This window comes from Rousettus aegyptiacus, unplaced genomic scaffold (assembly GCF_014176215.1).
Source record: "Rousettus aegyptiacus isolate mRouAeg1 unplaced genomic scaffold, mRouAeg1.p scaffold_m13_p_2, whole genome shotgun sequence".
Taxonomy (NCBI): domain Eukaryota; kingdom Metazoa; phylum Chordata; class Mammalia; order Chiroptera; family Pteropodidae; genus Rousettus; species Rousettus aegyptiacus.
In genome coordinates, this window is record NW_023416295.1 from 94163727 (window position 1) to 94425649 (window position 261923).

Genomic DNA, 261923 nt, shown 5'->3' on the forward strand with positions numbered 1-261923 from the left:
ATCTTATGTTTATTGGAGATTGGGTGGATATGCAAATTAAAACCATAGTGAGAATACCACATAACTTACTGGACTGGCCAAAATTAAAAAGACTGACATTACCAAGCATTAATGAGGATGTCGAGCAACTGAAACTCTCATATATTGCTGATGGGAGCATAATATGGTACAACCACTTTGGAGAATTGTTTGGAAATTTCATATAAACTTAAACATATAATTATCGTAAGATCCAGCCAGTTCCAGTCATAGGTATGTACTTAAGGGAAATGAAAACACATGACTTGTTCATAACAAATTATGCAGGACAATTTTATTTATAATAGTAAAAAAAAATTAGTAAATGGATTAACTAATTTGGCATATCCATATAATGGAATACTACTCAGCAGTAAAAGGAATAAATTACTAATCTATTCAACAACATGGAAGAATCTCAAAAATATTCTGACCAAAAGAAGCCATCATGAAAGAGTCAACACTGTATGATCCCATTTATATGAAACCTAAGAATAGGCAAAACTAATCTATGGTGAAAGAAGTCAGGAGATGGTTGTCACCTGTGGGGTTAGTGGTGGAATTGGTGTAGTTGTTGACTGGAAGAAGGTGCTTAAAATGTTTGATATCTTGTTTTGGGTGGTTAATTACATGAGAGTGTTTTGACAAAACTCATTAAACAGGACACTTTAAGTTCTGTGCATTTTACTGTACATAAATTATTCCTCAATTTAAAAAAGTAGAATAATTGAACCTCTTAAACGAAGACCTTAAGGAAATGAATACTTAAGTATAATGTATTACTTTTCTTTGTTTATCCAGCATTTATTAACCATTGTATCATCTAATCCCTATCACTTCAAATTTTATTAGAATGTTATATCAACTCTTCTCAAATTTGTGTCTTGGCTTTCTCAACCTGGAAATACAACCAACCTTATTCTAAAACACATTTTCAGGACTTTAAACCACCATAACACCAAAGCCTTTCATGTAATGACCTCAGCTGAAAGTTTTAAGTAATTTTAGGTGTGGAATAGTTTAATTTTTATTTTTAGTTTTTGGATCGTTAGGAAGGCTGTGCCCCCTTTCCTCTGGCTTGGGACACCTGCTTTCTCCTGAGTAGAAGGAATTAACTTTCCACTTCCCTCCCAAGGGTCAATTTTTTTTAAAGAGAGCTTTCTAGCAGAGAGAATCCTTAACATCTATTCTGCAATCCTTTTCCTAGAACAGATTTTATAGTAAACAATAAGATTTTAAAATATAATTACAGATCTTTTCTTGATGGCTATTATAGAACACATTATGAGATGTAATTTTAATTTCTTCCAAAGTTCCAGTTAAAATATACCTGTATATAGCCATAATAAATAATAGCAGTAAGAAAGTCAAATTTACAAACAAAAGTAGGTCATAATTTGGAAGCAACATTGCTCACTATACTTATAATGCATTTTGTGAAATGTTTGTTCTGCCATTATGCCACCATTAATCAGTTGATTATTGATTATCTAGGCTATAGAGAAAGCAGTGGCACAAGTAATAAATACATGCCCCTTGTGGGCAGAGACCACATCTTATATCTTATGTTTTCTGTGGTACCAAATAAACACAGAAAGTGAACAGACCTGGATAAGAAATAGACATATAAGATGTATTTAAAGTAATTCCCAAATCATTTATATTAATTTTAGAATCATTTTATGGTATATATGTTTGATATTTTTGTCCAGCTTTGAAGATACTCTGCTTGGGATGACTGAGAAAGAGCCACAAAGTTTCTCAGCTTTCCAAAATTCTTCCCTTATTCTCCACTTGGTGACAAAGATGGAAAATACCAACTCTCAGTTATGCAGTAATGGACGTTGAACTGTGGGATTCACCCATCCCATGGCTAAGGAGGCTAAGGAGTCTGAACTTCCCAAGACCTCTCCTAGACTTCAGGCCACGTGGAGGGATAAAAGTTCTTTTAACTCAACAAATTCTAACACCTGGAGATATCTCTTAATCTTGGACTCAGTTCAGATTATTACAAAAGCTATTTGAAAGGTTAAAAGCGAACTTTGTATAAATATATTACTGAGAAAATGAAAGCCATATTGCCTGCTCACAAATAATTGAGAGTTGATTTTTCCATCCTAAGATGTTTACTGGTATATTGATAGTCTCAAATACTAGTTGTTAACATTCTTTGAGTTTCAAACCCCTTTGAGAATCTGATGAATTTCCTTCATGGCTGCCTGCCTCCCGCAAATGTTTTTTGATTGCCTACTATGTGCCAGGCATTGTTCCATGTCTCTATGCTTTGTACTTGCTGACCTCCAAAAACATCTCTTTACTTATATACACACCATTTTGCATACAATTTTAGGTATTTTATTGAACTCTTGAAGCCCTCCAGAGCCAAGAGACATCTTTAAAGTAATTATATGGCTAAAAACACTTGACATTTTTACTAGGCAGAATCTTAGTATTTGCAGGAATAATAATAGAATATCACTGTATTCATGATATAAGATCCTGAAAGTAAACACATTCAAATCATGTACAGTATGAAATGGGAGACAAGGAATCTGACATTTCACATTTCATCAGAATAGGTAACTTATACAATCGTGAGGCTCTTACTGTATGTGAGAGGACTGGTTGGTTGCACTAGATAACCTCCAAGGACTCTTTTAACCATCATAAGTCTCCGCTTCTTGGCGAGAAAGAAGGAGGACCACTAAATTAAAATATAATGTGGTGGTTCTGTGTGTATTGCCATTCTAACTGAAAAATTGATCTGTTATAATGCACCATTGCCCAGAGAGCTAATGTTTTAATATATGATTAAAGGTTACATGTCTGCTGTGACTTGAGTGATGAAACTTGTCACTCTGACTTAAAACCCGGAATTACTTTTTTTGTTCTGTCAGTGCCCAGCTCATGCTGAAGGGAAGAGATCTAAACTCTAAAGGAGACTATTTTTCTAAGGAACTAGCATTCTGTCAATTAGAGAAGGTTCTGGAAAGCCTCGTGTAAAGCAAAATTTCACTTTTGAGCCCTGTGGTATCTCTAGGTTTCATGTCTTTGTTTTCCCGCGTGTTGAGTTGTGATACCTGATAGCTCCTGGAAACACACTCAAATAAACACACACAGAATATGGGTAAACAATACTTCTCTTCACCCTCACCACCCAATTCACACAGTCTCTATACTTCCATCACTATGATAAGGGGCCTCATTGTATGTGGGACTTTCACATGAATTTAGTGGGGAAACAGCATATACATCTCTAAACTTATTTAACTTAACAATGGGAGTGCTTAGGTGAGGAAGAACTCATGTGGTAGTCATGTATGGTGAAGTACAGCTACTATGTGAGAGTAACATAAAAAGTAATATTGTGGCTTGGAAGTGGACTGTATTTGATATTTTGTTTTTGAGAGTCCAGTCTGGCATGGTAGAAATCTAAATTTTGGCAGAGAAAAACTGGATTCCAAAAAGTTTCCTGAAATGATTAATGAGTGAAGCATCTTTTAGTTTTCCTACCCTAAGATATTGCTCTGCATATAGGAAGTGCTTATTTTGGCTACACTGAGTGTTCATGTCTGTTCTTTTAGAGTATTTTTTATATTGCCCCAAAATCACTTAGAAGACAGTTTAAATAATCAATTTGAAACTGTTGGGTTAATTTACTTCTTAATCCTCAGAAGGAAAAAATATAACGTTTTCACGTTCTTTGGGTGTTTTGGAGAAAGAAAACAATTTTAGCCAAAAACTAGTGTTAAAATTATCTTTCATACAACCTTAGAGGTCTTAATAATAGAAACAAAACAGGATTTAACTATAACATAAAGGGCTTTGGGGAAAATGATGTCTACTATGATCATAATTATAGATTAAGATCAAAATGAAAAAAGTACAGAAACTCTGGCTCACTTATTTTCAGTCAAGAAGTTTTGTTAGTCTCCTTTTGTTAGACCACTGCTATGTAAAATCTTATAAATTTTTCAATGATCACATATATTTATAGTTAGAGTATTTTCAGCAAAGCTATTCCTAAAATTATTGAACACTTGATTAACCTGATTCAAATATGAGGAGGTCTGTTTTTCACTGGAACAAATTTAGAAATACTGTTTTATGTTTAGCTTAAACATACATTTCTCACAAACTATAGTTTTATGAGACTAGACTCATTTTGCTGCACCGAGATTCACATAAGATAATATATTTTCAGTGTGTCTTGAAATAATTGACATTGCATATATGTCTTATATTTTTAAGATAATATAGATACTTGTATATTTAAGTACCTACATGACTAGAATATGAATATCTTATTTTTTTCTGCTAGATCAAATTACTATTAGTTATATTCTGAAAAGAAATGCATGTGATTTCTCAGATTAATTACATTCTTTGAGCACTTAGTTGCTAGTGTCTGACAGGTAGTCAATCAAGAAGATTGGTATATGGTAAATTGTATAATAAACACACATAAAATTAGTATATTAGCACCTACACAGTGCTGGATTAATAGAAATATACAATCCTAGAGAGCTCATACCCTAAAGACAAAAATCCCATCAACACTACTTATCCCTAAGATTGTCAAATGTTTGAAGCAAAATAAACTCCGAGTGAAGTTAAAAGGAGAATAGAAAGGGTGATGTGAGGGGAATCCACCCCCAGCCATGCTGTGATCCCTGGTAGGGAGGAGATGTTATTACTCAATACTGAGGACCTAACATATTTTGTCTGTGATGTTCAATCAAGCCAGAATAGTAATAACTATTAATATGATTAATTATAAGGAATATCAATGGCATAAGATCTTGAAGTCTTAGATTTCATTTCAGTTCAGCTAATTTGTTGAATGTCTGCCACATGCTAGTCACTATGCTAGGCATATTAACAAAATCCTACCTTCCAGGAGCTCATAGTTGGGCAGAGGGAACAGTTGTGTAAATATTTAATTATAACATGTGTTTTGTTTTTTAAGTTAAAGGATATACAAAAAACTGAGAGCAAAGAAAAAGTCGAGACGATTTATCCCCGAAGGAATGAAAAAGTCTGAGTTTTTAAGGCTGAGTAAGAGCTCAGAGAGGGCGAAGACACTTGAGGGAATCCATGTTGTTATTTGTGGCCTAGGAGATTTTTAAAGTAATCAGCAAGATTATGAATAAAATGGAAATATAAATTTAAATGGCCAACAAAACAGAATAAATCATTCCTATTTATTGTTACCGATGGCTTTTTCAGCTTCCTAAGTTTTAAAAACGTTTAATTATTGTTAAATCTCTTAGATTAAAGCAACTTTTCCATGAAATAAATAAAAATAGGAAGTTAGTATATAATGAGGAAGATTCCATCTGACCTTTCATGAACCTCAGGGTCGTAGCTGACCTCAAGATTCCCAAGGTCTACTGACATAATATGCACTTTTTATAAATGAAAACTTATAAAAAAATAAATCCAATTTTTTCTTTGAAGATAATAAATTCTAATTTATAGTTGGAGGTACATAGTTAATTTAATCCAAATTAGTATAAGGCTTTAGTTGAGAGGGTTTTTTTGTTGTTTTTATGGCATTAGCTTTCAATAAGGTTAATTTATTTAGAAAGGAGAAGGTTGTTTTTACTTTACAGTATTTTTTAGGTTTTCTGCTGGTTCCCCCAAAATGTTCATGAGCATTAATCATTCATAAACTAGAAACTGCTTCTCATCTACCGTGAACCTTCTACTATTTCAAGATCATGGGACCTCTGATTTGTGAGGTGCAGTAAAACTATGTCATATGAAAAGAACCAGACCAGGGGCCAAAGATAACAGTGTTCTGTAGACTCTCAGTGGCCAGCAAAGATTTTGTTTTACAAGATTGTGACCATGTTTGGTCAGTAAAGCTAAGACAGAGGTGAATGAAAGAACATTACTTTAAAGGCATTAAAAAACGTGCTAAAATAAAGCATTTTTAATGCAAAGCATTCCAAATGGGGTAGAAGTCCAGAGTAAGTATAGACTAGCCAAACACAGCCTATATTTTCCGTCTGTGGGTGCAAGTACATGGGCAGTATGATGGCCGCTCAAGCATTTACTGCTCTAAAAATATAGCCAATACTAAAAATCTCGATACCATTATTCTCTTCTTGTTTCTTTCCTCCCTCTCCCCCTTCCTTTCATCCTTCATTTTTTCTTTTTGAGAGATCACATGAACTTTGGTTTAAAAGAGACTAATTCCCACCTCATATAACCAAGTCTACAAATCAAACATAAAAATTGTTTTAATACTTTTAAAATTTCATTTGTAATGCTGGGGAAGGGGCATATTTTAGAGAAAACCAATTGAACCAAGAAAAATGACTTTGGCAAAGTTATTTAGCCTCGTTAGACCACACATTACTCATTAATGAAAGAGGTTATTGATCTGCACTCTTCTTAGCTAACTTCCAACTCTAAAATGTCATGATTCTCACTTTCTAATTTTTTAACAATCTTGTGATCTTTTAGAAGAGTAATAACTGAGTGTGCGTTCCTCTACTAAATGCCAGTAACAAGTCATCATCAATGTGATCAAACTTATAAAACTCAAACTAGATAAATAGTATAATAAATCAAAAAATATTGTATTTGAATGAAGTCTCAAAAATAAGTGGTTAGATGTTCTTAGTCCTTACATAAGGGTTATTATTCCATTCATTTGAGAAAGACGTCATGAAAGGAATGAGGTTTGAAGGAATTTTTAAATTTTCGGTTTATTCTTAAGTGCCCAGAAGAGATTTGTGTAATTTACACTGCCACTTTTCCAGTTTTCTGAGTAAAAAGAGAGAATTTAAATGCCTTCTTTGCTGCATACTGACTTGTTAGAGAGACTGAGAGAAGAGCATTACCAATCCGATATCCTTATTCTGCCTGTTTACATTTTACCTATGTAATTATGTATTACTTACTTATTAACTATATAGAAATATGTCTTATAATTTAAAGTTGCACAAATATTAGCATGAATCCTTATTAAAAGATTGCAAGCTACCATTCATGATTTGGAGTCGAAAGGTATTTGGGGGTAAAATAAGGGGAAAAAATGAAAAAATCTTAAAAGAAAGCATAGAAATATTTATTATGAACATAACCTAGATGAGGCAAATCTCCAAAGAACATCCAGAATGAACTAATGTGCCATGCTAATAAGAATCGAAGGATTCCAGATGAATGCATTTAAGGATATCTGATATTGCCTCTAATGATCTCTTAACTAGCCTCTTCAATTTGATCAGCTTCAGATTTTCTGCTGAAGAAATTAAAAAAGAAGAAAATGTCATTGTGAAATATAATCAGCTTGCTTTCTCCCTTCTGACACATGAAATCTAACATGGAAATTTTGCTTTCCTTAATCTTTCTTGCAGAATTAAAAGGAAAGAAGATTGATGTTTTGGTAGATATCTAAAGGCAGTATTGCCTCAAACTCTGCCTTCTTTCAATTGAGAATTTCCAAATCATGACATAAACTAAGACAGTGCAGTTTTAGGCAGTTTCACAACTGTGCTGTTAAAAATTCTGTGTTAAATGCAAAGAGGACTGCCGAAAGATGAGTCCTTGTAGTGTGGGACTCACACATTCTATGTGACATTAGAATATTTCAGAGTAAATTTCAACATGTTCTTCCTATTCTTTACTCCACTTTTGGGGTTCTTACCTCCAGGAGGTGTGTAGAAATAGTTGAGTTGAGCTTCATGCACCAAAGTGCCCTTAAACTTCACCTCTGTTTCGGCAGACGGGTGACTGGGGAGCGGCTGGTATGCAGGCATAGCAGGCTGAACAAAGGCTCGAAGCATTGTGAAGTTCCTGATGTGAACTAATAGGTCAGTTTTTAAAAATAAGTAGATATCCTGCTCGTGAGCTTTTCTCTTTGTAATTTTTTAAAACCTAGAAACCATTCCCACAGTAACATCTCGGTGCTGTACAAGTTAGTGCAGCCATATCATATCATTGCAAATTTTGGTTACAGTAATTACTTTAAGTTTTAGAATCCTAAAAAACACATCTTCCTGGGTTCTTTTCGAACTTGTCTTTTCTCCCCCTCCTGAGCCCACTGCCTGCATAAGGATGGGCCTCTCCCGCAGTGGCTTTACAGGAAAACCGGGCTTGAAATGTGAGGGTAATGCATTGTGTCAGCCTGTCAGCTCACCACCTCCCTAAGGCATGATGATCTCTGGTTTTTATATGTCACCACGACCTACTCTGATATACCCTCTTGTGTAGAAGAGTGATAGGTTTGTCCAGGGGTCGGGGACCTTGGGCCTAAGAGACAAAAAACTTTATTTAGAAGGTGTACTTTAATGTAATTCATTGCCCCTTTTCCAATAGAATGCAGTTCAAGTTGCAAACTATTTTAAGGAGAGAAAAATTAGGCCCAGTTCTACATTTTATCTTGCTACTTTTTATCTTAGGACTGTTGGTAAATCTGTTTTCCCCTTATGCTATTTAAATTTTATGTTCATACTAAATATTAACTGGAATAAAAAGAGCTGTTTCAAAATGATCCATTTTTATCTTGAGGTCATGTTGCTTTAGAGATAAATGGTCAGGCCCTAAAGAAATCTCCAAAATGTCTTATATAATCACTTATGAACTCAGTCTTTCCTTCATTCTGCTCTGACATCTGAAAGACGTTTTTGTAGCTTTTTTCCTCCCTAAATCTGCATTTCAGTTATCTGTGGAAATGACATTGTCAAATTGCTTTCCATTTTGTATCAACAGTTTCCTTGGCATCATACCCTTATGAAAATCTAACTCCTTATGTCAAATGCCATGAATGTGTAACATCGAAATGAGTAACATTCAAAATATTTCTACTAATATGTTCTACTGATAGACACAAATGGCTGGTTTTTCCTCTTCCATTGGGCCTTGAATTTTCAGTTATGTTGTGTTTGCCTCTCCTTTGAGTCTCCCAAAACTATCTCCTTTGATAGTTTTGGAAGACTCGACCTTCAAGAACAGGACTGGGTAACCAAAAAGTAGAACAGGCTCCTAGTTTTGTAACTAAGGTTAAAACCACCAAAACATAAACATGTTCAGACTTATTAAGTAGCTGAATGTCAGTAATCCAGTTCACATTTACTTACAAAATCATGAAGCTAGGTGGGTCAGTATGTAAGCATCTGTGTAGGCAATTGGGGTAGGCGTTGCGGTTGATGGATTGGAAACAAGCTTGAATAAAAAATTTCAAGATATACATTTAATAATTTTGAGATGAAAGAATTTCTTTTTGGCATAAAGCCTATCACAGCACATAGGCTTCAGAACGCAGATGTTCTTTTTCAAAAGATTGTCTCTATATTAAAGGGGAATATTTGTATGTATTTCTAAGAGGCTAAAATGTTCCCATTCAAGAAAAAGCTGTGTTTTTCCACTTTTTCCCTCATCGCACAAGTATGTAGGCAACATGAGATTCCTGGTATACCAATCATACAAAAAGTTAAAATCCCATTGCCACGTTAGTAATTCAGGTTTATAGGGTTCCTTTTTAAGATATCTACTTAAAATAGCACTAAAAACACATTTCCTGTACCTTTTGATATCTGAATCATTATTTAAATTACCTTTTAAAAATATGTTTTGTTGGTTTTCATTACCCTATCATAACATTGCTGCTATTTTCAATGAAGACTTTTTATTTTTTTTTTAATTATTTATTTATTTTATGGTGACATCGGTTAACGAAAGCAGTTAAGTTTTGGGTGTATAATTTAACAGTAGGGCATATATATATATATATTGCATTGTGTGTTCCCCTCCCATAGTTAGATTTCTTTCTGTCACCACATATATGACAGCTTTTACAACGTCTACCTTGCCTTTCCCCATTTCCCCCTACCCTTTGGTAACCACTAGGCTATTGTTCATGTCCATGAGTCTCTGTTTTTCCTCTTTGTTTGTTGCTTTTAGGTTTATATCTCACACAGAAGTGATATCATATGGTTTTCAACTTTTTCTGTTTAGCTTATTTCACTTAGCATGATTATCTCGAGGTCCATCCCTGTTGTCACAAGTGGCAGTATTTCACCTTTTCTTATGACTGAGTAATATTCCACTATATATATGTATCACAGCTTCTTTAGCCAATCATCTATCGTAAGACACTTTGGTTGCTTCCATGTCCTGGCCACCATGAATAATGCTGCTATGAACATCGATGTGCAAATATCTTTTTAGATACGAGTTTTCAAGTCTTTGAGGCAAATACCCAGTAGAGGGATTACTGGATCATATAGTAGATTGAGTCTTAGTTTTTTGAGGAGCCGCCATACTGTTTTCCATAGTGGCTGTACCAATTTGCATTCCCTCCAGCAGCGTATGAGGGTTCCTATTTCTCCACATCCTCTCTAACACTTATTACTTGTCCTGTTGATAACAGCTATTCTAACAGGTATGAGATGGTATCTCATAGTGGTTTTGATTTGCATTTCCCTAATAGCTAGCGATGAACATCTTTTCATATATTTGTTGGCCATTGTTTGTCTTCGTGGGAGAAGTGTGTGTTCAGGTCCTCTGCCCAATTTTTGATTGAGCTTTTTTTGTTGTTATTGAGTTGTATGAGTTCTTTGTATATTTTGGATATTAGGCCCTTATCATAGGCGTTGCTTGCAAATATACTTTCCCATTCGGATGGTTATCTCTTTATTTTGTCGACGGTTTCTTTTGCTATGCAGAAGCTTTTTAGTTTGATGTAGTCCCATTCATTTAATTTTGCTTTAACTTCCCTTGGTGAGGTCAAATTCATAAAATCCCCTTTAAGTCTAAGGTCCTTGAATTTAGTTCCTATGTCTTTTCCTATGCAATTTATTGTTTCAGGTCTTATATCCAGGTCCTTAATCTATTTTGAGTTAAGAAGGTTTTTTTAAATGTATATGTAGCCACTGTGTTGTTTACATGATTAATACTACCAGATCCTCAACTAGATATTTATAAACGTGTTTTGGAACTGTTTAGCCTTTTCTATAAAAATGATGTAGATAGGCACATACTAAAGTATGTAATTTATTTGAAAATTGTTAAATGAATCAATAGCAGCTGTATTATACCACATTTTTCTTTCATTACTAAATGATAGTCATAGTCATTTCTAAGCTTTCAATGGTTGTAAATTTTCTGTACATACATTTTGAAGTCAGAGATTTATTTTTGAATTTTATTTTTTCCTTTACCCTATCCTAACTTACATCCTACAAAGCCAGTTTCTCAGTTAAAATATTCCTGGGAGAAGGAGAAGGGAGAGAGATTTCTAAGCCTCATTTGTATAGCAGGTTTCTGAATACTTAAAAATAAAAAGATGAAATATGTATGTAGAATGTGCAAATGGAATATAGAAACATTACTTTTCAAAACCAGCTTAGAAATATTTCATTTTCCATCTCCATTCATTAAGAAGCATTTATCAAATGACTATTATGTTCAGGTGCTGCATTTTTAAGGACAGCATACTTTATCAGAGAATGTATGTGCGTGTGTGCACGCACAAGACCAGGACAGATTTCTCTGTAGGCTTAAAAAACTCCATTGCTAGATTTGCAAGCTTTAATTCTAATGATCGGTTTCATTTATTCAGTAAGTGTGTATTTTCTTTCAAGATGGAAAAGGAATTTCTTTCCATTTTGTATTTTGAAGATGCTCATAATTTGTTTGATGTGTTTTTTCAGTGTCCATTTATGGAATTTGGTTTTATGATAAGGAAGAATGCCAAAGAATTGCAGAACTTATGAAAAAGTAAGTGCTGAAAGGCTAAGTACTCTTTCAGGACGTAGAGCTTTTTTGTTTGTATTTCTAAGTGTGTGTAACTACACTATAATCTTAACATACTACCTCTCTTATAGCAATGGTTAGGAAAACATTTACTATTATTTTATAAGTGAAAAATAGACATAAATACAACTTTTTACATTTTCACTAGGTAAGATTTATCACTAGGTTCACCCCATTTTTTTCTGCATGTATAAAATACCTTAAAATGAGTCATTCCAGATGGCAGTTTTTCTTAATATCTTATTTGTAAATTAGCAATTTTTTTCTTTGAAAAGTTTATCCGTATGCCCATTCATAAAAAGAACATTCAGGGCCTTTCTAAAAGGCTGCTCCAGATTTTCTAAGATCTTTCATTCCCTTTTTGCCCTAAATGCTTTCATTTAACTACACACCCATGGTTGTAGGAGCTCAGAATTTTCTCATATCTCAAACATCGTCGAGTACTTAGGATAGTCTTTATTTTCCATCTCTTTGGAAATATCTGACTTAATATTAGTTTAGCTATCAGTAAACAGTCTCTCCACTCCCCCCGCCCCTTATTAATCTGTTTTTCTTTTAATATTATACCTTGCGATTTGTCCCATTCCACATTTTGGGAAACTTAAATTACTGTCTGACTTTCTTACTCTTGGCTTCCCTGATTGCATTGAAAGGAGAGCCCAGGTAAGCGTGCTGCCTCCTCTGTAACTGGTCAATTCTGATCAGTTCTTGAGCCCCAGGGCTTCTGGCTGTGAGGCAGTTATTTTCCTGCTGTTTATAGGAATGGTTTAGAGCCTCAGAATGAAATGAATTTCCCACATGTGCTGTATCTTAGTGTGTGGACTGGACTAGCAAAGCACATAGCATGGCTGCTGCCCACACGATTTAACAAAGCAGCTCTGTCTGCAGAAGAACCATCTTCCAATTTTAAATCCTGGGCAATGCTATAACTAAAAAGTGACCCCCAAAAATGAAACGTAGGAGCACTTTTTTATAAATAATTGATTTCTGAAAATCTAGCTCATGATAGCTAATTTTAGGTAAGTAGCTCAGGTTGCAGAGAGTGATTGTTCACCACCATAACAACTAGTTCCTAGAACATTCATGTTATTGTAAACTGTGCAATAGGTAATGATAGCAATATTTCATATGGATTAAAAAATACCCTCTATAGCTCAGCCAAAGGCCATGTTAAAATTGTTAGCATTCTGCGGTAATTATGTAACGGCTGAGGCAGGAAATTGATTGTTGACCAGCAACAAGCAGCTGATTTGTGTAGATTCTGAGCCCTTCCTCAGAATTAAATCTCTCAAATTCTCAGATTTCTTTGGCCACAAACTTCATGGCAATTATAAAAGAATTTGAGCTGAAAGTCAAAGCACACACACAAAAAAAGTATTTTTATCGGCATCACCTAGCAGCATATAGGAGCAATCTGGTCTCCCTTCTGTATTGTTTTTAGGAAAACAGAAGAGATGCCACATTGATCTGTTTTTTTAATGCTCCTTCTTCTGGAATGGAGCTTTCACTGTGTTTCTAAACTGCCAGAGAACTACAGGGTTAGAGCTGCTGGAATTAACCTTGCTTTGACTCCAAGACACTTTGGAATGAAGAAGAAAATTCTTATTTGTAGTTTGCTCAGTGTTAGAGAACTCTAAATTGAGTTCCTCAGCAATTAATGAGTGCTTTCAAATGTTCTAAATGAGGAGTAGGCAAATTTATTCTGAAAAAAACAAACAAACAGAGGGTAAATTTTTTTTTGAAAGGCTGTAGGGCCTCTGTCACAACTACTCAACTCTGCCATTAGTGTGCAAAAGCATCCATAAATGACACATAAACAAAAACCAGTGGTAGGCCGGATTTTACCTTGTTGATCGGAGTTTGCACACTCCTATTCTAGATTCATATATCTAGTTAGTGTACTCAGGACCTCGGATCTCATTTTTCTTCTTTTAACTCTTAAGCAGTCTTATTTCTAATGTGATTATAACAGGATAAAAACAACTGGGTGAGACTTGGATGGTTTTAAAATCATTTGTGTTGAATTGGTTTTTCTTGTGTGGATCTTCCCCTCTACTTTTATAGCTTAACTCAATATGAACAGTTGAAAGCCCATCAGGGAGCTGGAGCAGGAATCTCTCCAACGATCCTCAATTCGGGAGAGGGCAAGGAAGTAGATATCTTACAAATGCTCACCAAGGCCAAAGATGAATACACAAAGGTGAGTTATTATCTTCACTTGTGATACATACTTAATTTCCACAGTGGGAATGTGATCACTGAGAAAGACTTACTGCTGTTCCTCCCACCAAATAAAATTATATGAAAAAAATGTTTTGTTTTGCTTTTAGTAGGCCAAACAAGACTGCCTTTAACCGGATTAAAAGGTAGCCTGAGAAATCAGTAACCTTCATAGATACAAATAGTATCTAATCAGAAGATTTACTAGAAATCCTATTTACAGTAGCAACAAACTAATAAAAATTCTTTGGAATAAAATTACAAGAAATGAGCAAAACTTACATGAAGAAAACTTTTAATCTTTTTCCAGTTTAGAAAAAAAAGTGCAGCTTGCTACCAGCATTCATTTAACATTGCGTGAAGGAATGCTACGTTTTCTCGGATTTGACATTGTCAGGCACTCAAACTAAAAACTGAATGCTATAAACAGAATGATGCTTTTGTTTCCAAAGATTATCGATGTACTAGAGCGATATGAAAATAATAATAAGAGCGAGGTACTCCATGGCAAACTTTGGGGGTAAAGTTAGGACTGTAATCTGTTAATTATCTCAGGGTAAACGCTGCAACTTCAAGTGCTGCTGGCGAGTATTCTCAGGGCAAATGGGGGTTAAACATTATTGAAAGGTATAAAAGTAGACTTGAACAAATGGAAATATATGTCCTGATCTTGGGTAAGAAAATAAAGCTTCAAGTTCTTCCTTCCTCATAGATTAATCTATAAATTTAAGATGATTCCTAAACAAATACAAACTGGTTTCTTTTCTGGAGTCAGACAGGTGATTATAAGGTTCACGTGGAAAAATATACAAGGAAGAATAGCTGGAGAAAACTCTGGCAAACCAGAGCAATACCGGGTGGGAGAGAAAGAGGGAGCAAGCTCTACCTACCTGATACTAAGACATTAAAGGCCGAACACTTAAAACAGTATGGTATTGATGGTGCTGATATGTAAATGGCCAGATAGACCAATGGGACAGAAGAGAAAGTCCAAAATGAGATCCTAGTGTATGTGAAATTTAGGATATAATAAAGGTGAAAATCTCAGATCAGTTGATTGAATAGATTTTTAAATAAATCGTGTTGGGATAACTAGTAGGCATTTGGAAAAATACAAAATTGGATCTGTACCTCACACCACACGCCAGGATAAGTTCCAAATGTATAAGAAATTTAAATGTAAAAATAAAATTCTTCAAGTACCAGAAGAAAACTTGTACGTGTTTTTTTTGTTTTGTTTTGTTTTGTTTTTTTAAATCTGGGATAGGGGAACTCTTTCTAATTATGGTGCAAAACCCAAAATCAATTAATTTAACTACATAAAAATAAAAAATAAGGTGTTGCATGGTTTAAAAAACACACAAGGAAAGTAAAAAGATATTAAAAACTGAGAAGAAATATTTACACCTAAATAACAGAGGGCTAATTTCCCTATTGTATAAAGCACTTTTATAAAAATAGAGAAATAAAAGATTAACACTCTAGAAACATGAGCAAAAAATAAAATTAAGAAAAAAGAAAACTCTAGAATTTGAAAATTAGATAAGTGTACCTAACCTAATATCATATTATGACATAATTAGAAAAGAAATTAGAGTGACTTCAGAACTCCTTATTTGAACTGAACACCCTAGTGGATTATATTTTAAGGACTAAAGAATTGCAAAGAAATTATAAACATTGTTCAGTGGATTTACCGTTAGTAGTAATATTGGCATTGTAACTTTTCAGCTGTCATGGGATATGATAAAAGAGTACAGTTGACCTTTGCACAGTGCAGGAGTTTTGGGTATTGACACCCTCCACACATGGTTAAAAATCTACATATAACTTTTGACTCTCCAAAAACTTTACTAATGCCTACTGTTGACAAGAAGCCTTATTGATAAAATAGACAGTCAATTAACACATATTTTGTATGTTATATGTATTACATACTGTATTCTTAAAATAAAAAGCTAGAGTAAAGAAGATATTAAGAAAATTACAAGAAAAAGAAAATACATTACTGTATTTATTGAAAAAAAATGCATGTATAAGTGGAACCATGCAATTCAAACGTGTTGTTGCTCAAGGGTCAACTTTGTGGTCAGAACAAAACCTTCAGTATAAGAGAAAAAAATTAAGTTAAAACTGTATAATGTTGAATTTTAAGTGGAAATGTCAGAATTAGTTGACATTTTGTTTCTTAAATATTCTCCCTGAAAAAGACCTAGAAATAAGTGACAATCCATAGCAATAAATACCTCTAGCCTCCAGACTGTTTCTCAATACTGTTCCCTTCTAAAAGATATCAGGGCTCTTTAAAGAACTCCTGATTCCAGGGCTGAAAGTGGAAAGTCAAACAAATAGGGCCGTGTGAAAGAGGCACAGTAGTCAGTTTGAAGGGACTGCTAACCAAAGCATCCAATTTTAACATCAACAAGAATGACTGCAATGGGTTGAAACCCATTGAATATATAAAATATATAAGTTCATGGTGATGAGAGAGAGCAAGCAACCAAAAATATAAACAAAACAAAAAATAATTATTGGCCATCCTTGGAAGTATTAGGACACCAGCTCCTTCCTCTGAAAATTTTTAATTAATGGAAAAGAATTAAGCATTTATTCTACCTGGCCAGTATGGACCATATTTCAGAGTAACCAAGAAGTCCTGGTCAATGAAGGAAAGTTCTTCTCTATCAAAGAATTCGAAGAATTCCCCTTCTAAATATAGATGGAATGATATAAAACACCCCAGTAAAATAATTGATTCAGGCAATGATCATCAGTAATGTTAATGTTGACCCTTATGAGAAGGGTTGATGGAAACTTGACCATGGAAGGATTAGGCTGCCACCACCTGAACCCACTGAGCAGCATCATTAAAAATTGAAAAACCAGACATGTCCTTCTTAATGTGAAATAACGTGAAATATATAGCACGATCTTGAAAATTCTTGCCAGAAGAGTTGATCCTGAATCTAAATCTTGAGCTCTAGCTTTCTGGTTTATAGAAAATGGAAGGGAGGAGGGGTGAAGGGCAGGTACCCACACCTGACTAACTCATAAAAGAAGAGAGAACACACACACACACACACACACACACACACACACACACACATGCTCATCATAGCTTTAGAGACTTCACTTTTAGATATATTACATCTAAAACTTAGAATGGTTTTCCCCTCATTTTATTTGCCCTTCAGAGTTAACGTATTCTTTAGGGCCCAGTTAAAACGCCACTCTGTACATGGAGTTTTCCCAGATTGCCTTATTCAAATTAATTGTTTTTTCTACTGAACTTACCAGTCTGTTATTATTTAGAAATTATTTTGTTCTTTCTTATTTATTACATTTAAGTCAACTTCTCCCGCTACACTATAAACCTGTTGAGGTTGAAACAACATCACTACGTCTCCATAGAGTCTCCATATGATTATAACAGTGTTGACATGAAGTGCAGATATCTAATCAGTGTACAGACTGTACTTTTCTATAAAATCAAATATATATTATGGATATAACATTAATTGCTCCAACTGTGAGATAAATAACAAGAAATTATTTCTTCTGCCATGAATACCCAAATGATAAAATGTAACCTGCTAGAAGCACCTGCATGATCATGTTATTTCTCTGTTCTAAATCTTTCTTGATTTCTCATTGCCTAGTAGTATATGAACCTGTGGATTCTTTAAGCCTTTCATAATATGGACTCAGTTATTATTCTAACTCCGATATCTTCTACTCCCATTGCCCCCTACAGATATTTGAAACTCCTACCAAAGAGAATAACAGTCTTGCTTCCTCAAAGTGCCTTTTCCCATACTACCCTCTCTCCTTCTTTACCTGTCAAATATGATCAGTCTTATAAGGTCATTTCAAATGTTCTTTGTTCATCCTGTTATTCCGATCTACATACCCAGATGTATATGCTCCCCCATTAACGTTCATCGCATCTTTATATTTGCCTTATGTTTGTATTATCTCCTCTCCCACACACCAACAGACATTTCAGGAATTGTGGAGATCATGAGCAAAATGGTACTGAGATATAGGAAAGGAAAGAAACAGAAAGAGGGTAAAAGAGAAAGAAAACATTTTCCTCAATTCTTGTTGTGAGGAAGTACCTTTTCCATTATTGAAAGTTGTCAAGAGGCTGAATGATTACATATTGGGGTGGTATAAAAGAACTTCACTTCTCTAGATAAGTGTTAAACTAAATGACATCTGAGATTCTTTCCAACTCTAAAATTCTTAAATTCATGAAAATTTCAAAGAGTAAGAAGAGGAAACATTTTGTGCTAGATGTATATTTATTGGTAAAGTGAAGCTTAGTGATACCAGATACAACTTTTTATGTGAAATTAATAAAATAATTTGAAAACCTTATTTGAGTCATATTTTATGCTTCCTCCCCTAAAAAAAAGCTTTCTATGAATTTGCTATAAGGTAGCAATGATGTTAATTTGAACGTCATCTCCTTACCTCCTTTCTAGTTGAAATGCAAGTGAACAATAAAATAACCAAAACTCAGTAAGAAAAAGAACCAGGCCAGAAATGATCTATATAGGCTGCATAGGTAGTATTCAGAAGTGGACTATTTTGTGTTTTGTGGTTTTAGGCAAGTTTGCTTCTAGATATAACTGTGATTTGTTTATGAAATTAAAGAAATTATTAAGTCTCTTTTGATGTTTGATGAAAAAACTCAAAAAAGTGTAAAAAATAAAATAATACTAAAACCCAAAGATGTCTACTTTTAACACTTTTAGTATGTTTTCTTTGAGACTTTTCTCTTGGCATAGGTACATATGTTTGTATGTTTGTGTATGATAAAATAGGATTATGTAACATAGTTTTTGAGGCTTTAGAGAAATGCCTCAGGTTCTCTATGAAGAATCCATTACATACTTTTCCCAAAACTGTGGTTTTTTCCCCCAAATATTTTAAAGTGATTTGGGTTGGGAGAAGAATAGAAAATTAAAGAACTGGAAAATGAGCTACAAACTGTTGAAGTGGATGCTGTTTAATTCTAAGCAATTTGATAGAGAGTGATTTTTTATGTAAAAGCAAGGCTTCACACATAGATAGACAATTATAGTGACATAGAAAACAGCTTCTAGCAGTTTTACTTAGAAAAGTCTATCTGGGGTTATGCATAGCAGCAGCCTCTTGGTTCATGAAGATATGTGCATAGCAAAGGTGGGAAAAATCTGTTTTTCTTTGCTTGAAATTACAGAAAGGGTTGTTCAGTGAAAGTAAGCTTAGCATCCACTTTCTTTTAAATAGAAAGCAGAAGTTAAAGGCTTTTTATGCTAAAAATTTGTAAGTGGCTATATCTTAGGCTGTATTCTTATCTTGTGTTGGTCCGCTATATCTTGGAAAGCCAGACTAGTTGGTCCATGCAGCCATACCACTAACCACCATCACTCACCTAAGAAGAATTAGAAAAAACATTTTATGACCCATAAAGTGATTTCACATCCCATTTAACACTAGTGCCAAATCCAAGTTTTTGACAGAATTCTTGGAAGAAAATAATTAGTCCTTTGTACAGTTAACTTTAAAAACCTAAGTGAACACAGAGGTAATTGACCTCATACCTCTATATCCTCAAATTAGAAAATACAACCCAATAACTGTAAAATGCATTGGGAACCTTGGGTTCCTGAGGGACAAGATCGTGTTTATAGCTCATTCCAAGTCAAGGACAGTGTGAAATATTTTCTGGCCCGAAGCCTTGACTATAGAGAGTCTGTAGTACAGGAGGTAGCATTTTTACGTTCAGTTTTATTTGGTGTTTTAAGTTAGACACCGATATCATCGTTGTGGTCTTTTTTACTTTCTTGCATTCATTTTATTTACTTTTTTATTTTTCCCCTTCCCCCCTCCCTTCTCCCTCTGGTAACCACTAGTACATTGTCCATGTCCATGAGTCTCTGTTCTGTTCATTTGTTGCTTTTAAGTGTATATCCCACATATAAGTGATATCATATGGTTTTCAACTTTTTCTGTCTGGCTTATTTCGCTTAGTATGATTATTTCAAGGTCCAGTAATGTTGCAAATGGCAGTATTTCATCTCTTCTTATGGCTGAGTAATAATCCATTGTATATATGTACCACAACTTCTTTAGCCAGTCATCTATCGTAGGACACTGGTTGCTTCCATGTCCTGGCCATTGTGAATAAAGCTGCTATGAACATCGGTGTGCAAATATCTTTTTGGATATGTGTTTTTAAATCTTTGGGGTAAATACCCAGTAGAGGGATTGCTGGATCACATAGTAAATCAAGTCTTAGTTTTTCGAGGAACCTCCATACTGTTTCCATAGTGGCCGTACCAATTTTCAGTCCCACCAGCAGTGTATGAAGGTTCCTATTTCTCCACATGCTCTCCAACATTTATTACTACTTATCCTTTGATTATAGTCATTCTAACAGGTGTGATATGGTATCTCATAGTGGTTTTGATTTGCATTTCCCTAATAGCTAGTAATGTTGAGCATCTTTTCATGTATTTGTTGGCCATTCGTATGTCCTCTAGGGAGAAGTGTCTGCTCAGGTCCTCTGCCCATTTTTTGATCATTTGGGTTTTTTGCTGTTATTGAGTTGTATGAGCTCTTTGTATATTTTGGATATTACTTTGTTGATGGTGTCTTTTGCTGAGCAGAAGCTTTTTAGTTTGATATAGTTCCATTCATTTAATTTTGCTTTTACTCCCCTTGCCTTTGAGGTCAAATTCATAAAATCCTCTTTAAGTACAAGGTCCTTGAATTTAGTTCCTATGTTTTCTTCTATTCATTTTATTGTTTCTGGTCTTATATTCAGGTCCTTAATCCATTTTGAGTTAATTTTGGTGTGTGGTGATAGACAACAGTCTAGTTTCATTCTTTTGCAGGTGGCTTTCCAGTTTTCCCAGCACCATTTATTGAAGAGGCTTTCCTTTCTCCATTGTATGTTTTTGGCTTTTTTGTCAAAAATTATTTGCCCATATAAATATAGGTTTACTTCTAGACTCTGGATTCTGTTCCACTGGTCCATGTGTCTGTTTTTCTGCCAATGTCATGCTGTTTTGATTACTGTCACTTTGTAGTATAATTTGAAGTCAGGCAGAGTGATGCCTCCGGCCTCGTTTTTTGTTCTCAGGATGGCTTTGGCAATTTGAGGTCTTTCGTGCTTTCATACGAATCTGATGATTTTTTGTTCTATTTCTTTAAAAAGTGCTGATGGGATTTCAATGGGGATTGCATTAAATCTGTTAATGCTTTAGGCGACTAGGTCATTTTAACTATGTTCTTGGATTCTTCCAATCCAAGAACGTGGAATATCTTTCCATTTCTTTGTATCTTCTTCAATTTCTTTTACTAAAGTCTTATAGTTTTTATTATATAGATCCTTCACATGTTTCATTAGATTTATTCCTAGGTATTTTATTTTTTCCAATTCTTTTCTGACACTCTGTTATTAGAGTATAAGAATGCTATGGATTTTTGAACATTGATTTTGTATCCAGAAACTTTACTGTATTTGCTTATTATTTCTAGTAGTGTTCTTGGAGTCTTTAGGGTTTTCTACATAGAGAATCATGTCATCTGCAAATAGTGACAGTGTGACTTCTTCGTTTCCTATTTGGATGCCTTTTATATCTTTCTCTTATCTGATTGCACTCGCTAGGACCTCCACTGTTATATTGAATAAGAGTGGTGATAGTGGACAGCCTTGCCTTGTTCCTGATTTTAGAGGGAAGGTTTAGAGTTTTTCACCATTAAGTATAATGTTGACTGAGGGCTTGTCATATATGCTCTTTATTATATTAAGGTATTTTCCTTCTATACCAATTTGTTGTGTTTGGATCATAAATGGATGCTGTATCTTATGGAAGGCTTTTCTTCATCTATTGATATGATCATATGATTCTTATTTTTTAAAATTTGTTTATGTGGTGTATCACATTAATCAATTTACATATGTTGAACCATCCCTTTGCCCCTGGGAAGAAGCCCACTTGATCATGGTGTATAATCTTTTTAATACGTTGCTGTATTTGCCTCGCTAGTATCTTATTTAGGATTTTTGCATCTGTCTTCATGAGAAATATTGGTCTGTAGTTTTCTTTTTGTGTGTTATCTTTACCAGGTTTTGGTATTAGAGTAGTATTGGCCTCATAAAATGAGCTGGGAAGTATTGCCTGTTTTTCAACTTTTTGGAAGAGTTTGATCTTCTTTGCATAGTTGGTAGAATTCACTGGCGAAGCCATCTGGTCCTGGAATTTTTGCTTTTTGGTAGGTTTTTGATGATTATTTAAATTTCCATACTGCTGATCGGTCTATTTAGATTTTCCAGTTCTTGATTCAGTCTAGGAAGGTTGTATTTTTCTAAGTACTGGTCCATTTCTTCTAGGTACATTTCTTCTTTGGAATTAAATTTAGTGTTATATACTTTTTTTCATAATATTCTTGTACAATCCTTTTTATTTCTGCAGTGTCTGTCATAATTTTTCCTCTTTCATTCCTGATTTTGTTTATTTGTGGGTTTTTCCTTTTTTTTCTTTAGTGAGTCTAACCAGGGTTTGTCAATTTTATTAACCTTCTCAAAGAACTAGCTCTTCGTTGCATTTATTTTTTCTATTGTTTTTTGTTTTCAATTTAATTAATTTCTGCTCTAGTTTTGATTATTTCTTTCCTTCTGCTGACATTAGGGCTCCTTTGTTCTTTATTTTCTGTTTTTTAAGATAAAGTGTTAGGTTGTTTATTTGGGATTGTTCTTGTTTTTGGAGATAGGCCTGTAACAGTATGAACTTTCCTCTTACGACTGCTTTTGCTGTGTCCCAAAAGTTTTGATATGTTGTACTATCGTTATCATTCATTTCTATGTATCTCTTGATCTCTCTTTTTATTTCTTCTCTGACCCAGTTATTCTTCAGTAGCATGTTGTTTAATCTGCATATATTTGTGGTTATTCCCGCTTTCTTTTTATAGTTGATCTCTAGTTTCAAAGCATTATGATCAGAGAATATGATTGGTATGATTTCAACCCTCTTATATTTGTTGAGGCTACCTCTGCATCCCAGTATGTGGTCAGTCCTTGAGAATATATTCCATGTGCACTAGAGAAGTATGTATAAACAGCTGTTTTGAAATGAAAGGCTCTGTAAATATCAATTATGTCCAGTTAATCTAATGTATAATTTAAAGATGTTATTTCTTTATTGATTTTCTGTTTGGATTGTCTGTCCATATCTGACAGTGGAGTGTTTTGGTCCCCTATTATGATAGTGTTTTGGTCTGTTTCTCCCGTTAGTTCTGTTAGTAATTGCTTTATATATTTCGGGGCTCCCTGATTGGGACCATAGGTGTTAGTAAGTGTTATGTCTTCTTGGTGCATGATTCCATTTATCATTATGAAGTGCCCCTCAGTATCTTTTTTTACATTTTCTATTTCGAAGTCTATTTCATTTGATATTAGTACTGCTACTCCCACTTTTCTATGTATGTCATTTGCTTGAAATATCATTTTTCACCCTTTCACTTTGAATCTATATTTGTATTTGGAACTGAGATGTGTCTCCTGGAGGCAACATATGGTTGAGTTTTGATTTGATCCAATCTGCAACTCTGTGCCTTTTTATTGGTGAGTTCAGTCCATTTACATTTAGGGTGATTATTCAAATATGGGGTCTTCTTAGAGCCATTTGATCTTTTGGTTTCTGGTAGCTCAGTGTTTCCAATGCTTCCTTGTCCTTGTGTTTCTGTTTTCTTTATTTTGGTTGGCTTTTGTTGGTTTTCCCTCTGGTCCTTCTTGTTATATGTTATATACTTTAGTTCTGAATCTTTGGCATGTGGTTACCATTATGAATATGTAAAGGATAGTTATACATATACAGTCATCCCTTTTCCTCTGCACGTGCCTTATCTTCATTCCCCTTTGCGAATTTGGATCTTTGTATCCTCCTCCTTTCAGTTATTGTTGTCTCAATTTGTCCCTATGTATTCTAAACGTTCATTACTATCTTGCTATAGCAAATTTTTTCTTATTGTTTAAGTTTACAATGCCCTGTTCTTAGTAAAGGTTGTTCTCCTCTGCTTCTATTTGCCTGATAGTCACCTTACTCCTAATTATGTGGGTTTTTTTTTTTTTTTGTCATTTTGTTTTAGGTGAGCTGACTCCTTTCAGTATTTCCTGTAGTGCCTGCCTTGTAGTGGAGAATTCCCTCAGTTTTTGATTGTCTGGAAAGGTCTTTATTTCTCTTTCATATCTAAAGGAGAGCTTAGTTGGATACATTATTCTTGGCTGGTAGTTCCTTTCATTTAATAATTTGAATATTTGATTCTACTTCTTTCTGGCTGTACGGTTTGTGCTGAGAAGTCCAACAATAATCTAATGGGTTTTTCCTTTATAGGTTATCATCATCTTTTCCCTGGCTTCCCTGAGAATTCCGTCTTTGTCATTGATTTTTGATAATTTTAATACAATGTGCCTTGGTGAAGGCCTTTTTGGGTTGAGATAATTGGGTGTTCTACTGAATTCCAAGCTCCAGCCCATTCTTTAGATTTAGGAAATTCTCATTAACTATTTGTCTGAAAATGCTTTCTAATCCCTGCTCCTTTTCCTCCCCTTTGAGAATTTCCATTATTCTTATGTTTCCTCTCCTAATGATATCAGTTAGTTCTTGAACTTCTCTTTCATTATTTTTCATTCTTCAGTTTCTTTCTCCTTCCTTCTGATTTATTTCTAGATTTCTGTCTTCGATATCACTGATCCTTTCCTCCACTTGGTCAACTCTATTTCCCAAGCTTGTTATCTCATTTTTCAACTCTTGCAGTGTGTTCTTTATCTCCAGAAGGTCTATTCAGTCCTTTTTGAAGGTTTCAATCTCCTTGCTAAAGAACTCATTCTGCTCATCTAGTTGTTTTTTCAATTCCTGAAATTGTTTACATAATTTATTTCAGATCTCATTGAGTTTTTTCAGAAGTACCATCCTGAATTCTCTGTCATTTAAGTAGCATATTTCTATGTCTGTAAGCTTATTTTATGGAGATTTTTCTCTTTCTTTCTGAGATGCCTTGTCACCTTAGTCATTCATGGTGTTTAATAGACTATTTCTCTGCCTGGGTATTAATGGAAATGTATTCTGCTTTTTTTCCAGAAAGATCTCTATTTAGCCTGCTGCAAAGAAGGCACTTTTCTTTTGGTTTCCAGTAGGTGGCATCTAAGCATCTTGGATTCCTGCTTTATATAAAGCCTTAAAAATGCCTTTTCATTTTCTGATAGATATTTAATCATGCTCACTCACTACTCTCAGTTTCAGTCCCTGTCAGTGTTAGCAATAGTTTCAGTAGCATTTGCTCAGATTCCCCGGGGCTCTGCGGTGTTCAGTCTGGGAGGGTATGGAAAGAGGGGCCCTTTGGGTTAGGGTTTGGAGGCTACAGCTCAGCCTCAGTTTTGCAACTGCAGCTGGTAAAAATCAACTGTTGTTTCTCTGCCATCCCCACTTTTCTGTCGTCCCTGTTTCTCTGCCTTCTGCCTGACGATTGGGCACTGTCATCGGCCGCGTGGAGCTCACAACACTCCTATGCAGGGCTGTTGAGGGAACTCACCACTCCTTCTTCCATCCCTACCTCCTACAGGTAGCTCTAGTGGCTGTGAATAGCAGCTTCATTATTTCTCCCAGTCCACCTCCCGACACCCAGGGTTCTGACCTGTGGTAACTCTTACACACAAATCCCACACTCAGACATGCTGGTGTGCAGTTTGGGTATTTTTGTTGAGTTTCAGATGCTCAGCTTATTGTTCTTTCAAGAGGACAGATCCGAGAACATCTCTCACTCCACCATGTTTTAAGAATGTCTGCTGTGCTCTTTTTGTCATTAATTCTGCTGTTTTAGCAATTGCATAGCTGGTTAGATTAATATATGATAATGATTTAGTACTTGAAATGGTGAGGCATGTCTCTTGTTTCTTTCTCTATGAAATTCTAATTTTTAATGAGTGGCTCAGAGCACTCAGATTTGAATTATTCTGTTTATACAAAAAGTCATTTATTAAATAAAGATGATGTTAGTAATTTTTAAATCAGCTATTGAGTCAGCTTTACTTTTTGGTTTGTAGACCAAAAAAGAGTTTGTTACTTTGATGATACAACTCTCCAATTTTAAATCAACTGCTAATGGGTAAATAAAACCCTACTGTATTTCAGATATGGTGTTTAAGGAATAGTTTTTATCATTGTTATTATTGAAAAGCATTAGATTCTATATTTTAAAACTATTACTTTTTAAGCATATTGATAGCCTTTCAAGTATCTAAGAGCCTCTAGGTCTTGCAAGCTAATGCTATTAGGGGACTGAATTGTACAACTAAGAAAAATTAAATTTGAGTTTGATTTATACTCAAATATAACTCAGTCAGAAGAGATTAAGGGAATTTTCCCTTTGTATAGGACACTATCAAAAAAAGCTACCAGCTAGATAAAGAACAGGAAGATATGCTCTTTCTTATACACTAAAAATGTGCGTGTTTGTTTTTTTGTTTCAGTGTAAAACTTGTTCTGAGCCAAAACAGATAACCAGTTCATCTGCCATCTACAACAATCCCAATCTCATCAAACCAATTCCAGTGAAGCCCAGTGAAAACCAGCAACAGCATATACCTCGGCCCAGCCAGGTACACAGTTCTCTGCTTTTCATATGTGGTGTCTTCTTTATTCAATTACAGTTGACATTCAATATTATATTAGTTTCAGGTATATAGCACAGTGGTTAGACATTTATAGGATTCTTAAAGAACTTTTTCCCAGAGTTTAGTCAGTCAGGGAGGGCCTAGTGCTATTTGAGGATGCTTTCAGGTAAATCCAAAGAAAAATAATTTCAAGTTAGAGATTTTTTTCATTATTAATAATTTACTCTTCCTCAAAGGAGTTAACATTTTACTTTTAGCATTTACCATACTCTGTGCTTATCTCTTGTGGACTCGAACTCCTTAGAGGATAATGTATTTTTTAAAAAACAACAAACTAATAACATTGTTAAAGCTGACAAGAATATTACCCATCAGGCCTGTATTCTGCTGAGGTTGGTAGTTGGTTTCCCAAGGCCACTGAAGAGAATGACGGCCAACGCAACAGAACTCAGATCAACATTTCCAAGCACCTCCTCTGTTCTGATACAGTGAATGCTAGGCATTGGATTCAGGATGAGATTCCTGTCTAAGGAGTAGAATGAAATTCTCCTTTAGACCTGATGATTTGGCATTGTATTTGCATCTAAAATATAAACATAATAGCAGTTTTTGTGTGACCATATATATATATATTAGAATGGTAAAGCATTAATGAAATTGCTTTATCTGCAAGTCTCGTTATTGATTGTAAATATAATGCAGCTATTTCCGTTTATTATGGTTATTCTTCATTAAAAATTTTTTAAAAGAATTGATTAAATCAATTTTGAAAATGAACATACAACCAAAAGACATAAGGACTGGCTAATGAATTTAAAAAAAAAAATAAGTCTTTTCTAATTATCTTTTTGCTTTATTTTATTTTCCATGAAAATTTTTTATTTTAACAGAGAAACTAGAATATATTAAATTGAGAATGAACTTCCTATTTTCTTAGCGAAGCAATAGAAAAGGCAACAGAAAAGTAGAGATAATATAGAGCAGGAAGGAAGCAGCTTTATAATTGGCCGGGCCAAGGTAGATTTTATGTATTTTAATGATTTTTTTTAAAAGCTACTAGTATATAGTTCAAAAAGAAAGATCAAGTTATATTAAATGACTTATGTTTTTTTCCTTCCCTAAATTTCTATAATTCTGTGAAAAGCTACCAGAAATTCTGAAATCCTCATATTTCTGTATATTCTTAGTATCTTCTTGTACTTTGCAGGGTTAGACTTCCTATTAAAGAGATTATTTACCTTTTAATGTAGGTAATTCTGTATTATAGTGGTCCCCAATCTGTGAAACCCAGGCCCATTAAGGATCATATGCCTATTTCATCATTCAACAAATACTAAGATATAACAGCTATCTTGAGAGTGGTAGGGGAGAATGCTGTGAAAATTGTTTTCATGTAAAAAGTCTCAAATTTGTGGTTTATTATAACTAAGTTTTTTTCATCCTCTCTAATTGATTCTTTGTAAATTGAAGAAATCATCTATTAGATAAGTTATGTTTCATAGCCCCCGCATAACCAAACTGTATGTAGACTCATTTTGAGACATTTTTATTTTTTCCAGACCTTAGACCCTGAACCCCAACACTTGTCCTTGATGGCACTCTTTGGAAAGCAGGACAAAGCTACATGTCAGGAAACTGTGGGGCCTCCACAGACCTTCCACCAGCACCAGCAGCAGCAAGAGAAGCTTCCAATTAGGCAGGGGGTTGTGCGTTCCCTGTCCTATGAGGAACCCAAAAGACATTCTCCCCCCATCGAGAAACAGCTCTGTCCAGCCATTCAGAAACTCCTGATCAGGAGTGCAGACCTCCACCCATTGTCAGAGCTTCCTGAAAATCTGCCCTGCAAAAATGGCGGTACCCATTCTGCTAGGGAAGTTTTTACTGGACCTGCCCAACCAGGGTCTCTCCAGACCACTGAGACTTCTCATCGTGTACACAGTGCTTCCAGAACGCAGAACCTGTTAGAGAAACTTCACAGTGCCCCAGGGGCAGTGAAGAAGCACGGCCCTAGTACACCAGCAACTGCCAGCTCAGCTGCCCTAAGCTTCAGCACAACTCTTACTGCTGCCACCCCTGCAGCTCCAGCAAAGGGGGCGTCTCAGCCACAACTGGTACATTTCAATGGCTCCCTTCCACCTCAGGCACTAAGACATCAGGCTCATGGAAAAGAACAGTCCACACGCCCAAGACAAATGCTCCCTCTCTCTGGCAGTCAGACAAGTGGTTCTAGGGTGATCTCCCCTCAAGAGCTACTGAAGAAGCTTCAGGTCGTGCAGCAGGAGCAGCAGCTGCATGCATCTAACCGACCAGCCTTGGCAGCTAAGTTTCCCGTGGTAACTCAGAGCTCTAGAATAGGAAAACCCTTGGAATCTTGGATCGACAAGACACCCAGCACAGAAAAGCAGGCTCCTCTTCTCCGGGTAAATATCTATGAGAGTTGAGGGAGTAGCGGGGAGGGTTATGGCTATAATGCAGTGAACTTTAGAATCAGCTTCTGTGCTCTAGGAACATTTCTGTTTAAAACAGGTGTCAAAACCACATCTGTACATCTATTTATCACCTTAACTTCCTGCCTGGAAAGAGGATGTTTTCTCTGCTTAGCAATCTGGGAGCTTCCCTCCTTTCAGAGATGCTTTATTTACAGAGTTAAATCTTCACAGTGTTTTAAGGTCTGAAGACATAGACACGGACATGGACCTGCATAAGAAAACATAGACATGGGGAAAAACCCTAATCTTTGTGCAAACTTGTGGTCTGCTTTGAAATCATTCTGGGATAGCAGACATCTGACCTCTTGTTATTTCAGTCTGCAATTAAGTGTTGGTCGTTCATTTATTCAGTAAACGTTTCTGAGTACTCACTCCCTGCAGCCATCGTGCTGCGTGTGGGTGCAGAGTAGTAAGCAGCACAGACGAACGCACGGCCTCTGCAGAGCCCGCCGGCCTGGAGGTGCTTGAAGTCACGCACGCCATTAACTCCTTAAAGGTGCAGCCTGTTTTTGTTCATGTCACCAGTATAGCTCAGAGAAGATCGCGAGAGGGATGGGCATGCCATCTACTCCACCCACACCCACACCAATTGCCAGAGAGGGGAAAATACTGTAATTTTTAGATATAGTCTATTCTTTAAGGAATAAGGTTCTCTGTGTTCATCGGTAACTTAGAACAGCTAGAAAACCACAAGCTATTCCACTGCCTAGGTAACATCTGGAGATTGGACCCCCCCCCTTTTGAATTGGTACAAATTCATTGATAATGCAGTGTGTTTAGGAATTAGGAAGTTCTCCCTATGTACTACATATATCATCATTGGTGGTTTTGTCACGTTTTGGCAAGTAGCTTGTAATTGTTCCTCAAAAATCTTTCCTTTATTTTTTGAAAACAAATATTATAAGCTTGTAGCATAAATTTTGTGACTGTCAGGTACTGAGACTGAGTACTCTTATTTATTATTTATTAACATCGCAAATCTGAATACCTACTGCTATAGAAACAATATTTGTCACTCACCCTCATCCTCGTTTCAATGTAAAATTGTCCTCTTTTTTTATAGCTGATTTTTTTCTCTTTAATGATTTATATTGGACACTAGGAAAATTGGGATCGATAGTTTAACATAAATGTCGACGTGCACAGCTCTCTTCTCTTTCCAGTGCTCACAGGTGTGGAGCCAAGCGGGAAAGTACACATTGTCAGCCCACACTGTGCTCTTCATGTTGCTGGCTGTCCTCCAGGACATCCGTCTCAGCCCCTCCCCTCGGAACAGCACATAGGAACAGGAAAACAAACAACCTTCCTTCTTCTAGTCTAGTTTCTGCCCAAAAAGATACCAAGGGAATGGTTATAAAATCATAGCTTCTAGATCACTGGCCTTTATGCCCCATCTTTGAGTTCTTCTGGGGCATTAGGAGGCTGATAAGTGACATCTTTTTTTTTTTTTTTTTCACCCAAGTTAGAAACAAATGAGAGAGAGAATGAGAGCTGTAGGAACTAATCAGGTAGAGATCAAAATGTCACTTGCATAACTGGAAAAGCCACTGGAAAACTTGGTTTTAGGTCTGTTAGCCAAATAAGGTAGACTGACTTACTCAGACAGGCAAGTGACTGGCAGTGCTGGGCATGACCAGCTCCTGGGGGCCTGCCCTTGCAACTTTAGCATGGGAAAACAGAAAGTGTATGCTTTCTGCAAGCAAGCAAATCCCATTAGGAAAGGCTGCAGGGCGGGGGGGGGGGGGAAGTTGGCGGGGATGTGTACCCGAGAATCACGCCCCTCTCTTAATAAGAAGTGAGTGAGGAGGGCTGCTCTCAAAGTGGTTGTTCCACGGAGAAATCGTGGGTGGAAACTTGCATACATCCAACAACTCACATAGGCTGTAGGACCTTTAGGTCAGAGTAGTGGACCACTAGCCCGGAGGAAGAGGTCAGTAGTCCTAAATGCATGTGGCCAAGTGATGATAGTAAAGCAGAAAAGTAAAATATTACTCAAAGGCTATGCTTTATATGCAATGGGAACAGTAGTCACCACCCAGACTGCCAGACCTGCTTAGCAACAACAAGGGGTCAGCTCTCCTAAGAGCTTTTCCCATCTAGTGAAATTGTGAACAACTAAGATTTAAACTCACCTGTATCTATTCTTGCAAGTGAGCAGCTGCTTTACTCTGTATCTGTTGTTTCGGTGCACTGCTACCTACTTCTGCCCTCTGTGTGTTTATTTGCCGTGAGCAGGTTATCTCATCGCAGCGTATCCCTGCTACAGTGGCCTCTTCTCTGCTCATGTCCCCCATGGTGTTCACACGACCCACCTGTACCTCACCAAAGGAGCGGGACAGTGGGCTCTTGCCCCTGGGAAGCCAGGATCCAGCTGCCACCTCCACCAATCTCCTGCCTCTGCAGAGCCCAGAGCCCAATGTACCCACCAGCAGCCCACTTACCAAACTGCAACTTCAAGAAGCACTGCTGTTCCTCATTCAGGTAGGAAAGACCATTCTCTCTCTTCTTCCCTTTACCAATCCTGCTGACTCGGGAGCTGCCACTACGAGATAAAGACTCAGTTAAATAGTGCCTACTTAGTACTCCCCAAGAATAAGTGGATGACATGACAAGTCACCCTAAACCACATGGCTCTGTCTTAGCTGGCTGACTTTCAGAATGTGAACTGTGGCTTTGGGTGTCTCAAGCTGAACATTTGAAGGACTAAGTCCTCCAAGCTGTCACCCGTCAGAAAAGGGGGCATAATTAAGGAAGTATAAGGAAGTACAATTAAGCAGCTCTGAGCCACTGAGAGGATTCTATGAGCTGTGGGGCGCCCAAACTAAGAATGAACCTTTGGGAATTAGAGGTCAGGGCCATCGTGAGCAAGTGGTGGCGCTTAGTGGAGAATTCAAGCAGAGTATGAACAAGGAGCAAGCACGTAGGGAAGCAAGTAACGGCTGCGACTACGAAGGGCATACATTACAAGTAATTTTGAAACCTGTTAATTAGAACAGGATAGAATGGCAAGACTTCTTTGGCAGCCACATGTCTTACTTGTCTCTATGAAATAACAACAACAGCTAACGCTTACGTAGAGCTTTGTGTCAGGCACTGTTTTAAGTGCTTTACATATATTGATTCATTTCATCCTTATACAACAACCCTATTATTTTTTCAATTTTAGAGACAAGGAAACTGAGGCTAAGTAACTGGTCTGAGGTCACACAGCTAGGAGAGGGCAGAGTTGGGATTCAACCCCGGTCTGGCTCCAGAGCGTTCCCACTGGCCGCAGTCAGGGCCGCAGTCGTAACCAGACTGCTGCACGGAATCCGGGCCTATGCGGTCCTTCCACAGTGCACCTAGCAAAGCACATCCAAAAGTAAATGCTAGGCCTTGAAAAGTGGGATGCTTTTCTTTAGACAGACTTTATACACCTCAGTAACTTATTTAGGTATCTTTTTGATAGTCTTTAAGAGAATTCTTGTGGTACTCTGCTAAAGCTTCAGAAAGCAGGCTAGCACTTTTGCAGTTGTCTCATTCTACTTAAAAAGAAAATGGTCTCTATTAGTAAAAACACTTTTTAAATCCAACGTATTTTAGAATGAAAGGAATGGGCCTAGAATTCAGCATCTGAATGTGAAAGCAGAATAATCTGCTAAAGATGGGCAACAAATGATAGGGCCTTACTAATTCACAACTATCAGGATACGAATATTTCCTTTATAAGCCATTTATGATAGGTTCGTGAGGACTTTGATAGGACGTCTATAAGCAATTAAGGGGAAAAAACCTTAAATTTGAATTTTAAAGTTACACCTTTTTTTCTGGCTCATTCCATTTAAATCACATTGTTCCAAAGATCTTCATGCAAGAGCCAAGACTTCAAAAGTCCAGCGCAGCCCCTGTACATAAATATGTTCCCTCCACTCTCTACATACATTTCACTTTTCCCCATCTTTTAGACATGTTTTCCTGATGAGCTGTTAGAAGTCATTCAAGCAGTCTGTTTTTAGTCTTTGCCTATTGGTAGGACACAGTCTCATGCATAGGGACTTTGCGGCCACTTTGTAGGGATAAGTAGCTCTCCTTCATGGCATGAGAATAATGATAACTCTGTGTGTGGGAAGCCAAGAGGGGATGAGGGGGAGATGTGAAATGTGGGTGATTGCTAAAGCTTTAAAGGATTTGGGTGGGAGGGGAAAGTCTCCAGAATTAAAAACAGAAAACTACCAATTAGACCGGTGATATTCCTTAGCCCTTAGCCAGACAGAAGAGCCCAGAGACTGCCAGTTTAACTACTGTCCACTTGGCAAAGCCAAAAGCTTTTCATAACGAATGGGAGAATTATACTGGCTTCGATGAGATACCAATGAAGCATATTACAAGTAAAATCTTATCTAATGCCAAAACAAAGTATACATAGTGGAGGACCTTTGAGAACCACTTACATTCTTCTGACCAGATGGTGAGAAGCACTGACCTAGATCATTTTCTCCCTCCCCAGCCTACTGTTGAGGACCTCTGTATTTTCACCAGGCTTTTCATGAGACAACCTCGTTCCATATGCCATGTGGCTAGGTTGCCCATCTGTGCTAATGTAACATACCAACCATCGAAAACCAGCAGTGGACTCTGTACAGCCTTGTCTTCAACCCCGCCTAACATTCACATAGGCAATTAAAAACTGCCAGCTGCTAGAGCAAGTAGGTAGAGCTGAGCATCTTAGGATCAGAATGCCAGTTCAGCTCCAATACAAAGGAAGCCTTTTGTTTCTGCCAACAAATAACATCCCCTTGGGTCTTTTGATTTTGTTTTCCAGAATGACGACAACTTCTTAAATATAATCTATGAGGCTTATCTCTTCAGCATGACACAAGCAGCCATGAAAAAGACTATGTGAAAGCAAAGCATTTCAAAATTGATTTTCAAGATCCTCCAGCTCAAGGTTCTTTCATGTTAAGTGGTGTTACCCTGAATGTTTCTGCCTTTTTTAAAAAAGTATGTGTAATATGAAGCAAAATGTTTCAGACTCTTTTTCAGTCAAGCTTAAAAAAAAAAAATCAAATCCTTTAATATAACTGGTACTATGAATTGAATGGGTAGATAAATCCTTTGCTCAGATCACACAGTAAATAATACCAAGCTTACATTATTGTTTTACGTGTATGGGGCCATTCCTTGAAGATTTAGTCTCTCCGTAGGGAGGGCTGTTTTGGAAACTTTGTTTCTCGTTTGTATCTCAGTTATTCTGTGAACACGGAGAATGTGCGCTGCTCCCGTTCCTGAGTTCTGTGTGCCACGGGGCATGCCGACCACTAGGTGGCGGTGTCACCTCACAGACTAAGGCGTTTAGCCCTTACCCAGCCTTCGGAAGTAATGGTTCCATTTCTTTTACCAAAGTAGACCTTTCATTTGTAAAAGTCCAATTGGCTTGTTTTCCTCGGACCTCCGATGGGAAATTATTTCTAAGGTATTTATAGCTAGTTTCTAGAGGATAGTTGTTCTAGGAGTCCACCAATGGCCCAGATTTCCAGTAACACTTCATTTATCCCAGCTCATGCTATTTCTTTTGGACCCAACCAGCAGAATATGCCTGCCTATGCCTCCAACTGAACATTTTATGATTTTTTAACAAAACATGCTGAGAGGAAGGTCACAGAAGATTTTAAAGCCTTTTCTTAGACTCTGAGGAAAAGTAATGGATTGTTCAAGGCATAATGATAAGGATTCTTCAAGGTATGTACCAGATTGATTTTTAAATTCTTAGAGATGAGGAGCTTAATCTTGGAAGGAGTAGAAGAGCCCTTGCCAAGTCGTTAAGGCCCAAAAGAGTGGGCATGGGAATTAGTCCCTGCTGAGTATCAGTAATAAATAAAGCTTTGCATTTCTATAGCCCTTTTTATTCTTGGATCATAAAAAGATCTCTAGATGACTGTGCAGAAGACAGGTTTTATTCTCATTGTATAGGCCATAAAAGAAGGCATAGGAAAAGTAGGTTTCCTCACAGCTTCTGATGCTGAGACTAGGGCTTTCAGCTTTAGACCTTTTTTCAGGCTCACCGTCAAGCAAAGGGTTTCTGGGAGCACCACCTGCCCACTTCCCACAGGAGTGTGCTTTTTCTTCTGAGGAGAAGAGGTGGGCGGAAAGGCAGTGACTTTACTGGACCCTTGTTTCGTGCCATACTCAGGCTGAGGGATCTGCTGTTATCCTCCCACGCTTAGAAAGAGATGGTTTCTTTTTGTTTCTTTGATGTCTCTTACAACATCTAACAGTGAAAACCCATGTGACGTCCTAACAAAATACTCGGAGTTAATAATTGCTTACATAATATCTCGATACTCTTATAAGGAGAATGGGTCAAGGAGAGAGACACACGTGGCTCTATTATCCCAAAATCGATGACTGCTCAGTTTGGTAATACATATACTAAAATCGGAACAAAGTCAATGATATGCTTAACTTCTGGCCAACCGTTTTTTGTTTTTTTTTTTTGTTTTTTTTTTAATCTCTTTGATCTCAATTACATGTTTAGAGTTGCTTCTCTCGCTAGGGAGAAATCAATTCCCTTTTAAATATTTCTAATATATTTGGGGTAGCAAATGGCTAATCTCATGAATTTTTTTTTTTTTTTTTTTACCTCAGCATTAAATAAAATAGAAAGAAATATCAATTGCAGCACCTAATGTGAAAAGATATACACGGGACGATAGAGGAATGAACCTAAGCCCAGCATGGTCAGACCTACACTGCAAGCTTCTCCTGGGCCTTTTTAGGTCAACACCTCAGTTACCTATTTTTGAAAGATAACAAATTTGCCATCCTTTACTGGATTGATACACTTTAAAAGTGACAGGCCCAATTCATTTAGAAATCTTTAACTTCCTTCCTGCTGTGTCCTTAATTTGTCCAAGAAACTCAGGCTGCACGGTTTGGGCTGTGCTAGCTGGCTCAGAGCCATGGTGCCTGTCTGCACTGCCCAGTCCAGCCCCTGGAGAGTGTTACAGACACTGCTCTGCTTTCCACCTCCCCCGTGATGTTTTAAGACCATAATATGCACACGCAGTTTTTATTTGTGTACTTTTTCAAGGCTCTTAGCTGTTGGAAGGCATTACTCATAACTTAATTTGGTGAAAATCTATCTACTCAAGGTTGAGTTAAATATACAAGTATTTGGAAGTGCCTCTCTCACTCCCCTAATTGTCAGAGGAAGGGGGATGGTGAGCATATGACACCTAAAAATCAAGTATTCAGCAAAATGTTGGTGAGACCCACCAGACTGTACAGCCAGGCAACTTTACATGAGGAAGTGTTGCTACAACCTGCTGGCTGCAGAGGATAAATTTAAACTTAAAGATGGCTCAACGTTCCAAAGCCTGCGAGGCAAGCTGATTTTGTTGAAAAGAAAGGAGGAGGCACATGTCTGAATAGAGCAGGCATTATGGAGAAAAAAGTCTTCTCTATTGCTGGGAGGGGTGAGCATAACTTCTGAAAACATTACCCCTAACACTGTACCCCACACCTCCACCCTGCCCCAACCCTTCCAAATGTTCAGCCAGAAGCACGGGACCGTCTTTAGAGTTCAGTTCTGAGCTCCTCTCCTTTCCTGTGTGTGCTGACATCTGGTTGAACCCCATAGAAGCCTGGAGTTCGGAGGGCTGGTCTTTGATGTGACACCTCCCATCCTTAGTATTACACACTCAAGGATATATGCCTTAATATGTATCCACTATTAGTTTTCTCCTTAGCACACAAGAGAACTTAAGAGGGCTAATGTAATTCAATAGTTGGAATTTCTTTACGAAAGGTACTTTCTTCTCTGATTGAACCCTCCTTATTCAAGAGGAAGAAAGCAGAGTCCTGTCTGTCCCCAGGAGATGAGAAAGGTGTTGGGCTAACAGTGTTTGAGGGAAGACTGAACTTACCAGATGTAAACAATGTGTGCTTTCAGCCTGGGAAGTTTTGGCCGTGGGCTTACCTTTTGAACCCACTGGAAGAAACCAGTTGTTGGTATCAGTAGAGCTGGGTTCCATACCAGAAAGTTCTTGAAGATGCTAACAAAGTGTCTCTCTGAAATTACCACCATGCCTGGCCTTCGTGTCTTTTCAGAAGACCATTCAGGGATTGCCTTCTCTGCCTTTCCATTAAAATGGTGCTTTACCCAGAAATGTAGGGCAGTAACAACAGTGCTCTTTGGGTTAAACTGAGATCTTTGTCTTAAAGAGTTCATGGCACTTCCTTTGGAAGGTAGAGATAAGTAAAACTTTTCATTTTATTGATAAGCCAAAATCTAAGAACTTCCCTAAAAATCTGAGAACCAAGATGAAAGGTACTAAGTATCCAGGTGAAAGTTAAAGTAAAACATCCCACCGAGGTTGGCCGGTGTGAAACACTCAAGGGAGGTTGTAGGGGTTCCCTTTGTGATGCTAAGCAGCAACAAAGCCACCAGTCCAGGAGACTAGTCCCATGATGGAAGCTTCAGATCCCATCCAGCTGTGTCTACATGTAATTCCATGGAAGATAGCACCCACTGAAAGGAAGCTCTGGCTCCTCCAAGAGATTGTTTTTTCTCTTCCTACCACCTGGCAGGTAGATAATGCCACCCCTCCTTTTCCCGGCACAGCTAGAACACATTTAGGAGCAACAAAGACCAGGATGGTAGTCCAAACATCTAGGTTGTCACAAGCTCCTTATCCCACGTGATATCATGTAAAGAACATGTACTCAGAGTCAAAGAGATCTGGATTCTAATCTCACCACCTCCTGTCTCTTTCCTCAACAAGTGAGTATAAGGGGGGGGAAATTGTTTTCTTTATGGTCATCATGCAAACATAGAAATTGTCACTTTGGGTCAGAGAATGGTCATCTATTTTTTGCAGTGGCATTTTCTGTTGGACAGCAGCCCCATGGGCTGTGGCATGGGAGGAGCTGGTTCTTTGCTCCTGTCAGCCTGAAAGGTTCGGTGTATCTCAGCTTCTCTGTGTTGCCATTTATGGCTCTGTCATAAATCTGTCCAGAATTCTATTTGCTGTTTCTATAGTTTGTGCCCATAGCACTTTCCGGGGGTGGGGGCTTGGGGGTCATGAGTTCCTTAAGTTTGGTTCCCTTCCATATACATAGTAGTTCTCCCAGTGTGCTCAGGGTCTACGGAACTGGCTTGACAGAAAGTCTACAAACGACAGACCCTGATAGGATGAGGGGCTCTGTTCTGCAGCAAAATGCCAGCCTGTGTGTGAATGTCCATAACCTGTCAAAAGCCTGTCTTCCCTAGGCCAAACTCAGTAATATCAGCTAAGAGCTATTCTTAGCTTTGGGTTCCTGAACATTTTTCATCCTCCTCAGTGCTTTTCCTGAGGAGAAAGATGTCAGAGGAATGTGCCTCATTTAGTTTCATAGATCCAGAAAGCATATCTATCTATCTTACCCATCCATTGGAAATGAGCTGCTCTTCTCCAAACTTTACCACATGCCAAGTTCATTTCATTCATTCACACATGCATATATTTATTCAGCAAAAGTACTGACCTCTCTATGTGAAGACACAAAGGTGGATCAGACCTGGTCCCAGCCCCAAGGATCTCACAGTCCAGGTTGGAGGGAGACTAGTTATAAAACATGATAAGGGCAATAATTGATAGGCATAGGATATTATGACTCAGTTAAAGCAAATATAGGAGGTTGAAGGAAGGCTTTCAGGCAGAGGACACCTAAGCTGGGGGTAAGCAGGTGTTCAAGGCACACCTGCTTATGAAGGCAAAAAGCAGCAATGGGTGTGTGTGTGTGTGTGTGTGTGTGCCCGCGCATGTGTGGTTGAGTGGGGAGGGGGGAGGTAGAATACAAGCCATGCAGTGTTGCTGGAACTTAAATGAGGAGATAAAGGGTGTCAGGGGATGTGGCCGGAGAAAACACAGTCCAGACTACGCAGACAGTAGAGACTCTGACAATTCAAGCAGGATGGGCCATGGTCGTATCTTTATTTCTCACACATCCCTGGCAGCCAGCAGAGGAGGGAATACAGGAGAGAGAAGAGGTCAATGGAGGTGCCTTTGGGAGGCTGTGGCAGTGGCCCAGGTGGAAAAGGATGATGGACTGATCTAAGGCAATGGTAGTTGAGATGAAAAAAAGAGAAGACGGGTTTACATATTTAGGAAGTAAAACCTCTAAGACTTAGTTATTGATTATCTGCCATAGTAAAGAAGAAGTCAAGGATGACTCCCAGGTTTCTAGCTTGGTTGACTAGATTGGTGATGGTAAGATTAAACGAGATAGTGCCTGTTAAGTTCTTCCTATGTACCTGACACCATTCTCAGCACTTCATATATTATTTCATTCGCCCCTCACTGAAACCCTACAAGGTGTCCTCTGTGGCTGAGGAACCTGATTAAGTTCATTTCTTCTTAATTGTGCCTTTCTAGTCAGTGCATTCAGAGGCAGAACTGTTCTTTCCCACCAACCCAAGCTGAACGCTGGATGGGAAGCAGGAGGCATAACGGCCATGTTTGCAGGCTAGCCTAGGCTTGGAGAGAGAGGAACCCACATCACATACTTCCCAGACCTAGATTCTCTCCTGAAGCTGATGACAGCAAGACAACGTTGGTCACAAGAATTAGAGAGTTGTTCCCATGGGCCCAAATCGACAACCTCCCAGGGTCCAACCTGACATTCTGTGCCCATCCAGCCCTGGTGCATCCCCAGCTGTCAGCAAAGAGCCCCACGTCCCCCTCGTGGTCTGCGGCTCTTAGCAAAAGCTCTCATGAAAGCTCCCCTACCTCCTTGGGCAGAGGGGACTCTGCCTCTGCCGTGTTTCCCAGTGGACCCCTCAGCAAGCCGTGGGAGCCTCTTCACCCACTCTAGCTGTCACTCCCTTGGTTCTCTTGAGGGAAGCAGCAGCCACTTTGTGTTGGGACCTGCAGATATCCTACTGGTTTAATTCTCCCCACTACACAGGCCTAGCTGCCAATAGAGTACCCTGCACTCTGTGAATGCCAACAGCCAGGGCGCATGGAGGCAGCCTCCTGCAGAGGGAAGAGCAAGACCCAGGAGACCTCAGTCCTCGTTCACACTTTGCTACTAACCTGCTCCATGATTTTTTCCCCTCTCTGGAAGTCAGCTTCTCTATTTATAAAATAAAATGGCTGGGTTTGACAACAAAGAATACACCTCCACACTTCGCAAGTGAGGAGCTTTTGCAGGCCCAGGCTTGGCAGCCCTGAGAACCAGCTATTCCTATGGTCATTTCATGCATGAAGGCTTGCGGCTACTGTTAGTCTGGTGGGGTTGCCCCGATTTGGGAGATGCTGGGGAGTTCTCGGTAACTCAGATGCTGGAGCACCTTCCTTTATTCCATTATAGCCACCCCAATGCAGCAAAAGAAAGCACACCTTCAGCTGAAGCCTGCAGAGCCTTTGGGAGGGGTTTCTCAGGGAACAGAGGTCCTTTCATTTCCAATGGCCAAGGATTCTGGAGATTCGGGTCCTCTTTCTTCTTCAGTGCCACTCTGTTGTCATAAGTAGGTGACCGCATAATCTATCATCCAAATGAGGAGACTTCTGAGCATGAACTATTAATAATTACACCAGACAGTGGGTATAAACTTGGAGCATCCTAGGCAAACAGAGACGAATGGTCACTGTATGTGTCAGCATGCATATCCTGTCAAACGTCCAGCCCTGAAGATCCCCTGGTTCAGCCATTCAGTTAGCACCAGCCTTAGACTAAGCTTAAAAGATATCAGGTTGCAGACAAGCAGCTACCCCTAAAGTCAGGAGGCCGAGTTGTGGGCATGGCTCTGTTATTAATTTGTTGTGTGTAACTAAAGCTAGGTCATGTAAATGCTCTGAGCCACAGCTTCCTCAGTCAAATGAAAGGTTCAAAGAAAGTGTAGTTTCTTCCTGCTCAACATCCACCTCCCTTTCTCCTTTTGGGTCCTTCCTTTTTGATTAAGATGTAAGTTCGGGGGAGGTCACTGCCAAAGGTGGCCACTGGTCCTGAGTATAAGATGACTACCACATTGTCTGCCTCCACTACCACCTGAAGACAGGTCCCTCCATGCCCTGGATAGGGACACTTTGAAGTGTAGTGGGATGGCTTTGCAGTCCCATGTTGTCTCTGCCATTGAGTCCCTCTGAGGCACTGCAAGTTCTATACCTTTTATAAGCCTCTCTTAGAAAACCTCGCACTGGTCCTCCATTAACAGGTGAGGTGGTCCTAGGTGAGCCACATGGCTCCTGTCTGCTTCTCTCAAATGCTCTTTTGTGCTCAGCTTTTGAGACCACTCTGTGACCTTGGCCAAAGGCACTGACTATAAAAGAATGAGCAGGGGGAAGGATTTTATGAGATGATAATCTAACCCTTTCATTTCCTGATGAAGATACAGACTCAGATCGGAGTTTTGACCTGCCCAAGGCTTTGGAGATAGAGGTGGAATGAGACCAAAACCTTTGCTTCTCTACTGCAGCTGCGGCCCCTTCAGTGGCCCCTTCCCCCAACACGGCACAGTTCTCCCACCCCCAAAGGATTCATGCATTAGTCAAACTTTAGAAGTCTGTGTTTATTTATAAAGCTGCTGCTTCTCCTTCCAGCATCTGAAGCATTTTACAGGCATTAATTAAGGAAGGTTCATAGCAAGCCCAGAAGAGAAGGAAGGGTTTGGGAGGATTCTTTAAAGGACCAGTTTTTTCCTGTTAGGTGCCTCTCCTGTTTTTAATTTAACTTCTCAGTCTCCTCAGAACACACACACACACACACACACACATACACACACACACACAAGCACACACATACATGTATAAGGTATATACCTATATGCATGTATTCACACATACACATACACATATATGCATGCATAAGCACACACGCACATACACATGCACGCACACACACCAGGCCATTTTCAGCACCCTTCTGACTTCGTTCACAGCAAACCTCTGCTAACTGCATTCCTGTTGCATTTCTGATGCATCCTTGAGCCTTGCCCCTGGCAGTTTGACCCCAATCAGTGGTACCCAGCGGATGTTCCACAGTAAGAGTCACTTCACCTCATACAACCTCACCCTACCCATCTCCTCTTCCAAAAATCTACTATAGAATGTTCCACACATATCAGCTCAAGTCATCTCCCATGCTGTGGAGAAATAATCCTTTATTTTTTTTCTCCCATTAAGGTGGGAGGAGTTCACAAGGGAAGGCCAGGACCAAACAGACAGGTATCTCAGTATCTGCGGTAGACCACAATGTCAGGTTCTTTGGACTTCCATAACAAAGCACTGCATGCCATGTGGCTTAAACAACCGAAATTTATTAGCCCACAGTCTGAAGTCCAGGAGTCAGAGATCAAAGTGTCGGCAGAGTTCCTTCTGATGGCATGAGGAAGAATCTGTTCCTTGCCTCTGGCTTATCTTCTGTTGATTTGTTGGCAATCTGGTTTCTTTGGCATGTAGAAGCATCATCCTGATTTCTTCCTTAATCTTCACAAGATACTCTGTGTGAATGTCTGTCTTTAAATTTCCCCTTTCCTTAATGAACCAATAGTATTGGGTTAGGAGCCTGCCCTAATCCAGTGTTAACTCATCTTAATTAATTACATCTACCAAGACCCTATTTCCAAAATGGTACTAGGGGTTAGGACTTCAACATACGACTTTTAGGAGGGCACAATTGAACCCCAAACAGCTATATTACTGAAATTCCACAAATCAGGATCCCACCTACTCTGATTAGTGTCTGTCACTGGTGGCCTGAGTGGCTCACTGATAAATGTTCCTATTCAGGTACCAAGACACACCGACCAGTGGCTGAGGTTTCTTAGCTGGAGGACCCAAACATAGCTACATATGAGTTCCTCCAGACTGGCCTTAGTGTGTGTGTCCTGATTGCTAAGTGCGCAGCACAGATTTAGTCTGGTGTAATTGCCAGTGAGGACACCAGACTTGGGAAGCTTTAACCCTGAGTGGCCAGAGTCAGAACTCCGTCTCGCATTCTTTTGTCACTGTCTTAGATTCCATTCTTGACAATGATCAGACCAGGGTGGCCTGCTCTTGGCAATGGGCCTAGAAAGAGGTGGTGCTGTGCCGACTGCACCCCTTCTTGGTCAAAGCTGACCCCCAGGGATACCATCAGATTCCTCGAAATATCACATAAAAGGAGCTCTGTAGCACATAGTCCTTAAAATCTTTTTTATCTGGCTTCTTTCACTCATCACTATGCTCATTTTTATCACTGCGTGGTATTCAACCGCTGGACCTATCGATGGACCTTTGAGTGTTTCCAAGTGTGTGACTCTTACAAATAAAGCTACTATGAACACTTTCGTGCATGTCTTTTGGTGAACATCTGAGCTTATTTCTTTCAGGAATACACCCAAGAGAAGAACTGTGGGTCGTAGGGTAGGAGGCATTTCCCTCTCTTTGACACTCCACATGTCCTAACTAACCAACACTCCCTCCAGCAACACACACGAGTTCTAATGAATACCCATCCTTGCCAGCTCAAGATACTGTCAGCCTTTTATTTTTAGCCACTTTGGTGAGGGTGTGTGATGTCTCATGCTGGTTTTAGTCTGCATTTCCCCGATAACTAAGGGTGTTGAGCACATATGCTATGGATGTGGATATTGGTCTTCTGCAAAGCTCCCGATCAAGGATTATGCCATCGTTTAACTGGGCTATTTGTTTTTCCATATTGATCTGTCTTATTTTCAAATGAGTCATTTATTGGATATAGACGGAATACCCTTTTTCCAGTCTGTTGTTGGCCTTTTCACTCTTTTAATGGTGTCTTTTGACACAATTACAAATGTTGTTAATTTTAATGAGGTCTGAGTTATTACTTTTTCCTCTTATGACTGGTGCTTTTTGTGTCTTAAGAAATCTTTGTCTAGCCCTTGCAAATTTTAAGTGTATGTATTTTTCATGTCTTTTTAGTTGTGTCAGTGGTCTTATGTTATAAATTTCATTTTTTCCTACTAAGTGCTGTTTTTACTTTCCATCCTTATTGCCATCTGCACATCTAATCTGCCTCTTCTCACAGCTGCATGATGCTCCATGATGTGCCATGCACTTTGTCTGGTGGGCCCAATTGTCCTGGCCCTTCCCTGTGCATTCACTCCTGTACCACCCTGGACGGTGATGCTGGGAATGGGAAGGCACTCAATCTAGGAAACCTGACCTTAACTTAATACCATGCAAATGGTTGTATAGAGTCTCGGTCTCCCCACTCTTCACTGACTCCAGGATGTGTTGACCTTCACTCCTTCACGCTCTGTCTCAAAGCTGAACTCTCTTGTGTCTATGCAGCTAGGAGTAATGGCTCCCAAACTCTGGCCAGTGCATCAAGTTCACCTAAGGAGACTTGGAGCCTCACAATTCGGGGTTTTGGATTCAGTAGGTGTGGGATGAGACCTAGGAGCCTGCGTTTCCCACAGACTCCCTAGGTGATTCTGCTGTGCAACCAGGTTTCATCTACTCAAGAAGTATTTATTCAGTACTTACTACATGTCAGGCACCGAACTACATGCTGTGGATAGAGCAATGAACAAAGCAAACAAATATTCCACCCTCAAGGAGAAGATGGACAATAAGCAAGAGAGACAGGTATAATATGTAAAATGTGAGAGAGAAGGAAATGCTGAGGAGAAAAATTAAACAGGGAAGAAGAATAGCAGGTACCAACTAAGATTGCACTTATTTTTTATTGTAATAATATCTATTTAAATTTAGTTTATAATTATAGTTGACATACAATATTATATTAGTTTCAGGTGTATAACATAGTGATTAAACATTTATATACCTTATGATGAGATCACCACGATAGTCTATTACCCACCTGGCAACATACATAGTTATTATGATGTTACTGACTATATTCTATAAGCTGTATCTACATTCCTGTGACTATTTTTGTAACTGGCAATTTGTACATCTTAATCTTTTTCACCTTTTCACCCATTCTCCCAACCTCCCTCCCATCTGGCAACCATCAGTTTGTTTTCTGTATCTATGAGTTTGTTTCTGTTTGTTTGTTTATGTATTTTGTTTTTCAGATTTCACATATAAGTGAGATAACATGGTATTTGTCTTTCTCTTTTTGTCTTATTTCATTTAGCATAATAACGTTAAGTTTCATTTATGTTGTCACAAATGGGAAAGACTGCACTTTTTTCCTTCTGTTTTTCCCTCTTATATTTTTTTAATTAAAATTATTAAGGTGACATTAGTTAATAAAATCAAATGGGTTTTGAGTGTACAATTCAATAATACACCATGTGCATATTGCATTGCGTGTTCATCACCCAAAGTTGAATTCCCTTCTGTCACCAAATATTTGACTCCTTTTGCCCCTATCTACCTTTCCCCTCCTCCCTTCCCTCTGGTAACCACTAATCCATCGTGTCCATGAGTCTGTTTGTTTGTCATGTTTATTTGTTGCTTTCGGTTTTATATTCCACATAAGTGAAATCATATGGTTTTCAACTTTTTCTGAGTTATTTCGCTTAGCATGATAATCTCAGAATCCATTCATGTTGTTGCAAACGGCAGTAATTCATCTTTTATTATGACTGAGTAATATTCCATTGTGTATGTGTACCACATCTTCTTTATCCAGTCATCTATCAAAGGGCACTTTGGTTATTAAGGCCTGCACTTTTTGATAGAGTCACAGGGAAGGTCTCACTGAGAAGGAAACACCCGAAGAAAGACCTGAGCAGAGGACACAGCTGCTGCTCCTTTACTCGTTAACGCCTAACTGCCTCTCGCACATGGTCTACACCTGGAGCGTCTCTTGCTGTACTCAAATACTCCTGAAACCAATGAAGAGGACATCTACCTCCCACATTCCAGGCACCCTAGACCATGCTGGCTGCTCACAAAACAACCACCATCACCACTCTCTTCCTCTATTCCATCAGACCTCAGGTTTTCAGGTATCCTTTGTGTGGCCACATTCTTTTGGGAAGGTAGGCCCTAGCACCAGCCAGGAAGGGAATCATAATTGGTTTAACCTAGTCATGGCAGTCCCATTCCCTTGTCTGTGACTCCTTCAGGCATGGGAATAGGATGCAATCTGGCTGTTGAAAAAGAAAAAGAGGTCTGCTGCATAAATTTTTCTCACAGATAAGAGATGTACAGGTAAAAGCAGATACTCTTCTCCATCAAGATCATGTCTGAGTGTAATGCTTGGAACAATGGCAGCCATAATGTGACCATGAGGGGCGCTAACTTAAGGACAATTCAAAATACTGAGGATGAAAGAAAGATGAAGAAACTTGGATCTTTGGTGACGTTATTGAGCTGCTGCATTAACCAATCTTGGAAGCGTTTAAGCTTCTTATGTGAGATAGTAAATGGTCATTATTTAAGTCAATTGAATAGGTGTTATCTGTTATTCAGCCAAAAGCATGAACTGATATCCATTCCATTTCCATACTCCCGGCATTTTTCGGACACTTTTTTTGATAGTTTCCTGAAGACAAGAGACAGGCAGAGTCAATTTTCTACTCTTAGGACTTGATGGATCACCAGACATTCAGGATGTGTCTGGGCTACAGTGAGACTTACTCTGCCATCACAGACACAAAGCAAATTATGTAGCAGAAAGGGCAAAGCCCCGGGCCGAGCTCTGGCTCTAGGTCTCTTCACTCACCTCTTCAGTACTTTTGTGTCTGTCTCCTCAGCAGCTGGAGAGCTTCCCCCAGAGCAAGAAATTACCACCACCTTTGGGGCTCTGATTCCTCAGGGCCCTGCATAATGCCAGGTACACAGTAGGTGCTCAGCAAAGGTTTGCTGAGTGTTGGCAAGAGATGAAGAGTAACTGAGAAACAAGGGAAGAGAAGAAGCATTGGGGGACTAGCAGAAACGAATGGCATCAGGGAAGGGGAGAAAGGAGTAAGGTTCCAGGGGGCAGTTTGTAGAGAAAAGTGTATGCAGTGTGCTTCTTTGTGGGAACCAGTGGGGGCTGTGAAACAGAAGGATGGAGGCCCAGGGGCCCCAGAGGCCAGTGGCCCAAGAAGGAGCATGCCCATCTGGTTCCCTCCTTCTGCCTCCCCTCTTCCTCACACCTCACCCCCACTTCTCCCCACCTCTCTCCCTCCCTCCCCCCTACACCATCTCCCTGCCACTCTCCCTCAGGGAAATGAGGACATGGCTTAGGCTTAAAAGGATGAACCTCTAGCTGAGTGTAGTTCTAGCTGTGCTTCCCAAAAATGCTTTGGAAATTCATCAGAACCAGTAACTGCCTTTTGTTTCCTCACCTCCACCGCTCATCCTGCTGCTCCAGAATAGTTGCTGACGCAAGCAGAGGGAAGGCCGCACGGATGTCGCAGCCCCCACCTCTAGGGCTGCTGCTGCAGGCGGTCTTGCCAGTGAGGCTGCCTGCCTGCATCATGGGTGACTGATCCACAGGCTGCGGCCATGGGCGTGAGGATGATGACAATATAAGGAGAGCCATGATGACCATAGCCTTTAGTGAGTGCTTCCCATGTGCCAGGCAGCTCAAGGGACTAAAATGCGTACCACCTCCTGACACCCGGAGATATCATTTCCCTTCATTCTATTAAGGAAATTGAGAGTCCAAAAAAAATGAGAGCCACTCCAACTGTCATTTGCCACTTGACCTTCTGCGACTTTTTGTCTCTGAGGTAGAGACAGGAACCCCGCCCCCAATCCACTGCGGTATAACCAAGGGCAAGGTGAATTGGAACAACAGCCCCATCACTTCAAGATGGGGGACCGCCCCCTGTAGGTTGGCTGACCAATGGAATGAGAGTCCACTGATGAGCACAAGGTACTCTCCACAAAGTGCTGATTGATAGTTAATTCAGTCTCTTTTCCGGAGTAAATTGACAAAGCTTTGTATTCCTCGTGCATTTTCCCCCTGGAGATGAAGTAGATGAGAAGTTCCCGAGGTCAATGAGTTTCATTTGAATTGCACATCGGCGTGGTTGTTAAGGTGGTATTTTCCTTATACATTGCTTCAAGACGTGGCAGGAGCCAGGTCTTCTCACTGCTTTGCCCAGGATAATGCTGACCCTGGGTGTTAGCCACAAGGGGGCGCGGGACAGGCCCTTGCTGTCCCTGGGAAGCACCAAGCTGCAATTTTCGACCAAGCTTCCGGTTTGGACCAGATATCCTCAGAGAACCCGGCCTGGCTCTCTGAGGAAGCGCTCGGCTCCCTGCCAGGACCAGCCCCTCTCCTGTCCTGATTGCTTTTGCCTGCTCTTCTCCAGCCTGCTGTGGTCGGCGGGGTTTAGCTCCAGAGCTACCAGCTGAACACTGCTATGTTTCCGCACCTGCGCACTAGCCCGGCATGGGCCCCGGTATTTTTAACGACAGGGCGGGGTTTTGAGAATCGCATTGCCAGGATATGGCTCAATGATTCTAAATTAAGCTCATATAGTTCTTCGGACATGGGTAGTGGTGTGGCCTGCGGGACCTCTTTCCACTCCAGTCTCGGTTGGCTGGCCAGGTGCTCCTGATATTCCTGGGTAGATATGCAGGCGGCCGGCTGCCCCCACCCCTTCGAGGGTCTGAACTTCCGTGGCTGCAGGTGAGGTAGACAGCTGATTTCCAAGGGCCTTCCTCCTCCACTCTGACCGGTTGGGGCACCAGGTGGTCTCTCCCTGGCGTGCTGCCCAGGCCCCTCTGCTTTCCCCGTTTCCCTCCTCGGTGTGGTCTCACTGCTCAGTCACAGCGTGACTGCCTCAAAACACTATAAGTGGAAGTGACTCAGAGGCCAGAGTCTTTGTAGTGATGTGATCCTCATGGAGAGAGCCACCTTTGGAGCACAGTGGGGTATTTCCAAGGGCAGCTGACATAGTTCACACATTTCTACATGAGCCCTGGAAACTTCCTGTTGGCCTGACATGATGGAAATTGCCAAGACCCCTCTGCTGTGGGCCTGCTGACCTCAGGCCCAGCCCTGCCCTTTATCTTTGCTGTGTCCTTTACAAGCCCTTTTTACACTGTATGTCACCTGAGCCCACCTTGGGAGACAATTTACACGTGTTTGAATGCGTGTGGAATTTCTATGCATCGAAATGTGCTGCATACACGTGCTCAAAGTGGGACCTTGCAGGGTGTGTGCATGTGTGTGTGTGCTTACCTCCCCCTCCCCCAACCACTATGCCCACTGTGCTCCCTGAGGTGGCCACCTTGCTTCTTCCCACAGGATTTAAATGTCTTACATTTGGGTAGAACATCACATTCTCACATCCACCATCTTATGTGGTCCTCTTCTAATAAGAATCACATACATCATTGTAGACAGATGACAAAGAGATAAAAGACCCCAGTTGTGCGGGTGATTAGTATGAGGTGGGGACGAGACACCAGGCCTTCTGAGCCATAGGTGGATGAAGCTTGTTCCAGGGCATCAAACTCCAAAGGCCCTCTCTGGCATAGCCGTGTTTTCTCCTCTGAAGAAGAGAGGGCATGCCCTTTGCAGCTCCCTTTAGAGTGTTCTGGGAGTAAAGGTTTGCCCATTAAACCTTGTACAGGAAGAAAATGTATGTGTAAATAATAATAGAGAATGTTTTTGGTGCCAGGCCCTGATTCTGCTTCACATGCAAAATCTCATTTACTACTTGAGGAAGTGAGGCAGACCTGCTGCCCACATAACACCTGGTCTCCAGTTTCCTCTCAGTAATGACGGCCAGCCCCAGGCAAGACATCGCGATCTGTAGAGTGGGTGGAATGGTCCTGTTTACATCTTTCCAGCCAACTTTGCAGCTTGGTCATTACCTGGCCCACTTCTGGCCAATGGGTCAAAAACATAAGTTTGCTGGCAGGAGGGGTGAGTAAGGTTTTGGGGAAAGTTTTTGCCTTTGTGCTAAAAAAGAACAGAAGCATCTGGCATTGCCCTTCTCCTTTCCCCCACCTTGAACTTGGATGTGATGTTTAGAGTGGCAGCAGCCACCTTGTGACAATGAGGTGACAAGTAGGAGGAAAAACACAGAATGCAAAAGAGGGAAGGGTAGAAAGAGGGAGCAGCTGGATCTCTGGCACCACGGAGCACCAAACCAAGACCAGCAACTGCCAAGTCCAGACTTCTGGATTTGTGTTAACTCATTAGTCAGGTATCCTGTTTCTTGCGGCTGAATGCACTCCTGCCCTCTATACAGACAGGTGCTATCCTCTCTATTTCACAGATGAGAGTAGCAAGCTGCCTTGGATGACAGAATAAGGAAGCGACCTTACTAGAGTTCAAACCCAGAACCTTGGACACCACAGCCCGACCTCTCTTATTTCCTATAAAGAGTTTCTTAAGCAAATTACTAGTATACTTAAGATTGTAAGGAGACCATTTATGCCATTTAAAAGGATACTTACAGGTTTGTCTTCATATTAAATCAAGCCTCTGTTCTCAGAGCTGCTAGTGTCCTCTTTCTGCCTATAGTCACTTAGATGGCCCCTCATGAGAGGATCTGGGACTCACCAGGGCTGAGTTTTCACATAGAGGCCATCTGCAGTGGGGCACGAGGTCAAGGGCAGCCTGCAGAGGACTCCAGCACACCAAGTTAGCCCAAGACCCTCCGGCCTACAATAAAGAAACAGCCCCAGCAAGGGGAGAGGGGAGCACTTAGCCCAAAGTCACAGCCAGTTAAGGGCAGAGCTGAAACCCAACACCAGGCCTCCTTCCCCAGGTGGGCATTCTGCATCGTCCCTACCAGTTTCTGAAGTTCCTTCCTGGTGACACAACTCTCAGCCCACATGGTCAAGATTGGAACTAGGTCTAAGAACAGAGCCTTAGTGCTCCTCGACCATGTCCCCACAATGTCCCTGTAGATGTTGGTCAGTCTCTGGCATGAGCACTGTCAAATTGCCACATTGCCCTTGTTTCTCTGTCTATATTTGGGGGCCCTGGGGCCCACCCATAACATGTCAGCACTGAGAGCTCACGATCCCGGTTCACTTACTGGTTAAATGAAGGGATTACTGGCTTGCGGTGGTGCCTTTCAGCAGGCACTTCCTCTGGTTTTCCCTCTCAAAGCCAATTCCTTGAAGCTTGAATTTCCTCTTGAGGCTTCTTTGTACTTCTTTTGGGGCTGAGAGCTGGAAGGAGATGTAGAAAGCTGTGGAAATTTACCAGTTCCTTCATCACCAAGCCCTTCCCAGCCCCTAAATCCCCTCAGAGCCCTCTTCTTCCTCAGAGCCTTCTTCTTCCCGTTTCTTCACACACACACACACACACATACACACACACACTTCATCTAACAAGTTACCTTCAAAGTATTTATAGACCCAGCAGGTCCCTGAGGGGCCCTCTCTGGGCAGCCAGCTGCCTGCCTGGCCAGCCTCTAATTAGCCCGGTGCCCTTTGCCTGGGGTTTTGATGTGTCTCAGACTCTCCAGGTGGAATGGACAAGTCAGGGGCCTGATGTCCCTCCAGCAACTGCACCAGCAAATCTAGATTGACACTAAGCTGATGCTTGAGTTGTCACCTGCATTCAAGCAGTATTTCTTTGTGGCCATGGGGAGGATGTGTATGTGTGTGTGTGGGGGGGGGGGGTCGGGGGTGTTGGAGGAGGTGTGTGTGTTAGAACGCAGCATTTTGCTCAGTGGCCTTATTTCTCTCTCTTTCTCTCTTTCCTTATTAAGAGTAAAACTTGTCAGAACATGATTAAAGGTATTAAGAATCTAAACATTTACTCTCCCCTTCAAAGCTCTAGAATCTAGCCAGAATTGGTATTTCGTAGCAATGGAAATTTTAAAAATGAGAAACCACTTCTGGGAGACAAAGTGGGGGTCCAAACTCCTGGCTCTGCTCAGAGCTTCCCCTTTGCTCCCTACTTTTTAAAAAAAATTATGGTAAAAAAACCCCACAAAATTTGTAGTTTCCGAATGTACAGTTCAGTTGTGTAAAGTACATTGATACAGCTGTGTGACCAATCGCCAGAATTCTTTTCATCTTGCAAAACTGAAACTCAGTCCCCATTAAACACTAACTCTGCTCTCCTCCCAGCCACTGGCAACCACCATTCTACTTTTCATTTCTGTGAATTTGACTACTCTAGATCCTCATGTAAGTAGAAACGTACAGTTTTTGTCCTTTTGTGACTGGTTTATTTCAGGTAGCATAATGTCCTCAAGGTTTATCCACATTGTAGCATAGTCAGGATTGCCTCTTTTGAAGGCCGAATAATATTCCACTGTACGGATAGGCCACCTTCTGCTTGTTCATCCGTTGATGGACAGCTGGGTCGCTTCCAGTTTTTGGTTCTTGTAAGTAATGCTGCTGTGAACATGAGGGTACAAATACTGCAGATGCTCTTTGTGATGTCCTCTGTGTCATCGGGAGATAAAATGAGCCACCCAAGGTACATTTGCACAATGCAGAGGAAGTGAACGCCTTTGCATGGACGTGTAGTAGTTTCTGGAAGGAGCACAGAGCCACAGCGCTGGGGGAGCTGTTCGAAGGCCTGAGGAGGGGCGAGAGACCAGGCAGGACTGGGCCCAGCCCCCCAACCTGCTCCTCCAACCAGAGTAACTCCACTTCCAACCACTCACATTCCACACGCGCTCACCTACTTGTGCTGGACGCTGTTTTAGGAGGTGGTAAGAATCCAGCAGGGAACAAATCTGACCGCAGTCCCTGCCCTCACAGAAGTTACACTCTAGTGGAGGAGACAGGATATGAACACATGACATAAGGAAAGTACTGTACATAGTACATTTGATGGCAACCACCAAGGGAAAAAAATGATGCTGAGAAGAGGGATATGAAATGCTGGAGGCAGGCAAAAAGTATTAGATCCCAAAGCTAGGGAAGGCTCCATCATTGAAAAGGCAAGTTTTGAAAAGCGTTTTTAAAAAATAGAAATGTAATTTACATACCATAATATTCACCGTGTTAAAGTGTACAATTCAGTTGTTTTCAGTATATTCACAAAGTTATGCACCGCCACCACTATCTAGTTTCAGAAAATTTTCACTATAAAAGGGGACTTTTTGAGTGAAGATCTTATGCTGGATGTTTTTCATCTGCTCCTTGATTAGCTCTCTCTGCCCCTCTCCGCCTGGGAGACAGACCTGGGTGGCTCCATTCATAGGCTCCTTACTCAGGCCTCCAGGTGGCCTCCTGGTGCTCAGAGAGAAGAAGAGAAGGAGTGGGGACATTTAATCCTCGAGCCTCCTGAGGGGCAGTGTGTTGCCACTGGCCGGCTGCATCCTGAGGCCACCACTCCTGTGGGACAGACAGCTCCCTCTACATAGCTCCCTCTCTCTCCAGGTTCCAGTGACTGTCCCTTCCCCTTGTCTCTTCAGGCCCAGAGATTGACTCCCCGCTGTCTCCAGCCCAGGGTACTGCAGTGTCCCTTTGGTTTCCCTGTATACCCTGTCCATACCTCTGTAAACGGTCCTTTTATTGAACTTTTCACAAGCCACCCACTTCAAGCATACTTCTCTTCCTGCTGGCGACCTTGACCGACAGAGACCTGCTAGAAATGAGGGAGCCAGCTACCCGGAGGTGGGGGGTGGCGCAGGGCAGGCAGAGCCTCCGAGGAAATGGCCAGCTCCAAGGCCGTGAGTGGGGAGCCGGCCTGCCATGCCCAAGGAGCAGCGAGGAGTAGGAGTCGCTGCGGGAGGGCCCCTGAAGAAGTGCAGAAGCAAGAGACAGGCCAGGGAGGAACCAGGTCCAGCTCTTGCTGAGCCTCGGGGGGCTGTGGCGGAAACTTTGGCTTTGACTCTAAGTTTGGTGCACAGCCCCTGTGAGCTTCTGACCAGAGGGGCGATGTGGTCTGACTTACATTTTAGAAGGAGCCCTGTACTGTGTTAAGAATAGACTGAGAGGGGCAGGAGCAGAAGGAGGGAGACCAGCTGTGAGACAGTGGCCCAGCAGGATATAGGTGGGACACTCATAATGAGATAATTGGAGAAAAGCTTCTTTTCAAAGGTGTGGATGTGGAGGAAACACAGGGTAACCTAAACTAACCCAGGGCTTAGGAGCAGCTGTTGGCTGAGCTCAGTGGAAGCCAGAGGGCACAGGACTCAGCGGAGGTGGTCCAGACAGATGAGACTCCAGGGGCACAGAGCAGAAGGCAGAGGGTATAGCCGAGCTCTGAAAAGGCGAACAGAAGACATTCAGCATAAGCAGCATGAGGGTGTTGCCATTATTCAGGGAATAAACAACGATGGCTTGGCCAGTGTCATGGCAGTGGGTTGGGGAGGGATGGTTGGATTTCTGCTATACTCGTAAGGCGGAGCTGGTTTGCCGATGGCCTGGATGGAGCAGGCATGAGAAGAGGACTCACAACAGACTGCAAGGTTTGGGGCCTGAGCAGCTAGAGGAATGGAATTGCCAAATCACTTTCTTTGGCTCCTGTGAAGATTTCTTTTGAAGAAATAATTTAATTGCTAAAGAAAAAGTTATGAAATCCCTGTATCTTGTAAACAAAATAAACCTACATTGTCCCCTTCTATCCTCACTGTGCCCTGAAGCAGGTGGGAGAGATATTGGATGACCAACAGGAAAACCAGGCAAGGTGCAGTGCCTCAAATACATATTCATGTGTGTTTATACCTGTCTGTGGCAAGAACAAAGGAAAAATGACAAGGAGTACTAGGAAATACTGACTTGTCATATTCTGTTGTAGAATTAAGCTTGGAGTTCTGATCCTTTCCCTTCGTCTAGCTTTCTGTTGCTCAGGCATAGAGAGCTCAGAGATGAGTGAGCTCCAGCCTAAGCCTAGATCTTTTTTTTTTTAAGCCTAGTTCTTGAGGAGCTCGTGGACCCAATGCATGTAGACAATCACCAAGAAACAAAGCAAGGGCTATGAAGGGGAGGGGGAAAGCATGAGGTGGTGCAGGACAAGGTGGAGGGGGGGCGCAGAAGCAGGAGAAGAGGGAGGTTGGGAGGGGGATGCATACATACTTCCAACCAAGCTTCTCCCTAAATGGTAGAGCTTGGGGAAAGTCTCACTGACAACACTCACCGAGCAATGGAAAAAGATGTAAATCTGTGGTCTGTGCACAAATGAGCTTGGCTTAGATACTAGACTCTTTTACATCTTTTATTTCCCTGTTCTTTTTCCTTCCCATCGCCTTTCCCTATTCTGCCACTCTTATAAATCACTACTTTTCAATGGACATGGAGTTGCAGTAGGAGATATGTAAGTTAGATTTTAGAAAGAACTAATATCTACTTCATAATCTAGGAATAACCTAACTTTCCCCCAGCTCTACCTCCTACCGCTCCTGTCTCTCTGCCGTTACCCTAACCCTCTCAGTCCTTACCAATCCTCCCGTATTACCAACCCTACTAACACTGCCTGGAATGTAGAAAAGCCTTCCCAGCTGGGCCATGCCCAAAATACACACTCATCAACTAAATAAATAATTTTTTAAAAAATTTCAAGTCACTAAGTATAACTTAGTATGCAGTAATAGACAGTGAGATTCTCAACATTTCACAAAAGGTATATACATTTTAACATGCCTGTGATTTCCTACTTTTGTTACTTCTGATTCTTGTATGCCATCTGTTCCTTATAACTATCCCTTTAATAGCCTCCATTTGATGAACTCCCAGTCATCCTTTAAAACCCAATCCAATGTCCCTTTCACTGTGAAGCCTTCCCTGAAGTGTCCCTCCCCCTTTCTCCCACCAATGGGAAAAAAATGATTCTCTCCTCCACAACGCTGCCAAATACTAACTTTGTGCATTATAGCACTTAGTTTGCTTTTAGCTGAGTAATGTTTTGTTTTGTTTTGTTTTGTTTTGTTTTGTTTTCGTATTTTGAGATCAGCCTCCCTGGATAGACTTTGAGTATCTTTCTCAAGCATTGTGTCCAAACTTTACTCCAACTCCAGGTATCACATGTCCGGTGCCTGGTGAAAGGCTGACACCAAAAAGATTCCCTGGAAAAGTGGGTGGGGTTGGATTACATTTAATGGATTTGAGGTGAAAGACTGACCAAGAGAAAGTTAGAACACTTATTCTCTCAGAGCCCTTAAAAATAAAGCCACAAAGTAGGTTCGCTCCCAACTGACATGGATGATATGCCATCCTGGCCTGTAGCTAAAGAATGAGCCACCGAACTTTTGAGTTTCAAAGATCTCCCCTAAGGACTGATAATTCCCTTAGTTTTCTGCTCTGTTCCCACACTTCATTTTATTCCTACTGAGAAATCCTTTCTCTGAAGGTATTCGGCTCTAAAATCCTCTGCCCTCGCCATCACCTTCCCATCCACCACAGTCCCTAGTGTCTCCCAGTATACGACATTAAGAGGGGCTATGAGCCTAACATGCTTTAGACAAGTCAACAGTGCATACATAACAAAATATTTTTTAGAGTTACTTAAAGGCATTTTTCTCTGTACCGTTGGTTAGAGCATACCAGGCTTAACCCTGCTTAGCTTCCAAGATCAGACATCGGGCTTGTTCAGGGTGGCATGGCCATAGACCATGGACCGTGGCTCCGCTGAGGTGCAAGCCCAGGACCTTCTGCATGCAAAGCAAACATGCTAACCACTACACTATGTAACCACGTCTGAATTTTTTGTTTTTTGTCTTAACAGTCTTTAAAAAGATATAATACTTTACCCACCATTAATATCAGTATTTTTCTTTACAAATCCTTTGAGGACTCCTCAAGTAGATTTAAGGGGCTAAATAGGACTTAGGCCACCACTGTGCCTGTGAAATGAGCACAATGAGCCTGGATAGAGCTTTCTAAGTAGCTCCCATGCTCAACACATTAGAGTAAACCAGTGCCTTTGTAACAGAGTGAAATGCTTGTCTCCCGACTCCATTTTAATTAAGCCTGCATTGTTTTCAAAGTCTTCAGGCTAATAACACCTGCTTTAGACATGCTGACATTGATGGGGAAACATGGTGGAGTAAGAGACATCCCAAGGTCTCTCCCCTTGAAACAAGAATAAGCTGAACATCTAAAACTCAATAAAAATAACACCCAAACTGCACACCAGCATGTCTGCGCATAAGAACTACCACAGGTCAGAGCCCCAAGTGTCAGGCGGTGAACTGGGAGAAACAAAGAAGCTGCCTCCAGCAGCCACCAGAGCTTCCTGTAGGAGGAAGGGGAGGGCAGAAGAAGTGGCCAGTTCCCTGAACAGCCCTGCCTGGGATAGCTGTAAGCTCCACACAGCCAATGGCAGGACCCAGTCATCAGGGCAGAAAGCAGAGAAGTGAAAGGGAGGGAAATAACAGTTGCTTTTTACCAGCTGCAGTTGCAAAACCGAGGATAAGCCGCAGCCCCCAACCCTCAATCCAGAGGGCCCCTTCCCCAATACTCTCCGAGACTGAACACAGCAGAGCCCCAGGGGAATCTGAGCAAACACTACTGAAACTGTCGCTAATATTGACAGAGACTGAAACTGAGGGTAGCAAGTGTGATTAAATATCAGAAAATGAAGAGGCATTTTTAAGGCTTTATATAAAGCAGGGATCCAAAAGGCTTAGGCGCCACCTATTGGAAACCAAAAGAAAAAAAAAAAGTACCTTCTTTGTAGCAGGCTAAAGAGAAACCTTTATATAATACATTTTCTTTCTGGAAAAAAAGAAAAGCAGAATACACTTCCATTAATGCCCAGGTGGAGAAATAGTCTAGTAAACAATATGAACAACCAAGATGACAAGGTATCTCAGAAAAAAAAAAGAGAAAAATTACCAGAAAATAAGCTTATAGACATAGAAATATGAAATATAAATGACAGAAAATTCAGGATAGCACTTCTGAAAAATACTCAGTGAGTTCTGAAATGAGTCATATCAATAATTTCAGGAATTGAAAAACACTTAGATGAGCAGAGCAAGGAGACTGAAACCCTCAAGAAAAAAAAAGGCAAGGGAATAGATCTTCTGGAGATAAAGAACACACTGCAAGAGTTGAAAAATGGAATAGTAAGGTTGGGAAATAAGGTCAACCAAATGGAAGAAAAGATCAGTGATACTGAAGACAAAGATCTAGAAATAAATCAGAAGGAAGATGGGAGAAACCGAAGAATGAAAAATAATGAAAGAGAAATTCAAAAACTAGCTGATACCATCAGGAGAGAAACCATAAGAATAACGGGCATTATTGAAGGTGAGGAAAAAGAGCAGGGACTAGAAGGCATTTTCAGACAAATAGTTGATGAGAATTTCCCAAATCTAAAGAATGAGCTGGAGCTTGGAATTCAAGAACACCCAATTGTCTCAACCCAAAAAAGGCCTTCACCAAGACATGTTGTATTAAAATTATCAAAAATCAATGACAAAAACAAAATTCTCAGGGCAGCCAGGGAGAAGAAAACAATAACTTGTAAAGGAAACCCCCTTAGATTATCATCGGACTTCTCAGTGCAAACCTTACAAGCCAGAAAGGAATGGAATCAAATATTCAAACTATTGAGTAAATGGAACTGACAGCATGGAAAAATGTATCCAGCAAAACTCTCTTTTAGATATGAAGGAGAAATTAAGATCTTTCCAGACATACAAAAATTTAGGGAATTCTCCACTACAAGGCCTGCACTACAAAAAATACTTAAAGAGGTCAGCTAACCTAAAACAAAAGGACAAAAAATATCCGCACATAATTAGGAGTAAGGTGACTCTCAGGAAAATAGAAGCAGAGGATTGTAACCCTTACTAAGAACAGGGTATTATAAACTTAAATAATAAGAGAATTGTTATAACAAGATAGTAATGAACCTTCAGCATAACTAAGGACAAATTGAGATAGCAATGACTGACAAGGAGAGGATTCAAAGATACAAATTCGCAAGGGGAATGGAGATAAGGCACACGCAGAGGAAAAGGGATGACTGTATATATACACACACATATATAACTATTCTTTACATATTCATAACGGTAACTACACACCAAAGATTCAGAACTGAAATAAAAACGTGAAACAAGAAGAACCAGAGGGAAAATCCACAAAAACCAACCAAAATAAAGAACACAGAAACACAAGGACAAGGAAGCAATGGAGACACTGAGCTACCAGAAACCAAAAGATCAAATGGCTCTAAGAAGACCTCGTATTTCAATAATCACCCTAAATGTAAATGGACTGAACTCACCAATGAAATGGCAAAGAGTTGCAGAATGGGTCAAAAAAACCAAACCCAACTGTGTCCAGGAGACACATCTCAGTTCCAAAGACAAATATAGACTCAAAGTGAAAGGGTAGAAAATGATATTTCAAGCAAATAGCATTCAGAGAAAAGTGGGAGTAGCAGTACTAATATTGGACAAAATAGACTTCAAAATAAAACAGGTAAAGAAATATACTGAGGGACACTTCATAATGATAAAGGGAATCATGCACCAAGAAGACATAACACTTCTTAATATCTATGGTCCCAATCAGAGAGCTCTAAAATAGGTAAAGCGATTACTAACAGAACTAATGGGAGAAACAGACCGAAACACTATCGTAGTAGGGGACCTAAATACCCCACTGTCAGATATGGACAAATCATCCAAACAGAAAATCAATAAGGAAATAATACCTAAAGGCTCCACAAGAACACTACTAGAAACAATAGGTAAATACAGTAAAGTTTCTGGAACCCATAGTGTTCCTATACTCTAATAATGAAGTGTCAGAAAAAGAAGTGGAAAAAATAATTCCTTTTGCAATTGCAACAAAAAGAATAAAATACCTAGGAATAAATCTAACAAAACAAGTAAAGGACCTATGTAATGAAAACTATAAGACCTGATTAAAAGAAATTGAAGAAGGTACAAAGAAATGGAAGGATATTCTGTGTTCTTGGATTGGAAGAATCCGAATAGTTAAAATGACCTTATTACTTAAAGCATTATACAGATTGAATGCAATTCCCATCAAAATCTCATCAGCATTTAAAAAAAAAATAGAACAAAAAATCATCAGATTTGTATAGAAGCACAAAAGACCCCAAATTGCCAAAGCCATCCTGAGAAAAAGAACAAGGCTGGAGGTATCACCCTGCCCGACTTCAAATTATACTACAAAGTGACAGTAATCAAAACAGCATGGCATTGGCAGAAAAACAGACACACAGGCCAGTGGAACAGAATCAAGAGTCCAGAAGTAAACCCATATTTATATGGGAAAATAATTTTTGATGAAAAAGCCAAAAACATACAGTGGATAAAGGAAAGCCTCTTCAATAAATGGTGCTGGGAAAACTGGAAAGCCACCTGCAAAAGAATGAAACTAGACTGTTGTCTATCACCACACACCAAAATTAACTCAAAATGGATTAAGGACCTGAATAGAAGACCTGAAACAATAAAATGCATAGAAGAAAACATAGGATCTAAAATCAAGGACCTTGTACTTAAAGAGGATTTTATGAATTTGACCTCAAAAGCAAGGGAAGTAAAAGCAAAAATAAATGAATGGGACTACATCAAACTAAAAAGCTTCTGCTCAGCAAAAGACACCGTCAACAAAGTAAAGAGACAACCATCTGAATGGGAAAATATATTTGCAAGCAATGCCTCCAGTAAGGGCCTAATATCCAAAATATACAAAGAACTCATACAATTCAATAACAACAACAACAACGACAACAACAACAACAAATGATCTAATCAAAAAATGGGCAGAGGACCTGAACAGACACTTCCCCCTAGAGTACATACAAATGGCCAATAAACATATGAAAATATGCTCAACATCACTAGCTATTTGGGAAATGCAAATAAAAACCATAATGAGATACCATCTCACACCTGTTAAAATGACTATAATCAACAGGACAAATAATAACAAATGGTGGAGAGGATCCGGAGAAAAAGGACCCCTCATACACTGCTGGTGGGACTGCAAATTGGTACAGCCACTATGGAAACAGTATGGAGGTTTCTCAAAAAACTAAGAATTGATCTATCATATGATCTAGCAATCCTTCTACTGGGTATTTAACCCAAAGACTTAAAAACTCATATCAAAAAGATATTTGCACACCGATGTTCATAGTAGCATTATTCACAATGGCAGGACATGGAAGCAATCGAAGTGTCCTACGATAGATGATTGGCTAAAGAAGCTGTGGTACATATATACAATGGAATATTGCTGAGCCATAAGAAGAGATGAAATACTACCATTTGCAATGATATGGATGGACCTCAAGATAAATATGCTAAGCGAAATAAGCCAGGCAGAAAAAGTTGAAAACTGCATAATTATATGTTGGATATAAACCTAAAAGCAACAAATGAGCAGGACAAACAAACAGAGACTCATGACATGGACTATAGGCTAGAGGTTACCAGAGAACTATAGACTGTTGGTTACTAGAAGGGTGGGAGATGAGGGGGGAAGGTAGATGGGGTAAAGGGAGTCAAATATAGGGGGGTTGGGGGAGGATGAAGTGGGTAAAGGGGATCAAATATATGGTAGCTGAAGGAAATTAGACTCTGGCTGGTAAATACACAATAGAATATACAGATATCGAATGATAATGTACACCTGAAAATTATATAATTTTTAATAACCAATGTTACCCCAATAAACTTAATTTTAAAAAAGTTAATGAATACCACAAAAAGCACAAAATCTACAAATACTACACATTCTTTTTATTTATTAATTGCCCCACACACCTCTGCAGTACTTTTTCTAAATTTAGTATGATTTGTAATCCTGAAATATATACAAAATCTATCTGCAATTGATGCGGAAAAGGGTGAATCACCTCAAGTGAGGGCTCAAGTCCTGCGCCAAGGGAGAGAAATCTTGACTGAGTGCAGGAAAGCATTCAAGCATACACCAGAGTTAGAAACAAAGGGAAAGTTCACTAGAGAAGGAATTATACCCCATGGACAGAGTGTGGTCTTCTCTCAGTGACAGACACTGAGAGAGACTGAGAGGATTGTAGAAGGACCCAGAGAGCAAGATCCTGGGTGTATGGAGAATTTAGTTTATGCATGATTCTTAGTTTTTACGAATTACAGTTTAAAGACTTTGTTTACCTATTTTCTTTTGATGGTATGGGTATATAGCGTAAAAGGCATGGGTATGTGACATTAAAAACATGCTAGAATCTCAGCCTTTCTTCCATAGGTTCCCTGTATGGAATAAATGGTCAGGTTTATTTTGTGTAGGGTATGACTTAAAGACTGTATCCCTTCATGGTATTGGTGAATGGTTTGTTAGTAATCCCAACAGGAGTCTTCCTTTGTTCTGCAGGCTTCCTCAGCACATCGCAGGCTCTGAATATAGCTTGATTTAATATTTAATTCTCATGCCTCCTCCTTACATTACAGTAAAGGCATTTATAGGAACAATCCAAATGCAGTTAAAAATTGCTGCCATGTTGTACTGAGCCACATGATTGTGTAACCAGATGATTCTGATACTACAACATTGACTTATTGATGAATATGTGTAGGAGTTTTGTCACTGGAACACTTGCTTCTTCAGACATTTCTCTGCGTTGGTGGCAATTTTGTGTGCCATTTTGCTGGAACCAGCAGATTTTGTCAGGACAAGATGAAGCACTCTGATATACGGAATGAGTAAACTGTGATATCACATCCAGTGTTCATGTGGTACGATTACCACTTTGAACCCATGAACACAAGACTTTTGATTCAATTCCATTTTGTGTAATTCCCGTCAGAGAGAAGACAACGTACAGTATGTTTATAATTACATACATTCACTATCAACTACTTTCCTAACAAGAGAGAATTGTTTTGGCCAGGCCTTGGTGAGAACCAAATTCTCTGTTGGCAATTTTATTTGTTTGATCTTTGGAAGAATCTTCCAGACTAACTTCTGGCTCAGTGTATTTTAAACCTTATTCTTCCTCCCCTCTCACATAATTCTGGTGGGAAGTAGGATGCTGTAGGGCATTCACTCCATGACGAACGTCTCATGTTGTGCCTGATGCAGGGTGTGGCACTGTGGGTGATAAGAATGTTCCTACACTGGGATGGCTAGAGATAACTTGTCTATACAAGGAAGTGACTGTATGCTACGTAAATATATCCAAATAAGTCAAAACTAAATGCTCGCCCAACCCATCTTCCTCTTAGCTTGATCCCCTAAATGTGCACAGCCACTAGACATTAGCCACTTGAAGGGAAATCAGATCAAGAAGAGATGGAATGAGAAGAAATAGGGATCTTAACCAGATGTGGTTAAATTACCTTCCTTTTGCATATATTAGGAACATGTGTAAGGGAGGGGCCCTGAAGCCTCATCAAATGTATCCCAACCCAGAACCAGGAGCAGGTGAAATATGGGGAATGTGGGGACCATAAGGTGTTGACAATTACCTCTGACCTGGCTAAAGGCAGCAAGCCTGGAGACATGAATAACTCTATCTCTAAGCTTCCTTGTGCCTCGAGAACCCCTGAAAACAGTGATGAGGACACCGACCTGCCAAGAGAGGATTTGTTATAGTTCTTTGTAAATTCAAGCACTGGGCAAACGTCAGCTGTTGTCCTGGGCCAGAGTCGCAGTGTCCTCTTCCCCTTGGGTATAGAAGAGCTTCCCAGGAACAGTCTGCCTCTTTAAAGCAGGAGGGTATATGCTCTGACCCCCAGTGGAATGAACAAGCCCTGAATCTGAAAATCAGGGTAATCCTGCTGAGGTCACTCCTGCCACTCCCTCCTCCCTGCTGTCATCTGGGGGATTAGCGCACAGGCCAATGGATTAACGGGTTCATTTTGTCACAACCTTCCCCGCCAGACAGCCAGCCCCTCTGCTGCAAGCCTGCTGGCCAGGTAAGGCGGCGCCTATGTTGCTGTTCTCTTTGGAGCAGAGAGAAGCTTCTTCTCCCACCGGGCATTGCAGCAGGTCCCTATTGAAAGCTGTGGAACCCCAGGCTTGCCGGAACCCGAAAGGCAGAATGCTTGGGGATATCCCTGGGACCTCAGTGACAGGCAGACAAAGTTGGTGATCTGAGGCTGCTCTTTCCTCTCTGCCTGTTGTGACCCCAGCAGGAGCATCATGCCTGGGCCACCCATGTTCCACCTATACTCCAGCTCCACCCACAGCAGGATTTCCTACAGCCAATGGTTCATGGCCTGGGCCTCTCTGTGGAAGACTTTGGTCATCCTGTGCCTGCTGCTATCCAGCACCTCCCTGTCCCCAACGAGGGGACAGGCCAAGATTCCTCTAGAAACGTAAGCATCAAATTCAGACCCCACCCCATACAACCCTTTTACCCTTTCCTCACTTCCTTCCTGCTGGCAGACCTCAATTTTCTGCACGCACTCCTCCCCCGACATCTGACCTCCCTCCAGGCTCTCCCCTGGGGACTTCAACTGCCCACTCTCCCTTTCTTGCTGTGAAGACCTTCCTTTACCCTCCTCTCTTCCATTTGGGAGTCCTACCTGCCCCTCCTCAGACACCTGATGTTTTAAGCAGACATGATCATTGTCGCTCACACTCTTCATTGGGATGGCAAGTAGTGTCTGGAGCACCTGCAGAGTGATGCTTCTTCCAGGATAATCGCTGCTATTAGGTGACTGGGGGTGGAGCTCAAAACAATCATTGCAGCTCTCCAAGGATTTGTTAGGAAATTTGTTAGGAAATTCAGAAATTCATTCAGAAAAAGTAAAGTGGTTCTAAATTGATAAAATGACTCATGCAACCAGGATCTAGGTCAAATTTAACTGTGGTAGTCTCAGTCTTCCCTTTCCATGCCTTTCTGCCTCCTTCTAGGCCCTCATTCTCCATCCTGTCATTAAGACCAGGTATCATCAGTCTTTTACACTTTGCTATAAATTTAAATTACTGTACAACCCCTCTGGGAGTGTTCATTTTTAATTCTTGGCTCTGGTGGACTTATTAAAGAAATTTCCAATAAATATGGGGAGCAGAGTACTTTAGACCAAAGGCAGTTAACTGCTCAGTCCATATCTAAGTCCAGCCACCCAATGCAGCATGAAAGTCAGGCTACCAGAGACCCTGTCAGCCTCAAGTGTTAACAGAAGTGGGGACTGGCTGCCACAGCAACGTGAAATGTTTGTGTTGAGCTTTGTTGAGTGGCACTGTTTCCATCTGATTGTATAACCTGTACTTATATGCCTGGTACCGTGTTAGAGGCTTTACAAGTGGTACCTTTAGTTCACACAGCACTTTAGTGATTTGGTTAACAGTATCCCCATTCTGCAGTTGAGCAACTTCCCAAGTGTACATAGCCAGTAAATGGAAGTGTCAGAATTTGAACTCAAGTCAGCATGGCCTATGCTTCACCATCACACCCACAGCAGCCTATAAAACCATCTATTGCTGAGGGAGATGGTGAGAATAATTTTCAACTTCAGAACACACACCAATAGATGAAGGCGAACTCTAGGAATAGGCTGAGTGCCAAGTTAAGATGGCTGGAATCCAGGTCTTGATTGAGGAGAACTGCAGAGTGGACCACCTACATAGAAACCTCCAGAGAGAGTCGCTGAGATTAAGGGCCCCCAGACATGCCCACACCTGCACCCATCCAGTCCCTTGGCACCAGAACTTCCCGGAGGTCCTTGGTCCCACTCCTCCTCTCTCACTGGATCTTTCTCAGTCTTTCCCATCCCAAAGACCCCCTCCCTCTCTTTCTCATGAAGCCACGCCCTCCCTCCCACTCAGCCATCAGCCTCCACTGCCTGCTCTGGTTTTTTTTTTGCCCTCCCAAATCTGTTTCCAACCCAGTCACCAAAGACCAATTGTTGCTCAATCCAGTAGACATTTCTGGACTTATCTCCCTAGACTCTTGTTTTGGATACTAGTCTCTCTCTTTTCCTTGAGTCTCAATGCCCTGGCTTTATAATTTGCTCTCCTGGGTCTCCTTGGGCACCTGTTACCTCTGTCTTTCTCCAGTGCCCCTTTCCCTCTGCCTGCCTCTGAGGTTTCTGGTGTTCCCCAGAGTTGAATAATCTTCTCGGATCTTCTCATGCTATACACTCTCCTCGAGAGAGCCCATGTATCCTCAGAATTTCAACCCCCATCCATGAGACTCTCAGCCATGCCTCTACCTGTTAGACTCACATGTCTGTTGCCTATGGACAGCTCTTCCTGAACATCATGTGAAGTTTTAAATTCAAGTTCGTGTCTTTCAAGATACAAAACAATTGGTAATTTCTAAAGTGGTACAGTGCACAACCTGTCTAACATTACTCTGCACCACAGCTCTGCACTGGAATCTCACATTCTATATGCCCCAAGCTGTACTCGCCACCTTCCACCCTCCCCACTTACTTCCATGATCTTCCCGATATCCTTAATTTTACTTAATAACAGTACCGTTAGCTCAAACACCCCAGCTAGAAACCTGGAAGTCACATTTGATTCTCCCAAGCTCTTCTGTGTTCTCCACCTAGATTTCTCTTCTAAATCTTTTTGCCATGTTAAACTCTTTCAAGCTTCTAACACTGAACTCAGATCCCACCTCTCCCAAGAAGCTTTCCCTCATCGCCACTACCTCCGCCCACAAGCTTTGTTGGTGTCCCTTCAAACATGTATTATGCTATCTGTAGGTGAAGGGGTGTCCCTCCGACTGAAGATTTTACAAAGGTGAGGACTGTGTTGGGGCTCCAGGACTACATAAGGCCTGGCACATAAGATCTCAATAGATACTGGTTGAGTGACTGAATAAATGCTGATCTCTAAGTGATCATGTGGGCAAATTTAGTTTGCTCCAAATGGAGAGGCTCAGTCCTGTATGCCCACCCCCAGAACCCTACCAGCCTGCCCAGATCATGGGACCTTGATGCACTTCTGGTGACAGATGAGAGGTCAGGGTTTCCCTACCAGGCTGCCTACACCAAGGGTGAGGTGTGGCCTCTCATGCCTTCACTGCCTGGCCTGCCCTCAGCGGAAGCCGAAGCAGCTCAGAGCCTTTTACTCTGTCCCCTCGCTTCACTTCCCGTCTGAAATTTCAACAAAGGATGCAGCAGCCCGCAGTGACCTTGGCAGGAAACACTGTAGGGGATGACTCATTGAGAAGCTGCGACTGTGCCAAGGAGGTTCTAATGTCTATCCTCAGGGTCCTCTCTGCCCGGGCCTGGGCCTGTCCACATTCTCTTCCCCTTCTTTCCTCTCTGTTCTTCATCCACAAACCACAGCCCCTGGGTGCTTCAGGTCAGGCTTTGGTTCCAGCTCATCAGTCCCTGTCCTCGCCCCTCAGTGGGAGACACAGCCAAGGATATTCATCACACTCAATGCAGCCGCCAAGACCCTGGAGGGTCTTCATGGTCTCTTGCCCTGGCCAAGAGGGACAGGAGTTCTTTGTATGTGTTTTTCTGGGCACATGTATGTCACTGTGTGTGCGTTTGCATGTGTACATGTGTGTATGTGCGTTAGTGTGAGAACCTCTATGTATCATGTGTGTCTCTGTGTGTTTGTGTGTGTGTGTGATAGTGGGCGTCTATGTGTGTAGACACTTGTTTTGCATGTGCGTGTGTGTGTACATGTGCATCTATGTGTCCATGTGTGTGTCTAAGCGTATGCATATGTACCTTCGTAACTCGGCAGAGTGAAGCTGTGGGCAGACACCTTCGGCAGGGACCTGTATGACACCGTGACCAAATACTCGGGCTCCCTCTTGCTGCAGAAGGTCAGTAACCCTCTTCTAGGGAGCTCCCAGGGTGGTCAGAGGACAATCAGTTGGGGAGCTCTTCCAGGGAGAGGAGCAGAGACCCAGAATCCCTGAATGTCCATGCTGCGAAGAGTCTCAGAGATCATCAATCCAATCCCCTCATTTTCAGATGGGGAAACTGAGACCCAGGGAGGGTAACGATTTGCCCAAGTCGCAGAGCAAATCAGTGGGGTAGCCAAGAGCATCGTGTGAGATCAGAACCCAGAGAAGCCAATGCCAAGATAGAATTAGACAGACAAGAGATTTATTGGGGTGGAAGGGCTGTGGAGAATAAAGGGGAGAGGGAGCAGGAGTGAGCAGACTGGGATGCAGGCCTGACACCTGTGAAAGGGGGTGGGGAGAAGGAGGTGGGGAAAGAGGGACCTCGGCTACCATGGGGAAAGTCCTGCTGTGTAGGAAGTAGAAGCAGGCAGCTCTCTGTGCGGAGAGAGCTTCCATACCTCCAGTTCTCAGGAGCTCCAGCCATGCCTGGGCGCTGCAGAGCCCACACAGGCCCTAGCGGAGGTCTGAGCTTATGCCTGGCTCCTGGGCAGGACACAGGGCTTAATGGAGAGGACGGCGTGCCAGTTCCCCAACCCCTTATTGATTAATTGCTTCATGTGCAGATTGACACCTAACCTGGCCTCTCACTAGATTATAAACAACCTTATTTTCCTCTGATAACTCCCAGATCAATTTTAATAATAGTTTGCCATTCCTTATTATTACCATTCGTTAAGAGCTTTATATTCAGAATTTAACTCTCACCATAACTTCATGAGGTGACTATGATCTTCACCATTTTCTAAATCAGGGATCCTCAATTCTCAGCCTCAGTCTGGTACCTATTAAGAACCGGGCCACGCAGCAGGAGGTGAGCAGCGGGTCAGTGAGCGAAGCTTCATCTGTATTTGCAGCTGCTCCCCAGCGCTAGCATCACCACCTCAGCTCCATCTCAGATCATCAGGCATTAAATTCTCATAGGAGCACTAATCACTGGTGCCAAAAATGTTGGGGACTGCTGCTCTAAAGCCATGCCGATGTCACATCTTTCAAATGAGAAAACTTACTAACTTGCTTAAGGTCATGTGGCCAATAGTTGCTGTACTGTGTGATCAGACATTGGTGATAGGCACACTCGAAGAGAGATTTTCTTCCTGTGACCCCAGAGAGTAAACTTAAACCCAGCTCTCTGAACTCTCCTAGTTTCTCTGGTAGTTTGTCAGGAAGCGTCAATACCTGCTGCTGCTGCTGAGCTTGGCCCAGACGCAATGTGAGCTGGGGCACACTAACATCATGGGGTGTGGGAGAAAGAGGAACTGATGCTCGGGGAGGTTTTGCAGTCCACGTGAGCAGGCCCAGGGAGGCAGCAGGCATGGCTGCACAGAGAACATGGAAGTCTCAGAGATCTGGCTATGTGACCTTGGTCAAGTTTGTTGACCTGTCTGAGCCCTAGTCTACTCCCTCTTAAGAATATTAACCAAATGTGTCTAGTGCCCCTGGACAGGGAGGTTGTTTCCCAAAAGGCAGCTATTTTCATTAGCAGGGGAGATTATGCAAGGAGGGAATGAGCTGCCCATGCTTTTCGTTGAGTAGGCAAGAACTCATAGGTGTGAATGAGCTAGTTGAGAGGATGGAGGCCACATGTGATCAGGTACTAAACATCCCGGTGCCAGATGACAGGTGCCTGTCTCTCCCACATTCTCCTTAACAGAAATACAAGGATGTGGAGCCCAGTCTGAGGATCCAGGAGGTGGATGGCTTGGAACTGGTGAGAAAGTTCTCAGAGGACATGGAGACCATGCTACGCAGGAAAGTGGAGGCTGTCAAGGTGCTCCAGGTCCTATGATCTATCGGGGGGTGGGGGGGGAACTCTGCCCCAGCCCCTGTCCCACCAAAATGACCCTCACTGACGTCGTAGCCCAGCATTCTCTCACCCACATCACCCTTTTCCTGCCTCATGAGTGTCTGCCTTGTATCCTCATGAGCCAAAAGGTCCTTGTAAAGGAGGAAATGATGGGAAACAAGGGGAGGGGAGAGGGTTGGGAAGGGAGCTCTACCTTAGGGAACAACGTCCAATGCAACAGGACAACCTGCAGTGTTAAGATGGACGCTGTATCACAACCTCGTATTCAGTGACTGGTGCAGAGCAAGTATGGAATGAAGGTTTAAGTGTCATCCACCGAATGAACAAATGGATGGATAGATGAATGGGTGGACGGGCGGTAGATGGTTTGGAGTATAGAAAGATGGAGAACATACAAATCAAAGCTCCCTCCCTCTCCCCCTCCTTTCCCTCTTCTCTTCTTCTCTCCTTCCCCTTCCCATCCTCCCAACCTTTCCCTTCCTGCCATATGGACCCACCCTTCATGACACCCAAGTGCTCTGAAGGCTGCCCAGACAGCAGAGGTGCTTTTAGTGATGGGCCTCATGCTCAGGTAATTCTGTCACTGCACATCTACCAAACCTGGCTTGGCCTGGTAGAAACAGAATGTGTCACTTCCCTGGCATGAAGTGCCTACCCCAATACTGTGGGGACCTGGCTGGTTAGAGAGACATAGTTCATGCTTTACCTTGCCAGAAATCTGACCATCAGGACAATGTTGTTTCCTAAAAGAATTCCTTTGGGGAGCCAGGAGAGAGGAGATGGGGTCAGATAGGTTGTTGGAGGGGAGGCTGAGGCCAGTGCTGAGGAAAGGGTTAGGAATGGAACTGCAGCCTGGCCAGCCTGTCTATCTGTCTTCCACTTCCCCCATGAAAACCACCATCCAGGAGGTACCTTGTGTAAAGTCACTGGGGCCTTATTGCCCGTGTGTTACAATTTTCAGCCTCTTTCCTCCAGGCTTAGGGGCAAAGGATCTTGGCATCAGGAACCGATGAAAAGATATTTGGGGTTGGGTGAGCCCATCCTGGGCCACGGTAAGGAGACACCCACCTCCTTTACAACAAACACACCAGTACTACCTGCCTCCTTCAATCTGCAATACTATGGAAACCACCTCTCTGGGAGGAGGACAGACATTGGGATTCAAAAACCACCACATTTGGGGCTGGGCCTCGTGGCACTGTAGCACAGCAGTCCTGGACCTCCAGTTGCACTATGTCCTTCCCATGGCTTCAACCTCATAAGACCAAGCAAATGAGCACATGCTCTGCACACCTCCACACGCCAGTCCCTGCTCCCTGCTGGGGGTTCTGTGGAGCACTATAGCCACTGACCCTCCTATGGGAGTGCCCATGGGAAATGTCTTGCAAAGCAGCACTAAAATAATCTCAGTCCTGTGGAATTTCTTCATCACATCTTAGGAATTGAGGGTTGGGAGTAGGGAAGGCAAGGACTATTCTACCCAATTTACAGTTGTATAAATAGAGACCCAGAGGGACTTAGTGGCTTGGCCCTGACCAAGCCAGAACAAGAGCTCAGATCTTTTCTTCTTCTCCCATGTTTATTGAGGTATAATTGACAACCTGAAATTGTTTATATTTATATTCAATAGCTGAAAGGTGGGAATCACCCAAATGTCTATCGACTAATGAACGAATAAACAAAATATGAGATATTCATAAAATGGAATATTATCCAGCTATAAAAAGGAATGAAGTTTTGATACATGCTATGACATGGATGAACCTTGAAAATATTGTGCTAAGTGAAAGACTCCGGATACAAAAGGTCACATATTGTATTATTCCATTTATGTGAAATATCCAGAACAGGAAAATCCATTGACAGAAAGCAGATTAGTGCTTGTCAAGAGCCAAGGGCAGAGGGGAATGGGGGTGATTGCTTAATGGGGTCTGTTTGGGGGTGATGAAAGTTCTGGAACTAGATAGTGATGATAGTTGCACAACACTGTGAATGTACCTACTTGCCACTAAAATGTACACTTTAAAATAATTAAATTTTATGTACATATGTACACATTCATGCACATTTAAATAGACTATTTTTAGAATAGCTTTAGGTTCATGGAAAAATTGTAAAGAAAGTATGGAGAGTTCCTATATACCTCCTTCCCCCACAGAAACACCGCCTCCCCAACTATCAACAGCCCCCATAAGTACATTGGTTACAATCGATAAACCTACATTGACATATCATTATCACCCAAGGTCCATAGTTTATATTAGGGTTCACTGTTGGTCTTGTATATTCTACGGGTTTTGACAAATGCATAATGACATGTATCCACCATTATAGATGATGCACGATAGTTTCACTACCCTAAAAATCCCCTATTTTCCACCTATTCATCCCTTTCTCCCCACAAACCCCTGGCAACCACTGGCATTTTTACTGTCTTCATAGTTTTGCCTTTTCCATAATGTCGTATGTTTGGAATCATGCAGTATGTGCCCTTTTCTGACTGGCTCCTTTCACTTAGAAATACACATTTACCTTTCAATTATTGTGAAAAGTAAATGTGAACATTTGTGCACAAGTTCCTGTTTGAGTCCCTGTTTTCAGTTCTCAGGAGCAGAACTGAGGACACACTGGACTCCTTTTGCCCATTCATTCTCCCCTTTTTGTTCCCATCCCTCAGAATCTGGTAGAGGCTGCTGAGGAGGCTGACCTGAACCATGAATTCAACAAATCTCTGGTGGTGAGTCCTCCTGCTCCTAGAGCTATTGCTGAGAGGGCATATGGCTCATCTCTCAACCCCCAGCAATGGCCAAGGTCACCTGAGTACAGATTTTGGAGGAGATGGGGGAGGTGGGGTCCAGAGCTACCTTTAAATGTGCTCAGGATATATATGACCCTACAATAGTTTGATTCTGAAGTGCTCTGGAGCCTTTTGAGATGAGATTTATGAGCCAGGTAAAAGAGACAGCTACCAAGACCTGGGGCAGTGTGTGTGGGGTGTGTAGAGTGGTAATGCACTCTTCCACAGACATTTATTACCCAACGCACTGTGCTAGCCTCTGCACAGATAAAGTTGAGAAGCTCAATGACCAAATAGCTCCAGCACGAGGCCTGGGACACTTTCAAACGAATGGTAAACAGAGTGTTTCCACAGTGCAGAAGGAATTGGGTAGAGCCCAGAAACTCTGACAGGGTGGCCTTGGGGCTGGCCCAGGCGGAGGGGCATTTGAGCAGCTGAGGGCATGGAGAAGAAGTTTCTGGTCTGAGGAAAAAGAAATGAAAAATACGCAAGATCGAGGAAATTGCCAGTGGTCAACTCTGTATGTCCGGGGGCTGGTGAAGCAGAAAGTGACTGTGGTAAATGTAGGAATCTGGCCTTCATTCAGGCTGAATGGCACATATTGAGGGGCCTGAGCAGGAGAAGAACACAGCCGGATTTGTGGCAGCAGTGTTGTGACATGGGCAAGATGTGGAGGGGCCTGAAAGGGGCTGTCCAAGTCTGAACCAGGTGGTGTGGAGGGAGAGGGCAAGAGGGTCTGATTATGGCTCAAAGGTGGTGATCCAAGCAGACCCAACACTGTGTGTAAGAACAGAGAGCAGACTGCTGGCTCCTCAGAGGGACCTGGGGCCATGGGCCTCAGTCTACTTCTTAAAGAGAGAAGCCTCACCTCCCAGGGCCCCAGCGTCTGAGTCCCTAGGAGCCTTCTCACACTGGAGGAAACTGGTGGTGCTGATGAGGCTGCCTCTGTCTCTTTATCTCTCTTGAAATCTGTCCACCTTCTCTGTCTCCATCTCTGACTGTGTCCATACAAGCTAAACAAAGTGGAGAACTGAAGTGATAATCTAGACAATTTATATCAAAATCCAGGCAAATCAACCGTCCATTCCAATTACCTGGATATGAACTTGCCAGAATCCTATGGATCATCGCTTGAATCCTCCACAGATAGAGCTTGTATGGACGCTTCAGTCCACCAGACCATCTCTCTCATCTGAGTCCTCTGATTACACTGTTTCTCTTTCTCCTTCTCACTCCATGGGTCCCTGTGTCCGTGCTGTCTCCATCCGGCCCATTCCCCTCCACCCTAGTTTGACTATTACAACTCGGTCCTGATCAACGAGAGGGACGCGAATGGCAATTATGTGGAGCTAGGGGCTGAGTTCGTCCTCGAGTCCAACGCACACTTTAGCAACCTGATGGTGAACACGTCCCTCAGCAACGTGCAGCTGCCTACCAATGTGTACAACAAAGGTAGTCCCCCTGCTGCCCCACAGCCTGGTATGCTCTCGGCCACCTGGTGCTCATTAGGGTGGTGCTGGTGGTGTTGGGAAAGTGTAATGATTTGCCTCTATCTTCCTAAGAAGTCCTGCAGGGTATAAACTGATTCTTCAACCTCCATGACTGAGAAGAAGAATCTTTCCACACAAGCCTTGGTCGAGAGAAAACTCAGTGTTTCTAACTTAGAGGGTGTGAGATGTAGAGGAAAGTAGGAAACTACACCACAGCAGACTATGTGTGGTGTATGCACGTGCACACAAAGGGTGAAGAATTAGTCACTGTTGCTTCTGATTTAGTTTCCCCTGCAGTTCTATAATCTCACCCTTTAGATCCCGATATTTTAAATGGAGTCTACATGTCTGAAGCCTTGAACCCTGTTTTTGTGGAGAACTTCCAGAGAGACCCGACTCTTACCTGGCAGTATTTTGGCAGCTCAACTGGATTCTTTAGGATCTATCCAGGTAAGGACATGGGAGGCATCTTCAAGATCTTCTGGGTTTTATCTCTGGAAATAAGGAAATAGGGACATTGAAGATGGACCCTGACGTTCAGATCCCCGGTGAATGAGGTTGGCCTCTTATCCAAAGGCATCTCCAACCCACACTTTGACACTCTTCACAACATGATATGCACATTTTCAACAAATACCTGTTGAATGAATGAATGAATGAATGAATGAATGAATCCATCAAACACTGTGCTAATCAGCCAATAAATGCCCACATTGGACCGTTGCCCCATGAAAAGCATTGTGGAAGGTATAAAAGGAGAATAAAATAATTATTGATCTTAAGAAGTTTTTATATTTTATTTTTTAATTTTTATTTTTCAATTAGAGTTGTATTTTATATTAGTTTCAGGTGTATAGCATAGCAGTTATATATTATATAATTTACAAAGTGATTCCCATGATTAGTCTAGTATCTACCTGGGACTATACATAGTTATTACAATGTTATTGACTATATTCCCTATGCTGTACTTTACAAGCCCATGATTATTTTGTAACTAGCAATTTGTACATCTTAATCCTTTCCTCTTTTTCACCCAGCTCCCCAAACTTCTCTTCCATCAGTTTGTTCTCTGTATCTATGAATTTGTTTCTGTTTTGTTTGTTTCTTTATTTTGTTCCTTAGATTCCACATGCAAGTGAAGTCATATGGTATTTGTCTTTCTCTGCCTGCCTTATTTCACTTAGCATAACAAACTCTAGTTTCAACCATGCTGTTGCAAATGGTTAAGATTTCATATTTTTATTGCTGAGTAATTTTCCCTTGTATATATGTACCACGTCTTGTTTATCCAATTGTCTAGTGAAGGACACTTAGGTTGCTTCCGTATCTTGGCTATTGTAAACAGCGCAGCAGTGAACATTGGGTTGCCTTTCTTTTTAAATTGGTGTTTTGGTTTTCTACAGATAAATACCCAGAAGTAGAATTGCTGGGTCATAAGAATGTTCTATTTTTAATTTTTTGAGAAAACTCCATGCTGTTTTCCATAGCAGCTATACCAATTTGCCATCCTACCAACAGTGCATGAGGATTTCCTTTTCTCCACATCCTCACCAACACTTATTGTTTTTTGATCCGTTGTTGATGGCCATTCTGTCAGGTGTGAGGTGATCTCATTGTGGTTTTAATTTGCATTTCTCTGATGATTAGATTTGTTGAGCATTGTTTCATGTATCTGTTGGCCATCTGTATATCTTCTTTGGAGAAATGCCTCTTCAGACGCTTTGCCCATTTTTAATTGAATTTTTTTTTCTGGTGTTGAGTTATATGAGTTCTTTATAAATTTTGTATATTAACCCCTTATCAGATGTATCATTGGCAAATATTTTCTCCTACTTAGGTTATCTTTTTATTTTGTTGATAATTTCCTTTGCTGTGCAAAAACTTTTTAGTTTGATGCAGCCCTATTTGTTTATTTTTTCTTTTGTTTCCTCTGCCCAAGGAGATATATCAGAAAAAAATACTACTAAGAGCAATGTCAGAGAGTTTACTGCCTGTTTTTTCTTTTAGGAGTTTTATGATTTCAGGCCTTACATTTAAGTCTTTAATCTATTTTGAGTTTATTCTTATATATGTGTAAGAAGGTGGTCCAGTTTATTTTGAGAAATCAGCTGACATTCTTATGGGAGCACACTTATAAGTAATTAGTTGCCTTTCTCTTGCTACTTTTAGGATTCTCTTTTTTGTTTTTAACCTTTGGCATTTTAGTTATGATATATCTTGGTATGAGTCTGTTTGAACTCATCTTGTTTAGGATTCTGTGCTTCCTGGACTTGTATGTCTATTTCTTTCACCAGATTAGGGAAGTTTTCAGTCATTATCATCTCAAAGATGTTCTCAACCTCTTGCTTTCTCTCTTTTCCTTCTGGTACCCCTATGATATAAATGTTGGTTGTTGTCCCAGAGGTTCCTTAAACTATCCTCCATTTTAAAATATATATATATATATATGTGTGTATATATATATATATATAAAATACATATATATATATATGTATTTTCTCTTTTTGCTGATCCTATTGGGTATTTCTGCCACTTTGTCTTCCAAATCATTGATTCAGTCCTCTGCTTCATCCAATCTACTCTTGATTCCTTCTAGTGTATTCTTCATTTTAGTTATCATATTCTTCCTTTCTGACTGGTTCTTTTTTTATGCTTTCTATGCCCTTTTTTATACTTACTATCTCTTTGTCAAAGTTCTCACTGAGCTCAGCTATTCTTCTCCTAAGTTCACTGAGCATCCTTATAATCAGTGTTTTGAACTCTGTATCTGGTAGGTTGCTTGCCTTTATTTTGTTTAGTTCTTTTTCTAAAGTTTTTTCTTGTTTTTTTTTTGGGGGGGGCATATGTCTTTGTTTTCTTATTTTGGCTTCCTCTCTTGCTCATTTCTATATATTAGGTATATCTGCTACATCTTCCAGTCTTAGCCAGATGGTTTTATCTAGTAGGTATTCCATGTGACTCAGTGGTGCAGCCTCCCTGATCACCTGTAGCAGGTGCTCCAAGAGTGACCCTTGTGTGGTTGTGTGTGCCCTCTTGTAGGTGAGCGATGATCAGGCTGACTGGCTGTGAGGATTGGCCTTGCTCACAATGTATGAGCTGCTGTGTAGGGCTGACCCCACAAGACTAGGGTTTGCCCAGTGGGTTCATGTGCCTGTTGAGACCACTCTTTGCGTATGCCCTTTGTGGTGCTAATAAGCTGATACTCTATTGATGTCTAATCCCAACCCCCTTGGGAAGGGCTCTCATGTAAACCAAGGCCAGTTGTTGCCTCTGACTAACCCAGGGCTACCTGTTAGGAGCTACAAAGTTGTCCATGTTTGGTCACTGCCTGAGCTGGACCTGGAGGTATGTAGCAAAGGCCACGCAGTGAATCAAGGCCATATACCACCAGTATCAGCTCAGCAAAAGGCCCGGTGCACCCCCAGATCAGAGAGTGAATAAGCCTTGGGAGTTTCAGAGTTGGGTGACCCCCAAGATGTCTTCAAGAAATACTATTGTTAGGACTGGGGTTTGTGCCTGTCACCAAAAGTGTCTCCTGAGGTGCATAAACCAGGGCCTATTGATTGCTGCCAAAGGAACCTCCTGCTAAGAGAGAGGGGTAGGGCTTATTGCCCAGTAACCATTCAAAATTGCCACCAGGAAATTCGCTAGTCGGATGGGGCCAGGTCTTAGGGAGTCACTCAAGTGAAGTGAGCAGATCTCACCAGGCCAATGAAGATTTTCGTTTGCCTGTTAGGGGGAACATTCAATACAGGCAAGATGGTGCTCATCTGCAGGCTATACAGAAGGAGGCTCAACAAAGGATCAATGGTAGCTATCCCTCCAGCCCTTGCCCTGAAATCACACAACTCAGTTCTTTCCCCATATGTCTCTGGTACCTCTCAAGCTGTTGTCCCTTTGTCAAAGCCCAGGGTGAGCACCTACAGGTGAGTGAGTCCATGAGCAGGCCCTTTAAGGGGACATTTGGATTTCCAGCTGCCATTTGTCTCACCTGAATGGTCAGTTCCCACTGGTTTTCACAGCCAGATTTTGTAAAGACTCTTTTTCCCGGCCCTAGAAGCCTGGACCAGGGAGTGTTGATGTGAGGGTGGAGTTCCTCGCTCCTCCCTGGGGCCTTTGCAGCTGAGATGTCCCTTCTGATGCTCAACCACCACACATGGATGTGAGACCAGCCTATTTTGCATTTCCGCCCCTCCTACCAGTCTCGATGTGGTCTCCTCCTTATATTCCCAGTTATAGAAATTTTGTTTAGCTAGTCTTTAGATTGTTCTCCAAGTTGACTGTTCTATAATTTAGTTGCAATTTTAATGCGGTCATGAACGGAGACATGCACAGAGTTTACCTACCCTACTATCTTGATGGGAACTCCCAAGAAGTTTCCATCTTAATTGGAGAAATGGGGCATACTCATTTGACATGTTCAACAAGAATGTGGAGATGTCATAGGCCACTATGTGACTAGTGGCCAACATAACAGATAAGATAGGGAAACTTCCCTTGTCCACCCATAAAAATAGAAAACAAAGACATCTACCACAAAATTTGCAAGAGATCTGCTTTTAATTCTTTTTTATTTTTGCTTTTAAATTTTTACTTCCTAGCTAAAATAAATCATCTCCAACATTTTATATTTTAGCATACTGTCCAAAGTCTTAACATTGCCCTGTTTTTCTGAGACAAAATCAAAAAGGTCCTAAAGGACACTTCTGTGTGCCCAGATTGGAAAATACAATTCCTCTGTAGGAGTACAAAGGGACCTTGGAGTTTATGAAGTTCCCTCCTTCTCGTTTCTCTGCCCTAGCCCATAACTAGCCATTGGTTTTTCTTCTGTTCTCTGGAGCCTGAGTAAACAAGTTTATCTCTCTTCCTTGCAACAGCCCTTCAGATGTTCAAAGACAACACACAGGTCCCTCAAGTCTTCTTCTGGGTAAAATTTCTGTAAATATTCTCACTACATCAAGGCTTCCAAAGATGTCAACTTGTATGCAAACAACATAATCCAGGTGTGAGCTATCAGTCTTAGTTATGGAGAGGTTGTTTCTCACACCCACACTCATATTTACACATATCGACCCTCAGGTGGACAGTATGGGGTTGGCCATATCCTTAATCATGCTACACTTTACCCATGGGTCCATGCAGGCCCATTGCTATTTATTTTATTTATTTTTAATTTTACTTATAACATGATAATACCTGTATATACATCACCAACACAAAAACTAGATTAGTGATAATTTCTATTTACATATGTGTTCCTTCTCTATCCCATCCTTTCTCTCTCCACCCCACCTTCTCCCTATCCCTCACACCACTGACCAGGTAATAGTATTCCTTAATTACAAGCATATAACTCAATTTCAATTTCTTGGTATTTTGTTTAGTTATTCAGTTTTATCTTATGTTTACACACACACACACACGCGCGCGCGCGCACACACACACACATCTGCTTAAACAACATACTGTTTTGTTTTGCTTGTGTATGAAATTTTAAAACTGGTTTTTGGTCTAGACTTTTAGAACTTGCTTTTTCACTTAATATTATACTACCAAGATTCATTGGGGTGTCACATATAGCTATATTTTGTCATTTTTGTTCCTGCGTCATATTCTTTGGGGTCAATATATCTGTTTTATATATATATATATATATATATATATATATATATATATATATATATATATATATATATATATATATTTTCCATCATTTTATTTCCAAACTTCTATGGCATTTTGTTTTAGTCATATCTCTTGAAAAAAGCTTATAGCTTTTAAATATTTATCTCAACTGAAAATCTCTTTTACTAGTTGGAAGTCAAACAAATTTACATTTATTATATTGATATATTTAAATATGCTTATCTTATTTTTTAAATTACATTATTTTTTGAATTTCTACTTGTCTTTATATTTTTTTCTTTTTTTTTGTCTTTTTAAATGATTAACCTTTTTTGATAAATTTCCCATTCTTTCTCCTTTTTACTCTCTATCAGTTTAGAACTTATTCCTCTGTTTTTGTTCTTTTAGTAATTACCCCTCATCAGGCATATTTAATAAGATGTTAAAATTAAATAATATTTTTACCCACCTCCAGTCAAAAAAGGACTTTAGAACTCTTGCACTTACATCTCCTTTTCACCCTGATTTTCATTCTATTGTCATCTAATAGTTCCCTTTTTATTCCCACAAATTAGATACTATTACTCTTACTTGATACAAATATTGCTTGTTTAGAATTAACTATTTGTTCACCATTTAATTTGTTCACTATGCTTTTGAGTATCTCAAACTGTCTTTCTAAGATCCTTTCTCCTTGAAGTAAATCCTCCAGAATTTCCCTTATAGCAGGGATCCTTAAACCCCAGTCCATGGCCTGTTAAGAACTGGGCCACACAGCAGGAGATGAGCAAGCAAAGCTTCATCTATATTTGCAGCTGCTCCCCAGCGCTAGCATCACCGCCTTGGCTTCACCTTGGATCATTAGGCATTAGATTCTCGTAGGAGCACAAACCCTATTGTGAACTGCACATGCAAGAGATCTAGGTTGTGCACTCCTTATGAGAATCCAATGACTGATGATCTGAGGTGGAGCTGGGGTGGCGATGCTAGGGTTGGGGAGCGGCTGTAAGTATAGAATAACAGCAGAGAGGTTTGAGTGCACAGAGACCATAATAAGTCAATTGTTTGCACTCTCATATCAAAACCTTATCCGTGAGTGACAAGTGACAGTTAAGCTGCATCTGGTGGCAGGCCTTAAGTCAGAATCCAACACCTATTTTAGTCTGCACATGGCCTGCCCATTATTTTATTTACCACTTCCATCCACGCCTCCTTCCCGCGCTGTGCACTTGTTTCAGTCACAGTTCTGGCAAGCCCACAAGCAAACCCCAGCCAAAATGAGTAAAATACAAGTGCCACTGGAGAGCTTCTTTGAAAATGGGGCAAGACCCAATGATGACACAGCAGAAGACTCTGAGACTGCCAACAAAAAGAGAGCTGCATTTAAAAGAAAATATCAAGAGTCCTACTTAAATTACGGGTTCATTACAACATTCTGCAAACCCACTTTGAATAATATGTGGTGACCAGCTATCCAAGGAAGCCACGAAATCTTCAAAACTGCTTCGCCACATGGAGACCAAGCACCCTACAATAAAAGACAAGCCTCTGGAGTTTTTCAAACGTAAAAAAAAAAAATGTGAACACAAAGAACAGAAGCAATTATTGAAGGCCACCCCTTCATCAAATGTGTCTACACTTGAGCATCGTTCATAGTGGCTAACTGCATTGCTAAAGCTAAGAAGCCCTTTACTAAGGGTGAAAAAGATGTAAATGAAAAGTTGATCCTGCCTTCTGCTAAGGACATTTGTCGTGAGCTTTTAGGAGAGGCTGCAGTTCAATACGTGGCACGTGTTCCTCTTTCGGCTCGCACCAGAACTCGATGAAGTGATGAAATAGCAGAGGATTTGAGGCACAGCTGTTAAGATTAATGACACAGCGTGGTACACAATCCAGGTTGACGAGTCTACCGATGTTGACAACAAGGCAACGTGCTTGTTTTTGTGAGGTATATTTTTCAGGAGCATGTGTATGAGGCTATGTTATGTGCATTTTTGTTGCCAACCAACACCACAGCTGCAGGACTATTCAAGTCTTTGAATGATTACACATCAGGAAAACTGAACTGGTCATTTTGTGTTAGTATATGCATGGACGAAAGGCTGCCATGACTGGATGACTTTTGGTTTCACTACTGAATGTGAGTCTACGCACTGTGTCATCCATAGAGAAATGCTAGCTAGCTGAAAAATGTCACCTGAACTTAACAATGCTTTGCAGGATGTGATTAAATTAAACCACATTAAAGTACATGCCCTTAACTCATGTCTGTTCATGCAGCTCTGTGAGGAGATGGACGCAAAGTACATGTCTTCTCTTACACATAGAAGTGAGATGGCTTTCTAAAGGCAGATCGCCAGCTGGAGTTTTTGAATTATAAGAACCGTTTCAGAGATTTCTTTTAGAAAAACAGTCACCACTGGCAGCACATTTCAGTGACACAGAATGGATCACAAAACTTGCTTACTTGTGTGACATATTCAACCTGCTTAACCAACTCAATCTGTCACTTCAGGGGAGAACAACTGTGTTCAAGTCAGCAGACAAAGTGGGTGCATTCAAAGCCAAAGTGGAACTATGGAGGTGACGAACAAATGTCAGAATTTTTGACACATTTCAAACATTAGCAGAAATTTTGAAAGAGACTGAGCTAAGGCCTTCTTTCTTCCAGCTGGTGCATGATTACCTCTCTCAGCTTTGAGTTTGAGTTTGAGCATTACCCCCAACCACAAAAGACCCCCAAACCGGGGAAGAATGAATCTGTGACCCATTTGCAAATAAGCCAGGCGAATTGACTTTGTCCATGCTAGAAGAGAATCAACTGCTTGAGATTGCAAATGGCAGTGGCCTTGTGGCCTTAAAAGTATGTTTGAGAAAACTTCAAATCTCCACACATTCTGGATTAAGTTAAGGCGGAGTTTCCTGAGATTGCCACAAAAGCACTGAGAAGCCTGCTTCCATTTCTTACATCCTATCTTTGTAAAGCAGGGTTTTCTGCAGTGACAACAACCAAAGTGAAATTGCAAAGTGGACTGAACATAAAGAAGACATTTCAGGTGCCACTGTCTCCCATCACCCTCGAATGGGACCATCTAGTTGCAGGAAAACAAGCTCAGGGCTCCCACTGATTCTGCATTATGGTGAGTTGTATAATTATTTCATAATATATTACAATATAATAATAATAGAAATAAAGTGCACAATAAATGTAATGTGCTTGAATCATTCCAAAACCATCCCCTCCCTACCCCTAGTCCACGGAAAAATCATCTTCCACAAAACTGGTCCCTGGTGCCAAAAAGTCTGAGGACCGCTGCTTTATAGTAGGACTCTAGGTGGTAAACTGCTTCAGTTTGTGTTTATCTACAAATGTTTTCCTTTATCCTAATTCTTTATTTTTTTAATTTTAAATTCATTCTTTTTCATTTTTGCGAGTTACACCAATCATTTCCTGTTATCAACTTATTTAAGCAGGAAAAGGCGAGTCCTATTTCTTTTTTCTTGGAGACGAGTGACTGACTAAGCCTGCAGTTAATGACACACCCCTGAGGAATGGTTTACGATAAGCAGTAGTTCAGGGGAACTAAAACCCCCAAGTAGAATTTAGGAAACAATGCTAGTTTTCTATCCTTATTATTGAATGATAGTTCTGCTGGAAATGCATTTCTCAATTAACAATTATTTTCTCTCAGCACCTTAAAACTGTTTTTGCACTGCCTTCTGGCCTCCAACGATGTTGAGAAAAATCTGCTATCAGTTTAACTACTGTTTCTTTATGAATCAATGTTCTAGCTTTTCTGGCTGCTTCCAAGTTCTTTATTTACTTGCCTTTGGAGTTCTGTAGTTTCACTACTATGTGTCTATATGTGAATATCTTTTTATTTATCCTGCTTGAGATAGATCGTGCCTCCTGGATCTGTGGATTCGAATTTTTGTATCAATTCTAGGATATTTGCCATCATTGTCATTGTCTTTGAAACCATTGTCCTTGTAACCATTGTCCTTGTGGTCTCCCTTTTCTCTTTCTACATCACCAGTCAAACATATACTGACCTTTGCATTCTAGCCTCCACGGGATTCTAGAAAAATCCTTTAAATGCCTGTAATCCTTGGGAGGATGCATCTGATGATTCTTGCTTCGGCTGCCTCTCACTTATAGGGGCCTGGTTCTAGTGCATGTGGCCATCTTTGCTTGTGAGGCCATGGCACTTACACACTGGGAATCCCGCAGGCCTGACTTGGGCAAGCTTTCCCTCAAGAGGCTCATTTCTGTTTCTGTATTGAGGTGAGGGTGCCCCTACCCAGGGTCCTGGTTCAGGGCTAAGGACCTCGCTCAATTTGTCCTCCTTGTTACTGTCCTAAGGATCAAATTTCCCACAAGTATACCTCTACCGGAATGGGGCCTTTGGGGACCCTACTGCTCACGGCTATGGCAGGTGCACATCAGAGCCATGTGATTCAGGCTCCCACTGCACCAGCTCTGTTCAGAGCTCCATCCTGCTTCCCCTTCCAGGCTTTGGCTCCTGGCTGCTCTGGCCCCTGCTCCTCACTCTTGGAATGCAGTTCCATTATTTCGGTTTTGGGGACATAATTCCTGAAAACCAGCAGTGTTCAAAAGTGTGTATTTCATCTGGACTAACTGCTGTGGCGCAGGAAGGTCCCTTGGAGCTTCTAGACATCCATGATACTGCCACAATTTTTTCCTAGCTCAAACACAATATAAGATCATTTCACCTGTTGTTTTTAATCTTATTTTGAGCCCACTCTTCCCAATTATCAAAGTCTTTTCAAATAGAGATTCTATCATGGATTATATTAGTGTTCTCTGTGCAAAGTGTGCAGTTATCCAAATTTTTGATTAGACAAATAGGACAAAATCTACCCCAGTACAGGTCAAGGCAAGATCTTTCATATTCATTCATTCATTCTTTCTTTTATATAACAAATATTCATTACAAATTAAATCTCCTCGGTGCTATATACACACTGCACCAGGTACAGGCAGATCTTGGAGATAGTGTGGGTTCAGTTCCAGATGACTTCAATAAAGCAAGTTTCTCTATAGAATGAGTCATAATCTTTTTGTTGGTGGAGGGCCTTGCCTTTGATTTATAAAAAAAGCAACATCCGTGAAGCGCCGTAAAGTAACGCACGATAAAACGTGATGTGCATGTGCTTGGAATCCCCAGCCTCAAGGAGCTTGCAACCTATAGTCAAATCATTTCTCCAAGCCAGCTAACAGGAAGGACTGAGAGCACTAACAGGCTTCCTGACTAGAGGCAAGTGGACTAGAAGTCAGAACACCTGGCTCTCCCACCATACTGTCAATGCTTTTGCTGGATGGTAATGGATGTTAAAAGTCACGCCTTCCTGAAGCTTCTCCCCCTCCACAATTCGATGTGAGGTTTAGTTCACAAAAACATATGGAGATCCAGTCTATGAAATTAACCCCAGCTCTGGTTTCTGGCAGTGTGGATGGTGAGAGTCCTGCCATAGAACTGGCCTCCCTCCTTGCCCGTTGTCTCAGTTTACAGGTGGTTCTCTTGTGGTCCTACACCCTGCTGCCAAGGTCCACAGCCTGCCCTGCCCTGGGGGTCATGGCCATCCTGGATGCAGCTCTCAGCCAGGGGCTCTGGAGCAGCCTCACTGAGCTAGTGAAAGAACCAGTCTTTATTTCCCCAGGCATCAAATGGACCCCTGACGAGAATGGAGTGATTGCCTTCGACTGCCGAAACCGTGGCTGGTAAGAGCCCCCAGGGAAAGGCCACTAGTGCTGGCATCTCTCTTGTCACCTCTGGGTTTTGCCTACTGCTCTTCCAGTCCCTGCCCGCACCTCCATCCAAAGGCCTCAGGCATGTAGAACCTTACTCTGACACACGTGTGGAAAGAAGCCGCGTTTCTCCCTTCTCCCCAGAGCTGCACTTGCTCCAGTGCTGATCACATTTGTCTTTCCCATCCTGAAGCTCCTTTCAGGACACTGAGCTGTCTCCAAATCAGCCCTCTGCCAGGCTCTCCTCTCCTTCCACACCCCTCCCCTGATAGCTCTGTAATGGAATCTGAGGGGAGAATCCAGTTCTCTCCCTCCCTGCTGCCCACCCCTCTGGGACCCTGGCCAGAAGTCAAGGTTCCCACCAGAACTAACCTTTCCCCAGGGATGGCCAATTAGATGTGCACATGCCTAACTGTTGCCCCCCAAATGGCTTCAGAACTATGCTGAGTTGTTATGGGATAGAATGCAACCTGGCTTCGAAGGGGCACTGACCTGGACTTTGGATACAGAATTTGAACAGAAATGGCTGGAGACTTGGTTGGGTGGTCGCTCTGGCTTTCATTTTCCCATTGTTGGTCTGTTCCTTTCTATCCGCTAAAGGTACATACAAGCTGCTACTTCTCCCAAGGACATAGTGATTTTGATAGACACAAGTGGCAGCATGAAGGGACTGAGGATGACTATCGCCAAACATACCATCTCCACCATCTTGGACACGCTGGGAGAGAACGACTTTGTTAATATCATTGCGGTATATGTACCTTCCTATTCTAGACTAGCTCTTCTTTGATCTAGAGGAAACTTTCTTTTGCCTGCATGGGATGGCCTATCCTTACAATCACATGATGCTTCATATTGTAGAATGATTCCTCTGAAGCTGGGGCTCCTAACCCAGGGTCAGACGAAGGATGGACTTCAAGAGTCCACAGAATTTCTGAAATAATGTATAAAATGTGTATGTCCATTTTTCTGAGTCCGTAGAGTTCATCAGTTTTTCAGATGAGTCTGTGATCTAGTAAAAATTAAGAAGCACTGGCCCTGACTAAACACTTGATTTATCCCATCCATGTGCTCTTGACTGGCACCCATCACTGAACAGCCTGTCTGTTCTGCTGCAAGATGAGTGACCCCTGGGCTCCTGCTTACAACAACCCCAGTTCTCCCACTTCCTTCATCCCACCCAAATCCAGATACATCGGGAGAAAGGAAAGTAGGTGGGGAGTGTCTAGACGGGCCAACAGATGCTAGTCCTGCTTTCACAGCTGTTTTCCTAAGGCTAACTCTGCCTGCCCCTAGAAAGGTAATGACTGAGAGGGACAAAGTGAGATGAAAGGGGGCCAAGTTAGGAGAATGCTTCCATTGCAATGGAAGAGTGGGCCAGCTCAGCCCTCCACAGAGGCAGAGTCGACAGCCTTCTAGGGGTACCAGTTTGAAGGCTACCTGACCCAAAAGTTTCCTTCACCAGACAGTCACATTGCTGAAAACCCTTATCTTTAGTGGAATTTACTTATCTAGTAAAGTAATACCAAGGCAAAATGGTCTGATTTCAAAATGGGCATCCTGGGGGTGTGAGACTGGCCCCCTCATTCCTGAGCTGCTCCCCTGAGGCCTGTGTCACTTACCCACCTGCATCACTCCTGGACCCCATGCTCCCCATCTCTGCCACCCCCCCATCCCTGTTCCTGACCCATGGCAGTAACAGAAAGCTACAGGAACAGGTCATACCACTCCACGAGAGCTGGGTGTGCTCCTGCTCCTCCCTGGAAGGCTTCTGGTGCCTCACACCCAACCCTTCCTCCCCCACCCCCGACCTCTCACCCCAGTTCTGCAGTTGTTTAGGGAGTAGCAATGAGGGGAAGCATGCACATCCAACATTCCCCCAAAACACCCCAACATTTTCCTAGAACATGCATCTAGTTTTGCCATGATGTCATCACCAGCTCCCCTTCTCCTCCTATCTTATTTAAGCAGAAGTAGATTAAGAGCACCTTGAGGATTTGAATTTTAACTATGGGGAGGTTAAGAAAAATGAGCATCGGTAATTCATTTTTCTTTCTACTCCTATCCCCTGTTGATAGCTAAAGGATTCTCTTCATAAATGCAGGGCAAAGAAAAAAACACACACACAGTTTCTAATCCCTGGACCTAGGCGCTGGGGAGGGGTCTGAGCCTGGATGGCTCTGGGATTGCCACAGACAGCACTCTGTCTGGTCGGGGCAGCAGAGACCAGGGGAATTCTCTCAGTAACTCGCAGTTCTCTACATGTGCCCTAGGAGATGGAGATGACTCAGCTATCTGAGAAAATGACCCAAGACCAGGATTTGAGAGAGAATTTTTAGAATTAAGACTCTGCTTTTTTCTCCCACCCCTCTACTCAAAAAACTGCCAAAAGCATAGGGCACCCCAAGATAGTATACACAGGTGCTTAGGTGACCCCAGCCCTGACCACCCTTGGGTTGCCTGAGCTTGGTGGCCGGGCCCTGACTTTCCAAACTGATCATGTCTGTTCTCTTCTCCCCTCTACAATTGCAGTACAATGACTACATTCATTACATCGAACCTTGTTTTAAAGGGATCCTTGTTCAGGCGGATCGAGACAACCGTGAGGTGAGTGCCCATATCAGGCGACTGCCTGATGCTTCTGAGCCTGTTCTGGTTAGAATAGTGGGAGTCATCTGTGTAGCTAGCCGACGGCCCCTTTTATATATTCCCACGGCACTTGCACAGGGCAAAGCAGGTCTGCAGGTCACCGCGCAAACACACCCGGGACAGTGCACCCATGAATATGCTGCCTGCCTACCACGGCGGTCTGAGCAGAGAGATCTCCCATCTGGTGGAAAGCTCACTCCTTCAGGATCGTTTTGTGTTTTTTTACTCTGTGGACTATCCAGGACTCCATTTCCCTGTGGCCTCCACTGTGGGCCTTTCCATTATGTCAGTTTTCATGAAGCTGCCCCCAAAAGGAGGAGAAAATCCAACCTATTGTGTTGAGTCCTTTTCAAAGGCCTGGGAGGAGAAGGGAAAGTGTGTATGTCACAGATCCTTTTCTCTGGTGACTAGGGAATTCTGGTCTGGCTTCCTCTTGAATCCCTCTTGAGTTGGAGCCCCCTAGAGGCCTCACTGCTGGGGTTAGAGCTGGGATGCTGGGGATCTGGGAACCTGGGAATCAGCTCTGGTTGGACTCACACTGCATTTCTTTCCAATAGTGGGGATAGATCTGCACCCAGCCCCTCACGCTCTCCAAGTTTATCTTGAGATCATTTGAGAAACATCTGTGGTAGCGATTTAGCTGTGAAATTACCTGGATCATGGAGAGATGGTCCCATGATCACGTCCTTCTGGGCAAATAGCTCTGTCTAGCCTCCGAAATTAAGGCCAAAGATGAAGGTTCCCTGGCCTACTTGATCCACTGACTCACATCTGGTTTCTTAACCACAACAGCATTTCAAACAGCTGGTGGATGAGCTGATGGTTAAAGGTGTGGGGGTCGTGGACCAAGCCCTGAGAGAAGCCTTTCAGATCCTGAACCAGGTACTGCACCTGAGGAAGCCCAGGGAGAGTGGAGGAGTGGGAGCAGGCTGGAGGAGCGGGGAGGGCAGTTCATAGCCTGTACTCACGGAGCCACCCTTCCCCTACACAGTTCCAAGAGGCCAGGCAAGGAAGCCTCTGCAACCAGGCCATCATGCTGATCACTGACGGTGCTGTGGAGGACTACGAGCCAGTGTTTGAGAAGTACAACTGGCCAGACCGCAAGGTTACTCTCCAGGTGGCAGTGGAGGGATGAGGGAAGGGGGCCGAGGTGAGCGTCCTCCTGCTGCCATGATGGCATGGCCCAGAAAAGCCAGGCCTGCCCTGAGCTCACATGGTCTGCCCATTAGCCCATTAGTAAACTCAGATGTCCCAGATTGGTGTTCCAAAATTATGATGACCATCGGCACAGAGGACTGGAGTGAGAGGGTTCGGGGTAAGAGACCAGAATACGGTGGTGAGACGTGAAAACGGCCCTGCTGTGACCTCCACCCTCCACCTGCCCCACATTCACCGTGGCCTTGGCAAGCCCTGTGCTGCCATGGCCCCAGGTCCTTCCTGATCCAAAGGCATGAGAGTGGAGACTCCCAAGTCAGCAAAGTGCCTGACCGACCTTGAAGACAAGCATATGCTATGATAACACTACTCACAGCCAGGAGTTACAGCCCTAAGTCCATCTGTGTCTTGTGGATTAGGTCCGAGTTTTCACTTACCTTATTGGGAGAGAAGTCACTTTTGCTGACCGCATGAAGTGGATCGCGTGCAACAACAAAGGTAGGTGACGAGGGCAGAGCACCTTACAGCCTGCACCTGAGCATAGGTGGAACAGCATTACCCCATCACTGGAGGTGCTTAGCTATGTATGGCTCTTACTTAGGCCTTGCAGAGGGGTGGTGCTATATCGAGATGACTGTATCTACCCCTCCTTCTCATCTGGGAAAAGCAAGACAAAATGCAGATTGCTCCATAAAGCTTTGAGTAAATGCTTGATTACCCCTGCAGGGACTCTAAGTCATAAAGTCACCTGAAATGCAACTTAGAAGTCATCTAAGTGTTCAGTATTTGCAGAAGAGAGAACTGTCTCTTCAAATAAAGCCGTATAGAAACCACAATATAGACAGAGTGAGGCAGGTAAGGGGCTGACATCATTTTTGTGTGTGTGTGGTTTATAATATAATTTTACTAATATTCTTATAATTTATAGAATTTTCAGAGTAAAAAAAAACCACTTTTAATATTCCAAAATAAAGCAATGGTAATTAATAAGACACTATTAGCAGGAGATGAATTTCAGCCCCAAGTATTTTTCAGGAAGCTCCATTTAAGAGTTCTTATCCAATGGGTTTTAGGGCCTGACATTATAAATATAAGTTCTCTCCTGTGTCCAGATTCCATTCTTCTTCCTGCAAATTAAACCCATTTACTCTAACTCTACTCCCAAAGAAAAAGCAGAGGGTCACCATTTTCTTTAGAATGATGTTTTGTATGCAAACAGTCTTCATCTAACTCTGACTAGAACCAAGACCTGCATCTCAGGGTGCCAACTGGGTTCGATTCACCCCTAATTTATTGAGTCCCTACTGTGCACCTGGCAAAGTTTTCAAGTTGTGGTCAGGATGGACTCAGTCCTGCTCCTGCTGCCATCCAGCCAGGGAGACAAACAAGCGGACCCATCAATGATGATGTGATCTGAGGGTGGAGAGGCACACACTGTACAGGACGCTGGAGGAGTGATGGGAGGAGAGGCACTTCTCCCATCTGGAGATGGCAGGGGAAGTTTCCTAAAGGAAAAGCTGTCTAGGCTGAGACATACAGAACTGGTAGGAGTCTTGTCAAACATACAGAACAGGGAAGGGTGTTCCAGACAGAGGGAATTGCATGTTCTAAAGATCCGAGAGAAGAGGCATGCTGGGAACAGAAAGCTCTTCCACTTTACTGAAGTGTGTGGAGTGGTGTTTTGTGGAAGGTGATGAGAAATGAGATCAGAGAGATAAACATGTGCTAAATTATCACTATGGCTACAGCAAAGAGGCTATGGCACCCCTCTGCATAACTGAGGAAGGAAGCAGTCAGAGGAAGGAGGAGGTGGGGGTTGTGGCTCCTGTCTTAGATTGGGCTCTGTGAACACAGACCCTGGAACAGAGTTGCATGCAGGAGGGAGATAGCCCTGTAAGGAAGTGAGAAGGGCAGTATTGCAAGAGGGAGAAGCTGACCCACAAGGCCCTTGCAATTAAGACCCTGCTGCTTTCGTGGCAGTTCTAGAGCTGGGAGGGCCCCTCAGAGTTCTGCCAAGTTGAAGCAGGGGCTGGGCCTTTGAATCTCCATTAGCACCACTGGCCTCTTGCTGTCCCCTGGGAGAGGGACCACCTTGACGACAGCAGTTCCCTATAGCCCAGGGAAGCTCCCAGTGAGGTGCCCAGCTGCGAGCTGTCAGTAGCTGGGGAGAGTGTGAGCCACGCAGAGGGGTTTCACATGGAGCACCCAGCCTTCCACAACCACATGGCCCTTCCCTCCTCCAGGCTACTACACGCAGATCTCCACGCTGGCAGACGCCCAGGAGAATGTAATGGAGTATCTGCACGTGCTAAGTCGCCCCATGGTCATCAACCATGACCACGACATCACCTGGACAGAAGCCTACATGGACAGCAAGGTGGGGGCCTGACCCCACTCAGAGTTAGGGACCCCAGGGAATAAGAGTTTACTTCTTGGGTGAGGAGAGGAGTGAGCCGATCGCCTTGGGAAACATTGCCAAGGGGGTGAACACTCTCTCCCACTTCACACCTATTGCCTGTGTCCTGCCCCAGAGGCCCAGAACCCTGTGAGCAGAACTGCCCAGGGCTGCCCTCCATGGACAGAGGCCCTCTGCTCCAAACTTGTTCCTCCCTCCTTCCCGTTGTCTTCACCTCCTTCATTTTTCCTCTCTTCTACCTGTTGTAGAAAAAAAGGAGTCCAACCATTAATTCAAAATACTATAGCTTTATCAAGTATATCCCCCTTCCCGGCCCCTGAACTTTCAAAGAGACTGCCTGTAGGTGGCAGTGACTTACACGAAGGAAGAGATATCAAAGGTAGGATGTCAGATGAGATGTTTGGGGGAAGAGGGGCCTTCTTGGCACCTCTCAAATCACATCACAGGCACAGACGCCTGCTTCAACGATAATATATCAGACTGGGATTGAGAGACACTTGGAAATAGTGGCTTAAATAAAAGTGTATTTCTCCCTCATGTAAACGAAGTATAGAGGGGGCCAGCCCAGAGCCGACGAGCTCTCTGTTCGCCAGGGACCCAGACCCCTTCCTGCTGTCCCCTCAGCCTTCCCTGCAGACCTTCTGGTCCAGGTGGCTAGTGAAACTTTAGTCAACTGAAACTACTCTCTTTCAGAAAATGCTACTTCTAAACTCTAACCTGAAAAATCAGTTGAGGAAGGGGAGGAGACTTGATGATTAAAAAGTTCTTCGTTCTCTGAGGCAGTCTACTGTAGACGTCCACAGCTAGGCAAGCTCCTTTAGTTGATCCTGAGGAAGGTCAGCCTTATCAGCACATATGGAGCCCCTTCTCAGGGGGCTGGAGGAGCCAGCACAGAGAGACGGGGAGTCAGGCAGGAAAGCTGGGAATGCCATGGCTCTGGCGTTCTGACTAGGGAAGAGGTCGTGGACCCATCTCATGTGAGGGGCGACCAGAGGCCGGCTACAACTATACCATGGCCTGCTCTCCCACTGTGACCCTCACATGTTCATTTGTGTTTGCAGATAACTCTTAATTGGCCTGGGCTGTAGTTTGTGCCAACCTTGGGTCCATAGCAGAGATCTTTGGAAGAGTTCTTGCTAAGTTAAACCTCTTTGTTCCTGGGCATGCCGAGGATGGGCCTTTTCCCTAGGTTTGCACACATCCAAGACAAGAGGGCTTGGTGAACATGCTTAGGAGCTGGGCTGTGGACTCTGGGATCCTGAGACTCACCCTGGTTTAGGATTTCCCTTGCTAAGTGACGTCAGCCTGGTCTTCCTCCCTGGCCCACCTCTCTCTCTAGCACTTCTGCCAGCTCTCCCTTTGCAGAGAACGGAAACCTTATTTGGGATTTCTTTCTCCCATTGGAAGGTTGACATCAGTGACTCTGGGTCCTTCACACTGTGGACTCTGAGCCTTCTGTCCTTTGTTCTCTCCTCCCTGACAGCTCTTCACCTCGCAGGCACAGAGCTTGATGCTCCTCACCACTGTGGCCATGCCAGTCTTCAGCAAGAAGAATGAAACTGTGAGTGGCAGCCCCCTGAAAAGCTGCAGCAGGGATTAGAGCTTGAGGCCATCACTGGCATCTTTAGACCAGTGGTTCTTGGCTTGGCTGGGCATCAGAGCCACCTTGAGAGGGTTGTAAATCCAGATTTGAGGCCCTACGACCAGCTAGGTATACCAGAATCTCTTGGTTGAGAGGGAGTAGGGGTTGGTTCAGACTTCCCAAAACTTCCCAGTGATTCTGCTCAGCCAGCTTGGGGTTATCCCACTGCACTGTACTTGGGACCACTGCATTGGGGTTATATGACCAAAGGAGTCACCTGCCAGCCCGCCAGCAAAACCACACTTAACCTACCCATTTGGATCAACTCAAACTTGTTTGTTAAGTCCTCTGGTGAAGGAATTTCTAGAGCCTTTTATCCTCCATCCAATCAGGAAATGCTTCCTGATGGGCCCTGTGTGTTTCAGAGCGCTCATAGATGTGGGTCCCTGGGATCGCAATCCTTCAACTTCTGCTATGAAGATTAATATTTCATTCATCTTTGTATTTCACTTAAATAATACAACTTAAATATTAATATTGGACATTAATTTTCTCAGCAGCTGAGGTTCCTCCTGGGCCCTCTCTAATAGGTTTTAAATTTTATTCCACAGAGCTCAGCCTAAAATCTAACTACAGGGGAAGGACCACGTAAGACCTGGGGGCTTCCTCTTCCAGGCTTGGGGAAGGCCAAGGTCCAGTCTAGCCCTGTGTTCAGGGAAAGCAGGTCTCACCCTAGCTCTGTGTTTTCCCTTCCAGAGGTCCCACGGCATTCTCCTGGGGGTGGTGGGCTCTGATGTGGCCCTGAGAGAGCTGATGAAACTGGCACCTCGGTACAAGGTGAGCCTGTGTCAGGTCCCTGAATGGGGGTAACTGGCTCCCCAGGAGCCCTCCCACCTGGCTCAGAAACCTCTCTGCAGGCAGTGCAGCCAAGCCCAGAGCTGGGATGGGGTCCTGTCATACTGCCCCCTGAAAAGTGAAGGCAATGAACATGGGAATGGTGGTCTAGATTCCTGGGACCCTTTGTCACCACCAACTCTGACTTGCTCTGTGGCCTTTAGCAAGTTCCTCCCCTACCTGGTGCCTCAGGTTTTCACCCTGCTCCTCCATGCCACATAACCCTGTTTTGAAAATGAGTGAGATTATATCACCAAAGCATTAGAGTACATGGTGGGAAAGAAGACACAAGTAATGATATACATTATTATGGCTGTCATGAACAGTAGATTTTGGAAAGAGTTTAAAAATTAGTGGCCGGAAGCACAGTGCTGGCTCAGTTATATTTCTACCCGAAAAACTCACTGCTGTGTGCTGCCATCTTTTACCACCCTGTGGCCCCACACCCCTTCCCAACTGCAGTTCTCCAACACAAACAACAACCTGTCTTTGTAGCTTGGAGTGCATGGATATGCCTTTCTGAACACCAACAACGGCTACATCCTCTCACATCCTGACCTCCGACCCCTGGTAGGTACAGATTTTATTTGTCTTGGGATTTTAATTCTATGAAATTTGGGGTAATTCATAAAAACAGTTAAAATAATGAACACAAACTGGACTCCATTTAAACTCAATGGATATGAGAAAAAAAATAAATCATAGTCCCTGTTTTCAAACTGTTTATAATCTAGCAGGAGAGACAAGGCAAAAATACATGAAATAATCAGTGAACAGTCCGGAGAGCATGTGATGAAGTGCACAGTTTCCCTGCACAGGATACAGCCACGTATGTTCCCGTCACTGCCTCAGTAGCTCCACACTCCACCCTGAGTCTGACAGTGGTATCAGCAGATCTCCGAAAGGGGTGTGAATGTTGAGTTAACAATAAAAATGTCAGAGGAGCTGTCTTGTGAGAGGTGAGACATTTTCACATGCATTCAACTGAACAATAGGTGGCCAAGTGAGAAAATTCCATCATTTTTTTCTAAAAGTTCTGCCTCCAGGGCTAGGGGCTCCCTACTTCCCTACCTCTGGTCCTGGCACTTGGCCACTCTCCACAGCAACAATGGCCAAACTTAGTGTGATTGCTGCCCTTGGCGTCAGGGAAAGGGGAGTTAGAGTCCTAGAGGAATCTCTTTCCCCTCTGCCAGTCTTAATACTGCACTGAGGTGGCAGCTGAGGACAATAACTAGCAGAGGCCCTTTCCACAAACTTACGAAGGAGCTCATCTACCCCAGGTGCCTTTTGGAGTGATCTGTCTAAGCCACATTCCATTCCATGTGGTTCAAATAGATACTGAGTATCCATAAGGCAACTGATTGAGCTATTTAAGGCAAACTATAGAGGTTCAGAGTAAAGAAAGATAAGGAAACCTGGAAGCCACTCTATCTTCCCAATTCAGACTCTGCTGGGAAAGCGTCTGAACCCAAAACTGGTCACTGACCTACACCAGCGGGTTCTATAGAGGGAGCCCCAGTGCCAACAAATGACTCACTAGGGAAATAATAAATGCTGATCCTGAAGCTGACTTGTAGAATGAATGGGCGTTGGTCAGAAATCCATCTATCACCACCTATGTGATCTAGATAAATACAAAACTTCAACTAACCAGTTCACATTATAGACCTACTGTGTGCCTGACATTACTATACTCTGAGAATACTGTAAGTTTATAGTATATTTAAGGAAATACACTATATACAGATAATCTTATACAAATGAAACAATTAGAGAATAATACCATGTAGAACTTTATTACATAACAAAAGATAAGGTAAAGCCAACTTAATGAGACTGCTAAGGAAAGCACTATTGATTTATGATAGGTATCAAGGAGAATGACAGATGAGTTTTAAAATAAAAATAATAGAAGATATGCCTAGTAACAAATTGAAAGAGGGTCAGGAGCCACACTTTTAGCCTGAAGTCTTTATACTGCGGTGCCCAAAATATGACTAATTAACAAAGTGGAATTATGGTTCTAATGTGAGAAGCTGAAGATGAACTCTCGGGTATCATCAGGCACTAGGAAATGGCACTGAGCAAAGGATGCTGCACCTTACTCAGAAGTAGCAGACCAAGCAGCGGTGCCCAGGATGGCAGGGCAGTGCTGCTTTCATGAGTGCGGACACAAGTTGGGTGTAGAATGGAACGTCATTCACACGTGAGCAAAGGAGAAAGAGGAGAACAAAAGGGAGGCGCAGCTGTAGCAGTTTTCCTGCAGATCTCCTGCACATGAGGCTTTCTTTGAAAAAGAAAACACTAGCAGAAGTAAGATACACAATAATAGGGAACTGCAATCATCCAAACATCTGTAGTGGGCAGGGGGTCTCATTAATTCTTAACTTACCCGATGAAAACCTATTCTCTTTATTTGACCTATTACTAAACTAGACTAAGAAGTGGTGCAGACTTAAAAGCGGATAACTTCTTGGTATCAAAAAGAAAGGGGGGCGGGGAGGAAGGGAAAGAGGGACGGAGGGAGGTGTCAGGGCCAGAAAATAATAATCCCATTCAAAGAGTGTTGATTAATGGCTCTGTGTCAAGGTAGAAAGAGGTCTTTATTAGACACTGAAGAATCTGTGCTTGGCTCTATCCCATTCAAAAACTCTGTCAACAAAATGAAAACACAGAAAGCAGATACTACAAAGTCTGGAAGGTATGGCTAATACATTGAGAAAATCAATATTCGGAGAGTATTTTTCTAATAAAACTTACAAGGTGAAATATACTAGGAATGCAGGGAAAGTTCTGCAAAATACTCAATGCTCGAGCATAACATTGTAAAGATGTAATTTAACAGTGTGTCATGTGAGGAAGGCCCAGGAGATTTAATGAACTGAAATCTCAACTTGCACTGTCGGGGAGGTGTGGCTGTCCTGGAAGTCCAGCAGAATCAGAGGCAGCAGTCAGAGCTGCATGATATTTGGTTCACACAGGTCTCACCCCATACCACACTGGCCGGACCCCCATCTGAAATATTGCCTTCTGTCCTGCGCACCCCATTTCGGGAGTGACATTGACAAAGCAGAGCATGCTCAGGGGGAGCTGAGGCATTGCAAAATGGAATGTTTAGCTTGGCAAAGTGAAGTCTTAGGAGTACAAGCACCTACAGAAATCTCAAGGGTTGTCATTTGGGAGATGTTCTGTATAGCTCCAGGGAAAGAACTAAGACCAAGGGGTAAAAGTTCCAGGGAGATAGATGTCAGCTCTGTATGAGGAAGAACTTTCTAATAGAGCTGAACCAAACTATGACAAGCCGACTCAAAAATAGGGAGCTTTTCATCACAGGAAATGTTCACTCAGAGGCCATGAGAGCGTCTCTCACAAATGTTGACAAGGGAAACTCTTCCTTGGGTGGAAAGGTGGCCCAGATAACCTTAAGGGATCACTGAGATTCTCTGATTTTATGAATATGCTCAGAAGAAAGACTTTATGGAAGAGATGAAAATTGAGCAAGGCCTGTGTTAAACTGATACTTTTCTTCCTGACCTGCCCACTCCAGTACAGAGAGGGAAAGAAACTGAAACCCAAACCTAACTACAACAGCGTGGATCTCTCCGAAGTGGAGTGGGAAGACAGAGCTGAAATCGTGAGTGGGGAAACGGGGAGAAAGAGGAGCTGATTTAGCACTATGGTCAATACACAGGCCGGCTGCGTGGCTGCAAGAGCAGAGCCTTCCCCAGCCCAAACCAGAAGCAATTGCTATCATGGGCAATTCTTTCTACAACTATAAAACATAATAATATTTTCCTGAATCACAAGGATTATGGAGGCTACATAAGCTATGCCTCTAAGTACAGAGTTTGAGTTCTGGTGATGTTTTAGTCTGGCTTTTGGTATCAGTAGCTCATCCTAGAGGAAATTATGTCTCAGTAATATGACACTGTTCCCTCATATATCAGTCCACTTTGGAACATTATCTTGGTGAATTTCCAAAACTTTAAGCTAAATGGAACCTAGAATTAGGTCTCTATTCCCTCCTGGTATTCTGCTCAGAGGAAAAAGGGAAGAACCAAAAATGTTCCTAGGGACCACCTCCCATCTGTCAGTAAAGCTCAATACCTTCCACCCTCCATCATGAACCAAGGAACTAAATCCATTATCTTTCCTCTTGAAGCTGAGAACAGCCATGATCAAAGGGGAAACGGGTTCTCTCTCTATGGATGTGAAAGTTCCGCTGGACAAAGGGGTAAGGTAGTAAAGAGAAAGAGCCAGGGTCTGGTCCCACAAGGGAGCATTGCTGTTCATTGAGGTTTGGGGTGGTGATAAGGAACTTGGATTTCCTTGAATTAGAGCTTGTTGGGAGCTTGTTGTAGCTGAGAGGGCTTCATCAGAGAGCATAGCTAAGCATGTGCATCAGCCCCAGAAAAGCATCTGGAGAAGGAACTATCACTCCCATCAATGCTTGGTTCTTTGGTGACTACTGAGCGAGGCAGTAGGTTAGCCCGAGTCATTTACAGCTCTTTTTTCTTCCTTATGCTGCCTGCTATTTGGCCCTTTTTTTGTTTATGGTGGAAAGAGGAAAAGTGACAGTTAATTTTGCAAATTGTTAGCAACTCCTGTGAAACATATTACATGGGAAGAGCTCTAAAGTAATTGCTACTCCCTGTAGCTGATTTTTATCCACTGTAACCACAGATGATCAAGAATCGATACCCTCAGTGACACTATTACTATTTTCATAGACTCGCACATTATTTATAAAAGATCATTTCATCTTCTCATTTAAAAGGTTCCAATGCATTTGCAGTGAATTTTCATTGTCCCTTGACATATTTACAAATGTCACCTCTTCCCTCACAACCACCCCCACCTCCTCCTCCTGTCGCCAATCTGCCTCAGCTAAAAGAACACAGGCATCTGTCTGCAACAATTAGACCCAAGTTCTTCTACAAACACAGACCTTTGTGGAAGCCAAACAAGAAAGCATTGAGAAGTAAAAGCAATTTATTGCATTCCTTTGAGATGCATGGGCTGATTGTCACTGGGACTGATATCTGGTTTTTGTGGCATCTGCCTGCTTCTTATAAGTTCTGGGCTGAGAAAAGCCTCCTTTACACAGACTGGGCGATGTCAGTGATGTGAGGCCATCAGTTGCAGCAGCTGCTTCTCCTGGTCCAAAAAAAAAAAAAATAGAAGTTTCTTCCATGTACCTCCACCTTTATCCCAATCAGACTCTTGCTCAGATACACAAGGGAGCTCTCACCTCTCACCCAGTCCTGCCAGAGCATTTAAAGTAAGACTTGTTTGGGGTGCTGATAAGGAGCTTAACTTTGTCTTAAAGTTGCCTAATGTCATGGGCATGTTGAAATTTTCATTGCTGCTAATAAACCATCCAGGTTGACTTTTCAATTTACCAAAGGCTTCCTGACACATGGGTGCTTAAACAAAAAGAAGTAGGGTGAAGATGATAATGTTCGCAACCATGAAGAATATTTTATAGCACATAGCACATAGTTAGTTGTTCATGCCTTACTACTACTATTAATAATAAGCATAATAATAGCAGCTAACATTTATTAGAAACTGGATGAAGCACTTAGTAAGTATTCATTCAGTCACTTAACACAACCCTATGGAATAGCTACTAACCTATGCCCAAGTTAGAGGTGAGGAAATGCAGAGAGACTAAAAACTTACCCAGGGTCACCTAGATTATTAATTGCAAAGCCCACATGGATCTGACTCTAAACCACATACTCTTGACCATTACTGTGTAAGGCCTTTCCAAAGAACGGGCCCTGAATTCTCAGCTCACTCTTCGGCCTTGAAGATTTCCCAATAGTAGCACTGCTATTCCTTCTTTAAAAATTCATTGTTTTCCTCCTCTATCTCATCATATCAAAACTCAGCCCTCTTTAATCTTTCAACACTTTACTCCCACGCCCAGAAGCTACTGAACCTGCACTGTGCATAAGACATTTTGCTGGTATAAAGACCACTATGGTGGCGTCCAGCCTCTCACTGCTCTGATGTATCATGATGCCACACTTTCCCAATGGAGCTCACAACCAACTGCTCCATCTCCCTTACATGTCCTTTTTCACAGAGTCACAGACAGTCCCCTTGTTTTCTTGCCTGCCAATCTATCTCAGCCCTTTTTCAGCTCAGCAGCATGTCTCACCTGACAAGCTTGTTCTTCAGTAGAAGCATTTTTCAGATCTAGGCAAAGGGAAGCTTTCTTGAAGCGTATGAAGAAATCTGTTATCATTCAACCCATCCTCCTGGCAGGTGATAACTTGTTTTGTTGTTTTCTCCCAGGGGATTGTACCTGCATCCTTTTTTTCCATGGATCAATTCAGACCTTCCTACATCTTTCCTAACCTCCAGCCAGGCAACTATGGTGACATTACTAAGGGCAGTAGTAGCAACCCCAGCATGATTTAGAGCAGGACTCACAAACTCAAAAACCTATGAAACCAGAAAGGCCATGTTCAGAAATGTGAGTGAGAGAAGCAGACGAGCCTCAGTACTGGGCGAGCTGGGAACTATAACAAACTGGAGAGTACATGCACCATCTAAAGGAGACAGCTAGGAACAGCCATATTTTTAAATGTGTGCAACTAATTACAAAAATGTTAAAAGAAAAAAAAAAACAATTTGGGCCAATATCTATTATATCAATTTGTAGTAAGTCCAGGTTTGGCCTGCAGGCCTCATACTTGCCACTTTGATAGCCACTGTTTGCCCCATAATATGGACTAGTAACAGTTATTATAATTTTTAACCCATCAGTAGCATCTTGGTCAGATATCCTGGGACATGTTTAAAAGAACAAATCAGAAAAGCAGAGTATCCTGGAGCATATGATTCAGGATGCTTTTTGTTATTTTCATGTTGTTTAATAGAACAAGTAATCAGCAATGGGAGAGGAAGAAAGGGAGACCTGATATTCTTCACTAGCCTTCAGGTTCTCCTGAGTTAGCTCTGCTGACTTGGATGCATGGTATATGCACACACGTGTGCACACACACACACAGACACATCAGCAGCTGGTATAGGCAGTTAGGGCAGCTTCACCAGTGCCTTCTAATCCCTACATACTGGATTTAAGGAGACAGAATTAGAACGCTCTCTGGTGCACTCTTGCTCTCTCTCACGCGCTCTCTCTCTCCTTCCCCGCACCCCCACCCCCCACACATACTCGCACACTTTCTTTTTCAGTAGAGGGGGGCTATCTATTAAAGGGAGAGATTTTTCTCACATCTCTTTACTTTCATCCTCCAAACCTCTCTAGCTCTCTCTGTTAACAGAACTCAGGTATACCCCACCCCCTCCTTCTCTCTTCCTTTTGCTTTAGTCTTAAAAGATGATCTCAAAGTTCTAATTTCAGACATGAGGGAGTAACTCGCATTAGACTAGCCCTCCAGCAGGTGACAATTATAAATCTGGACAAAATGTAAAAAACAAATATTTGAAGGCACATGAAAGTGGCCAAAAGCAGACAGAAACAATGGTCAAAAAGCGAATTTCAGCTGTTGCTAGTGAGGACAATTTGGAGTTTTAGTCACACCGAAATGGAGAAGCTTAGTAAACACCTCACAATTTCCTTCGAAAGCACAGAAGAGCTGCACTATAGGAGTGAAGACTATGTGTCAAGACCCGGGGATTCGCCCTAGACCTAAAGACAAAATTGAAACAGAACCACCCTAACAAAGATGTAAATCCAAGCCTCTGCAAGGTCAAGGTAACCAGACACTCATTTATCTGCTGATTAAAGTAAAACTCAACATTTATCAGAGGAAGATAATGTGTCTACAACCTATTCTTCATAATAGCCAGTATTATCAGACATGTGAAGAAAGAGGAAAATGCAACACATACATAGTTAAGAGAAAAGGCAGTACTAAAACTGACCCAGAAATCACCCAGCTGTTGGAATTAGAAGGACTTTAAAGCAGATATGATAAATATGCACAAAAAAATTTGAAAAATATGGTCATAGTGAGTGAATAGATAAAGAATCCCAGCAGAGAAATGATTAGGGTTTGGTCAAAGAAACAGAACCACTACAAGTGATATGAACATAGAGTTTTATCCCAGGAGTTAGCCCTTATGAAATTGTGGGAGCTGATGAAGAAGCCTGTGGGAGCCTGGTGTCTCAGCATCTGGTGGTGACCTTGAAGACATTGTTAAGTCAGCAGGGCAAGCAGCTGGGAAGGAAAGCTGGGCAGTATGTGTGGGAAAGCAAGAACAAACTGGAACCCATGAGGGAAAACAGGAACCCGGGAGGAAAAACTAAAACCTACATCTGTCTCTGACTACTTCCAATCACAATGATGTCAGTAGCCTGCAGAAGGGGCAAGTGCCCTTCACGTGGAGCTACACACTCGCAGAACTCAGATCTCAGACAACCTGAAGTAGGAGATCCAGTGGCAGCTGAGAACTTTTGAACCTGGCTGCTGCCCCACGCTGAGAAAGTCAGCTGATGGCTCAGAGCAGCTGCAAGTGCCTGGTACTTATCTTTAGCGTCTAAAATAGTTGCTGCTTCGCTTCTGCCTTACAAATCTCATGCAAACTTCTCTTTCAGCAAACCCTAAGTTGAAATTATACAGGGAAGTGAGTCCCGAAATGTAGTTCCAGCTTAGTTAATTTGACACAGTATAAAACCCCCACAAGAACCAAATGGAATTTCTAAAACTTAAAAGTACAATGTCTGAAATGAAATTTTTACTGAATGGTCTCAATAGCAGATTGGAGGAAAAGTAGGACAGTGCTTTTGAAAACATGTAAATTAAAATTAACTAATCTGCAGAACAGAAAGGAATATTTGAAAAAATATTGAACAAAATTATCCCTCAGTTACCTGTTGTCTTCTCTATGTCCTTAGAGTCCCAGAAGAAAGGAGTAGAGCAGAAAAAAAAAGTGTTTGAAAAAATAATGCACCAAATATCCTAAATTTGGTGAAAAGCATCATCCAACAGACATAAAACTCTCAGCGAACCCCAAACAGGATAAAAAGAAAGCTAAAACCACACCTAGGTACACTATAGTACACCTGTTAAAAAAAAAAATCGGACTTACGGGAAAATCTTAAAAGAAGCTAGAGGAAAACAATAATAGAACGATGGGCAACTTCTCACCAAAAACAATAAAACGACATTTTTAAATGTTAGAAAAAAAGACTGTCAACCTAAATTTCTATATGTAGAGAAAATATACATACAAAAAAAAAGGTGAAATACATTTTCTGATAATATAGAACAGAGTTCATCACCACCGGAATGAAATGCTTAAAGAAGTTCTTTAGGCTGAAGGAAAATGATGTGGAAGGAAACTTAGATCTACATGAGGAAATGGACAGCACAGGAAATGTTAAATACATGGGTTAATACAAGACTTCATTTCTTTACCTTCTCAAAAAGACAACTAACTTCTTAAAGCAAAAATTTTGGCATTATGTCATAAGGTTTATAATATATGCAAGTATAAGATATACAGAAACAATGACACATAGTGACATTACACCAAGAATGTAAGGCTAGTTTGACATTCAAAAATGTCAATCAATCAATGTAATTCATTACATTAACAGGAAAAACACCATATGGTTATCTCAATAGAAGCTGAGGGAGCATTTGATAAAATTGAACTGGTAACAGAAGGAAATTTCCTCAATCTAATAAAAGGCGTCTATGAAAAAGCTGTTTCACTGGTGAAATATTGAATACATTCTCCTTAAGAGTGTGAAAAAAGAAAGGACGTGTCGGCTTTCACCACTTCTGTTCAACTTTGCACTGGACCTTGCAAGGATCTATCCTTGTAATAAGGCCAGGAAACAAAATAAAAGGCACAAAAAGGTTTACTGCCTTCATTCACAGACAAAACAATTGTTTATAAAGAAAATCCCAAGAATCTGCAAAACGACTACTATAACTAATAGGTAAATTTAGCAAGTTCGCAGGATACAAGGTCAATATTATAAAAATCGATTGTATTTTTATATATAGTTGTAAATAATTGAATACTGAAATTATTTTTAAGTTCCAATTTCAATAGCATCAAACAACATAAAATACTTAGGTATAAATTTAACAAAGATATATACATCCTCTGCACTGAAAACTGTATAACATTGCAGAATGTCAAAGAAAAATTAAGTAGAGAGGAAGATATAACCATATTTATGGGTTGTGAGATCGATATTGCTTAGATGTCCATTCTCTACAAATTGATCTATAGATCCAACACAATCCCAAATAAAATTTAAACAGACCTTTTATAGGTATAGAATAAAGTTCATAGAAAAAGGTGACTCTAAAATTTATATGAAAAGGCAAAGGACCTAAAATGGCCAAAACTACCTTGAAAAAGGAGAATAAATTTGGACGATTCACACTATTTAATTTTAAAATTAACTATAAAGCTATGATAAGCAAGCAGGGTGGGTGGTATTGACATAAGAACAGACAAAGAGATCGAGAATCCAGAAATAAACTCACGTATCAATTGATTTTCAATAAAGTCACCTTGGCAAATTAATAAAAGAAATAAATGGTGCTAGAACAACTGAATAAATGTATGAAAAAAGTAATCACTGAGCCACTCACACCACACACAAAAATTAATTTGGGATGGATCATAGCCCTCAATGCAAAAGCAAAGACTATAAGGCTTCTACAAGAAAATACAGGAGAAAATCTTCACAACCTGAAGTTATACAAAGATTTCTTAGACAAAACACCAAAAACACTAAACATAAAATAAAATTTGATAAATTGCACTTCATCAAAAGCGAAAAGTTCTCATCAAAAGGCACTATTAAGAAAATTAAAGGACAAAGTATACACTGTATTCAGAATACATAAAGAATTCCTACAAATTATTAGCAAAACACTAATTATCCAATAAAAAATGGTTAAAATTCTTGAGAAGACACTTAACAAATACACATGATCAATAAGCATGTGAAAAGATGCTCAGCATCTCCAGTCAGCAGAAAAATGAAAAGAAAGACCACAGTGAAGTTCCATTTTACACCCTCTACAATGGCTGAAGTTTAAAAGACTGATAATACCAAATTCTAACAAAGACATAGAGGAACTGGAACTCATATGTTATTGGTGGAAGTATAATAAAAAGGAAAATTGGCATTTTTTTTAATAAAAGCAAACATACATTTAGCATATGACCTAACAATTCCATTCCTAAGTAGTTGTGAAGAGAAATGAAAATATGTCCATAAAAAGACTAGTCCAAGAATGTTTATAGCAGCTTTATTCATTATAGCTCCGAACTGGACACACCCCAGAGGCTAGCTCATGAATAGGTGAATGTAAAAGCCAACTAGCGTATCCACACATTGGAGTACTACTCGGGAATAAAAAGAAACACACTACTAACACATTCATTAGTAGAGGTGCATCTTAATGACAAATATTAAGTAAAAGAAGCCAGACACAAAAGAGTACATACTATAAGAACAGGCACAACTGATCTGTGGTGATAGAATTCAGAAAAGAGTTCACCCATGGAGGGTTGGGATGGGGATTTACTAGAAGGGAGCAAAGAGATTTTAAAGAATGCAGACATTCCATATCTTGGCTGGGGAGATAATTACATGACTGTATACATTTATTAGACCCATGGAACAATGTACTTAAGATCCGTGCATTTTGCATTGGTCTTCAACTGAAAAAGGAGGAGGAGGAGGAGGAGGAGGAGGAGGAGGAGGAGGAGGAGGAGGAGGAGGAGGAGGAGGAGGAAAAGATTAAAAGATCTTCAGTTCCGAGGCTCAAGGCAGCTCCACCCTGGGGAACAGGACTCCCAAGCCCATCAAAACCCTTGCTGGCTCTCAACTGCCCCATGACTTATGTGAGGGAGAGAAACTGGAGAGAGGACCTGACTGAAGCAGAGGGGGCGGATGGGGGGGCATCATGTGGGATGAGGCCGGTGCCAGAGAATTGTTCATTTAGGTTTGGGCTAAAGCCAGTTTCCCATAGAAACTAACCTTTTTATTCTACTCCTCTCCCCCTGTGTCCCTTCCAACATCTTACTCTAGTTTCAATAGTGGAAGAAAAGCCAGAAAGCAGTAAAGGGATTAAGAACAGCTCCCGATCCAGCTGCAACATGTGGCTTTCCCAATGACATAAACTTGAGTCTGTGGACTGGACAGTCTGTAAATCTCCAGATCCCAGAGAAAATACTGCTGTTCCTGGACCCACCCCATTCCATTAAAAAAACACTCACAACCTCACAGCAACTGTATGCAAGCAATGCTATTGTTAACTCTGATTTACAAATGAGAACTCTGGTACTTAGAAAAGTCAAGTGACTTACCCCAGAGCACACAGCTTAAATCCAGATCTGGTGACGCCCAGCCCATGCTTTTAGCTACTGTATACTCTACCTGATGCCCTAACTTATGCAAATTCAACTGAAACCTAAAAGATGGCAGCTTTGAAAGGAAAAAGGAGTTGTAAATGGTGATATGGCCTTGGGAGGGGTTTACTTGGGAGAATGGTGACCCCTCTCTCTCTCAGCTATATTTGAGAGGTGAGTAAGACACATATGAGCTCCAGAAGCTTTTAGCTTTGCCTAGATTCCCTCCAACTGTATAAATATTCAACTCTGGTCCCATAGGAAGAGTCACTGTCTACCTGCATTGTCCAGAATAGTAGCCCCTAGTCACATCGGCAATCTAAATTTAAATTTCTCATAGATTAAAAATAAAAATAATAAAATTTGAAAATTTATTTTTTCGCTTGCACATTTCAAGGCTCAGTAGCCATCGTGCCTAGTGGTCCTTCTATGGGACAGCATAGTCTAGTCCTTGCTCCTTCAGTCAGGCCACCCCCAAGGGCTGCGGTTTGCTGGGCCTGCGATGATTCCGCCTGTGGTGTCCACAAGATGAGGCATGCTGGCGATGGTCAGGGAAGGGATAAGAAGCGAGGGAAGTGGCACAGAGTTGACGAAACCCCAAGGGCATAAGATGAGGAGGGAGGTGGCATGGTCAGTCATTCTTCTCTGCAGCAAATATCCTTTCTTTTCTCTTTCAGAAAAGAGTTCTCTTTCTGACCAATGACTATTTCTTCACAGACATCAGTGACACACCTTTCAGGTGAGAGACGCATGTTTTATTTACAGGGGCACAAGGTGGGTGGAACATGAATACCAACAACTCAGGGTAGAACTTTCAGTCTGGGGATAGATTTATCCACAGATAGTTGGCAATTTTATGATAACAGAAAAAGATCAAGGTCTGCATTCAGAAAACTTGAGAGGTCTAGGCCCGCTTTGCCAGTGTAGCCTAGTATGCAGAGTCTGGAACCAAACTGCCTGGATTAGAATCCCAACTTCACCACTTACCGGCTGTGTGAGCTTTGTCAAGTTACTTAGCCTCTCTGTGCATTAGATTCCTCATCTGTGAAAAGGGGGTAATGATAGTAGCTACTTCTTAGAGGTATTGTGAAAATTGAATGACATGTCTACCTAAAGATCTTAAAGCATACAATTGTAAGCAATTGTTAGATGAAATATCAACTTTGAAGGTCTCCTAGTTTCCCTCCAACTGTATAAATGTTCAACTCCAGGCAATATACAGATTAGGAAACAAATAGCCCTTATCTCTGAATTACCTCATTTCTCAGTAAAGGGTGGTCCCCAGCCCTGACTGCTTTTTAGAATACCTGAGGAATTTTATAAACTTTCCAAGGCCCACGCCCCATCCAAACTAATTTATACAGAATTTCTGCAATGGGGCCCATGCACTAGTACCTTTTAAAGCTCCCAAAGCGGTTCAGATATTCAGCCAAGGTTAAAAAGCACCATTCTACCAGGAGAGAGAGGAAGGCACGGTGGGATTTAGCAGGTGGGAAAGTACTCTCCTGTTTGTGGGGCCCTATGAGACATAGAGACCTTTCCACATTTTAGGGTATCCCTGAGTGGTCCAATGTATCTTGATTAAAATGGGAACTGAGGGGAATCTTTAACCTATAGAATTTCCAGGGTCCTTCTCAGGAGGAAAAGTTGATAAAAAAAATAGAAATGCTGCCTTCCTTCTAGAGGGGACAGCTTGTAAGGCCAGGGGAAGAGGGGACTTGGTGTGTATGACACTTGTCATGGATATGGAGAGCTCATAAACTTAGCGAAGGGCAGGATGTGGACTGGGACACTGACTTGCAGTTGCTGGTGATGAGGACGTGGGTTCTCTGCTCTCCCCACAGTTTGGGAGTGGTGCTGTCCCAGGGCCATGGAGAATACATCCTCCTGGGGAACACATCTGTGGAAGAAGGTGGGTCAGCGCCAAGTCCTGACAGACAGTCTAGAGGAAAACAATGGTTGCTCCTGGAAGACTGGGCAGGGCCAGCCACGGGCAGAGCTGATCTGACAGCATTGCAGGTCCTGGGCTTGAGAGGAGATTCTCAGAGCAGGGCTGTCAGCAAAGAGGGGTCTGTGTGTCCTAGGTACCCAAGGTGTGTAGGATCAGCCAGTCGGTCACCAAAACCAGCAGAGCCTAAGACTTGCCAGTTGTGAATTGTCAGATTCTGGGAAGCTTGGCTGGGCCAGAGGGGCCTCACGGGGATGTTTCTCTGAATAGAGCTGAATTTTACCTGTCAGAAGACTTACAGAAGGCATGAGAAAGAAGGCGGGAAGAGCGAGGGAGCAGATCTATAGCAGTTTGCTCCAGCTGCTATAACAAAGTACCACAAACTGGGTGGCTTAAACAATAGAAACTTATTCTCTCACAGTTCTGGAGCCCCTGTCACCTCTAGGGCAGGATCCTTCTTCTCCAGTTCTAGCTCCTGGTAGCCCGGGGCATTCCTTAGCTTGCACTGCAGCTCTTAAATTTCTGCCTCCATCATCACAAGGTTTCTCCCGTTGCATCTCTATTTTCCCTTCTTATAAGGACACCAGGCAACTTGGATTAGAGCGCATCCTAATGACTTCATCTTAACTTGATTTCCTCTTCCAAGCCCTATTTCCATATAAGGTCACATTCACAGGTGATTAACCCTTTGGGAGGACACAATTCAAATTCAAACCATGACAGGGAGCTTATAAGAGTGAACCTGAGAGAGGTTGCAGGAAATGGCAGAGGAGGTTGGGACAGGAGGGCCCCACCTGCCCTGACCCCACCTGCTCATGACCTGCAGCTGCCTGAGCACCTTGAGAGAACAAAGCCTATATCCAGGGTTCATAGATATCACAGGAAGTCCTTGGACGATGTGGTCACAATTCTATTTAAAGCCCACATTCCGTGCATTCTCCCTTTACCATCCCTTGAATGTGTCTCATCTTTCCCTCTCTCTGCCACTGCCCTAGTCATTGCCACCTCTCTCCTGGATAACCACACAACCTCCAACTGGTCTCCCTGCCTCTTCCTTTCTCTGAACTTCTTTCTGCCAGAGGGAGTGTTCTAGAAATGCCAAATCAGATTATGTCACTGCTAAAGAACCATCGACATCTTTCTGCCTTTTTTTTTCATTTCTGCACACACTAAGCTTCAAGGTCTTCCCATATGCCACACTCTACCCTGCGATGCTATCGTCTCCACTCCTCACCCTCTTATGCCAGCTAAACTGGACCCACTCTTCAGATCCCAGTGTAGATGTCACATTTTGGGGAGCTGTCCCAGACGGACTTCCTCTCCTCCACCCAAGCTGGGTTACGTGCCCAGCTACATGCTACCACGTAACCTCCGTATTCCCCCTTTAACACTGGAATGCTCTCTTTCCCTGTTTTATTTCCCACTGGTACCAAAACAGATTAACTCCCTAGGCGTCCATGGCATCTTCCTCTTTCCTATACTTTTCTTCCTCTACCTAGGTACTCCCAGGTCCATCACTGGAGGTGCTCACTCTTACCCACTTCTGTGGGTAAGTACAGCCAGTAATCCAGGGGCTTGGAATCGCGTTCTCTACTAGGCTTACTGGGCCTACTGAAAAGAAAGGAGCCTCACCCTTTAGCTATTTGCCTTGTGTCTGTGTCAGTCTAATACCGCTTTTAGTGACAGCACAGAGGTACCCTTGGCATTTCCATTATCCTCTCCTCCAATTTAAAAAACCTTAATGGAGCACCTATTTATCTTTGAGCACGGAGTTGGTACTCAGTGGGGCATTTTCTTATTCATTCATTCGATCAACAAACATGTACTGAGCCCACGGTCAGTGTTGGTGTTGTGCTGGGCATGAGGCTACAGAGATCACATAAAACAGGCATGGCCCTTCTCTGGGCTCACGCTTTGACTGGCCCTTAGCTTAGGCGGGTACAATGAATACAAAATCACTGGTTTCAAAGTAATAGCTCCCTTAAGGGAGACCCTAAGAGGGGAAATTTGGACATGAGGCAATGGAGAGAAAGAGCACTTCAGGAAGTGGGACAAAGGGATGATCTGTGCAAACCCGGCCCTGTCCTACTGGTTAAGTGCCTGCTCTAAGCTGAGAACAAGGAAAAATAAACCCAGCCCTTCCCGAAGAAGCTTCCTGGCAGCTTCCTGAATTGTTTCTAAGCAATTCAGATGCGCATCCTCACACCAGTGGGTGAGCACCATACTGAGTGTGAGCTCTGGTTTCAGGCCTGCATGACCTGCTCCACCCGGATCTGACCCTGGCCAATGACTGGTGAGTGGGAATGTCATGCACATGAGGAAGAGAGGGTGGGATGGAGGAGAGCAGAATTTTTGAAGTAACATTGACTCCCCTGGGTTCCAGGATCTACTGCATCACAGATATCGACCCTGACCACCGGAAGCTCAGCCAGCTGGAGGCCATGCTCCGCTTCCTGACAGGGGAGGACCCAGACCTGGAGTGTGCGTGCTGCCCACCCACTGAGGGCTTTCCTTCTGGGGCCTCGCAGCTCAGGACTTTGCAGGAAGGGTGGGCTAGGGGATGGGGGATGGCTACCATGTAGCTCTATCCTGGGAACTCACCAGTGGCTTAGGGAGAACAGGGAGATTTCCAAAAACAAAGGGAAAGGCAGCCTTACAATGGGGCCATGCTGGTGACTAAGTGTTCCTAGAGCTGAGGCCCATGAGCATATCCTACTGTCAGGGCCTAGGATGTTTGTAAACCTCTTTCACCCAAGCACTGTTAAGGCTCCTCAGGGACACTCACACAGGGCATCAGCCTGCCCATCAGATCTGTCCCAGCCACTACCTAGTAGTGGACCCTTGGGCCAGTAACTGACACTCTGCATTCCGAAGCCCTCATCTTTGCAGAGGAAAGCGTTTGACCAGACCAGACGACCTCTTACAGCCTGTGGTCTATGAGCGTTTTCTAACACCTGGTTCAGAGGTTAACCATAAATTCCCCTCACTAACACACCTCGTGAAATCATAGGGCTGTATTCTCAGCATGATCCTTCTTCTTCTTTGGAAGAAGGAGCCGGTCATTTTGTCACGTAAGTGTCACCCCCTAGAGAAAACTCTTGCTGGACTGACATTCATTCCATGGGCAAATCTGTACTGAACATGTGCTCTGTGCCAGACCTGGGGCAGGCACTGAAGCCGCAGAGATGACCCAAATAGACTAGGCCCTTGCCCTCATGCAGCTTGTCCTCTAGTGGAGAAAACACAAGACAAAGAAGCAAACATACGTGTGCAGATGTAGGTTATCACGAATTGCGGTTAGTGCTATGAATAGAGCTACAGGGCTGTATACGGGGGAAAATGGGGCCTGCTTTAAACGGATGGTCAGGAAAGGCCACCTCTGTGAGGCAGTGTCACCACCCAAGTGGCTTCATAGGGATGGGATCTCCCTTGGTGGTAACGAAAATGTGTGGGACTAGACAGAAGTGATAGCTACCTATCATTGTGAATGTACAAAATGCCACTGAATTGTATACTTTAAATTGGTTTATTTTATGTTATGTGAATTTCACCTCGATAAAAATAAATAGGTATTTTAAAGAGAAAGAAGGAAAAGAAGGAGCCACCCATGTAAACAGTGGGGAAAAGAGCATTCAGACTAAGGGAACAGCATAGGTGGAGATTCAGAGGCGAGTTCACATTCATAGAACTGGGAAAAGGCCAACATGTTGTGAGGTTGATGATCAAGGAGCAGAGCCATGAGACTTGAGATCGAGAGGCAAGCTGGGCACAGAAGGAAGGCTGGTATCCCTGAGGAGTTCTCCTAATTTCACAGAACAGTAGAACTGGAAGGAGCCTTAGAAGTCATTTAGTTCTACTCACGTGTTGTTTGGGGCTGAGGAAATAAATGCTGGAAGAGGTGACGTGACTTCCTCAAGCTCATGTAGGTGGTTTTACATGTTTCATACACATTTATGAGGCACGTCTTGTTCCTTGTTCCTTAGAAGGGAAGATAAGCTGCATTTATAATCATAGGAGAAATAAGTGGATTGGTCTCCTTTGATTTTGCACCCAGGTGATGAGGAGCTGGTGCGGGAAGTACTGTTTGATGCAGTGGTGACTGCCCCCATGGAAGCCTACTGGACAGCACTGGCTCTCAACATCTCTGAGTATGTACCAGGGTGGGGCTGAGGGCTCCCAGAAGGAAAAAAGGTTTGGGTCCCCCGCATTCCCTTGGCTTATTTGGGGTCCCTCCCACTAGCTGGCTGGCAACTCAGGAGACCACCCACACCTTTTGGCCTAATATGAACAGAGATGAGAGTAGGAAGAAATGGGAGGAGTGAGAATGACCTTCTTACAGCCCCAATTAAAGCAGGGGCTTGGTAAACCTTCCACACACACCACTTCCCCTCTCTCTCCCTCTGAAAAAATACCCCAAGCAGATCCCTTGGTGACAGGTCCAAATCCCCCACCCCACACTGTAGGAGCCATATTCCAAGAACCCCTCTCTTGGGGGTTGGGCTCTAGCTATAAGAACCCACTAGCTAAAGAGCCTTGGAGGGAGCAATTAAGCAGACCAGTGCCTTGTTTCCAGCAGGTAAGGTCAAGACACTGTGAAGCACAAATTTGAACTCAGTATGTCCCAGTGCCTTAAATCCTTAGATTTCCTTACATCCTTTACTGATCTCTACCTGGTGCTATGGTGTTTAGTGGACAGGAAGAAAGAAGAAATGAATAGCATCTGTGTGTGTGAGAGAGCACACATGTACACACGCACACACACTCAAGTGTTGAAAGGGTGTAAGACATTCATGAGGTTAAGAATAAGTGGGACACACTCACTCAACATCACAAAGATGTCAAATCTCTCTTAAACATTCAATAAATTAATCAATGCTATCCTAATGAAAACACTAACAGAATTTTATAGGAACAATCACCAATTTTAAAAAGTAAGATGTAGAATGTTGTGCATCGTGTGTTACTATTTCTATAAAATATCTATGGAAGGCTATATAGAAAACAGTCTTTATTAGTTGCTTCTAGTTAGAAAAATGGGTAACTGAAACAGGGATGGAAGGGACACTTCTCACAGTATAACTTCTTGGTACAAATTTGAACCATGTGAATGTATTATCCAGACAAAATTAAATAAACTAAAGAAAAAAAAGAATACAGTGAGCCAGGCACTATTCTGAGTACTTAGTGTATATTAAGCCATGATCCTCACAACCACCCTACTACCATTATAGATGCTATCATTATTGCTACTTCACAGGTGAAGAAACCAAGGCAGAGTGAGATAAGCAAATTGCCCAAAGCCATATGCCTCTCAAGTGGTGGAGCTGGACTCAAAAGCTGGCAACCTGGCTCTGGGATCTAGACTCTTAGCCCCTGTATTGTCCTGCTTTCTACAGAGGGGGTTGGGTCACTAGGTATGGAGAGAAGGGGCACCATCTTCATCTTTTCAGGTTCAGAGATTAGCCAGAGATGTTCTTAATGCTGACAAACATTGAGGAGCAAATACTCTTAACAAGGGTGTGTATCAAAAAGGACAACTTGTGGAACTAATATAAATAGCGTATTAATGAATCTAAGGAAAAAATCATATAATCATCCCTATAGGTGCAGAAAAAATATTTGAATATATATTAATATCCATTCATGTTTTCAAAAACCACTCAATAAAATTAAAATTAAAATTTATTTAAGCCTGAAAGTCAGTATCTAAATGGGGCTAGAGGCTCTCAGCAAAGACAGAAACAAAACAGGCAGGCCCAGTGTGCCTACTACTATTAAACAAGGTCAGAAAGTATTTATTGGTGCAACCAGATGAGAAAACGGACCTAGGAGCAATGAGAAGTGGAAAGGAAGAAGTAAACGATCTCTGTTTAAGTAGAGAATATGCTTATGTACCTGGAAACCCCAAAAGAATTAAGAAGAAAACAACTATACACAATAAGAGAATTTAGTAGAGTAGCAGTTTAGAATATGAACATTCAAAATTAATAACCTTTCTCTATACAAACAAAAAAAAAACAGATAAAAGATACAATGTGAGGAGGCCTATTTAGAACAAAATGTAAAATATAATAAAATATCTAAGCATAAACTATAAGAAATGTCCAAAAACTTACATAAAGAAAATTATAAAACACTCTTGAAAGATACAAAAGTAGACTTAAACAAATGGGAAGATAGTCAGTGGTTTTGGATTGCAGGAGTCAGAGGAGTTTGGAGAAACATGGGGGAGTGAGAGACGTCCTCATATTTCTCTTCTTGAAACAACAATAAGCTGAACATCTAAAACTCAACAAAAACACCCAGACTGCACACCAGCATATCTAAGCATGGGATCTGTGCATAAGAACTACCACAGGAATGAGCTGAAGCTTGGAAGACAAAAAGGCTTTCACCAAGACACACGATATTGAAATTATCAAAAATCAACGACAAAGACAGAAATCTCAGGGCAGCCAGGGAAAAGAAGATGGTAACCTAAAAAGGAAAACCCATTAGATTATCATTGGATTTCTCAGCACAACCCTTACAAGCCAGAAAGGAGTGGAATCAAATATGCAAATTAATAAATAAAAGGAAATACCAGCCTAGAATAATGTATCCAACTAAGCTCTTCTTTAGATATGAAGGAGAAATAAAGACCTTTCCAAACATATAAAAATTGAGGGAATTCTCCACTATGAGTCCTGCATTACAAGAAATACTGAAAGAGGTCAGCTCACCTAAAACAAAATGACAAAAACAACAACAACAGCAAAATACATAGCTATAAGTAAGGTGCATATCAGGCAAATAGAAGCAGAGGATTGCAACCCTTACTAAGAACAGGGCATTATAAGCTTAAACAATAAGAAGAGATAATAATGAATGTTCAGTACATATAGGGACAAATTGAGACAACAATGACTGAAAAGAGGAAGATTCAAAGATCCAAATTCTCAAAAGGGAATGGAGATAAGATATGCACAGAAGAAAATGGACAACTATATATATATATAACTATCTTTTATATATTCATAATGGCTACCACACACAGAAGATTCAGAGCTGAAGTATATAACATAAAACAAGAAGGACCAGAGGGAAAACCCACAAAAGCCAACCAAAATAAAGAACGCAGAAACACAAGGACAAGGAAGCAAAGGAGACACGGAGCTACTAGAAACCAAAAGATCAAATGGCTCTAAGAAGACCCCATATTTTAATAATAACCCTCAATGTAAATGGACTGAACTCACCAATAAAAAGGCACAGAGTTGCAGATTGGATCAAAAAACAAAACCCAACCATATGCTGCCTCCAGGAGACACATCTCAGTTCCAAAGACAAATATAGACTCAAAGTGAAAGGGTGGAAAATGATATTTTGAGTAAATGGCATTCAGAGAAAAGCGGGAGTAGCGGTACTAATATCGGACAAAATAGACTTGAAAATAAAACAGGTAAAGAAATATACTAAGGGATACTTCATAATGATAAAGGAAATCATACATCATAATAACACTTATTAATATCTATGCTCTGAATTAGGGAGCCTAGAGATGTAAGCAATTACTAACAGAACTAAAGGGAGAAACAGGCCAAAACACTATGGTAGTAGGGAACCTAAATACCCCACTGTCAGATATGGACAAATCATTCAAACAGAAAATCAATAAGGAAATATATTCTTAAATGATACAGACCAACTGGACATAATTGACATACATTCTTCTCTAGTGCGCATAGAACATTCTCAAGGATTGACCACATACTGGGACATAGAGATAGCCTCAGCAAATATAAGAGGTTTGAAATCATACCAACCATATTCTCGGATCATAATGCTTTGAAACTAGAGATCAACTGTAAAAAGAAAGCAGAAAGAACCACAAATACATGGAGATTAAACAACATACTACTGAAAGATAACTGGGTCAGAGAAGAAATAAAAAGAGAGATCAAGAGATACATAGAAACAAACAATAATGATAGTACTTTTAGGACACGGCAGAAGTGGTAATAAGAGGAACGTTCATATCATTACAGGCCTATCTCAAAAAACAATAACAAGCCCAAATAAACAACATAACGTTTCATCTTAAAAAACTAGAAAAGGAAGAATAAATAAAGCCTAAAGTCAGCAGAAGGAAAAAAATAATCAAAATTAGAGCAGAATTAAATAAAATTGAAAAACAAAAAAACAATTAAAAAATAAATGCAACAAAGAGCTGGTTCTTTGAGAAGTTAATAAAATTGACAAACTCTTGCCTAGACTCATTAAAGAAAATAGAGAAAGGACACAAACAAAATCAGAGATGAAAAAGGAGAAATTACAACAGAAAGAGTGGAAATTAAAATGATTATACAAGAATACTATGAAAAAGTACATAACACCAAATTTAATAACCTAGAAGAAAAGGACATATACTTAGAAAACTACAACCTTCCTAGACTGAATCAAGAACTGGAAAATCTAAATAAACCAGTCAACAGTATGGAAGTTGAAACAATCATCAAAAACCTACCAAAAAGTAAAAGTCCAGGACCAGATGGCTTCACCAGTGAATTCTATCAAGCATTCAAAGAAGATTTAACACCTATTCTCCTCAAACTCTTCCAAAAAATTGAAGTGGAGGCAATACTTCCCAACCCATTTTATGAGGCCAATATTACCCTGATACCAAAACCTGATAAAAATAACACAAAAAAAGAAAACTACAGACCAAGATCTCTCATGAACACAGATGAAAAAATCCTAAATAAGATACTAGCAAACCGAATACAGCAACATATTAAAAAGATTATATACACCACGATCAAGTGGGCTTCATCCCAGAGGCACGGGGATGGTTCAACATATACAAAAAAATTAATGGGATACACCACATAAACAAATATAAAAAATAAGACTCATATGATCATATCAATAGATGCAGAAAAAGTCTTTGACAAGATACAGCATCCATTTATGATCAAAACACTTAACAAAATTGGTATAGAATAAAAGTACTTTAACACAATAGAGGCCATATATGACAAGCTCTCAACCAACATTATACTTAATAGTGAAAAATTAAAAACCTTCCCTCTAAGATCAGGAACAAGGCAAGGCTGTCCACTATCACCACTGTTATTCAATATAATGTTGGAGGTCCTAGCAAGTGCAATCATGCAAGAGAAAGATATAAAGGCATCCAAATAGGAAACAAAGAAGTCAAACTGTAGCTATTTGTGGATGACATGATTCTCTATATAGAAATCCTAAATACTGTACAAGAACACTACTGGAAACAAGCAAATAAGTCAAGTTTCTGGGTACAAAATTAATATACAAAAATCCATAGCATTCCTATACTTTAATAACAAAGTGTCAGAAAAATAAATGGAAAAAATAATTCCTTTTACAATTGCAACAAAAATAATAATAAAATACCTAGGAATAAATCTAACAAAACAAGTAAAGGACCTATATAATGAAAACTATAAGACCCTATTAAAAGAAATTGAAGAAAGTACAAAAAAATGGAAATATATTCTGTGTTCTTGGATTGGAAGAATCAGCATAGTTAAAATTACCTTATTACCTAAAGCATTATACAGATTGAATGCAATCCCCATCAAAATCCCATCAGCATGTTTTAAAGAAATAGAACAAAAAATCATCAGATTTGTATAGAAGCACAAAAGACCCCAAATTGCCAAAGCCATCCTGAGAAAAAAGAACAAGGCTGGAGGCATCACTCTGCCCGACTTCAAATTATACTACAAAACGAAAGTAATCAAAACAGCATGGCATTCGCAGAAAAACAGACACACGGACCAGAGGAACAGAATCGAGAGTCCAGAAGTAAACCCATATTTATATGGGAAAATAATTTTCGACAAAAATGCCGAAAACATACAGTGGAGAAAAGAAAGCCTCTTCAATAAACGGTGCTGGGAAAATTGGAAAGCCACCTGCAAAAAAATGAAACTAGACTGTTGTCTATCACCACACACCAAAATTAACTCAAAATGGATTAAGGACCTGAATAGAAGACCTGAAACAATAAAATGCATAGAAGAAAACATAAAATCTAAAATCAAGGACCTTGTACTTAAAGAGGATTTTATGAATTTGACCTCAAAGGCGAAGGAAGTAAAAGCAAAAATAAATAAATGAGATTACATCAAATCAAAAAGCTTCTGCTCAGCAAAAGAAATTGTCAACAAGGTAAAGAGACGACAACCATCCAAATGAAAAAATATATTTGCAAGCAAGGCCTCCGATAAGGGTCTAATATCCAAAATATATGAAGAACTCATACAACTCAATAACAGCAAAAAACAAAACAAAACAAAACAAAACAAACAAACAAAAAAAAAACCAAAACCCAAACGATCCAATCAAAAACTGGGAAGAGAACCTGAGCAGACACTTCTTCCTAGAAGACATACAAATTATCAACAAACATATGAAAAGATGCTCAACATCGCTAGCTATTATGGAAATGCAAATAAAAACCACAATGAGATACCATCTCACACCTGCTAGGATAGCTATAATCAACAGGATAAGTAATAACAAATGTTGGAGAGGATGCAGAGAAAAAGGAACCCTTATACACTGCTGGTGGGACTGCAAATCGGTTTAGCCACTATGGAAAACACTATGGAAGTTCCTCAAGAAACTATGAATTGATATACCATATGATCCAGCAATCTCTCTACTGGGTATTTACCCCCAAAGACTTTAAAAACCCATATCTGAAAACTCATATTGATGTTTGTAACATCATTATTCACAGTGGCCAGGACATGGAAGCAATTGAAGTGTCCTATGATAGATGATTGGCTAAAGAAGCTGTGGTACATATATACAATGGAATATTACTCAGCCATAATAAGAGATGAAATGCTGCCATTTGTGATAACATGAATTGACTTCGTGATAATCATGCTAAGCGAAATAAGCCAGACAGGAGAAGCTGAAAATCAAATGATATCACTTATATGTGGAATATAAACATAAAAGCAACAAATAAACAGGACAAACAAACAGAGACTCATGGACATGGACAATAGACTAGTGGTTACCAGAGGGTATCAGAGAGAGGGGAGAGGGAAGGTAGATGGGGTAAGGTGGGTCAAATATATGCTGACAGAAAGGAATCTAACTAATGGAGGTGAACACAAAATGTAAATATATATGCCTTATTGTTGAAGCATACAGCTGAAACTTATTGGATTTCATTAATCAATGTCATCACACAAAAAAGTTGTATTGTATTCTATTGTGTGAATTTACAGCATTCAACCAGTTCCTTATTGATGAACTTATGTTTGCTTCCAATCTTTAGCTATTAAAAATTGTGCTATAAAAAAAGGAAGATTCAACATCACAAAGATACTAATCCTCTCTAAGTTAGTTTATCAATTTAATACAATCCCAATAAAAATACTATAAGTATTTTTTTGTTTCAAGTTTATTTGGAAGAACAGGAAAGAATAGTCAAAAAATCCTTGAAAAGAAAAGGAACAAAGGAAGGTCAGTCCTACCAACATATTAAAACATGTTACAAAATATCTACAACTTAAAAAGTATGGTATTGACACAGGAATAGACAGGCAAACCAAAGAAACAGAATAGAAAATCTACAAATTCATCTAAATGCACGTGGAAATTTAGTGCATGACAAAGGCATCATGTCAAATCAGTGAGGGAAAGATGGACTTTTTAATAACTGGTTTGAGAGCCATATGGAGAATGATAAAATTGTGTTCTTTCCTCACACCATACGCCTTGATACAGTCCAGATGACTCAGAGATTTAAATGTAAAAAGGAAGAAGGAGAAGACAAAGAAAGAAAAGAAACCATATAAGTACTGAAAGAAAACGTGAGCCTAGCGCTCTAAAATCTAGGAGTAGGGAAAACTTTCCCAGCAATGACTCGAAATTCAAAAGAAATAAGGGAATGACTGATAAATTTAACAACATAAAAATATTCATTTGGCAAAAATAAAAACATGAACAAGATGAATAGAGAAATGACAAGTGACAAACCAGAAAAGTGTTTGCAACTTGTAAAATAAAAAGTTACTATCCCTAGATTACATATTTGTAATACACAAAGACCTTCAAAAATAGAGAAGTAAAAGACCAACTGCTTTATAGAAAAAATGGCTAAAAGATATAGACGGTTCATAGAAAATACATGCAAATCATCCTTAAATATATGGGGAAAAAATCACAGTCTAGTTCATAATAATAAGAATGCAAATTCAAACTGTACCAAGATTGTATTTGTCACTTATCAGACTGATAACCAGCTAAGTTTGTCGATGTGCATGGTTGGTAATCAGGCACTCTTGCATATTGTCAGTGAAAATATAAACTCTTCAAAGCCTGTGGAAGGGAAATTGACAATATTTAACAATATTATATATGCATTTATACTGACCCAGCAATTCCATTTCTAGAAATGCATCCCAAAGACATACCAGTAAAAATAGAAAGAAAGAAAAAAAAAACAGACACATGAGCTATTCATTGCAGCACAATTATAACAGTAAAAGATTGGAAATAACCTAAATATTCATCAGTAGAAACCTTGTTAAATAAACCATGGTAAATCCACATAATGGAATGCTCTGTAACTGAAAAATTAAAAAATATTTCACAGCAGTCAGACAAGAAAAGTCATCCAGATTGGAAAGGAAGAAGTAAAACTGCCATTATTTGTACATGGCATGATACTATATAGAAAGAACCCTAAAAATTTCACAAAAAACTATTCGAACTAATAAATAGATTTGGTAAATTTGCAGGACACAAAATTAATATTTAGAAATCAGATGCATTTTTATAAACCAATAACAAACTATCAGAGAGAAAAAATAAAAAAACAATCCCATTTACATGTGCATCAAAAAGAATAGACCTAGAAATAAATGTAACCAAGGAAGTAGAAGACCTGTAAGACTCACAAATCTGTAAGATGTCGCTAAAAGAAATTGAGGGAGACACAAATTTTTTTAAAAAAAGGATATACCATACTCATGGACTGAAAGAATTAACATCATTAACATACCCACACTACTCAAAGCAATCTATAGATTCAATGCAGTCCCTATCAAAATATCAACAGTCTTTTTCACAGAACTAGAGCAAATAATTCTAAAATGTATTATGGAACAACTAAAGACCCTGAATAGCCAACTTTGAGAAAGAACAAAGTAGAAGGTACAATGCTTTTTGTTATCAAGCTATGATACAAGGCTATAGTAACCAAAACAGTGTGGTAATGCCATAAAAACAGACACAGATCAATAGAACAAAATAGAAAGCATACAAATAAGCCTACATCTATAAGGTCAATTAATCTACAACAAAAGAGGTGAGAATATACAATGGGGTAAAGACAATCTTTTCAATAAATAATGTTGGGAAAACTGGACAGATAGATACATGCCAAAAAAGGAAACTAAACTAACTTTCTTACACCATATACAAAAACAAGGTCAAAATGGATTAAAGATTTAAATGTAAGGCTTGAAACCATGAAACTCCTAGATGAAAACATAGGCAATAAACTCTTTGACATCATTCTTGGCAATATTTTTTTAATGTCTCCTAGGAAAATGACAGCAAAAGCAAATATAAATAAATGGGACTTACCATCAAATTAAAAAAGTTTTTGCACTGCAAAGGGAACCCTCAACAAAGGCAACCTACTGAAAAGGAGAAGATATTTGCAAATGAGGAGTTAATATCCAAAATCTATAAAGAACTCATGCAGCTCAGCATCAAAAAAAAAAAAATCTGTTTAAAAAATAGGCAGAGGACATGAATTTCTCCAAAGAGGACATACAGATGACCAATAGACACATGAAAAGATGTTCAAGATCATTAATCATCAGGGAAATCAAAACTACAATGAGATAGCACTTCACAGCTATCAGAATGGTGTTTATCAATAAATCAACAAACAACAAATATTAGCAAGGTTGAAAAGGGAACCCTTGTGCACTGCTGGTGTGATTGTAAATTAGTGCAGCCACTATGGAAAACACTATGGAGGTTTCTCAAAAAATTAAAAATAGAAATCCATATGACCCAGCAATTGCATTCCGGGTATTTATGTGAAACACTGAAAACACTAATTCAAAAAGAAATATACACCTCTATGTTCATTGTAGCATTATTTACAATAGCTAAGTTATAGAAGCAATCTAGGTGTTCATTGATAAACAAATAGATAAAGATGTAGTACATATATACAATGGAATATTACTCAACCATTAAAAAAGAATAAAATCTTGCCATTTGCAACAACATGGATAGACTTAGAGGGTATGGTGCTAAGTGAAATAAGTCAGACAGAGAAAGACAAATACCATATGATTTCACTTATATGAAAAACTTAAAAAACGAAATAAATGAACAAACAAAATAGAAACTCATAGATACAGAGAACAAACTGATGGTCACTATATGGGAGGGAGTTTGAGGGGATGGGAAAAAAGGTGAAGTCAATTAAGAAGTACAAATTGCCAGTTATAAAAATAGTCACATGGATATGAAGTATAGCAAATACAGTTAATAATATTGTAATAACTATGTATGGTGCCAGATGGGTACTAGACTTATGGTGATCACTTCATAAGGTATGTAAATGTCTAATCACTATGTTGTTCATCTGAAACTAATATAATATAGTATGTCAACTATAATTGAAAAATAAATTAAAAATAAAAGTTTGAGAAAATTTGAGAAATACCTCCAGATAATGTTATAGAATGATCTTAGCAATAGAGAAAAGTCTGTATAATATCCCCACTGTTTATTTAAAGAAAGAAAAAGCAAATACATTTTCACAGTTATTTACACACATCTATACATATATACACATACATATTTTTAGTGGAACAATAATCAAGCATATAAAAAAAGTTTACTTATAGGAAGAGTGGAAGAATAGGGGAATAGAAACAGAGACAGACTCTTCTGAATATACCTTATTCTGCATATTTGATTTTGGAAGCATATAAATGCTTTATATCATTATAAAACAAATTAAATTTTAAAATATAAGCTCTAGAAATTGAAGGCAAATGAAACAAATAAACTTATCTATGTGTCAAGTTCGTGAAACAACGACACATAGGTGAATTTTTTCAAGATACTTGAAAACACAGAACTAAAAACATTAAATAAATAAAATCTTAAACTATGTTCAATAACCACATTGCTAGAAACAATATTGGCACTGTTATTCTCAAACTACATAGATCAATAGAACAAATAGTATTACATCAATATAATTAGGAACCAGTATTTTCAGCAAAAAAAGAAAAAAGATGCAAACCTTTAAAATAAAAGAAGTTACGTTTAGATATAATGCTAAATATGAATAGGAAATGTCAGTGAGCTCATAATGTATTTTCTCTGAAAGAAATACAAAGAGTACCCCAGCTCTGTCCATTAAAAGAATCAACTTTAGCGAGCACCCCAGATCTGGATTGTGAACATTGGATGTCCACACTAAAACGTCCTCATTAAAATGAGTGAGTGATCCTTGGAGAAATGTCTGATTCCAGGACAGGGACAGGAAATGTACAAAATGAGTTGGGAGCATCTTGTCATACCAGGAAGCAAGAAGTCTAAAGACTAATGAGGTTGTGCCAACAGAACCCCAGAGCCAACCTGCAGCTCTCATTGGACAAAGGCAAGAAAAGAAAAGGAATCTAAATTGGAAAGGAGGAAGCAAAACTTACTCTATTTACAGATGATGTGATATTATAAAGAGAAAGCCTTAAAGACTACACACACACACACACACACACACAAACTTGCTAGAACTAATAAATTTAGTAAAGTTACAGGATATAATACCAACATACAAAAATCAGTTTTGCTTCTGTATGCTAATAACAAACAATCAAAAAGAGAAGTTAAGAAAACAATTCCATTTATAATTGCATCAAGAGAACAAAATACCTAAGAATAAACTTAACCAAGGAGGTTAAAGACCTGTACACTGAAAATTATAGGACATTGAAGAAAGAAATTGAAGAAGATACAAATAAATGAGAAAAATATTCCATACCCATGGGTTGGAAGAATTTATATTGTTAAAATGTCCATACTACCCAGAACAATCTACAGATTCAATGCACTCTCTATTAGAATTCCAATGGCTTTTTTTTTTATAGAAAGAGAACAAACAATCTGAAAATTTATATGAAACAACAAAAGACCCCAAATAGCCAAAGCAATTTTAAGGAAGAACCTAACCAGAGGCCTCAAACGTCCAGATTTCAAAATATATTACAAAGCTAGAGCACTCAAAACAATGTGATAATGGCATGAAAACAAACACTTAAACCAATGGAACAGAATAGAGTCCAGAAGTAAACCCACATGTATGTGGTCAGTTAATTTTCAACAAAGGAGCCAAAAATATACAGTGGGTAAAGAATAGTCTCTTCAACAAATGGTTTTGAGAAAACTGGACAGCTTCATGCAAAAGAATAAAATTCAACCACTGTCTTACACCAATCATAAAAATCAACTCAAGATGTTTTAAAGACTTGAACATAAATAAGACTTAAAACTATAAAACGCCTAGAAAAAAACAGGGGGATAAGCTCTTTGACATAGATGTTGGCAATGATTTTTGGGATTTAACACTAAAAGCAAAGGAAACTAAAGCAAAAATAGACAAGTGAAAAGCTTCTGCAAGGCAAAGAAAACCATTACAAAATGAAAAGGCAGCCTTCTGAATAGGAAAAAAATATTTGCACTTCATATGTCTCATAAGGGATTAATATTGAAAATAAAGAACTCGTACAGCTCAACAACAAGTAAAACAATCTGATTTTTTTAAAAAGGGTAGAAGATCAGAATATACATTTTTCCAAAGGTGACCTACAAATGGTCAGCAGGTAGGTACATGAAAAGGTGCTCGACATCACTAGTCATCAGGGAAATGCAAATCAAAAACACAATGAAATATCACTTCAGCCTTGTTAGAATGTCATCAAAAAGGCCAGAGATAACAAGTGTTGGCACTGTCGATGGGAATGTGAATTAGTGCAGCTGCTATGGAAACAGTATAGAGATTCCTCAATAAATTAAAAATACAACTACTATATGACCCGGCAACCTCACTTCTGGGTGTATATAATGGCATGTTATTCAGCCATGAAAAAAAAAGAAATCCTGCCATTTGTAATGACGTGGATGGACCTTAAGGGCATTATGCTAAGTGAAATAAGCCAGACATGTGGAATCTGAAAAAAGTGAAACATAAAAACAGAAAGTAGAAAAGTTATTGCCAAGGGGTGGGGAAAGTAGGGATAGGTCGGTAAAGGGTCCAAACTTTCAGCTAGAGGATGAATAAGATCTGAGTATCTAATGTCTAACATGATGACTATCGTGATAATACTGAATTGTATAATTGAAATTTCTAAGAGAGTAGAACTTAAATATACACACACAAAGAGATAAATATGTGAGGTGATAGATATGTTAATTAACTAGATGAAGGAATCCTTTTACAATGCATATGTACATCAAATCACCACAATGCACACTTAAAATATCTTACAGTTTTATGTCAATTATACTTCAATAAAATCAAAATTCAAAGGAAGGTGAAGACTGCTGTCAAAACAGTATGGCTTTGAGATCTTGAGAAAAATTAGTTACCTTCCAGCTAGCTGACGATTTTTTTCTCAAATCTTGTCAAGTTTATGAAGTCCACTGGACTTCTCTTAAGTGGTTTACATTCCTCTTCCTTTCGTGTTTCATAATAAGGTAAATATTAAATAATGTGAAAAGGGATTTGAAACTATAAGGTGCCATGTATGCACTGGTCATGAGAAGTTACTATTCCTTAGGTTCTAGGACAAAATCTCTCTGAATTTCCTCTGTCTTCCACAGCTAACTCCCCCAAAAGCTGAGTGGACAAATTAGGAGCTAGATCTTAAAAAGCGGAGGGTCAGAGGACCAGGGGATCCCATTAACAGGGGGAAGTGCTGGCCAGGGGAGCCAGAATGACCCACCCCCTACTCCCCATCCCCAGTCAGATGGGACCAGGTGTTGGAAGAGGCCTTCGAGTCTTCCCATGTTCTCCATGCCCTTCTCCGGAAACTGCCCCTGTGCTGCATGGCATGTGGTGACACTTGCTCTATCTGCCTCACAGGGAGTCCGAGCGCGTGGCAGACGTGGCCTTCCTGGGCACCCGGGCTGGCCTCCTCAGAAGCACCTTGTTTGTGGGCTCCGAGAAAGTCTCTGACAAGTGAGTTCCTGCTGGGTGCCCAGGAGTGGGATCTCTGCAGGGTGCTCCTGTGGCATGTGGGCAGGCAGGGAAGTGGACTCCTGGAGTGCGGGGAGGGTAGAAGGGTTCGGGTTTACAGAGTGAGAAGGTCCTAAAAGTAACCCTTCTGCCCAGGCTTAGACGCAACCTGGGGGTGTCCTTGGGAGAGGAGGGAGGGCAGCCCAATCAGGCAAGAGAGCCGCTGAGACCTTGAGAGTGGAAGAGTTCATCACTTCCTCAGAAACCTAGAGAATGTTTTCCCCTGGGAGGACGGGTCTCTATGTGACAGGCTAAATCTCCTGGCTGTGTCCCTTCTTTTTTTGACACTTTACCCATCCCCTAAGCTAGAAATTATCAACTGGGAGAGATTTAGCCCACCCCAGAGACATTGGGTAATGTCTGGAGACATTTTTGGTTGTTATAACATGGCAGGGTGGGGGAGATTGTTACTGTCATCTAGAGAGTGGAGGTCAGGGATGCTTCTAAATTTCCTGCAGCAATCATCTGGTCCAAAACTCAGTAATGCTAAGGCTTAAAAATCCTGCTCCAAGCAAAGCCTAGATTCTGGGAGAATCCTGCTATGCCCAGGCACCTGCCACCTGGTGTCCTCCCCACCAAGTGCTATGGTGAAGGGAGGGTGGGGACCCAGAGGAGGGTTCTGGAGGTGGGAGAAGGTAGCAGAGCCACCTGAAAACCACAAAACTCAAATAGATGAAGGCTACCAGGCTTCTGGAGGAGAAAAACTGAGGGGGCTTCTGAACAGCTTGACCCCTCAGTCCTCACCTCTCACCCACTGGCTGCTCTTCTTACTAAATCCAAGAGCACTTAGCTATGGAGCACCATGTCTGAGCTTCTTCCAGGAATCTGACAGATCCATGCTTGCTAGAAAGCTGAGGCTATCTAAGAAAATAAATTAAGTTGCTCTTTCCTCTTCCCACCTCCCCTCACTCCCTGAGAAGCAGAAAAAGAGAGACCCAAGCTGCCTTGCTGACCTTTCCCATGGCCCCATCAGAGAGACAAAGCAAATAACTTAGACTGGACTGGTGGGTAAATTATGGGTTCACCCTTGACCTTGAACAGTGTGGGGAACTTTCCTCCCCAAGTATTCTACCCATTTTTACTTCCCCATCCCCTTAAGCTGCACCCTGATCAGAAAATTGCGCGTCCGTTGCACAGGTGAACCACACCTGGCAGTGTGAAGGGGCAAAGCATCTCGGCATTCCCCTGCATCCTCTCTAAAAGCCTTCTAAGAATGGAAAAGGGAAATCTCATGCAGACAGACCTTCCTAGGGACAGCAAGCCACACATGCACCACACAACTCCAGGGGGCTCCCTTTACCTAAACCATGATGTGACTGGCACCCCAGGAATTGTGCAACAGGCAGGTTGGCTCCTGGGGCATGCAGGCCGGGCAGTCTTAAAATCCCTCCTCAGCTACCCACTTGTAGGCTGTCCACAGGAGCATTTCTAACCCCACCAGCTTCTCCCTGCCTCCCACTCTGCTCCTGGACCAGTACTCCCTTCTGCCGGCTGGTGTGTGCTCAGGGAATGCAATACTATAATTAGCAAGGTAAAGCTGCTCAAAAAACAAGAAAACTCATAATACATTCTAAAACCTAGAGGCAATAACTTTCGAAGTAATCATTTTGGGGGAATTTATGCTAGTGTATTAACTCAGCAATGGAGTTAACTGTATAATTTCCTTACTCAGACATACTAATTAGGCAGACAAAAAGAAATTAGGCTATATTTGAAAGAAATAAACCCCGTAGGCAAAGAAGTTTACATAAAAATGGAAAGTATTCTTTCATAATACAGGCCCCACACCTCTCCTCCTTACTAATGTGCCAGTCATCAGATGCAATAGCAGTTGATTCTGGGGACATTGTCGGCAATACCAATTTAGGAGCTAATATTTTCTACCTGCAGCTTCACTAAAGCAGGAGGGAATCACTGCCTCGGCCCTGCCAAGATGACAGTTTTTGAAAAGAAATAGGGGATGAACATGTTCCCAGATTTGGAGGAGAAACCAGATCTTCCTCCTTGCAGGAAGTTCCTGACCGCTGAAGACGAGGCCAGCGTGTTCACCATGGACCACTTCCCTCTGTGGTACCGCCAGGCCGCTGAGCAGCCCGCCGGCAGCTTCGTCTTCAATCTCCGCTTAGCAGAAGGACCAGGTAATCAGGCCCCTGTGCTCCGGGGCCCAGGGGGACCAGGGTGCCCGCCTCTTCCTGCGCTCTTAGTGACATGGAGCAGAAAGTCCTGACCTCCAGCTTGCCTCCCTACTTTCCTCCTGATGTGTGACAGCGCCTTGAGAAAGTTCACTGGGGCTTTACCACCGTCTGGTCTCTGCCTTGCACATAAGGCAGGACTCCGAGTTCTCCGGCCAGCAGTCAAAGTTGGCAGTTAAAATCTAGCAAAGGAAAAAGGAACAAAGGAAAAAGATTTGACCAAAAGTAAAGAAGAGCTGAATTCTAGCCTAAATTCCAAATAGGAGAATATGGGACGAGTTCATCTCTAAGATTCTTCTATTTCTAAACATCTGAGTATCTTTGAAAGTTCCTTAAACCACCCAGATGAAAGTAACACTTGTTCCATCTGGGACTGTCATCCTTACTGAGGCCACCCCACCCCCACCCCCACCCCCACCCCCCACAGCTTTTCACGAACAGGGAAGGCAGCCTGGGTTCTACTCCCTGGGGGATCCCAGGAACAGCAACCCTGAGCTCCTAGCCTGCTCCTCAGAAACTCCCAGTAATAATGGGGTGCCTCCCTCTGGCAGGCCACTGGGGGCTTGAAAGGTAAGAGGCAGGGTGGCCAAAGGCGGGCCCCAAGGACCAAGCCACCAAACCCTACTGGTCCAAGGACCAGGAAGTATTTCATAGCCGCAGGTACCCAACTCCCAGCCCCCAGCCTACGCTCTGAAAAATGACCCAAAAAAGAAAAATTAAGTGATTTTAACAGAGCACCAAGAAAACAGTAGAACATTTAGAACAGAAAGGGAACCTCACCCACTTGATTTAAAGAGACTGTGGCCTAGAGAGGTGGAAAAGTTGTCCAGGGCTCCAAGGGCAGGGCAGAGCAAGCCCCCACCCGTCACCCCTGGGGTAGCCTGACCTTAGCACAGTGGAGCAAGGGGGCCTGGAAAGTATCCACACCCAGGTCAGAGTGAGATGAGGAGGAGAAGGAGAGGGAAGTACGGGAGTAGATTGGAATGAGAGTTGCACTGCCCGTTCGACAGTCCCCCGCCAAACCCTTCCGGCCACCACTTCCACTAAAACCATCCTTCGGCTTCCTGATAGAGAAACACCCTGAGCTGGCAGCTGGGGAGGCCCTCTGGGGCTGCAGCGATGAGGAGGGGTCCCCCTCTGTGCCCTCTGGATGTCTTCTTCTCCTTGTGTTTAACCCCTCATCTTCCTCTTATGCCAGTTTCTTCCACCCGATGTATAATTAATGTGTTTTACGAAATGCTTTTCTGCACATAACATGCTTAATCTGCACAACCCTGCAAGATAAGTAGTTATTCTCCCTCTTCTTACACAGGGAGAATCCGAGACGCAGAGAGGTTCTATGTCGTGCCCAGGATCACGCAGCTAGGGAACCACAGAGCCTAAATTCAAGTCTGCTCGCCAAAGTCTGGGCTCTTTTACTGAACTGAGTGGAAGGCAGGAAGGGGAGGGTGACAGTGAGTGCTGCCATTCCCAGTGAGAGCTCAGAGGGAGGTTCTCAAAGCCACCGTACAGCTCCCCCTGCCGCCCTGCCCACCGGGGCCAGAATGAAGCAGCTCTTCCTTTCCAGCACTGCAGGACACTGCTTGGCACTGCAGCAGCCCCGGGGGCTCCTGGGGAGGTGCTCCCGGGATGAAGCCCTGGCCCCTGCCCCCAGCCTAGGGTAACAGGGTCTCTCCTGCCAGCATTATCACTGGGATGCGCCTGCTGGCTGCTGGGGGAGCTTTTTGTGGCTGTGAGGTAGGAGGGTGGGTGGGTGGGAAATGAGCCACAAGGAGAGGAGAGGGAAGCTGGCAACCCAAAAAAGAGGGACGGCTGAGCTGGGAGGTAGGAGCTTGCTCTCTTTTCACACCCTCGCTTACTGGCTTAGCTCATGCATATGCTTAGGGACACGTGGACACCTCTGCACACCCCCATTCTCCCTCAGAGAAAACAACAACAATTTCATTTCAAAGGGAGGAGGTGCCCCTAGAGGCAGAGGAGTCGGCTCAGGATCTGCCTCTCCAGGCTGACTCCATTGCCCTTCGCCTGGGCCTGGGGGACTGAGCCGTGCCCACATGGAGCTGTCTTTTGTCAGCGCCTGAGAAACCAGCCTCCATAGTACAGAGTCTTGCTGGCGCCCAGGTGACCTAGGCCTGTTATTTTCGCCCCCACAGCCCCTGGGCCTGACCGTGCCAGCAGCTGGTAGCCTGCTCATTCACCCCAGGTGCTGGACCAAGTAGCTGCAAGGAGACCCAGGTGCTGACATTTCTGATGCCCCCAGAGACTGTGTCATTAGGGCCCCCACATTTTCACTTGGATGTCTCCTACAAGCCTGTAGAGCACACACTCAATGAAAAGTCTGTCCCAGACCTGCGGGCCTGGAGAACACTGCAGGGGATCAGCCGCATCGCTATCACCCAGACGTTTCTAGGAGCGAGGTGAGGAAGCTGACTTGTGTCCGTTGTAGTCCCTCGGCAAATTCCTACAGTCGAAGACAACCTCACATGTCATAAGTCCCTAGAATCAGAGTAATTTTAAATTTCTGTGGAATATGTGATTAAAGCAAATTGAGATGGATAATCTCAGCAAAATAGCAGATATGAGAAACTAGCAGTTTAAGTTTCATTACAACTGACACTGTAATAACAATCTCCACACAACAAGATTTTCATGACCCATTTGATATAATGACAGTCTAACAAAAGAACACGTGATAAAATTTTGCTCCTTTCTTGAATTTTTTAATAATGGAACTTGACCCATAGACAAGAGTGCTTTGAAAAGCTAATCCAGGCCCTTGGTCACTGCGGTCCCCAACCTTTTTGGCACCAGGGACCGTTGCTCCTCTGAGAATCTGATGCCTGATGATCTGAGGTGGAGCTGAGGAGGTAATGCTGGCGCTGGGGAGCAGCTGCAAATACAGATGAAGCCTCGCTCTCTGGACCACTGCTCACCTTTTGCTGTGTAGCCCAGTTCCTGACAGGCCATGGACCAGTACTAGTCTGTGGCCCGGGGGCTGGGGACTCCTGCATGGACAGAGGAAAATTAAGAAGCCCAAGGTCATGTACTAGCCTGCACCACCTCAGGGCCGGAAAGCTCTGTTTTAACGTGAGCTGAAACTGCCATCTTCGTCTTGCTCCTACGTTGACCTGATCTCCTAAAAGAAGTGGAAAAGCCACTCCTGCCCTTCAGGAGCCTGGCGGAGCCCCCTAAAAGTGCAGTAACAAGCTGCAAAGTGAGTGAAAGACATGACTGAAGGACGCTGTGGTGGTGGCAGGGGGGCCACCAGTGACCAAGATGTATAGAATGCCTCAGACGTGTCAGACGCCAGGCCAGCTTCCTGTGCCTGATGCAGCCCTGCTGTCTGGCTTCCCGAAGGAGCTGTCAGTGCCACCCTGACTCATGTGACTGATGAAGGACAATCCAGAACCAGCCACCACCGAATCCTGGAACGCAGCCTGTCCTTCTGCTAGAAAGAATCATCTGATGCAACGCAAGTCTTCTGGGTGGAACACATGCCACAGGGACAGTCACAGCAGGGGCCCGGAGTTCAAGTGAGATGGCAGCGAGTAGACAGGTTTGCTGCCCTGAGACAGAGAAAGCTCAGTGTCTGGCGACGCTGGCAGCACTGCATTGTCCCGGTGGCCAGGAGCCACAACGTATTTATCTGGCAGGTTCAGATCTGCACAGAAAGGAGCCAGCGCTCCGCCAAGACCAGTGGTTGGTGGTAACGGAGCGGTCGCAGCAACAACTTCCCCTAGCACCCCCCCAGTTATTCAAGAAATGTCCTCTCCTGGCATTTATACTTGTCTTCTCAGCCTGTCCCAACCACTGCTCTTCCCCAGCTGCCGAGAAAGTGACTTGGCAATGTTTGTTTCCCTAGAAAGTCTGGGCGAGCCGGTGGTAGTAACAGCGAGCACAGCCGTGGCGGTGACGGTGGACAAGAAGACAGCCATTGCTGCAGGTAAGAGCTGCCCTTCGTGGGGCTGAGGCCAGGAAGTTGTGAGTCTTCAGGAATAAGGCGCATGCTAACGGCAGCGGTCCCCTGCCTATGGTCTGGGGCACAGTCCTCAGCTCTGAGTTTTCCCACGTGAAATGTGGGACTGAGGTCTCCCCAAGCCATTTTGTTTATAAAAGAGTAAAACCTTAGGCCTAAAAGGATTTGGGAAGTATATGATATAAAATCCACATAGGTTAAGAGATCCGCTGAAACTCAGGGACTGCAACCCAGACCTCCTCTCCATCCCTCTTCCCTTTCCGCCCTGTGGGGCTAGTGGCCCTTTGGAGAAAAAACTGGACTGTGATTCAGATCCTAAAGTTAGACCTTAATAAGTGTGCTCAACATGTGCCAGGCACTTAGGAGCCTGCTTGCCATGCACGTTTTCATGCCGCCTTTAGGGTGATCCAGGGAAGCCAAGATTTTTGGCTCCATTTGACAGATGCGGAAACTAAGCACAGAAAAGTTATTTACCCAAAGTCTCACAACTAATAATTAATGCAGCTAGAATTTGAACTCAAATCACCCGTCTTTAAGCCCTGCGTTCACTACCGTGTGTTGCAATTTGCCCCAAATGTAATGAGAACACCCAGTGACCCTCACAAGCTGGCCCTGACTGTGGTTTCTTGGTGCCTAGAAAAGCCCTTGGCATTTCTGCCTCATTGTCTGAGAGCTATGAGGCCCGTGTGATGAAGCCTCCTTATCCTGGTTTCAGCTTCCATGTCTCAGATCCAGTTGTGTTCTGAAAAGTTGCACGATCCAAAGGGCACTCAGGCATCAGCCATCATGCATCCTTGAATTAAGCACCTGTCCTGCTTCCCTGCGGACGCCTCAGCCATGTGGAAGGACGCTAAAGCTAGAGTGGGGCAGAGCAGGCAGGATCAGTGCACCTCCCCCCACCCCCAGGGTGAATTCACGGCAAACGGCAAACGGGATGGAGGAGCAGGCTGGGGTCAGGTGGTCTGACTCTCTCTTCCTGTCTCAAGGAGGGCACAGGGCTATCCTGACTGAGACTCTTGGGCTGCTTTCTACTCTGGGTTAGCAGGTGGGGGAGAATGACTTGGTCTGATGTTGCTCAACTTCTGTATTAGGAAACACTTGCATCAAGGACAGTCTTTAGGATGCACCATTATAGCGTCGCCCTGTCCATTTTTTTCTTAGTCCATAGCAGGCTAATTCCAGACTCATTTCTAGGCCAAGATCTGAACACAATCTTGTCTCCCTAAAGACTGTTCTATGGGCCCTCCTGAGTCTGAGCCTGTTTTTCTCCCTCTATGACCTGGGCCTTTCCAGCCCCTGCCTACCTGAAAGTCTGGGAAAGAGAAGGGACACGGGGTCGGGCTGCTCGCTGTGCTCTCCTGCACTCTCCAATTATTTGATAACATTTTTAACTCAGAGCTGAATTGGAGCCGTGAGGGGTTGCCATAGAAACTGTGTCCTGGTGCCTCTGGTTTAACACACTGTAGACAATCCCTCTGACGCTCTGGGGCTCATAGATGTGACACGAAAAGGATGAGGCACTAGAGACCTTATACTTCAATTATTTTTTTCTGGTCTCCTTTTGTAATTTCCTCTCCCTGGCTTATGACTCAGCCTCCCTGATCCTGCGACTAGTGGGGGCCTGCAGTACAAGGCAGAGTCGGCAGCTTATTTGTGATCCTGGCAGTTCTGTCCCTTGGAAACTGGTGGCGCTATGTGCATGTGAGCTGGGTGAGCATGGTGTCTGATGGGCAGGCTGCATGTGTGATTTTGTGCTCTGAGCAAGGAGGAAAGGGCACCTGGACCAGCTGCGGAGGCCAGCTGCCGGCCAGGAAATGTGTGTATTATGCCGTGGGTTCATACAGGAGGGCAGATGAATGAGGAGGGGTCATTTTTATCTCTAAGCTAGAAATCTAACTCTTCTATCAGGATCTATTTCTGATCCTCCATGCCCTCCAGGCCCTCGTTGGGGAACATTGCCAAACAGAATGATGATGGCACCGTAATCTGCAAGTGTGTTTCTCTAGCATGTGTCCTACAATACACATGTGCCCCTGACAGAGACCTTCACTTAGTAGGCCTGCCGTCTGGAGCAGCATGAGGTGCCTCTCTTTAGAGTTCTGCCCACATATGAACAGGCCTCACTGTCGGGCCTTATATCTGTCCTCAGGACGATGACCTGAGTAATGTCATTGCATTGCCCAGACCTGTGCCAGGCTCATGAGCGACCCTGTCCTCTGCTTCTGCAGTGGGGCTTAGGAAAGCCTTCGTTCTCAGGCCTGCCATAACTGTTAGGGCTACAGGGGGGCAACACCCCACAGTAATCACCACCTAGAAAGAGGAACAGCTTAGTTCTGCCAGGAGCCCAGCAGAGCTCCAGGAATGGAGACCCTGGGGGTTCTCTTCTCCCTGGGGTTTGCTCCTGGCTCACTGGGGTGCCATCGGAAGGAAGCCTCCTGGGAAGGGGAAAATTCCACTTTGGTTTCCGAAGACAACAGAACATATAGCCCGGCCCAGTCAGCCAGAGGCTAGTCCAGGCCTGGAGGTGGGTCACTTGGGCTTTGGGTGGACAAGCAACCCTGGCCTCACTCTCTCACCCATCTCCTCTCCTGGTCGCCCCAGCCCCAGCACTCCAGTCTGTAAGCCTGATTCCCTGCCTACTGAGCCCTATGAAGGGATCCTGTCTGTAAACCCGGAGTGTCATCTGCCTGTTGCTAAAGTTGGTCTTGAAAGTGCCAGGTGGTAATAGGTGAAATGGGCTCCTCTTTTAGGTCAGCAAACTCCTTAACCTCACCGAAGCTGATGAAACTCAGTCAGCAGAGAAGTCCCTTACCCACTCTTAGGGAGCCCTCCCCCACCCTCTATTACACAGTGGGGTCCCCTGGGCAGATGTATGCCTTCCTGTCTCATGGGCCCATCTGTCCTTGGCTGCCAGGGCAGGTTCACTGAGCTAGGGTGATTGAGCATCCCCAGGGCACAGAGCAGCGATGGGTCTGCACCTCCACCTCTTCACTTCACAGCCAGCAGCCCGAGGCCCGCATATCCTGCTGTCAGGCCAGCACATGGGTGAGCTTGCCGGGCTCAGCTGTACCATCTGTTCTAATCCAGAACTTGGCCCTCCACTCTCTCCCAGTGGCTCCCTAAGGCGAGGCCGCGGGCAGGAGGCTCCCACTTCTTTTATGGAGTACTGGACATTGGGGTGACACCCGGCAGCACTTTGCACATCTGCTTGGGAAGTGAGTGGGCAGGAAGCCACTCCCCCAGCACCCACATCCCCTCCCCACCTAAGGAAACCAGGAAGTACATAGGAAAATACAGTCTTTATTGGTCTTCTGAAACAACAAACCAGAAATATAATTTTGCCTTTAAAAATCTTCTGTCTCAGGATGCAGATGCGACCGTGGACAATGCCCGCCCCTCCCCGCTTCCCCTGTAGGACATCCCTAGGTCTAGTTTCAGCTGGCAGACCAAAAGAAGGAAGACTGCCTCCAGCTCAGGGGAGGCATTTAGCAGCCTGGGGGGGCTCCCTCTTCCCACCCCTCACCACTGAAAATGGCCTCCTCCCCCGACCATCCTTCTCTATGAGGTGGAAGGGTGGAGGGGTGCAGAGCGAGCTGGGCCTGCCCTGTCCTTTCCTGTCCTTCCTCTGGGCTTCTTTGTTCTAGCAGCCTGTTTCTGGTTCATCATTGAGACCCCTGTCTTAGAACCAGAACCCAGCCAGGATGCCTCTCGCCCCTCAGTGAACCATGGGAAAACCAGTGTCAGGCAGAGGGAGACCTCATACTCACCAGATCAGACTCCTGCGGAGGGGCAGACCTAGCAAAGAGGCCAAGTGACCTTGAAACCCTGCACAGCACTCTTCTCACTGCCACTGCCTCAGCCTTGTAAACAAGGACTCTGCCCCTTTTGTGTAGGTTCCAGGTAAAGAACAGACAGGACCCCTGGCCCATGCTCTGGTTGGGACTCCAGTCCAGGTGCAATGAAAAACTCTGGGAAGCCAGACTGAGCAGACCACACCCTGAGAAAGGGAGCCCCTTCACCAAAGCTTCTGAGCAGAGTGAGGCAGTCCTCTCCCTGCTCCTGCGTCTGTTTGGGAGATGTTGGCAGGCAGTGAGCTTTGGCGAAGGCCACCTGCTTTCCTAAGATGCCACCAAGCACAGAGCATGGCCCAGTCCCCACCGGGGGTCACAGGCCCAGGGATGCTGAAGATGGAAGGGTAAGAGGTACAGAGTCATGATTCTTGGGCTGCAGGCTATGGGAATGGAATCGGTGGGTGTCCCCACAGGGCCTGGCAGTGACGATGCACTTAGGCAGTGCTGGGCTCTCAGGAGGCTGCCATCACACACGCTGCAGCCTCAAGGTCTCTGGGCTGCTGTCCCTGGAAAACCCAGCAGGACAGGTGTGAGAGGGTTACCATGGTGACAGGCAGGCACATCCACTTGGCCCACTTTAGAGGATCTCAAAGGCATCCTGTGTTGTCGGTTTGGGTTTCTCCCCCCGTTGACTCAAAAAGATTGCAGTAAGAAAGCAGAAGGATCTGTGGTCTGAGGGCTAGAGACCCAAGGGGGAAACTTGTTTCCGTTCCCTAAGTCCTCATGCCCTCTGTCTCTGTGTAACTGTGTGTGCACGCGTGTGTGAGATTTTTTTCAATCAATATGATTTCCCTGATGATGCTATGAGTTTGAGAGTGAATTAGTGAATCCAGGAGCAGTGTAGTAGGTGTGGTCTCGAGCAGATATAGGGACATAATGGCTTCAGCCAAGGGAGTATTATAATCACAGCGTTGTGTTTCTAAGTGCTGGGTTCAGATGAGAGGGTTGATGTGATTGCACATTAGTACCAGTACTTGCAGGCTGGACCCAACTTTCACACTAAAGGGTGGTTAAGAATATCTTCCTGGCTTAGAAGAGAATCACAGAAATGGACTCTAGCCCCTCATATCAATTCCTCCCCAGCCCCTAAATTCAGGTGAAGGGGGTCAAGCAAGAGGTAAGGAGAGTCACCTAGCTGTGACCACACCCAGGATAGGAAGGGCAATGGGAATGCTCAGCCCAGAAGCCTCCGATTGCACACATGTCCAGAAGCTCAAGGAGATCCCCCAAGTGTTCCAAAGATTTGGTATCCCAGAGAGGAGCATCGGCAAGAACCTTCAGCACAACAGCGGCGGCTGCCATGGAGACTGAGAAGTCCACGCTGTGGCTGGTTTGCTGGAGGGCTGGGAGGAAAGTGGAGCTGGGGCCTGTGACAGAGGACGTGCCAGCCCTTCCTGGAGCAATCCCCATGCGCTCTCCCTGCCCTTCCTACCTAGGCCAGGTGGGGCTGGGCTCTCATGCCACAGAGGAGATCTGCTTCTGGTCTTCATGCTCACCCTCTGGGTCCCCCATGAGGGGCTGGCGCTTCTTGAGCTCCCGGTGGTACTTGGCCATGAGGGAGGCATAGATGCAGCCATAGGCAGCAGCTACCACCATCATGATGCAGACGATGCCGCAGACAACCCCAGCAATAATCACGGTGCCAATGGCTCGACGCACACTCACTGGCCGGTACCTCTGCTTCTGAGGGCAGGCTGTGCTGGGCTCTGGCTCTGGCTCAGCCCCTGGCTTGGGCTTCACAGGTTCTGGGCTGGCTTTGGTACAGGGTGGCCCAGGACTATCCAGCCCAGCTGAGCTATTCTCATCCTCCAACTGGGAGCAATAGTTGAACATCTCCATGGGGACCATGCGCATATCCTTCCCCCTCAGCTCCTTGGGTAGGGTGCAGGCAAGCTGGTCCAGGCGCCCCCCTGCATCAGGAGAGAAAAAAGAAAGGGCTGACCAGGCATTCAGAAGCTGGACTCCCTCTCCCCATCTCCAAGTCCCCAAAATGGAAGGCCCAGAAGGTCCAGTTTCTATCAGTGATGCAGTCAGTCCTGGGATCACATGGATAAGAGGAGGGAAACTAGTATCTATTAAGCCAAGTACTATGGTCAGTGAGGCACATATATCACATCATTTAATCTGTGCAAAAGCCATATACAATGGATATTGTCATGTTTCCCACTTTATAGAGAAGCACACAATCATTTCTGTCACACCTACCAGCTCCAAAGTCGAAGTGTCTCACCCATGGGGGTGAGACAATGCTGACATGTGGAGGTGCTCCAGAAAGAGTTGTCAGTGTAAAGAGTGTGCAAAGTGCCCTGCCAGACTGTTTGGCTGCTCTCCTTGTCCCTAAATCTGCCTGCTTACTACCCATTCCTAAACCCGGGGCACTATGTTCAACAGAGTATCATATCTCCCAGGGCTCTTCCCTCTCCCCAAAAGGACAAAAGCCAAAAGCCACCACTCTTCCATGCAGGATCTTTTAGTTGCCTAAGAGCACCTGGAGTTTAGAGAAAAAGGGTTGTGCAAGAGCGTTTTCCTTTTCCTCTTTAGAGCTATACAGTGGCCTCACTGGCACCCCACCCACAGCATCCCTGAGTGCAGAGGCATCTTGGTGGGGGGGGGGGCCGGGATTCTTGAAGACCAGTGAGGGCAAAGGTGAGAAGCCATTGTTAATGGGGTGGGGGGTGGGAGGGTGGGCAGTGATGGGTGCACACCTTCACCATGATGATGAGGAAACCAGGCTCCATAATGGGGGATGGAGATACAGAACACAGTGGGGGGAGAGAGAGGGTAGCTAAGGAGAATAAGCTGCCCAGACACCCCTTGGGAAGTCAGAATCAGATCTTGGCCCTCTTTCAGCTACCAGTCTAGATGCAGGCAATAGAACCCCTGAGAATGGAATCTGCTCCTGTTACCTCTTCACTGCCAGTTCCTTCTCCCAGCCCAGATGTTGCATACAATAGGCATTAATCTTTTCCCAGGATGCCAATAAAAACAGCTAAGGATTTTTTTTAAAGAGTACAAGGTCGAAAATAACACTATTATTGAAAAGTTCTGAAAATATGCATTCCCACTCAATGCTCTTTTGTTCTGAGGGTTTAGTTCCAGTTGACTATATGAAAGGGCAAGGATGTTCCCTAAGGGTAACACATCGGTCTGGGTCTGAAGAAACTCAGCCTCTAGCGCCCTTATGCCACTGACTGCCTGGGTGATCTAGCGAACTGTGTCCAGGGCCGCCTTTGTGTGGGCAGGAGCTGGGTGTTGACGTGGGAGCAACCTTGTCTTCCTGCTCCAGAGACCTGAAGGTGAATCCTGGCTATGTGATCTCATGCAAATTATTTAATGTATGTAATTGTCCCTGGTCCTTAGTTTTCTCGACTGTAAAATATGAAGGCTAACCCAATTAGCTATGAGGATTGAAATAGATAACGTACACGAAAAGATAGCTATATACTGGGAACTGTTCAAGTATTAATTATTATTTCCCCACTCACAAAAATGGAAGAAATTATCATAGTGGCTAACATTTTATGGCACTTTTAGTGTGGAAAAGGTTTTTAATAACTAACACATGAGAATATCGTGCAAATAATTGAGATTGTAGCTGGATATGAAATGAAACAAGTAAGACTTTGACGAAAAGCATTAGCATTCTTTTCACAAAGAGTTTTGACATTGATTCATTCAGCAAATATTCCTCAAGCATCTACCTCATGCTGAGCATCAAACTGTGTCTTATTAAGTTTATTTAATATTATGACTACTATTAGCAAATAAACAAATAAATGAGTAAGTTTTATTGAGGACTTACTTAAACCTGAGTACTTTTAAGACACTTTGCATGTATTACCTATTTAATCCTCACAATGATTCTATGAGAGAGATATTGTTATTCACTCCATTTCACAGATGAGAGCCCTGCCACAGAGAAGTTAATCAACTTTCTCAAGATCACACAGCTAGTAAATAGAAGAGCCACAAGTCAAACGTAGATCTGGCACTTCTAGCCACTCTGCTTACTTCTTTGCCCTTCCTTTCCATCTCACTTCATCACTCCATAGGTCATTACAGAACTTTCCTAGTTCACGAAAGGGGGAGTGGAAAGAAAGGAAAACCTCAGCCACTTGGCTTCTTATTAAAAGCTTTAATAACAAAAGTTCTTTGGAGAGTTGAGATCATCATCAAAATGAAAATTTCATTCTTTCTGTGGATTTGAACTATATTCCACCCTCCTGAAACCATGGACATTTAAGAGATTGCTATATTCAAAAGAAGAATGGTGGGTTTTCTTCCTCCTTCTTCCATGCTCAGGAAGCCCAGAGCCATACCTAGTGGGATGCAGAGAAAAATTACACTGTGTCTTTAAGTTCCCTCATGAAACCCACCAAAGTGGGATCAAGTTATAGTGAGTCCGGCTGAAAGACATGAGAAGAGAAGGGACGGCAGTGGGGAGGGGAGCACAGAGAAGAAAAGGGAGCAGCGGGGGGTGGGAGCGCAGCACCAGGGCCTCTCTGCCCCGCTGACCATTTGGAGGTCAGCTGGGACTCTTCCAGCCTGGCTGGTGGAGAGGCAGGGCCACCCTCTTGTCCCCCTGACCTCGATCCTGAGTCAGTGCCCAGCCTCCGGGAACTGTTGGGCCAGGGGTGACCTGCCAATTTCTCATACCCAGGCAGGGCTGCCTGTACTCACCTCGATAGGAGAACCACTCCATCCAGTGCTTAAAATCACGCAAGTTACAGTCACACTCCCAGGGGTTGTCCCCAACCTGCAGCAGCTGCAGGCTCACTAGGGGTTCAAATGTCAGCCGGTCCAGGTTCTGCAGGCGGTTGGAGCGCAGTGATAGGGAGCGTAGAGCTGGAAGTCTGTCAAAAAGGCCAGGGGGCAGCTGGGCCAGGCCATTGAGGGACAGATCCAGGTGGCGGAGCAGGGGCGAGTGCTGCAGCAGGTCCCTGTCCAGGGTCCTGATGCTGTTATTGCGCAGCTGCAGCTCCGTCAGATTCGTCAGGTCCCCAAAAACGGAGCGAGGCAGCTGGTCCAGGAAGTTGTTGGACAGGTCCAATCTCTGCAGGCTGGACAGATTGGCGAAAGCCCAGCTTGGCAGAGAACTCAGCTTGTTGTTCAAGAGCAAGAGGGTTCGGGTGGCAGCCGGCAAATCCGGGGGCACCATGGTGAGACCTAGACCACTGCAATCCACCTCCAGGCTTCTAGTGTCACACTTACAGGAAAAAGGGCAGGCAGAGAGGGTCTCCACAGCATACAGGGCAATCCAGCAGGTGATCCCTGGAGGGGTGGGGGTTAGGGGGTGGGCGGACAGGAGAAAAGAAAATGGCAGGCAGGGGTTACTGCCTCCTGCCTCTATTCCCTCCTCACTAGTTCATATCATAATGGCCTCTTGGCTTTATCTCCTTTGATCCAAGCCACGATCAATGCACAAACATTTATTGATCATATAAAAAGATAAGCTCTTCTGTGTTAATGGACATCCCACGGCATCAGCGGGGCTCCTCGCCTCACAGCACATCTGACGAAGAGATCGCTCTTAGAGCGTGATCCTGCAGAATGGCAAGCCTGAGTCCAGAGGACAAGCAAGGCCGGCCCACAGAGATGCCTAATCTCATGTGGCCTCCACAGCTGATCTTTGAAGCTTGGGCCCCACTGACACCACAGACGTTGACAAAATTAAGGACATGAGGATGTCAGAGAATCCTGCTCCTGTGCTCCTCTCCTAGTGTCACTGCCAAGAGAAAGGTTCCCTTTCCAAAAGAAAATGGCCACACTGATGCTTCCACTCCCTCTGCACCCCCACCCCCAACCTGGACCTTCACTAAGCTAATACGTGCCATGCATGGAAGGAGTGCACAAAAGGACACTCCAACGCTGCCCCTACGACCTCTTAGTGTGTCAGAGCTACATGAGTCCCACATCCAGCATGGAGCTGGCGACTTAGTGTGAGGACCAGCAGGAGCCCAGCCACCCAGGGTTCGCTCCAGAGGCCACTGTGCAAATGATGAGAATAAGATGCACGATTCCACTTCTATGTTGAAGAATACTTGGGCCTGAGCCACTGTGAATCATGGGGCCTAAGACTAGTTTATATTTATTCTCATTCTAAAGCCATCCATGTCCGTAACTTGAGCTCCTGTTTCTTAGGGCTGCAGGATAGCATTTCTGCAAGACAGATCCTTTGGCAGCGCACCTTTCATGGCTCCACATTTTGCCCGGGACCTTCTGAGTAGCAAGCACTGGGCCCAGCCTGCAGAAGGGCTGGTGGGCTGGGGGTGGGGAGAGTACTCAGAACAATCATAACATGCAGGTCATTCTCTTGTCCAACAGCCCTGGATGAGACTGACTGCAGAACCCCCTTAACTGTCCTCCTGCGTATCAGAGAAGCCTGCTCACTATGAAAGAGAAAAGAAATGAGCTCAAAATAGCTCAGCTGCACCTAGTCAGTCCCACTAAGCCCACAGGAAGGACCCCAGCCAGAGAAATTATGGCACTGTTCAGACTAAGCCCATGACTCAGTTGACCCCACCCAAAGAAGCTGTAGCCACCCCAACCTGGGTGCACAGATGGGATGGTCTGAGTCTGTTCTGGTAGCTGTCTGGTTGTCTGGTGTTCCAAAGGGCAGAATTTGAAGGAACACGATGGGGCTGTATCCCTCCTCTGCCTGGAGGATCAATGACAGCTGAAAGCCACACTGCAAGGCTGACACCTGAGCCTCCTGGTTCTTGAAGGGACATGCACACAGGCATGGCATGGGAGCCAACCGGAGCGCCTTCCTGGCCATGTAGGGGCACCTGCTGCTACTTCTCACCCTCTCACCCCTCTGAGCCCACCTGCTGCTGGGTCAGCCTGCCCCACACTGCCCCGCTCCATGCTATTTGAAAATCAACATTCTTCAGACTTCACTTTCCTTAGAAAAAAATTCAACTCATCCAGCTTCCCTCTCAACCTTTCCATATAACTAGAGACCACTATTCCCCCACCCCCAAGAAATTCATAGTGACATAAAACCCTAGTGACAAAAAAAAAAAAAAAAAAAAAAAAAAAGTTTTGTACTGTGAAGTGCCGAGTGGTTCTAGAATGAGGTTGAAAGGGGATCTGAGTTGCTTGGGAATCAGCCGCTCTCACATGGTGAATTATTCAGACTGTTTATGTTGTGGGGCAGCTGCCTGACAAGGCTGATCGTGCAAGGGGAGAAGTTAGACAGGATAATGTCCCTCAGGACCGTTTCTTACCTCTTACCACATAGCCTGGGCAAAGCGGTCCTCATTGACCTTGCTCCTTTACCTCACATAAAGAGAATTCTCAGGCTCCTTTCACTCTGACAATTTTGTAAGTTCCCTGATGCATTCCCTCATGGGAAATGGAGAGGTCTTGTTTTCTCACACACAGAAGAAGGGGTTGAAGCTGATCCCTAAAGTCCCTTCCAGCACCACATCCCAAGAAACCCCTGGTTCCTTCCATTTCAGAGCTGGGAAAGTGGAGGCATGGGGGGAGGTCTCCAGGTTCAGTCAGCAGATGGTCCAGGCAAGACAAGAGGGAGGCTCACCATTAGGGCAACAGGGCTCCCACACACTAGGACCGCTGGGGGTGTGGGGTGCACTTCCTGGGTTCAGGAATAGACCGACCTAGGGAGACGGAACCACCTGTCATGGCCTCCAGCTCCGGATCTAACTCCCAGCAGCAACTATTTCTTTAGCTGACACAGATGCCAGTAGAGGGTAAGCCAGGCCTTGGGTCTCCTGGGAAGATCTGTCTCAGACCTTCCTGCAGCCCAGATGCCTCGCTGCGAGCCAAGCCTGCCCCACTGCCCGGATCCCGTACTCACAGGAAATCTGCCTCCACTGCAGGGCCAGCCTGGTCCTCTGCTTGGGGCCACTGCCCAGTGCCAGCATGGTGAATGCCTCAGCTCTCACGGCCCTGAACCTCTGGGAACAGAGGAGCCCCTTGGTATGCGCTACCTGTCAGTCCTGAGAGAGAGAGAGAGAGACCTGAGTGGAAGCAGGCATTCGAGGCCTGTCCAGCCAGGGGTTAGGGAGAGGGCCCCGGTGTCCCTTTACACTCCTGTCATTCCCTCTCTTGTTCTCAGTTATAACACCCTGGGTGCAGGTCGGAAGAGGGCTGAGTGGTCAGAGAAGCCAGGAAACCTTCACCCTCTCTTGGGTTGACTGGAGGTGGCGTGGAGGGGCAGGCTCAGGCATCCCCAGGAGCCCTCATTCTGAGGCCCAGTGCTGAGCTCTGGGCTGTGAGATGCAAGAATCGCCCCAGACTCTCCCCAGTGTCCCTGCCCTCAGCCTCCCCCCGCCTCCTGTTGCCTCTCTGAGCCGTTGATCTCTAAGATGTTTGCAGAGCTATATGGCCTCCTCTGTGTCTGAGCTTTTCCATCCACGTAGGGAAACTGAGAGATGCCTCTGCTAGGTAAGCAGAGTAAGGCCACAGGCCACACTGTTCACAGTCCCACTGCAGCTCTTACCATGGCCGCCGAGAAGGCAGAGAGCAGGCGCTCCGCAGACTCCGCCGCTGGGTCAGACGCGCCCTCCGCAGACTCTGCCTGCCCCCCCTCCACCTTCGCCTGAGAAGTGAGTCCCGGTGCTTGTCTTCCGCCCGCCGGTCTATAATAGACTCACTGGCTCAGGGGTTCATGCTGCAGCAGCTGCTCCTGGAGGAAACAGGGATACACAGGAGAGGGTGAGATCGTAGACCAGAAGGAGCAGGACAGGGGACGCAGAAGCCGATTTCTCTTCCAGAGAGGACTCGCCCTTTCTAGGGTCTCGAGGACCTGCCCTGCCTTAACCCAATGACCTGTAAGTGGGGCACTAGCCCTCCTCTGCTCCCCATTTCCTTCTGGATATGGCCAAGGGCCCTTAGATGGAGCCCAGAGCCTCCCATCAGAGGGTGTGAAAGGGGACTGTGATGGTCGCCACTGCGGCTGGCACAGGGAAAGGTGGCGAATGGGATGGGGGAGGGGGGACTGCCGACAGCGCGGCCTCCCGCTGCTCCCGAAGGCGCTGTGCTGCCAGCCTTCTGCCCCTGCCTGGCTCCCGCAGCTCGGCCTTCCTTAGTTGCCTGAGTCACCCCTGGGTGATTCCTGGTTGCAGTGCCCCTCTTTCCCCTCCCACAGGCCCGGGTAATTCTGGGAGCCTGAGGAGCCAGTGGCAGAGTTAAGCAGACAGCTGAGGAGGTGGAAGAGCTGCTGGAAAACTAGCGCGTTCAGCTCTGAAATCTTGGGTGAAGCGGGGTTTCCCTCAGGCATTTAGGGTCCTGCTGCAGCTCCTGCCATCTCTCATCACCTCTCTCCCCCACCCCCTTGGTTGCAGCTGTCTCCCAGAGGGCGGCAGAACCCACTTGGAACACAGCAGCCCCCATGGGACGTCAGCTGTGCTCCCAGCAAGGGCAGCCTGCGGAGGGGGGAGGGGCTCTGTCTGCCCTCCGCTTGTCTGTCCTCTCCAGCCCCCAGCCACATCAGGAAGGCTCCGGGTTAGGAAGGCCATACCGGGGCTGGCAGAGTGCGCCTCAACACCCGGGCTCAGATGTGGGGTGTGGGGAGCATCCCAGTCTCCACACGGCTTCCGGCTTCCCGGATGGACCCCAAGGCCCTGGGCTGAGGCGAGGGGGAGATGGTCAGAGTAGCTCAGGTGTCGTTCACCAGCTCCTCTGCTAGAGCCAGGCCCCAGCGCCACCCTGGCTCAGACGCCCAGTCAGGAAAGGCTCTGGGTTCGAATCCCTGTCAGGTCATCCCCTAGCCATGCTACCTACCGTAAACAAACAGCATAAACGCTCTGGGCCTCCGTTATCTTAGCTCTAAACGTGATGACAGTAATACTTAATGGGTGGAATATTTATGAGGATCAGTCTAATTAAGGGAGGAGAATTAACATTAACTATATTTAGTACACAAATTGCTTAAGAAGTTAATTCAGGTGAATACACCCAACTTGGACTTGAACCCATGATAGCTGTGAGGAAATAGCAGCAGCTTGCCGCGGGCCTATCAAACATCTTCGTGATCCCACGAACCTCACACATGGGCCTGCTTCTCTCTTCCTGAGTACATGGCTGCACTCCTGAGCCCGCGCCAGGACTGTGGGCCATCGTGATGCTCACTGCAGGGTGTGTTCACACACACAGCCTTCACTGACCTCCATCACAGGCAGCAGTACACACCCCCTCCAACCCCCGGAACAATGTCCTGCACCAGCAAAAACCTTCATACCAAGAGCTCATAGCGCCCACACTATATTAGGCAGGTCAGCGGCCACCCAAGGCAAGGAGACAATGACCAGCTTGCCCAAGGTCACACAGTAAGTCAGGGATAGAATCACAGGCCTCTGAGCCTGGCTGCTCATCCACTCCCTGGTGACTGTCACCCAGCATGGCCCCTGTGGGAAGATACTTATGTGAGCACAAAGCAGGGTGCACACAGGCTCCCAGACACGTGCTTGGAGCTCCCAACACAGCACGTGATGCAAACACAAACCCACAGTCATGCGGTTAGGCACGTGCTAACACACACACACACACGTGTGCACACGTGTACGCCCTGCTGGCAGCCCCCCAGCACTCCTCAGATCCAACATTCCGGCGTCTAAGTAAGACACCTGGAAGTTCCCCCAAAACCCCCAGCAGACAGGTGTACAGAGACACCTCCAGTCTAGAAGTAAGATCTAAAGCAAACCCTTACAAGTCCCTAACACAGGACATGTTCTCTGCTCAGACCCACACAGAGCTGGGTTCCCAATCCAGCCTTCTGCTCCCACTCTATCCTGTTTCCTGCAGGGAGGCAGGTGGCAGAGAACCCCCCCTCACTTGAGCCCAGGCCCTATTTCCACCTGAGCCTCCTCTTTCAAGCAGGCTTCCCATTCCACCCCCTCCAACCTTTCCCAGACTCCGTGTCCCCATCGACATGAACCAAGGAGTTGACCAGTAAGCAGTACTCAGTGGAGATGGTGGGCCCGAGTGCAGGTCCTGATGCTGCATCCCCTGCCTTGAATGATGTCGCGTATGAAGCAAGCCAGGCAAGTGGCCAAGACGTAGAGCCACAGGTGGCACCTTGCAATGTCGACCCTAGTATCTCTGGAGAAATGTGATAGAAACAAGGCCCCCAGGTCCATGGGGGGACCTGTGTTCCCTGGAGAGCTGACCCTGCCTCCTTGGGCAGCAGAGAAGTGACCCTTGGGGAGATATGGGCTTGAGCCCAGCACTTCCTATCTCCTTGGCCTTCCGCCCACCAGCACACCTCCAATCAAAAGACCCCTTCCCACTCCCAGAAGTACCCAGCCTCATTAGGAAGGAGATGACCTACATTAGGAAGCTTGGAGAGCAGCTGCTTCAGCAGGTGCTGGCCGGCTGCTGGAATAAATTAACGCCATCTGGGCGGGCTGTCCCCACCCAGGGTAGAAAATGGGGGTTGGAGAGAGAGTCAGGGGGTCCTGCCAACAAGATGTCCTGCTTGAAGTCCCACAGCCTTGTGGCTCTGGAAGCTAGACCTGCTCCCAGTCCTCATGGACCTTTTTGTCCCAGTTCCAGAGACAGAGATACAAGAGGAAAGGGGCGGCCCCGCAGGGACCCTGGGCCTCCTTCAACGGGCTTTGCTGGGAGAACCAGGATTGGAGGATGGGGCTGAGGAGCTAAAAGCAGTCAAGTGGGGAACCCCCTGAGAACCAGAAATACGGGGGCTGTGTGTGCTACCCCTTTGCCACTCAGTTTGGTCCACGGACTGGCAGCATGAGCTCACCTAGGAACATCTTAGAAATGCAGAATCTTGGGCCCCGCCCTGGCCAACTGAATCAGAATCAGCATTTTATCAAGATGCAGATAGTTTGCATGCATATTTAAGTTCGAGAAGCCCTGGACTAGATCATTTCTCTCCCAGCAGACCATGGCACCTCCCAGGAGGCCATGCTGGTCAGTCTCGGCACCAGCCAAGAGGTGGCAGTGACCTAGGCAGGATGGGCAGGGTACTGACATTGGAACCTCCTTCCAGAAGCCTCTGTATGGGGAGAAGTCATTATCATAGCCACGAACACCTGTGTGTGGGGTTCTTGGTCCTTATAACAACTCTCTGGGGTTAGTATTACTATTAACACCATTTTGTAGAGGGGGTAAACCGAGACAGGGGAAATTAAGTAAATCCCACAGTTAGGTGATAGAAGGATGCAGCTTGGGGCCCAGGTGGTCTGCGACGAAGCTCCTAACTCAGCTGCCTTTACAGGCCTCTAGGTCTGCTCTGCTCCTGATCTGCTGACACATGGTGGTTCCTGGTATAGGAAGGAAAGGCAGGAAAAAGGAGACACGACCTTTCATTTGTACTGCACTGCACAGTTTACAGGCGTTTCCTCATTCACCCTCTCACTAGGGCCGAGGAGACAGGTGTCCTTCCCCTCCTCCTGATGGAGAAGCAAACTGTGCCATGCTGGACTGAGATGCAAGCCTGGTCCTCCCGATGGCCACCCTCTGCCCAGAAATGTCACAGACGCAGCAGGGAAAAGCCCCCCGGGGGGCCAAGCCCTGGTCAGTGGAGTGGAGGGGGCTTTTTTGAAACCCTTCTGGTGGAGAGTGAGTGCTGAGGTGAGGAGGGTGGGCTGGGATCTGCAGAGGAGCCGGAGGTGGGGAGGTAGTGAGGGAACAGGAGGCAGCAGTAAGAGCAGAAGGTTCCACGTGCTCCTGCCGAGCTGAGTGGGTGAGGCGTCCCCTGGAGACTGAGGGTGGGATCTGCTTCTGGGGGGATGGGGGGTGCCTCACCTCGGCCGGCCCCAGGCAAGGAGCAGACCGCCTTGCTCTCATTCTCCGCAGGCGCTCAGATTAGGGTGGTGCTGAGCCCTGACCTCTCTGGGCCTCTGCCCCAGAAGTGGTCTCATACACCAGCTAGAAAATGCCGACAAAGCCACCACAGGCCGGGCGCTTACACCCTTCCTCTGGTGCTTCTACATGTCCATCACCCCCCCCCCCCAAGGCAAGTATCCCAGCCACACAGCCTACCGTGCCTTGACTTGAGGGTTTCTGACCCCTGGGACGGCCTCCTGGCCCTGTTGCGTGTGCCCTCCCTGGTATCTCCCTTTGGTCAAAGGTCTCTGACTCAGGACAAGGGTCCCTGTCAGCACCAGACTCACGGACCCTTGAAGCAGAAAGGGCCTTTGCAGTCTCCTCCGCACAGCCTTTGTTCTGCAGAGAGGTGAAGGCCACAGACTAGTGAGAAGCGGGGCTGAGACTGGAGCCATGTCTTGGGGCTGCAAGGACAGCGTCCTCTCCTCCCCAGGAGGGCGGAGAGGAACCTGGAGGACAGGGCTGAGCTTACGGGGGGCTCTCTACCTGCCGCATCAGTCTGGCCCTTCCAGGAAACATTCTCTATCTCTTCTCTGCCCTTCATTCCCCATAATACACACTGTCCCAGTGGCACAGACATGGGCTTGGAACAGACAAACCCTCCTGGTTCATTTTAAAACGCATGCCCTGTTCTCACCCCCAGCTTCCAGCACCTGGCTTCCTTGTCAAACATCCCCAATTCCAAACAGACTCTCTGGGAAGCGGAACAGAAAAGCCCCCAAGTCACTCCTCGTGGGAGCTGCTCTCCCATGCGAATGACCTGCGGAGTCCCTGTGGCCATGGATCTGGGCTCAGGGCTGGGCTGGTGGGAGCAGAGGAGGCCTGAGCTGGGGGTAGAAGGAGGGAGGCCCTAAGAGCAGAGAGACTGCCTCTGCTCGAACTCCTCCTCTCCCTGCCCCAAAGCTCCCCAGATACCCCAAAATTGCATCAACTCCCTTGCCCCCTCCTCACACTGCCCACTCAGCCCAAAGCAGCCCCAACACAGCTACACACACACACACACACACACACACACACACACACACACACACACCGCTTTGGTGCCTGGGAAACGGAACAAGGTTTGCTCATTCGAGCCCCAGACACAGCTTCCAGCCAAACCCCAAAGAAGCCAGATCGGTTGCTTAAGAACCCTCCCTCCTTCTCCTGCCACCCCCGGCTGGCTTTCCTGGTCTCCCTCGTTGTCAGTGCCAGAGACTGCCAGCGGGGAGGAGGGGTGGGACGAGCAGGAAGCGGCTGTGGGTTTCCCTCCAGGCTGGACTTCCCCCGCCCGCCTGTCTCCACGTGCTCAGCTTCCCCCTGCCCCAGCTGATGTAGTTATCTAAGCTGCAGGCTGTCAATCTGAGTCACAGAGAGGTGATGCCCAACATGCCCTGACAACCAGGTGCCAACCTCACCACCATCACCCCCAGAAATGTGGCCTGCACGGCTCAGGGAAAAGACAAAGCAGTTGTCTGGAACTGAGCTGGAAGGCTGGGACTCCTGGAGAGACCCCTTCTCTCGGTATTGTCAAAATGGGCCTTGGGGCTGCTGGAGTGTCTGTCCTGCTCCAAGTCAAGGTTTCCATGCCCCCATGGGGTCGAGAAGTCAAGTAGGCATGGCCTGGCTGTAGACCACCCACTTCTCCTAAGCCAAGTCTACAACCCCCACTGAGCCTGGGTGGACTAGGAGCAAGGTCTCAGGCTCGCCAAGAAGAACTGCAGGTTTCTTCTCCCTCGTCCACTCCCAGCCACACCTCCACTAGGGCAGCTTCCCCCACATTTACACGAACCCGAACCCGGACCTGCGTCCAGCCAGCAGCGGCTGGCTCCTCCGCAGCCTTGCCCAAGGACAGCTGCCTGAATGCCACGACCCCACAACTGAGGGCATCCTGGAAAGAGGCGGGGACCCTGAGACCTAGTCCCAGGCCTCAGCACAGGCCTCCAGGCTGCCAGCCCTATCCTGAGCCATGCTCTGTACCAGCCCTGTCACTGGCACCCTCTTTCCCACAGCACCCCATTTCCTCAGGCTGTCTGCTGAGCCGGGCATGCAGACAGCACAGGGCTCTTGGCTGGCTGGCTCTCCCCCTGCCACCGGGACTGGTTTGCATGCCACGCAGGCCTGTCACCTGGCCCTGGCACTGCCCTCCTCCCCGCTGTCCTTCCCAGCTTCCGCCACCCCAGCAGGATTCTAGCTCACACCCCCAACACAGTGAGGTCAAAGTTCCCTGTGTCCTGAATCTTTGGGCTGTCCGGATGTCTGATCTTGAGCACTTTCCCCAGGTCTATCAACGCCCCCAAGCAGAAGGTGGCAGCAGCTGTCTGTTCAGGGCAAAGAGACCCAGCAAAGGCAGGACCCAGTCCCCATGCTCAGCCACCCTGCACCCCCACCAACCCTCCACCCCTTCCCACCGGCGCATAGCACTCACCGTTTTTCACCCTGACCTCGAGCTCCTTAGATCAAGCAGCTCTGCACCGTCCAATGAGCCCCTCCTGGGATTCCCGGAGAAATCCACACAGCACTGCCAAGCAGAGCACAGTGGGCACTGCGTCTCCCATCCACCGCGAGCGGAGCGCGGACCTGACACGCAGCACACGGCGCGGGGGAGACGGAATGCCTGCCGCCGCCGCTGCTGAGGGGACGGGGCTGCTGGGTCAATAACAAACTGAGAAGGGAAGAGGGAGGGACAGCGGCAGACGGGAGAGAGGAAGAAAGGGGAGAGGAGGAGAGAGCACGCGTGTGCGCCCGAGCAAAGAGACGGAGCAATGGAGTGACAGCTGGGGGTACATCTGTGATGACAGCGACAGTAGCACACACAGGCGAAGGCGCGCGCACACAGGCACGCACGCACACACACACACACACACACGCACACACACACACACACGCACACACACACCCCAGAGGCGCTCACGGCCGGGAGGGCAGCGCACACCCTTGAAATGCTCACATTTCAGTGGGAAGAAAAGGCCTGTGGATTAGTCGATCCCAACTCCAGGGGGAACGCTGTTTTACCAGGCACCTCCATCTTCCTTCCCCGCGCTCCTGCAGGCTCTCTCCGCCTCTGGCCGCGCCCCTCCTCGGCCTCTCTCCCCTCTTTACCTTTCCCTTTGCCTGAAGATGGGCAGGAGCCAGAGGGCAGGGAGGCCCCCTGGGAAGCTGGGTCTGTCCCCTGTTCAAAGACAAGTGGGGCAATATCTCCCATTCTGCCTGTGGAGAAGGAAAAACCGAACCCTTCTCTCAGTCAAAGGGGGAGTTATTTCAGATGGGGTAAGTGGAGGGGTACATAGGGGGTCCATCTGCCTGTCCACAGCCCTCAAAAGGAGCCCTGGGCTTCACAGAGTCAGAGTCACACAGTCACACAAAGGTCACTAAGCCTCAAGTGGCCACAGACCCAGGCTACTCAGGGGAGCAAAATGCCAGGGCCAGCAGGCTAGGGGCCCCAGGACCTGCTGGCACTGGTGCGCAGGTTATTTGTGGGGCCTTGGGGTGAGCCTTAGAGGGACAGCAGGCAAATGCAGCCCCTGCCTCACCAGGCTTGGCTTCTCCGGGTTCCTTACTCTTATCTACATGGGATAGGCATGTGAAGGGAAGGCTGGTATTCAAGAACTCAGAGACCTCTTTACGAGCCAATCAGGACAAAGACTTTGGAGAAACCGATATTCCGAGAGATGGCCAGTGTCTGATCCAAACGCAAAGGAAGCTCAGCCAGAAGAAGAGCCCAGCCAATGCTCCAGCCCCTAAACGACCCTTCCTTGCAGTTCTTAAAACCAGCCTGACACCTTGATGGCAGATAGTGTGGCATATTGGCAATATGTCGGGCATGTCCCAATGTCCCGTTTCCATTCTGTCTGCTTTCCTGGGAGATTCAGCTTCAGGACTGGATGCAGGCTGAGAAAGCCCTTTGACTCTGAACAACCCTGAGAGGACACTCGTGCACCTGTCTCTCTGTCTGCTCTGCTGCATGACACACAGTAGAGGGCTCAGGCTGCTTCCCAGGAGGAAGGAGCATCTTTTACCTCCCAAGAAACTGTTGCCTCTCACCTACGCAGATGTCACCTGCATCCTGCCCTTCAAGTAAAATGCTCCCACCTACCCCTAAACACACTTCTTACTTCCCAGCCCCAGAAAGCACGTCCTTCCCTGCGGCTGGAATGCCCTCCTGAAACACCAACCAGAACGTCACCTCTTCTGTGGAGTTTCCCTGGTTAGCTCATGGACTTGATCTCCACCTTCTCTAGTATCTGGCCTTTCTTTGGGCCTCCCTGTGGTTATCACATAAAGTGTACAGCAGCTCTCTGCTTGGTTTGCCTGCTGTCTTGCACGGTGAGCAGTTCCAGAAGGGGGCCTCTGCCTCACCCAGCCCAGTGCCAAATGCAGCAAGGGAGGGAAGAAGGAGCTCAAGACTAGGCAGCAGGGGACTCAGAATCTACACTCTGCTGTTCACTAACTAGCTGGGAGCTAGTTAATTGCTTGGCAGCCCAGGGCCCCGGTTTCCTGCCTGTAGGAGAGGGAGGTAGAGGTCTCGGGTCTCCCTCCCAGCAGTGGCACTCTGTGACCTAATACTCACTGAGTGCCTGCAGACTCCCCAGCTCGTGTTAGAAAAGGCTGCCCCTCCTAACCATGCCACTCTCCACCCAGTTATCCACAGTCTGTGGGCAAAGGAGAAGGATGGGCAAAGTAGCTATGAGGGCTAGGGGGTAGAAGATGATGCTCCCGACTCCTCCAGCGCACGGCCCCTGACAGGCATCAGGTCTGTGTGTGTGCACAGGTGTGCATGAGCATGTGTGTGTACAGCTGTTTTGTTTTGCCTTCTGTGATGACAAAGTAGCACCCAGGTGACAGCCAGGATGCAGAGCAAAGAGGTTCATCTTGATAAGCCGTCTGCCGCCTGTGGCCTCATTGAGGTTCTTTGTTAGGCTGTCTGCCAGCCAAGAAGATCTTAAAGAAAAGCTGCTTTGGAGGAATGCATGAGAAGCAGGTGAAAGAAGGCAGGGAGAGGGACAGGCCCAGCTAGCGCCAGGAGATGGGGGTCTGATTTCTCCCCTGTCAGGTTGTGGAAGATCCCTGGGGACCAAGGGTAGGGTCCAAAACAAGGACACACATGCAGGATGGGCAAAAGCCATCCCAAAAGGCTGAGTGCTTGACGTTCCCCAGGCCCCTTTGCTTGGATTTCTCTCTTCGCCACAAGTTCGGACCGTGCCTGCGAACAGCACCACGAGGTGCCATCTTCTGCACACAGCAGGCTTATCTGGAGGGGCTGGGCGGAGGGCAGCCGGCCTGATGCTCCCCAGGTGAAGGCCCACTGAGGCTCTGACAATAGCACCTGAGGGAGCAAACAACCGGAACGGGAATCTGAGCCACCCTGACAGGTCTCCCAGGAAAGGAGTGGGGGCTTTCTCAGTGTCTGGGGTAGAAAAGCACAATTTGGGTTGTGAGGAAGTAGTTTAACAGAAGGATTTCAAATGACTCAAGCCAAGGGGTGCAGGCCATTAGGCATGGCAGAACACAGCCGGTGTGTTATTGAGGACTTTCCTCACCACTCCCCATTCCATACCAGCCAGCACCTAACACAAGGAAGTTCTTCACGTCTCATCTAAATTCCCTGTTTCTTAGTGGATTTCCTCCTGAGTCTTCAAAGGGAATCTGAGCACAGCTAAGTCTCTAAGATCTCAAGTCAAGCATCTGTAAGAGGACAGGGCTCTGTGTGGGAGGAAGGAGCTCAGGAAGGTCTCAAACCCTAGGATGGAGAGATCTTATAGAATTTGCTTCCCAGTCAAGGGGCTGACTCAGTGGAATTTACAAATATTTATTTAGCTCAAAAAACATGCATTGCACTCCACTATGTGTTAGGTATTATTCTAGGTGCTAGGGATAAGAACTCAACTCCCTTGCCTGAGATTAGCCCCTATTCTAATAGGATGAGACAGACAATAAGTGAGAATCAAATAAATAAACCATGTTGCTTAGGGGGAAAAAAGTGATGAGATAGAGAATAAACGGAGAAGAGGAGAACTGCTCTGTCTGAAAAGGTCGGGAAAGGCCTAAGAGGTGATATTTGGGCTGAGGTCTGATGACCAGAGGGAGCCAGCCGTGGGCAGTGCTAGGGAAGAGCATTCCAAGAAGAGGGAACAGCCAGTGCAAATGCCCAGGAGTGCGAACTAGCTGAGCAAGTTGGAGAGAGAAAGTGATTCCTATTGAAATCAGAGACTCAGCAGGGCCAGCTCCTTAGGATCTCGTAGGCAACATTACAAAGGAGTTTAAGTTTTGTTCAAAGAGCAGTGGGAAGACACTGCAAGGTTTGAAGCAAGGGAGTGAAGTAAATCAGTCTCCAGAAAGATCACTCTCATGACTATGTGGAGAAAGTGGATCATGGAGGGCAGGGAAACCACTTAGGGGTCTATTGCATTAATCCAAGTGAGAGAGATGATGGTTTTTTCCATGGTAGTAGCTGTGGAGGGGAAGAGAAGTGGAGAGATGTATGAAGTTTTGGAATAAGGTCTGCAGAACTTGGATGCAATGAGGGAAAACGATAACAATTAGGTAGAGAATGTGCTCCCAAAAAAGGGAAACCTCAAGGAGGTTTGGGGAGGACAAGCCAGAGTTAGGTTTTGATGTGTAAAGTTTGAATCGCCTATTGATGAGTCAAATGAAGGTGTCAGCAGGTAGTTGGAATGTTTTAAGCGCTGCAAAGGATCCCAGAGCTTGCCTCGGAAAAGCTTATGGCTTAGCTGTGAGATGGAACCTAGCGAGGGAGAATCCCCCGTGTGCCCCACTCCTGGCGTCTCTACTCAAGAGCCTCAAAAACCTGTTTCATTAGAGAAGAATTAACTCCACCCTCTCAAGACTCCCTCTGTTAGAATCACAGAATTTCTTCCAGCTCAGAAATGTCATTCCATGAGACTTGGCACTGAGCAATTGGCAGAGAAGCAGAGTCTCTCTCCAGGAATAGTCTGAGAGCTATTTGACCACGGAGGCCAAGGACAGGGATAAACAAGCTTTCTTAAATCCCAGAGAGCCGATCATTCTAAGCATTAGTGCGACTCCTGTCTGAGAATTTTTAGAAGGTTCCTCCTCTTTCATTCGACCTTTTTCTACAGGTGAAAGAAGTCTGTCTAAAATGGATATCAAAAGTGATCTTAAAAGGAAGAATAAGGGGGAGTGACTGAGGGGCCACCTCAGCCTCTCTCAGAGAGAAATGTGGGAGTGAGCAGGGCACCTGGCAACCAGAGCTGAGCTCCAGTGCTCCCCTTACCTGCTCATCACTCCTGCTATGTCTGCATCTCTGGTTTTTGTCATGAAGAACTAGGTCTGTTTGTTCCCTTCCAGAGGCCACTCTTCTCAGAAGCAACAAAGAAGCCCCATAGAACTCAAATGTTTCCATATCACAGGACCTTATCAAGACTTCCAGCCACAGCGTTGCCTGAGACGTCAAGGGAGGGGAGAAGACTCTCAGGGCCTTGGTGTCTTCATCTGTAAATGGGAATAAGCTCTAATGCTGCATTATTCAATGTGGTGGCCACCAGCCTTATGTAGCTATTTAAATTTAAATTAGAGTTAAATAAAAAATTTAAAATTCAGGTCCTCAATCACAGTAGCCATGCCTCAAGGACCTAATAGCCACATGCGGCTACTATAGGGGACAGTGCAGATCTAGAATAGCTCCATCATCTCAGAAAGTTCAATCAGACAGTGACATTTTATAGTAGTAGTTTCTAAATTATGGCCCCTGGACCAGCAGCATCAGGATCACCTGGGGGCACTTTAGAAGAACAAATTCCTGGGCCCCACCTCGGACCTACTAAATGAGAAACTCTGGGGATGAGGTTTTAATAAACCTTCCAGATGATTCTGATGCATGTTAAGGTTTGAAAATCAAGGCTCTAAGTCCAACCCTTCCCTAGTATCTGTCTGTCTGTCTGTCTCTCTCATCAAATTTCTCTAGGGTCATTTCATATTGAAAACACAAAAGGACACAATTCTGTATCTCTGTGCCATACTGGAACTCCAGTCTGTTTTTGAAGAGCCAGCTGAGTCTCAGGAAGTCAGAATGATTGTAATGGAAAAGCTCTCCAATGAATGGCCATTGGGATGACCAGAATGTTTCATAAAAATGGCGTAATGGCTAGGAACCCAGATGCGTTCCCATTCTACAGATGAGGGGAACTGAAGAGTGGGCGAATGCTTGCCTCTCAGCTTCTTCCTGAGCTCTAGGACTGAGTCAGGCCTAAAGAGCAGAGAGTTTAAGGGCCTCAGGACAGACCCAGTGAATCCTGGTTCTGAATTTAGGGGCCAGGTGACTTGGGCAAGCCATATGATCTCTGTAAGCTTTTGTTTCCTCAGCTGTGAAGTCTGAATAATAATAGAACTGATCTGCTGTGTGGATGAAACAAGCTCATGGATGTAAAGTTCCCTGGCACTCAACACATTTTCAATATTATTATACCAGGCAGTAGGAAGTCGGCCTAGTTTTTGATTTTTTTTTTTTTTTTAAATATAAGCTGCCTTCTCTTTCTATTCTTTGGCCCCAAATTTCTCTTAGGATGTGAGCACCAGTTTGCATGCTTATTTGGGAACCAAAGACGTATGGGTGGCCCTTGTAAGTGGTGCCATCAAAAGAGTAGTTTTTGCAGACTGGTAGAGCCTCTGAATTTCTGGAGCCTGCCCACAAACCTGCATAAACAGTAAATCTGATTCTAACTCTGGGCAGAGTGGGGAGACCCTAGGCAGAAATTGAGTACAAGAGAGGTTGTTACGTTGTTAGGTCAGGCTGGAAATCTAGGCGGCCCCCCAGAGTTACCCAACCCAGGCGGTGGTGAATTCCAGTCCCACCACTTTTGGTCACACGACCTCAAACAAGTGTCTCTGTCTCTCTACTGCTTTTTTCCATCCGTGGGAAAGGAGAGAATGGTCTGCCCAGTGCACCTGCCTTGAGTTCCCCAGGATCCAAGGAAGAATGCAGTCCTCACTGCTCTCTAGAATTCAGGCCTGTCGGACCATTTTCCGTTATCCTCTGCTGTGGAGAGACAGAAGCTGCCAGTCTCCTCAGGAGCCTCAGTTCGCACTCCCCATCCGTCTCTGCCGGGGCTATTTCCCCCCCTCCCCTTGGTTCCTGTGATTCCGGCCGATGCACCTCCTCTCTTTAACTCAGATCTATTTTTTCTCTCACCTTCGCTTCCCTCCCACCATCCCCCTCCCCTCAAACACTCTCCTGGTCTTACCCTCCCTCTTCCTGCTTCCTGCAGCGGTGGGCATCCAGATGAGGCTGGAGTTCCTGCAGCGCATGTTTTGGGCAGCCACGCAGCAGGTGGGTGCGCCGGTGGCAGGGCTGGGTAGGGGCCAGAGGACTCGCCAACAGTCCCGTAGTGAGGAGGGGCTGCCGCTCTCAGACCTGCTCTCCCAGCCACCCCACTGCCTCTTGGGCCACCTCCTGGGTCCTCTGTCAGCTCTACTGGTTACTCTCCTTCTTTGTCGTTCTCTGCTCCCCGTGCCTCTGCCAGTGGCCTCAGTCTCTGGTCCAAGCCTTCCCTACCCAGTGCTTTCTTTCAGCTTAGACCTGGGACAAAGGGCAAGACACAGCGTCCCCTTTGGGCCTGGCCTGTCTTTCGCTATGTCTCTGCTGCCCTGAAGCCCCCTGCACAGCCTCCCCACAGGGCAGAGTAAGGGGACTACTCGCCTCAGCCTGTCTGGTCAAGATCCAAGCTGTGGTTGTGGTCTGCCCATCCCTTCCCATCATTATTCAAGGGCCGCCTCACCACAGCCCTTCCCATCCTGCCTCTTCCTTTCCAGTCTCTGCTCCCCAGAGCCCTCAGACTCAGGCTCTTCCCGGCTTCCTAGGGCTCCTCCAGCCCCGAATCCGCCCCCATGGCAATGAGACTCCTCTGCTCCATGGCTTCCATTCACTTGTTGCTTCGTCCCCACTTCGAGCAAGTTCAGGGAACCAGAGACCGACGATGGAAGGGATGGGTGGGGGAAGCAGCAGCCTAGTCGCCTGGGGTCGGCCCCCACATCATGCAGGATGGCAAAGAACAGTAAGAAGCCTCCCAGGAGGCTGGCAGCGATGTGGCCGACCTCCTCTCTTCACCCGCGGCTGCAGGGCCATGGCTCCCTCAGAGGGGGCTGACCCTGTGTGCTCTGGGTGCTGTGCTTCAGTGCCCTCCCCACACGCATACACACCACATCAAACACATACATGCACGCCCCCCACATGCATACCATACGTGCACACATGTTCATACTACACACCACATACCCTACACATGCCACACACACAGACACACATCAAACATACTACACATACCATGCATACGCATACATGCGCACATACCACAAGTATGTCCCAAACACACATCGACCAGCCCCCACATGTAAATACGCAACACGAATGTACCACACACAGCACCCCGGCACGCTCAGGCGCCACGGATCTGCCATTCACGGTGTCCCATTTCTCTTCTCCTTCCAGTGCGGGGCTGTGGGCGAGCCATGCCCAAGGAGCTGCCAGGACAGTGTAAGTTCCTCCCCAGTGTGAAGAGGGCAGAAGGCGGAGCCGTGGGCCCCTCAACCGCACCCTCTCGGGGGCCACCTCCCTCCTTCCCAGACGCCCTCCTTCCCTGCAGTGCTGGGCTCCACGGAGGGTACCTTCTCACTAGACACGGAGGTCTGCCGTCCCAAACGTCAGGACAGGCAGGGACCCAGGGGGTCAGCTGTAGGGCCCGGCCTCATGTCCCTTCCGGTTTCTCCTCAGGACCTGGACTGCTTCGTCATCGACAACAACGGGTTCATCCTGATCTCAGAGAGGTCCCAAGAGGTAAGGTGCTGGGGCAGTGAAGGCAGAGAGTCATGTCATCCTGCAGCCATGTCAAAGGGTGAATAGCCCCAGGAAGCAATCCTAGGTTAGAACCAATTAGGGCGAAAGGTCTGAAGAGAATAGGGTCTCTTCTTGACACCAAAGTCAACACGGCAAGATTACGAAATTCAGACACTTTTCAACCGAGGTGATCAGAGAAAATATCGTTTCTTTACTTCGTCTATAACTAATCTGGCCTGCTCCCGCGGTTGGCAGGGAAATCGTTTACACAATGAGGGGCTCTGCAAAGCTGCGTCGCAGGCCCCGCGTTTTCTGTGCTGCAGCTGTGCAGTGAGAGGCAGGGCCTCGGAGAGGCCGCCTCCCAGAGTCCCGTGCACCCTCCTATTGCTGGTGCTCATCATCTCAGATCCCCTCTGTCACGTTCCTCGGCTCCTTTGTCCATTCAGGGTGCTTTAACAGAAAATGACAAGCCGGGTGGCTTGTATACAACAGAAATTTATCATTCACGGTTCTGGAGACAGGAAATCCAAGGTCAGGGTGCCAGCATGGTTGAGTGAGGGCCCTCATCTGGATCACAGGCTTCTCGTTGCATCCTCATGTGGTAGAAGGGACGAGGGAGCTCTCTCGGGTCTCTTTGACAAGGACATTAATCCCATTCCTGAGGGCTCTGCCCTCAAGACCTAATTACCTCCCAAAAGAGTCCACCTCCGGTCATCAGCTTGGTGTTAGGTTTCAACATGTGAATTTTGGGGGACACATTCAGACCATAGCACCCTCCCCTTCTACCTTGATGGGGCCCAGAAGGTCCAGGCCTTCCCCACTGTGTGCTGTCTGGACCTCCCTCGTGGAAAATCCTATTCTAACCCAGCAAGCCTGACCCTCCGTTTGCTAGAGGGAAAATAAAGGGACGGAGATAATGCTTCTCATGTGATAGCCCGGCTCGCACACCCCCTCTCCCCTCGGGCATGTGGCTGTCTCCCTGGACCCTGTGTGTGCTCAGAAAGGCAAAAGAAAAGGTACAATCATAATTGTGCATTTTTTTCAGCTCCAAACTGAGCCCCCAAATTAATTGTTTGTTTAACCAGGAATCAAACTAAAAAAGAAGTTTATTCACACCTGAACCAAACCTGAATATCTTTACATGAAGTATTTCCCGGAAACAAGCCAGAGGCATCGAAGTGGCCTCCAGGCTGAGCCTCAGTGGAAAGGATCCGGTGTGAGCTTTTCCACAATTATATATGTGATTCGGTTGGGCAGCTTCCATGTCCTGTGCCTCAGTTTCCTCCTCTCTAAAAGAAGGGAGCTGCACTCCATTGTTCGTAAGGTCGTTGCTGGCCCTGCGACTCTCAATGCCTGGGGTGTCAGCAGAGCTGGGGAAGCAGCCTGGTGTTGCCAAGGTCACAGCCACGGCTATCCCTATGCTCTGACCTCATGAAAGCCAGCAGCAGGATCCAAAGATGTCGTCACCATGGCAAGAACCAGGGCGTAGGAAGATGTGGGAAAGAAGGCAGCTGAGGAAGGGGCACCTGCAGCCATGTCACCTGACTCCCTTGAGGAGAGTTTTTCAATGACTACTTCAGTAGAGCATGTCTCAGCAGCAGGAGTGAAGAGAAGATGGTTTCACTCATTTTCCTCATCAGTAGGAGCTGGAGGCCAGCTAACCATCATGCCATCTCCAGTAGGACTCGAACTGCTCATCATTCATGCGGTCCCCTGGGTACCGCTCCTTTTCCTCCTTATCCCTTTCATCATGCCTCCTTCTGACCATGCCCACTCTTCCCTGGACAGAGCACCAATCCATTTAGTAGTTCTCAGATGCTCTGGGAGAAAACAGGTGATGAAAGAATCTGAAACCAGTTGTTGGAAAGAGGCTTTGGGCCGATCTGATGCTTTCAATCATTCGTGCCTTGACCCCTGCTGCCCTGAGGAACTGAGCCAGGCAGGGTCTCCAGGTCCCTGTGGTGGTGGCTTTCAAGAGCCAGAGTTCCAGAAAGAGTGTGGAAGGCTGGACGCTTGGGGAAGAAAGCGGCAAGAACCAGAGAGAGACGAGCCGAGCCTGAGAGGCCGTGCTCTGCAGTAGGTGACAGCAAACAGTTCCCCATGGGGCCAGAGAGTGCACGTTTAGGCTTCTGGGGACAGACCGTCTCTGTCACAACTGCTCAGCTCTGCTGCTATAGTGCGGAAGCAGCTACAGGCAGTATATAAATGAATGAGCATGGCTTCCTTCCAACAAAATCAAATTATGGATACTGAAATTTGAATGCCACATAATTTTCATGTATCATGAAATATTAGTAATCTTTTGATATTTTCCAACCATTTGAAAATAGAAACACGTTCTTAGCTCAAGGGCCAGATTTGGCCCATGGGCCATCATTTGCTGACCCCTGCTTGAGAGGCAGCAGGACAACCTTGCAGGGAGTAAGGCCCAGTGACAGGCTCCCCCAAAGGGCCCTTTGCATAACTCTCTTTGGTCCTATTGCACACCTGCTCACATGTCTTCACAAATCATGACCTCACCGGGTACAACTCTGGCTAATATATGGTAGCAATCAGTTGTTCCGAGATTTATATTTTATAAAGTAGATGTCTACTTAGCTCATTTATCTCTGCTTTCTAAACTGTTCTTATAACATTGTCAATAGTTTTTAAAATTTTTTGTAAAATAAAGCAGGGCGTAAATAAAATGAAAGCTGATGTTCATTAAGAGGGTGGGACCCTCTAGAAGCTCCTACGGAGCCCCAAATGCCTACCATGCTTGGTCACCCTCAACTCCAACACAGCCCTTTGCTTCCCCTTCTGAACCTCCCCCACTGTGAGTCCCCTAATCATCTCTGGTGATGTTATTAGTCTCATTTTATACCAGAGGAAAACACCGAGGCTCTGCAAGTTTAAGTTTTTGACCCCAAAACTCATAGCTACAGAAAAGCCAGACTTATAAGTAAAGAGCAATGATGTGAGGGGGAGAGAGTTTCTAGAAAAGACCTTGTGATGAGGAAAGCCAAACTGAGAGGGCATGGGTTCTGAGGGAAATAGAGAGTTTGTTGGGCAGATGGGTGACCCCAGGGAGAGTGGCCTTCTCTGGAAGGTGTGGCAGGCAAGTGCAGGTCACCTGGGTAGTCATCATCCAGCCCAACCTGAGCTGCCACTCCAGGACTCCCTGCTTGTGTTCAGGGCAGAGTTTGTTCGCTGTGCTGCTCTGGCCTGAGTCTTATAGAATTAAGACCGGTGCCTGTAGGACCCCGAACACTGCAGCCCAGGAGTCCGGACCCCTGGGTCAAGCTCCAAGGCTAGTGTCAAGGCTCTGGGAACAGCTGCATCTTGACAAAGCTTTCTTTCCTCATTCTGGACAACTTTGACCCTGTGGCCTGAGCACGTTAGGTTATGAGAGGGCACTAGGTGAGCTACTCCCAGGCCAGAGGCACCGACGATATAAGCAGCGCCTGGCAGCCATCCAGGCCAGGCTACCCATCCATCTACATTTGCTTTTTTTCTCCCTAAATAATTCATTCAATAGTTCTGTAGCAGTATCTATTGCCACATAACAAATTACCCTAAATTTAATGGCTTCAAACCACAAGACTTGCTATCTCCCAGTTTCTGGGGGGTAAGGAATCTGAGTGTGGCTTAGCTGGGGGAGGCCTGTAACAGGGCTGCAAAAGGCGTCAGCCAGAGCTGCTCCATTTAAGTCATTTCAAGGCTTGACTGGAGGAAGCTGAGCGTCCACGCTCAGTCACACGGTCACTGGCGGGATCCAGTTGCTAGCTGGGCGAGCCTCTCCAGAGGGCAGCTCTCAACACAGCAGCTGGCTTCATCAGAGCAAGCATGCGAAGAAGAGCAGAGAGAGAACACTAGAGGGAAGTCACAGTCTTGGGAACCTAATTTCAGAAGTGACATCTGGTCACTTTTACCATATTCCATTCACCAGAAGCAAATTACTAGGTCCAGCCTGCATTCGAGGAGACAGGCTTACACGAGAGTATGACGATCAAGAGGCTGGAGCCATTGTTAAACCATTTCAGAATTGTCCCACCACACACCCACCCACCCACCCAAACCTGTCCCACCCTATACACACCTAAGCACCACTAACTGCCACATGTCCTGGGCCCTCTCCCAATTCACCCCTCCCCCTCCCCCTTCTATCCCTAGGCTTCAAAGTGTGGTGGGGGGACCAGCCACATCAGCAGCATCTGGGAACTTGACAGAAATACATGTTCCCAGGCCCAGGCCCAGACCGAGGGAATCAGAACTTCCGGGGTGGCCCCACCATCTGTGCTGCAGCAAGCCCTCTCGTGATGCTGGTGTGCGAAGCGAGAACCAGTGCCTAGGCTTTAATGCCGGTCACAGTTGATTTGGATGTACTTTACAGACAGGGCTAATGTGCCAGAAGGTCCAGGCTACTACTTCTCCCTGACAAGGTCCACCTGGGGGCTTGAGTAGAGAAGCCCGCCACTCTTCTAGATGCAAAGATGCTTCCCAGACAAGTCCTCCCCAGCCCTTCCTCACGGAGGCCTTCCTACCTAGCAAGCAGTATGCATGCAGAAGCCTGCCCGACGGAGGAGTGTGCTTGGCTGTTTCCTGGTCCTGGTGGTGTTCCAGGCCTGCTGATTAGACATTTGGCCCCACTGGGCCTCTCAGCTCCAGGCTCATTCCGATACTAAAGAACTACAAATGACAGGATTACAGCCCTGTATTTGGGGCCTAGAAAGAGAGTAGACAGCTGGAACCAAGAGAGAGACAACAGCTCTGTGGATTTTTGTAGTGTTTACTGTGGATCTGTCACCCTGGATTTGAGGACTGTGAATCCTTCCATTTGCCTGTGGATAGCACCCACAGGAGCTTCAAAATGAACCTCAAAGGGGCAGCAAAACTGCAAAATCAGATACCCCATTGTGGTGTCTCTCCCTACAGGCATATCTCAGAAGGCATATTACCTCCTCCCTCCTCACCCTCAGCCCACAGAGCCAGGTCCTGCAAGGCCTTCAGACCAGGGCAACCCTTTCCGCCCTCTCAGGGCCCCTGATATGCCCTTCCTGGGCCTCAGCTCTGTTTTCCTTGGCTCTCCTTCTCCTTCCCTGCCTGTCCAAGCCCTTTGTCCTCCCTGGTCACGTGGCATGGCAGGCTGTCTTCGAGTCACTCCCAGTGCAGTGGGTAAGGCAGGTGCAGGAGAAATGATGGCCTCCCTGCCCCGCACATGCTCTTGAACTTGCCCCTCCAGCCCCGCTCCTCACCACCTGCCTCGTCATGTCTCTGGGCTCCGCTACACTCTACTTTCCTGGGGCCGAGGCAGCCTCATTTGGGGAGCTCAGGCTGGGTGTCTCTTAAGTGAAATTCAGTGGGTCACCTGAACCCCGAGATGGCCGATGGTGGCAGAGGCTCTCCAGGAGGGTGGAACTGGTGCCCACTCCTCCAAACTCTTCCTTGCCCCACTGTGGGGCCAAAGGTGCTTGTCAGGAGACTGCGCAGTTCAGGGGAGCCAGGTGAGGCTGCACAGCAGGAAGGAGGGAAAGGACTGGTCCCCACTGGGAGCTGTGTGCAGTGATTTCACACTGGTTACTTATTTAATTCTCAGACCCCTTAAGACGATGAATGATCCCGTTTTTAGAGAAGAGGAAACTGAGGCTATTCCTAGGTAAGGAAGCCATGCGACATTTGCTCCATTCAGACACCAGACTGAATCTTTGCCTCAGCTCACTCTCTGGTCCCCCTTCTCTCTAGGGACAGCAGCCTCACGCAGGCATGCAAATTAGCTTATGACCAGGGACTGCTGCCGGCCAGCGGGACACTCGTTAGTTCTGCTTTATTGGCTGCCACCTGCCCCATCTGCTTCCTGCTCCAGGCTCTCGGGTGGTACCTCACAAGACCTCATTCCAGACTGGAAACTCAGGAAGCCCCAGGCCCTTTGCTCCAGCACCAGAGCTCGGCAGCCCAAGGGACCATTGCTTGCGTGTGGCTGATCCCAGATGAAAGCAGAGCCCTGCCCTGGTGTGAGCAAACCTAGTGGGCAGATCGAGCTCCCGGCACAGGAGCCTGGGGCTCCCAGAGCTGTTTTACAGTGCTAGGGCTGTCAGGAGACTGTAGTCTCCCCCCTGTGCCTTGCTCTGGCTGCCCTTCCACATTCATTCTGAGGGGCCTAAATTGACAGGGTACCCAAGGCTGACTGTTTGGACCTTGGCTTTGCCATTTCAGGAAATTGGACCAATTTACCTATTTGAGGCACCAATTTACTTTAAGTTCAAGTAAAATTATATCAGCTAGGAATTGCCTTCTGCTGTCAGGAAGAGAATCCTCACCACAGTGACTTAAACAAATTAAAGGTTTATTTTCTTTAATTAGATGAAGGCAGCTCAGGCCTCGTATAGTATTGTCACCAGGTGTCCCCATCCTCAAGATCACAACATGGCTTTAGGCGCTCCTGCCTTCTTGTCCACTTTCCAGAGGAGAAGAAGGGGGCAGGCAATAGCCAAGAACGAAGCACACCTCCTGCAGAGTCATCTCCCTTTAAGCAGATGCCCGGAGGTCCATCCCTTGACTTGGTTCACATTTCATTGGCTAGCTCCAGCTGCAGGAGAGTCTGGGAAATGTAGTCTTTTAGCTGAGCATCTTGCTACCATAATTAAAGTTGGATTGCGGGACTAAAGAAGGGGAGGGTAGATATTCTCTACCAGAGCGACATATCCTAAAAATTAAGTTGCCTCTTTACAGAGGAGAATACATTTTTTTCCAGTGTCCAGGATCCTGTCTTACTCTCAGGGTCCTCCTTTCTCAGAATCAAGTGCCCGAACAAACAGGGTTTTTGGTGAATAAGCCTAGAGTACGTGAAGAGAACGGGGCGGGCGTATAGGAATTGGGGCCAACCTTATCGGGAGCTTCAATTCCACCTGGCTGCACACTCTCCGCCTGTTCACTCAGACATCCTGAGTAATCCTGAGACATCCTGAGTCACTCAGACATGCACTGAGTAATAACCGTGAACAAGATACTGTGTGGTTTGGCAGCCTCTCACCTTCCTGCTTGCCATTCTGTCACCGGAATGCCCTTAACTGCTCCCTGCTGTCACCGGCCGTCCCCTGCTCTCTGCGAAGAAGCTGCTCAGCCCTCCCAGTAGGAATACACAGGCCTTCCAGGCAGAGACAGCAGAGCTCAGATAAGTCTGAAGACCTCATGTTCTCAACTCTCGTTTTCATCCTGTGTGGTTTTGTCATTAACCGGTCAGTTTCTGAGTACAGAGGAAGAAGGCATTAATTCTGGCTGGAAGGCAAGGAAAGAAAGACTTTTTGGAGAAGGATGAAAAGGAAGGCTCCTTGGAGTGAGGAACGAGGGAGGATGATTAAGGCAAGAAGAAGAGCCAGGCCTAGTGTTTTTGTCACACTGGCCACCACTCACCCAGCATTTACTATGGCCCAGACACTTGGCACAAATTAGCCCCAATCTTTCTAACCACATGCTGTGGTCACACAGCAGACAGTGGTAGACCCAGAATTTGGAAATCCAACACCTAAGTCCAAGCTCTTCCACTGGGCCGGCAAGAGCAAGAGGCAGGGCGAGTGGGAGGGCAGTGTGAGGCCGCAGAGCAAGCATGAGAGTGAGCTGACCAAGGGACCTTGTTGACCGGAGGGTGCCCCGGACACAGTCAGGTGCTCACCTAGTGTTGGTTGAATGGGCAATGAAGGAGAGACAGAGGAAGGGGGTGCAGGGGTCCTGTTCTAGGAAACAAAGAAGAGAGTGCCCACATCCCACCTGTGTGTGAGAAAGTTTCTCCAGCAGCAGTGACAGTGATGGGGGACGGGGGCGGTGGGGGGGGGGCGGGTTGGGGGGAATCAGTTATGAGGGCCAAGCGGACTGCAGAGAGGACAAGGGCGTATGTGGAGTCGCTATCCGTAGACTCAGAATGGTGAATGACAGATCCACAGTAAACACTGATTAACTGGAAAAGAGGGGAGCCAGTGCTGGTGGGGGATGGAAGGGAGCGGAGGGAGGGGGAATCAAGACAGCACCAGAGTTCTCACACCCACCGAGCCGGGTGATAGGGGTGCCAGTGAGAGACACGGCACCACTTTTGAACCTTTCGTGACCATGGCCCACAGAAAGAAATACATTTTATATCTGACCCAGCATGCGCACATGCGGGCTCGCGCGCGCGCACACACACACACACACACACACACACACACACACAACATATATACCATCAAATTTCACAAAGCTTTGTTTAACCTTACTATAAACGATTCACACTGCAAGTGTTCAAAGGAGTTCTGTACCTTTTTTAAAAAAATGTGATTGTAACCCCAGATTGATTTCATAGCCAACTAATAGATTATAGAGTTTAAAAAGCACTGAAATGAGAATGTGGCTGGGGATCGGGTTAAAGGGGGCAGGGGGAATAAATCCTGTTTTGACTATGTTGAAGAGCATTTGCAGGGAAAACCCAACTGGCAGCTAAAGACTGGAGCTCAGAAATGAGCCCTGAGCCAAGATAGGTGGTTTAGAAGTCCTCACCCCTCTCTCTCTGTTTCCCTCTCTCTCGCCCTTGCAGATAGGAAGATTTCTAGGGGAGGTGGATGGTGCCCTTATGACCCAGCTGCTCAGCACAGGGGTGTTCAGCCAGTAAGTGGCACATGCTTCTCCCCAGTCTGAATACACACAGAAAAGGCGGGTTCTGATGCTAAATGGTGCAGACAGATTTTGGAATCCTGACCTCAAAAACTTATAATGAGAGCCCCAAAGAGCTCCAAAAACAACCTTTCTGAAGCCAGAGGTTTGACAGGGATGGGAGGGGCATAAGGTCATGTGGGGCCTTGGAAGGAAACCCAAATTTGCTATAAAGCAAAGTACAGAAATGTAGCTTTTGGCCTGTGCTGTCTTCTGATCTTCCCATGTTAACATATGCACCTGTCAGGGATCTCAGAGAAGGAAAACTCTGCAGCAGACTCCTCTGGGGCAGGGGGTGGGCACAGGGTGGGGGTGGGCCGGGACAGGACAGGGAAGGAGCAGGGAATGGGCTGGACTTGCCGTATCCTGTCTCTGGTTTTCAGAGTGACCATGTATGACTACCAGGCCATGTGCAAACCCCCGAACCAGCATCACAGCGCCGCCCGGCCCCTGGCCAGCGTGAGTGTCACCCTCGACCTCTCCTCTGCCAGACAGCAAGCCCTCCACCTACCTTAAAGTGAGGTCACCTGGTCCCTTGTCTCACCCATTCGTGGGCATCTGGCTTCAGGGCACCACTTTAGACTGACCAAAAAGTCCTCTCCCACTTCCGCTGCACCCCTGGTCCCTGCACTCAGCCCGGCCCGCCCTAGCCCTGAAAGGCTTGCCTTTGGGGCTTCGGGGAATTATTTTGGCAGCTCATGAAATTCAAGGCCTCTGGCTCCTAACCTCACCTCCTAGTGCGGTCTCACAGACCGTTGGGAACTCTAGGAGCATCGCCAGGTGGCCTGTCAGGATGAGCCTGCGCTTCTTGATGGGCATGTCGAACCCAAGATGTCTGGCCTGCAGTGGGAGTTTCTCAGAGAAATCAGCTCTCCGGGCTTCCCCTACTGGGAAGGGCTTGGGTGGTGGCAGCAGGAGGGGGCATCCCAGGGTCGTGGTGGTGCTGACTGGGGCACTGTCCTGGGCCTGGGGTTAACCGTGTGTCCCCTCTCTTTCCCAGCCCATCTCTGCCCTCCTGACTGCAATCAGATGGCTAGCGAATGAGCTTTTGCTGTGAGTGGCGGGCTGAGGCTGGGGGCTGGGGTCTTCACACAGGTGTGGCTTCTGAGGGAGCCCTTAGAGCCAAGCTGTCTGAGGTCCCCAGGACCCCAGAGGAGGAGGGCGAGGTCCCAGGGAGGAACCGGCCCTGTGTGTCTGAGGCCTCCTCCTTCATGCTGCTGCCAGGGAGGGGCACCTCTCTGCTCACCCGAGAGCCCTCAGGCAGGGAGGAAGGTGCCCCAGAGGATGGGGGCTGGACTGGGGACCACCCGGGGGTGCTGGTGCTCCAGCTGTCAGGCCTCCGAGATTCAGCTCTGTGTCCGACAGGTTCCTGCTGGAGTGGAGCACCTGGGGCTCCCAGCATGCGGACACGGGGGCGGAGGGTGAGTACATGCTACTGTAACCGGGCGTTTGACACCAGCGCCATTTGTCAGCCAGTGGGAAACCCATCACCTCTCGGTGGGTGACAGAGGGGACGGGAACGCTGGAGAGCTCATTGTTCGTATCTCATCCTGCCTGGCCTTCTCTCATCACCTTCCCCTCGCCTCTCTGTGTGACATCATGCCATCTCTGGACACCACTGTTCCATGCGACATCATCACCCTGTGACGTCCTGACCGCATGTGACACTACGCGCCCCCCGCGCCGTGCCGCATGTTCTGGGCAGCCAAGGCTGTCTTCCATCACTGTGAGTAGCACCCGCTGCGGAACCGGGTGGATGGGACAGGGCAGCACGGAGCTGCGAAGGGCCATCCTCAGTTCTCCATGAAAGGGTTGCACCCCAGAGGGCTGAGCGGTCTTCATCCCCAGGCAGCCCTGACTCAGGAGCCTCTCCCAATTTAAGGCCCCATTGCTTAGGGGCGGGAAGATAGCCCAGACCTCATCCCACACAAGGACAGTCGTACACCAGGGAAGCTGGAACACCCCAGCCATCTCCTGGGGTGAGAACATTGACAAGTCTAAGAGGAAAGGGCCACGTGGTCCAGTGGCTGTGACCACAGGCAGGTGAGTGGCCATCAGGTCACCCTGCGAAGCACAGACAGCGGTGCCTTCAGCTCAGGCGTCCCCTGCGCCCTCAGCAGAGCTCAGGCCGAAAGGGTGGCAGGCAGGGGCCTCGTCTGGTCACTGGGACACCCTCGGGATAATATACCTCCCATGACCTTCTATCTGAGGATAGTGTTCCCCAAAGCCCTGACCACAAATCAAAGAAACGTCCTCACTGTCAGAGCCAGCCGTGACTCTGGACCACACCCCAAGGAGAGTGAGGCTGCCTTAGCTTAAAATGCAAAGGGACACCATCACTTCCACCCCCTGGTGGCCCGGGGCCCCCCTACCACAGAGGACCATCTCTCCTTGGCTCTGCTCTACCCCACCCCCCGCCCCCCAGTGCCGATAGATCCTCTTCCGCGGGGTGCTGCCGCTGCCGCTGCTGCTGCTCTGCCTTGGCTCGCCCGCTCCCACCTCTGGCCTCCTGTAGGCGTCCTTGACCCTCGGCTCACGTGGCCAATTTCCTGGCATGCTTCCAAACTCCTTTTGGAAATCACGCCCCACAGTCTTCAGAGGACCGCTCTGGGGCAGTTCATAGTCACTTGGTGTTTGTGACGAGAACCAGGACCCATGTGTCACCACCCATGTAGAAACAGGTCCCTCCTCCTCTCTGTCTTTCTCTGCAAGCAGCTCCATCCTGCAAAAGCTGAGAGCGATCTGCCTCATGCGGCTCGTTGAGAATTCCTCATCTTCAGGGCAGCTGTCCCTGGAGCTCCTCCCCTCCCCGATCCAGCCATCCATCCATGTCCTCAGTGAAAGGGCACTAGGCTTGGAGTCCAAGGGCCTGGACGGAGTGCGGGCCCTGCTGCCCCTCCCTGGCTGTGTGACCCTGGGGAAGCCACTCGCCCTACCATTGCTGGCATGGTTACGCTTGTCATCACTGAGATGGCCTACCCACACAAAGTAACCCAGCTGATGGGGTAGACAGGCCAGCCCTCAGCCAGCCCCTACTGGGTACGAGGCCTGTGCAACTGGGCCTGGCAGCTGAGGAGCCAGGTCGCAAGTCTTTGCCGGCTTTAGTCAGAGCGTCCACTTATGCTCTGCGAGGGGCCTGGAGAGCAGGGCCGCCCAGCAGCAGCCCTTGAAGGTCAGTGTGGCCATGGCCGAAACCTGACCACCTGTGCAGACCCCCAGCTGAACACTGCAGTTTTTCCTCTCGGCTGGGACTTCCCTGTGTGCAACCCAGCCTCTCCTCTTGCCATCAAGGTCCAGTGGGAAGTTTCTGGGTCTGCGAGGTAAGGAGACTCATAGCTCCCCCACCAACCATTGTATGACCCTGCAAAAGGTCACACCTACAAAACGGGGCACTACTGCCTGCCCCTCCTAGTTCACAGACAGGCCCTGAAAATAAAAGGAAAAGCATGGGAAGTGCCTTGAAGAGATAGGAGTACTATTTAACAAAATGGCACTGCTATTTTAAACAAAAATAATGTCATTCAGCCTGTGAGCTGGCCCTGTTTGCATTTTGCTCACCTCAGGAGCAAACACAAATCCTTCGGGGCAGGCGCCCAGGTCCTCCACTTTTCTTTGTGCCGAGTCCTTTCCAAGTGGATTCAAGTGTACCACACAGACATGTGATGAGGAGCCCCAGAAGCTGGGGGCTGTCGGCTCTAAGGACCCCCCTGCCCGGGCCTCCCCCAGCCCCTGGCCACCGCCGCTCTGCTCTCTAAGCAGCCACAGGGACAGGAGAGCAGGGCTCGTCCAGGACCTGCACTTGTAGAGCACCTTTGCTAAACCTGAGAAAATGTCACCTCTCCATAACAAATTGGAGGGGCGATGTGATTAAAGTGCTAAAGTCTCCCCTAAGCCACGCCATGGCTCTCTTACTGCCTCTCCTTTCCTCTCAGACCCTGGAGGGGTCTGAAATGCTGAAAGGAGCCATAATGATAAGTACATTTCCACCTCTGCCCCAACACCAGCTTACAATGAAGATACAGGCTTCCAAGGAGAGGAAGTGGCTTTCTCAAGGTCATGGAGCTAGTGTGTCAATCACACACGACTGACATCCAAGGCCCCCGATGCCTAGTCTTCTGCCCTTTCCACTGCAATCCACTCTGTTCCATTTTCCTGTCCCTTTCCGCTCTCCGTCTTTCTCCCACCTCACCCCTCTTTCATGCGTCCCGAGAGCTTTCTAACAAGAGAGCCATCTGGAAATGGACTAGGGGGCATTCCGTTGTGTAGTGGCCACACCTGCACTGGAAATGTGGAAGCCGAGATCCCCGCAGGCAGGACTGCTAAGGCCTTTCTCCCGCCCGCGCCTGTCTCCCCGCAGCCCACAAGCACAAGAAACAGGACACGCTGCAGCCCTGCGACACGGAGTACCCTGTGTTCGTGCACCAGAGGGCCATCCAGGAGGCCAATGGGATCCTAGAGTGTGGGGCCTGCCAGAAGTAAGAACCGAGTCAGCTTCACCTGTCCCCAGCCTGGGGGCAGGGCTTGGTCACCCACAAGGGGTCATCTCTAAAGTAGGGAGAAAGTGGGGTGATCTGAGTGAAAGGTCATGCTCCAGAGTTCTTTGTTTCCCACTTTCCTGAGTGAAGGAGACAGGCTGAGGCGGACGGTATGAGGGAGGAGGCCACTTGGGGACAGGGGACAGTCTGGTATGCTGTGTTAGGGGGACTAGGGAAAGGAGGCCCTGAGGCCAGATCCTATAAATCCTATATCAGCAAGTCCACCCCCCTCCCCCACTCCAGGCCCCAAAGTCATTCTAGATAAAAAAAAAAAAAAAAATGATTCCACTATTTAGCATCTGTCTTACTCAGGGTCAGGGCCACACAAGCTCAAGTCCATTGGTGAGACCTTGAGAGGCAAGGGTAGATTTGAGGAAAGAAATGCGCCAGCTCTCCCTTAGAAGTCTGTGCATGCAGAGAAACGGGAAAGCTTGCGAGGTTCTTGGGAGTGGGTGGGCTGGGGGAGGGTTCAGAGCATTGTCGAACCTCCTCTGGCAGCTCCAACACTAGACCAGGAGCTGCGTGTGGGCTCAGCCTATGCTCAGACCTTCTGCCACCTAGACGCAGCTTGACCCAGCCAGCTGTGCCAAGCCCCGGCTCAGGAAGGCAGGGAGGCCTGAACAAAAATTCTCTCTTGCCGGCTCCCAACTCTGACCTCGGGGAACTCACCACCCAGGAAGTTCTGTCCTGGGCCAGCAGGCAATGGCCTTCTCTAGAGCGTCCCCTTACCCGGCCTTGCCATTTAGCAGGGGCTTCTGAGGATGTCCCCAGGAGACCCCAGACTTCAAGCAAATTATTTTATACTGCAACACCTCAGACGTTGGCACGAGGCAGAGCCAAGCTCCCATCTCTGACTAGTGTGTAATGTTGGGTGGCTTTAATCTTAACACAGGTTTTCCTGGAACTGATGTTGTCTGTGCACCTAGCTCAACGTCTTATAAGGATAAAGTAAATGGATGGTGCAAAGCCAAGGCTTCAGAGTAGACAGACGCGAGTTTAAAAAGTGGCTCTGCTACTTCCTAGCTTGGGCAAGTTACTTAGCCTCTTCTAGCCTGTTTTCTCATCGACAATACAGGAGTAACCTATATGGTGTGGTGAAGGTTAAATAAGTATGTGTATAAAATCATCCAACCCAGAGGAAATGCTAAGTGGCAGCTAATATTATGTAATGTACCAGGCCTTGTGCATAACAGGCTTTCCATAATCCTTTACTCCCTCCCTCTGCAGGACTCCTGGGCAGTGTGCAGGAGCACTGTGCCACCTTGTGGCCGAGACTGAGCATTGCATCTTCCCCATATGGCTTGCCATGGCCACACTCACCCAAAGCAAGGATTGCCACAAATCCCTATTTGTCTGGCGCAGTCCTAAGTTATATCTAAGTCACTGCACATATTAATAACAACTCCTTTCTCTCTCAAAAATGTCCCAAATTGGACAGTCTCACCCTCTCCAATCTGTTAGGAAAGGTGTAGTACCACTACAAAGACTTGTGGGTAAGATAAAGCAATAGCACTTAGTCAGTTGCCCAGGACTCTTCCTGTAGCTGCCCTGCTCTGAACTGTCTCATGGTTCCATTTCTTACCCTGCCACCTCAACTCCATACTAGAAATCCAGAAGGCTTTTTTCCTAGAAGCCCGATGTCAAGCCTTCCATGGAGTTCCAGGACCCCACTTTTCTCTTTGCTGCAGGATATTTGTGATTCAACAGATTCCCAATAGTAACCTTCTCCTCCTGGTGACAGACCCCACCTGTGACTGTAGCATCTTCCCGCTAGTCCTGCAGGAGGCTACAGAAGTCAAATATATCCTTCCAATCTTCCAGGATGTGTGGGATGGGGGAGGGGTGGAGGTGCAGGAAATATTGAGGGGCTCGGACCCTCCCTCACCACCATCATAAACCCCCACACAGAGGATAATTATCTGTTCTCCAACCCTTCCTCCAGGCCTCTGGGTGCTACCTCCTGACCCCAGAAGCCACTTGCAAGGCAGTTGGTCCCCTGGGCTTTTCCAGAACTTAGTCTCCAAGAATCAGTTGCTGCCATGAGGTGTTCACCTTAACAGTGAATCCTGCACATAATGCCTCTGTCAAGTGTGACAGGATGCGCTCCCAGAAGCTCCGCAGGCGACCAGACTCCTGCCATGCCTTCCATCCAGAGGTGGGAGTTGCTGGGGGGCGAGGGGCGGGGCTTGGTCTTCATCCCCAAAACCTTGGCTCTGTGACTGAGCCTGTGTACCTGCAGGTCTGTGCATCTGGACACAGGATGCAGTTGCACATAAATATATTCATACGTGTGCATTCAAACACTAAGTGAACCAGGACCCAAGAGGGCTTCTACAAAGAGAGCCACATTTCCCAGAGTGTGGGCCCTCAGTGAATTAAAACACAGCTTCCCCATATTGTCCTCATTGTCACTGCACTTAGCTTTGAATGGACTGATCAAATGGTAGGAAACCATTATGTGTATAATGTTAACAGTGACCAACATTTACTGAGCATCCACCACGTGGCAGGCCCTAAGCTGGGTGCTTTATGTGCATTACCATCTTTGCTAGATATGGCTGCCACAGATAATCCACGTCAAAGACGCTCCCAGAGTTGGTGGCTGCCCTGAAGTCATTCTTGGAGGATGCCACCACAGCCACTCTTGAGAAGTCTTGAGCCCAGCTCTTGGGCTAAGTTGACAGCCTCTACTTTCCCCTAAAAGAAGGATTCTAAGAAAGGTGGCGATGCTTCTTCCACTTTCTGGAACTTCCCTTTTTCCCTGGGTTTTTGGCCCCTATTAGTCCTAGAGACCCCTGGCTGGGTGTGGTTACCTCACTTTGAGTGCTGCCCCTTCATCTCTGCTCTGGATTCGCAGGAGAATGCCCAGGACTGCGGCGGCACCTCAGACACCTCAGCCTCGCTCCCCCTCCTCCTGCTGCTGCTGGGTACCTGGGCACTACTGACCCAGCTGCTGCGGTGACCCCTACCCAGTCCGACCTCTGTTTGGACGAGGTGATCCTTCCAGAGACATTTTAAAGAGTCAGCCACTGATGTGGGATCGACCTCACTACAGTTGGGCTATCACACAGGTCAATGCTATCTCAATCTTGAGCTAATGGTCACTGCCTCCTGAAGTTGCTGGATGGAACCAGAAACCACTTCCCAAAGACCTTCCAGGATGGCTGGTACCACCCACCCCACCTTGATGGGCATTTTTTCATCCTTCCTATCTCCTCTTTGGGAGTCTAACATGAGTTCAACTTGGACCAAGACAAAAGAATTTAGTTCCGTTTATTCTCCTGAAGTCTAGACCCATCAAAAAAAAAGTCAGCCATTTCTAATGAATTTGGCTGGTCTTCAGTAGAACCCAAAGTCATAAAGGTATTGAGAAAGAGGAGCAGAATGAGACCAACAGCACCAACAGCAAAAACGAGGCAAAGAGAAGAACAAGCCTCCTCAAAATGAGGCACATACATGGTCAGGGCAGCTCAATTTCCTTGTTGCTGCTCAAACAAGTTCTAGTTAATTGTGTGTGTGTATGTGTGTAGAGAGAGAGAGAGAAAGAGACAGAGACAGAGAAAGAGACAGAGAGACAGAGAGAGGGAGGGAGGGAGGGAGGGAAAGAGGGAAGGTGGGTGCGCAAGCCTGTGTTCAGAATCCTTTTACATCTCCATGGCTGCATGTGATGTCTGCAAACTAATGCTACTAAAACACTCCTAAAAACATTTTTGCGAAGCCATAACTAAGAAAATTTTGCATCTAAGAAAAAGCCATATGGTGAGGTATACAGATGTTGCACTGGAAGATAATGTGAGCTCAGCAGAAGCGACAGGAATAGCTCAGCGAGCAGAGAAGCCCCAGGGAAAGTAGCCCTTCACAGTGGCATAGTGAGGAGTCTCCTGAGAGCTAGCTCTGGAATCCCTAGGAGACTCAGCTCCCATAATAGTCTTTTTATGGTCACCGATCTACAAACGAGACTACCTGGCTCTGTTCCTAGGGTTAGAACTTTTGGGAACATTCCAATTTGCCAAGCAAAGGCCACCAGGAAGGGTGCTATGTTTGGGAACTCACTGTCCACACAGACACATAGAGGGGTCTCCAGGGTCTGGAGGCCCCGGAGTTTTCTTTCTCCCCCCTCAGACCTGGCTCCTGAGAGACAGCACTGTGAGAGCAACATTAAAGGCAGGACTGGGTAGAAATCTGGTGGCCTCAGGTCTTTCAGTTTAAACAACCTCCAATGAGGTCTAGCCAAGTCCCAAATGACAGGCAAGGACAGCGCACAGGGCTTTGAGGGACCTTCTTCTCAGACCTCCACACTTCAAAGTACAAGTTTCCCACCAGAAATTGGCCCCACCTCTCCCTAGAGTAGGCCAACTCAATAAAACATTCATTATTGTGTTTCAACACAAACACACACATTTGTAAAATGCTGTATATTGATTACACAATGTTACTTCAGCTACCATTGAAGTCTCACAACAATCCTATGAGGTAAGAATTAACAGCCTGTTTACAGCTGAAGAAATCAAACCTCAGAGAAGATAAGGGATAGACTCAAGTTCATTCACTCAGCCATTTTAAGTGGCAAAATGGAACAGGTAGGGTTTCCATGTACAAGGGAAGCAACCACTATGAACTCATTCAACACTCACAATGCCCCTCCGAAGCAGGCCCGTATTAGTCCCATGTTAAAGACTAGGAAATTGAAGCATAGTATGGTGAGGTTTGAATGTGATATTCACATAATATGCCTATTATTATTACCTTGTTTCATGGAAGAGGGGACCAGGAAACTACAATTTAGGTGCAAGAAACAACAGGCAAAGGTCGTTAAGTGTGCATCTGGCACAGGTGGGTGAGAAAGCAGCCGGGAGCCCTCCCTCCCCAGGATTCCAGCCCCTCCCTGCAAGGGCCACAGCCATTCATGTGCCTTTCTGTGGCCCCCAACGACATCTGATCTCAAATACTGCCTCCCAGACACCACTGCTGGGATCTCTCTAGACAACAATCTAGTGTTGTCTTTTGAAAGAATCGTCTTCCCATCTAACGAGAGCATTTTCAGGCAAATTTATCAACTATTTTAGCCATATAGTTTAAAACCATAGGAAGTGCTGGCCTCGTTTTGTCTGCTTCATCCCCACATCTCTGCATGGCTGGGAGGGGACTATAAGTTCTGGAAATCCCGTTAGGAACCAATGGAACAAAGACCACTTCTGATAAACTAGTCTTGCTCTCTAGCTGGAAGAACAGACTATTCCTGTGGGTTTTGCCTTAGAAAGTCGGAGCTATTCTTCCTCTTTCTACTTTTAATGAAATCACTAAAGGACAGCAGGTGGCAGCCTGTGTCAAGCTAAAGAGCCATAACCTCAATTTCAGAGGAACAAAGTTAAAACCAGTCATTTAATAAATGACAAGAGTCTGGGGTACAAAATCTTGAAATGTTTTCTTATAAATGTTGCACATCCTTGGATGACCAAGTACTCAAGACTGCTATCAGATCCTCCTTCCTCAGTACAGGGACATAACTACTAAATCTACCTAATAATGTTGTGTATGTTGTTAATAGCTGTGCTATTAATATACACAACATTATGCTTCACCAGTCACTTCATAATACTAAGTGAAGTTTCAGTTCAGGAGGGCAAGAGACTGGACACATCTTAAAGCCAGAAGAGTAATGAGGAAAGGAGTCACTGACCACAATGGGAGGAATCAGAGCAAGAGTTTGGGAGAAACGCTAGCCAATCACTATGAGAAATTTGAGAAATGTTGATCAGTAAAAACATCTCAGTGAAAGATGCAAAGATTATTTTATAAGTCCCATTTAACAGAAGAGAACAGGCTAGGGAAATGAGTGACTTCTTGCCTGTCCTCTGGCAAATGGCAGGACTGGGCTCTGAACCTACTCTCATTTCCAGGTCAGTGTAGCCAAGGCAGGGATGGAGGACAGTGACAAGAGGCTTCTGTGGTCGCACAGCTGGATTCTCTGCTTTTCTGGGTTCACTGAGGCCGTTCCATGCCATCACAAGCAAAAGTTACAATAGCCAGACTAAGCTTGTTTCACTAAGTCAAATATTTGAAGGCAGGAAAAGTTCACACATTAGGACACAGGGATTAGTGGTCCACAGTTCATTCCCACTGAGGGAAGGAAAATACAGAATGTACTGTAACTGAGGCAAAATATTCTAGATACAAGGAGTTAATTCTGGGGTAATTTTAAAGCAACACCGCCCACAGGCTTCTCTGGGCTGACCAGAGCGCTAGCATTCTTATAAAGTCAAAATTCAAACTTGTCCTTACCTATCTCCTTTACAATACCCACAAACTACACCTGAGAGAAAGTGGGCACTGAAAGTTTGTAGCAAACGACTAGGAAAAAACCAAATGAGCTATTTGTAGGTCTAGCTTATTTTTCAAGAGCAGAATGTCATCCATTGTTCAATACCCAGACAGTATATGGCAAACACTTAAGTTTTACCTGTACTTATAAAATGAGAGCTCAGAGTGGGCCTATTATTCCAATACTGGAAATTCCCCTGCAAAAAAAAAAAAAAAAAAAAAACCTAAATTTACCTAAGGCAAAAGGGTTGGGATTCCTCTTTCTTAAATTACAGAGGGGTTAAAAATTCCCAAAACTTTTTAGTCAATATACATGAGACAATGTACGATGAATTTTCTTCTTAAGAGTGCTGGCACAGAGTCAGCCTCAGCCTTTCTAAGCCTGTTTTCTCACCAAAGGGAGTTGATCATTTCACAGGGTGGTGGTCATCATTATGAGGCATAGAGTCCTTTAACAGATCCCTTTTCGTATAACACGTTCATCGTGTTAGGTATTATTTTTATAAACTATAATAAATTAAGAACTGCCCCTTGGAGTTAGCTCTCCCCTCCATTCTCAACCTGGTCAGAAAGGTGGGAGAAAGTGAGTTGGGCATAAGCACTTTGATTTGTAGATTAGAAAGTTTCTGAAAATTCCTTAAGTGTGTCAACATAAAGGCTTCATGTAAGCCTTGGGGAAGTATGCAGAGGAAGGAAAAAAATACACAACAGAAGTTCATATTCCATCAGGGTTTTTTTTATTAGAAGTTGAGAATACAGCAAGTAGGGAAATCCCATGGTGAATGGAACCATTGCACAGAGGCCTTTCTGAAATGCCAACCTTCTATGATCCCCCAAAATGTGCTTTGTGGCTTCAGCAATTTATAAAGGGAAAAGGGAAAAATACTGAAAAAGGCCACTATTTAATGATGATAGAATGAAGCTGTAGAGGTCCTAATCAGCTTAGGGCCAGAAAAGAAAATTAAAAATCTGCAGAGAACAAGCCAGCCTCTGAGTGCTGAGAGTAAGGCATTCAGGCGCCAACCTGGTGAGTTCTCAGCGAGCACTGTTAAGACCAAGTGCTCAGTGAGGCTGCTGGTAGTGAGCTGCACAAAGACATACACACGTAAATGGGCGCACGCACACACACCCAAACACACCCACCATAAAGAGGGAGATTTTCACTGGATTATACATCATTGATGTTAAATTTCATTTTTCCTAAGGGTTTGTGCTATGTTAAACTAGATTCAGCTCCTCCTTTGGGCTGTGGGGCAATTGGACCCAGAGACTATGACCTCTGTTGGTGTTTTTTCAGGGCTGCATCTTATACCCCACATTGCAAAATGCATGACCAAAGAGCAGGTCTGGCTTCAGATATGTGCCGTTGCTTCCATGGAGTTAAGTGAGCTTCCTTCCTGATGGCACTGTCTTGAACTATTTCTCCTCACAGGGAGTAATACTGCTCTGTCGGGCACTGCGCCAGTTCACCCACGGAGTCTTTTGCTGGGATCTACCTAGAACCCAGGGCAATGACCTAGAACCAAAATACTCTTAAATTCTTCCCAAGTTCTAAAATGGATTCTTTCTTCTTGGTTCCCAGCTTTTGCTAGAGATTAGAAGAGGAGAGAAAGGAGAAAAGGAACTGAGAAAACCCTATACTAAATAAGAAAATCCTTCCCATAGTCCTAACACCAGTTGCGGACGCCAGCCCCCAATGCTTAGGGCCTCAGTGTTTAGTTCTAGTGTCCATAATCCCCAGGATGTAACTTAATCACCTAAAGTCTTAGATAGATGACAGTAAGTAACCTAAGACTCAAATGCTTGTTGGATGGTTCACTTAGGAGCCAAGATCAGAATCTGTGAACCAGAGCCTCCCCTCACCGCTCTCCCTGACACAACAGGGTACCTCTGGGACACTTGTGATCTTTTACTTCTAGCAGCTCTTCAAATAAGCTTTAAGGATTCTACCAGACATATGATTTCCTTTACAAACTTCCCCCATGCTATCCCTTAAAAACAGGGTTCAGAGACTAGTGATAACTCCACAGTGGGAACGGGGCCCTGCTTTACAAGAGTTCCACTGGCTTTTTTTTGTTCAAGGAGAGCTGATATCTCTCTCACACTGAGGCTCACCAAGACAGTGTGCCAGAGGTGAAACTCATCTTTCCTAATGCAAAGGAAGCACTCTCCCAACCTATGTAAATGAGCTCAGGAGGCACCCGAACAAGGCAGAATCTCTTTTGTGGCTGGTTCCATGTCAGTAACTATAATGCCAGGAAAATATCAATTTTTATTCCCAGGAAAGAAGAAGGATAGTCAGGGCAGTGATTTTAATAAAGGGAAGTTTCCAGAGTATTTCAAAGCTCCATAACAAGGATACGGAGAACTGTCACATCCCTGCAATCAGATAAAAATCACCACAAAATTGAACAGGATGACAGGAAGTAATCAGATCAGCCCATGCTAACATTTCCAGAGCTCTTCCCACTATCTCCACTACCCCTTCGCCAGCATAATTGACTTTCCCAAGCAGGTGGGCCTACTCCTTAGAAGGTCATCAGCATGGGAAACAAGTCAGTTTCTCAAAGGACACCTTAACTAGAGCCTTTAACACATCCTATTAGCCATTCGTATGCTACTTCCACTGAGAAAATACATGCCACTTCTCTCTACCTCAGGACCCCCAAAGGCCCTCAGGCATGAGAGTGGTCATGTGATCACTGGGCTGGGGCTGTACTCTCTGCCCCACCAGGGTCCAAGGTATGTCAGCCTTTAGAAGGCACCTTGGTGCACCAAGGCATTTTACATTCTGGGGCTATCACCTGACCCTCCTACAGTCACTTTGTGCAAAATTGAAACAGTGTGTGGTACTTGCATGTTTCACTCTATACAAAAATTCTCCCTCCCTCCCCTACCCTTTTTAAACATTTATATAAATTCTTATTTAAACAGTAAGTTAGAAATCTTATTTACATTAATTTCTTTGTTCTCCCAAAAGAACATCTAAAATCACACTCCCACCCCTTAACAGGATATAAATGTTCACCTAAATCGGTTTGTATTATTGTTTTAAGAAGAGAGAAAGGGAGAAGAATGAACCATCAGCTAAACTGTTTCTCCATCTTCTACAAATAAATATGATATGGATAAGAAGCCAATTTGCCCAGGGTCTTGCAGGGCCCTCAATCAATAAATCCTAAGACTATGTAAGGGTTTGGGCCATTTCTCCTTTTCTCCAAATTGATGCACTACATCCTTTGAGGTATGATTTATTTTCTTTTCTTCTCAGTCACGTGCCACGTGGAGCCCCTGGGGGTATCAAAGCCCATGAGGCTGTCAGAGTTTGGGGGCTCCTCTGGTACTGGCATCAACAGCCAGTAAGGGAGGCCTGCAGGCCCTGGTTCAGGGTCATGGTCCCTGGCTAGTGGTAGGTATCACAGTGCGTCCTCTTCACTGCAGCCTCCGCCGATCATGAAACGGAACTCCTGGAGGTTTGAGACACCATGGAAATGAACAAAAGCGCCAGCGACCACGAAGATGTGAAATAGCTGATGAGAGTGAAACTGGAGGCCAAAAAAAAAGGGGGGAGGAGTAGAGAAAACCCATACATTATTAAAAGTCTGCTAAAGATTTTTAAGATCATTTATATTGAGCAGAGGTCAGGGAATGGAGGTGACAGAGCTCACATCTGAGGTATCCACAGGCTTAGAACATCCATTAGGCACATCACATTCTGCTGAATTGAAGAACAGCTGTCCCCAAAGAAATCAAGGTGCTGCCACTACAATCCAGACATGAAAATGTGCACACTTAACACTGGAGTATCTGGTGAATTCAGGGGCAAATGACGTAGACAGACTCTTGTCACCAGGCCACAAAGGCCCCAAGGGTCTCTTGATGTCTAGCAGTGGGCTATAGTTAGACAGAGAGGCATTTTCCTCATTGCTGATGAATGTTTTTGTCATGCACTAAAGTGCCAGAGCTATGGTCATTTAAATGTTGCTCTCTATTTGAAAAATTAAAGGGATTTCCAGGATTGGGTACAAGGTAAAACCCTATGGTGGCTAGAATTTCCTCCAGCTCTAAGACTCTGGAATTACATGAACAACATACTATATCAAAAGACTAGTAAAGCAAGACCTTTTGCTTCCTTCTCAAGTAAAAAGTTGGTCTACAAACATGTGATATTATTTCTGATTTAACCTGTTCCACTGAATGCTAGTTCATATCTCAAAAGGGGTTATCAAATGCTCGGTGCACCAAAAACAACTTCAAAATCACACTATTCTCTCATTATAGTCTTGAAATGAAAAAGTACAGTGGCAAAACAGTATTTATCCTTGGGAGAGACATTGATTTTAGAAGTGTAAACTAGAAGGATCCATAAGTCATAGCCAAAGAGATGTTTCCTATGAAACCAAAGGGAATTCATTCTCCCAAAAAAGAGGGGCAAGTTAAAAATCTCTCCATATTAATGTCAAAATTATGAGAAGGCAAACTCAGAGATAAATTAGCTAATCTGAAGTTTAAAACACTGCCTAAATTACCATTATCTTCATTATAGGGCTAATGTGTTATTAAATGAGGTAATCCATGTAAAGCCTGTGCCAGGCACCAAGTCCTGCGCCAGGAGCCAAGTCCTGTGCCAGGCAACAAGTAAGTGCTCAATAAACGTAGTTACTATTACACTTACCATCTGGAGAAGCGCAACTAATAAGATGGTTAAGATCTCTCGATTCTGAGTCAAAAACTTTTCAATTATTTCACTTCTCGCTCTGCCACGAAGATATGTATGTACACACAATAATCAGCCTTGATCATACTTACCCAGATGTCACACTTGCCAGGAAAGAAGCGTTCAGGGATGCGAGCAGCATACAGGGCAGCTCCCGTGATATAGAGGCCAGCCATCAGCATCAACCAGCCTATCTGTCCTATGGTGGCAGCCTTCAAAAACCCCTCCGAGATGATATAGTGCAAGGCAGGAATGATTCCACTCAGGCCTAGACCCAAAAACACTCCTAGGAATCCCAAGAAAAGAATAAAGCAAAAATGCAAAAGAGAAATAAGGAACAAGAAATAAGTATTACAGAAAAGAACCAGTAATTCTGTAAACTGACTATTTCAAAGTAGGATGCAACATTAGCTTCTTGTTTGAATGGAAAAAGAAGGTTCCACACAAGAAACCACAGCTATGTTCTAAAAGATAGATCTATTTACAAATGCAAGAAGCCCTCTGCTGAGAGAGGCTTAGCTTAACAAGTTAGCAGTCCTCAAAGCATTTAGAATTATGTTGCAAACTGTTTTAGGAAGATAGCTCTAAGAGTTTGTTTAAACCTCGCTAAATGTTGCCTCTTTATAGACACGGGTTGTGACACAGAGCAATTTTACATATTTTATCTTTCCTTTAGAGCAAAAGATATTCCTGAGGTGGAAGTGGGATGAGGTGAGGTGGGGCAATGAGACAGTGAGAGGTGGAGGTGAGAAAACAAAAGGTAGTTATTGGTTCTGATGAATCCCCAAAATATTTTTGGGAACCAGAGCTAGAACCAGACTCAGCTAGAGGTCCCTCCCTCCAAGCCTTGTCCTCATTTCCCAGAGAGGGAGAGGGAGGGGCAGGGAAGAGGAGGAAGGAGGAGAGGGAGGAGGAGGGAAAGAGGAAAGGGGAGGGTAGGAGAAAGGGGAGGGGAGGAAAGGGGAAAGGGAGGGGAGGAGAAAGGGAGAAGAGAGGGGAGAAGAGAGGAGGGAGAGGTGGGGGAGGGGGACAGACAGATGCTAGTGAAAGCTCCCAGGCCCAAAAGCACCAATCAGGTGCAAAAGTCTTGACCAAGCCCTACGGCCTTCAAAATCATCTGCAGCAGAGTTTTTCAAACTTCTGGATATGACGCAGGTTATAAGAGCAACTAAGTGAGTTTAGATCAGCATTTTTAAAATTAACTAGAATAAAATAACAAATATCAGCCTGTGTCACAAGTGGATGTTACAAGTGGAGTTAAGCATACTTTGTAAAAAGTTTTTATAATCGATATTTTTGTAAATGTATACGTATATGTATGTTTGTTTATATATATATATACACACACACATATAGATATATATATGTGTGTGTATATATATATATTTGTATACATGCACGTGTGTTTCAGGGTTGTAAGAGAAAACATCATGATCAAAAAAGTTTGAAGGGAACTGATCTAAAACCACTTTGAAATCTGTGTCAACCAATGAACCACATGAACTCCCTGCAAGAGCCATAACTACTCCTACATTTTGACATAGAGACTTAAAAATGATCCTTGCAAAACAATCATTTGGTAAACTTTCTCAAAAGACATTACCAAATAAGCTGCTGGTATGCAACGACATATGTATGCACATATGCATACTCATAAATAAAATGGGCATCTAAAAGAGAAGAGGAAAACGGCAATGCTCATCTCACATAAGAAAGGAATCAAGCAAGCCTAAATAAAAACGACTTCCTACCTCTATACCTCACTAAAGAAAAAGCATCTGGTCCTGTTCTTTCACTTGTTCTTTTCCTCTATTAGCAACGGCTGCTAATAATGGTCTTGGCTGTCACTAAGTCAAAGGCTCAGGAATTTGCTTCTCCTGATATGTATAAATAGCAGGACGTTCAGCTCTGCTCAGCAAAGTCGTTCCTATCTCACGTGCTCAAGCAGGCTTAACATCACAGTTAAGTACTACCAGAAAGCCAACCATGACCGCTACTCTTCTGCTCATATAAACTCTTAAAAAAGGAAGAGAGTAGGTGCTATAACAGTGATCATTAACAAAGTTAATTCTAACTTCTAATCTTCGAACTATGGCTTGGATTTTAATACTAAGTGGGTTTGTTTGTTTGTTTTTTAAGATTAAAAGGAAAAACACTCCTTTTCATACTTCTCAGTAGACACTGGGTTTAGTACTGGGAAAAGAAAATTCAAGACACAGCCTGGGCTATAAGGAGGCCCTAGTCCAGTGGAAGACAAAAAAGCATGTCTGTTCATCTCATACTCCTACGGGAAGACTCAGCCAAGGCACTCTGAGGCTTTTGACTTTCCATATGATCTCCAGCCAAATAGACATTATCCTAAACATAAAAAATCTCTTTATCTCTACCAACAGAAGAAATGTGTGGTGTCTACTGTAGTAAATACAGTCTTATTTACCTAAGCAGATTACACATTTTAAAATAAAAATACAAAACAAAACCAAAAATGACAACAAAAAAAGGAAAAAATCACTACAAAAATAAATTTCAAGCTGAGAGTAAGAGGAATTATTGTTTGTTTTACAAAGGTTATGGAGCCCCTGCCTTACCAACAGTGTATGGCCATAAACTCAAGTAAACATAGTCCAAAACAAATCAGCTCACATAGCTCACTACTACCTCTCCCTCAACTCTAAAGCTTTAAGACAACTAATGAACACTACTACATTAAAAGCCCCTCAAGAACAGAAACTATGATTTATTAATCTTTGCCCCATAAGTATATAGCATAATGCTTGGCAAATGGTAGACTTTTAATAAATAACTGGTAAATAAATGTATGTCCAGTATAAAACCTCCACATACTCTTCTTACCTGCTCTTACTCCTCGATACTGAGGGGTGGCAAACATGTCCCACTGCGAGACTATAATGGCTGCGATGCCCAGCACACAGATGACAATCAAGTAGATGAAGCAAGGTTGTGGATTACAGTAGAAAGAATAATAAAGCCAAGGAACGAAACTTCCCATAATCAGAAGAGCAATACCAGAGTAATCCAGTCTAGAATAGGGAGGAAAAAAATCCATTTAATAATAAATATTACTGCTCACTACATGTTCCAATTAATTCTTCATGACATGAACTAGCAACAATAGCTAAGAGGCGAATCGGGGTGCTTGCTTTCATTTGTTTTTTAAAAAATTCTCATCAGGTGGTAGAGGATTTTGCCAACTCTGCTGGACGATTTTCCCTAACCTGCTGACTAAATCACTGATCAATTTACGGACTTTACAGATACTTACTTAGAGAAGAGTCGGGAGACCCCTTCTGAGTGGCAGTAGACTGTGTGGAAGAGCCATGAAAAAGAAAGGCAGAGAATGGCCCCCAAGAAGAATAATCCAAAGACCACCTTCTCTTGCAAAGGGGCTACAAAGGAGATGTTTGGGCGAAACATATAAAAGATTCCCAGGCACAGGAAGAATACACAACCTAGGAAAAGAGCACAGAAGAAAGAGAAAAAGGATTATCTTTTGAAGAGACAATGTTATATGCCAATTATGTTTTCAATCACGATGATATCTGGATTCAAAGTTCCATGAGAAAAATTTTCTAAGTAACTAACTTATTCAAAATTTTGGCTACTTCAAACATTATTGGTATCATATACTCTTCAGCTTCATAAACTGAGTATAAAGGCAATATTCACTTATTTATCTAAGAGTATAATCTAAAAGCAAACCAGACAATGCCATCACTTCTTTGAAGACTACATTAGTCCACTTCTACCTCTAGATCTAGTATAAAATTTCATTTACAAAATTTTGGGGGAAAAAAATTGGGAGCACATAGGATGTAGCCCAGCTTTCAAAGGTCCATTCTGCATTTGCTTTTGCAATGAATTCCAATACCTCCAAACTCTGCCAAGAAATACAGCTTTCCTCCACCGAGTGGCCCAATAGATTCAAGAATTAAGGACAGTAAAAATGCCTATTCAGGCTATTTCATAACCAGTTTTAAAACTGTTATTCATAGTAAAATGCTGTGTACTTACTGCTTAGGGAAGGGCCACTTAACACAAGGCAGGCACAGAAATTAAAAATTTTTAAACATTTGCTAAATATTATATTTGATTCATTTAGTAAAAAATGCCCTGGAGTTAGAAGTCAGCAATGCACCTGATTTGAAACTCTATTCTACTCCCACTATGCTGGCAGGGAGAAACATGGGGGCACAGTGGAAATCAAACGTGTGATAAGAAATGCAAGTCAATAGAGTGAGGCCGGAAACTATTTAGTATGCAAGAGTCCCCCAGTTATCCACAGTTTTACTTCCATGGTTCAGTTACCCATAGTCAACAGTGGTTTGAAAATATCAAATAAAAAATTCCACAAATAATTCATAAGTTTTCAATTGTGTGCCATTCAGAGTATCATGATGAAATCTCACACCATTCCACATGGAACATGAATCATACCTTTATCCAGTGTGTATATACTATCCACCCCTTAGTCACTTAGTAGCTAGCTATCTCTGTTATATATGACAGAGAGACAGAGAGAGAGAGAGAGACACTCCATGTTCACATAATTTTTATTACAGTATATAGTTATAAGTGTTCTATTTTATTACTAGTTATTGTTGTCAATCTTTTACTGTGTCTAATTTATAAATTAAACTTTATAAGAAAAAACAGTTTATACAGACTTTCAGGCCTCCACTGGGAGTCCCGGAATGTGTATCCCCCTGGGATACGGGTTGGGGTGTGGGGATTACAACCATCACCACTATTAAATTTCAGAACATTTTCATCACCCCCCAAAAATGCCCTATACTTATTACAGTCATTTCCCATTCCCCAATTTCCACCCTAGACAATCATAAAATATGTGGCCTTTTGTGTCTGGCTTCTTCCTCTTAACATAATGTTTTCAAGGCTCACCTATGTTATAGCATGCATCAATATCAAATAGTATTTTATTGTTTGGATATACTATAATTTATTCATTCATCAGGTTGTTTCCACTTTTTGAGTATTTGGGTTGTTTCTACTTTTTGGCTATTAAGTTTCATGGTGCTAAAAACATCCGTGTACTCATTTTTGTGTGAACATGTTTTCAATTTTTTTGAGTATATGCCTAAGGAGTAGAATTGCTGGTAACTCTGTTTAATTATTTGAGGAACTGCCAAACTGGTTTCCGTGGGGGCTGCGCCATTTTACATTCCCACTCATAATGTATGAGAGTTCTAATTTTGCCACATCCTTGCCAAAATTTGTTATTTTCCACTTTCTTGATTATAGCCATAGTAGTAGCTATGAAGTGATATTTCACTGTATTTCTCAAAATGCAAAAATATTTGATTTGCATTCCCCAAAATGACTAAGGATGTGAGCATCTTTTCATGTGTTTATTGGCCACTGGTAGATCATCTCTGAGGAAGTGTCTATTCAGATGCTTTATTTGTTTTTTAAATTGGGTTCTCTTTTTATGTTTACTTATTGTAGGAGTTCATTGCTAGACCCTTACCAGATAGACATTTGCAAATATTTTCTCCTTTTCACTTTCTAGAAATGTTTTTTGACATACAAAAGTTTTTAATTTTGACAAAGTCCAATTTATCCATTTTTTCTTTGGTTGCCTATGTGTTAGATATCAATTCTAAGAAACCTCACCTAATCCAAGGTCACAAAGATTTACAACTATGTTTTCTCCTAGGTCACAAAGATTTACAACTATGTTTTATAGTTTTAGATCTTTATAATTATGTCTTTGATCCATTTTGAGTTAATTTTTATATACAGTGTGAGGTACAGGTCCAAGTTCACTTTTTTACATGGGGTTACTCAGTTTTCTCCAATACCATTTGTTAAAATGATTATTCTTTCCCCCATTGTATTCTTTAATATACAATTGTGATGGAAAAAAATATTATACAACACATTCTACTTCAAGCCAAACTTAAATTTAATTGCGAATATTCTAAATAAGGACTTTGAAAACTATTAAATAACTACCTTCCTCAGCGTTTATTAGAATATTATACCACACTTCATACAGCACCTTTTCTTGGTTGGCCTGGTTTGGACACTGTCTGAAAATCTAATAGAGAAAAATATGACTTAGCTATTATAAAATTATAGTGCAAACTAGGATAACCACAGAGTAAATCAGTAAGAAACTGCATTATTAGAATGCCAGAAAACAAAATGGCCCGTCCCGAATACATTTTTAAGTTCTGTCCTTATCATCAAGGTACAAAGAGAAAAAAAAGAATAAAAGTGAATCACCAATTCATTATACCACTGATATTACATACCTAAGAGATGTGTCCAGATATTGCCTGTCTCTGTGTGTATTCTAAAAATGCTTTTAAAACAGGCCCGGAAAGAAGGCATAGGGGGCCGGTGTCCGTGTAAAAGGAAGTCGTTATCCTTGAGCCAGTCTGGGAGTACATCATGAGGGATTACTCGCCATCGACCTTCCCATACCTGGAAGAAGATTATCAAATACCTTTGGGGTTTTAATTGTCAATTTAGCAATATTGGTACCAAATAACAATCTCTACCACAATTTCTTAAATTTTCTTATGAGAAAAATAACTTTTATAAAAACATACTTTCAAAATGTATAACATCCCATATTGAGTTTTTAAAAAACAGATTGATCGAAAAGGTATTTTTTTTAAATTGGGGGACTTTTCCCAACAGAAGGAAAGAATAAATGAACTTTGCCCTAAAGAGTGGTTTCAAACTTTCTTTCAGTCTGGCTAAAAAGGAGGGCGAGGGGTTCAAAGCCCCACACACAGACTACCTGTCTTCTTCTTCCACAACTGCCTTTACCTCTGAAAAATCCCTGTGATATTAAATCTGGCCATTTTTACACTTAATATTCCTGTTGATAGAAAAAACAACTATAGAGAATCATACTTTTGTGCCTTTTGCTAAAATCTCTCACTCTTCCTTTACTTTCTCTTCCTACCACAGCAAATATGAAGTAGAAAAGAGCATAGAAGTCAGAAAATCTTAGATCTTTGTCATTAACTGGCTGAATGAGCTATAATCACAAAATCACCAGCCTCTGTTTCCTCATTTATAAAATGAGGATAAGAGCGCTTCAATGATTATGAAGATTCAAATGAAATAACCCAAAACACTTTATAAATGAGATAACAAACCCCAGCATCCATCCCAAAGGTAGTATTAACCTCTATCATCCCCAGAAGGTACCATCTGTCGAGAATTTGTGGCTAATCCACCCTTCTCGAGCTAGAAAGATGCTAAGCCTTAACGTAGCTTCCTTCAAGCTCCTTTGCCCCACTTTCTCCCTCTTCCTCACTGTCCCTCCCACATCAGACTCTAAAGGAAGAGGGATCAGATCAGGAGTTTGGTATTCTCTCCTTAAAAAGTTTGTCAACCTCTGCACTCTGCTTCTTTTAAAGTCTCTCAGCCCAGAGAGCTCGTATCACAAGATCACTTAATCCTAAACTAACTTGCTTCTGCTAGCCAGAAAGATGTAAAGAAAAATGCCAGCCACATGGTCAACCTACAGACTTCATCTTTAGACAGTGATCCCAGACTGCTCTCCTCAGGGTTCTTGTGACAAGCAACATGGCTGGGCCATACAAACTTGGTTCTCTCTCTACTATACAGAGAGATTACCACTTAATTGCCAGCTACTGTACCCATTCCTCTCGCTCCACAATATTTTCCTGTTCTAGGCTCTCCTCAACCCTTCCTGACATTTATAAAAGAACTAATTCTCTGTGTAACTCCAAAGGAAGGAAGTGAGGACTAAATTTAAGAACAGAAATGGCCATATTAATACCCTATTAAAATTCACTCAGGACGTGGTTCCATAGTGGAGCAGTTAGCACATCTGCTTTACAAGCAGAAGGTCCTGGGTTCCTGCCCCAGTGGAGCCCCGGTCCATGGTCTACAGCCATGCCATCCTGAGCAAGCCTGATGTCTGATCTCGGAAGCTAAGGAGGGTTGGGCCTGGTTAGTACTTGGATGGGAGACCATCTAGGAAGACCAGGTGCTATAGGCACAAATAATAATAAATAATTTTTTAAAAGAAAAGGAAAAGGAAAAAGAAAAAGAAAATTCACCCACTGTCTCTACCTTCCTTCCAACTCAAAACCTGAGGCCTGTGATTACTGGTGCTACTCTGGCCATTCTATGCTTGTTCCTAACATACAACAATAAAATAATATCAACAGATTAATCTAGATTTTTAATGTCTACTGCTAATATTACTACCACTTGTAAAAGCAGCTGTTTGAGATCTTCCACAGGACTTTGTGGTGAGAGAGACACACCAAAACATGGAACTTCTTTTATCTAATTTAAACTTGGTAAAAATAGTTACTGTCGAGATTAACCTTACAAGATGCTGCTACTCTGTTTTACTTCAGGAGAATTTTATTTTCTAAGAGGGAGAGGACGATAGAAATCGATCATCAGGACAGTTCACAATAAGCAAACAGCTCTGCTGTGGACATATGAAAATTGCTATTGTGTTACCACACACAGCCAAATAGTCAAATGCTTCCTGTTTATAGCCAGAAAGAATATGCTGTTTCTTACTAGTTATATGTCAGAGTGACTTCTCCTCTGTTTCTAAACAAACATTTTGGTGCTAAACACTGAGCCAGGGAGTTGTACTTTCTAATTATACTACGATTAGTGTTATATTCAACAACACTGCATCCTCATTCCCAACTTGGAGTCAAGCTAACTGCCAATTTAAACAGGTATCCTCTTTTATAGCATGGAGGAAAAAAGAACAGGATCACAGCTTAGATGAAGACATGTTTATTTATAAGCTTGACAAAGACAAGACCAAAGCCAAACAGCACTAGTTCACTGAGTTTGTATTAGACCATACAGTGCGCAAAATACAATTTTAAAAAGCACCTACAGTATACCTCCTATTCTCACATGGGCCAGGCTATGCTGGCAAAACAGCAGCAACTGAAGGCTGAATAAAAAAGAGACCAAGATCAAACCTGGACACTCTATAAAGACTAAAATTATTTTATTTTCCCTATTCCTGCAAGAACAGCTTTTTCTAAAAGGAAAAAGTACACCAGCAAGGCGACAGGACACTTCATTTTAAACTTCCTCTGTTTACTTGCTTCCAATCCAAGAAAGAGAATTCTACAGCACTGGGCATGCTAGTTTTCAAGTGCAGTCAGCGGCACCACCATCGCAGGTACAGTAGTACCCTAGAGAACACCATTTACCAAGAAGCCTCTTTGTCCTGCTCTCGCAGATAAACTGCTAGGATATGGGAGGCAAACAGTTTATCAATTTTTGTGCCCCACTCATTTTCCTTCAGTAAATCACAGATTGCAGCCAAAAACAAAAAAACAAAAACAAAAACAAAAAACAAAAAACCTATATATTCTCCCATTAACTATTAAATTTAAAGTTTTGCTTTATTCTTTACTCTTAGTTCAGAAAGAGAATAAAAAAGCAGCCACATTAGCTACATTACCTCCACTGACAGAAATATTAAAGAACTCTAATGGCCCAGACACTAAACACTTAACTTTGAGAGATTTAACACCAAACTTGCTTTTTAAAAAACAAACCTTCAGCGCTAATTCTCCTGAGTCTGTGATCACTAGAATAGGTCTATTGTTTTGCCTAGCTTTTTTTTTTTCCCCACCAATTTTCAATTTTCAAGCACTGATTAAAATTTCTTGGGCTCTAAGACCCATAAATACTTATACCCTTCCTCCAGCACTCTCTACTCATCCCTTTATCTTGAAAAGGATGTCTATACTCAGATTATAATATTCTCTTCTCATCCTCTGGTCCAAAGTACAGCAGTCTAAGACAACTGGCCCTAATTATTTCTAGTGTTACTGTGAATGCAGAAAAACCTAAGTTTAGTTTTCAGGATCTAGGACCATATGCATTTTGAAAAGTCTAGGTTTCATAAACCCCATTAAAAAGCTGAGTCACAAAAATTTCTCTCTAAATGATCAATTTCTCCAGAAATGTTTAACAAATGAATTTATATGTACTAAACACACAGAAAACTTAATATTGACTTTAGATCATATCTCCCAGGGTCCCAGTTGATAAGATTAATCAAGCGGCTATAAATTTACCAGTGTCCCTATTTTCTTAAGCAACCAACCTCAATTCCAGTTACCATTTTAGAAAAGAAAAAAGAATCCTTAATAGGTCCTAATGAATCCTAATAAAAAATCAGAAGAAAACCTTAGAGACAGAAAATATACCAGCTAAACTAAAAATACTAGATGTGCAAAATTTCTGGAAAATTTCTATCTTAAGAGTAGTGTGATTACCCACAGAATCTCTAGAAAGAGTAGCATGTTTGCCATCACAGTCAAACAGCAGAATAGATTCAAGGGACTTGGAGGTGACATTTTAGTATCTCCAGGTATCAACCACCCCCAATTTTGTTCATTATATCTTATCTAAACTATAAACAAGATATCTACTTTGTTAATCTATATCAGGAAAGATTTGTTTCCCAGTTCAATGTTCTAGTTTTGTCAAAATATCATGGCTGCTGCAGGCAAATGTATTACACTCTGAACAGGGTTAAAGTCCTGTGATTGGTTCTGTCTCCATTTTGCCACAAATTATCCCCAAAGCAAACCAAGGGGCAAGCTACTACCATTTTCCTTAAAGGTTTCTGTTTGGGAAGGGATGATCATACTGCATGGAAATGACAAAAAACTGCCATCTTACCTTACAAACAAACTCTTCCATTCTTTCCATTGCATGATGGGCTTGTAAGAGAGGGGACATACCCATAAACCCCTCTTCTTCCTGAGAAGCTTCATCATTGCACTCATGTTCCTCAGATCTCTGTAAGGCAAACATAGCAACAGTCAGAGATAGAGACCAGGAGCCAAATGAAACAATCAATACATTTTCCCTAAAAAATTATGAAGAAATTCTCTTAAGGTCAAAACAAAGCCTATGACAAGTAGCAATACAGGAAGTCAGTTTATTATAGAATAATGCATATTAAAAATGAAGAATAGTTATTCAATTCTTCTCTGACAGACAAATGAACTATAACAACATTCCTATGTTTGTTTCAGTAGGAAATTCCTGGAGTAGCTTCAATGGTTTGTTTTTTGTTTTAAGAATCATATTCATAGACCACAAAATATTATTAACTATATAAAGTTGAGGAATTACTGATGGGAAAATCTCTAAGAATCACACTTGATACATATAAAATAAACAATCATAATACAATGTGGTAAATGTTCTGAGGAAAAGAAGGAAAGAAGAAAAATCATTTACTAAATTTTTATAATATGCCAATGCAAAGGCCTTATACAGGTCATCTATCTTAATCCTGACAGCCACCTTATTAGATAAGTATTCTTATCTAATTTGACATATAAAGAACATACAGCAAATAGATTAAATAAGTTGCCCAAGGCTAAATGTAGTAAAGATGAAAAGTAAAAAATCCAACACCCGTTGTATTTCTACATTCTTGAGGAAATGGTCAATTTTTCTAGGGAAATGGAGGAAGAATAACAATTTGGTTAGGTCTCAAGGGACAAATCACTAAAATTAAGATTTCTATCTCCAGATCAAGCTTCATACTAGTTTATACAGAATGATATTGTGACAAAGGCAATGGACTAAACAAAAGTCAGGAGAGCCAAGTAGTAGGCCTGATTCTACCAGTAATATCAACAGAACTTTCTATAGGTCTCTCGAGCTTTCTGAGCCTCATTTTTTTCATTTCCATCTAAAAGGAGAAGTTTAAGAAAACTCTGTAGAGTTTTCTCCATTCTCTAAAATTCTGTGATTCTGTAACTCAAAATGACAGCATGAGAGAACTGTAATTCCACAACTGTCTGCTAGATAAACAGCACTACTAGCATGAAGAAATAAACTGATTTTCCACCTCCAATCAAAAAACTAAATGGTGGTTTCAAAAAAAAATGGTGTAGATGATGGAGGCTCTATTCATCCCTCTGGCAATCAAATCAAAGTTGTGATGGAAAAAAGTAGCAAACGGCAAGGAAAAATCGCCTGGGATCTAGAGGAACAAGCCATACAACTAGGGAAACATACAAGAAATCACCCTGCAACAGCAGAAGGTAGGACGGGGCAAGGACGTGAGGCTGCCCAGTCCCAAGTGGCTAAGCGGAACGGAGGCTGCAGCAGCTCCAGCTGCAGATGCCTCTTAAAGGGGCCGTGTCTGTGAATGAAACTTCATGGTGACAGACCTGCTTGCTATGACCACCAGCACTGGTTTGGCTGCACAAGGCGCACCAGGGACTTAGAGGGGTCACTGAGTTGTCCGAGCGAGGGCCAAGGGGAGACTCGCTCTGTACAGACATGCCAGCAGTATCTATTGTTTCCCTGTTGAGCTCTCCCCACTCCCAGTATGTGGATTCAGCACTGCCATAGCCCTGAAGTTATCAAACTGGATAACAGATGTTGCTAGGCCCAGAGGATTCCCTGAAACTCCGCCTCCCCAAACTCGTGGCCCCACCCAAGCCACATCCAGGTGTGTCCTCTCTTAGTCGGGTGCCCCTTGCTAAACAGCTCCTAGACTCACACTGGAGGCAGCTGGCCTTAGTTTCTGGTGTGGCCTTTTGAGGCAACTATAAGCACAGCATCTGTGGACTGCTTGCTGAATCTTAGCAGGTGGACCTGAAGAGGCACATGTTGGGGCTAAATTTGGCCTGCAGCTGAACCTCTCTCAGGACTGTGCCTTTGGACACCTACCACACAAATCCACACTAATAAGACCAGGAGACTTAGAAGCTTTGCTTAATACAGACACAGAAAGGCACAGAAAGGCAGTCTAAATGGGAAGACAAAGAAGCAGAAACCATGTGAGAGAATAGAACAGAAATTCAGAAATAATGGAGTCAAGCAATCTAACAGATGCAGAGTTGAAAACACTGGTTATAAAGATGCTCAGTGGACTTATGGGAAGTGTAGATGAATTCAGTGAGAACTTAAACAAAGAGATTAAAAAAAAAAAACATAAAAATGCAAACAGAAATTATAAAAGGGAACCAGTCAGAAATGAAGAATACATTATTTGAGATGAGAAGTATATTAAATGGAATTAACAAAGTGAATAAAGAAGAGGATCAAATGACCTATACAGAAGATGGGAAAGCCAAGAATATTCGATCAGAATGGCAAGAAAAAAGAAGCCAAGACTATGATAATAATTTAAGGAGCCTTTGGGGTACTATTAAATGTAAAAATATTCATGTCCTAGGGGGTACCAAAAAAAAAAAAAAAAAAGATGTTGAAGAACTATTTGAAGAAATAATGATGGAAAGCTTCCCCAACCTGGTGAAGGAAATAGACATACAATCCCAGGTAGCTCAGAGAGTCCCAAAATCCAGGAACCCAAAGATGGCCACACCAAGATACATCATAATTAAAATGCCAAAGGTTAAATACAAAGAGAGAATTTTAAAGGCAACAAGAGAAAAGCAGTTAGTTACCTACAAGGGAGCACCCATAAGACTGGCAGCTGATTTCTCAAAAGAAACTAGTTAGGACAAAAGGGCTTGGCACAAAATATTCAATGTGATGAAGACTCAGGATCTACTACCAAGAACACTTCATCCAGCAAAGCTATCATTTAGAGTTGAAGGACAGATAAAGAGCTTCCCAGACAAAAATAAGCTAAAGGAATTTATCAATACCAAGTCAGTATTACAGGAAACGTTGGAGGGACTTCTTTAAGAAGAAAAAACGTATCAAAAACAGAAATAAAGAATGGTAATAACTACATTCTTATTGACAAGTACCTCAAATGGAAAAGAATTAAATGCTCCAACCAAAAGACAGAATGGCTGAAAGGATAAGAAAACAAAAACCCTACATATGCTGCCTACGAGAGACTCACTTCAGATTAAAAGACACACACAGACTAAAAGGAAGGGGATAGAAAAAGATATTGCCTTGATTAACCTAGAGGGTACTGCACTGAATGAAATGGGTCAAGTAAAGACAAATGTCGCATGATTTCATGTAAATGTGGAATCTAAAGAACAAAATGAACAACAAAAGCGGCTAGATACATGTATATCTGTTATTAAAATTTCATGAGCATGGGGGAAGCAATTTAAAAATGTTGGGAGTGGAGAGAGGGGGTGTAAGGAGGCAATCATAAAAGAAAGGTAGCTAGGGCAAGTCAGACAGCTCTAGGTAGCACCTTGATTCCCAACCTAATGACATCCATCTTACATGTAGGCAGTTCCACTCTTCTAATACATATAGGTGCTGTAGTGATTTACAAAATATGAATTCACTTAAGATAAACTCAATTTACAGTCAATTTCTATCATATATTTTTTTCAAACTAATATTAAAAGCAGGACTATCATGTAGTGGGTCTCTTAAATGTTTCTGATATTTAAAGGAAGAAAGGGGTTATCTCCTGGCCCAGCAATTCTACTCCTAGGTATATAACTAACAGAAATACATCTATATGTTCACCAGAAGACAAGTACTAGTATATTTATAGAGACACCACTTATAATAGCCCCCAAATGGAAACAACCCAGATAGCCTTCAACAATAGAATGAAATGTGGTATATTCACACAAAGAAATACTATAGAGCAATGCAAAATGAATGATCTACAGCTACACTAAGTAAATACAAATGAATTTCATAAACATGGGTCTGAGTGAAAAAGTCAGATATAAGAGTACATACTGAATGGTTCTAATGATATAAAGTACAAAAAAAGACAAAACTAATCTATGCCATAAGAAGTCAGGATAATGGTTACCTCTGGAGGAGAGGTCTAGGCAGTGACTATGGGGAGGAGGGTGTGGGGGTTAAGGGGAGCCCTGGGAGTGTCGGTTATACAGGTGTGTCCAATTATCACACCATTCACTTATGATATATGTACTTTTCTGTGTGCATATTATACTTCAATAAGATTTTTTTTTAATTTTAAGGACACACCCACATAAAAAGGTTGGAAATAATGATGTAGAAGAGGTCAGGGATTCAAATTCAGGTCTCCCTGAACCCAAAATTCTGCTTTTTTCCCCTTTTATCTACTGGTGCACAGAATGGCTTAAGTAAAATCAAACATGATAAAAGTATCCACCTAATCGAATTGATCTATAAAAAATATAATTATGACCCTCATTCATCTTTTATTCTCTAATAAAAAATGTTAAAAACTAGAGTGGAGGGACCACAGAAATTTGGAGGTTGAGAAAACCCTCAATATGACCTAGTTCAACAACTTCATTTCTATATAAAGAAAATGAGGCCCCAAGAAATTAAGACAATTAGCCAACCAACATAGCTGGTTGGCAATAAAGCCAGGGCTAAAACTCAGGTTCAAGCATTCATTATATCTTTATTTAAATATTTATTGAAGAAATACAATATTCTCAGACTATTTTAGTTGCTGGGGGTAGCTAGTACATCCAGGTAAATGGAGAAAGATAATAACCAAGTCAATTTTTTTTTTTAAGAGAGATTGCAAACTTTAATAAGAAGAATTATAAAAACAGTAACTTGATAAATTAACTATGTTCTTTGGATAGGACAGTCTGCCTTTCTATGGTCAAATTTAAGCAAGTCTTTCCTTTTTTGAAACAGACACACGCCTCCAATAATGCACTACATTTAACTTTTATTAAGTACTTTCCATGTACCGGCAACGTTCTCACTGCTTTTCATGTACTAAGTTATTCTCAATACACCTCTGTAAGAAAATGATGCAAGGACGTGATTCCATAGTGCTGTGGTTAGCACATCTGCTTTACAAGCAGAAGGTCCTAGGTATGAGCCCCAATGGAGCCACGGTCCCTAGTCTATGGCTATGCCCCCCTGAACAAGCCGAATGTCTGATCTCGGACGCTAAGCAGGGTCGGGCCTGGTTAGTACTTGGATGGGAGACCACCTAGAAAGATTAGGTGCTGTTGGCATAAATAATAATAAATTAATTAAAAAAGAAAAAAAGAAAATGATGCAAAGTTAGAAATGTGAAGGACAGCACCATGATTAGATTTATTTGTTTACAAAAATAAACAAAAAATCCATTAGGTTAGATTGCACCTAAGAAGCAAAATTAATCTGGCTTAACAGAAAAAAACAATTCCATTAAAAACAACAAGCACCAACAGTTGAATCTAACCTCTGGCCTCAACATAAATACTCAGGGGCAGGGTTTGTAATTGAGAAACATGAAGTCAATCTGGTGCCATTAAGGCAGCTTTGTTCAGCAGAAAGAGCAGTCAGAAGACTTAGCACATGCTCTCATTTAGCCATATGACCTTGGGCAAATTACTCTAAAACTTTCTAAATCTTACTTTCAGCTACTTTCAAAACAAGATCACACTTGTTCTCCCTATTTCAGGGTGTAGTTCTGAAAAGCCAATGAGACAATACCTATGAAAGTACTACATATAAAGTAAAGGTAGTAAATTATTTAGAAGGATACACTCTATTTGCTAACAGTTCAGATAGTTCCACTTCAAAACTGGAAATTAAAAAAATGAATCCTTTCTCTAAAAACAAACATAAAAATAGTATATAGAACTCTTCAAGTCACTTGAAAATATTATATTAATATTGTGTCTTTAATTTCAGCCTCAAAATTGCATAGTTTTCTGTAACTCTATCCCTTTTCTTTTCTAGTTCCCATGATTATTCTGTTAATAAGCCTGAAATTAGCAGCAAGAGACAGTACTGTACATAGATTAAATATAAAGCAGAAGTTGCAATGAATATAGAGAGGGCAGGCCAAGGAAGGACTGAAGCAAAAGAAAAGTTTTCATTGCTTAAATGATAAGTTTTCTATTGAAACCACCCCCCAAGCAGGTAGTACAGGCTATTGCTGGTCTCTTCATAAACCACCTTCTCTTTTTCAGCAAAGAATTTCCACTCCAAAGAAAAAATATACAAAGAACAAATTTTCATTAGGAACAAAACCACAATTTTCTCATCTGTAAATTGAAGAAGACAAACAAGATGATTTCAGAGAGACTTTTCAGCTCTAACATTCTACAATCTACGGATCATATCCTCTCCTTGATTCCTCATAGAAAGTCTGTTAAAACAGATTGAAAGAAATGTTTCTTCTGTTCAGGCTGTTGGCTTCTGGGTTAGCTCTAAGATTAAAGGAACATCTAATACAGACTGGCTGGGCAAATTCTGAACTCAAAACATTTTACTATATCTTGCCACCAAAATGTAACAACTAATATTATAAATAGAACTTTGTTGCCATTTTTAATCTCCAACTGGCTGGCCTGAAATTCTTTCAAGCTTTAAAATTCTTTAGATTCAATAAGCAAACATGTCAGCTTTAAACAGTTAAGTGATTCATTAAAAATAGTGATATAGTTACTGCCTATTCAGTATCTCTTCTAAGACAACTAATAATAATCTTAAGTCTAACATTCTAGAACAAAATTCTTAACTTCCCCCCTTTAAACCTGCTTTTCATTCTTGCTTCACCAATCTCCGTTTTAGCTGTTAAAATATCCAGCAATCATCCCTGATTCCTCTCTTTTCCGCATTCTCCACATCTAATCCATCAGGAAAGTCCTGTTTGCTTGAACTCCAAAATATACTCAAAAATCTATCCATTTCTCTCCATTTCCGCTATTGCTACCACTCTGTTCAAGGCAACTTCTTCTCTCATCTAAAATTAGTCTAACAGGTTCCTGTCTTCCTTCCATTCTGTCTTCTCACAATCTATTATCTATATCCAGAGTGATCTTTTTCAAAATCATCTATCTCTCCCTCCTGTTTAAACACCTCAAAGGCTGCCCATTTTCCAGTGGATTTTATTAAAACTTTTTCTATAGACCTACTATGATCTGGTCTCTACCTGGCCCACTGACCTCACTCTTTTTCTCATGTTATTTACACTCTAACTACACTAGTCTTCTTTAAGTTCTTCTTCTTCTTCTTCTTTTTTTTTAAAAGGAGAGAGGGAATAAGAGGAGGAAGAAAAAAAGAAACACTTATTCTACCTTTAGATATCTGCACTAGCTTGTTTCCTCTGCCTAGAAAAATTCTTCCCCCAGGTCTTTGAATGGCTGGTTCCTTATCATTCAAGCCTTACCTCAAACATGCTCTTCAAGCCTTAAAGAGGCTTTCTTTACCATTTTACCTTAAAAAAAAAAAAAATCAGGGAAGGGAAGGCAGATAGGCAGGCACAGGATTTTTAGGGCAGTGAAACAACTCTGTATAACATAGTGATGGATGATACATGTCATAAATTTGTCCAAACCCACAGAATGTGCAATCAGCAAGAGTAAAGTGTAATGTAAACTATGGAGTTTGGATGATCATGATGTGTCAGTTTAGGTTCATCAATTATAACAAATGTACCACTCTGGTGGAGAATGTTGGTAATAGGGTATGCATGTGTGGGGGCAAGAGGTGTGCAGGAAAGCTTTGTACTTTCCCTTCAATTTTGCTATGAACCTAAAACTGCTCGGAAAAATTAAGTCTTCATACAAAATTTAAAAAAATTTAAAGTGTCTCACTAACTAGCCCATTACCTTAGCATATTTTCTCCCTCGTAGCTTAATACTGACTGTAATAATCTTACTCATTTATGTATTTCTGGGGTCTACTGCCTGTGTCTCCTCCACTTCTCCCCTTGCACCATATAGGCAAGAATCGTGGCTGTCTTAATCACCACCATATTCCTAGCAAGAAAGAAAGGCACCTGGCCCAGAGTAGGCAAATAAGACCACTGCTTTTCCACCTTGCATGCTGTGTACAGCACACCTTAGATGGATCATTTACAAGGATTAGGATTTGACAGAATCTCCTGGGAGATTTGTAAAACAGCAGCCCTGGAAAAATCTGAAAAAAATCTTGCTACAATACTTCTATTACTAAAAAGCATAACAGTTTTATATATGCTGCTGTACCGATATGCCACTAAGGTAGTTGGAATACTCAGGTTTCCCATCTTCGGCACTACTGACATAGCTGGCTAGATAGTCCTTTATGGTGGGGGCTATGTACTGGAGGATGTTTAGCAGCATCTGTGGCCTCTCTCTACCCTCTAGATGCTAGAAGCACAACTCCCTAAGGTGTAATAACTAAAAATGTCTCCAGACACTACAAAATATTTCCTGGGGGTTGAAACTGCCCCAAATTGTAAATCACTGGAATATGTTGAAGATAACAAATCAAAAAAAGTATAGTCTGAATCTCAGTTACTTCATTTACTAATAATAGGCTCTAGGTTACTTAGGCTTTAAAATTCATATCATAGGTAGTCAGTTCAACTTAATACACACTAATTTACAACATCTGAGGAAACCTCTGGATAGTTACACTGCTCATTTGGGGCAACAGACAGGAACAGAAAACCAAAGATCAAATCTAAAACCTAAAAGAATTTTCACATAAATGCTCACATACAGTATGTATACATAATGTTATTGTTACTTTTTGAGAGAAACTGATGCATTGAAAAGTGTTGCAAAGCCATAGTCATAAGTTAGATAAATAAAATACCGAGATCACCCAACTGTTAATCCAGCATTCTACGGCATAAGAAAATTTCTCTCCAACATCAGACCCTGCACTGAGAATTTATGACATGAAGTACAACAACCTATGTAAAGATCTAAGGATAGGGAATGCTTTTTCCCTTTTAGAAATTATGGCAAATTACATAATAACATTCTCAATTAGCTATTTACTCCTTCCCCCAAAGAGCAAAATAATCCTATCCCATTGTCTTTGGACCTGGCCACATGACTGGTCTGCCTGCTAGCAGATAAGCAGATGCAACATATATCACATTTGAGCAAAAACTTCAAATGCAAATGTGTGATTTGGCTTGCTCTCTGGGACTTCTGCAATCTGCCATGGGAACATGTGAGAACATGTCCTAGGCAGTCTCCTTCAGTCTGGGTCCCAGAATGAGAAGACACATGGAGCTGACCTGCAACAGACAGGCAACCTAGAGCAATCACATCTGACCTACAGCCCTCGTGTAATGTGTGTGCTTATTCTAAGTCACTGAGCTTCTGGAGTATTCAATTCCTGCAGCAAAGGCTGACTAACACAGAATATGGTTTTTTCTTTTTGGTACACTAACATTTAAATATTTGCATACCTCTAAATTTTAGTGTATATGCCTTTATAGGTTGTTACCTATAGTGTGTGTATACACACACACACACACACACACACACACACAATTTTATCTTCTACTTTTTAAATTTAATATTATTTAAATTTAATATTTGTGAATATTTTTAGAGATGAAAAAAACTCCCAGAACATGTGCAGTAAAAGATAGATATTCTACAATTCATAATTTACATTTTGATACTTAAATACCAGGAAAGTAAGTACAGCATGGATTCCAAGCACAAGCCCCCAGAATCCAGAAATACCTGTCCACAAATAGAGTTAAAATATAGTAGGCCTTGATGTCCTCCACTTTTAGTCTTAACAAGTATTCCCTCTGTTATCTAAAAATACCCCCCAAAATAAATACTTACAGCTATAAATTTGTCATCAGACTTTAAAATGTACTCATTGAAGAAGGAATAAGCAAAAAATTAAAGGTTTTATGTAATTTTAATTGTTATTATTCTGCATGGAAAACCAGAAAATTATAAAATAATTTCAGCACATAGGAAAGACACCTGGCAAACAGTTCACTTGTTTGAACCTTCTTTTTCCATGACAGAGAAGGAATTACTTACTACACATGCCATGAATACTTATCATTTGCTATTAACAGTGATCTACTTAAATGGTTTCAGTTCCCACCTCTCCACCAAAATAGCTCCTGTTAAGTTCACCAATGAATACCTAATTGCCAGAACCAATGGTCACTTTTCTCTCCTTTTGGTCTTTGATCTCTTTAGAAACACTAGACACAAACAAACGACAGTTCTCTACCCTCCTTGAAATACTTTCATGCTCTGTGTGATACATTTCCCTGGTCTTCCCTCCTATCTCACAGGCTTCTCTTAGCTTCCTCTACTTGCTTTCTCTCCTTGAAATGCCCTGTAAATGCTAGTGTTCTTCAGGTGGGGTCCCACAGCCCTTCTCTTTCACCCTCTTCACTCTCCCTCTTAATCATTTCAATAGTTTTAAACACCAACTACATTGAAGCTGCTTCCTAAAGGAGTATCTCCAGCAAGACCTCTCTGGAATTCCTTATACCCAACTTTCTTCTTGACATATCCACTAAAATGTCTGACAGGTATTTCAGATTTAACATGACCCAAAGCAAATTCTTAATCCTACCTAAATCTGCTTCATTTTCAAATTCATTCTTTCCAGTTTTTCCCATCTCAGAATACAGTTTCACACCCCCATCAATCTAATTACTCACATCATACCTCAGAGTCATTCCTGTCACTTCCTTCTCCCTTAACTATCACATCCAATTCACCATCAAATTCTGTCAATTATACTTCCAAAGCATAGCTCAAATATATCCACTTCCTGCCAGCTTCACTATCACCACCAATCCAGACTAAGCCACTCTCCTGAATTTCTGTAGCAGCCTAACTCATTTGCAAGTTTCTCTCAGCCCAACTGCCCCCATAACCTGTCTTTACATAGAGCCAAAACATGATCTTTTTAGAAAGAAAATAAGGTCTTATCACTCCTCCGCTTAAAATTTTCCAATGGCCACCAATGCACCTTCTCCATATCATAGTTTATACGAGTCTTTACCTACATTTTTTTTTTAACTTCATCTCTTACCATCCATGCCCTATCCATTCATCATATTTCTTAAATATGCCAAGTTCTTTCGACTCAGGACCTTGCATACACTACTCCTATTACTTGAAATGCCCTGGACACCCACACTCCTTCCTTTCCTTTTCTCCACTTTTGATCAGCAATAAACATTCAGTTAGTTACTTCTAGAAACTGCCAGAGGTATTACTTACTTTATTATCATCGGTTCTTTAAATTGGATATATTTCAGAATAGTTCAGTGTGTCCATTCTGAAAACCTTTGAAAATATTTCTTAATATCAAGAAATTGAAAAAATGTAGACTCATCATAACAGAAAAGGAAAACAGTCGTCATCTATTGTCCTATTACATATGACAAAAACAAATTCAGGGAAATAACTTGCCTACTTTATAAGGCTAGATGATAGGTCTTCTTGTGTTCAATAACCTGGTCGACCTTCTTCTATTTGTTTATTACATTTCCAATTCCTTTAAGATAACCCTAGTCATAGCAAAAACAATTCTGAAATTTACATGAAATGACAAAGGACCCTGAAACTTGAAAAGGACAATGAAGCTAGAGGTATCATACTTCCTTACTTCAAAACATATTACAAAGCTATACAGTAAAAGAAACAGTATGGTTCTAGCACAAAGACATACATGTAGACCAATGGAACAGAAAGAAATAAACCCACACATATAGTCAAATGATCTTCAGCAAGATAACCTTTGCAACAAATGTGCAAAAGAATGAAATTGGAACCTTACCTTACATCATATAAAAAAATCAATTCACAATGACCTCACTCAAAAAACCCCTTACGTATGAGATCTGAAACTATAAATATAAAAGAAAATATATAGCTAAGCTTCATAATATTGGTCTTGTCAATGATTTCTAGGATACAACACCAAAAGTAAACTAAATAAGTGGGACTACTTTATACTAAAAAGCTCCTGCACAGCAAAGAAAACAATTGACAGAGTGAAAAGGTAACCTATGAAATAGGAGAAAATATTTGCAATCCATAAATCTGATTAGGGGTTAAAATCCCTAATCAGGGGTTAAAAATAAGGAACTCCTAAAAACTCAATAGCAAAAATAATAATAATAATAACCTGATTAAAAAACTGGCCAAAGGACTTGAATAGACATTTCTCTAAAGACATACAACAGGCCGGCAGGTATATTAAAAGGATAATCAATGTCACTAATCACCAGGGAAATGCAAATCAAAAGTATAATGAGCTACCATATCACGTTATGATAATCATTATCAAAAAAAAGAAAGTAAGTGCTGATGAGGATATGGAGAAATTAGAACCCCTGTGTACTACTGATGGGATATAGAAGTTCCTCAGTAAAGTAAGATCAGTAATCTCACTTCTGTATATCTATCCAAAAGAAGTAAAAACTGTTATCTTGAAGAGATATTGGGAGCATTATTCAAAATAGCCAAGAGGTGGAAACAACCTAAATGCCCATCAGTGGATGAATGGATAAAGACAATGGGTACATACATACAATGGAATATTATTCAGTTGTTTTTTTTTTTAAAAAAAAAGTCTTATCGTATGGTACAACATGAATAAATCTTGAAGAAATTATGTTAAGTGAAATAAGCTTGTCATACAAGGACAAATACAGCTTATTTGAGGTATCTAAAGTAGTCAAATTCATAGAAGCAGAAAGTAGAATGGTGGCTGCCATTCTGAGGGGTGAAGGGTGGGGAAAATGAAGAGTTGATATTCAATTGGTATAGAGCTTCAGTCACGCAAGATGAAAAGTTCTAGAGACCTGCTATACGACAATGTACATATACAGTAAATCTTCACTTAATAAGATTGATAGGTTCTTGGAAACTGCAACTTTAAGTAAAACGGTCTAATGAAACCAATTTTACCACAGGCTAACTGATAATAGATAAGAATTACGTTCCTACAGCATATTTCTGGTCACAAAAACATTACCACACTTCTAAATAAAGACTCAAAACACTTCTAATATTAAACATTGAAATAAATGAGCTGTACATCTAAGAAAGGTTAATAAAAACCAGTAAGATAATTATTTTCCAACCCACTTATTCCAGTTTAGGGTTGAGAGTGGCCAGAACCTCTCCTGGCAGCTCAGGGCACAAAGCGGGGATCCATCCTGGACAGGAAGTCCATCTACTAGCGGGCGCACTCCCACACACACACACTCTCACTCAGACTGGGACCATTTAGACACACCAATTAACCTAACATGCACATCTTTGGGGTATGGGAGGAAACCAGAGTACCCAGAGAGAACCCACGCAGACATGGAGAGAACATGCAAACTCCACACAGTGGCCCTAAAGAGGAATGGATTGTTTTTTACTAATCAGCATTATAATAAAACCACTTTAAACAAAATGACATTATTAGAAGACTTGCTGTAGTTAGCAATAATGTACTAAAAATCTGTTCAAAGGGTAGATTTCATGTTATGTGTTTACTATCAAAAAAAGAGAAAAAAAGATTTAAAAAGTCACTCATCCGAATGTAGTGATAATTCTCATCAGCTAATTAACAGCTTCTTAGGCCTTAGTAGCAGCTGAAGGAAAACAGCCTGGAAAGGGAAGTCTTAGCTGCTAGTACACGTTACTATAAAATGGTAATTACAAAACAAAGTCAAGTGTTGAAGGAAGTTCTTGACCCATTTATCTGTCAAACTTCTTTTTAAACAGTAATGCTAGTTTAAAAGCCAAATTACTCATACTTATTATAGACAAATGTATTTTTTAATCTTATAAATTTCTAATCTGCCTGTGTATGTATAGGTACATACACACAAATAATCAGTAACTATAGCACCATCTAGTATAAAGTTGGCTTATAAAGTATTACCAAGAATAAAAGAAGAAATGACCCTAAATTTCTTGTGACAATTGCCCATATTGCTACAAAGCTCTGGTGAAATTCTCATAAAAGATCTGAAAAGACAAGACAAGACAACCCTCTGGAGTTCAAACCTCAACATCACTATCGCCCACATAATAAGCATATCTCTTAGAATGGTAAAGATACAGTTCCAAGAAGAGGCTTTCAAAATGTTTTAAACTATAGCCCACAGTAAGAAAAGTATATATTATTCACATCTATACATCTATATAAAACTAAACAATTTCATCGAATAGTTTATTTAAATGTATATTACTATATGCAAGCAGCTCAATATCTTTATTCCATTTTGCTATTTAATTTTTTAAACAGTTTGTAGTACCAAAATTAATTTCACAAGCCATTGATGGATGAACCTATGGTCTGAGAAACACTGCACTAGAGCCACAACATCGAACGCATGCTACGTAATTCCAAGGTTCCAAAGCACATAGCAAAATGTCTGTAACAATGAATTTTTGATGCTGTTCAGATATTTATACCTTTGGTCTCTCTAGGTATAGCTGCTTGAATAATTTAAAAGCTGCTCTTTTCTCTGGGAAGTGAAAGGAAAGATTAATATCTGCCTTCTGTTCCCAGAACTCTACTGATTTCCAAGGTACATATTAGAGATAAACCACATGCAGAAGTAGTTCCAGCATGCAATTAGAATTTCTCCAAAAATATAAATGATAAAAGAACTACATCACCCTTCTCCTTTCTCAAACAAGATAAAGCAGATTGAGTATGATTTTAAGTGTCAACAGAAAAGGCATAACCATAAAATCAAATAATACTTACCTGATTTTAAGAGATTTACAAATGTGTTCAACATTCCTTTTCAAAATCTCACCCTCTTTCTAGCAATACTCCCATAAATTTTTGTTTACTTACCATCCTGCCACTTCAACTTACCTTTTTACGATAGGAAGAAAGAACAGATGCCTCTAAAACAGGCTCCAAATTTCCTTGGTGGTTGTCATTATCACCTCGCCTTGTACCATCGAGTTGGTGCCCTTTTCTGAGCCTTATATCTGGCTCTGGAGTCCTGCCGTACTCCAACCGGTTTTCCTCTGTCTCGTTCATGGGATACACAAGGCTTCCTTACAAAGAGGTCTTTCTTTCTTTATTTCTTTCTTTCTGTACCTTCTTCCTGGGAGGATGGACTTTCAGGATAGTGAACTGACCCTAAAGAAAGTAAGGTTTTAAATTAACATATTTTAGATAAACACATTAAACGCATGCTGGGGGAAGACACAGTTATATTATTATACACTCAAACAATAAAATACTCAGCAATCATTAACAACATAAAAATATAATATATAATAAACCTATATTTGCTGATAGAAAACAGTGCCAAAATTTACTTTTAAATGAAAAACAGGAGGACCGAAACAACATATATATGTTCCACTTACATATTATAATCATATATGTACATAGAATAATTATTGGAAAATATTCAAAATTATACTCCTGATATAGAATGCATAGGACAGAATGTGGAGTCAGGAGTGAGAAGATTTACTTTTCATTTTCATCTACCTGCATATTTTTGCCATATACATTACTTTTCAGTTAAAAATGTACCTAACTGCAGAAAGAATATATGTGGATTTTATGTATCACAGCTGCGTTTTACATATCTCATCTCATTAAACATCAAAATGACCTTATAAGCTAATTTTATTTCTGCTTCACAGGTAAGAAAATCAAAATTCACCATACTTTGTATGAAATAAATAGGACAAAATCTCTGACTCATATAGAACATATTATTGATAATGGTTTGCATTTAAAATGTTTAACGTCTGACATTTCAATATTTTTTGTGTTGCTTTGAACTCTAAGTAGATGATCCTTGAAAAAAGAAACTCCGGACCAGAGCATGCTTTTATATCCCTATGAGTTCTCAGAAAGTGCTATGCACATAAATGTTTAATGAATAGCTGATAGATGACATTTAAATATTCTTAATGGTAAAAACACTTTTAGAAATCATCAATATTTCTCTAAATTGGACTGTATAATAAGTTCTCTAGGAGTTCAATATTTCAATCCTTGACCTCTCTCTCTCTTAACTCATAGTACAAAAGCTTATTTTGGACATTTAGTTACATATCCAAAAAAATAAGGCAATTATCACAGCCAATCTAACCAGAATTACTAAATCAGGAAGAAGCCAGGGTACATGTTATGCTCATAAATCCCATGAGATTCAAAGTTCTTACTGGGGTGAAAGGAGGAGAGCAAAGTAGGAGGGCCTAAATATTATTTTAAAAGATAAAAGGTATACTTAGTGTTCATATGTATGATATACAAGACTAATAATTAGCCCAAGAATTCTAATTAAACTAAGAATTAATCTGTTTCGTAAATCATGTGTTTGCTGCAGGATTTCTCCAAGGGTTTTCAAAAATTTCTGGACCAATGACAAACACAAAACTTTTAAGTATCACCAAACCTGGGCATAGGCATATCATATAAGGGCCTGAGCAAACATATTATAATACTGTAATTATAAACTATGTATTAATGCCCAATTCTGAAAGAGGAAACAACGTTAATGATTTATATACATTTATTTACAGTTCACAAAGCTATTTCTCACCCACCATTACATTTTGATTCAGGGTACTACCATTTATTGTGGATCGACAAAGTTAAATTCTACACCAGAGAATTTACATGTGGTTTTCACATAATCTTCATATAGAGCCAAGAAGTTTTATCCCCCATTTTATAGATGTGGAAAGTGAGACTCGGAGATTAGGTAATTTATTCAAGGCCTTAGTCTATAAAGAGGAGCAGCTGGGTTTTATACCCAGGTCTTTCTGGCCCTGATGAAGTTCATGTGCTTTCTACTACCCAAAAAAATTAAGACTAGGAAAAAAAAGATAAGAACTTGAACCTGTGGACCAAAAAAGGTGAGTTCTGTAATAAAACCGACAAGTCCAGTGATGGAAAGAAACTTCACAGGGCAATCAGATCATGAATTCCTAACTGGGCAGGTCATGGTAGGTAGTCAAGCCCAGGTGTATCACCGCTTTAGTAAAAGGTTTAAGCAAGCCCTGTCCATTGTTCTTGTGTATCTAGGTTAACCCATCTTTGAAATGCCAGAATGTTCCTCTTTTCCAGACCTCTCAAGGAGCATATAATCTTAACTATCCTGTACCTAGCTTTCTCCCACCTTCAAGTCATCTTTCTTAGTTCTCTCCTTAATTCCAGAGGTATAAAAGAAACTGTAAAACTGTCATTCTCTAGAGCATCTGAGATCCTGCTTCCTGGTAACTCTTAACAGTTTTGCTTAAATAAACTCTAATAAAAATTCTCTACAGATTTGGACATTTCTTATATCAACAAACACTAAAGTTATTTGGTTTGCATGGCAAGTAAACTAAAGACTCATAATCTTTATTCTCAAAAGTAGCAAGTAGAATACAGCTTTCAGCAAAGTAGCCTTGAAATATTACCACTGAACTTCTTATAAGCAGGAGCTATGTATGGAGAGATATTGCTCACTTATGAGAATATAAATGAAATGCTCTATTAGTTATTGTTTTGTAATCCTCAATTCAGAAAAAGAAAGCAAATGACAAAATTTTTCCCAAAGACTTTGTAAAGGATTCTCCTTAAAAAGAAATTTTAAAAAATCAATTTCCAGGAAAGGCCTGAGATCAAAATATAGTCCTATCAACAATGTTTTCTAAATTTACAAGAACAACATGAAAAAAGAATGAACAAACAACCCACCGTAAAACCTTCGATCAAAAAATTATATTCATCGCTAAAGCAGGAAGGCCTATCACTATATTTTTTGAGTTTCAATAATAGAACTGTTGAAGGTAAAAGCATTTATGTCAGCACTCAGGTTCTCAAAAATTTAACAAAACACCCCGATCTAAGAATATGGATAGAACTGTAATTTACTACACATTTTAGTTTATTTGCATTCTCTCTAATGATAAAATGAATTCCTACTAGGATGCAATACCTTAAAATCTAAAGCAATCCTAAGAGTCTAAGGAAAAGTCAGAGAAAGTAAAGGTGTCCTTCATCATCATTTTTAACTCTGTTCTGGAGGTTTTAGACAACTAAACAAGAGGAAAAAATGAGAAGTATAAATCTACAACTATTAATAGATTATATGTTGCTTTAGCTATAAAATCCAAAAGAACTAACTTAAAAAACCTTTATAATAAGAAAATTCATCAAAATGATTGAGTATAAAATTAATATATGGATATCAACAGCCTCCATCCCAAAAGCCCACATTTGGTTGTTATATAAGAAATTAATATTACAATACGAAAAAAAAAAGATAAAACACTTCAAAACAAACTTTAAAATGCTACTGAAGATCTACAGAAACTCCTAGGACTACTAAGTGAGTTCAACAAGGTCAACAGATTGAACACAAACACAAATATCAATCATATTTCTATATATTAATAATAAACATGTAGAAACTGAAATTTAAAACAATATCACAATTACTCCAAAAAATTTTAGCTATTTACTCTTAAAATATTTATAAGATCTGTTTGCTGAAAATTACAGAATGCTAATGAAAGAAATTAAAGATCTAAACAAATAACGTATATTCGTGGACTAAAAGACTCAAGACAGTAAAGAAGACAGTTCTTTCCAAATTATGCAATTCCAAAAATCCTAGCAATGACTGTAGATAAAGACAAGCTTACTCTAAAATTTATAAGGAAGGCACAGCCCAGAATAGCTAGAACAAATAACTTGAAAGATAATAAAGTAGAAAGAATCCCTCTAACATGAAGGCCTGTTACATAGCCACAGTAGTCAAAACAGTATGGTATTAGCAGAGGAAGAAACCCATAGATTGACAGATCAGAAGACAATCAAAAAATAGACACACAAGCCCGACTCTTATTTTATAAACATGCAAAAAAAAAAAATCCTTTTCAACAAATGGTCCTGGAACACTTGAACATCCATAGGTGGCACAGGGAGAAGGAAGAGGTAGAAGAACAAAAAGAACAACCTCAACTTAAACCTCATGCCCTATACAAAAATTAACTCAAAATGGATCATGGACTTAAATGTAAAATGCAAAACTATAAACTTTTATTTAAAACAAAGGAAAAAATCTTCAGGATGCATAGCTATGCAAAGAGTATTGAGACTTGACAACAAAAGCATGATCCTTAATAAGGAAAAATGATAAACTGGACTTCATCAAAATTTACTGTGAAACACTCATAGAAGTTGAAAACACATGTTGCAGAGAAAACATTCGTAAATCATATATTCAACATAAACCATAGAAAGAACTCTCAAAATTCAATAGTAAAAATAAATACTCCAATTGGAAAATGGACAAAAACAGATATTTCACCAAAGAGGATATACAGACAAGAAAAAATGTTCAACATCATTAGCCACCAGAGAAATTAAAATCACAATGAGATATCACAACAAACCTACCTAATCAGAATAGATGAAATAGAAAACAGTAACAGGAGAAATGCCTTCTGCCACAGTGCAAGGAGTTCCACTGACCTGCTCCCCAGTGAAACTCCTGAAAAGTATATTTTTTAAATGATTAAAAGCCTCTGGAAACAGTCTTAAAGTCAAACAGACATTAAGGAATATCTACAAAACTTCAGTAGGAAAGGCAAGGGTCAGTCATATTTGAACAAAGACGTCTCTCTTCTTCCCTGCCCTCTCCCAACTCTGAGGGTCAGAGACTCCACACGAGACCCTTGCAGCCAAAAATGCATGGCTTCCTCTGACCGAAGAACTCAGAGAGAGGTTGCTTCCCTACAGGAAGAATACATCAGTGTTTCTCATTGTGCTGAGGCTGAGTCCCAGACAAGCACATTTAGAAGTAGAGGCTCCCTTCTTATCAGCCCCACTTGTGGAACTGAGGCACTACCTTGATTATGCTATGCTGAGAATTCCAGGATGCTAATCATTCTTGACCCAGCTCATGAGTTGGTAGTCCTACAACAGCAGAAGCAAGCAAGAGAGGACCTGAGACCATGGCACAATGACCCACCAAACATTCATCTCCTAGAGTGGGGCTGTCACTCAAAGAAATATGTCATTGTTCTCATCCTCATATATCGCTAAAGCCCTGGTTCAGATATTTTTACCTGAGGGAAGAAAGTTGGGAGCACAGTGGCCCCTAATCTCTTCCCACAGAACCTGACTTTATTTGCAACACAGGGTGAAGAAGCTCAAACCTAAAGGTATTCTAAAGAACTGCGTATGTTGTGGTGAAAGACAATTGGGAGGAGAACCAAAATACAAGCTAAACTTTCCCGCAAGTTAGTTTGCAGAGGAGTACCAAGGAATAAACTATTGGTAGGAGCCCTCCTGGTGTCAGAACAAAAATCAAACACTAACCTCAGAAACTATTCCTTCAGTGTATCCAGAATTTGGTGGTATTAGTCTATAGAACAATTTATAGCCCAGGGCATTAAAATCGAAACAGCAATCAGCTGGCAATTATCTGAGTTTAAAAGCTGGGTGTCGTCAAGGAAAAAGAGCAAGAGAACCAACCAAAAACATTATCATCGCATGGTGATTACAGGAATATCCAAAACTATACACACCTCCCCCATGAGGAACAGTATCAGAAACTGAATACTGAATACTAGACATTACTAAAACAATCCAGTCAGTCACTAAACAAATTAACAAATAGCAATAACAAGTCTTGGAGGAGGGAAATGAGTACCTAGAGTTACTATAATGTATTATCTAAAATGTCCAATATCCAATAAAAAAAAATTAGGAGGTATGCAAAGAAACAAGAAAGTATATCTCTATACACTGGGGGAGGGGGGGGAACAAGCAACAAAGATGGTCAAAAGGTACAAACCCCCAGTTATAAAATAAGTAGTTCTGGGGATGTAATGTACAGCATGGTGACTACAGTTAATAATGCCATATTGTATGTTTGAAAGTTGCCAAGAGAATAAATCTTAAAGTTCTTATCACAAAAAAAGAAATTTGTAACTATGTATGGGGAAAAAAAAAAAAAAAAACAGGCAACATAAAATGCTTTTAAGACACGCCAGATGTTGGATTTATCAGAAAAAGATTTTAAAGTAGCTATTATAAACATGTTCACAACTAAAAGAAACCATGATTAAGAAGTGAAGGGAGGAATGATAACAATGTCATAACAAATAGAGAATTATCAATAGAAAAATTAGAAAAACAACCATATGGAAATTATGGGGTTGAAAAGTACAATAATTAAATGATAATATCATTAGAAGGGCTCAACAGTAGAATTCTAGGAGAAAGAATAAGCAAACTTGGAGACAGATTGATGAGAGATTATCCAAGTCAAAAGATAGAGAAAAAAAGGGTGGACTAAAATGATGAGACCCTCAGAAGTATGTGGGAAACCATTAAGCACACCAACATCAGCATAATGGAAGCACCAAAAGAAAAGAGCAGAAAAAGTATTCAAAGGACTAATTGCAGAAAACTTTGTAAATTTCTTGAAAAACAATAAACTACACATCCAAGAAATTCAATATATTCCAACCAAAATAAAAGCAAAGACATCCACACTCTATATTAAAAATTCTAAAAGTGAAATGCCATAAGAAAACCCTAAAAGTAGCAAGAGGAAAAGACTAGTTATTTATAAGGGAACCCAGTAAAATTAACAGTTGACTTCTGAGCAGAAACAATGAGCAGTCAAATAGCACACTCAAAAAATAAACAAACAAACAAACAAAAAAATCCAAAAAACAAAAAACCTGTCAACCAAGCATGTTATATCCAGAAAAGCTATCATTCAAAAATAAAGACTTTCTCAAATTGGGGGAAGGGGAAGAATATGAATGAATGAATGAATGAATGAATCTGCTACTGGCAGAGCTGTCTTAAAAGAAATACTAGAGGTTTCTGGAAAGATGGCAGAGTAGGACACACCAGGAATCTGTCTCCCTACCTAACAACAATTGCACTGGCAGAATCTGTCTGATGTAACAACTTGGAACTCTGGAGTTTGTTCAAGGCTTGAAACTTCCAGGGGAAGTTGGAGTGTAAACTATAATATTTGGTTAATTTCTGTCTTAGCAGAGTAGCAGCTACCCATTCCCCAACTCCAGCCCCTAGAAGGCAGCTGTGCACTTGTCCCTGGAGCCACCTTCACACAGCTTGCAGGAGCTAGGGCGGATAAAATAACCCTGTCCTTCAGATAATGGGGATCTATGCTCTGGCTGCTGCTTCTAATCCCTGAGATGCAGATGAACAGTAAGACAGCCATTATTGTTACACCTCCCCTGACTGTAGCAAGACCCAGGTGAAGTGACATCCAAAAAATTTAAAGGGTAGTAACTTTTTCCTTTCATTTTTTGCTTTTCCCATTTAGAAGTCAGACACTAAAGACTAGGACATTCAAAGACATTCATGGGTAAAATTAGAACATGGCAGTGCAGGTCCAAAAAACAGGCTCACAAAATATATAAGACATTTAGTTTATACCTCAGGCTATTCCTCAGCAAAGAGAAAGCATGCAACAATTTAACATATAAATAAACATATACATTTATTTTATATACATATAAAACAAAATAAAACCACACATCCTAGGGAAAGGGGAGAATCTGATTTCCAGAGTTACCACATTATTATATTTAAACGTCCAGTGTTCAAAAACAAATCTTAAGTCATTCAAAGAAACAGGAAAATATGGCCCATTTGAAAGAGAAAAGAATTGGTCAATAGAAACTTGTGAAAAACACTGCATGGGACGTATATTAGTCAAAAACTTTAAAACAACTTGTTTTAAAGATGCTCAAAGAACTAAAGATTTGGAGAAAACCAAGAAAACAATGTACGAACAAAATGGAAATATCAGTAAAGAGATAGAAAACCTTAAAAGAAACCAAGAAGAAATTCTATAGATGTAAAGTACAGTAACTGAAATGGAAAATTCATTAAAGAGATTCAAATGAAGATTTGAGCAGGGAGAAGGAATAATCACTGAACTTAATGACAGGACAATGGAAATCATGGAAGCTGAGAAACAAAGAAAAAGATTGAAGAAAAGCAAACAGAGCCTAAGGGACCTATAGAACACCATTAAGTGGACTAAAATGTATATCATAGAGATTCTAAAAGGAGAAGAGAAAGAAAAAGGGACAAAGAGAATCTGTGAATAATAGCTAAAAACTTACCAAATTTAATTAAAGACCTGAATATAAACATGCAAGAAACTCGATAAACTACATGTAAGATGAACTCAGAGACCCACACTGACACACACTATAATCAAACTTTCAAAAGACAAAGAGCGAAACTTGAAAGCACCAACTGATACCACAGAAATAAAAGGATCATAAGAGACTACAATTACACACCAACAAATTAGATTCCCTAAAAGTAATAACTAAATTCCAGAATTATACACCCTTCCAAGACTAAATCAAGAAATAGAAAATCTGAACAGACCAATAACAAGGAAGGAGATTGAAACAGTAATAGAACATCTTCCAACAAAGAAAAGCCCACAAGCAAATGGCTTCACTGGTGAATTCTGCCAAGCATTTGAAGAAGAATTAATGTCAATTCTTTTCAAACTCTCCCCCCCCCAAAAAAAAATTAAAGGAACACTTCCAAATTCATTTTACAAGGCATTCTCCTGATACCAAAGCCGGATAAGGGCACTAAAAGAAAAAGAAATTACAGGCTAATACTCTGACGAACACAGATGCAAAAATGCTCATCAAAACACTAGTAAAATCAATTGAATGGCACATTAAAGGGATTATATACCATGATCAGCTGGGAGTTACCCCTGAGATGCAAGGATGGTTCAACATACGCAAATCAATAAATGTGACATAGCATGTTAACAAAATCAGGCTATTCCTCAGCACAGAGAAAGCATACAACAATTAAAATAAACATATACAATGTGATCATCATTTGTATGATCATAAGATCACCTCGAGGTGCAGAAAAAGCATTTGACAAAATTTAATATCTTTTCATAATAAAAACTCTCAACAAATTAGGTACAGAAGAAACGTACTAGAAATAATAAAGGCCATATAAGATAAGCCTGCAGCTAACATAATATTCAACAGTAAAAAGCTGAAAGCTCTACTTCTTCTAAGATCAAGAACTAGACAAGGATGCCCATTCTCACCACTTCCAAAGTAATGAAATTCTCGGCCAGGGCAATTCGGCAAGAAAAATAAATAAAAGGCATCTAAATCGGAAAAGAAGTAAAATTGTCTCTATTTGCAGATGACATGATCTTATATATAGAAAACCCAAAAGACTCCAGCAAAAAAAAAAAAAAATCAAAATGAATAAATTTAATAAATTTTCAGGATACAAAACCAACATAAAAATCAGTTGAGGCATCTGATTTTCAGTTGAAAATATCCCATTTTCCATATACTAACAACGAACTACCCGGAAAAGATGAAGGGATGATAAAGGAGAGATGTGAATCCACAGTGGAACAATACTGAATTTGTTTTTGGAAATGGAAGTGACAGAAATGTTCAGTTGACACCAGGAAACACAAAGTTGGAATTCAGAAAAGAGAATGAACTTGAAAAGAAAACTGGGTACTACTAGCATAAAAAGTAATAGCAGCATAGTTACCAGTATAATGATGACAGTGGACAAAAGCCTTTGTTTTTAAAATTATATAAAGGAGTGAAGAGGAGCAAGGGTCAAAGTGAAGAATCCAGGAAAATATCAGATACTGGTGAAGTCAAGAGTGGAATACTAGATCTCTTCTCAGTTAAATGTACTAACACCAGATTGCCTTCATAATGGGAACTGTAAAATTTGCACTTCTTAGATTTTGCATTCCCTTCAAAAAATGCAGTTTTCCCTCAGTATCCATGGGGGACTGGTTCCATGACCCCTGCAGATACTAATATCCAAGGATGTTCACAGATGTTTTATTACATAAAATGGAATAATATTTGCACATAACCTATGCACATTCTCCCATATACTTTAAATCATCTTTAGATTACGAATAGTGCCCAATACAATGTAAATGCTAAGTAAATAGTAGTTATACTATACTGTTTATACAACACACACACACACACAAAAGGCCTGTACATGTTCAATACAGATACTACCACTGTAGGCCTAACTACATAGTACATGTTAGCAATAAGATAACTGCCCTCCCTCCCCCAAATATTTTTGGTCTGCCCTTTTTAAATACCCAGATGTGAAACCCATGGACGTGGAGGGCCGACTACTGCATAAGGTAAACTTAATCATGTCACTCAAAAACAATTTCTCTATCTGAAGAAATTGCTAACTTAATTGTTTGGTACTTTTGGTCTTAAAAATCTACTTCTATTCCAGAAAAGCTATTTTTTAAAAAGCAAAAGTTTGTATGTTTTAGGAGAGCAAGGGCTTCTGTTTTGTTCAGTGATAAAATCCAAATTGCAACAGATACACAGTAGATATTCTATAAAAGTTTCCTGAATGAATGGATAAATATCACATTTCCTAGGGGGCAAAGGGAAGAAAAGAAAAAGAATTAAAACTATTTATATCATAATTAATCACACTTAAATTAGGCTTCTTGCCAAGACAGAGTAAGTTAATACAATGTATTACTTCACCTATTTTGTGGTTTTAATTTTTATGTTGCCCTCAATTTTAAGAGTAGGCAAAGCTGTGGAAAAACAGTATGGCAGTTCCTCAAAAATTTTTTTAAATAAAAATACTACATATGATCCAGGAATTCCACTTCTGGTTATACATTCAAAATAATACTCCACAACCAAAACTGAAAGCAGAGTTTTATTTGTTTGTTTGTTCATTTGTTTGTTTATTTTAAGCTTACAACACCTGGTATTCCTAGGTGGTCTCCCATCCAAGTACTAACATGGTGAGACCCTACTTAGCTTCCGAGGTCAGACGAGATCAGGCACGTTCAGGGTGGTGAAAGCGGTCTTGAAGAGACATTTATATACTCACATTCATAACAGTATTATTCACAATAGCTAAAATGTGAAAGCAACCCAAAAGTCTATCCACAAAAGAACAGTTAAACCAAATGTAGTCTATTCGTACAATATTATTCAGCCTCAAAAAGGAAATTCTGACACAAGCTACAACGTGGATGAACCACATGGACGTTATGCTAAGTATAATAAGCCAATCGCTCACAAAAAAATACTGTATGATTCCACTTATATGAGGTACTTAAAGTAGTGAAAATCTTAGAGGCATAAAGTAGAACAGTGGTTGCCCAGGTCAGGGGAAAGAAGGAAATGGGAAGTACTGTTTATTTGGTATAGTTTCCATTTTGCAAGATATAAAAAGTTCTATAGATGAATAGTCATGATGGTTGTACAACATGAATGTACAACATGAATGTACAACATTCATGACTGTATACTTTAAAATGGTTAACACAGTAAATTTTGTTATGTATATTTTATAATTTTTTTAATTCAGGGAGGCAATCCTGAACTTCTATACTGCCTGATTCCATTCAAAAAAGTGTTATGAGTCCATGATTGTGCCACATTCTTGAAATGATAAAAATATAAAAATGGAGAAGAGACTGGTGGTTATCAAGAATTAAGGAAGGTGTAGGAGTGAGAAGAAAGTGGGTTTTGTTGTAACAAGGAACCATGAAAGATCCTTGAGGTAAAGAATCGTTCTGGATCCTGACTGTATCAATGTCAATACCATGGTTGTAACACTGTATTATATAGTTTTGCAAGATTTTACCATTGGGAGAAACCAGGCAAGGGGTATGGAGGATCTCTCTGTGTTATTCTTAGAACTGCATGTGAACCTACAATTATCTCAAAATTAAAAGTTCAATTAAAAGAAAAAAAAAAAAAAGCATACAAGTCCAGTTCGACAGTTTTATAAAAATACTCCACACCAAAATTTTCAATACAAGGGGCAGAATATCATGCGTATAGTTTCCCGATAAAACATGCATACCACAATGCTCATAGCACCAGAGTACTAAAAATAATGTTACAAAAAGCTCATCGATACATTCACCAAATAATGGAAATGATGATGATAAAAAACAATAATAACAGGTTCCTCAGAAAATTAAACATAGAATTATCAAGACTAAGCAATTCCACTAAGTATACACCCAAAACGATTGAATGCAGGGACTCATATACGTGTACACCAATATTCCCAACAGCCAAAATGTGGAAAAAATACAAGTGTCCATGGACAGATGAATGGATAAACAAAACATGATATAAACATCCAATGGAATATTATTCAGATATAAAAGGGAATGAAGTTCAGAGTCATGCTATAACAGGTAGAAGAGAGAGGTTAGCAGGGCTGGGGCAGAGGGAGTAATTGCTAATGGTTAGAGTTTTGTTTTAGGTAATGGAAGTTTTAGAAAAGATACTGGTAATGGTTACACAAAATTTTGAATGCACTTAATGCTACTGAAATTGTAAACTTAAAATGGTCAAAATGGTAAACTTCATGATATGTATATTTTATTACGATAAAAGAAAAGTGTGACAGCAGCTACAACATAGTTAATGCTTACTATTGCAGGTAGTGTGTTTTTTAAATAATGTACAAGAACTGACTCATTTAAAAGCCTATGAAATGGGTACTATCAGTATCCCCATTTTATAGACTAAAGTAAAGCAAGACACAGTTTGAGTAACTAACACCAACTAGTAATTGAAGAGCAAGAATTCGAATACAGTAAGTCTCACTCTTGGTGCCCTTAACCTATGCTATGTCTATAATTTTATTAAAAGACAACAAGTATAAATATAAAGAAAGAAAACCTCAATTCATTGACTCTTATTTGATGAATAAATGAAAAAAAATAATTTTGAAAAGTCAAATTAACATTAAATATAGGGTGAATAAAGGAGATAGAAACACACTTCAAAAAATGCTCAGTTTAGATAGAGCCCGTCGAGTCCACAGCTAATAAAATAAGAAGATACCAAATTAAAGTTTTCAGAACTGTGAAGACCATCAAAGCCATATTTCAGGAAAATATACTATAGTACTATACTACCTCTTTACTATAGTACTTACTGCCTCTAGTAAATTTTTTAATGATGTAAAAAATATTCAGAAAAGCACAAAAAGTGCATAAAATTCACAAAGTATAAATGCTGCGTAACCAGCAAAAAACAATATTCTAATATGCAGAAGACTCCTCTTTCACATCACTGTACGGTTTTTAAGTGTTAACTTTAAGAGGCCTAACTTCTTTCCTTGTCCATTAATATAATAAAAATCTTCCAGTTAGGTTATCTCAAGATAAGCCAGTCAGGATAATACCGCTAGTACTTCTGATAGTGATTTTTTTAAAAAGTAGGTAGTATCAGAAGAAAATTAAGTAACTTTAATATCCTTGTTAGTCCTATTGTTGAAATAAAGTATTCCATCCTAAAAATAATCCCATCCCACTATTACTAGTTCAGATTTGTATCCACTGTATTTTACTTCACATTGAAGTCTGAAAGAAAAGGTCATAAGAACACCATATACCCATACCTTCACGTAGAACACTTTGTACCATTCAAGTTTCCAATCAAAGAAAAGCATGAACTTGATACCAGAAATCTCATTAACCAGGCACCAACTTCAAACGCATACTTGAGTGTGGAATGATAGGCTACACTGAAATAATTTCAGCATACAACTTTCAGGTCACTTTGAAATAGGCTGCTTTCACCTTAGAGGAAGTCAACAAAATCATGGGACACATTTTGCAGCCTGCCCTATGCCACTGAATAATCTAATTATAGAATTAGAAAGTGATACCACTAGACAAGACTATTACATTCCACTCACCATGTGCCAGCCAATATAAGAGGACATGGCATCCCTTGCTCTTAGAATTTTAAGTCATAATGTCCTAATTTTTAACAACCTCAAAGGTTCATGGCAGATGGCAACTTAATTTGTAAAAGAGTTCATGACAATCTCTATTTCATACGTGATTGTGAGGACTGAATAAGCTAATGGAGATGAAGCACCAAAATTTAATTTAAATCAGGCCCCGTGAGGTTGGTGGTAGAATGCATAAGTAGTTTTGGATGACTGAATAGTTTTCATTTGTTAATACAAAGAATTGAACCTAATACATAATGATATTGAAATATGTGATGGGTTCAATTCTTTATATTAACAAATGAAAACCATTCAGTCATCCAAAACATTCTGAAAAGTCTCCAAGGATGGAGATTGCCTACAAGGGCTTCTTTAAATGTTTAACAGTCCTTAATGTCTAAAATTGATGTGACTCTGCCAAAAGACATCAACTATTTTGTTCAGTTCTCACAGACGAAAATATCTACTGATTTACTGCAAATCACTATTAATTCGAGTTCAACTAATCCAGATTAAATAATTCTTATTCATTTAACTTTACCATAAAGGATCCATTTTCTAATTTCAGCTCATTTCTTAGGGCCTTTATTGGAGTCTACCAAATTCTTTTATACCCTATCAAGAGTAAGAAGTTCATATTTAGATACGATATTACTAATTTTTTTAAATAATTACTCTCTACAATTACTATCATGTGATATGTGATGCAAAGTATACATGTAAAATATAAGACTAACACACTATTATTTAGGCACTTAATAAAGTTTCTCCTAAACTTCTGGATTTTTGTATAATTTTTGTTAACTGTAATGAGTTACCTTTTTGTTTTAAATAACATAACTAGCTACATGATTTGTATTGTTACCTACTAAACTGTCTCATTTTACAAAAGAGGAAATCGAGAAAACTAAAGATTCTCCCAAGGAACCTGTGACAATTTACAGCTTATAAAAGAATTTTTATATCTCTTGCTTCGTAATCCTTTAAAAATTCTAAGGCAGATGGAACTGGACAACCAAGTTCATAAAAATTCAAGGGAAATTTTGGTATATTGAAAAGTACCCTATATGTCTATGGTCCCCAACCTTTTTGGCACCAGGGATCAGTACTCCTATGAAAATCTAATGCCTGATGATCTGAGGTAGAGCTGAGGCACTGATGCTAGTGCTGGCAAACAGCTGCAAATAGATGAAAACTTCACTTCTCATCCGCCGCTCAACTCCTACTGTGTACCTTGGTTCCTAACAGACCACAGACTGGTACCAGGACACACCCCTACTATAAGTAGTATCAAAGTAAATGAGTACAAACACAGTTTCCACTGCCTTGTAAATTCTTAAACTGTCACTTTACCTCCCTAGATTAAGCTCTCTCATGTCACAAAAGGGAAAATATCTACCTCAATGCTTTAGAGAGGACCATGTAGGTTACATAACATATCTTAACTTTTAGAATGCATCCAAGCAAGTGTAAAACCAAGACTCAAATCTAAGCCTTACTTGTAGATACAACCATTTTTCTGCTTCCGTTTTTACACAAAAATGTCTCAAAGAGTCTTTAGTTGCCATCTCCATTCCCAAACCTCACATTCTCATTCCATCTCTCACCTCTTAACCTCTCTACAATCTAGCTTATATTCCAACAGAGACCAATGAAATCTTTACCAAATCTAGAGGATACATGTCAATGATCCCAAATATTTATCTCTGGCCCTAACCTCTCACTGAACTCTAGAAAACTACTATAACCTACCATCAAGTATAAATCTCTATCTGCATGGATGTCTAATTGGCGCTCTAACAAAACAAAAAAATAACTCACTATTATCCCATCAAACGTCCTCCCACCTCCAGTCCTACCTATTTCAGTAAACTGCACTATGAATCTTCTAATTGCACAAGTCTTCCTGAGAAGACATTATCTGCCTTCTTTATTCCTATGTGCCCAGCAAATATTCAGTAAATATTTGCCAAATAAATGAATGAGGAATTACCACTCACACTTCAAGAATAAAATAAGGGGCAGAAATTAATTTCTCTGACCTCCCCAGACTCCTGACACTAACTCCTTTCTTCACATTTATTAATATTTCTATTATAGTATCTGTCAGAATTTATTGCATTTATCTATTTACATGCTTGTCTGCCCCTCTTGAACTGTGAAACTTCTTAGGGTCAAGAAGCCTTCTTTAGAATAGAAGTTTGTGTCCACAACACCAAGCATGGTTTAGGATGCAAAGTAGAAGCTCAAAAACCTTTGCTGGATGATGAGGAAGACGAGAACACCTAACATGCACTGAGTGCTTACTACATGCAAAGAACATTTCCTGTGGATTATTTCTTTAATCCTTAAAACAATTCTGAGAGATAGGTATAGTTATTTCCTCCATTTTGGAAATGACAAAACACCCAGAGAGGTTATAAATAACTTACCTGTTAACTACATTAATAAGTAGCAATCAATCTAGTCTAATACCCAAGCCAATGCTCTTATCTACAACCCTGTTTGCCTGAACCATAAACTATTCTCAAATGCAAGATCATACTTAAATGGCAAAACCAGGGGTTTCAATATAGATAGTACCCTATACTTTACAACACTGAAAATATTAAGAAACAGTAAAGAACTGGAGAACATGAAGCCTTGCTACACACCAGACGCAATAAAACAATTGATAATAACAATTGATAATTGGTAACTAATAACTGAAAAAATATATATACCTGATAAAATGGGAAAAGTTCCCAACATGTTACTGATACAGCCCTTTAAAATATGGTACAGTTGAAAACTGACAAGGAACACCACCTAGATTTTTAAGACAAGCATTCTCATGTCTTTCTGTTCATAAAATCTTAACTGCTATAATCACAAAGAAACGTTTCAAATCAAATAGTTTATTTTTTTTTAAGATTACTTTAAAGATATAAAGATAGGCAACACTTTGTATCATTTACATTACTTTTATTCCTAGCATAAAGTAGGCCAACTTTCAAGTAAAATAGAACCTGTTCTAACTTACTGCCCCACTCCAGTGACAAACTTTCCTGAGAAGAAACCAGGCAAATTTTACCATCGCATGAAGTAGAGTTGGGGGAAAAGCCAGTGAAAGTTGACCATACATGCTAGTCTCTTGTACCCATGGGAAAACATCCAATGGGAATTTTCCTGTAAAGATTTCTGAAGTGATAAAACGATGCTAAGTGTTATTTACTGAGCTGCTGCTTTAGGCCTTTGCACTAGATATCAAGGCCAATTTGGCCATTAAAAACCCTACCGGAATGTTGGTCAAAATTCAAAGAACTGTATGTCGAAAAAAGGGTGAATATTACTGAGTGTAAATAGTACCTCAATCAATTTGACTTTTTAAAAATCTGACAAGTACCATAAACATGACAAAATGATTTTTTTTAACCCTCAGTAAAAAAATCTTAATTTGTTTTGCCATATCCCCAAAAGTACAAAGTCAAGTTCTAAGGTTTAAAAAACAAGGGGTTGGGAAAGACACTGCACATTCTCTGAGTTTAAGTTTTAGGACTCATAGTTCTAAAAGTATGATATGGCCATCTCAAGGATCATAAATTGTACAGCTGATAACTGACAAGGAACTTGTCTTTCAAGAATCTGAATTGTCTCATCTGTGTTCAGTTAAAAATAAGTCACTCTGCATCATCACAAAGTACCATTATTAAAGAACTACATGTAATATCGCACTTTAAAACTCTAAGCAGATTTTTTAAAAAGCCTACATTTTATCGTTCAACATGAGAAACCACATCAAATCAAAGGCCCCAAACTTAAACCACATTGAGCTATAAATCAATTTCCCAAAAAGTAAGATCATAAAATGACTACATTTTAAATTTTTGCTAAACACACACACACACACACACACACACACATACACACACACAAACCTATAAAGTCAGTTTCAAGCATGGTGGGGTAATAAAATTAAGCTACTCATTTAACAAATGTTTATATTTATTCTCTGCCAGGCTCCGTTCTAGGGACTGATGACTCAGCAATGAACTAAATAAAATAAAAAAAAAAAATACATTCCATTTCACTAAAAAGTTTTCTTTCTAATATAAATACACATGGGGAGAGATGGCTAAGTGACTGACTAATGGGCGAGTAGTATACACAGTGTAAGATACACTGGACAAAGGGATGATTCCCGTCCTGGGTGGGACGGAGCAAGACGTCACAGGATTTCATCACAAAACTCATAACTTAAAATTTATGAATTGTTTATTTCTGAACTTTTCTATTTAATATTTTTGAATCATGGGTAACTGAAACTGTGGAAAGAGAAACTGCAGATAAAGGGGACTACTTTAACCTAGACAGGGACAACCACTAAACATAAGGGTATACATTTTAAGGAATTAAAAAGGCAATACTTCTCCTTATCTAAGAAGCCTAGAAAATGAAAAAGTGACTCAAACGTTTTAAAAAACAAAGCAAGTCAAAACTTTAAAGTGAACAACTCCAAGAAAAAAGTGCCTTTCTTTCCAAATAGTTATAAACTTAGGACAGTAAAAATTCCAAGTCTTACAACCATTCCTGGTAGGCCACAGTAGGCGAGGGAGATGATCAACAAGTCGACTCATCTCAACTTAAAACTAACTTTATTTTTTATTTTCCAAAGGCAGGGCTTATATTTAAGTATTTGTATCCAAAGTTAGAATGGTATTATTACGTTATCGACTTATATTACCTTGAAGCTTACTTAAGGCTTCCCTGCTGAATTTGGTCAGGGACCAACTAAAGCATTTTCTACACATATCCTCTATTTAGAAAAAGCCTTCTAGCCTCTATCCATTCGGCAAAGAAATAAGTTTACAGCTGATACTATCTGGGTGAATACAGTTTGTCGTAAAAATACATATGCAAATGGGCATAATATGAAAAAGGCTGAAAAACTGCTGAGACTTAAAAAATTAATCTTTAGGAAATAAAGACTTGATAAATACTAATGATGTAATTCATTACATCAGTACTGTTATTCAGCCCAGCAAGATGCATCTTTTAGATTCATCAACCCCATTAACATTCATAAGTACTGAAATTGTTAAGAAAAAAATTTTAAGCAGGGTAATATTCTAAACTTGAAATTTGAAAGCTGTTCTGCAATGTTATTCTAATATAGTTGTAAATGTAATTTTTCTTATTCACTAGCCTTTTAGTCAGCACTATTAGGAATGCCACATTAGGGAGAATCAAAGTTTAAATCAAAACATATTAACATCTCTTACATAAGACTACAAGCAGTATTACTGATTCCTTCTCATGCCAAACTGAAACAGCTCCAGTCTCCTGTCACGTTAATAAATATTCTCAAGTTTTAGCCTTAGTTTTCATAAATCCAAAGAATGATACAAAAGCCAACCTTCAGTTTCATCCCGTTTTTAACAGATAAATGCCTGTATCATAAGAATTACATTGCTGCCTCAGTCCATCACACCCAATATGTAAGATCTTTTATGCTAAATGCAAAAGGTCAAGTCTCCAGAGTCAAGTCTCCTGAAAAACAATTTTCCTCACCGTTTACCATGTTTTGATACCAACCAACAAAAAACTGTGTGAAAACACAATCTTCTGGGTAGTGTGAGTAGAAATCAAGGGCACAGTTTAAAAGAGGAGATATCTGGTCTATGTCCATGCCACCCTGAACAAGCCTTAACCCGTCTGATCTTAGAAGCTAAGCAGGGTCGGGCCTAGTTAGTACTTGGAGAGGAGACTGACCACCTAGGAAGACCAGGTGCTGCAGGCATAAAAAATTAAAAAATAAGGGATTGTGAGCTGACAAGATCCGTGCAGTCTGTGAGGTCAACCAAGGGTGGCCTCTCTTTAAAAAAAAATAATTAAATAAATAATTAAATAATAAGAGGAGATATCTGTACTTGGGCAGGGATCAAGTTGGCTGGGTATTAGTAGATCACTTAATGATACAAAGTAAAACAAGCCAGTAACAACATGCAGTTAATAAAAACAACATTCTTCTTTTAATCATACCACTCAAGTATTTTCTTCTATCTAAAAAGATATTATATTTAATACTGAATATTATTTTAACATTTAAAATGTTTCAAGTCTGCTTGTCTACCACTGTTCTCATCTGCTGAAAGATCTCTACATGTCCCCATTTAAATCCATTACTGTATATTTTTCCATAAAACCCAAATGTACTTTTACTCTTCAAATTTACAGAAAAGATAATAAGACAAAGTCATTCAAATTTGCAACCTATTAAAATTCAGAGATAATCTCTTATTTTAGGTTTTTCCCCAGAAAACTGGGTGAAAAAAAAAATCCATGTAACTACTTATTAAAGGATTTCTGCATGCTAGACAACCAATTGTAACTATCAACTAGCAACAACAGAAAAAATGAAATTAAAGTATTTCCCACTTACTGCAGCACCTAAAATTAAAAATAAATCTAACAAAAAATCTTCAACACTTCTACACTGAAGACTACAAACACTGCTGAGAGAAATTAAAGAACACCTAAATAAATAAAAGATATACAATTTTCATTGAGTGGAAGACTCATATTGTTAAGATGGTAATTAACCTCAAATGACCTATACATTCAATACAATCCCAATAATAATCCCAGCAGGCTTTTGGTATAAATTTACACTGATACTAAAATTTATGGAAATGTAAAGGACCTAGAATAATCAAAACTTACTATAAAGCTACAGTATTCAAGAAAGTATAGTGCTGGCATAAATATAGACACATAGATTAACATAACAGAATAGAATCTAGAAAAAGACACTCTCATATATAGATTTTCAAAAAAGGTGCCAAAGTAATTCAGTGAGTAAAGAAAAGTCTAAAACACTGGAAGTCATATGGAGGAGGGGAAGATAAGGAGTGAAGAATCTAACCTTTACCTCACATCATACACAAAAATTAACTTGAAATAAATCATAGACCTAAGTGTAACATCTAAAACTATAGGATTAAAACACACACACACACACACACACACACACACACACACACACACACGAGAGAGAGAATCTTCACAACTTTAGGGCAGCTAATACTTATTTGGACACAAAAAGCACTGAGCATAAGAGAAAACGCAATAAACCAGCTTTATCAAAAATTTTAAATTTCTGCTCTTGAAAAGATTCTGATAAAACAAAAGACAAGCCACATAATAAAATAATATATTCAAATACATATATCTGACAAACTACTTGCAACCCAGAATATATAAAGAACTTTGCAACTCAGTAAGAAGAAAAACAAATTTTAAATGGATATGAGACACTTCACCTAGGAAAAAAGATATACAAATGGTCAATAAACCCATGAAAAACTGCTCAACCTCATCAACTATCAGAAAAATGCAAACTAAAACCATGGTGAGATACTTTATAGTGAAAGGATGGCTTAAATTAAAAATACGAAATATTGATAAAAACTAGCACATTGCTGAGGGGAGGATAAATTGTACAACCACTTTGAAAAACTAACTTTTTAAGAAACTGCCAGACTACATGACTATCCTATTCTCCATCTAAAAATTTACTCAAAGAAATAAAACATAAGTCCACAAAGGACTTTGACAAGAGAAAAATTCTGAGATGTCCTAAATTAAATTACATACAGCAGGCCAGAGGGTCAGAGAAAGAGGTAAGAGGTTTGATCAGTTAACAGACAGTTAACAGAGCCACAGGCCAAAACCAACAGTTGCCATTCCTGAATGTATATTAAAACTTTGAATCAACTTCCAGAAGGCTATCTAAAAAAATAAAATAAAATCTGCCAAACCACCAGATGCCCCTGCACCCAGCTGCAATCAATCCAGAAGGGAATAAGTCTTCCTCACAGATTATACACCTATCCTAGAATTCCCCACCCCCCACACTTTGCCTAAATTCTTTCAAAACAACTTACATCTCCCATCCCCAAACCCCTTGTATAAAAGAGATCAGCTCCATTACAGTGAACACGTTCATCTTCTCCATCTAGTGCTACAGCTGGTGGTTCAGACTATATGTTCTAGGACCTGGTCCTTTCTCTGGCTAGCATGTGATTCAATAAACCCTTTCTTTTAGGACAACTTCCCACCTCAAATTTTTTTTGTTTGACAACTTTTACCTAAATGTTTATAACAGTTTTAATGACAACAACCAAAAACTGGAAACCCAAACATCAGGTGGACGAATTGTAGTGTAGCAATACCATGATGACTACAACTCAGCAATAAAAAGGAAGGAACTACTGGTACACATTGAAACACAGATGAATCTCAAAAACATGAGTGAAAGAAGCCAGACAATAAAGAATATATACTGTATAATTCCATTTATATGAAATTCTAAGAGGCAAAATTAATCTATGCAGATCAGTAGTTTCCTTGGGCCAAATATGGGGTGATGGGGTTAGTGGACTGACTATAAAGAGACACAATGATAATATAAATTCTACATCATGATTGGGGTGATGGTTATCTGGTTACCAAAATTCATCTAATTGAACACTAAAATGAGTATATTTTGTGTATAAATTATATTTCAGTAAAACTTAATTTTAAATGCTAAAAAAAAAATGACAGCAAAGTTTATTTACTCCAAGGTTACTAAAAATTTGGGGAAACTATAAATTTATATGAGCTAAGCAACATAATTACTTTGATTCTGGCCAAATAATAGTAGTTTTCCTTTCAAATAAAACGGCTTCTTTTCAATGACTATTCCCTAACTTTTATTCTCTCACAGTAAAAGCAAACATAAACTAATTCATAATCATTCTGGTTTCTCCAACCAAAAGTCCTTCCTGAGGCCCACTTCAGAAACATATTATTGCCTACTACCAAAAAAATTTTGAGGGTAATTTAGAGGCTATTATATACCAGATAAGGTGAGCTTTTATAGCATTCTCCTTAACTAAATCCCTGCCTGTTACATAGACAGCATTCTCTCTCTTTACAAATGAGACTGTCTAGATAATTTCCCCATGGCTACACAACTTACAAAATAAAGAAAAGTAAGAATACCCATTTTAGGCCCTCTTCATTACACAACACTGCCTCCCACAAAGGTAAGTGGTTACATTTTTCCTGTCATGTTATCTCTTTGAAGGGAGGTGAACTGCTTCTTAACACTTATTGAAGCCAACTTTGAAGTAGGCCAAGTAGCTGGCCATTTTAATCATCTCACTTAATCCTACAATAATCCTCAAGAAATGGGGTCAAATTTTACAGACATAGAAACTGAGACTCAAGAGCAAGTAATTCATCAAAGACATAACCTTAAGTGGAAGACCCTGAATTCAAATCTGTATCTCTAACTCCAAAGACCATACTTTAACAATATCTTACAGGGCTTCATTGAAAATACAAATAGTACATTATAGCCACTGGTCATGGTAAGAGCTAAAAACATTTTAAAAGAGAAAGTCTTTATCCAACCCTTACAGCTATATTACGATGGTCGTTTCCATTTCCCAAGATCTACAGTAATCCTGAGTACTGTTTCTGAACTAATAGTACATAAAAATACAAATGTACATTGTAAGAACAGTCATAACTATTAATTATAGTCAGAAATATCGGAGAAGTCCAGGATATATAAATTTCACATCTACACTGAACCAAAATATGTAAAATATGCAGACCTCCTTCCATAAGTCATCTGTACATAATACCATATAACCACACTATTGTTCCAATTATTTCATAAATAAAATATGTCCAAGTAAAATATGTGACCTATAGAGTTAACCTTGCAGGGAAAAACCAAAACCCTACTTTGGTAAAGAACCTGTCTTCATAAGTAAATAACAATCATTCAGGGTCCTATCTCATCCTGCATAATATCCTCTAGAACACATTTAATTTTTTGCCTTTTTTACAATGTTGCAGATGGTGAATCCAAGAAAGTAGTTACCATTCTCAATATCAAAATCAAAAATCTAGGAATAAAACTTGCATTCACAATCTTTCTCAAGATTGTTCCATTTCACTAAATTAAACTACAAGGCTTTCTTTCGATTACCAGTATGAAAGAAAAGAAATAGAAAAAAGAAAAACCTAGAATATACAACTATCTGCAGGCTCACAGTAACTCTTCTCAGACTAAAAATTCAATAAAAACCCTTGCAAATGGAAAGAAAAATAAAGTTTTCATTCTTAAAATAAGTGATTTATAGCAGTTTCTATCAAACATTTCAGAAAGTTGACTCAAATTTATATACAGAATTCTCCTAAAATCAAAACTAAATTTCAAATATCAGAATATGTATATATAATAGCAACTGGATGACTAAATACATGTATTCTGAAGTTTCAAGTATCAAAATGTCCACCCAGCACCTGCTTATCTAATTTCCAAAGTCTGTGGATATTATCCAGCAATGCAAAACACTAGCAGTCTTATTTCCTCATCAAAGTATAGCCTCAAACTGTCTGCAGCTCAACTTCTATTTAAAAAGTGTTTGAGAGAAAGGACATTTGGGTGAGATCTACAAAGTATGCTCTGTTTCTATCTACATCTTTAGATTTTATTTCTAGATTAAGTAAACAACCTATCACATTACTCTGGCCCAGAAGTCTCAAACTTGAACATTTGAAGCAGCCTGATAAAAGACAAAAAGGCTGTTACTGTGTTGAACTGAAAATGCTTAAAAGATTTACAATTCAAATTTAAAACACTCTGTTAAACAGTGCTATGTTAACTTGTTATGCATATAAAAAATTAAATTAGATCCAGATCCCTGCCTCACATCACATACCAAAAAAAAAAAAAAAATTTCTGGCTGAATCAAGACTTAAATGTAAAAAACCAAACATCTAAAATTTTTAGAACGAAATACAGAAGACTCTTAACAACCTTGGAGTATGCAATATATTTCTTAAATAAGACACAAAGGATGCAAACAAGAAGGAAACAGATTTAATAATTATGTCTATTCAAAACAAACCAAATAAAGTTAACAGATAAGCCACAGAGATTAGGAAAAGATATCTGCAACTCACTTAACATTACCAGTATATGAAATCAGCGTCTAAAATCAATTAGGAAATTGGGGAGGGGGAACAGCCCATTCAAGAAATAGAAACTGAATCATTTACAACTCAACATTTGAAAACATGCTCAATCCCATAATTAACCAAAAAAATTAAAATTAAGATGATGTTCACACTCATCTGATTTATAAACATTAAAAAAATTCTGACAATGCTCATAGGATTTGGAAACAACAAATTCTCATACTAACATGCTAAAAAATGTAAAGTGAGATCATTTTAGAGAGCTATTTGGCAATATCACCATGCCCTCCAACCTAATAATTTCACTTTTAAGTAATTTTTCCTAGAGGACTTCATTTCAAACTTAGTAAGACCACACACACTCATGCAAATTTCACAAAACATTTATCCTTACTGCCTGCAATACAATCTGATACTTTTCTATCTAGTATGATGTTTAAGGTCACATTTTTTTAAAACAGGAAAAATTGGAAACCTATCAACATGAAAATAAAGTTAAAATGGCTATATTCTTATAATAATGTAACTAACTATACAGAAGATAAAAGTGATGATTATAATTAAGCTCAATTATATGAAAATGCCATTTTTAGGTTAAAAATGGTAAAATATAAACTTCATGTGACCCTAAAAGACACATTTCATGAAAAATAAGTTACAGAATAGGCAGAAAATTATTTACATAAACTTGGAAAATACACAAAATAATGTTATGATTTATTTGTAAATAAATTCCTATGAAGTAAATACATAAAAACAGGCACTGGGAATAATCAACACCAAATTCAGGATAATCGTTACTTCTGGGAAGAAAGTGAAATATAATCCACAAAAATGCTTCAACTGTATGTGACTTTTTCTTAAAAAATGGAAAGTATTAGAAAATGTTAGGATTTAATATAGCTGCATGGTGGATGTATGAATCCTAATTATTGTCTCTGTATTCTTTGTTTGAAATATTTTAAGAAAAAAAATCTGTTAGCCAAAAATACACACATCTGCAGCCTAAATTTAATCCAAACCAATCCCCAAATAAAATTTCTTTCCTTGCCTTAAAATGTTATAGCTTTGTCCTCAACCTTTTTTAACTAGGACCTCTAGTCAAAAAACAAAACAAAACAAAACAGAACAAAAAAACCCAGCTTTTATAAAATGCCTAAATAGTTCCTTAAAATTTATCAAGAGAAGATTTACCCCTAGAAAATTATTGGTCTTGTTCTTCCTTCCAGTTTAGTGCTATGTCTTTTACTGTATTTCCATTTTTCCTTTTGCTGCCAAAAAAATTCAAATCCAAATTTTATTCTTAGTTATTAAATTATGCTGCCACTTGGGAACAGAATGTATGCTTCCTCCTTTTCCTTATTTCTCTTTTTATATTTATTTTATTACAATTCTGGATCTTTCTTCAAGTTACTAGAAATTCTTTCTGGAATGAAATATAAATAAATTCAAAAAAAATAAAAAGTAATCCTCTTGTTCCACCATGCTAAAAATTTTTCACCACCACTACTTCCCTGACCAAAGAAATGGGTGTGTAGATACAACTATGCATACATGTTCACTAAACTAAAATTTCAGGCCATAGAGGATTGAAGTGAATATGCTACCAATGAAAAACGAGCTAAATATACCAAAAGAAAAAAAAAATACACACAAAAGGCCCAAGTGGCCATAATTTAATAAGCTAACTTAATTTTGTCTCCTCAAGACCATACACTTCGTATGCTTTGTTTTCTAGTTCATGGACATTGTGGAAAATACAGAGTCCAATAACATGTAACACTATAAGTCAGCTATAAAAAAAATTCTATTTTTCTGTGGTCATTTATTTAAAAACTTGGGAGTATTTTCCCCATGCCTGAAGATGATCTGGCAGTCAGTTTCCAGAATTTAGTTTCCCTTTTCCTTCTGTCAGGGCCCTTACAATATATAATTATGCCAAGCTGTAATATCATTAGCCAGCATACATCCCCTCTGACACATGGTATACTCTAAAACAGAAATTCAAAACCATTACATGAAACAAATCCCCTATTCAATCCATTCTTTAACTCCCAAAACTGAATATGAAATGTACTTATTAAATAGGTTAATCATTCTTAACAAATAGGTCCTAGGATATCTATCAGTCTTATTTATCTCATTTTAGAAATAAAGGATAAACTAGAGAATACGAAACGAGTTGACAATTTTAAACTGCAATTTTTCAAGCTTATAGTTCACAAAGACTTTGAAAGGTTATTTTTAACAAAGTTAAAGCTTTTCACTCAGTAGTAAGCCCAAAAGAACACGATCCAATATAGGTTTTAAAAAGACCATTTACTCACCTGCTATATACGAGAACTGCTATTAGATATGAAGAAAACTCCTTACCTTCAAGAAACACAAAGGCTATTGGGCAACCACCCAGATCCTTTTATCAGGGGTGGCAAAAAAAATACTACTTTCAAGGGCCAAAGAAGACAACTAAATAGATGAGCAGCTCTGTCTAAGTGAGTGGCTGCCTCGAAGAACAACTACAGAAAGGATGCCCCACCTAAAGTAATTCTAAATTGACTTCAAACTTCAACCTCAAAAGAATGCAATCAAAACAAAACTATCTCCCAGTGATATAGACAGAATATATTGTAAGAAATGTTTAACTGCTAACCAGATAAACAAAGATTTAAAAAAAAAAAAAAAAGTGGCAAAGGCATAGAAAAGATAGACCTCACCCTTAGCCACATTTTCAGTGAGTTTACACTGCTGTGACCTTTCTGAATGGAGGTCTGGTAATATACATCAAAATAAAAAATGTATTTCCTTCAACCCAGTAATTATACTCTTAGAAAGTTACCCTAGAGTCATCAGAATGCGACAACTGTACATAGAATGCATATGTACAATACACAATAAATGTAAACAATCTAAATATCCAGCAATAGGAACACTATTAAAGATGGCACATCCATTCAATAAAATACTAAAGAACTATTTAAAAGAACAGAGTAGATGCAGATGTATTGATCTGAAAAGCCATGCATGAATATTATTTTTTAAAGCACACTACTATGAGCCAAGATGGCGCCACCTGCTGAGCTCCCAAGAGCTGTTTCCCAACATACCCAGAAGCATGACACCAAGCCACAGCCTTAGGTGGTAGTGTAGGTTTTCTGAGAACTGCTGACTGCCAGTCAGTCTGCAGCCAAAGTGCCCAGCAAAAACAAACACGAGCTACCCAGCAACCTGCAGCAGTTACAAAATAAATGGACCCTCTGACCACACTGAATTTCTACAGCAGACAAATGTTCACTACAAATCCTATGTGGAGATTTTCAAATTGCAACCAAATACACCCTGCAAAGAATTGGCAAAGATGGCGATGTCACTGCTACCCAGAACATCTAGCTAACCTTCCTCAAGAGCCAAAAGATCTGCTCTCCTACAATTACACTATATGAATCTACTAGATCTTCCAATAACATTTTGCAAAGCTTTGATCTCACTGAGAAGAATCTCATCGATCCACCAAGTTTGTCAGAGCTCCTCTTTGAACTTCTCTACACTGCTATAGAGGCATCTAAGACTTTATATACCCACTTTTATCACTGCTGAGAATGCAAGTGCAAAATACGAGAATAAAGTGAATATAGCATCACAGAATTTCATGTACACATGTCAAGGAACAGCAATGCAACTGCAAAGCAGATATCTTTGGAAGTGATGACTGACCTCTACAGAAGAAATACCTGAAACGATGCCAAGGCTGTCAATTTTATCACAACTGCATGCTTCTCTAAAGTCACCAAGGTATTAGTTGCTGCCTTGACATTCTTCCTAGGTAAAGATGAACAAGAGAAACAGCACAGTGACACAGAATGTTAGTGCAGTATGCCACAGGGAAGAGAGACTCCAAACACAAAAAAAGGTTGAAATGTTATGAAATGCTTCAGAAACAAACAAAAAATAGTTAAGTTTTCAGCTATCCATTTGATTCATAATCCTCAATATTTTGCAAAAAAAAAAAAAACTACTAAAGCAGCTAAAGAATTCTGAGGAGTGAAGTTGATGTCTGAAGTGAAGATTATGCTCATGAACGTTATAAACAGATTGGTGGGAATTCATGAGCTTTCTTCCCCCTAACTTCTATCCCTTTGCAGCAGCACCAAACAAAAGAGAACACACACACAAGATCTGTTCGCTGCACAAACACCTCATCACCTAGTAACCCAAAGATCACTCACTCATTACTCATGACTGTGGCCACCTATTTTGTTATAGACAAGAATTCTGGGAGAGTCATGACAGTAGGAATCAGTGCTATGAAAGATAAACAAACAGCTCAATGACTTAAGAACCTCCTCAAAACCTGGCCCAGTATTATAAAACACACAAAGATAAGAATGTGATGTCTGTTAGAACTTTGATCCAGTTCATCTGAACACTGAATCCTTAGATGTTGCAGAAGAAATTCTAAGGTTAAGACTAGTGAGGCCTTGATAAAATCAAGAGTGCAAGAATTTGGACAATTAGATGCTAATTGAACATAAGTTCTGCAAGATGAGAAAGAAGCAGAGAAGACCAAGAACAATAAAGATGGATGCGGAAGTACCAGTCTCAGTGAGAAGGATACTGATGGTAAACAGGCTTATGTGGACCAACATCTCTTCCGATGAAGAACAGCAAGGACTTTCCAAGAAGCTGACCTGTTTCATGGAAGAACCAGAATGTCTAGTCAAAAATAATAAGCATTCCTTCAGAGAAAAGCAATCAGTGCTACAAGATAAACTTCTGGAAAAACAAGAAGCAACTCCCAAGCAAGTTTTCCACTACAAGGAAAATACTACATTTGTGTCACTAATCTGAAAATTGATGAATTGAGAATGTTTATTTATATTTAAACACCCAGAGTACTGTTATTTTGAAAACCACCAAAAAAGCACACTGCTAAACAATGATTGATTTGATCTCAATTTTTTAAAAAAACTCTGCAACACAAGAAATAAGCCTTAATGTAAACTAGACTTTAATGAATAGCAACATAACAATATTAGTTCAATTTTAACAAATATGCCACATTAATACAAAATTTTGCGAATAAGGAAAAATAGGTGATAGATACTATAGGTACTTTCTGTAAATCTAAAACTGCACTAAGAAAGTATTAATTTTTTTAAAACCTGCATATGTAGACAGATTTGCAAATAAACACTTACATATGAAGACAAAGAGAGCTGGAAGCTCTGAGTGAAATGTTAAACAGCAGTTTTTTACAGACAGTGAAACTAGAAAGAGCACAAGGAGGAAAATCTAAATTTTCTATACTGAGCAATACTCTAAGGAGAGGCTCTGTAGCATATTGACAGTTTCAATCCTGAAACTATACTACATGGATTCAAATGCCAGTTCTATCATTAATTATTGATAAATTTGGGCAGTTAATTTCTCTCTTCCTCAGTTTCCTCATTTGTAAATAGGGATAACTGTATGTGTACCCATAGAGCTGCTGCAGGTATTAAATGACTTAATACATGTAAAGTATTGCAAAAATATCTAGTACATAGCAAGTGCTCACCACCACCACCATCACCATCATTATCAAGCATCTATTATTCATCATTAAGCATTCATTATTCCTGAATTTTTTAAAATCTTGACTAGTAAGAAGAATGAAGACAACGTGATTTATCGAGCCCCTTTCTATTGAGATTTGATACAGAAAATACAAATGTATTCAACTGCCAAATAAAAATAACCTACGATTTTTTAAAAAACAAATTACAAACTAACAATTAACAATATGAGCCCATTTATATAAATAGAAGTACTAACAAAGTCTATAAGGATAATCACAAAAAACAAACCCTTGAGTTGTGTGATTCTGGATAATTTTCACCTTCTCCTTTATACTCTCCTGACTCGTTTTAATTTTCTACATGGAATATGCATCACTTTTAATAAAATAAAGTAGACATCAGCTAACTTTTTCTATTAAGGGCCAGATAGTATTTTACGCTTTGCAGGCCATATGGGTCTCTGTTCCAAATACTCAACTCTACTATTCCACCAAAAAAGCAACCACAGACAATATCTAAACACATGCATATGGCTATATCCCAATAAAAACTTAATTTACAAAATAGGCAACTGGCGGGGCCTGGCCCACAAGCTGTAAAGTTTGCTGACCCCTGAAATGAAGAATAAAACCAAATTATTTTCATTTTGGAAAACAAAATGAGATTTATATCAAAAAAGTACATCAGCTATATTGATACTAATGATGGAAAAAGTCCACTCATTTATTAATTCATACAAGTCTAGGGATAGAATAACACAAAATGAGCTCTGTAAATCTTCCTCTCATCCCTAGAACGCCAGTAAGAAAATCTGCTACTCAGCAGCCTCAAGTCTAAACAGGCACATACACTGGTGAGTAGGCAGTTAAAATAGAAGCTAAAAGAAATATGGCTTTCATATTTAAGTCAATTTGAAATTTTTTTCAAATTTCATAATTCATCACCAAGCAGCTGCCACATGTGTGAAAGTCCAGAGTCCTGACGAAATGATTTTAGTTACAGATTACAGTAACCACTCGGATGAATTTGTGAATGAAAATATCTATGAACACCATTAGAAATGAAATTGCTATAAATGCAAAATTAGGAAAGAAAAACCTATGAAATGCTAACAGAATAAGTGTCAGAGGTTGGTGAAAGGAGACATAAAGGTGGCCCCTGATATGAGGACATTTCAAACTGCAAAACTGACAAAAGATTTTATCTCCCCCCACCAAAAAAATAAAGCTTTGGACTGAAGGAAATTATTTTTAACATTTCACTGAGAAGAGTTTTGTGATCAAATGATGTTAAATGTTATGACAAATTTCTTGGAATTTTAAATGGTTTCTTGAGGGCAGGGTTGAGGACTATTTTTGGAAGAGATATAATGGGAATAACATAAAGCTGGGAAATCCAGAATCTAAAAATTAAATTATTTAAAAACCATTCTACTAAAAAAAATGCCAACAACCTGCAATAAAGATAAATCAACCAGTTTCTACCAAACTTCACTGTTGGGCCATCAAATGAAGTTGTCAAATTCCAAAGGCAAACGTTTAAAATAAGGTCCAAAGCCAGGAAGAGAAAGTACTTATTAGTTTTCAATCCAAACTCTCCTATTTAAAGCCTGTTATCAGTAGTTTTAAAAGAAGCATACTGACGGACGAAAAGTTCAAGCAGGCTTGGGAAAACAGGGCCCAAGTTACTCGATCAAGTAGGCTGCTCCAAATACCACCTAAGAAAAGGTGAGGAAAATCTTCCCACTCCAGGTACTGTCAAAACAGTACTAAGCAGGACCCATTAGAAGCCTGCCACCAAAGAAATTGCTATAAGTAATAAAAGAGACAGAAATGAAGAAACAGAGGGCAGAATCTCCTCGTAGGCAACAAGGAAAGGCAAGTGCACTCGAAGGAAGGATAGCTAGGAGGGCTCTGGACCCTTTGCTGGGAGGGGCGAGGCGGATGGTGAGTGCCAAGCTCCAGAGACAGTGGTTGAAAGGAGGACGCATCCAGGACCTTCACCTCACGGTCGGCCCCTGCGGCCGCCGAGCCGCACACTGTGCTGGGCGATGGGTCAAGTTAGGAGGCCAAGTTCAGAGCTGGGATGAGCGCGCGCTCCCGGCCCGCGCCCGAGACACTCGCTCCTTCAGCCGTCACCTCCTCCCCGACCCCGGGCTCTCCCTGTTAGCCCGGGAAACGGTGCTCGCACTCCAGAGACCCTCACCTAGAGCTTTCTGCCGTCTCGCCGCAGGTCTCGGACTCCTCGGGAACCACAGCTGAGGGGAGGGGGAGGAGGGGGGGAGCGGAGAAGGGAAGGGGCCCAACCCGATGTAGCCACCGCCGCTGCCGCCGCCGCGATACCGAGTCTGGGATCGTGCGCGCGCCTCCCGGACCGCCGCCGCCGCGTCTGCCCGCCCTCACGGCCGCACGTCGCCGCGACGAGAATCGCACGAGGAGGTTCGATCCAATAAGAACACATGTTGTGCGCAGCCGCACTGGCCTAAACCGGAAGCTGCTTCTCCGACACCCTAGAACTTGGATGCATCTTGGGAGTTGTGGTTTAGCCAGGAACTCAACGAAAACAGTGCTGAGTGCTCTATGAGCGCTCGCATAAATCCCCTTCGTTTTTTCCCTCCCACCGAAAAGGGAAGCAGTTCAGATCAGAAGAGAGTTGGGGGCCGCCCTCGCTCGTGGAAGCTTTTTCCAATCTCTATGGATACGAGTTACACACCTCGGGCATAAGACAAAATTTAAGGATTTAGGCTAGGTGTTCCTGCCAACGGCCAATATACTGTTAGACGTCATCTGTGAAAGCTTCGGAAATAAATCCGAAAGCATTAGCCAAGTCCAACCCCCCCCCCCCAAAAAAAGCATTTGCCTTTTATCACCTTATTAAGGTATTATGATTTATGCCCTACTACCTCTACAAAACAAACATGAGCCCACTCGTAAAATACATATAATTCAGAACGATTCTTAGAATGTTTTTAATGTAACAGCAGATCAGAAATTTCAGCATGAAATACTGTATCCATTTATAAGAATGAATGATTTTCTACATGTGAGGTTTCAATTGAGCTCTAACTTAGAAACCAAGAACAGGTGTAGTTACATACTTATTCTATAAGAAAAGGAAGTACATTATAGGAGCTGGCATAGAAACATGTTTTCTTCACATTCTTTAATAAATTCTGAGAAGAATTTATTAAACTTTGAAGAGGCAAATGCCTTTACTGTTGAAACTCTTGTCGTTGACTAAATGAAATCCATGAGCTTTCAAGAACACCTATGCCCATAGCTGCTTGTCCTTCCGCTGGACTATAGCAAGAGAAAACAAAGGATACTAGAAAAAGCTTCATAGATCGCATATCAATATAAGGCCTGGAGTCTGGTATATGAGGGGGAAAAAAATCGAGAACTCTTCAGTCTGGAAATGTAAATTCTAAGAAACGATTAAAGTTACTAAAATCACAAATAGCAAGAATAAGATGGTCTTAATACTAGTATTTTAGAACTAAAGCCACCCAGTTAAACTTGAAAGAGAGAAAATTAGTATAAAATTATGGCAAGTAAATTTAAAAGAACTAATTTCCCTCAAGGAGTAGTTTAAATTAAAAACATTAATTAACTTTTTCTAGTTTACATAATTTGTAAAAGACATAACAATAACCACATCTATTTTCAGATAAAGACATAAAGCTTTTGAAACTGAAATCAAGGAAAACAATCATATACTTTCACAGCACATCAGAAACAGAATATAAGCATCTTCGAATAGAAAATTTGAACAAGTATACCAACTCACATAGGGCAAAGATGAGAACAAGAACCTCAAGTTTAATAAATGCTTTACTAAAGGTGTCAGAGCTATACAAAAAAAGACAATTAGAAACCAGATTGTTCCAAGATTTCAATTCTTTTCAAAGATTTCAAATCTTTCATTAATTTCGCTTAGATAAAGAAAGTGCTTTACTCCAAAGTGCTTTAGAACACTCCATTGTGCTAAAACATGTGAGAAACAGCCTTAACATTTCCCACCAAGATTTTACCTATTGCTTTCTGTCACCTGAATCTCATTTCCAGATCACACTCTTAATTGCTGATACGATAATGAAACAGACCACATCATTTCCTCAAAATGCACATATTTTTTCAGCTAATGAGGATGTTGCCACTATCCCTGACCTGAGGGACCATTCCCAAGTCCAAAGTCCATGGCCGCCTTCACCCATATCCCTTACCTAAATGTCACCATCAAGTGTTCCAAAGCAGTTTTCAGGCTTCTCTCCCTGACTGAACTTTAGCTACTAATATTTATTTGTTGCGTTCTGACTAGCTGTTATAAAACCAAGGGGGAAATTCAGTAAAATTCTATATCCTTCAGTGTCAGCTGAGGATCTTTAGAATCTGTTCTCTCCATTCTTACGGTGTCACACTTCTCCACAGAAGGGTAGAGTCCATCATCTTCTGCAACACCAAGGGAAGAGTCCCCTCTCCTCTGAGCCCCATACTAGTCACCAGTGACCCAACAGTGCCCGGTGGCACAGATAGTCTAATGTAGTCACCTCTACAATTATCAAGTGTTGTTGTTGACAAGGAGAATGTGTCACTAGGTACCATTTGTAATCCGGTTATGACTGTCTCAGAATGAGGCTTTAGTGACACACAATATGTTGCTGAAATGATGATACCGACTTGCTCTAGGGACAGACTTAGTCTCCATTGTGATATGCAAGCCAATAGCCAATGAGAATTGAAGATATATCTAAAGCAACAAACAAATGAAGGTGAAGCTTTCAAATTCTAAAGGGAAGAAAAACTACTCTAGACTCCATTGTGAATTTAAATTTGAGATCACAGCTGGGGTTTTCTTGCTTCTATAAAGAAAAGAAACATTATTTATTTTATTATTTTTCTAATCAGAACAACCACTATTTTTAAGAAGAAAAGTGATAAATTATTCTGCTAGTGAAAACCAAAATTGGTAGTCTTCTTTGAGAAAACTGAGTCTGTGACTTTTCAAAAAAAAATTACAAAGGAAAATTAACAGCTTCATTATTACAGAATACTTAAAACTAGCCTAAAGGACAATACGGAAGATGGATCATAAAAAAAAAAAAAAAAAGATATCCCCCGCCAAAAAAGAGCAAGGAATGTCAAAGCAGTCCCTGTGACTTTCTTATATATATGTTGTAAGAGAGGAGAAACTTCCTTGTACCCTTTTAGGTTCTGCGGCTGCCTAAGAATTAAACAGACATAAAACAGATTAATAGGAGAAAAGCTTACATGTTTATTTAATATTTTAATCTACACATAGGAGTCTTCAGAAGGAAAATGAAGGCCTGAAGAAGCAATTAGACCCATAGTTTACATGTATTTTTACACGAAAAATGAGAAATTGTGAGGGTGTGACAAGGCAAAGGAGCTTGGACTAGTAAACTGAGAGACAATGATTAGAAAATATACAGAGAAACTAATAGAAGGTCAGGGTTATTTTAATAGTTTTGTTTGTACAGGTCCATTCTGGCATCGACCTCCAGACTCTGATGATAATGTCAACATATTATCCAACTCTATTGAGAATTTGTATAAGTGTTTATTTGCGTTTATTTGAGCCAAACAGGATACTCCTAAAAGCAAGATCTCACTGAAAAAATTGCCTTGGAGAATGGCAGTTTGCAGTTTTTATATGCATTTGGAACTAAGGAAGGAACATAGGTAGGTAAGATAACATGAAAGCAGAGAAAGCAAGGCAGGGATTAGATAATAGGATAGTTAGGATTATGTGCTCTCTTGAGGGTCTTTAGGCTTCTGAGGAGTCTGAAAAGGAGGATTACTCTGGCATTTTAAAAGTGTGTAAACCTGGATGCACAAGGCAAAGATAAACCTTTCACTAAGGAATTTATAGGTATGGAGCATGACTACCCACCACAACATGCCCAGATAGGAATTTATAATCACCCTGTAAGGTTACTTTTGGTTGGCTTTATTGCAGTGCCTTTTTCATACACAATAAAAATATTCTTCTCAGGTGATGGGTGTCTTGAATGAACTCAAAGAGAGTTTGGAGATTTGGCTAGAAATAAATAATAAAAATGCATTGAAGGGTCTTAGGATTTGTAAACCAGAAACATAATTAAGCAAAAGTCCAGAAGAATTTTGAACAAAAAAGAAAGGTTAAGGGTTCTTATAGTAAAAAGTGCATTCCTGAGAACAACAAATAATTCCTAGCTTTAGTATTGGTTCAGGACGGTTATCAGTCAGATGTCAGGTGGTCTGAATGATGGGTGCCAAATGGTATGGAGGATGGACTCCAAAAGGTCTGGTCACATTAGTGGTGTGGTCTAGATAGATGAACATTCTAGCCTTAGTCTTTCGGGAAATAATCAGAGGGTTATCTGAAGGTTTGACACAGGACTGGAAAGTTCAAAAGTTTAAGTTATTCTAGTTAAAACAAGAATGGAATAACTTCTTCAGATGTTTAAACTTTTTGTGGTGAGTATTTTGTAGTATATGCATCTATCAAATCATTATGTCATTGAAGGTGAGACAGGAGGGCAACTTCTTATTGTTGAGTTAGTCAGAAAGGTCAGCTTCTGGAGCCTGATAAGTTTCACAAGATATTCCCCCTAAGGTACCGCTGGTCAGCACCAAGGAGCTTTGGAGGCATACCAGTAACAAGGGACTGTCCCTAGCACTGTGCATGCACAGGATGGCCCAAGAGTGTCCCTAATGTAAACTTTCCCTAATTTAAACACTAGAAGTCTTGCCCAAGGTAGAGATTTACCATGCTAATTAGACATGCAGTCCCTAGAAGCAGCATGTAGGTGAACTGCAGAGGCACCAAGAAACCTTTGCCTTTACATGTCTAGATATAGGTTTTACCTATCTTAGCTCCCTTTAACACTCTGACCCAACTTCTCTCAGGGAGACATTTGAGTGTTTTCTCAGTGTTGGTTCTCTTGTGCACAGATTTAATAAAGCTTTGCCTCTTGCCTGAACTTTCTTGTGCTGATCTCTCTTGAGATGTCATCTTGGGAGACTGCAATAATTCAAAGCACTGGTAACAAAGGGGAGCAGAGTTTGCTACCCTAAAATATGCTTCTTTGGGGATATTGATACTTTTTTTCTCCTGCAAGTCTGTCTCATGTCAATTTGACTGTTAGACCAGCCAGAAGAACCTAAAAGGGTAGAGGGAAAATTTTCCTCCCTAACATGGTACACCTCAAATTTATACAATATTAGATGTCAATAACGTCTCAATAAAAGTGAGTGAAAAAAGAAAAAAGAAAAAGATGTTCTCTTCCTGGTACAAAGTGGGTACCTTTCCCATGGAAAATCTTATGACCTGCTTTTAGGTTGAAAGTGGTGGAAGCAAAGAGTACTCCTGAATCTGCTGTTTCTCAAGTGCTTTCAGTACAAAATATCGATATGCCAAAATAGCATATTTTGGGATGGCAGGTTCTGAACTCCTTCAATGTTAAGCAAACAGTCAAATGCAGCCAGTTAATTGAACTTCGAAACTTGAGATTCGATGGCGTTAGCTGCTTTGAAAATAATCTAGTAATCTATATACCAAATTAGAGGAAAATATATAAATATTTATATTCTGGCTTTGTTGCAATCAAACTGATATCCAATGGCTATATCAATAAAAATCACATTAATGTTGGATTTGAAAGTTTCCAAGCAGTCCATTTTAAACACTTAGAGAAACAGCATGACATACTAAATTCCCATTTGTGCTATAATATAGTCATGTTTAAAACTGAGGGTAAAGAGCAGTGTAAACATTTTCATAATTGTGTGAACTACATTAACAGTTTCTCAAACACAAGTTAGATAAAACAACCCTGGGGAATGAGCACAAGACTGAGACTTTCATTACCAGTTATACTTCTAACTTGTTGTTTAACTATATAGCCTATGTATTAGTTCTTGCTACACTTTGATATTTTTGCTAATAAAATGAAGATGTCTCTTAATACATGGTTTAAATTAACATATAGGAAACAGAACTTTATGAATGTGCTTACCGGTGGGAAGGGTGGTAATAGTTCTGGGAACTAAGAAGATTTCACGTTTATCTGTAATAATTCACTTCTGCATGAAAAAAGACAAAACAAATGACAAAGTGTTTAACATTTATTATTTGTAGTTGATATGTACATGGATATGTATTAGCATCTTCTCTGAACACTGTGTGTTGTTTATAAAAATTGGCTTTATTGAAGAATACATACAATAAAACACACCAATTTGGGGATAAAAAGGGCTATCACAAAAAGTGCCCTTACATGGTAATCTGATAATAAATTCCTATCTTGGCAGGACATGATGGATAATCATACCCGAGGCATGTTACTTCTTTAGTAAAAGGCTTATCTTTCCCTTAAGTAAACCCTGTTCATTGTTTTTGTGCATCTAGGTTAACACATTTTTTATTTTGCTACCTAAAGCTTTATTGTTTCAATTTTGTCCAAGGCATGGGAGAGGGCCCCAGGGTGGTTAGAAGGCTGTCTAGTGATTATAGGGAGAGGGTCAGGAACAAGACCAACACCAGGGGCATTCAGAGGGGCCCTCAAAAGCTTCTGGGCTCCAAAGGCTTCTAGTCATGCTTGAGGGTGAGCCTTTTGAAAAGATACTCACCCAGCCCAGTGCAGAGATTAGCCAAGTGGTTGCCCATCTTCTTGATGAGTTTTACCTCCTCATCCAGAAAGTGACTCTACAGGAAGTCACAGAAATGGGGGTCTGCATGGGCAGAACTCAGTGTATGCAGTTCCAAAAAAGGGCTGCTTCAGGTTCTTCTCCATGACCATGGCAACTTCCATGGAATCATGAGTTTTACCCCAATCATCTTGGGAAGGCTTCTGAAGGTCCTGGAAGAGGACACAACCACCACACTGATTTTGCATCTTCAAGAGATGCTCAGAGCCCTTGTGTTTCCCCTCTCCCAACTTGCAAAAGAAGTGGCCCACATCTTGCAGAGCCAAATCATTGCAGTAGAAATAGAAGCCCAGAGAAAGGTAGGTGTAGGAGGCCCGCAGATGTAGGCTGACCAGGTGGTTGATGGCAGCTTCCACTTCAGTGGAATAATTCTGATGGATTTGAGAGCTCATGGTTGCCCAGAAATAAGGAGTTAAGCTCAAAAAATGGTGTTGGCTGGTCTCAGAGGCCAAGAATGGCTGAGACAGTTCTAAAGGCTGTGCCTGGAAAAGAGGTTGGAGAGTGGTTGGAGACTGGAAGAAGGGGTCTATTCTGTTGAAGCAAGAGACAGATCTAGGGAACTTCCAAGGGCACTGCCTAACACACCTTTGAAATAAGCATAACCACTCACTAGGGAGCACATAATCTTGTTAACTACCCTGTAATCCAGTCCCCACCTTGCTTTCTCGGCCTTCTTGTGATCTTCTTTCTTAATTCCAAATGCATAAAGAAACAGCAAAATGTCATTCTCTGCAGGATTTGAGATCTTGCTTCCCAGCAATTGTCATCAGTTTGGAACAAATAAATTCTTATAAAAATTCTTTATAGGTTTGGACTTTCTTATGCCAACAAGAGATATTCATCACATTTGGCTCATCTAGACTGTGCACATAAAGTTTGGTTTTCCATAGAGATTTGTTGAGACTATACAGATCTCAAAGGAAAAATTAAAATTAACATTGGAAATCGTGCCTCTGAGGCCAAAAAGCTCCAGGATGCTCAGCCTCCAATTAAAACTAAAATTGCATATTTTTCACAGAACTGGAACAAATAATCCTAAAATTTATGTGGAACCACAAAAGATCCTGAATATCCAAAGCAATCTTGAGAAAGAAGAACAAAGTTGGAGGTATCATGCTTTCTGGTATCAAACTATATTACAAGGCTATGGTAATCAAAATGTATGGTACTGCCATAAAAACAGACACACAGATCAAAGAAACAATAGAGAGCCCAGAAATAAACCCATGTCTATATGGTCATTTAATAAACCTATGACAAAGGCAAAAATATACAACAAGGTAAAGACGTCTCTTTGATAAACAATGTTGAGAAAACTAGACAGATACATGCAAAAAATGAAACTAGACCATCTTCTTACGCCATATACAAGAATGAACTCAAAGTGGATTAAAGACTTAAATGTAAGACCAGAAACCATAAAACACGTAGAAGAATTCATAGGCAGTAAACTCACTGACACTAACTACTCTTAGTAATATTTTTGTTGATATATCTCCTTGGACAAGGGAAACAAAATTAAAAATAAACAAATTGGACTACATCAAAATAAAGTTTTTGCACAGCAAAGGAAACCACCAACAAAATGAAAAGAAAACCTACTGAATAGGAAAAGATATTCACCAGTGAAACATTTGATAATGGGTTAATATATAAAATTTATAAAGAACTCATATAACTTAATGGAAAAAAATTAAAAAAAAAAAACAATGCAAGTAAAAAATGGGAAGAGGACCTGCATAGACATTTCTCCAAAGAGGACATACAGTTGGCCAATAGGCATATGAAACCATACCCAACATCACTAATCATCAGTGAAATGCAAATCAAAACCACCTCACATTTGTCAGAATGGCTATCATCAATAACTCAACAAATGATGAGGATGTAATGAAAACAGAACCCTGGTGCACTGTTTTTGAAACTGCAAATTGGTGCAACCACTATGGAAAACATTTTGGAGTTTCCTCGAAAAGTTAAAAATGGAACTACCTTATGACCCAGCAATTCCACTTCTGGTATTTACCCAAAGAAACCCAAAACATTAATTCAAAAAGACACATGCACCCTATGTTCACTGCAGTGCTATATATAGCAGTCAAGATATGGAAGCAACCTAAATGTCCACCAATAGACAATTGGATAAAAAATAAGTGGAACATAGATAAAATGGAATATTACATAGCCATAAAAAAATTAAGTCTTACTGTTTGTGACAGCATGGATGGACCTAGAGAGTATTATACTAAGTAAAATAAGTTGGACACAGAAATAAAAATACCATATGATTTCACTTATATGTGTGATACGGGCCATCACTTACAAAATTCTTACTCTTTTTAATAAACCTAGTTAAGCCTTTCTTCTCCTTTTTTTGGAGAAAGACTACCCTCCCCCCGCCCCCCAAAAAACTTAATTACTTTGTAACTGGTGATTCAGGTCCTCTTGCTATTGATAAGGATCATTGACACTCAGCATTCTCCTTGGCCCATTATAAGGCAAGAATGGCTTTAGGCCAAAACAGGGCCCTTAGAGTCTGAGAAGGGAGGGGACCTTTTACCCAAGTTTTTTTCTTTCTTCTAAGAAATGTAATAACCAAGGCTGATATCCTTTACCTGCTTGATAGGCAAATCAATAATAGAAATGTAACTAGATATATGATTTGAATAACAAGTTTGTATCTTTTTCCTTACCTGAGGCAGCACTTCATCAGGAAACCCCAGACCCTGCCCTGACTAAGGCAGAAAGGGAAAGAGCTCTACAAAACCCCAATAGGCAGGGAGTGTGACCCTCCTCAGCAGGAAGCAGATATAGAAGAAGAGACCTTTTGTCTCTCAACTAATAAGAAAGGTTTCATGGCTCTCAGAAAAAGAGATAGGCAGGAAAGTCAGATAGGGGTTTTCTGGTCCGCCTGCAAAGACACTGAGGTCATCCTAGTCTAGAAAGGGTCCACCCTAGTCCACCCAAAATTAAGCAAGCCAGAAGGCATTTTGGGGCTAAAGGTAACTGAGACAAGGAAACAAGTGAGCAGAAAAAATGGGTACTAGTTTTGTTAAGGGTAGAAAATTTTCAAGTAAGCCAACTTCTGCTTCTGTAATCTACTTGCTTGTTTGATGTTAACCAGGGTGGGTTACTCAGTTTTGCAGTTTTGCTGGGTCTTGCCCATGTGTATGGGAGATATGCATGTTATTAAACTTTTGTTATTTTTCTTTAAATCTGCCTTTTTTTAATGGGATGTCTCAGCCAAGATACCAGGAGGGCAGAGGAAAAATTTTTTTCTCTTCTACAGAGTGATAGGCTATTCCATATAGCCTATGTATTAGAGTGGTTCAGAACAAATCACCCCAAGATGTACATTTGTGGTATTGTTGTAGCTGCTAGCCCCTGAAAGACACACGGACCACCAGAACTCAGTGAGTGAGTTATAGGAAACACTCTTTATTCAGCCAGCTGGGTCTGCCAGGGGTACACAGACCCCAAATTAAGCAACCCCAAAAGGTAGAGGTATGGGATTTTTAAGCCCGAAATCCCATTCTTCATTCTATCTAAACACAAAGGTATATCTTTCTTCTATTCACTACCTGTCAACTCACAGGTCAGGTGCGTAAGCGGAGTTACAGAAGCAGAAAGCTTGTTTAGAATGTTATATTCCTATAATCAAAGGCCTACGTGCCCATACGATAGTCAAACAGTAATTTCCAGTAAGAGTCAATTCTTCAGCCACTACAGTATGTGATTGTTTGAGCTAAAGGTAACCAAAGTGCTGCAGGCTCAAGAGAAACTTCACACCCTTTCCCCTTAACTACCTAAAAGAACTTGGATTAGGGGCTTTGCCCATAAGCCATTATCAGAGATGACTTTTTTGACCTATCTATAGGTCAAACCTCTAATTATTAAACATCTGCTCTTCTTATCGTCCTGTAATGACCTTCCTCCCCTCTAAATCTCCAGTATGATCCTTAGCTTAGAATGTCATATACATCTAATTTTCTCTTTCTATCTTTGACCCTCTCAAGTCTCTAACTCTCTCATGCATGTGGGGTTCTTATACATATATATGTAATTAAATCTGGTCATTTTCATTTGTTAATCTGTCTCATGTTTATTTAATTACTAGACCAGCTGAAAGAACTTTGAGGGTAGAAGAAAGTTTCTTCCTCCCTCACAGTGTGTAATAGGCTATTCCATCTAGGTTTGTGTAAGTATACTCTATAATGTTCACACAAACATAAAGTTATCTAATGACATAATTGCTTTTTTTAGTGTGGATGCAAGCCTCATTGGCTTTCAGAGATAAGTGTCTGGGGGGCCCATTCCTCAAGTGGTAGTCTCAAAAGTTTGGGTGCTAAATGTAGGTTCCAAAAACTTCACTCTTCAGGGAGAAGCTAGGAGTTGGGAATTCCCTCCCAACTGTATGGCATTGTTCTGGGGTGTGGATTATGGCGAGAATGTGTCTCAGCATTTCCTACCCATTTTGATTTGGGTATTTTCTCATTCACCGAATGTGTAGATAGTGTCTGGATTTCTTCAGAGGTTATTGTTCTGTGTGTAGCTGTACATTACATATGTTAATGAGAAGAGGAGAGTTCAAGAGCCATCCAGTGCAAAAGAGTTTTGACAAATATATATACCCATCGTAACCATCAAATCCTTACTTCTGTAAAATGACTTTCTTTTTCCGTGATTCAAATTGGCCTTATGCTAACTTGCTTCTTTTCTTTCCTATTCTTTTGCATACTACATAGCCACTCTCTTAATCATTAAGCCTTTAGATCAGCATCAAACAGTCTTAGGAACAAAGCCTGGGTCTGTTGACACAGAAATAAGAATTTGGGTCAAACTAAAATAAACATAACAACTTGCAGTTCCGTGCCCATGAAGGCAGAATGATCTTACCAGCTTCCCCTTGAAACCAGAGAGAGTGACACCATGACTGACATCAGGGCTTGATGCAATGATCCTCTGCCTCCTACCCCAGCCCTAGCCAATCCTATCCCAATTCCCCTAGCTACCATGACTAATGAGTTTTACCATATATAACCTATCCCCTGGCCATTGGGGAGCCAGGTCTTTGAGTTAGTTCACCTGCGTCTCCAGACTTGGTGCCATTTCCTAAAATAAACCTCTACTTTCTATTCTGCAAACTCCTGTCAGTATCTTTTTTTGCCTTTGATGAGTGAGTGCAGGCTAAACGAATCCCTTGAATTCAGTAACACAGTGAAAGCACCACCTCAATCAAAGCACAGAATGCTCCCAACTATCCCTCAAATTCCCTCATGCCCCTTTGGAGTCAATAGTCCTCTTCCAACCCTGCCCCAGGCAACTGGTGATCTTTCTGTCACTATAGATTAGTTTCTCCTCTTTGAGAATTTTAAGTCAATGGAATCATGCAATACGTACTCTTTTGTGTCTTGTTTCTTTCACTCAACTTAATGTGTCTGAGATTCATTCATGTTGTTGAATATATTAGTAGTTTGTTCATTTCTAGCTCTTGACTGTTATAAATAAAGCTGCTATGTGCATTCATGTATAAACCTTTGATAGGACATATGTTTTTATTTCTTTAGGGTAAATACCTAGAAGTGAAATAGCTGGGTCATATGATAACTTTGTTAAACTTTATGAGAAACTGGTAAACTGTTTCCCAACAAGAGTACACCATTCTACACTCTCACCGGCAATGTTAGATGTTTCCATTTGCTCCACATCCTCACCAATACTTGGTTTGGTCAGATTTTCTATTTTAGCTGTTCTAGTGTGTATATTATTATTATCTCATTATAGTTTTAATTTGCCTTTACTAATGACAAACGATGTTGAAACTTTTATCTCTTCTCTTGAAAGATAATCTTTTGTTTATTTTCAAAAATTGAGTTGTTTTCCTTCTTATTATTGAACTGTAAGAGTTCTTTGCCTATAAGTCCTTTGCCAAAATGAAAAGTAAGCAGAAATTTTTTTTTAAGAATTCTAGGGTTATATAATATTTCAAAGTTATAAAGGATTATGTTCATTTAGTTTCTCATTTGCTGCGAGAACAGAAATAGAAACACAAAGGTTTTTACTACTTTCAGAATACAGAGTAATAAAGCTTTTGTTTTAGGAAGCTACAAATACTGAGGAGAAAAAAAACAAGAAATAGAGGTGAAAATCAATAAAGAAAAAAGTAGTTTTATAAGTAGTTTAGAACCACATGTTAATTAATACTCTGTCAGCTTTTCATTAACAAAAAACCCAAGATAGCATCCGTTCTGCTTAGTGGCAATAAGTCACACAGAGAACACTGTGAGCAAAAAAAAAGTATTTACTGGGCTAAACTTTAAAATCCATAATATAAAGAGGTTTATTGACCTTGAGACAACTTGATGACGTACAGCTAAACTCAGATTTTACAACCAGGTGCTTAGTCAGAGTAATTTGATAAGAATTATCTCTTCAAGTGACCCAGGATGAATTCTCGAGCCCTTGGTTGCAATTTGGTCAAGTGACAATTTGCAGGAATAAGTTCCAAGAGGCAGGCATTTACTGTGGAGGAATCTGAAATGTTCCAATAAATGTGACCAAATAGTCCCTGAGGGTGGGACTGTGGGATTGCCATTTTTCACATAGCTATGTTTCTCTGATTTTTTTATCCTTTTCTGTCATGTTAGAAGTAAAAGCAAACTGGTTAAAAAAGGACATAATTCCTACAGAAAAAAGTGCCCAGACCATTGAAAGTCTTACTCCTTCCTCTCAAACTTTCTCTTTGTTTAATAATTTGTAGGTGTTATCAACCAAGTTTAGCCATGCCTGGGGTACCACTGACAGGCCCAAAACAAGTGCAGAATAGAAGAGGGAAGGAGATAAAGAAGAATAAAAAGTGTGAGAGCAAGAAGAAATGTGAAAGTGGTAGAAGGTAGTGCTCGCAGCTGCCTCGGGCAGCTACCCAAGGAAGCAAGACAAATACTTTTAAAAGACAGAAACTGCTTTTTCTTCTTCCCAAGCAAATAGAGAAAATAGGTCAGAGGTTTTCCATCTTTTTTGTGTATAAAATCCACATCTGGAAAGCCTTTTAAGAACGTTGATTCTCAAACAGGATCCCCAGAGATTCCAATTCATTAATTCGCTGGTTTGTCCCATTAATTAGACGTTCACCTATTAGATTCCAGAAATTCTGATGCAATGGGCTCCATACAGACTTGGCTTTATGGACGTATGGCCTGTGCACTTGCACAGGACTCTGTACTCAAAAGGGCCCTACACTTGATTTAATGTTCTCTTGTTGCCTTCTAGAAATTCTTAATAACTTTGAACAAGAAGCCTTTTATTTTCATTTTGCACTGCATCTCGCAAATTATGTAGCTGGTCCTCACAGACGATATAGCAGTCCTCACAAATTATGTAGCTGGTCCTGTCCTCATGGACCACAATTTGAAAAAACACTGCAATAGGGGTTTGATCTTAGGCTTCAATCTTCCACTTCTGAAAGAGTCAGGGAATTATCTATAGATCAATCAGATTTTAAGTCTGCTAGAATAAAATCACTTTAGCAGCTGAATAAAATCACTTTACACAACTTCATCTTGGGACTCTTTTTTTTTTTAAAGGAGTTTCCCCAGTAGATTTGTTTCCAGAGGCAAAGCCCAGAGAGAGAAGTAGCCACTGTTGAAGGAAACAGTTTCCTGGGGACAGTCACTGCAGGAACTGGCAATTATTTGTGCAAGGAAAAGATAAAGAAAAAAGTAGGAAGAAAAAAAAAGAAAAGTAGAGACCTCAAAAATAACGTGAGGAGGCAAAACTGACTCAACAAAGGTAAACAAATAACCCTGAAACTCAATTATCTAAAGAAAATATTGGTCTTTCAATACTAGAAAAAGTTAAAGACCTTTGGAACAAATTCTGACCTAATCTAACCTAATTCAACTAACCCTTTCAGCGGCGGAGGTCAGAGATTGGAGATCAGGACTTAAAAAAACATTTCTCCAATTGCCACAGTCTTTTGTGGGAGAACAGCAAGAGAGATGCTTTAGGGTAGATAAGCAAAAACCCACATTTTGCTGTTCACCTTTATCACTGGTAGAGCATTGACAATGCATACTCCATGGGATAAAAAAAAAGAAAGAAAATAGAACAGGGGCAATGAGTCAGTTTCCTCTCAGGCTAAAAAGTAGAATATATATACCTTTTAGTTAAATCTAAATAGCAAATTGCTTTTGCCACTCTAATTCAACTTGATACACTCATCTCAGCAGTTGAGTCAGATTACCCAGGTTTAAGAGCCTGTCTGGCTTTAAAGTATAATGAGAAAAGAAAGGCTGTATTAACTATACCTGGATTGGTCAACTGGTTATTCGACATTTCTTTTGGCTGTTCATTTTCATTCACTCCTAGTGGCCTCAAGAAGGTATAAGTCATCATAATTGTCACCATCATGATCATCAATGCCATATCTATGTAATAATTATAATAACAATAGCTAATACATAGAAAATATTATGTGCTGAGCATTTTCTGAGTTATGTACATGTATACAACAGTACTATGTCATGGGGTTGTAGTGAAGATTAAAATGTGTGTGTGTGTGTGTGTGTGTATTTGTGTGTATATATATATACAAATATATCCATGTATATATATCCATATATATGTGTATATATAGTGGTGAGAATATTTGTGTAATCCTTACCACAACCCCATGACATAGTACTATTGTTAACTACATTTTACAGATGAGGAAACTGAGGCACAAAGAGGTTAAGTGATTTGTTTAAGGTCACACAGCCATTATATAGCAGAGCCAGGATTCAAACAGAGGTACTATAACTATAACTATAGTACCCAAGCACTACTAGACTATGTAGCAAAGCACATAGAGTTGCTATTAACATTTTTGGGGGTATAGACTCCTTTGAGAATCTATAACCCTCAGAAAAATAAATACATACATCATATTTACAAGTTGCCAGAGGACTGCCCCTCCCCCTCCAAGACTATATATTTACCTTTATAACTCAATCCCAGGTAAAGGATGCCTAGTCCAAGTGCTAGTTACTTAAAATTGTAAAATAGCTATCACTGCCAAAAACAATAAGATTTTTTTTAATCTAATGGCCCTATGAAGTATAAACCCAGAGCAATAATAAAACTGTAAGCCTTGCACCATATCATCAAATCCAAGAACTAGATATTTTTAAATAACAAACTTAACAGCTTTAAATCAGCTGCCAAATTGTTTCAAGGGGAAAGAGTAAATCACTGCAACTTTCAGCATATAACACTGTGCTTGGCTTGTATTGAGTGCTCAATAAATGTTGACAGAGAGAAGGAAAGGGAGAAAAGGAAGGCAAAGGTGTCTTAATGCCTTTTAGTAGTGTCTAAATGTGATTTCAAAATATCATCCAGCTTCTTTTTAATAGCATCACTCATTCATTCACTCATCCGCTTAACAAGATTTATTGAATATTTACTATGTAATGAGGACTATGATAGGCATCAAGAGTATGAATTTAAAAGTTACTGTGGAACAAGCACACACAAAAATGTGAAGTATGTGAAATGCCAGTTGTCCCATAATGAACAACACTAGCAATAGAGAGCACATTAAGGAATATATAAAAATTGAATGCAAAATCTATATAGATGTTGTAAATTTAGTAGGGGAACTGCAATATTTGGCGTCACTTTCTGGTTTTTGTTTTCTATCCTAATAACTCCCTCTCTCCACACCCACATCTTAATCACCTATTCTCAGAATCAAGTTATTCGAGTTCTTTTGCAATAAACTTCTTAGCTTCACGGTTCTACTAATTTCATCAGTTCACTCATCAATTAAATACTAAACGTGGCATCTCTAAACAGCTGGTGTTTATTTAAATTTAGCCAATTAAGAAACAAGTTATAACACAATCCACAACAATTTGGGAAAGAGAGACTCACGCACAGAAAACACGAAAATAACCTTAGAACATACCAGAGTAATGTGAAAATAAGTGCAAACCAAGACAATTTGGCTTGCCACCATGCCCAGTGTATATCTGGCTCAGTGGGAAAAGGTGATTAAATTGCACTACTAAGAAATGTGAAGACCAATAGCTAGAGCAATGATTATAGAAGGTCATGTTAACAATAGATGTAAACCCCTTAAAACTCTTTCTGCCAATGCTAAGAACAGTTGTTTAAATTTTATAGACCTAGGGAGTCTTTCTGTTTGACTGTACTTCCCCTCTTTAAAACCATTTTTCAAACCACACTGATGCATGCTATTCAAGCTTGGGTTCAATCACAGGAGAGCTTCAGCTGGCTCAAGAGACTAATTAGCAGACATTTTATAAATAGCATGTTTAAGAGTCTATAATGCTACTCCATCGGGAAGCAACTTAGCTCTAGAGAATGCTGCTGTCATATGTTTATATCGGCATCTTCTCTTGGGCCCGATTTGGTCAATACCGACAATTATGCTTTGGTCATTTCAACAGCTCTGAGCCTTTGTCAGACCTTCGTACCTTCTTTTTGGGCTAGTGCAATAAGTTCCTAGTTGGTCTCCCTATAATCAATCTCAGCTCCCTCCATACCACTCTATATTCTGCTGCCAAGACTAACCTTCAAAATGAATTAAGTTAAAAAACCTTCAAAAGTCCAAATTCCCTCAAGCTAAAAGCCAGGACCCTCCACAGTCTGTCTTCAATGTACTGTTTTAGAAATTTGCTCACATTACTCCATGAACTATATACTGTGATCCAGCCAAACCAACTATTTACCATTCCCAGAATATGTCCTTCACTCCCTGTCTCTCTTTCATTCCCTTGGAAAATCATTGCTTCCTATTAGCCTATTAAGAAGTCCTTCCTAATACTGCAACTAAAAAAGGGCATTCTCTTTGTAGTTTTACCCATTCTACTGTTAATTAATACATTTTATGGTATGTGTTTTTTACCACGATTAAATTTTTTAAATTAAAATACACCCACTTATATACAGTCAATTAATAGACTTCAAATTTGGCAATTTACGGACCGGATGACCTCAAAATTTTCCTGCAACAAATACCTAGAACTGCTGAATAAATTCAACATGTTTTCTTTTATATGTAAACCTGAATACTCAAATAAGAAAATTAGATTTCCAGGTGCCAGAAACACAAAAGGAAGAAAAACTACTGAAGTAAAAGTAAGTTAAGCTTCATTTGCCTTGGAGATTGAGACGATAAAATAAGTATTTTAAAATTTTAACATCTAAAGAAATATAAGAAATAACAGGAGTCAATGAAATCAGAACAAGTAGAAATGCAAAATAATCAAACCTCTAAAAATTAGAAATAAAAACTTAGTGAATAAACTGAACATCAGATTAGATATAGTTGAAGAAAAACCAATGGGCTGGATGGATTTACCCAGAAGACAGCACAAAATGAAAGATTAAAAATAGAGATTTAGAAACAAAGAGGATAATATATTCACTATAACTCAAATAATAGAAAGAGGAAAGAGAGAGAATGGAGGAGGATCAATATTCAAAGATAAACACTGATAATTTTTCAGAACTGATGGATCCTCAGATTCGAGAATCACAATAAATGCCAAGTACAATAAACGAAAAGAAATTCACATCCAGATACGTCATGGTGAAATTGCAAGCACCACAGACAAAGATCTTAAAATCTACCAGAGACAAAAGACAAAGGAATTATATTCAGAAGAAACAGTAAAGACTAAAGATGATGGAATCATATTTTCAAAGTAATGAGAGAAAAACAAAAATTACTGTCAATCCAGAATCGTGTGTTCATAATAATTCTTATTCATGGAGTGTAGGAAAAATAAAGATATTTTCAATAAGACAAAGACCAGGACAGCCTAACATTCACAGATTTTCTCTGGAAAAATAAAATAAAATAAACAACTAAAGTGTATACTTCAGGAGAGAGGAAACTAGACCCAAAAGGAAGGCATAAAATGCAAAAGACAATGGTAAGAATCCTCACCTACTCAAGATGGGAGTGTAAATTTTTATAACCAATCTGGAGAACAATTAGGATTAACAGGTATAGGTGAATATGCAAATATACTATGACTTAGAAATTTCACTGTTCCTGTATGTCTCCTAGTACAAATTCTGTGTATATGTACTAGGAGACATACAGGAACATCTAATAACATCATAGTTCATTATAGAACCATGGTTCATTATGGAACAAACCAAAAGGATAAATAAGGTGCTATATATTTATATAATAGAATAAGCAGTGAAAATTAATGACTAAACAACAGCTACATGTATTAGCATGATGAAGTTCAAAACATAATGTGCTTTGAAATAAACAAGTCACAGAAGATTATATACAATATGATTTCATTTATACAAAAGTTAGAAAATAGGCAAAAATAACCAATGCATTGTTTAGGGATAGATACAGAGGTGTTTGGTTTTTTTTTTTTTAAAAAAAGAAATGACGAAGTTTGATCAGGTGGCTTTTGAGGCATGATAATATTCCATTAATATTTTTTGGCTTGAGTATTGCTATTTTTTAAACTGCACAATTTTTTATTCTCTAGATATTGAGTACCTACTCTGGGCCAGGCCTTGTGCTGGGTTTTGGAGATATAACAGTGACCAAGTTAGACAAGTTGCCAGTCCTCATGGAGAAGTTTGATATGAATTAGATTTATCAATTCTAATTACCTTTATTGCAGAAATAGAAAACTGATTTTAAAACTCACATGCAAAAGCAAGGGACATGGAACAGCTAAATCAATTTTGAAAAAGAAAAATGTTGAAAGTCTCACAATTCTCAACTTCAAAACTTATTTCAAAG

The 261923-nt window shown here is 41.9% G+C and overlaps 5 protein-coding genes and 3 pseudogenes across 25 annotated transcripts in view; 4 read left to right on the forward strand and 4 right to left on the reverse strand.

Moving 5' to 3' along the window:
* CACNA1C (calcium voltage-gated channel subunit alpha1 C) overlaps positions 1-8161 on the reverse strand; it is a 607203-nt gene extending 599042 nt beyond the window's left edge. For all 17 annotated transcript variants that reach the window (XM_036236201.1, XM_036236195.1, XM_036236199.1 and 14 more), the window contains exon 1: positions 7679-8161. In XM_036236201.1, coding sequence (XP_036092094.1) covers positions 7679-7817 — 139 coding nt within the window. In that variant the 5' untranslated portion in view covers positions 7818-8161. The remainder of the gene's footprint in view (positions 1-7678) is intronic.
* Positions 1-34159, forward strand: part of DCP1B (decapping mRNA 1B) — a 56387-nt gene extending 22228 nt beyond the window's left edge. The window contains exons 4-9 of the mRNA XM_016126162.2: positions 11685-11751; positions 13852-13987; positions 26531-26659; positions 28234-29094; positions 31399-31644; positions 33965-34159. Coding sequence (XP_015981648.2) covers positions 11685-11751; positions 13852-13987; positions 26531-26659; positions 28234-29094; positions 31399-31644; positions 33965-34045 — 1520 coding nt within the window. The 3' untranslated portion in view covers positions 34046-34159. The remainder of the gene's footprint in view (positions 1-11684; positions 11752-13851; positions 13988-26530; positions 26660-28233; positions 29095-31398; positions 31645-33964) is intronic.
* Positions 34160-64115: 29956 nt separating this feature from the next.
* Positions 64116-176325, forward strand: CACNA2D4 (calcium voltage-gated channel auxiliary subunit alpha2delta 4). The gene is made up of 38 exons (XM_016125909.2): positions 64116-64219; positions 67560-67641; positions 69377-69493; positions 72207-72266; positions 73616-73778; positions 74135-74266; positions 85127-85187; positions 85815-85965; positions 87747-87821; positions 88656-88745; positions 88855-88968; positions 89438-89516; positions 91262-91395; positions 92918-92995; positions 93773-93853; positions 94406-94480; positions 97458-97544; positions 98073-98144; positions 106954-107015; positions 108121-108188; positions 110472-110517; positions 110608-110705; positions 112279-112372; positions 126394-126489; positions 128557-128684; positions 132601-132681; positions 158606-158667; positions 159826-159870; positions 160108-160170; positions 168713-168783; positions 169212-169287; positions 169829-169881; positions 170194-170249; positions 170534-170554; positions 173186-173303; positions 175052-175164; positions 175436-175518; positions 176221-176325. Exons 1-38 carry the CDS (start codon positions 64116-64118, stop codon positions 176323-176325), a joined length of 3294 nt encoding a protein of 1097 aa, XP_015981395.2.
* Positions 135995-152471, reverse strand: LRTM2 (leucine rich repeats and transmembrane domains 2). Of its 4 annotated transcripts, XM_016125951.2 has the most exons (6): positions 152311-152471; positions 151789-151881; positions 145033-145218; positions 144388-144529; positions 141246-141836; positions 135995-138475 (listed from the first exon to the last, which is right to left on the reverse strand). In XM_016125951.2, the coding sequence occupies exons 4-6, from the start codon at positions 144452-144454 to the stop codon at positions 138021-138023; spliced, it is 1113 nt and encodes a 370-aa protein (XP_015981437.2). In that variant the 5' UTR covers positions 144455-144529; positions 145033-145218; positions 151789-151881; positions 152311-152471; the 3' UTR covers positions 135995-138020. The 4 variants fall into 4 exon arrangements, with proteins under 4 accessions (XP_015981437.2, XP_015981447.2, XP_015981455.2 ...); XM_016125961.2 differs by lacking the exon at positions 151789-151881; XM_016125969.2 differs by lacking the exons at positions 151789-151881; positions 152311-152471 and adding an exon at positions 147494-151749.
* Positions 176326-180398: 4073 nt separating the features above from the next.
* ADIPOR2 (adiponectin receptor 2) lies at positions 180399-242797 on the reverse strand. Of its 2 annotated transcripts, none has more exons than XM_016125920.2 (8): positions 242634-242797; positions 209911-210183; positions 195112-195231; positions 190698-190869; positions 187685-187871; positions 187255-187442; positions 184494-184687; positions 180399-183229 (listed from the first exon to the last, which is right to left on the reverse strand). In XM_016125920.2, exons 2-8 carry the CDS (start codon positions 210079-210081, stop codon positions 183101-183103), a joined length of 1161 nt encoding a protein of 386 aa, XP_015981406.1. In that variant the 5' UTR covers positions 210082-210183; positions 242634-242797; the 3' UTR covers positions 180399-183100. The 2 variants fall into 2 exon arrangements, with proteins under 2 accessions (XP_015981406.1, XP_015981415.1); XM_016125929.2 differs by lacking the exon at positions 242634-242797 and adding an exon at positions 239465-239899.
* Positions 192312-192427, forward strand: LOC118614245 (annotated as a pseudogene).
* Positions 237634-238737, forward strand: LOC107500662 (annotated as a pseudogene).
* Positions 242798-249017: 6220 nt separating the features above from the next.
* On the reverse strand, positions 249018-249528 carry LOC107500687 (annotated as a pseudogene).
* Between the last annotated feature and the right edge of the window lie 12395 nt (positions 249529-261923).

Coding starts and splice junctions, on each gene's coding strand:
- CACNA2D4 (XM_016125909.2), top strand. CDS start 64,116: ATGGCCTGGGCCTCTCTGTGGAAGACTTTGGTCATCCTGTGCCTGCTG. Junction 72,267..73,615: donor AATTCAACAAATCTCTGGTG/GTGAGTCCTCCT, acceptor CCTCCACCCTAG/TTTGACTATTACAACTCGGT. Junction 158,668..159,825: donor TTTGGGCAGCCACGCAGCAG/GTGGGTGCGCCG, acceptor TTCTCCTTCCAG/TGCGGGGCTGTGGGCGAGCC.
- LRTM2 (XM_016125961.2), bottom strand. CDS start 144,454: ATGCTGGCACTGGGCAGTGGCCCCAAGCAGAGGACCAGGCTGGCCCTG. Junction 141,837..144,387: donor GCAGTGGAGGCAGATTTCCT/GTGAGTACGGGA, acceptor CCACCCCTCCAG/GGATCACCTGCTGGATTGCC. Junction 138,476..141,245: donor GGAGTGGTTCTCCTATCGAG/GTGAGTACAGGC, acceptor CTCCTGATGCAG/GGGGGCGCCTGGACCAGCTT.
- ADIPOR2 (XM_016125920.2), bottom strand. CDS start 210,081: ATGAACGAGACAGAGGAAAACCGGTTGGAGTACGGCAGGACTCCAGAG. Junction 195,232..209,910: donor TTTCTTCCTATCGTAAAAAG/GTAAGTTGAAGT, acceptor TTTGCCTTACAG/AGATCTGAGGAACATGAGTG. Junction 184,688..187,254: donor GTATCGAGGAGTAAGAGCAG/GTAAGAAGAGTA, acceptor TGGGATTCCTAG/GAGTGTTTTTGGGTCTAGGC.